The 255313-nt window shown below is 49.2% G+C and overlaps 1 protein-coding gene and 1 long non-coding RNA gene across 10 annotated transcripts; one reads left to right on the plus strand and one right to left on the minus strand.

Moving 5' to 3' along the window:
* The first annotated feature begins 102845 nt into the window (after positions 1-102845).
* MAMLD1 (mastermind like domain containing 1) lies at positions 102846-223881 on the plus strand. Of its 9 annotated transcripts, none has more exons than XM_017651863.3 (8): positions 102846-103193; positions 170553-170711; positions 187124-188809; positions 190398-190520; positions 214268-214511; positions 216954-216997; positions 220376-220460; positions 221697-223881. In XM_017651863.3, the coding sequence occupies exons 2-8, from the start codon at positions 170616-170618 to the stop codon at positions 222746-222748; spliced, it is 3330 nt and encodes a 1109-aa protein (XP_017507352.3). In that variant the 5' UTR covers positions 102846-103193; positions 170553-170615; the 3' UTR covers positions 222749-223881. The 9 variants fall into 9 exon arrangements, with proteins under 9 accessions (XP_017507352.3, XP_036871448.1, XP_017507357.2 ...); XM_037015553.2 differs by lacking the exon at positions 102846-103193 and adding an exon at positions 103558-103842 and having other exon boundaries at positions 216954-217001; positions 221697-221834; XM_017651862.3 differs by lacking the exon at positions 102846-103193 and adding an exon at positions 103559-103842.
* Positions 201124-208687, minus strand: LOC108391966 (uncharacterized). The gene is made up of 4 exons (XR_001851897.3): positions 205753-208687; positions 205138-205313; positions 204714-204869; positions 201124-203432 (listed from the first exon to the last, which is right to left on the minus strand). It is a non-coding gene; the product is annotated as an uncharacterized lncRNA (long non-coding RNA).
* Positions 223882-255313: the final 31432 nt, after the last annotated feature.

Here is a 255313-nt window from a genome sequence, read left to right on the forward strand (position 1 = left end):
TGCCTCTCCGGCACCCTTGGCAGGGTCTTGCTAAGCAATGCTGGACTGAGCCGGGGAGACAAACCCAGCCTGCTGGGTGCAACCTTCCCAGGTGGGGCTCAGATTCAACTGCACTGGGTCCACGGACTTTGGACTCCTCCCTCCCCTTGTCTTGAGTCCTGCCCTCCTGCCCAGAGCCTGCAACCCTACCCTGCTTGCTCTGCCTTCCTCAGGGTGCCTCACCGCCTCATGTTATCTCTCTTGGTCTAGTGTGCCGAGCCAGCTCAGGTGGGAGCTGCTGGCCTCATGGGGGAGGGAGGGTACAGCAATGGAAAGGGGGAGCCATGGAACCCCAGGGAAGCCTTCATTGGTAGAATAGATAATACACACATGCACACAAATGTGCACATGTTCACGTATGTGCAAGCATGCATGTGCTCACATACGTACATATGCTCAGATGTGTGTACACTCTCACACCCATGAGCTTTCCCCACACACGCATATGAGCAGGTACACATGCTCCTGCACACAGCCGTTCTTGTCTCTGCATCGCTGATCCCTGGGGCCTGGCAGCAGCCGCTCTCCCCACCCTGCAGCCCACCGCCCTCTGCCACAGCTCCCTGGTCTGCACGTGAGATTAGTGATGTGGCCTCCTCCACCTCTTTGCAGGCCCAGTCCAAAACAGCCTGGCCTTGGGCTTGATTATTTCCTGCTTTCTCTTTGATCATTTATATTGTTCTACTTTAGCCACTGCAGGCTGATCGGTCAGTCAGGAGGCTGCTTGGGTGGGCTGATAGCATCCGGCAGCTTCAGTGGGCCCTCAGGTCTGTCACTTCATCATTAGTGCCACCTTGGAGCTTGGGCCCAAGGGCTCTGCTGGAGGGGCTCAGGGCTGTGCACCCAACCTTGTCACTTGTTGCCCAGGCGATTGGTTGCAAATGGCGGCTGCTTCCCCCTCACTGTTGCCTACCAAGGGGAGCCAAGAAGAGGAACAGTTCAGTCACCCCTAAGCCATTGTGTCACTCTTGGAAATGTAGTCAACATGCCCATTTGAACCCCCAACTCTTGGTCTTTTCCTTTTCGTTTGGTTTCCAAGCCAAACATTTCTCCTACAGCCATCTTTGTGAAGCACACATGGGCTTGAGATTTTTGGTTTTGCTGTGATGAGTTTTTCTCGGATTTTTTTTCAGCCCCACAGCAACCTCCTTCACTTTTCTGTGCCTTTGGTGGAAGTGGCCCTGGCAGCCTGAGCATCATGGAAAGGACTGAGTTTGAATTCTGATTCTGCCACATACTGTGTGCTCTTAGGCAAGCCAGTGAGCAGACAGTAACCACCTGGGGGCTCCTGGAGCACTGGGCAGCATCAGCGCCAGCAATGCTATCAACTGTGAGTGACCACCTGGTTTTCAGTTTTCATCATTGTTCATCATAGTGCCTGCTCTGTCTGGGGCCTGGCCTTTTGGCATCCATCAGGATAAGCCTTCCTCTGCCCTAGTGCAGAAAGGAGCGGTAACTCATCGTGGGCTGTTGGCTCAGTGGAGTGGGCTGGATGCCTGGGCACAGCACCCTGACTTCCCAAACTTGAGACTATTTTTGCAGTGTGCAGTGAGAAGCCGAGTCCCACTCCAGTGCACCTAGCCAGCTCCCATCCACATATGCAGGATCCTCATGGGGCTTTGTGGGAGGATCTGGGAGGCCTGCTAAAACCGCAGAGCCCCAGGCCCACCCCAGCAACCATTGGAGAAGGACTGGCTTTGTTTGCCCCGTGCAGCTCTGACTCCAAGGGCTGAGTTCCCGCCACGAGATTTTGTTCTGTTCTGCTTTTGTGCTGGTTTCTCCTCAGCCTCAGCCCTATCCCCTATGGGCCAGTGGGGCTCTCACCAGGAGTGCAGGGGCTCTGCTCCCATTCCTTGCCTGCCTTGGCCTTCAGTCCAGCTTGCCACATGCCTCAGGGGTAGACACCTCTCATTTTGCCTTATTTCTTGTTTAAAAAGAGCAACAAATGGTTTTAGATGCCTTTTAGAAGAGATTATAGGAGGAGAATTAGGTTGTACTGTATTATTATATATTTGAGAGGCATTGAACATTGTTTCCAGAAAATTCCTTTGGATGTTTAATACCCATCACCTGGTCGTCGTAGCAAGGTGTCTGTATGTTTGCTAGGGCTGCTGTAACAAAGCCCCACAAGCTGGGAAGCTTAGAACAGAAATATATTGTCTCCCAGTTCTGGAGGCCAAAAGTCCAAGATGAAGGTGTGGCCAGGGTTGGGTCCTTCAGAGACCTGTGAGGGAAGGTTCTGCTCCAGGACTCCCTCCTTGACTTGGAGATGGCTGTCTTCTTCCTTTGTCTTCACATGGTCTTCCCCTCTACATATCTGTGGCCTGATCCCTTCTTCTCAGAAGGACACCAGTCAGACTAGAGTAGGGTCTCCCCTAATGACCTCACTTTAACTTGATCACCTCTGTAAAGACCCTGTCTCCAAATCCAGTCACATTCTGAGGTACTGGGGGTTAGGACTCCAGTAAGTCTCTTTGGAGGAGAAGAGTGGGATGCAACTGAACCCACAACAGTGACTCTCAGAGCCAGGCATCCTTAGCCCACATGAGTCAGCTCTAGCTTAGGGATGAGAGGCTCACTCTCTCCTCAGAGTGGCTGTGGTGTATATTTGAGACGCCACTCCAGAAAAGAGAAGGGCATTACTGTCCTCTAGGCCCAAGAGGAGGCTTAGGAAAGCCCAGAAGTTGGACAAAGGGCTGATGTCTCAGATGGTGGGGCCCTCCATCTCTTCTTAGGAACCAGAGAGTGGCTTTGAGTAAGTACAAAGGGCAGAAACTCAATCCGTGATTGATCCAAGAAGGAGCCTGAAACCAAGAGAAAGAGGGGGGAAATTGTGAAAAATGAAAATTGGGGATGCTACTGCTTTTCATCACACAGAGTTGCCCAAGGTGAGACTACAAAGAGAGCTTAAATGTCATCCCTTCAGATCCAAAGGCCTGGCACACATTTGAAGGCAAGCTCCCAATGGCTTGCCAGCCATCCTGTGCTGTGGCCAAGGAGGATGGATTTGGCTTGAGAGCAGACTAGCCAGGCTGGATGAGATGCTCAGGGTGGTATCTCCCTGTTGGGAACAGTCTGAGACAGATTCTTGGTGGCGCTGCATCTTTGGTGGGGCACACCTGATACCTGGCCTGTTTCCCAGACAAGGAGAAGGAGCTGTCTATGAGCTTCCCCAGTGATAGAAACCAGAGACCCAGCTCTCTGAGAGGGGCCCAGGCATAGCTAGCCCTACTTTCTGGGAGAAAGTGGCTTTTTCGGGGGACTTGTTTTCTGAGTTAAGTCAATAATGTGGCTAGATCTGAATACCCATGTGGGAATTCAGGGCTGAATACCAAACCACAGTTGTGGCAGCAGAGAAGTGTGTTTTTTGTTTACTGCAAACAGATTTGAAATATATTGAAAATGGTTCTCCCAAACCACCCCACAGTGGTTGTAATGATGGTGTTTTGTCTTTTCCCTTCACCAATAATCATGCTAGGATCTCATTGGCAAGAATATGATCAAAATTGAGAAGGTAGCTAGTCTCAGCAACAGTTCAGCTCTCACTTTAATGTTTCCCATGTTTTTGTTGTTCTTCTCTCTGGGAATGATGCACGAGAAAACTCTCTGTGTCCTCTCAGGAGTGGGGCTCAGTTTGCTCTGGCCCTTTCACTGCTGACCCATCTGGCCACTTGGCACTGCATAGGATGAGCAAGGCCCCTACACAGTCCCTCAAAACCAAACCAGCAAGTATAGTCTCTCAGTGTGGGAGAAATGGAAGCCCCTATGGCCAGGATCCTAACCTGACCCTAAACTGCTTGATGGTGTAACTGCCCTACTGCAAGGCTACTGCTTCCACACCCACAGGCAATGAGCTAGAACTGACTGAGTCACTATATAAAGAGCTCAGCTCAGGGCTCTGGACAGAGACAGGTGGATTATGGGTCTGCAGTCTGCTAGATGCAGACATGATCCTAGTGCTCCACCTACCACCGTGAGAAAAAGCCAGGTATGAACCCTTTTACCCCAAGAACGTTCCATTGTCATTTCTCAGTCTTATCGAATCCATAGTGCCCGGCCTGAAACCCTCAGGCAAGACACTCAGTAACAAAGGTATGGCTCCAGATGGGGGTCTATGGGGCATCTTCGGCAAAACACCAGCTTTAGTGTGCCTTTGCATCTGGCTGAGGTGGGGTGGCCCTACACCCTTCAAAGCACAAATACAAACTCTGCACACTCCAGGGGTGGACATAGGCCACAGTGGGGTCTGTGGTGGCAGAGGCCCAACTACCTAGCTAATGTGGACACTGGCTTTTCAATCGTTAGCCAGGGAGATCTGGCAAGAGGCTAGTGTGGGCCAAGAAGCAGCCATGTCTGAGGTGAACAGGTATTTCCCAGGTACTCCAGGTGCCTTAGAGATTGCAACACAAGGCTGAGATAAATGTGCTCATCCTCCCAATATTTCATACTGCTTGCAGGTTAGCCTTGACACTGACCAGAGTCTGGGCCTTGGGCACAGCTGGGTGGGATCTTGTTATCATCAGCATGCCACCATACATTCTTAACTCAGGCTTGTTTGGCACCTCCTTTTCAGTGCAGATGCTTCTATTTTCATCAGACCCCACCACAGCCTGGCCGTTCTTGTGGCAAGCTACTGAGTCACCCTGCCAGTGATGCCAGGGTTCTTGTCGGTGGAGTTGAAGAATGAACTTCACAAACAGTCAAGGTAGGAGAGCAAGGCAGAGGCTTTTATTTAGAAATAAAGCGAGAGGACAGAGCTCCTGGCTCAGGCCAGGAGGAGACAGGAGAGTCCCGGTGGTGTGTTATTTACAGGTTTTATGGGAGGTTGAGAGACAAAGGGCTAGGGATGTACACCTACTAAATGGTTCCAAAATGTTTATCTTTGAGGAGACATTAAGTTTCTTATTAGTCTTCCTGGTTACTTATAAGAAATTTACTGCTCTGATTTCCTCCCAGGATAGCAGCTTCCTGGTCTGGGAGAATATCACTCAAGACTATCTGCTTTGCTCCCAAGGTGGGCTGAGTTATTGTCTGTTTGTTAAAGAGTATGTTAAGAAACTTACTTTTTAACTAATTGGATTTTAAAATGCAATCTTACCTTCAAGATGGAATCCTTCATGTTTGTTTGGGCTTGCTTGTTAAAGTGCCCAGGTGGCAAATCACTTGACTAGGGCTGGAGGAAGAAAGGCAGCACCTGGGTAACATCAGAAAAAGAATCTGGGCCCCCAGCAGGCCAGAGCAAGTCTCACAATGGATTATCTTGCTTTGTTTCTTCCAGAGGCCCTCCCCTTCCTCTGTCTGAGCCCACGGTCCCTGTCTCACCAGGAGCCTCATTAGTTCACTCACACTAGGCCTATGGGATGAACTCCGACCTCTGGGCAGACTCCACCCAGCTGGAGCCAGTGTGCTGTTTAAATGGGCTAAGCTCATCTGCTATGGCTTTGCTGTGATTGAACATGTGTGTTTTCAATAAGATTTCATTTAAATTTAAATCTCATTTGTAATGTCTCCCGAGTAAGGCTTTCCAAACAAGAGGAGCTAAGTAAGGTGGTTCATACCATGTGAGAGGCGCGGAGTTGCTGTTTTGGGTGGGGCATCTTGGTGCGGGGCTGGGGATGGGAGGTTTGCTGAAGGTGGCTGTCCCTGGATGGTTTCTTTGCTTGGTTTGCATCTATTTTCTGTAGCAGAGTGGGGAGAAGTTCCTCCTGACGAAAAATATTTGTTAAGAGTGAATTGCGTGTGTTACCACCCTATCCCCCACCTCCACCTGGTTGCCACGAGAGCACCAGTGGCCATGAAGGGCTGTACAGGTTCAGGGGAATCAAGACAAGGGGGAACCCCAGAGGGTCCTCTCAGCTCTGTGTGAGACAAAGGTCAGTTACTGGGTTTCTACACTTGAAACCAATATAATATTGTATATCAACTATATGTCTATTGAAAAATAAGAGGTCAGTTAGTGGGAGAAAATATTTGCAAATCATATATTTGATAGGAACTTGTGTCCAGAATATATAAAGGACCGAACAATAAAAAGATAAAAGATAAATAACCCAATTAAAAATGGGCAAATATCAGAATAGGCATTTCTCCAAGAAAGGTGATACACATGGCCAGTGACCACACTAAGAGATGTTGAACATCACTGCTCATAGGGCAAATGCAAATCAAATCAAAACCACAAGGAGAGAATACTTCATGTCTCCAGGATGGCTAGACTTTTTTTTAAAAAAGGAAAATAAGTAGTATGAGAAGGTAGAGAAATTGGAACCCTCATATATTGCCGGTGGGAATGTAAAATGGTATAGTCACACTGGAAAATAGTCTGGTGGTCCCTTAAAAAAGGTAAACATAGAGGGACAACTCTATGCAATTCCGTTCCTAGTATAGACCCAAAGGAACTGAAAACATATGTCCCTGTAAAGACTTGTACACAAATGTTCACAGCAGCCTTATTCATAATTGCAAAAAGTGGAAGCAACTGAAATGTCCATCGATGAATGGATAAAGAAAATGTGGCCTCTCCGTATTATAGAATATTAGTCAGCTGTGAAAAGAATGAAGCGCTGACACAGGCCACAAGATGGATGAACCTGAAATACATTAAGTGAAAGAAGCTCGTCACAAAAGGCCACATATTGTGTGACTTCATTTATATGAGATGGCAAAAACAGGTACATGCAGAGACAAACAGCAGATTGGTGGGTGATGGGCTGGGGGGAAGGGGCAACAAGGAGTATCTGCTAATAGACTTCGGGGTGATGGCAATGTTCTGGCATTAACTATTTGTGATGGTTGCAACCTTGTGAATATACTAAAAATTGTACACTTTGAAAGGATGAATTTAACGGTATATGAATGATAACTCAATTTTAAAAACTACAGTAAACTAAGTAAAAAAAAAGATCTGTTAGGGCTCCTAACTGCCTACCAGAGATGTGCATGTTTGGTATTAACCTTGGTGAGATCCGGGGATCTACATCCCTGGCCTCTGTTCTTTTCCAGCTTCTAAAACTTGCTTTCTAAGGCTGCTTTGACCTTGATCTGTGATAATCTGGGAGTGAGGGCAGGGATCACACAGGGTGAGGCCTCAATTCTCCATTCACATGGAGGCACAGTGCTGAGGGAAGTATGTCTCTAAAGAATTCCAGAGAGGTTGCCTGAGGTCATGGTTAAGAATACATGTTCTTGAGCCAAACAGCCTGGCGCTGGACTTCCAGCGTCCCACTTGAAGACTGTGTGACTTGGGCATGTCACTTAAAATCTCTGAGCCATCACATCCTTTTGTGTGAAATCAGGGTAAGCCCAGCACCCACCTTTCCAGTATTGTGAGGATTAAATATTTGCACAGTGCCTGACATATGATTAGTACTTAATAAATGGTCGCCTCAAGATAGCTGGATTGGGGGGAGGGTGCCACAGTGGTCAGCAAACCACAGCACTTGACTTTGGCTTCCAGTCCTTTCTCTGTCACTAGCTGTGACCTGGGCAGTTTCCTAGCCTCACTGGCCCTCAGTTCCTCATCTGTCAAACTGGAAACTCATCCTGCTTTTCGCCCATGTGAGCCTCCCTCTGGAGCCTTTTGAGTGAGGAAAATGGGTCTGTGTGGTGTGTGTGTGGGGGGTTCTGTTTCAGAGAACTTGGTTCCACATAAAATGGTACCTCAGGGGCCAGCATCTGCCCTCTTTTGTAGCTATGCTCTGTTCCAATGGACCAAATGCCCAAGGAAGGCACTCTACCCAGCAGGCCTGTAGCCAGTGGTGTAGACCAGGGTTCCAGTCCGGACTCTGCCGCAGACTGATCTTGGGCATGGTCTCTGCTTTCCCATCTGGTCAGAGGGCTGTTTGCTCTGACTCCCGGTCTGGTGGAGGAGCCCCCTTGTGCGTCTCTCACCCGAGCACTCACCATCTCCCCCAGCCCTGAAGCGCTGAAGCCTCTACACCACCGCCCAAGAGTGTTTTCTGGCCCTGCTCAAAGTACTTTCAGAAAAAAGTGGTCCCTAGCTAAAGTGAGCATGATGGGGGGTTGGCCTACATAGGATCTGATTTGCGTGTCCCTCCTTGCCTGCAGGCAGAGCCAAGTGGGGCTCTTTCTTTAAATTTTTTTTTTGACCCACACAAGAGATTTTAATGGCTGAAAGAGAGAACAGCTGTCTCTAGGTGGAGAGAGCAGCTTGTGGGTGAGGAAGTACGTTTTTAAGGAGTAGGGGGTAGGGTGTGTTCTGCATTGGTGATTGGATCTTAAGGGGTGGGGTGACCATCTGACCATTGGTAATTGGATCTTAAGGAGTGGGGTGTCTTAGCACACCAGAATTTGCCTTCATTCTCATCTTTTTCTTTTCTCAATAGGGCCTCTGGGTAACTGGGCATAGAATCTCATTCTCTAACTACTTCTTGCTGGAAGGGGGCACAGATTCTGGGGTTGGTGAGGCCATTGCTGTAGAGTTGGGGAAGGGCGGGCATCCTGAGATGCTTCGTGATGTCATCATAGCTGGTTTCGTTATTCTTCATGAGAAGGACTTGATAGCCCTGGAGGATGCTCTTGTATCTTCGGGGGTGTGGCGTTCGGGGATGGCCAGAACAGATGCAGGCTGAGATGAAAACCAGATTTGGAGAGGTCCTGTTGGAGGATTTGTAGTCTGTGGAGTTGAAGGGTAAGTGGTCCCATTCGCATGGAGGAGTAGGAATCAAATTGGAGGCCGGTGTTGGGTGGGAGTTCGAGCGACCGGGGAGACGGAAGGTGGGTTCATGGAGGAGGATCGGCGAGTGAGGGCTCCCAAGACAGCTCAAATTCCCCAAACAAAAGATCTTAAGGACTGAAAGAGAGAACGGCTGTCTCTAGGTGGAGAGATAAATTTTTTTATTGTGGTAAAAATATACAGAACATAACGTTTACCATTTTAACCATTTTACGTGTGCAGTTCAGTGCCGTTCACTGCGTTCACACTGCTGTGCAGCCATCCCCACTGTCCATCCCCAAACCTCTTTTCCTCGCCCCCATGGGGACTCTGTCCCCAGCAAACTGCAGCTCCTGTTTTTCCTCTGCTGCCAGCCCCTGGCTCCTGCCACTTTCCTTTCCTTGTCATTTCAAAGTTGACTCCTCCAGTGACCTCATGTAAGTGGAATCATCCGGTATATGTCTTTTTGTGACTGCTTATTTCACCAAACATGAAGTCCTCAATGTTCATCCACGTGGTAGCCTGTGTCAGAATTCCATCCTTTTGGAAGGCCCACAGCATTCCACTGCATAGGTGTATCATGTTTTGTTTACCCGTTCAGCAGTCAGTGGACATTTGGGTTGTTTCCCAAGTGGGGTGCTTTTATACAAGGCGTCCAGTGGTAGGAGGAGGGAGGGGAAGACCTAGGCAAGGGAGAGGGCAGAAATGGGGCTCAGCTGACCCTGGGATTATCCCCCACCCCTGCCTCTCAGCCTCCTTGCAAAGCTTGGCCTTGCTTGAGGAGGAAGGAAAACGGAAGGGCTTTTGGGAAGGAGGGATGCTGAGTGAAGAGGTGGGGGCCTCCTGTCTTGCCCCGGCAGGGAGAAGTAACACAGTCGCACCTCCCGCCAGAAGCCTTACCGAAAAGGGCTGCTGTGATCCTCCCCATTCCAGAAACAACCCCACCAAAACCACCTGTCCACCCTTGATCTGGAAGCATCAAGGAGAGTGGCCTGCCTGCCTGGGAGGACAGGAAGGCTTCCGTGTGCACCTGGCTTTATGAACGTCTTTAGTGCTAGTGTGTTTCGGGACTGACGCTGAGGTCAAAAGTACACGAATGATGGTTCTTGGCCCATGCATGTCAAATACATCACAGCCATGGCACAATTTGCAACAGACTTCCAAGGTAGCCTACTGGCCAAATGGGAAATATCTGCTTAAATCTACCTTTGTTAAAGGGCAACCTCCTCTAAAACCATTTGCCCAGAATCTTGCTTGTACACGTATTTGTGGAGTCACAAACCTCCCCTCCCTTCTTATTCCCCTGTCCCTGTCCAGCACAACACCCTGATGCCCACAGCCTCATTCATCGCTGATGGGCTCCCTGAGGCATTCGCTGACGCTGCCTGAACTGAAGGACTACACCCTCGGTACGTCTGGCCTGTATCCTCTGTGCCCTTCCCCACATTCAAGACACACGGGGAAGTGGTGGCTCCAAGTTCCCAGAGCATAGCCCGGATTTTCATTAAGCAGTTACTCTACCTTGGGGGAGTTCAGTTCATCTGGGAAGACTGCCTATCATGGCCTGCGTGTGGCACAAGCCTGCTGCCTGATGGGCCCAAATCCGTTCATGAGCTGCTAATTTTCTGATGAAACCATCAGTGTTGAGAGCTCTCTTAGCTCTCTGAGCCCCGAATAGAGTTCCTTAAGCTAACTGTGCTTGAGAAAGAGGGTTCAAAACACCTGTTTGACAAGTTCGGCAGGGCTGGACCTCTGGGTAACACAAGCAAAGTCCTTCTCTTCTTTGGAGAAGATGTTGAAGGGCGTGCCCGTCTGCTGCTCCCATGGCCCGTGGCTCAGACGGCTCAGTCTCCTCCAGGAAAGGACTCAGAGGAGAGAGATGCTCGGGACCAGGTAGCAGGGGTGCCAGGTCTCAGGATATTCCCCACAAGGAGGCGGGCCATTTAGCCCTGGGCCCAGTGCCATGGTGGAAGTGCAGGAGACCAGGTCCCGCGGCAGATGGATGAAGACTGGGAAGCAGACTGAAAGGTGAGTGAGGCAGGCACCCCCATGCTGTAAGGAGCCAGGACTCTGAAGATGGCCCTGGACAGCCCAAAGGTGGAGGCAGGAGCCCCGGAGATTTGATTCAGCCTTGCCCTTTGAGGCCAGCCACTTTTATTGTTCCTGGCCCAGTGCCAGCCCAGGACAGGGTAGGGTGACATGACTGTGGCCTGCTGTTGGGAGTCTCCTCGGGAGACAAGGGAGCCTAACACCCATTCCATGGCCCACCTTTTCTCCCTTACCTCCTGCTGGGGACTTTTTTTTTGGGAGCCAGAAATGAGAAGGCATCTGACAGCAAGGCTACTGAGTGGGCTGTCTCCCCGGCCAGTCTCTGGGGAGACTGCGGAGCGAGGGAAGAGGAAATGCAATCGCGATGGCTCCTTAGAGTCTCTTAAGACATTTGAAGGAACTCTTGAGGAGTGCTGGGGAGGGGCTCGTGACGAAAGGAGCAGGCAGGTAAGGGGACCCCTAGAAGTAGTAAAAACCACCCTATCCGGCTGAAGTGTAAATGGAAGCCTTTGCATTAATAAAACACCCAATAAAATGAATAATTTAGTCTAGCCATGCCTTTTGTTTTGATCCTAAGTGGGAAGACTGTGGCAGCTCTTAACAAATGGCCCTCAGTGACTTCCACTGTGGCCAAGACATGCCCCGAGTGGTAGACTCAGCCCCCACCCAAGCCTACTGCATTCCCAATTAACAGTTTTCAAAATGAAATTGAGGGTGCTTTTTCCTTCTTCCTAATGAGGTTTCTTCCTTCCCTGCTGTCTTGCTACAAAGCTTGATGCTGTCTGAGTGTGTTCATACGGTGCTCAAGTGCGTTATCTGACCTTGATTGGTGTTTGGGGAGCCGGTTAAATAGATTACATGGGGGTTACCTTGGCAACTGTCTTCGCTGATTTAGCAATGCGGTTCATTCTTGGACACAGGACTCTCGGCGACTCTGCGAGCCCACTGCTGAGCGTTAATCATTAACACCGAGTTGGACATCAGCTCTGCCAGGCAGCAGCCAGGAGGAGACTGGGGAAGGGCTGGGCAGTCTTTTTAGCTACGACTGAGGTGGGCACGATGGGGGCCCTAAATGTGGTGCCACAGGAGAAGGAGGTGGCCAGGAGCCGTCCTGAGATCTGCCCGTCCCTTTGCCCACAATCCTCCACAGTGTTGAGAAAGGTCCCATAGCTTGGCCCACTGGGTTCCAGCTGTGCTCGTCATGGAGATGCTGCCTATGCCACTTCCTCCTTCAGCCGGCAGGGAAGCCGTGCTGGCTGTGACCCTTGGCAGTCTGCCCTGGTCCTGTGGGGCTGTATGGAAGCAGGGACTGAGGCTCTGTGGTGTGGAGGCTCTGGTGCTTCTCTACGCCTCCCTTATGGTGTGACTTCGGGCAAGTCACCTTACTTCCTGGAGCCTTGGTTTCCTTCCATATGTAACTCGGGGCAGTGGCAGTGCCTCCTCCCTGGCACTGACGAGGACTCCAAGAACACCTGGCACCAAACAGTGCTCCTGGCTATTACTACCTGGCTCCATGGCTAGCAGAGTGTGTGTCTACTCATATGCTGAAATAGTTTTAATTTTTTAACCTGAAGCTAAAACTCGCCCTGTGCCAAAATAATTATTGTCTATTCTATGGAAGAGGCTGAGGCTCTGAGTGGCCAACTAGTCTGGACTGCACAGCTGCTAAAAGACAGCTGGGATGAGAACTCAAGCCAGCCTGATCCCCATCTCGGCCCCAGAAGGGCGTGTGCCTGACAGCGGTCAGGCTGCAGGGCCAGAGGCGCCTACTGAGCCCCTGGAGTGCGCATCAGGGGAGGGCCCCCTCCCTGAGCTGGTGGTTTGAGGCCCAGGGCAAAAAGCAGCAGCAGAATTAGCCCACCAGGCGCAGGTCCTGCCTAAGCTGACAAATGTCGGATGACAAGGGTCAAGGTTACCACATAGCCAGACCTGCACCAGCCCAGAGTCTTCAGCTCTCTGGCTGTAGGGGGACTATTCCTTGTCTGCTCAACACCAACAGGAAAGCAAGAGGCTCATGCCTAGTAAACCCACATACCCAGAAAGCACTTCATGGTTTGCAAAGCATGTTCATGTCCACTTTTCCCTTGACTGATCCAATAGCCCAGGGAGGGGATGGGGCAGGGAATTGCTAACAAGGAGCCGAGGGCTACAGAAGTACCCCCTTGGCTGAATGCTCTCTACTTGCACTCACATTTCATTCTGAACAGCTGATACCTTGATATTAGTGGAGCTGAAAATGAGACTCCAGGGGGACAAGTAGGCAGACAAATGGGCTCTGAAGTCTTGGAGTTTGCAACCACCGCAGCTGGAAGCACCTGTAGAGAACCTGTCCTAAGCTCTGGTTCTTGTCCTGTTTGCCTGCATGTCAGGCTGCTGGGGTGCGAGGCGGCTGGAGTACAGCCTAGGGAAGAGCTTGCATTGCTCTGCAGACCTCACCCACCCATGTGCTGTGGGGAGAGAGCATGGGCTTTAGAGCCAAGCAGAGCTGAATTCAAGCCCTACCTTCACTATGCGCTCACTTTATTCTTTCCTCCCTAAGAATCAGTTTCCTGGGATGGGATAATAGCTTCTTTTCTGGGTTGTTATAATGAATTGAGATAATGTATAGAAATCAGTTTATCATGTAGGTGGTGGAATACTGCAACATTTTTTTTTTTAGCAAGTGGCATGGGATCTGTGTTTTACGTGCACATGAACTGGCTGCAAAAGACAGAATGGAAGGGAGGGAGTGGATTTTAAATAATCCAGGCAAAAAATGATGATGGCCTGGAACAGGGCAGTAGCAGTGGAAATGAGACAAGTGGTGGGTGTAGTCCGGACATTTTTAGGATATAAAAGGAAAGGGCCAGATGGGAGGGAGAGGAGTCAATGACTCTGCTTTCTGACCCAACCCCCCATGGGGCTGGTGGTGAGTGGGACTTCATGCGGAGGCGGGGAGCACTGGGATAGAGGCAGGCTTGAGGAAGGGGCAGGGAGATGGTGAGTTCTGTGTGGGACAAGTTGGTTTGAAGAATCCATGGGGCATCCAGGGAAGATGTCTAGGGGAAAACTGGTCCAGCTCTTAAAGCTCAGAGCTGGAGCTGAAGATGTGGGAGCCAAGGGCAGAGGAATGCTCATTGAACATGGGACTGGATAAAATGACTCAGGGAAAATGAGAGCCAAGAGGAGTGCCAAGTAACATAGGCCAGGGAGTAACGTGGTTGTGTGCGCAAGTGCAAAAGGTCCCACCATGAAATGTGGAGGAAGGCTCACGGGGGAGAGGGACCACAGGCAGGGCACCAGGCAGGAGTTTATTGTAGGCCAGAGATGGTGGTGGCAGTAGGCCTGGGGCGGAAGAGACAGCTCCCGGACAGGGAGGAGGAGAATGGGCCAGGCCTGGTGACTGGCTGGCTGTAGGGAATGAGGGAGGCAGAGGGGTCTAGGATGACTTGGTGGCGACGTGCCCTTGGGCGCTGGAGCAAGGAGGGGCCACTTATTGAGAAGATGAGCACTGGAGGAGGGGCAGTCTCAGGGGACATTGCCAAGCCCGAGGGGCCTGTGGGAGCTCCTAGAGGAAACGGCCGCAGACAACGCCCAGTGCGCAGGAGAGGAGGCAGATGGCAGGGTAGAGGGCAGCCTGCAGCACCAGCTCTCCGCTGGGGACCGAGCAACGAGCTGCCACAAAGAGAGAGGCCCTCTGGCGGGGTTGGCAGCATGCAGCCCATGCGTGGGTCAGAAGACCCTCCAGTGACCCAGAGGCTTTGCCATCTTGAAACCCCAGTTCCCCTGGTGAGCAGGGGAAGTCCACATCAGGTCCTGGGCAAGGGCCAGGTGAACTGGCGGGCCAGTTACCACCAGTGAGGGTGTGAGGGGTGCGGCGCCCTGCTCTAGGTGGTGGGGGAGGCCGGGGAAGCCGAGCCTGAGTCCTGCCTTCCTCACGGCAAAAGGCATCCACTATGATCAGAAACAGCTCGTTTCAATTTCCGGTGTGTTCTGAGGCCTGCACGGCCTGGCGGCTTGTGGTTGCCTCCCAGAGTATCTGTGTTTTAAATATTGGGGCACCCAGCAAATACCCTGAAGGCATGTGGCTGGTATGTGAGTAATACAATTTGCCACATACAAATGTGGGCAGGTTAAAGAAAGGACACAGGGCCCCCAGCGTGGAAGTGAATGGAAAGGAGGAAGCTCCCCCATGTGCAGAGCACCTCGGGTTTCCTTCCACTTCCTTGGCCATTGGCAAAGACTGCTCTCACCACCTGGCAGCTGGGGAAATTGAGGCTCCAGGTAGGGACTGTGAGTTCACAATGATGATCCAGTTCCACAGAACTGGTCCAAGACCCGGAAGAAATCCTGCCTCCCAGCCTGGTGCAGGTTCCAGTTCCGTGATTGGCCACAGGCAATGGTGTGCTGGAGCTGGTCTGTCCCTGTTCTTAAACATGACCATTCAATGTTCAGAAATTCGGGAGCCAGCTGACAACTGATATCATGTTAGTCATTTGGAATCAGCCGTGATATGACCATTCACATCATGGGAGCTGACAACTGCTACCAGTACGTCACTGGCCCCAGGTCTCTGCACACCCCTCTTCCAGCTCCTAAGGCTGTGCCCACTGCCAGGGAACTGTGCATTATGGTGTGGTGGCTGTGTGTGACGAGCTATAGGGCAAAGGGACTTGGGGGCCAGCGCTCAGGCTTGGGCCTGATAAAATGTTTCTACCACCTGCCCTGGGGACCCTCAACAGGTCATGCTGATCTCCCGCTGAGATCAACAACCCAAAGAGAATTTCCACTTCCCTCACCTGCGACAGGAAGTCTTAAATTATGAGTAAGAGCAAAGGGAACTCTGGCATGGGGTCTCATTTAATAACTTCCACTCTATTAGTTTAGATATGGGACACATCTGTCTTGGCTTTTTAGCCTGGCTTAGGTCATTATGGAAAAGGAGAAACATGTCAACACCAAATCCCACGGAGGAAGATTCAGGGATGTCAGAATCCCAAGCGATGAAAGACATCATTGAAGAAGGAAATCAGAGCTCCACTCAAATAGGTATATAATTAGCCATATATCATCTTATTTTATATGTAGAAGCAAAATGAATTGCAGAGTTTTCAGGGTCTTGGAGTGAAAGGAATTACAGAGAAGACAGTTTCTGCTGTTCACCCTTAAATAAATAGCTGCTGTTCTTGCTTGTTAAAATATAAAATTTGCAGATCTAAATGTCAGAGAATTCTAGGAAAAATTGCAAAACTATTACTTCATAAACATGTAAGTATGCTATTACTGCTAAATGTGATGACATTCTATAAATATCACAGTTCAGGCCTCATAGTCTATAAATAGACCCAGTTAATCACCGGAAATATATTTTATTTCTTGAATTATAATGGAGTAAATTACAGAGTCTCCGTTTTCCAGTGGCAGAGCCCACTCCCAGTTTTGGTCGCATCTTTCCCATTGCTTGAGCTCTTCCATGAGCTATAAATACTCTGCAGCCAGTATTAGGACAAGGACAATGGGGGGAGGAGATGGGTCCCACTTGCCAGAGCCCCAGTCTAGAACCCCGGGAAGTGTTTAGACTACACTGCTGAGGCCTGTCGCCCAACACTAGGACAGATGGGGGCTGGCACGGGTGACTGCATCGCTCAGGGTGCCACTGGTAGGGTGCACGGCAGCTGATTAGATAAGTGAGCTGCCGTGGACTCAGAAGCGGTCGGAAGGGCCAATCTGGAACAGCTGCTCTCCAGCAGGCCTGAGGGCTGACTCGGGCAGTCGTTCCTAAGTGGTTGAAGCAAAAGGCTCCAAATCTGTTGTTGCTTTTCCAGAATCCCCTGCTTGCATCTGTCTGCTATCAACACCTCACTAGGCCACAGATTTGGCTATTTTGTAGTTTAAATAGTGCCTCCACTCATACAGTGAAGACCTGTGCATGCTTCACTACAGAACCATGCACACATTACTGCCACAATGGGCGTAGGGTGAGAAGTTGGACATGCTCTGTGGTCTCAGGGATACTGTGGCCAAGGACGTTAGCAGCGGCAACTTGCTCTTTCTGGGCCTTTGTAAAAATGCAGGGCAAGAGGGCTGCGGTGAGATAGAGTGGGAACTGAGTTAGGAAAATTGTATTCCAGCTCTGACTTCACTTTAGGCCATGACCTTGGGCAAGTCTTCTCCCTCCTCTTGGGCTCAGTTTCCCCAACCGTACTATGGAAAGGAAGAGGGAGAATCATGGCAATTTGGCCAATGCTGCAGGCCTACACAGTGGCTCAGTCAGTCAGCTCCCTCTTCTAAGGGGCCTTCCTGGAATCCTATCCTCTGACCACACAGCTGGGTTGTGGCAATTGTTCTAGAAAGTTTCCTGAAAGTGTGATTCATGTATTCCTACCCTGACTCTATAAATGACTAGGGGGTAGGGTGGGCATTGTCCTACGTTAATAAAATAGGAACATACGAACAAATAAATAATTAGGGGGAAAAGGTAGAAACAAACCTGACACTTCTGAGGATTAACGTAATTTGGGGATGAAACAAAACTGAGCCAGGAACTTACTGGCAGCCAGAGCAAAAAAAAAAACAAAACAAAACATGGAGAACCCCAGAGTTTTCATCATCAGAAAGAAGAAAGATTTTTAAAGATTTTCAGAGTATCCATTTTTCCTCAGTAATCCCAAATTCAGAAAGAGAGGCTTTTTTTTTTTTAAACCCAGGGGTTCAGAATTAAGAAAATCAGTGGAACACTAATAAACAATTTCAAAGTAAATTCAGAAGACATTCATAAGGCTGCCCTTCTCTAAGACCAATTTTGAACCAAGCCCCGGGCTCATTATTCAAGCAGGGCTTCCTGGGCACAATTCTGCCAGGGCGAGAGCTGGCTGGGGTCCCAGCCTTTCTGGCATGGGCTCAGGTATGTTGTGATACAACTGTCCTTGTCATGCCCCCAAATAGCGTCATTATTTCCCCTTGACAACTCTGTCCCCTTCACTTTGAGTTGGTAGCTGGTGGCAATTTGTTTCAATGGCTGGAGTCAGTCTGCGTTTGAAAGGTCAGCACCTGGTCCGGTCCTACAGGCTGAGAGGGAAGAAGACACGGAAGTAGGCCTCGAGGGGGTTATACTCAGGGCAAGAAAGAAGACTTCTCCCAGGAAGCTGTCCGACGGTGTCCCAGAGGTGCCAGCCCTCTTGGGAAAAGGACCTGCTTCATCACTACTCAATGGTGACCAAGCCAGAGGGCAAAGGACAGGCTGGCAGAAGTGTCAGCAGCGCTCAGGCTCCACCCAGCATGTCGGGGAGCAAGGACTTGGCAGTGGGGACAGTGCTGGGTGTCCACAAGGCTTCACTCCGGCTGCCTTTGGGGCTGGCTCCTTCTTGCAGGGCACGATAGCAGGCCCCTTGCAAAGGACAGTCAGAGGGCCCAGGGAGTCCAAGCTCTAGGGGGTCTTAATTTCATGGTGTAGTGAGGTCCTGAGCCCACTGGGTGATGTGAACAGCAGGCCCTTCTTGACATGGGCCTGTAATAAGCTCTTTTTCTATGTCATTCGATCTGTGTCTATCCAGAAACAGGGTCCCTGAGATCCATTCCTCAAAACTCTTCTGAGTACCTACTCCATCTCTGTGCCAAGGCAAAGAGGGGTCTGTGCATAAACGAAGCCAGTCACTGCCAGGAGACTTCACGGTCTAATGGGGGAGACAGCCACTGGAACAGAGTATCCCAACAGTCTGGAGGGAAACATGAGAAGAATCCTAAAGAAAGAGTGGGCGCCAGGTGATGAGGGGGCTGGGCGGCCAAGTAGTAGCAGGCCATGAGGGCCAAGTTGTTGTAAGGCCAGGGCCCGGCGGGCCGCTCTAAGGGACTCAGAATTTATCCTGAGGACAAGGGAATCCATGGAAAGGTTTGAAGCAGAGAAGAGACATGGTCAGGACTGTGTGTGGGGCACACACCTTGGCTGCAGTGTGCAGGCCAAGCTGGAGGAGTGAACCATCCCGAGGAAGAAGTATTGGTGTGGATCTTAAGAGGTCCTGCAGGGGGCGTGGCTCCTCCCTTGGTTGCGAGGGTAGGCCTGGCCTTGGGTGGACCTGCGGGGTACTTTGCTGTCTCCTCTTAGGCAGCCATACCCGGCCGTACAGCTCCTTATTCCACGGGCACAGCCCTTGCGGCTCCGGCAGTGTGTCACCAGTCCCTGGCCGCCTCCTTACCAAAGCCCTGCCAGAGGCCCCCAGCCAATCAGAACAGGGCGGCGGCGGAGCGGGGAGCCAGGGTTCCCTTCCAGGTCCTCAGACAGCCCAGCCAGGTCTCTGAGCCACTTTGCCCTGCCACTAGGTGTCAGCCCCCTCCTCATGGATGTGCCTGTTTATGTGAACCCAGAAAAGCTGGGGAGAAATTAGAAAATAATTACAAAAGAAACCATTCTTAAGGGCCAGGAGTGAGGGGCACCCACTGCTGGCCCTGTCCTTCCTCCTGGGCTGCAGCTGCCCCACACCATCTGGCCCTCCATGCCTCACTTGCTCACAGAGCATGATGCGTGTGTGTCATTTCACTCTTCTCCAACCTGATGCATTTTTCAGTTAGAAAATACGAGTGTCCCTTGAGGCACATCTGGCTCTTTGTTCTCTTTGTTTGGAAATTAGTTTAGAGATATCAGCTAGCAGATTAAAAAGCCCATATCAGATCTGCTAAAATCTCTTCCCTTCCAGATATCATTTCTGCTTCTTCAGGAAATTTCTGCTGTTCTTTTAGAATGATAGATTTTTTTCCTGTTAGACTCTGGGAGAAGATGGGCTCTTCTCAGAGAGGGTCTGGCGAGACTCTGTGGTGGGGGCTGACTAGGGGCTGTGGCAGGACTGCCTTGCTGTTCAGGTCGGGGACCTAAGGCCTCATCTCTGAGGTGCTGCAGCCCCTCCTGCCCACTCCATTTTCCTCCACCCCCTTCCCAGTGAGCCCTGCTTCCCAGCAAGCCTGTCCCAGGCAGCAGCCCCTTCTGCCCACCCTCCGTGGGTGGTACAGGGGCTCCATGCCTTTGTCCTGGGGATATGGACCCCTGCTGGTTGCACCAGCTGCAGTGCCTGAGGCAGGAAACAGGTAGGCATGTAGCATGCTGCTTTCTAGGCCTTTAAGCAAACTCACTTCATAGTACCCCCAGCACACACAGGAGTGTCCACTAGCCGGACTATCATAAGCATTTAATATGGGCTTGTTGTTCTTAGTCATGTCATTACTTTAACAAAATATAGGGACTTCCAGGTCTGCCTAGATAGAGTAAGCCGCATTTCCTCCCAGGTCCTTGTGACGACTCATGAGCCCTGGATATAATGCAAGAAAGAAGCATAGCAAGACTCCAAAGGGTGGAAAGAAGAGGACTGTCGAGGGAACTTGAGACTTGAGGAATGACATGGTGGTGAGTTCCCTGGGGTTCCTTACTGCCTCCGGATATCCCTGGCAGGGTGCTGTAGATACCTCCAGCCTGCAACTGTCATCAGCTGCAGACCGAACAACTCAAGCCAAAGAGCTAGGAAAAAGGGGACCTGCCAGGACAGAAACATTTATGATGTTAGCTGTTGTAAGAAAGGAATACTACTCCCTCCCCGCACAGTCAGCAAGGTCAAGTGGGGAGCAGAATTTCTGGCCCCACCCCAATAGCAAAGACATGCAATAAGACAGTGAGAGGTGGTGCTAGCTGGCAGCCCACTGTCCCAGTAGTGTCAGTGGGGTCCAGCAGGAAGGTGAACTCCCGCCTCCACCCCTGGACCCGAGGGCAACAAGCCCATGCAAGGTGGTGTGAGCTGGCACTCCACTTCTGCAGGGCTGGTATTGTCAGGGTCCATTGGGGAGCAGAGCAGCCACCACCACCTGGACCTGCATACTATGCCTCCACATGCTGACTGCCTGCAAAATGAAGATTAAATAGGATCTAAAACCTTATGTGATACCCCAAATGTCCCAGATATACCTGAAAATCACATGTCATACCTACAATGAGGAAAATCATAATCTGAATGAGAAAAGACAACAGATGTCAACACCTAGATGACAGAGGTGTTGGAATTATCTGACAAGGATTTTAGAACCACTGTAGTAAAAGTGCTTCAGTGAGGAATTATGGGTATTCTTGAAATAAAGAAATAGAAAGTCTCAGTAAAGAAATAAAAGACTTATCTTTTAAGAACAAAATTAAAATTTTAGAACAGCAAAATGTAGTAACTGAACTAAAAAAAACTCTAGATGGGCTTAACAGAAGAATGGTGGAGACAGAGGAAAGTATCAGTGATTTTGAAGAGAGAACAATAGAAATGACCTAATCTGAACTGCAGAGAGAAATAGATTAGGGAAAAAAATGAAAGCCTCAGGGACATGTGGGACTACAAAAAGATCTAACGTGCATATCATCAAAGTGCCAGAAGGAGAGGGGAGAGAAGAGTGGGACTGAAAGTACTAGAAGAAATAATGGATGAAAAAATCCCCAAATGTGAAAGACATAAACCTCCAGATTCAAGGAACTGGGCAAAACCCAACCAAGACGAACTCAGAGGCCTCCATGCCAACACATCATAGTCAAACTTCAGAAAACTAAAGACAAAGGAAAAAGAAGCTTAAAAATAACTAAAGAGAAACAACTCATTATGTCATTTATTATGTCACAATAAAGGTATGTCTTGTTTCAGACTGCTATAACAGAATACTATACACTGGGGGGCTTAAACAACAGACATTTATTTCTCACAGTTCTGGAGCCTGGGAAATGCGAGATCAGGGTGCCAGGGGTTGGGTTCTGGTGAGACTCCTCTTTTTTGGTTTGCAGATGACTGTGTCCTTGCTATGTTATCACCTGGTGAAGAGGATCATTGCTCTTATGTCTCTTCTTCTAAGGACACTGATCCCATTCATGAGGGTTCCAACCTCATGACCTAAGTATCTCCTAAAGGCCCCATCTCCAAATCCCATCATATTGGGGATTAGAATTTCAATATATGAATTTGTTGGTGGGGAGGGGGAACACACACAACTTTCAGTCCATAGCAAGGTCCAGTGATTTGAATGACAGTGTATTTCTCTTCAGAATCATGGAGGTGAGAAGGAGGTGGCACAACATTTTCCAAACGCTTAATGAAAAGAACTGTCAATCTAGAATTTCATGCTCAGAGAAAATAACCTTAATGAATGAAGGTGAAATGAACAAATTCTCAGATGAAAGTAGGAGACTATGTCACCACTCACTTACCGTAAAAAATGGCTAAAGGACATTCTCTAAACCGGAAGTAAGTAATAAAATAAAACAACCTGGAACATCAAGAATAAGAGCAGAAAAAATAATACTACAGGTAAAAAATAATAAACTCTTTTCCTCTGAACTTTTCTAAATTAGATGATTGAAGTAAAAGTTATAACATAGTCTGATGGGATTCTAAACATATATAGAGAAAATACAGAAGACAATTATACTACAAAGGGAAGGGAGGCAAAGGACATAAACAGAGGTAAGGTTTCTATGTTTTACTCAAACTGGTAAAGTGTTAATACCAGTAGACTGCAATAAACCACTAAGAAGAGTATACAAATAGATACACTCAAAAACACTACAGATAAAATAGAATTCTAAAAAGACAATGACAGAGAGGATTAAAAAACATGATCCAACTATATGATGTCCATAGGAAACTCATTTCAATATAATGATATAGTCAGGTATATAGGTAAAAATAAAAGGAAAGAAAAATAATATCATGCAAACATCAAAGGAAAGCAGGATTGACTATGTTAATATTAGATAAAGTTAATTTCAGAGCAAAATTATCCGAGATAGAGAGGAGTGTTATATAACAACAAAAGCATCATCAATCTACCAAAAAGACTTTGAAATCCTAAATGTACACATACCAAACAACAGCACTGCTAAATATATGAAGCAAAAATGGCTAGAACTATGAAGAGAAACATACAAATCCACACTTACAGCTGGAGAATTCAAGAGATTCTCTCAATAACTGTTAGAGCAACTAGACAGAAAGAGTGAAGATGTAGAAGAACTCAACAATGTCATCCTCCAACAGGATCCAATTTACAATTATAGAACACTTCACCCAGCAAGAGCAGAATAGGCATTCTTTTCAAGTGCCTACAGAAGATTCACCAATATAGACTGTATTCTGGGCTACAAAACAAACCTAAAAAAATTTTAAAGAGTTGAAAATATACAGAATGTGTCCTGTGACCACAGTGGTGTCAAAATAGAAATCAAAATACAACATATCAAAATTTGTGAGACACAGCTAAAACAGTGTTCAGAAGTTAATTTACAGCACTAAATGCATACATTAGAGATAAGAAGAGTCTCAAATAAATAGTCTAAGTTCTACCTTAGGAACATAAAAAAGAAGAACACAATAAACCCAAAGAAAGCAGAAGGGAGAAATACTAACAGAAATAAATGAAATTGAAAACAGATAACAAGACACAATCAATGAAATAAAAAACTAATTTTCTGAAAAGATCCCTATGGTTGACAAACATCTAGCAAGATTGACAAAGAAAAAGGCAAGACATGATTTACCAGTATCATGAATGAAACAGGGGATATCACTACAGACCCCACAGTCCTCAAAAGAGTAACAAGGGAATATTATGAACAACTCTACTCATGTGAATTTGACAACTTAGATATAATGGACCAAGTCTTAGAAAAGCACAAACTCCTAAAAGTTACTTAATATGAAAAAGATAATATGAATAGCCATATAACCATTAAAGAAATTGAATCCATAGTTTAAAAAACTCCTGAGAAAGAAATCTCCAGGACCAGATGGTTTCATCGGCACCTTCTACCAAAGGTTTAAAGAAGAATTAACCCAAAGTTTACACAATCTCTTCTAGAAAATAAAAGCTATAAGAAACTCCATACTCATATTTTACAAGGGCAGTCTTACCTTGATACCAAAGTCAAAGCTAGAACAAAGAAAAAAAGCTACACACCAATATCCCTCATGAATATAGATACAAACATGAAAATATATTAGCAATAGAATTCAGCAATACATGAGAATTATACACTATGACTAAGTGGGGTTTATTCCAGGTATGCAAAGCTAGTCCAATATTTGCAATCAGTCTGATCCATTATATCAATAGGCTAAACAATAAAAATGACATTGATCAATGCAAAGAGGCATATCACAAAATCCAACAGCCATTCATGATTAAAAAAAAACTCAGTAATGTAGGAATAAAGGGTGTTATGGATGGAATTATGTCCTCCTAAAATTCCTTTGTTAAAGTCCTAATACCCCAATGTGACTGTATTTAGAAATAGGGTCTTTAAGGAGAGGTTAAATGAGGTCATAAGGGTGGGACTCTAATCCAATAGGACAAGTGCCCTTATAAAAGGAGAATGAAATACAAGATTTCTCTTTCTTGCTCTGGCCCACGTTCACTCACTCACTCTCCCTTCCCTTCATGTGCACAGAAGAAAGTCCAAGTGAAGTCACAGAAAGACAGTGGCATTTGCACCCCAAGAAGAGAGCTCTCACCAGACACTAACTTTTCTGGCACCTTGATCTTCGACTTCTAGTCTCTAGAACTGTGAGAAAATAAATGGCTGTTGTTCAAGACCCCAGGACTGTAGTACTCTGTTACGGCAGTTCAAGTAGACTAAAACAGAGGGGAACTTCCTCAGCTTGATAAAACAACAAAAGCCTATAATTAATATCAATACTTAATGGTGAAAGAATGAATATTTCCCCTCTAAGTTCAAGAACCAATCAGTTCTTATTCAACGTGGCATTGGATGCCCTAGACAGCTCAATAAGGCAAGAAAAGGAATACAGATAGGAAAGGAAGAAATAAAACTGTCCCTATTTGCAGATGGCTTGATTGTCTATGTTGAAAATCCCAAGGCATCTACAAAATGAGTTAATGAGTTCAGCAAGATTGCAGGACACAAGATCAACACACAAAAATCAACCCTATTTTTATATACTAGCAACAAACATGTGGAAACTAATTGAAAAAAAGTGTTATTTACTAACACTCAAGAAAAAGAAATACTTAGCTATAAATGTAACAGCACAAGTACAGTCCTTTTTTTATTTTGCTATCATTAATGTACAATTACATGAACAATATTATGGTTACTAGACTCCCCCTATTGTCAAGTCCCCACCACATACCCCATTACAGTCACTGTCCATCAGCATAGTAAGATGCTATAGAATCACTACTTGTCTTCTCTGTGCTATACTGCCTTCCCTGTGTCTCCCCCCACCACATTATACATGCTAATTATAATTCCCCCTTTTCCCCCAATCCCTCTCCTCCCACCCATCCTCCCCAATCCCTTTCCCTTTGGTAACTGTTAGTCCATTCTTGGGTTCTGTGAGTCTGCTGCTGTTTTGTTCCTTCAGTTTTTGCTTTGTTCTTATACTCCACAGATGAGTGAAATCATTTGATACTTGTCTTTCTCTGCCTGGTTTATTTCACTGAGCATAATACCCTCTAGCTCCATCCATGTTGTTGCAAATGGTAGGATTTGTTTTCTTCTTATGGCTGAGTAGTATTCCACTGGGATATGTACCACATCTTCTTTATCCATTCATCTACTGATGGACACTTTTAGGTTGCTTCCATGTCTTGGCTATTGTCAATAGTGCTGCAATGAACATAGGGGTGCATATGTCTTTTTCAAACTGGACTCCTGCATTCTTAGGGTAAATTCCTAGGAGTGGAATTCCTGGGTCAAATGGTATTTCTATTTTTAGTTTTTTGAGGAACCTCCATACTGCTTTCCACAATAGTTGAACTATTTTACATTCCCACCAGCAGTGTAGGAGGGTTCTCCTCTCTCCACATCCTTGCCAACATTTGTTGTAGTTTGTCTTTTGGATGTTGGCCATCCTAACTGGTGTGACATGATATCTCATTGTGGTTTTAATTTGCATTTCTGTGATGATTAGCGATGTGGAGCATCTTTTCATGTGCCTGTTGGCCATCTGAATTTCTTCTTTGGAGAAGTGTCTGTTCAGCTCCTCTGCCCATTTTTTAATTGGCTTATTTGCTTTTAGTTTGTTGAGGTGCATGAGCTCTTTATACAATTTGGATGTCAACCCCTTATCAGATATGTCATTTATGAATAAATTCTCCCGTACTGTAGGATACCTTTTTGTTCTACTGATAGTGTCATTTGCTGTACAGAAGCATTTTAGTTTGATATAGTCCCACTTGTTCATTTTTGCTTTTGTTTCCCTTGCCCAGGGAGATATGTTCATGAAGAAGTTGCTCATGTTTACATTCAGGAGATTTTTGCCTATGTTGTCTTCTAAGAGTTTTTTGGTTTCATGACTTACATTCAGGTATTTGATCCATTTTGAATTTACTTTTGTGAATGGAGATAGAGAATAATCCAGCTTCATTCTCTTGCATGCAGCTGTCCAGTTTTGCCAACACCAGTTATTGAAGAGGCTGTCATTTCCGCATTGTATGTCCATGGCTCCTTTATCATACATTAATTGACCATATATGCTTGGGTTTATATCTGGGCTCTCTTGTCTGTTCCACTGGTCTATGGGTCTGTTCTTGTGCCAGCACCAAATTGTCTTGCTTACTGTGGCTTTATAGTAGAGCTTGAAGTCAGGAAGCATAATTCTCCCTCTTTATTCTTCCTTCTCAGGATTGCTTTGACCATTCAGGGGCTTTTGTGGTTCCATATGAATTTTACAACTATTTGCTCTAGTTCATTGAAGAATGCTATTGGTATTTTGATAGGGATTGCATTGAATCTGTAGATTGCTTTAGGCAGGATGGCCATTTTGACAATATTAATTTTTCCTATCCATGAGCATGGGACGTGTTTCCATTTATTGGTAACTTCTTTAATTTATCTCATTGTCTTGTAGTTCTCAGAGTATAGGTCTTTCACTTCCTTGGTTAGGTTTATTCCTAGGTATTTTATTCTTTTTGATGCAATTGTGAATGGAATTGCTTTCCTCATTTCTCTTTCTTCTAGTTCATCATTAGTGTATAGGAATGCAACAGATTTCTCTGTATTAATTTTGTATCCTGCAACTTTGCTGAATTCAGATACTAGATCTAGTAGTTTTAGAGTGGATTCTTTAGGGTTTTTTATGTACAATATCATGTCATCTGCAAACAGGGACAGTTTGACTTCTTCCTTGCCAATCTGGATGCCTTTTATTTCTTTGTGTTGTCTGATTGCCATGGCTAGGACCTACAGAACTACGCTGAATTAAAGTGGAGAGAGTGGGCATCTTTGTCTTGTTCCCAATATTAAAGGAAAAGCTTTCAGCATCTCACTGTTAAGTATAATGTTGGCTGTGGGTTTGTCATATATGGCCTTTATTATGTTGAGGTACTTGCCCTCTATACCAATTTTGTTAGGAGTTTTTATCATGAATGGATGTTGAATTTGTGGAATGCTTTTTCAACATCTATGGAGATAATTTTGTGGGTTTTGTCTTTCTTTTTGTTGGTGAGATGGATGATGTTGATGGATTTTCAAGTGTTGTACCATCCTTGCATCCCTGAGATGAATCCCACTTGATCATAGTTTATGATCCTCTTGATGTATTTTTGAATTCTGTTTGCTAATATTTTGTTGAGTATTTTTGCTTCTATGTTCATCAGGTATATTGGTCTATAATTTTTTGTGTGTGTGTGGTGTCTTTGCCCGATTTTGGTATTAGAGTGATGTTGGCCTCATAGAATGAGTTTTGAAGTATTCCCTCCTCTTCTACTTTTTGGAAAACTTTAAGGAGGATGGGTATTATGTCTTCACTAAATGTTTGATAAAATTCAGCAGTGAAACCATCTGGTCCAGGGATTTTGTTCTTAGGTAGTTTTTTGATTACCAGTTCAATTTCCTTGCTGGTAATTGGTCTATTCAGATTTTCTGTTTCTTCCTGGGTCAGCCTTGGAAGGTTGTATTTTTCTAGAAAGTTATCCATTTCTTCTAGGTTATCCAGTTTGTTAGCATATAATTTTTCAAAGTATTCTCTCATAATTCTTTGTATTTCTGTGGTGTCCGTAGTGATTTTTCCTTTCTTGTTTCTGATTCTGTTTATTTGTGTAGACTCTCTTTTTTTCTTGATAAGTCTGGCTACGGGGTTATATATTTTGTTTGTTTTCTCAAAGAACCAGCTCCTGCTTTCATTGATCCTTTCTATTGTTTTATTCTTCTCTATTTTATTTATTTCTGCTCTAATCTTTATTATGTCCCTCCTTCTACTGACTTCGGGCCTCATTTGTTCTTCCTTTTCTAGTTTCATTAATTGTGAGTTTAGACTGTTCATATGGGATTGTTCTTCTTTCCTGGGGTAGGCCTCTATTGCAATATACTTTCCTCTTAGCACAGCCTTCCCTGTGTCCCACAGATTTTGTGCTGTTGAATTATTGTTGTCATTTGTCTCTATATATTGCTTGATCTCTGTTTTTATTTGGTCATTGATCCATTGATTATTTCGGCACATGTTATTAAGAGTCCCTGTGTTTGTGGGCTTTTTCATTTTCTTCGTGTGATTTACTTCATACCTTGTGATCTGAGAAGCTGATTGGTACAATTTAAATATTTTTGAATTTACTGAGGCTCTTTTTGTGGCTTAGTATATGATCTATTCTTGATCATGTTCCATGTGCACTTGAGAGGAATGTGTATCCTGTTGCTTTTGGAAGGAGTGTTCTGTAGATGTCTGTTAGGTCCATCTGCTCTAATATGTTGTTCAATGCCTCTGTCTGTATTTATTTTCTGTCTGGTTGGTCTGTCCTTTGGAGTGAGTGGTGTGTAGAAGTCTCCTAAAATGAATGCATTGATTTCTATTTTCCCCTTTAATTCTGTCAGTATTTGTTTCGCATAAATAGGTGATCCTGTGTTGGGTGCATAGATATTTATAATAGTTATATCCTCTTGTTGGACTGACCCCTTTATCATTATGTAATGTCCTTCTTTGTCTCTTGTTACTTTCTTTGTTTTGAAGTCTAATTTGATTGATACAAGTACTGCAACTCCTGTTTTTTTCTCCCTATTAGTTGCATGAAATATCTTTTTCCATCCCTTCACTTTTAGTCTGTTTATGTCCTTGGATTTGAAGTGAGTCTCTTGTAGGCAGCATATAGATGGGTCTTTTTTTTTTATCCATTCAGTGACTCTATGTCTTTTGATTGGTATATTCAGACCATTTACATTTAGGTGATTCTTGATAGGTATGTACTTATTGCCATTACAGGCTTTAGATTTGTGGTTACCAAAGGTTCAAGGGTAATTCCCTTACTATCTAACAGTCTAATTTAACTCAATTCATATGCTATTACAAACACAACCTAAAGGTTCTTTTTTTCCTCTTTTTCTTCCTCCTCCGTTCTTTATATGTTAGGTATCATATTCTGTACTCTTCATCTATCCCTTGATTGACTTTGGGGATAGTTGATTTGATTTTGCATATGCTTAGTAAATTGTTCTACTTTGCTGTGGTTTTATTTCCCCGGTGACACCTATTTAACCTTAGGAATATCTCCACTTATAGCAGTCCTCCAAAATGCACTGTAGAGGTGCTTTTGCTTATCTGAAAGTTGTTTAATCCCTCCTTCAAATTTAAATGATAACTTTTCCAGGTAGAGTGTTCTTGGTTCGAAACCCTTCTGCTTCATTGCACTAAATATATCCTGCCACTCCCTTTTGGCCTGTAAGGTTTCTTTAGAGAAATCTGATGATAGCCTGATGGGTTTTCCTTTATATGTGATCTTTTTTCTCTCTCTGGCTGCTTTTAGCAGTCTGTCTTTATCCTTGATCTTTGCCATTTTAATTATTATATGTCTTGATGTTATCTTCCTTGGGTCCCTTGTGTTGGGAGATCTGTGCACCTCCATGGCCTGAGAGACTATCTCCTTCCCCAGATTGGGGAAGTTTTCAGCAGTTACCTCCTCAATAACACTTTCTATCCCTTTACTCTCTCTTATTCTTCTGGTACCCCTATAATGTGGATATTGTTCCATTTGGATTGGTCACACAGTTCTCTCAATATGCTTTCATTCTTAGAGATCCTTTTTTTCTCTCTGTGCCTCAGCTTCTTTGTATTCCTCTTTAATTTCTATTCCACTTACCATCTCTTCCACTGCAGCTAATCTGATTTTAAATCACTCCATTGTACATTTCATTTCAGATATGGAATTTCTTAATGATTGAATCTCCATATTAAATTCATCCCTGAGTTCTTGAATATTTTTCTGTACCTCCATGAGCATGTTTATGATTTTTATTTTAAACTTTCAGGAAGATTGGTGAGTTCATTTTCATTTGGCCCTTTTTCTGGGATTTGTGAGATTTTGGTCTGAACCAGTTTCCTTTGACATTTCATAATTCTATGTGGTGTCCTCTAGTGCCCAGAAACTCCAGTCTCTGGAGCTGCTCAGCCCCTAGAGTGAGGTTGGGGATCATAGGGGAGCAGCACTGGTGCCTGGGGGAGGAAAGAGCTGTTTCCTGATTCCTGGCTGCAGTGCCTGTCTCTAGTATCAGAGCCAGTAGGCCGAGCACACAGGTGTAAGCCTCTGTGCTTGGCATCTCTAGCTGTTGCAGGCGGGGCATCCCTCTGGCTGGCCTATAATTAATATCAATACTTGATGGTGAAAGATGAATATTTCCCCTCTAAGTTCAAGAACCAATCAGTTCTTATTCAACATGGTATTCGATGCTGTAGCCAGCTCAATAAGGCAAGAAAAGGTATACAGATAGGAAAGGAAGAAATAAAACCATCCCTATTTGCAGATGGCATGATTGTCTATGTGGAAAATCCCAAGGCATCTACAAAATGAGTTAATGAGTTCAGCAAGTTTGCAGGACACAAATCAACACACAAAAATCAACCCTATTTTTATATACTAGCAACAAACATGTGGAAACTAATTGAAAAAAAGTGTTATTTACTAACACTTGAGAAAAAGAAATACTTAGCTATAAATCTAAGAGCACAAGTACAGTACTTTTATGCTGAAAACTACATAATGCTGATGGCAGAAATCAAAGATCTGAAGAAATGGGGAGACATACATTTTCAGGGATTAAAAGACTCAACATAGTAAAGATGTCAGTTCTTTCCAAATTGATACACAGGACAAATGTAAGTCTTAACAAAATCTCAGCAGGATTTTTTTTTGTGAATATGGGCGATATGATCCTTAAATTTAAATGGAAAAACAAAGGGACTAGAATAATTAAAATAAATTTGAATAAGAAAAATAAAGTAGGAGGAATTGCTCTACTTGATACTAAGGCCTATTGTATAACTGCTGTAATTAGGGCAGTGAGGTTTAGGCAAAAGGATACACAGATCAATGGAACCGAACAAGGAACCTAGAAATAGATGCTCACGAATATACAAAACAGATTTTGACAAAGTTGCAAAAGAAATTTAGTGGAGGAAAGACAGCCTTTCAAAAAATGGTGCCAGAGTAATTGGACATCCACAGACAAATAAAAAGAAGAGGAAGAAGAAAGGGAGGAACGGAGGGAGGAGGAAGGAAATCTAGACCTAATCTCCATACCTTATCCAAAAATGAACTCCAAATAGATCACAGACTTAAATGTAAAACATGTAACTATGTAACTTTCAGAAGAGAACATAGAAGAAAATCTCTGGGACCAAGGGCTTGTTGAAGAAGTCTTAGCCTTGATACCAAAACCACAACCCCTAAAAGAAAAAAAAAAGATTAACTGAATTGCATCAAACTAAATACTTTGCATGTGCAAGACCCTGTTAAGAGGATGAAAAGTCAAGCTACAGATGGGGAGAAAATATTTATAAACCACATAGCTGGCAAAGGGCTTGTATCTAGAATATATAAAGAGCTCTCAAATATCAACAGGCAAAAAACACTCCCATTAAAAAATAGTCAAAAGACATGAAGAGACATTTCCTGGAAGAGAATCCACAAATGGCAAATAAACACATGAAAAGATGATCAATATCATTAGCCATTCAGGGAATGCAAGTTAAGAACCACAATGAGATGATTGCACACCTATCAGAATGGCTAAAATAAAAAATACAACATTAAATGCTGGAGAGGATACTGAGAAATGGGATCACTCACACAGTGCTGGTAGGAATATAAAATGGCACAGCCCTTTTGGAAAAAATCTCGGCAGTTTCTTATAAAACTAAACATGCCCTACTGCATAGTTCAGCAATTGCTCTTTAGGGCATTTGTCCTAGAGAAATGAAAACTTAGTTTCATAAAGAAAAAAAAATCTATACACAAATATTCATAGCAGCTTTATTTGTAAGAGCCCCAAACTGGAAACAACCCAGCTAACCCTTCAGTGGGTAAATGGTTAAACAAGTCTGTCTATCTGCACTATGGAGGACGGCTCAGCAGTGAGCAGAAGTGGATTAATGATACATGCACAACTTGGATGGATCTCAAGGTCATTATTCTGAGTGAAAAACAATCTATTTACATACCATTCTCAAAATGAAAAATTATGGAGATGGCAGACAGATTAGGAGTTGCCAGGGGTTAGGAATGGTGGGAGGGAGGGAGAGATGAGCAGCACCTGCTAGGATGAAATGGGTCTGCGCCTGGGGTGCCGGGTAGCTTGCAGGGGTCTCCCCGTGTGAGAAACTGATGCACACACCAGCTGTACATGAGTTGTACCAACATCAGTGTCCCAGTTTTGTTACTGTAATTACATGAAATGTCACCCATGGGGGAAGCTGGGGGAAGGTACACAGGACTTCTCTGTAGTGTCTTTGCAATGTCCCGTGAATTGTTAATGGTTTCCAAGTGAAAAAGGAAAAGTTAGGCTCCAAGTTGTGCTATAATGGGTTTAAAGCCTGTCTTGACTTCTTACTAGCTGGGTGTGAACTTGAGTAATAAGTTTCTCTATTTCTTGGAGCCTTGGTTTCCTGCTCTGTAAAATGGCATAAATAATACGGCCTAGTCTACAGCCTTTGGAAAGGATCCCAATGGGTATGAAAGGACTTATGGCCTGGCCCTAATGGTAGCCTGACTTATTGTGACTTGGCACTTGTTTCATTTGTCCTGGTATGAAAGAGATTGGCTGGCTGGGTCACCTATTGGCACCAGACAAAAAGCACCTTGGGTGTGAAGTGCACATCATTTGGTTTTGCGCACTGCCCCCCAGGCCATAGCCCTGCCCCTGCCCCATGGCCTGTCCAACAGGTGGACTGAGATACTGCCCAGGACGGTGCCCCGTTCCCATGCATGGGCCACTTGTGGATGAGTTGAAGAGCTCTGGGACGGGGAGGTGTGTGGGGCACTCCGAGATATGGGCACAGCCTAGAGTGAAATGTCTGCTTTTACCAGTCCTCTGGGGAACCTGCACCCCACTACTCAGTTGGGCCCATTAATCATGGCAGGGCTTCAAATCACTTCTCTGATATGCATCGTGATAACAGATATCATCAAAGTCGTCTCCTGAGAGTTGGAGGGGAGCCGAACGTCGTCCCGCCATTTGCTTACTCTGGTGATGCTGCTCTCCGCTCTGCATTTGTTCACAAAGGCCGCTTTTCCCTTGACCTTGCAGGTCTTCCCCACTGGGCCTCCAGCCTCTCTCCCTCTATCCACCACTACATCCCTTCTCATGCGCCTGCTGTACCCTCTGGACAAAAATGACTCCTTCCCCGCACTTTCTCCTGCAGGCCTTTGTGCCGCCTGGTCCCCTGCCCCGGACTGCTCTGCCCATTCCCTCTACGCTTTTGCACAGACCTGAATCCTGCCTCTCCTCCTAGGCTCTCCTGGGCCAGCTCTTCTCCCGTCCCTAACATCTGGCTGGGTACTCTACCTCCCCGAAGCTTCCCCAGCCAAGCAAGCGGGGCTTGTGGATCCTCACACCGCCCTCAGCCCCGCGCCCTGAGCTGGGTTCCTCCTGGACACCTAGTAGCTTCTCAGTAAATGTTTGAGGAAAATGTGCCCAATGCCCTCGGCTTGCATACAATGAAGAGTGGCCCAAACCCTGGCAGCTACCCACTGTGCTTGCAGTGTCCCCACTTGCGCCGTGGAAGATGGAGACTTTCCAGTTAACATGAAGGGGGAGAAAAGGCTGGAGAGTGTGGACTCTGTCATTGACTTGGCAGCTACCCAGCATGCCCCTGGCCAGGAGGTGGCTGGGAAACCATGGGCTCACAGACGGCCATTGAGCATGCCTCATAAAGGGGGTCTGTGTCCATAGGCCAGACACATCTGGGCTGGGCGCTTGCAAAGCCAGTTGATATGCTGGGTGGCACAGGCAGTTTCCTGTGAGTTGTTGTGGCCAAAGACCTATTCCTACCACCTCCCTCCCCCTTGCCCTGCAGCCTTGGAGCCTCAGGCCGACTCACAGCTCACAGATACTCTGTTGCACGGCTGCTGCAGGCTGAGAGGCAGCAGAATAAGAGCACTAGATGGGCAGTCCTAAGATCTAGATTCAGTATGCAGCTCGAGCTGACGCAGACTTTTAGAAAGCACGTGTAGTTTACATATGAAAATACCATGTGACTGAACCACTTCACTCCGGGGCATTTATCCAAGAGACATGAAAGCGTTGGTTCATGAATGTTCATGGCAGTTTTATTTGTAACAGCCAAAACCTGGAGTATCCTGCCATGGGACTGGTTGAACAAGCAGCGGCACATCCGCCCATATCCTGGACCACTGCTCAGCAACAAAGAGAAACAAACCCCTGATACCCACAGCAGCACAGATGCCTCTCCGCAGAGTTACGCTGAGTGGAAAGGTCAGTCTCTAAAGGTTGTATACAGTATGATTCCATTCATGTAACATTTTTGAAATAACAAAATCTTGGAGATGAAGGACAGGTGGTTGCCAGAGGTTAAGGGCAGGTGGGGGGCAGTGGGGGGTAGGACCACTGATATGAGACATCCTTGCCGTGATAGACTTGTTCAATGTCTCAACTGGTGGTGGGTACACCAGCCTACACATACGATACATTTGAATTTTTCTCACAAATGACTCACAAATGACTACAGGTAAAAGTGGGAGACATAGGAGTAAGCCCAGGGGGTTGTATTAGGGTCCATTTCGTCAGGGGCTGCCGAACAGTGATACTCTGCTCTTCCCAGTCCTTCTTTATTGATAAGCTGGAGTACGTTCATAAAAAGAAACTTCCCCCCACCAACTATTCAGGTGTCCTGAAGTACAGCTTATATAGGAAAGGCAGGAGTAATGTCTCATTCCCTCCCTTTACCGGTTTTCAAGATAAGGAGTTGGTTCCCTTGCACCTTCCAAAGATGAAGACCAATGTCTCTTCAGCTTTTTGGTATCATTAGGCTCTCATAGCTTTAAACATATTTGATATGATCCTTGCTGATGCTCAAATTGGCCTCACTTGGCCACTGGGGGCTTATACAGACTGGCTCCCAGATCCTTTTGCATGACCCGAATAGTCCTGGACAGCTTCCTTGCTCTCTGGGATTGGCTGGTACACTTCCTGTTATTTCTTCAAGGAGCTCTGACTTCTTTCAGTGGCAAGTGCCATTTAGAAATCAGGGTCTGGGCACTAGGGGTAACACTGCCAGTGAGTTTGCCACTGGTTTCTAGACCTTTTCAGAGACAGGTAGGAAACCTTGTAACAACAAAGCAAGGTATGAATTCATGCTAACAAACACTTCCAGTTCAGATTCAGGACTGCAGGGGTTTTCCTGAACCCCTTCCATCCAATGAAACCCACGCACTCGGTTGCTTGATGCCACAGCACACACAAGGGTGGTCCCAGAACAGCAAAACTAGCTCTGCCCCCGACAGCATGATTTTAGGAAGCAGTGTACGAAGCATTTTCGCTGCTCTCTTTCCTTATGATAAGTCCCATCAGAGAGTCTCAAATTACTGTTTTGAAGTCACTTGGGATGGTTTTTTACCCAGTTTCATGTAACTTTTGACTTTTATTTTTCATTTTCCTTTAGACTTTTAGGGACTGCTTTTTATATATTTGAAGTTGTTTTATAGCTATGTTAGAGATTTACTTGGCTCCAAAGTCCTCACTTAGCAGAGAGACCATTTTCTGCCCGCCCTGCCTAACCCTGCCAACCCTTACCCATGTTCTCAAAGCTTCTAAGGAACACCAGTGTGGGCCTGGATGTTTCTCTCAAGAGACCCAGAGACCTTTAAGGAACTAGGACTCGAGATGGTAAATCTGATGTTTTAGAATTTTCAGGGTAGACATGCAGATTATGCCCCCCTCAGTGAACGTACAGCTAAAACATAATCATCTTTGCATTGACTCTTGGTTATTTCTTTTGGGCACATGTTTTGGAGGACAAAGCTCCTTCCACAGGTTTCCTGTATTGATGCACAGTATTCCATTGGGAGATGGAATTAAGACTGCTTCAATTTTCTGGTTGTGTGGATTTTAGATTTATGTTTGTTTCACATACTAAAGTAGGAAGCCATGAATAGTTCTCCCCAGGCTGGAGCATGGATCCCAGGCTCTGGTTCTATGCCAGGGATAGAAGTAGCATGGTCCAGTCTGCTGGGAAGACTTAAGAATTAGCAGCCAGGAGCCCCTGGCTCAGTAGTCCCATCTGTGCCCCATGAAGTGCAACTGAGGTGGTTTCCTGCTGTCCTGGTGAGACAGGGACAGGGACCGTGGGCTCAGACAGAGGAGGCGGAGGGCCTCTGGAAGAAACAAAGCAAGATAATCCATTGTGAGACTTGCTCTGGCCTGCTGGGGGCCCAGATTCTTTTTCTCACTTTACCCAGGTGCTGCCTTTCTTCCTCCAGCCCTAGTCAAGTGATTTACCACCTGGGCACTTTAACAAGCAAGCCCAAAACAACGTAGTAAAAACAGGAAGGATTCCATCTTGAAAATAAGATTGCATTTTAAAACCCAATTAGTTAAAAAGTAAGTTTCTTAACATACTCTTTAACAAACAGACAGTAACTCAGCCCACCTTGGGAGCAAAGCAGGCAGTCTTGAGTGATACACTCCCAGACGAGGAAGCTGCTACCCTGGGAGGAAATCAGAGCAGTAAATTTCTTATAAATAACCAGGAAGACTAATAAGAAACTTAATGTCTCTTCAAAGATAAACATTCTGGGTCCACTTAGCAGGTGTACATCCCTAGCCCTTTGTCTCTCAACCTCCCATAAAACCCCTAGACAATGCACCACCCGGGACTCTCCTGTCCCCTCCTGGCCTGAGCCAGGAGCTCTGTCCTCTCGCTTTCTCTCTAAATAAAAGCCTCTGCCTTGCTCTCCTGTCTTGAGTGTTTGTGAAGTTCATTCTTCAACTCTGTGAACAAGAACCCCGGCATCACTGCCATGCCTCTGTGATCACCTGCTCACTGTTAGGCACTCCCCAAGTGGGAGAAGAAGCCTACTTGGGGGTCTGTCAACAAGGTTCCCCATGCTTTAGCTGGGTGTGGCCTGGACAGCCTGAAATGGGTATAAACCATCCCAAAGTTCCTCAAGACCCGCACTCTTTCTCCAATGCCTTGAACTGCTGAATTCAACTGGTACCCCCCTACCCCCCACCCCAAGGGAAAAGGTATTATTTATCCTGGAAAGTATTCACTTCCCTCCCACAGGGACTGCCCATGTAGGTGTGGAGCTGTCTGCTGGGAAATTAAAATATGCAAATGAAAAATGCAAATGAAAAAAGCTAAGCATTGCTCACCATGGTGTTCCCAGGGTTTTCTTGAATAGCAACAAATTAAAGAAATGCTATGTAATCAAAGTTTATATCAAGCCTTAAGATAGAAGAACTCCATTATCTCTAAATATAGAGACATGTTTCACTGTGTGCCTTTTCCTCTTGAAATTGTGTATGCCTTGCTGAGCCAGTGCATACACAGAACACTGGGTTTCCTCAGAATGCTGGGGGGTGGGGAGCCTCTCCGTCTACCTCTTTTTTGAATGTAATTAACAGGTTACAATTAGCAGAGAAATGTAATTTGCACTACAAACCCTTTTGGCCCAGATTTGGTCCCAGTTTTTCTCCTGGGCAACTCAGTTTGCCAATTCCCACTTCAAATCACAGTCTGAGCTGGGGCAGGAGCAGGGAGCCAGCTCTCCATGAGCTGGCCCCTCTCTACTTGGTCCTTGCTTGGCAGGGGTGGGTTTATGTGCTGCTTAGACTTCCCCAGGGATTTGCAGATTGTCATGGTTTGGAATTTGCAGGTGTTGCATTGAACAAGTCTTGCATTTCACTTCACACCAAGGAGGCAAGTTAGTCAAGATTTTCACCTCCAGTATCTTGATAAGAGATGCATCTCTTATCGAAGAACTTGGGCCCCAAAGCCTGAGCTGCAGCATAGCTCAGCAGTGAGTTCATGCCACTTCCCTTGAGGAAAGCATTTGCTTTGGGCATTTGGTAACGGCTGACATAAACAAGGTTGATGTTTTGACTAGGGCGTCAAATGTCAGCAGCGTAGCAGAGGACTTTCAATGCTGCACTGTTAGGAGCAGCTTCGGGCACAGAGGACGGAGAGGGACCCCATGTTTAGTAGGCAGGAAAAGAGCTGGCAACAAAGTTCCCACTTCTAACCGAAGGAAGGCTGAAAAAACAGGCTGTTTACAAGTGTCTTTCCATTTGCCCAAAATAGACAAGACAGTGCCTCTGAAAGGATTTATACAGCTTTCTGATTTTCAGACTAAACTCGGGTGATCTGTCTGCTGATCAGGAAAGCAATTATTTTTGCTGTTTGTACAAATCCAAGGTGAAATCCTCAACCCATTTGTTTGTATTTTAGTTAACCAACACTTATTTAGCACTTAGTGTGTGCACGGGACGGTTCCAAAATCTTTCCAAACATGAACTCACTTCATCCTTGCAACAATCCTGTGAGGTGAGCAATATTCATATCTAGATCTGTAGAGGAGGAAGTGGAGACACGGGGGAGGAAGGGCTGAGTGAGTCGCATAGCTGGTCAGTGGGTAAGTGGGCACAAACTGTACATCCATCCTGTGGGATACCACTCAGTAAAAAAAAGAACAAACTGTTAATACAATCTTGGTGGACTTCCAGAGAATTATACTGAGTGAAAAAAGCCAGTCCCCAAAGGTTACCTGCTGTGTGATTCCATTTGTGTAGTAGTCCTGAGATGGCAAAATGATAGAAGTAGAGAAGAGATTGCCCTGTGTGGTGGCCAGGGGTTAAGGCTAAGGGAGGAGGAGGGTAAGTGGGTGTGGCTACAGAGGGGGACAGGGGGAGCCTTGTGATGGAATGCTCTGTGTCTCCCCTGTATCAATGTCAATTTCCTGCTGGGAACATGGCACCGCAGTTTTGTGAGATGTTCTGGTTATAGCAAACAGGGTAAAGGCTACAGGGGAGCTCTCTTACAACCATGTGTGAATCTACAATCATCTCCAAATGCAAAGTTTAATTTAAAAAATTTATCCATGTGCAGTCCCTTCCATAAATCTTATCCATGAATACTTGCCCAGCTCACCCCTTACTTAACCCTTACCATGTCCCTCTGTGCTCCAGTGGCCACATCTGTGAAGTGGGGATGTTGGTAGGATCCTCCTCAGATGCAGGGCTGTGGAGCCTCTGTGGGATAAGGCTTATTCCTTCCTTGGTGCTGAGAGGTGGAGACAGGGCTGTGGAGCCAGGGGTGGGTTAAGAACGAAGGCGAGAAAGGCCTCACAGCAGATAAGGTCATGGCTCTGCCCCACTGTGGTGGGACCATGGACAAGCCCCTTTCTCTCTCTGGGTCCCAGGTTCTTTCTCTGTAATGGGAACACAAGAGCGTTGGGTAACCCAAAGCGTGGAAAGGAACTTGCTTTATGCAGAATCAGTGCCTGCCTGTCATACAAGTTATTCTGTTCCTCTACCATCTTGTCCAAAAACCCTTCCCTGCCATTCAAGTGTCAGCTAAGTCTATGCATTTGGATTGCTTCCTGGGCAGAAGAGACTCATAAAGACTACTCATTTTTTATTTTTATCAAAGTAATACTTGGGTATGGTTTGCAGTCAGATAGATCGCCAGGCTTATATAAAAAACACGGCCTCCCTGCGGCGCCCCTCCGCATTCCAAACCCGCCCCGCAGAGGCAGCCGCTCCCAGCCTTTGCAGCTCTTCAGCTTCTAGCGTGTATTCCCATGTTTCTATACGACACGTTAGACGGCAGTATCTTAATTTTACCATTTTATGAAATCATTTGACTTTCTACTATGGAAAGTAAGGATTTCTCTCTCTTGGATCATCCCTATATGCTCTACCCTTTCCTTACCCCAAACTCCCCGGATATCCATGTCACCACTCCCACCTGATGCAGGATTGCGGTTACCATTCGGGGCCGGCCACTCCCCTCCTCCGCGCGCCTCGCACAGCGTCCCCCCTCGTTGGCTTGGAGTCCAAGCAGGGGAGAAGGCTGGAGGGTCTTCTCACCACCAGTTCTGAGGCTTCCAGTAAACTGCTTCACCCCCATGCTCAGCTGGGCATCTCTCCAGCAAGTCATCCGCGACCTCCCGGCTTCCATCAGGGTGGTCGTGCCCTGGATGATGGAGGAGATTCCAGCTGTAAAACACTTGAGACACACACTCTGAACTTATCCCCTTGTCCTCCGGCCTGGTTCCCGAGGCACTTTGAGGAGGCCCCTCCTACCCCCAATCCCTGAAGCCCCTCCACGCTGGCTTGTTTCGCTTCTTCCTGGCTGACGGATTTCCACTCTCCTCACCCCGCACATTCAGCCGCCCCTCATCCATCCACTTTCCAGATGCTTCTCTGGCTTGTAGTTGCCCCCTTTCTTCCTTTTTTGCCCCATGTGGGGATAGGCCTTTACTTCTTTAGAGTCTCTGAGTGGGGACTGGGGAGGGAGCAGAAGTAAACATGGCTGTTCAACCCTTGTGTTTAACCAGCAATCCTCAAAAGACTCTTGAGGCCAAGAGTTTGGCCAGAAAGGAACAAATGTTACCTTTTGGACTCAGCACCTGCTCTTGCGCCCTCCAGGGCACCCCCTCCAGGCCCAACATCAGCATTCCCTCATGGTGGAATACAACACAGTCAGAGAGGCTGCTCAGCTAAAGGTATCCCAGGCCTCTGGGGCCTTCTTGACCACAAACCTGACTGATCAACGCGGCATTGCCGGGCCGGGGACCAGCGGGGGCAGCCCCTGAGAGGCTTTCAATCAGAAGCAAAGGTTTCTTTCAATCAAGGGATATTGATCCTCTTTCAATGCTAAGGAATAACTTTGACCTCCGTTGCTACGGAACTTGGAGGCCACTGGGGCATCTGCGAAGAGCCATCTTGTTGTGGTGACTCAGTTTTCTTCCTGCAGAAAAGTGCCAGCCTTCTTGCCTGGTGTCATTGTGCCTTTGGGGCCCAGAGCCACTGCTACCATAGCGATAAAAACACAGACCCATCTGGCAGTTTTGGGAGCACAGATTATCGGTAAATAGCTGCTTCCTGCTTGCCTCCAGCACAGAATGAATCCCATGGGAAGGGGCACCGGGGCCAAGGGGATCTGCTCTGAGAAGGCCAATGGAAGTTTCAAGTAAAACCTATATACCACAGACACCCCCCACTTTCTCGTTCTGGCCATGCCCTGCAAGAGCCCTAAACCTATGCGATTACCCACTTCCTGCTGGGCTGGCAGAAGTTGCTAATCAATCATGGTGTTCATCTCACTAAGCCTGGACTCAACCACTTCCAGTCTGTCAATGTTGGAACACAGCAGCAACCCATGGGCTGTCCTTGTCCTGGAGTCTAAAGGTTTTAGCTGTTGAGGAGGCAGGCAGAAGTGCTTCCAAAGTGTGAGGGGGCTGCAGATGTCTACCACAGGGTCTTTCTGCCCCACACTCCTTCAAGGGCAAGCCTCACCAGAGGCAGAGCACCGCTGAGGTCCGAGCAGAGTGACATCCTCTACCATCCCAGCCTCCTGTGCACCACGGGTCCCAAGCCCCCACGTCTGGGTGGTGTGCAGGTACGGAAAGAATAAACTCTCTGAGATTCCAGACAGGAATCAGACCTGCTCCCTTAAGAAGCTGAGTTAAGTCAGGGATACACATCATGTCTAGAAACCTTGGCCTCCTAGGTGAAAAGACCTAGTTCCCGGATGGCTTCAAGGCTCCTGTCGCTCTTAAGTGATGGCGGACGTCTGTTCCCTGACCAAGCTTGTCCATCTCTGGATGTCTTCCCTTGCAAGAGTATAAGCAAGACTTCTCCGTGTCACTTTGTGGCTCCAAGCAGGTCACCGCCAGTTCCCCAGTCTGGTTGGTGGGGGGGGGTTCCCTCTGAAGCAAAAGTCAGACTGCCCAGGTGGCATTCCTCTTTGTCGCTCCTCTTTGGCTGCATGAGGGAGAGTCTGTGTGACAAGGATGAGAGTGGCTCCTTGCTGGGGCTCAGAGCTAGACCCGAGGGGGAAAGAGCTGCATCTCGCTTCTTGCATTCTCTGAGGGCAGGTGCAGGGAGGGGTGCTAAGCCTACTCCGCTGGGCAGTCTCAGGCCTTGCTTCCTGCAGCACTGTGTCCATGCCTGCCTCCCCGCAGACAGAATCCTAGGGACTGGGCAGCCTGACCTGGGTGACAGCTGCAGGCACCAGACCAGACACACGGCAGTGCCAGCCAGGGAGTCGGCCCCATGCCAGGGGTATGAGCATGCTGGCCAGCCAGGCCACCCAGGCTTCCCCCACCTCAGGAGCCAGGGACACAGCCCAAGAGAGCATGGGGCTGGACAGCGGGGACCCAAAGGCCAGCCAGAGGCCAAGCACTGGCTCAGGCCCCCAAGGTTTCATTGGTGACACGGCTTTCCTGCAGCGCTCTTGGGGTTCTGGCCCGCAGCTCTTCAGAACACCCTCTCCTGATCTGGAGACCAGTGTGAAGAGACCCTAGTGGGCCTGTGGCTCACGTGCCCCAGAGGGAGCCCATGCCCAGCCCGAGGCTGGGCACAGGAGAAACCCCATGCTCCCCAAGGCCCCTAGGCCAGAGCAGCCCCCACCTCTGCCAGTTGGCCAAGCTCTCAGAGGAGCCAGGGCCTGGCCGGGGAGCCGGACTCCATGCCCTCAGGAATCCGGTTATTTCAGCCTCCTGTAGGCAGATAGGAGTCAGGCCCCAGAAGGAAAGACATTGTCAGCTGGTCAGGCAGGACTCAGGCATTGGGAAAGTGAGGCGGGGCACAGGGCTCCAATTTCTTTTCCATTTCCTGTATGTTCTGCACTGCTTTCAGTGTTTTAATTGATTACATCAACCGTGCTCATTTCCCTGGACAAATTGGTCTTTACACAGAAGAGGCAATTACCTGGGCTTGTTCCATCCCAATCAGCAGAGCAGGCAGGAGCCTCTTTGGGGCCCCACAAGATTATATTATCTGAAAAGACTCTGAGATTCAAAATGAGGGCAATTATTTCAGCCTTATAACTTTTTTTGCTTGCCTAAAAATAACTGGTGCTGGTGTGGGTCCTACAGGGCAGGAAGAGCAGTAGCCTCAGTCTACCTGCTTGAGAGGCTTAGTCTGGTGGCAAAGAGCAGGTGTGGGAGGAGAGGGATGGAGGGTGAAGACCTAGGGTAGAGCGGAGGGCTGGGTTCTGTTCCAGCCCTGCACCTGCAGGCTACTCCACCTTGGCCAAGCTGATCACCCTTTCTGAGCTGCCCGATCTAGGGCAAGTTGCTAAGATTCTCTGCCTGGCCTCCCATAAGAGGAGTCTGAAGGACCCCATGAGATCACGGGTGTCAATGTGTTTTGTCGGCTCTCTATGCTCTGCCCTTAAGAGGGCAGCCCAGACACCCAGAGGCATCTGTGGGAGCAGGAGGCCCCCAGTCTGATGGAGGAACTCTCAGGACCAACACGGAAGCCACTGGAACTTGGGTCTGGGGTGGGGACTGGGCAAGGCCAGTGAGACATCTAAAGGGGCCTCACCTCAGTGTTGCACAGGTGCAGGGTCAGCAACCAGTAATGGGTGTCTCAAGAAATTTTGCCCCTGACACACCTCACTGACGTTACCCTGGTCCCAGCCCTGCATGGGGCCTTTACTTTCAGCCACTGCAGCCATAGGCAGAGCTGAGTTGAGGCAAATATGGACTGTTTGTTTTGGATCCTGGTGGTTCTGGAACACCTTCTGGGGCTTTGTCAGCCGCCTCCATACTAAGCAGGTACGGCCCACAGGGAATGAGGTAGGGGCTAGCAGGGATGCAGGGCTGGGGGGAGGAGGCTGCCTTCCGGGTCAGGTTCTGCCACTGGCTCACACCAAACTGTGGCCAACTCCACAGCTGCTCCGGGCCCCTGGGCGCCATTGTACCGTTAGGGCCTGGCCCAGATCATCTCTAAGGCTAGTTCTAGCTAGGGACATTCTCCGAAATGATGACCTTGAAGCCCCGAGCCCATAGGCCACAGCCCTGGCCTGGAGCAGCCCAGCTGACAGGCAGCACAGGGCATGGTTTACACTCCTTCTCAGACACTGGCTGCACATCTGGAGAAAATGCTGTGCACCTGCCCACGAGGGGCTAGTTGCCTTGTTCTGACCAAACTGCGGTCCAAAGGAGATGCTGGGTTTGGGGCCTGGGAGTTTTACATGCTCAGAGGAAACAAGGCCACCTTATATATGAGTTTCCAATTCTCTTCAGGAAAATAAAAACTGTCTTATTAACAAAAGAAAATTTGAGGTGCTCTTTCTGCAGACTGTAATGCAGATGAACATGTGGAATTTTATGGAGTTTGTTTTCATAAGGTGCGTGCAGCCAAATCAAAGTGTTGTAAGTCAGGCCCCTTCAAACCTCACTTCATGTCAAACATCCCGGAGAAGCAAGGCCGCTAAGCAAAGTGCTAACCCAGGCTTAACAGGGAGCCCTGGGCCCCACACTCTCTTAAAGAGGACCTTTCATGAGAACAAGGTCCAGCTCTCCAGTTCTGGAACTCACGATACAAATGCTCTGGGGCAGCAATGACTCAGAACATGGCCATGTGTGCCAGCCTGAGACCTGAAGCTGGACCCCTGGGGCTCCATCTCCATACCCTGTTTCCTGGTTGGGTATTCACTATTGCTAGCCTAGCCCACAGCCATGGCCTGCTCCCTGTTTTCTGCTTCCACGCACACTCCTTCCATTGTGCTTCCCTTCCTGCAGCCGCACTGGGTATCTAGACCCTTGAATCTGACGCTGACATGTCCCTGCTTATAATCATTTACTGAGGGCTCCCCCATCACCCTCAGGACCAAGTCCAAGTTCCTAACTGTGGCCAGCAAGGCTCGTCCTGCTTCTGGGGCCTCCTCTCCTGGTGCTTCCACCTCTAGCCCACAGGCAGGTGTCCTCAACCATCCAAGGCTCTGTGGGCCTTTGGCCATCATGCCTTTGGGCCTTTGCTGAAGCTGGTCCCTCTGCTGGTGATGGCATGTGTGTCTGAAGATGCTGTTCTTCCTTCACAGCCCAGCTCCGCCAGGCCCTCCTTTGGAGCCTCCATGGGTCAATTACTGTCATTGATGTAATGAACAATGCCAGGAACCTCTGAACCCAGGGATGACATGATACACACCCAGCTGAGCTGTTGGGGGCCAGGCCAGGGTCTGCCTCCTCCATTAGACTGTGAGGAACACCATACAGTCCAGGTCCATCTTTTTCTCTGAGCTGCCAGCCTTGGCCATATCGCTAGCCTAGAGTCTCAGCTTGATGGTCAATAGTTCCCATTCACAGGGACCTGGGGGAACCCAACCACGGCAATCTTTAGTGCTTAGTCCTGGGCCTGACACCAAAGAAACACTCAGTGAATGCTGGTCACTGTCATTGTTAAACCCTCACGAATCCTAGGAAGCAAGACGAACAAAGGCTGCCTGTCTATTTTCTGATAGATGAGAAGACAAGGCCCAAGAGGTGAAGTCACATGTCCAAGGTTACTGTCTCAGTTCACTCGGGCTACTATAGCAAAAGACCATAGACTGGGGGGCTTAAACAATCGACCTTTACTTCCCATGGTTCTAGAAGCTGGAACTCTGAGGTCAGGGTGCCATCTTGGTTGGGTCCTGAGGAGAGCCCACCTCCTGGCTTGTGCGTGGCCATCTTGCTGTGTCCTCGTGTGGCAGAGAGCAAGGTGGGAACCAGCTCGTGTGTTTCTTCTTACAGGGGCACCAGTTCCATTCATGGGAGTCCCACCCTCCTGAACCAGTCACCTCCCACAGGCCCCACCTCCTAACACCATCATGTTGAGGGCGAGGTGTCCACATACGAATTCAGGGGGACACAAACACGCAGCGCATAGGAGTCGCACCGCAAGTAAGGGTCTCACCTCACTCCTACGCGTGAGCCTCCCGCCTCCCACCTCCCGCCCAGGGTTTCCTGTTGGCCCAGAAGCCTGATGTGCTGTGGACCTTGCTGGGCTCCCCCTGGAAACAAGGGGGACTTACAGACCTACCCTGTGGAGTGAGCCTTTGACCAAGGGGAGCTAGGTCTCTGTGGATACTTTCCTCCCTTTCTCTTATGAGACTTGCTGCCTGCCACGCAGTTCGTGCGGGCCCAGCGGGCGGGCACAGGCAGCAGCCAGCTTGGTCATGTGTCTCCCACCATCCTTTCCCTGTCCCTCATGCCCTCATGCTGCCATCACTCTGCTTCCAGGGAAACCCAGACTAAGGCACTCAGGCATCTGGCACAGAGCCTGGCACATAGTAGGTGCTTACTAAACCTCAGGAGGAGGTCAAGTATACTAGAAAAACTGCCTTCCAGAAACCCCCCCTGGGATTCCCAGGAATATTTGGACGCAGGATCTGGGCCTTGGCTCTGCCGCCATCCTGTCTGGGAGACGCCCTCACTTTACAGCAGCTGTAAGTGCCCTGACCTTTGCCCTCTTGTCATCCAGACCAGAAAGACTTGGGGGGCTCCTTGGAGATAGGCACCCTGCAAAGTACACAGTGGGGTGCCCCCAGGCTAAAAGTTGTACAAGAAAAAATGTCCCCCCGAGCTGTCCCCATTTTCCAGGGGTTCACACCCTGCCCACTGGCCTGCTTTGGGCAGCTCTCCAGGGCCTTCAGGAGTGTTTTGTTCTGTCTGCTTTCGTCCAGAGTCTAGAGTTGTGGAGGCTTGGTCCCAAGAGAGCTTGCTCAGCACTGCCAGACATGGGAGCTTCCCCAGGTGAACGGGATCCTGTCTCACTCGGCCCAGAGCTTAGGTGGGTGGCACACAGTCCCCATGCGGAATGCATGACCAGGGACTCCATCTGACAGGCTGCTCCAGGCCCATCTCCCCCTGACTGGTTGGCCACACCTGCCAAGGCCACCAATGCCTTGCAGCCCCTTCTCAGTGAGTGCTCATGGCCACAGGCTGGCTGACCACTAGCTCCTGCAGCCTCTGAGGTGTGCAGAGCATCTTCAGCTCCTGCTAAGTGGCCTGGGCTTGCCTTCCCTCAGGGACCACTGGCATCAGTCCTCATCCAGTTTCTAGCAATCCTCCTATGGGTGCACTGCTCCCTTCTCCCCCTGGAGAACCCTGCACCCCTTCTTGGATGAAGCTTCTCTCCAACCAGGCCCTTGACTGGTCAGCAGAGTGGGGCGTAGGACTGCTGGCTGTGTCCTGGCCCTAGTCTTTGGGGCAGAGAATGGCCAGGGCCCCAGGGTGGAGGCAGGGCTGGCAGACTTCCCTGCCTTGGCTGGGGAGAGCTTACGGCGAGGCTGAGGCACGTGCCAGGGCAGGGGCCAGGGTATGCCACTGCCTCGGGAGGAAGGGGCGGGGCAGGTCAGGCCATGCCATAGGGCAGGACAGACGTGGACCTGTGTACAAGTTCCCTGAAGCTGCTATAACAGATCACCACAACCTTGGCGGCTTAAAATAGCCTCTGTATTCATTCCCTTACAGCTCTGGGGCGTGGGCATCTAAAGTCAGGGCACCAGGAGGGTAGCCCAGGCAGAATCCATTTCCTTGCCTCCTTCAGCTTCTAGAGGCTGCCCACACTCCTTGGCTTGTGGCCCCTTGCTCCATCTTCACAGTCAGCAGCATAGCACCTGCAGAGCTCTTTCTGCCCCCACCCCTGCCTTCTCCTATAAGGACCCTTGTGATTACACTGATCCCACTCAGTGAATCCAGGCTAATCCTCCCATCTCAGGATGCTTAACTTAATCATGTCTGCAAGTCCCTTTTGCCATCTGAGGGGCATGGCCATCTTTGGAGGAGAGGGGTATTATTCAGCCTGCCTGCCACAGGCTACAAGAGGCTGGGCTCATAGAGCAAGTGGGCCTTAGTCTCCTTGGGCTGCCTTAACAAAACCCTGTAGCTGGGTGGTTTGAGTCATGGAACTGTATTTCTCCCAGTTCTGGGGGCTAGAAGTCTGCGATCAAGATGCCAATGTGGTCAGGTTCTGGTGAGAGCCCTATTCCTGGCACAACCAGCCACCTGTGTCTTCATCTGGCAGAGAGAGCAGAACAAGCTCTCTGGTGTGTCATCTGAACCAATCCCATTATGGAGGCCCTACTCCCATGACCTCATCTAACCCTAATTACCTCCCAAAGGCCCCACCCTCCAAATACCATCACACTGCAGTTAGCGCTTCGATGTAGAATTTGTGTGTGGGGGGGGCATAATCCAGTCCTTAGCAGCCCCCAAGCAAGCCAGCAGCAGCCCCAAGGAGGCCCAGCAGGGCACAAGCAGAGATGGAGCCCATTGCAACCGGTAGATAAAAAGAGGCCAGCAATATAGCTCATAGGCAGGCCACCCACCAGGATCTGAAGATCGGTCAGCAAGGAGCAGAGCTCCCGTGGCTTAGCTGAGATGAAATGAGCCAGGCTGAGCTTTAGGGACAACTCCAGGCCCCAGGGAGGCTCACAGGTTCCTGGGGCTGAGCCAGTAGGTCGGGGGCAAGCTGCCCCAGAAGAGAGGACAGGAGGGAAGCAGGGCCTGGGAGCCAGGCAGTGCCTGACCCCAAGCTTCATCCTCATTCCAAGAGAGTTGTGTCTAATCTGAGTGTGATTAGATTTGAGAAAGGTCACTCTATCCCTCAGTCAAGTCCATTTTGCCATCACTTATTGAATACCTGCTGCATTTGAGGCCCCAAGCTGGCTAGAGGGATTGAGTGAGGGGCAAGTCTTGGTCTGTGTCCTTCAAGCTTGCAGGAGAATCAACACACATGTCCCCCCTTTCTCCCCTGCAACTAAATAACCACGCAGGGTAATTTGTTAGAAGGTCAAAATGAATTAAAATTAGTTCTAAGGCATTCAGGAAAGGCTTCCTGGACAAGGCAGCTCCCCAAAAGACTGGGAAAACATTTGACTGGGTGGAGCAGAAACCCATGTGAGAGGATGATAGGCACAAAAGCTCAGAGGTGGTCGAGTGAGTGTGGCATTGTCCAGAAGACCCAACTGCCAGACTGGCCAGTGTGTGTTGAGGAATCAAGGACAGTTAGCCTGCTTCTCTGAGGTAGGCAGGGCAGCCTCCCACAGGGCTCTCAGTTCCCCTGTGAGGGATTCCAGAATTCATACTCCACCAGGTGCCCTGAGCAGCTGCGGACAGAGTCAGTGGCCAACTGGTCCATCCCACAGCCTCACCAGCTAGTGCCCAGTTGGATTGGTCAGGCCACTCCTCTGGATCTACGTAGCCTCATCTGCTGGACAGCTGCAATCACTTTCTAGGTGACCCACAGCATAAAAGGGTGGGAAGGTCCACTTTTCACAACAAAGAACCTGGAGACTTTTAGAGCAAATAAATGGGCTGCATTTTCCTTAGTGTGCCTGCAATGAGAAGATATCAGGACACCTGGCAGGAGGGTCTTCTGCTGACCCGGGCGAGGAGTGGGAGTGAGGGTTCAGAGGAGCTGGCTTGGAAAGGGATGGAAAGCAAGACTGCAGAGTCTTGCTTCCTTGTCTGCATAGTGGGACAGAGAGTCCTACAGGAGGCAACCCCCTGTAGGCCAAGTGCAATGCCATCTATGCCTGAAGAGCTGTGTGATTTTGTGTGCTGTGCGGGCTGTTATTGTGGCCTCCAGTTCTGGGGTATGAAGCTTTGCAGGCAGCACTCCGGATGCCTTGTCCCTTCTGCTGCTGTGTCACACTGGACCCCCACAGTGCGTGTTCCCTTGCTTCCAGGACTTACGCGGCTTTCACACACACACGTTGTTTTTCCTGCCCCAGGTCGGTTGTCATTTTTCAGATTAACAGTCGCCAATGCGCACCCTTCCTGACAGGCATTGTCCAATTGATGCACAGGACCTCCTCCATGTCTCCTTCTGGCCCATCTCCTTGGCAGCCTGGCAGGTGCCAACCAGGCCGTGATGGTGTCATGCAATAGCCTGTTTGTAAAGCAAATGGGGAGGTGGTGGGCCCATTCTGAAAGCTGTGAACATGGAAGATAGAATCAGGGCCTTCCTAGCAAGGTGATGAAAGATGTGATTTGGTTAAGGATTTTGAGATGAAGAAACTATCCTGGATTATCTGGGAAGGCCCTAAATGTAATCACATGTATCCTTATAAAACACACAAGGGAAGACAGCCATGTGAACACAGAGTCAGAGACTAGAGTGATGTGGCCACAAGCCAAGGAAGCCTGGGGCCCCCAGAGCTGGAAGAGGCCCGGAAACATGTTCCCCTAGAACTTCCAGGAGGACACAGCTCTGCTGATACCTTGATTTCCTATCTCTAGCCTCCAGCACTGTGGGAGAAGAAATTTCAGTTGGTCTAAACTATCGAGTTTGTGGTACTTTGTTACAGGAGCCACAGAAAACTAATAAAAACGTGGGAAGCTCATGCCAAGGGGACACAAACGGGGGATGTTCCCAGCACAAGATCCCCTGGGACAAGACCCCACCTTAACCCAGTCCTGACCAAAAGCCTTTTAGCTCAGACAACTAGAACATTTCTTTTTCCCTATGGAAGAAACCGTACTGGCAATCAGTGAAAGGATAAACAGCGTTCTGCAGAGATGCATGGCGCACTCATCTTGGCTGGAGTGTACCTGTCTCTCGGCGGGGCAGAGGCCCTGAATCCCCCCAGAGTGCTCACCCAGCAGGGATGCATTTGGCTTTGCGACTCCCATGATTGTTAAGAGGGGTGGAACCTTACTCCTGAGGACAGATGAAATGTGAGTGTCAAAGTGAGGTGAGAGGGGCAACGAATATATCCAATCCTGGCCCCCCAGGGACCCCAAGGGATCTGGACCAAAGAGAACCAAGTCAGAGGGAGAAATAAGAGATCTGGAATTGAGAGGCCCAAACCAAGTGCCCCAGAGCCTGGCAGTGGCAGCGGGCCTTGTCAGCAGGGAAATGTGGCAGCCGGACAAGCCCTGGTGTGCGTGAGTAGAAGGGGAGCCTCCCGCTACCTCTCTGGGCCTTGATGGCTCAGCTCACTCTGGGTCCCATGCTGAGGACAAACAATAGCGTTGTGGGGGAACAGGCCCCAGATGAGAAGGGGACATGAGCCCACAGTATCTGAGATGGGCGTGAGGGTCCTGAGTGTTGTCCTCAGCTCTCCGGAGGCTGGCCTGGGGCCAAGGGCTTGAGGCGGATGACCTTAGGAGCTAGAACTGCCATGGAGGCACTGCAAAGCCGATTAGCACTTCCCACAAGGACGCACTTGATGGTGGCAGAGCTACTAAAAGGTGAAAAGTTCTGCCATCTTGTGAGTCAGTTTCAAGGTCAAGTTGAGCGTGGGGTTTAATCATAATGCGGTGCTTTAAAAGGTAGAAAGCAATACCTGGGGAAACCAACCTCGCCTCTCCGGAGTAATGAGTGGGTCTTGCTGACAGCTGCTCTGGGATATTGGGCATCAGGCAACAGTGTGTCTTTTGAGCATTTAGGAGCATCATCTGAAGATTCTAAAGGGAACGGTTGGTGAGTCAGTTTGCAGATGAGGATAAGGCAAAGGTCACCTTCATTATTCAGAGTCTCGGCTTCCTTTTTCTACGGACTTTCTTGTTAGAATCCAGAAAGGCAGGCTGCCCATCCTTAACAGGACAGCCAGCACCTCCCTTAGGAGATGGCATATAGTTTTAAATGAGCAGTGGTACCCTTTCCATCTATCCCTGTGGATAAATATAGAGAGGCTGGCTGGCATGGGACCCTGCCATAGAGCTGTCAGGGTGCTGCCGAGACCCAGGCAGCAGACTGCTTTGGGGAAGCAGCATACTAACAGGGACTGGCTTGAGATTCCCGGTGGCCAGTGTCTGCAGAATGCCCACCACATGACATGTGCTGTCATGTGGTGAGGACGCAGAGAAGTGCCAGCCAGCCGTCTTGCCAGTCTGCTCCCTTGGTATTTGGGCTGGGCAGTACTAGAAAGACTACAGCCTACAAAATGGGGACCTGGCCTCAGCTGGCGCTAAGGAGCACACAGCCCTGGAAGCTGTAGACAATAGCCATCCTTCATATGGTTAATGTAATGTTATTCAAGTGAGTTCTCGGACCAAGTGAGAGGTTGCCTGTGAGAAGCAGCAGCCAGTCAGAAGACAAAGTGACTGGGGGCAGGGAGGGCCAGGCAGGAGAGCCAGGCAGCCCTGGGTCAGAGGTCTGCAGGCCGGGAGTGAGTGAGCCCTGCCCACGGGAAGCTGGAGGTCAAAGCAGACACCAGAGGAGCCTGGGGCCCTGAGCCCAGGATGACCAAGGCTACAAATAGACTGATGGCGGGGAAGCCACAGGCCAAAGGGATAAGAAGGGAGAGAGGCCAAGGAGAGGATGGAGAGTCAAATCTCTCAGGAAGAACAAGTGGTCAGGATACGCCCCTGCCCATCCAAGGTGCAGGAGACGGGTACTGGTCTCAGCTGGTCACCAACTCTCTGTAGACCCTTGCTGAAGCCCTTCCACATTCTGGGCCTTTGTTTCCCCATCATCAAGTAGCCTGATCCAGATGACCATTCCAGACTCTTCCAGCACAGCCAGCTCAGGAGCTTCCCTCCTTTTCCCAGAGAAGGGCCCTCCCTTCAGCCTGCCTGGGCTAGTTTTCTAGGGCCACAATAGCACAGTGCCATAGACTGGGGACTTCAAACAGTGGAAATTCACTCTCTCCCAGTTCTGGAGGCCAGAAGCCTGAAATCAGGATCACTGGGCTGAAATCAAGCTGTTGGCAGGGGGATGTTCCCTCCAGAGATTCCAGGGCAAATTCTGTGCCCTGATTCCTGGCTCGGCTGCTCCTTGGCCTGCAGCCTCAGCATGCCAGCCTCTCTCACCATCTTTACTTTGCCCCCTCCCTCTGCCTCTCTTCTGAGGACATTTGTGACTGCATTTAGGGCCCACCTGGTAATCTCTCACCTCATGGTTCTTAATCCTAACCACAAAGTCCTTTTTTGGCCATAAGGTAACGCTCAGAGGTTCAAGGGATCATGACTTGACTATCTTTTGGGGGACATTTTTTTCAGCCCACTGTACCACAGTTTGGGCCTTTCTTGGTTTTCTCTATGGCCCTCCTATGTTGACTCAAATGTTTTCATAGGGATTCACTTGTTCTCAGCTGTCAAAAGTCATTGAAAAGAACACCCAGAACTCTCTCTCTCTCTCTATCCAAGACTTAGCTACATCCGGGTAGATTAAGGCAAAAGTCCCCTGTGGCCCTCTTCAGACCTTACCCAGTGGAATGTGTCCTTCAACTGGAACCTAGCTGTGCCTGTCACAGAATCCAAGCCCAAAGACGCCGAAGGCCTCAAAACATTCTTTAAAGCATTTGGTGAGGCTTCTTAAATGTGTGGGGGGGTGGGGGGCAGTGACCTACAGAGAAAATTTTGAAAACCTGAGCTTTTGATGTCAGTGGGCCTCTTGACCTGCAAGGAGCTCTTCCCATCCTAGGTCCTGGACCTACGGCTCACGCATTTTGAAGCCAAGTCCTGTGCATCCCATGGCTGAAACACTGACCATCTGCAGTAAAGAGCTGCATCAAAGGGAATGGATGGACCCAACATGTGTTACCAAGGGCAGGCCACCAACAGATGTTGGGAAGTGCCTACAGCTTAAGGGACACTTAAAAGGGGGGTTGAAGAGGGAAAAATATGGAGAGCCTGAGACCCCAACTCCCTGGCCAACCCGTCCTATGCCCCGCCTCCCACCATGTAGAGAGAGTGTGCTCAGGAAGATCAAGTTTAAATGTGAACAGGAATTCAGTCTTCAGCATCTGTCCACCTGGAGATGGTGTGACTGGGGGCCACCAAAGCTGCTGTCACAACCTCACCTCTGAAGGGCAGCACCCAGGCTCCTGGGATTTTCTTCTTTGATCATAAAGCTGGCCCTGAGAAAAGGTCAAGGGCAGCTAGGGTTGTTGCAGAGTGACCAACGTCAAGATGCAAGATGCCTGTGATGGTTAATTTTATGTAACAACCTGGCTAGGCCATGATACCCAGTTGTTGGACAAACACCAGACTAGCTTTTGCTGTGAGGGTATTTTTAGATGTTATTAACATTTAAATAAATTGATTTTAAGTAAGGCAGATTATCCCCCATGATGTGGGGGGCTGCATCCAATCTGTTGAAGGCCTTAAGAGCAAAGATGGAAGCTTCCTGAAGAATTTAGGAATTTAGCCTCCAGACTGCTGCAAAAAAATTGCTGCCTGAGTTTCTAGCCTTCAACCCTAAGACTGGACCATCAGTGTCCAGTGACTTCCCTTCCCTGAGTGTCCAGCCTGCCTGCCCCCACAGATTCAGACTTGCCAGCCCTCATAATCACATGAGCCAATTTCTTAAGACAGATCCATAGCTAGCTAGATCAATAGATAGATAATCTCTTGTTGGTTCTGTTCCCTTGAAAACCCTGCCTAATGCAATGCCTACGTGGTCTGGGAGGGCTTCTGGGTTCTAAGGAGGGAGGGAGTGGGCCCTGGACATACTCACAGTTGCCCTGCGGGGAAAAGTGGTGTCCTCAGGGCCCTTCTTGCTCTCAGCCCTCTGAGTAGCTTGTCTGCTCCCTGACCCAGCCCCTGCCTTGTGAATCTGTCCTTCCTTCCAAGCCCCCCTCCCCGTGTATGCTCACTCCCATGGTGGAGCTTGTCCTCTGCAGCCAGCTGCAAGCTCTCCCTGGCGGGCCCGGTCCTGGGGAGCTCACCCTCTAAGCTCATTTCAAAGAGTTCAGCTTCTAGCCCCACATTCCCTGGTAGCCATTAACTCCTTCAGTTCTTACAATTACCTTTAAGGTAGGGACTCTTGCACCCCTATTTTCAGATGAGGAATATGGGTGTTCAGACAGGTGCTGTTGTTTCCCGAAAGTCACACAGCTAGCATGGCGGTAGCTAGAAGCCAGGGGCCTATCTGTGTGATTCTAGAGCCCATGTTCTTTGCACTACATCCACCACCCAAAATGGCTACTCTCTGTAGACATGCTTAAAACTAAGGCACAGACTCATCGAGGGGCTGCTCCAGAAATGTGCTCTGCCTTGCAAAGTCCCACGGAGCTCAGGCTCAGACACAAGGGATGCAGCTGATCAGCAGTGGTTGCCCATGTGCAGCTGAAGGATGTGGCTGTTGGGAGCTTGAGGTTCTCAAAACAGAGAAGTCACTTCAGAAGTGGATCCTGCGAGCAGGAGTGACAGATTATCGCTGCACATTTGACCAAGTTGGCGAGGAGTCTAAATGGAATGAACATCTGAGAAAGAGAGACTGTCTTCCAATGACAGTGTTGTCATTGAGCTGAGATTTCAATAGTGATGGCAAGGGCTCTGTAGAGACCAGGACATACTCTTTGGGGGAAGAAAAGCCTGAATTCAGCTGCAGCCAGGACAGCAGCCATGCTGGAGGGAAACTCGAGAGAGACTGGAGGGGCCTCCCTCCGGCCTCCTCTGCAGTAGGAAGCGCAGAGGCCTTGCTGGAAGGGGAGAGGTGTGCCTGCAAGGCTGCTCTTGGGGCCGTGGAGAGAGGAGGGCGGCCACCCAGCTGGCATCTCACTGCCACCCTTGCCGGGCTGGTGAATGGAGCTGAAGAGACTGTTGATTGTACTTCCAAAGGCATTTCGGCTCTGAATCAGAATCAACAAGCCGAGCAAATGAGAAACAGTGGACAGAGGGGAGGGTGGCCTTGGCTGGGGCAGAGAACACACTCCAGGAGAAACTCGGCAGCCTGACCACGGGGAAGTGCAGACAGATCGGATGAGGGGCTCAAGGCGTGTTGCTGGCTCCCATCAACCCTCCATTTGTCCACCTACCCACCCATCCTTCTGTCCATCCGTCATTCCATGCCTCCCCCAAGCCTGTCTGAAGCCTAGCTCTGGGGCAGGCCTTGGGTGGGGGCCCTTTGGTGAGAGGCACAGAGAGGAATCCAAAGTAGAGCCTGACTACAGGGGGGCCCTCTCTCCCTGCAGCCCCGTCCTGACCTGGCCCTTCCACTCCAGCTATGCCCAAGTACTCACAACTCCCTCTTGCCTCCCTGCCTGGAAGCTTTCCCCACCTCAGCCCCCCAATAACAGCCTGTGTGGCAGGTAGGAAAATATTGCCCAAAGATATCATGCCCTAAACCGCAGAACCTGGAATGTTCCTTTATGTGGCCAAAAAAGTGCAATTAATTTTAGAGTCTCAAAATGGGGAAGTGACCCTGGGTTACCCAGATGTGTTATCAATACCCTCACAAAGGTCCTTATAAGGAGGAGATTTCACACACATAGAAGACAAGGTGATGTGTCCATGGAAGCAGAGATGGGGTGGTGTGGCCCCAGCCAGGGAATGCTGGGGCCACCAGAAGTGGGAAGGGGCGAGGACCGGATTTCTCCGCTGGAGCCTCTGGAGGGAGTGCGACTCTGCTGATATCTGGGTTTAGCCCAGTGACGCTGATCTTGGACTTCTGGCCTCCAGACTGTGAGAGAATAAATCTGTACTGTTTTAAGTCACCCAATTTGTGGCGATTTGTTCCAGGAAGCTAATACACCCCGGCAAGATAGTTGTAACAGCTCAAGAGGAGCTTGTGTTTATATGCAGGTTCTGGCCTGTGGAGTGTGCTCAGTGAATGGCGACTTAACTGAACATGAAGAGAACATGGCAGGTCAAGGAGTGACATATTAAAGTTAAGAGCAGCATATTCTCTGGCCTCCACAGGCCTGGTTAGATGGAAATCTCATTGTTTCCTGAGTACTAAGTGTCTTGCCAATGGGTTTCAGCCCTGGGACAAGTTCACTGTGGATTCAATGTGACCAAAGAAATGACAGTAAAATGTTTTTGGGGTGAAAGGGTCATACCCAACTTTATTTCCAGGTGGCAGGTCAGTCACTAAAATCCCATCCACTCAGAGCGAGTCTGTGTGCAGCAAGCCGGTCTCTGCCTCTGGGCCCCTCTGCCTGCACAGCCGTCCTCTGGGCCTCTGTCTTCTGTGCTGCCACCACCCCAGCCTCTGCTCTCCTGCAGCCTTGCAGCCGTGCCACCATGTCTCCCAGAGCACTGGGTGGAGCTCTTTATATAGAGTCAACAGCAACATACTGCCCCCACGTGTGCAGTGAGCTAGCCAACCAGGGCCAGGTAAGAATTCTGCCCACAGGAACTCTCATTTTATCCACACTAAGAAACATAAAATTGACTTGATTCATGGGTAGGAGACTTTCCTTTAAGCATACTTTTGCCAATAAGCCTAAAAATGTCTCAGGGTTCAGAATGTAGTGGTTCTGGATTTGGGTCACATACCGTGTCTTTGGAAAGCCCCTCTTGGGCCATGGTGAGGCTTCGCTGGAAAGGCAAACAGTGGGCACGGAGGTGATGCAGACTTGGGTCACTAGGGCCCTACTGTTGTCACAGAGCCGGCTCCCCCAACTACACACTGTCCACCAGATGGTCTCCCAGAGCAAGAGACTCCCCACACCCACAAGCTTGCAGGCCTGGCCGGTGTATCCCCACCTTCTGGGTGACAAGCGCAGAGCCTCAGGATGAGCAGGCTGGGAGGATAGTCTGTCTCCTGCGCTGCCCTGGCAGCCTGGCTAGACCCCAGAGCACAGCACCTCCCGGGTCCTGTTCCTAGAGGCCTGGCCCAGGCAGCTGGAGCTCAAGGAGAGAACAAGGGCTTTGTCCTCCCTGGGCCTCCAGGCCGGGTCAGCGGCCCTTGGTCGGCGGGAAGAAGCCTGCCCAGCCTGCCCCTCCAAGACAAGCCTCAGTGGCCACTCGGTGAGGACGGCCCCTCCCCTGGCTCTGCCACACTTGTAGTGCCAGAGCCGCCTCAGCCACACAGCCATACAGCCGTTCTACCAAACAGCTCCCCTCCCGCTTGGTCACAGAGAAAACACCATCAGAGCACTGGGGCGCTGGGGGTGGGAGGGTCGGGCACATGTGTGGCCATACACATAGCGAATTGCTGGGTTATTAGATGCTACCTCATTGTGGAGGAGCCAGATGAACCTTCTTCCCCAGTCTTCCGAATAACTCCCCACTCAGACTAAGCAGCAGTTGATTATGAATCTTATCAGATAGCAATATTTCTACTTAGCAGTACATATATAAGCTTGGCTTGGTCCAAAAAGATGTAACATGAGATATGTCTGCTCAGCCGCTGTCTGGGGCCCTGTAATTGAAGCCTTGTAATTAGCATGAAGTCACCAGCTTGGTCCCTCTCACAGGGCACCGGGTGGGGTGTGAAGGGGGAGCTGCTAAGGGCTCATCCACAGGAAACATTTCCTAAATATTAAAGAGAAGGGAACAAAAGATCCCCGCCCCCCCACCATTGCCTATGGACCTTGCTGCTATGCCAGCTGTGCCCCTTTTGACTAATACCAAGCCTTGGGCCATCCATCCTCTGGTCCCTCTGGAATGAAAGGCCAGGTGTCAACAAGCCACAAGGTCAGATGGGCTGGGTAGCATGGGCCACCCTGTTATCTCAGCCCACACTCCAGGCCTGGCTTTCTGCACAAGAGTGAGAGCTGGGAGTGCCTAGTGAGTGCCAGCCGCCACCTGGACCCCATCCACAACTGAACCATGGGAGGGACAGAAAACAGATTCTGCCTCACCTCTGGGCCAGGCCCTGAATGAGGCACTGGTGACTCAGCTGCACAAAGTAGAGTGCCCCCTACTGGGGGGGCTCCTCAGTCGGGGGTCGGGGGTCTGGACACACAGTGTTTGGGAACTACAGAGCTTCTTCACTTCACCTCTCTGGGCCTCAGTGTCCTCACTGTAAACTGGGGCTGATAGAGTCACAGAAGGCGAGTTTCTAATGAGATAAGCCATGGGCAAGTGCTTCCAAGAATATGAAGAGGCAGTGTTATAGTGAGCCCCTTGCCCATGTGCCCATCAGGCCCACCATGCCCAAGGAGCAAGAGGAGGGCCCATGGATGCTGCCACAGGTCTGGTCCTTGGAAACCCCTGGAGGGCTTTGGCTGGCCTCCTAACCTGGCCCTGTCCTGGCTTGCCCATCCCTGTCCTGGCTTGTGAACCAGGACCCTCTGCTGAGAAATCCGGATAGGAGCCACACTGCTCACAAAATTGGGCAGGAGAGAGGATTCAGTTTGCTTTCCTCCCTCCCTCCCTCCCTCCCTCCCTCCCTTCCTCCCTCCCTCCCTTCCTTCCTCTCTTCTTTCCTTCCTTCCTTCAGGGCATGGGATAACAGAGCTGTTGCTTACTCCAAACTGGCATGAGAAACCACCATGCCTGGGACAAACCTCCTCTGATTTGAGTTCCACACCTCCTGTCCACCCTGGGCCCATTCTCTGACGCCAAGCCCACTAGTTTATTTTTGTTTGTTTGTTTTTCTTTTTTGGTATCATTAATCTACAATTACATGAGGAGCATTATGTTTACTAGGTTCCCCCCTTCACCAAGTCCCCCCCACAACCCCCATTACAGTCACTGTCCATCAGCGTAGTAAGATGCTGTAGAGTCACTACTTGTCTTCTCTGTGTTGCACAGCCCTCCCCATGACCCCCTCCACATTATACATGCAAATCATAAGGCCCCTTTCTTTTTCCCTGCCCTTATCCCTCCCTTCCCACCCATCCTCCCCAGTCCCTTTCCCTTTGGTAACTGTTAGTCCATTCTTGGGTTCTGTGATTCTGCTGCTGTTTTGTTCCTTCAATATTTCTTTTTTCTTATACTCCACATATGAGTGAAATCATTTGGTACTTGTCTTCTCTGCCTGGCTTATTTCACTGAGCATAATACCCTCTAGCTCCATCCATGTGGTTGCAAATGGTAGAATCTGTAACTTTCTTTCTGCCAAATAGTATTCCATTGTGCATATACACCACCTCTTCTTTATCCATTCATCTACTGATGGACACTTAGGTTGCTTCCATGTCTTGGCTATTGTATAAACATAGGGGTGCATCTGTCTTTTTGAATCTGAGAAATTATATTCCTTGGGTAAATTCCTAGCAGTGGAATTACTGGGTCAAATGGTATTTCTATTTTGAGCTTTTTGAGAAACCTCCATATTGCTTTCCACAATGGTTGAACTAGCTTACATTCCCACCAGCAGTGTAGGAGGGTTCCCCTTCCTCCGCATCCTCACCAGCATTTGTTGTTCTTAGTCTTTTTGATGCTGGCCATCCTTTTCTGGTGTGAGGTGATATCTCATTGTGGTTTTAATTTGCATTTCTCTGATGATTAGCGATGAGGAGCATCTTTTCATTTCCCTGTTGGCCATCTGAATTTCTTCTTTGGAGAAGTGTCTATTCAGATCCTTCACCCATTTTTTTATTGGGTTATTTGCTTTTTGTTTGTTGAGGTATGTGAGCTCTTTATATATTTTGGACGTCAACCCTTTAGTGGATCTGTCATTTATGAATATATTCTCCCATACTGTAGGATACCTTTTGTTCTATTGATGGTGTCCTTTGCTGTACAGAAGCTTTTCAGCTTGATATAGCCTTCTTGTTCATTTTTGCCTTTCTTTCCCTTGCCCAGGGAGATATGTTCATGAAGAAGTTGCTCATGTTTATGTCCAAGAGATTTTTGCCTATCTTTTTTTCTAAGAGTTTGATGGTTTCATGACTTACATTCAGATTTTTAATCCATTTTGAATTTACTTTTGTGTATAGGGTTAGACAATGATCCAGTTTCATTCTCTTACATGTAGCTGTCCAGTTTTGCCAACACCAACTGTTGAAGAGGCTGTCATTTCCCCACTGTATATCCATGGCTCCTTTATCGTATATTAATTGACCAGATATCTTTGGGTTAATATCTGGACTCTCTATTCTGTTCCACTGGTCTGTGGGTCTGTTCTTGTGTCAGTACCAAATTGTCTTGATTAATGTGGCTTTGTAGTAGAGCTTGAAGTTGGAAAGTGAGATCCCCCACACTTAATTCTTCCTTCTCAGGATTGCTTTGGCTATTCGGGGTCTTTAGTGGTTCCATATGAATTTTTGAACTATTTGTTCCAGGTCATTGAAGAATGCTTTTGGTAATTTGATAGGGATTGCATTGAATCTGTATATTGCTTTGGGCAGGATGGCCATTTTGACGATATTAATTCTTCCTAGCCAAGAGCATGGGATGAGTTTCCATTTATTAGGGTCCTCTTTAATTTCTCTTAAGAGTGTCTTGTAGTTTTCAGGATATAGGTCTTTCACTTCCTTGGTTAGGTTTATTCCTAGGTATTTTATTCTTTTTGATGCAATTGTGAATGGAATTGTTTTCCTGATTTCTCTTTCTGTTATAGGAAAGCCACAGATTTCTGTGTATTAACTTTGTATCCTGCAACTTTGCTGAATTCTGATGTTAGTTCTAGTAGTTTTGGAGTGGAGTCTTTAGGGTTTTTTATGTACAATATCATGTCATCTGCAAATAGTGACAGTTTAACTTCTTCTTTACCAGTCTGGATTCCTTGTATTTCTTTGTTTTGTCTGATTTCTGTGGCTAGGACCTCCAGTACTATGTTGAATAACAGTGGGGAGAGTGGGCATCCCTGTCTTGTTCCCGATCTCAGAGGAAAAGCTTTCAGCCTCTCGCTGTTCAATATGATGTTAGCTGTGGGTTTATCACATATGGTCTTTATTATGTTGAGGTAGTTGCCCTCTATGCCCATTTTGTTGAGAGTTTTTATCATGAATGGATGTTGAATTTTGTCAAATGCTTTTTCAGCATCTGTGGAGATGATCATGTGGTTTTTGTCTTTCTTTTTGTTGATGTGGATGATGTTCATGGATTTTCGAATGTTGTACCATCCTTGCATCCCTGAGATGAATCCCACTTGGTCATGGTGTATGATCCTTTTGAAGTATTTTTGAATTTGGTTTGCTAATATTTTGTTGAGTATTTTTGCATCTATGTTCATCAGGGATATTGGTCTGTAATTATCTTTTTTGGTGGGGTCTTTGCCTGGTTTTGGTATTAGGGTGATGCTGGCTTCATAGAATGAGTTTGGAAGTATTCCCTCCTCTTCTATTTTTTGGAAAACTTTAAGGAGAATGGGTATTATGTCTTCTCTGTATGGCTGTTGTACTATATCTTCTGTTCTCTCTTTTAGGAATAGTTGTATTTGTTGTATTTTCAAAAATATATATGGTTTTGGGAGGAGATTTCTGCTGCCCTACTCATGCCGCCATCTTGGCTCCTCCCTCCAAGCCCACTAGTTTTTTAACATCTCTCTTTTCAGCTACTTGACCACAAGTTGAACTCCTCCTGCTAGGTCCTGCCAGAGTTGTACTGGGTAACCAAGAAAATACAGAACACTGGGCGATGTGTCCTGTCTCATAAACTGCCCCAGGAGTTAAGAGCCCTGGGACCGCCTTGGGCCTCAGTTACCTCACCTTAAAATGGAGAGAACATTGGTCCCTGCCTCACAAGGTTGTTATAAGGATTAAATGAGCTAAATTCCAGTTCAGACAAGATGGAGTTTCCATACTTCTCCCTGTTCCTCTGACAAAATGTGGCCAAACCCCCTAAACATTATATAAAACAAATATAAGAAGACTGTGAAGGATGAAGAGAGAGAGAGCAGTCAGCAACTGGGGGTCCTGGGGAGGGCCATGGTGGGGAGCTCCCTGGGCTGTCTTTTTGCCTCATAGGTCCTGGACTTGGAGTTAAAGAAGCCAGCAACCCAGAAACATCAATGGGAACAGACAAAAAAGGCCCAATGACAGCCTCTCTAGCAAAAGGACCAGGAAAGGGAGAGCCTGAAAAGACGGGAAACGTCTAGGCAGCTGCTGCTCTGCTCCAAGCAAGTAGTATAGAGAAACTGTGACCCTCCCTCCCTTCCAATAAGCAAAGGTGAGTGGAAGCCTGTACCTCCACCTCATGAGGCTATAATGAGGCAGCACAGCCTCCCCTCCAGCAGTGTTAGAGAAGGCCAGGTGGGGAGCTGGGCTCTTCATTCCCCCCAGCACTAAGGAGGCCTCTACCCATCGAGTCATGGGGCCATGTGACTCCCTTTCAGCCAGGGACGTGTCACTGGAAGCTTGTGGAGACCCGGAGCCCCCACTCTCACCCAGCATAACAAGGCGTCCCTTCCTCACCCCCTACCCCCAGGATGTCAGCGGGGATTGAGTGGAGAGCCTGGACTTCCCAACCTGCCGGGCGAGACAAGGCAGCACTCCCTTTGCTCGCCAAATGGTGTCAGGCGAGGCCTTACAACATAAACCCAAAAATGTCCACGATATTATCAGAATCTCTTGTCTTACCAAGAACTAGGAAAAATACAGCTGGAATGAGAAAGGACAATCCAAAGATACCAACACTGAAATAAATCAGATGTTGGAATTGTCTGGCAAGAATTTTAAAGCAGTATCATAAAAACGCTTCAGCAATCCATGACACACATGCTTGAAACAAATAAAAAAATAAAAATCTTAGCAATGAAATAGAAGATAAAAAGAATTAAATGAAATTTTAGATCTGAAAAAATGTAATAACTGAAACAAACATCTTTCTGGATGGACTCCATAGTAGACTGGAGATGACAGAGGATTATCAGTGAACTTGAAGATGAGACAATAGAACATAATCTGAGCCACAGAGAAAATTGACTGGAAAAAAATGCACAGAGCCTCCGGGACCTGTGGGACTATGATGAAAGATCATTATGATGAAAGATCATTATAGATTGTCATTAAAGTCCCAGGAGGAGAGAAAACAGTGTGAGTCTGAAAAAGTATTAGAAGAAATATGACTGAAAATGCTCCAAATTTGTCAAAAGACACAAACCTGCAGATTCAAGAAGCTGAGTGAAACTCAAACAGGATAAATTCAAAGAAACACATGCCAAGATACATCAGGGTCCTGACAAATAAAGGCAAAGGGAAAGATATTGAATGGAGTGAAGAAGAATGGTACCTTTCTGTATAGGGGGAAAAGCTATTTGAATGACAGCAGATGTCACATCAGAAACCACGGAGGCCACAAGGAAGTGACAAAACGTTTTTCAAAACCTGTCAATCCAACCATCTAAATCCAGAATACGTATCTTTTTGAGGGAAAACGAAGAGAATTTGTCACCAGAAGACCTACTTTAAAAGAATAGCTACGGGAGAAAAAGGACAACAGAGAGAGTAAAAATATGGGGAAGTACATTAAAGTTTCCTCCTCCGAAGGTTTCTGAATTAGGTTGAAGGTCGCAGCAACAGTTGTTAGCGGGAGGAGTGCTCTGCCTTTCAGCACCCGGAGGGTAAATGAAAGCAAGCAGGACATACACTTGTGTATTCGGCAAAGGAAAGTATGTATGCAAATATAACTGCAAAGGAATATGGCAAAATCTTAACAGCAGTTGCTTTTGGGAGAGGAAACTAGGGGTGCCTTTCCCCCTTGGCTTTTTGGTTGATGCTTTTCTGTTCTTGCCTGAATCATCTCCATAAGCATGCTTGAATAATCAGAAAAAGTGAATGTGCACAGCAGAACAATGAAGAACATTAGCTAAAAGCCAGGTGCTCCTGGAGAATAGAGGGGGGATTACCCTTAGGGGAATCTAGGCGGATTTCATGGGTGAGGTGGCATTTGGTTTGCCACTTGCAAGGATGGATGGGGTGGAAAGGGCTGGGGAAGACATTCCAAGTTGGAGAAACAGTGTGAAGAAAATCACAAAGTTGAGTAAGAGGACATGCACAACACAGATGCTGACAAGGTGACTGGCAAGGATGGGGTCACCGCGTGTGGCCAGCCTGTAGGACATAGATGAGTCACTACAATTACTGGACAGGTCCCCAAAGGACCTTCTGTGCGTGACGGCCCCAGAGTAAAGGGCAAAGCATGTGTGAGGTCTGTAGAATGGGAAGTTGTGGGACCATGGGGCCTCTGGTAGGCATGGGTGCCCGGTGCTTGGGCCCAAGCTAGAAGTGGAGGGGCTCTCTCCCAGCCTGCCTTCTTTCCCAGGGCCCAAGGGAGGATCTGCCTCTATTTCCTTCCTCTTCTCCTGAGAGGCTGGCTTCCCTCTAGGTGGGGTACGAAACAACTTGTTTTTTTCTCCCCGGTCTGCTCTCCACCCATGGCCACACACACCTGTTCTCCTGTCTTCCCCTCCCCAGAGAGAGGGTCTCACTAGTTCACGCAAGACTCGCCTCTCACCCAGGCCCACTCTCTGTCCCTTAAAAGCTCTCTGTCCCCCACACTGTGGCGCTTTCTCTCAACCTCTGTGCGTGTGTGTGGCCCTCTCTGTCTCTGTCTAGCTATCTCTGTGTGTCTCTCTCATCCTCTCTCACTGCTCTACACATTGGTTGCAAGGAGCAGGGAGCACATGGAGTTCAAAGTGGAAAGGAACCACGTTAGAGGAAAAGCACTGGAAGGGCCTCTCAGGCCAGTAACAAGGTGGAAAGAACTGGGCCTCTGGGACTGAAGTCAGAGTCAAGGTGCCTGTCTGTCCTTGCCCCTGGTAACAAATGGCAAGAGGCCTGGCCTGGGAGGCAAGATCCTGGGTGTTCAGGTCAGTTCTGTAACTGGCCCAACGTGGGACCTGGGGCAAGCAACCTTCCCGTTTCCTGTGACAGCCATTTCCTCTAATGAAGTCCTTGTGTGATAATCTCATCTTGGCCTCTGCTTCTTGAAGGACCACAGCTAACATAGCATGAAAACTTCTGTGGTGGCACTCCCGCTAGCTGGGATGGAGTTTCAGGACACACAGACCAGTGACATATGGGAACCGTGGAGAAGCCTGAACCTTCAGGTTGGCCCCTGTTCCCCAGCCCAGGGTGATCACCAGTGTCAAATGCCACCTCCATCCTACCCAAGATACAAGCAGTGTGGCTGCAAATTCATTCTCCTTCCTGCCTTCTCCCCTAAGGAACCTCAGCCCTTCACGGAGGGCCCGAAGGCCACAGGATGATTCAGAGACGGAACAAGAGCCCGCTTTACCACTGCCACCAACTCCCCTACCTCCATTGCCATCACTGGCTCTACTTCCACCTCCACCATGTCGTCTACATCGCCTACCCTCTCCACCTCCACCACCCATCCCCACCTCTTCCACCACGACCTCTTCCCTACCCAACAATTTCCTCTGCCACTTTCTGTAAGACTCTAGAAAGCATTCTGAGCACACTATTGTACCACAATGGGCAACATGCGGGTACAGCGGGGCCGTGGCATCCAGTCTAAGGGCAGACCTGCTCAGGCTATGCGAGCTAGGCCAAACTGCAAAGCATCAGTCCCCCGGTTTGTAAACTGGGGCTGCCGATGGGATTGTTGAGAGGACCACATGAGGTAGTCTACACAAACGTCTCCCAGCGCTGCCGTCGCCACTACTGGAACCTTTGGCATCAAGCCCCAGGACGCTCACTTAGCAGACAAAGTGCAACTCAGGGAAGCTGAGACCCCACATTCATTGGTTCATTCGTCCAGCATTTCCTGAGCACCACGCATCCATCTCAGACTCGGTGCCGGGCATTCAATAGTCAGAAGGAAGGGCTGCTGGCCACGTGGCTGAAAGTCTAGGGAGGGACACAGCAAACGATCTCACGACGGAGGCAAGGGCTCTGCAGAAGTGAGGGGTGCTCAGGAGTTAGGGAGCCGTCCTGGAGGATTCGTTTTTAAGCTGAGACACGAGAGAGCAGAGGACGGCACTAGGCAGAGACGGGTAGCAGGTGGCGGTGGTAGGCAGTGCATCTCCTACATGGCCCCATGCTCTCCTCACACCGCCTTTCCGGCTTCTTCACCCCGTTCACCTGTGGGGTGAGCATGTCCACTGTCTCGCTCTCAAGTCTGCCGAGGCTCAGGGAGAGCTAGTGCCCAGCCCACAGGGGCCCTCCAGCAACCCCCTAAGCGCTTCCATCCTCACCCCCACCCCCCACAGCCCAGTTTTATATTTTCTCAGCAGCATGGCTCTCTCCCTCTCTCCCCCCACTTCTCTCTCTCTCTTCCTCTCTCCCTCTCTCTCTCTCTCTCAGACTGTCTCTGTGTTTCTCTCTTAATTTTTAGATCAACAACTAAATCAGGTTCAGGGCTGTACAGCGTAAACGATGCCATTTTCTTCAGACACCGAGGTTCTGAGTGACATCACCCCTGAGGAATCCCTCCGGCAAAGCAGGAGTCGCCCCGAAGCCAGGTGGAGGCTGTCAGTGCTGATCACCCTGGGGAGGCCCCTTGGAGGGCGCGCAGCCCTGACCCCAGCCTCCCCAGCCTCCAGGCCCTCGAAGACCTTTTCGTGGAATTTGCTCGTAAGCAATCCCTCAGGACCCTGGAGGCTTCCCAAGCCTGAAACCTGGCCCCTTCCAGGGCAGCCCTGGAGCGCCAGCAGGCTGCAGGAAAACCCACTTCCATCTTCCCAAACTTGTGACTGAAGTGGTCATCTTGGGGATCTAGGCAGGGCTTCCTGCTTCCAGCCATTGTCGGGGCCCCTGGAGGCTGGACGAGGTGGGGAGCTGGCTCTTCTTGCCTCCCAGCTTCCAGCTGCTCAGCCTAAGCAACTGCAGCTGCTGCCAGTCACCCAGTCCTGGGGAGCTGGGAGCTGGGAGCTGGGGCTCTCGCCCGGGGAAGCCTCCCTCCCCCTCCTGCACACTGTTATCAGCCTGGCAATTTGTAGACTTAATAGTATGACTAAGTGACAATTACATAACTCCCGCCTGAAGCTGAGACCGAAACTGTTGTGGCTGAAGTATTTTTGTTTCTTTCCAAGCTTGCCAGGACGTCCACATGTAAGAGCTCTCACTCTATTTTGCATGCGTGCTTCATGAATAAAACAGGCTATTCCACCAGATCCAGAGCACACCTTCTATCATGCACAGGGAGGTCAGGTGGACGCGCCCATCCTCTCCTGGGCCCGAGTCGGCAGTAGGCCAGCCCTGCCCAGCGAGGCCAGCTTCCCGGCTCCTAAATTCCCCCGAAGAGAGGGCAGAGAACACACTTCCTTCGATGACAGGGGACCTGAATGCTGATAATAGGGGCTTCCTGCCTGCAGGGCCTCCAGCTTCTCCTTGGGCGCTGGGTGGAGAGCAGAGCGCGCTGTTGCGTGGCGCCCCTCCCCTGCCAGCCAAGGAAGCCAAGTCACTGGCTGCTCTTCGTCCCGCCGCACAGTTCCTAGGAGCTCGGTGTGCTCAGCCCTGCCTCCGTCGTGTGGCTTCAGGCAAATCCTGCACCGCTTGCACCTCCCTGTGCTGTCTGTAAAAGGGAGGAAAGTGACCTCACCGGCTCCTGAAGAATGACAACAAGACACTGGGGCCCATGGACCCCCATCCACATGTGTTGGCTCCAAACTGGATGCTTTCAGGCACTTAGTTCTATCTATTGTAATCCCAGAGCTGAGACCTGAACATTCTTGGGTGCAAATGTCAGCCCCTGTTGAGGTTCCTATGTTGGGATTTTCCACCTTGGGAGGTCATTACCGAATCCACCTGGGTTTGCCAAGTTTGGGTTCCAGCAAAATACACTCTTCCTCTGCTTGGGAAACAAGCTATGTCAGAAGGGACGGTTCATCTTCATGCATTTGTCTCACCTCAAAATCCTCAAAGTTGGACCTCACAGTGAGGCCCTTTCATGAATTGCTGGAGAGGCCCTCTTCCTTTCCTGACCATCAGCCCCTCTTTGCAAAGGGCCCAGCACCCAAGACCGGCCAGTCCTGGCCAGGTGGGACAGACTGCAGGCATGGTGGCACGTTGAGACCCGGCTCCTCCCTGAGGAGGGACTCTCCTTCTTGGGCCAGGGTGCTCACAGCTCCAGCCCAGATCCCCGCCCTTTGCTGCCTGAAAGTCTCAGGCTCCCTCTAGAAACAGAGCTCTCTCATGAGGATGGAACTGGGTGCGAGGAATGGGCCATATTTTCTTGACTGAAGGCTGAAGGGTATAAGGTGCAGTGAAGTGTTAGGGTAGGTACAGGTGAGAACAGAAAAGGAGACTAGATGTTTCTGTAGAAAGGTAAATACATCTGTGAAACCTCAGCAGAGAATACATTAGAGGAGGCTTGGATAGTTCCTATGGAGGCCAGAGATGGTTCCAGTTCCTGGGTCCACAGGAGGCAGGCCTGGGTCCAAAGGCCTCTGCGGCCCCTCTGCCTGGTTCTTCCCACCGTTGCTGTAGCAGAATCCTCTCAGGGCCCCATAGTGTTCTGCTTGCTGCCTTGCAGAGAGACCTCGAGGCTCTCATGGCCTTCAGAGGCCCATCCTGAGGGTCTAGAGAAAACACAACACGGATTCACAGACAAGGGAGTTCTAAGGTCCAAGCAATTGGAAAACTCTGTGTATTCTACCCCCGTCTTGGAGAACGCCAATGCACACAGCACAGAGAAGGCCCTGAGAAGTCCTGCAGTATAATTCTGAAGAAGTTAGCATTTCTCAGCTATATTGGAGCCAGGACATTTTGTGAGACACCCCTGTTAACAAGGTGTGCTCAGCACTTGCAGGGACTGGAAGGAGCATTGGTCTAGGAGCTGAGAGACCTCGAGTCCAGTCTGGCCCCATCACTGACTTGTTGGGTGGCCTTGAGTGAGTCCCTCTTCAGAGCCTCTGTGGAGCCTTGTGTGGCTCTGAAAGTCTCTGCTAAAGCGGGAAGGGAAAGGGGCAGGTCTGCTCCATGGGAGTCCAGAGGGCCTGGTCCCCAGCCTGACTGCCACTTCCTTATTCTGTGACCTTGGACAAGCTCTTAGCCCTCTCAGGGTCTCTGCTTCCTCCCTGAAAAGTGAGGGGCTGAGCTGGCAGGGCTCTAATCTGTGGTTCTCTGGTCTTGTGGGGAATCGTGTATTGGAGGGGACTTCTGCTAACTTGGTGGCCTGGGGATACTCCCTCAGAGCCCCAGGAACCATGGCTCTTTCTACTGACAACTTTCTGAGTGCTTCTGGGGGTGTGGTTTGAAGGAGGGCCCTTGCCTGGTTCCTGGGGGTCCATGAAGGCACAGAACCCCACGCAGGGCTTCCTGTGTGGGTTGTGACCCCATTGTTAGGGGTTGAATTTTTTCCCCTCAAAACGCACGTGTTAAAGTCCTGGTCCCCAGTACCTCGGAATGTGACCTTATTGAGAAATAGGGTGGTTGTAGATGTAATTGGTTAAAATGAGGCCACTCTGGAGTCAGGTGGGCCTCTAATCAAATATGGCTGGTGTTCTTCTAGAAAGGGGACGTTTGGAGAAAGACACACACAGAGGAGAAGGCCATGTGAAGATGAAGGCAGACATTGGGCTGATGCCTCTAGGAGCCAAAGAATGCCGAAGGTTGCCAGCAAACCACCAGAAGCTAGGAGAGAGGCTTAGAACAAAGTCTCCCTCATAGCCCTCAGGAGGAACAACCCTGCCAACATCTTGATCTCAGACTTCCAGCCTCTAGACCTTGAGACAATACATTTCCGTTGTTTAAGCCACTCAGTTTATGGTACCTTGTTCTGGCAGCCACAGAAAACTAATACACCCATGTCCCCATCCCCTGCTTGTGACATGGCCCTGACACTTAATTCTCAGTGGGTGTGTGAGAACTGTGTCCAGGCCATGCTTCCTACATCTTCAGGCCAGAAGAATTTGGCTAAGAGGCTTCCCACTGGTCAAGGGCAGCTGGCCCAGTCAGCCAGCAGCTGACCTGTTTTCCTTTAGACCGTGCAGGATTGAGAGGCTAAAAAAATGCTAAACATTTTGACCCATGAATTCTATCTCTGAGATTCCATCCTGGGAAATTCACCAGTATACAGAAAAGTCACACACCCAGAGAGATCCACCTTAGTATAAAATCGAGAAGAACCGACTAAGTGTCCACACGTGAGGGTGGTTAACGATAATTCTCCATCCCCTTGATTGGAAGAGTATCATCCTAGCTTGCATTTCCCTCAAAAGGAGAGTCAGACACAAGTTTCTTTTGGAAAGCAGCCCCAGGAGGGAGGAACTGGAAGGAATGAAACAAGGTCGGTCATTGACTTGGTCACTGTCGTGGACACCAGGGCTCAGATGCTGCGGGCTCTCCAAAGACCCAATAGAGTGTACCTCTGCTTGTCTGCCCAAGACACGGAAGAGAAGCAGAGCGGGCTGTTGCGTGGCACCCCTCCCCTGCCAGCCAAGGAAGTCTGTTCATCAAAGAATGCCCCAGTGAATGTTCACTCATGTTTCCACATATGCACATGTGCCAAGAATGGTTAAGCAGACTGCTCCGGTGAAATAGCTCTGGGGCAGAAAGTAGGGGATACCTGTCGCTGCTGAGAGAGAAGAGGCTATGAGGATAAAAGATGGCTGACACAGGTAAGGAGCCGTTAGAAATTATGTTTACAACAAAGACGTGATTACACGGAAAATGCCTAGGGCAGCATGTTAAAGAACGGCAAGGGGTATGCCCTTGAATGTTCCGAGGGGTCACATGTGTATATAAAAATCAAAAATCTGTGCTTAGAAAAAAGACAGGAAGGAAATATGATGAAAAGTTAATAGTGGATTATCTGTGGGTAATGAAATCATTTATGGTTCTTCTTAATTTTCTTCTTTCCATCTTTCTGTGTTTCCTAAATTTTCATTAACTAACAGGTGTCTCTTTTAAAATGAAAAAGCATTAGAGGAGCAGTTCTCACATGTGAGTGGGCATCAGAATAACTTGGAGGGCTTGGGAAAATAGAGTCCATCCCTGGGTGTGCTACCCGGGCAGTTGGCCAGGGCCCCATGTTCAGAAGGGCCCTACGCTTGATTTAATGCTCTACTGTCACTATCTTGAAATGCTTAAGAATTTTTGAAGACCGTGATCTGGCATTTTCACTTTTCAATAAGCTCCACAAATTATGCCTCCAGTCCTGGCCAGGCCCTACTCCCAGAATCTCTGCTTCAGTCCCTTGGGCTGGGGCAGGGCCCCAGAATTTGCATTTCTAAGAAGCACTAGGTGATACTTCACTACTGGTTTTCAAACCCCACTTTGGGAACCACTGTATTAGAATAAAAAAAAAATTACACTGACTAAATAGCTCCCAGGTGCATTTAAGAATGTATTTATAGACCATTAACTACTTCAGAATAGAGAAAATATAATGAAGATCAATCAGATATGAAGATACAGCAGCTCCCTAATGAGATTGTAAGTCAGTGAGAAGTTCCAACATGTGGCTCAGGGACAATGGGACCCTTGGAGGCTTGTGACCAGTCCAGCGTGTGGCTTAGCACCGGTCTTGATATACTCCCCATGGGGTCCCAATTCTGGGCAGCTCCTTCCCAACCGGCAACATGGCTGCCTCACAGAGTTCTGGGTGATGTTGATGAACTTCAGAATTCTGGCTGACGGCCTTGAGGCTCTAACTAAGATTCCTGGGGACATGTGCCCCTGGGGGACCTCAGCTCCTCTGTCTCTCCACCACTAGGTTGTGAGTTCTCCCTGGGGGCAGGACCCCCACTCTGACCTTCTGGAGGCTGCTGGTCTGGGTTCCTCACAGGCTCCCAAGGACAGAGCTAGGACCTTGGAGGGGCAGTGGGGGCTTGAGGATGCAGAACCACTTTGCACATCACCAGGGCTTTCCTGCAGTTAGAATCTGCAGGAGACCCTGTGGGGTTCCCAATGAGCCAGAGCTCTGAAAAGGGGACCACACCTATCTTCTTGTGTTATTGTCTCAAGTGTTGCTGTAAGTCTGTCTCTGGCAGTGCCCAAAAGGAGGGTCCTGGGCAGCAAGAGGACAGGGCAAGACACAGATGTGGGGTATCTGCCCCACTCCACTCCCTGGCCTGCTTCCCCTGCGACTCAAATCTCACAGACGGAAGCCTGCGCATCTCTCCTCCGCCGTGGCTGTCTTCCCCGTGGGGGTGTCATGCAAAGGTGAAGACCACATGGTCAGCCTGATGAGCCGGAATGCCTCCCGGCCTCTGCCTTTGTTACGGGCTGGACAATCACTGGTGCTAATCCAAGCAGTTGGGAAAGGAGGCCTCCTGGATTGATGCTAACACCCTCTTGTGTTATCTTGCAAGGGCCAGTGGAGAAAATCACTTTGCCACACAAGCTACTGTGCCAGTGGCTAACTGGGTGTTGCTTGTGCCTGCTGCTTAACCAGGTCTCTCAAGCCCATAAGTCAGGGCCAGTGGTCTGAGCCAACAGAAAGAGTGAGCTGCTGGCAACAGGGGCCTCGGGCTCTGCCACAGTCTGACACCCACCCAAATGGGTGACCTTTGGCAAAGGCCCTGTCCCTCTCTGAGACTCAGTGTCCAGTCTGCCAGGGCTTCAGAACACAGGCGTTCAACACCGCCTTGGTTTCAAGGGATATGATGAGGCAGGAGAGGCTGCCTGATCGTAGCAGCGGCTGCCTCATGGTTCTGTGAGCCTGCTGCCCTGGAGACATTGTGGCCAAAGCTTGGGGTCAATGCCCAGGCATGGTTGCAAGAAAGGTGTCACTGCTAGAGCCAGAGGATCCTCATGGCCAGCCAGCCCCAGGCTTCTGGGGGGTCAGTGATGGAAGGCGAGTCCTGCTGGATCCAGAAGAGCCCCTTCCTTCCCTGGCGCTGAAGTGACTGTGAGTTAATCTCAGTGGTTCCTTCCCCACTGTGGCACCTGGAAGGCAGAGGACCCAGAGCCCAGCAGGCCCAGGCCCAGTTCCCATGCTTCCATATCTCTGCTGGGTGAACATGGGCAAGCCATTCCCCCATGAACCCGTCTGTGAAAAGGATACTATAGGAAGAGCTTCCGGTACCCACAGAGACCGTTCTATGAATCAAATGATGCAATTGCTGGGAATCACAGTTCTTGGCAGATGGTAAGAGCTTAAAAGCCACCCCCTTTCTGCATGAGTTTGCTGCGCCTGTGGTAACAAATGACCACAAATTTGGTGGCTTAAACCAACACACATTGGTGCTCTTACTCTTCTGGAGGTCAGAAGCCTGAAATGGGTGTCGGGGGCTAAAAGCAGGGCACCTTCCCCTTTTGCAGGCTCTGGGGAAGATTGTTTCCTTGCCTTTCCCAGTTTCCAGAGGCTACCACATCCCGTGGCCCAAGACCCTTCTTCACATCACTCTGGCCTCTTGCTTCCGTCATCACGTCCTACTGCAGACTCTGATCTTCCTCTAAGGACCCTCGTAGTTACATTCAAGTTCTGCCTGGATTATGTGGGACATCTCCCCATCTCATTATGCTTGGTTTATTCCCTTTTGCCATGGAAGGTAACACATTCCTGGGTTCTGGGAATTAGGGTGTTGACATCTTTGGTAATGCGTTGTTCTGCTGGCCACATCTTCTCTTCCTGTCTCTGGGGCCCTTGGCATTACAGCGGGACTCCCGTTCCTGAGCAGGCTGGGTGGGGGCCAGCTCAGGAGCCCCAGAGCCAGGAGGGCCCTTAGAGGTCACCCATTGTGTCCAGCTCTGTGTAGTCCAGCTCCTTGGCTGGGATGTTAGACCCTGAAGGCAAGAGACATGTTCCCTGCCCCGGTGCCAGGGCCTAGAGTTGGCCCTCGGTACCTCCATCTGTGCCCACTGCATGTTGTGGAATGGACTTGCAGCCAATACATAGATGCCTTCTGACCTTCAGAATGTACTCCCCGCTTCCACCCTTTTACAAGGGTAGCCACTGTACGACCCACTTCTTTCTAACAAGTTCATAGGATGGGGGAACTGAGGCCCAGAGATGGGAATGGACTTGCCCCAAGCACAGAGGGATGGAACTGGCATTCAACCTCAGCATGTGACATTCCAGGGCAAGTTGTGCTCTCTGTTGGCCTCTGAGGAGCTGGTCTGGGGACTGACCAAGGGGACTTGAGAACTGCCCTTAAGACGGCCCCTTGAGAAAGGGACTCAGGGCAGCCTGCCAGGGAGCCACCTCCACGTCCCAGGATGACAGAGGCGGAACACAGCCTCCTGTGACTGCCACCCCCACCCTGCCCACCCCCAGTCCCTGTAGTGGACTCTGAGCTCTCAGGGTATCCCATGACTCCCCTGGGCTGCTTATCCCCAGACTGTCATGCCCCCACTAGCGTGCACCCAGGTATAAGGCATCCATGGCTTGGCATTTCCAAGGGGGCCAAGCAAGGGCTGTTGCTAGCAGTTCACAAACCCTCATGCGCATACACACTCCCATATATTCATCCGCACACGTGTACACACGTGAATACCAAGGCCAGCTCCCTCTCCCACTAGGCGCCTGTCCGCCCCTCCCTAGAACTGCAGCTGCTGCCTCCTCTGCTCCAACCACGTGCCCCTTTCCTGACACTCCAGGGCAGGTGGTAGTTGGGGTGGGAAGCACAAGGAGAGAGAAAAGAATGGATTTCTCCATCCCCCTTGGGAACGGCTGTCCCATGTAGGAGTCGCAGGACGGGATTTTCCATGCCTTCCTGAAAGGGCCACTCAGAGCCGCAGCCTGTGGAATGAATGGAACATGGAGGGTCTGTTCTAGACTTGGCTTCCATTCACAGAGTGGAGCCTTTTGACTAAGCCCAGGAGCAGAGAGGTCTGGGGTACTGTGGCTGAGGGCTCAGTGTGCCTATGCTGTATTCACATATCTGTGGGCACGGGTGTTTGTGTGTGGGCACACCCTCAAGCTTGCTCCTGGGTGTGAGCACACAGCTGTGGGTGGACGACTGACTGCTTCCCTCGGTGTGCAGGCCCACCCGCAGGCCGTGTGCCGGGGTGGGTGTGGCCGGGTGTGCCCATGTTACTGAGCCTGGGCTGCTGTAGCACATACCACACCTGGAGGGCTTACACAACAGGCGTTTCCTTCTTACAGTTCTGGAGGCTGGGAGTCGGAGGTCAAGGTGCTGGCCGCTCTGGTTCCTGGCCCTCACCTCTCCTCCTGGCTCACAGATACCTTCTCACCATGTCCTCACTTGGCAGTGAGCTAGCGCTCTGGTCCTTCTCCTTCTCGCAAGGATGCTAATGCATCATGGAAGTGCTCCCTTCATGACCTCATCTAAATGTAGTCACCCCCCAGAATCACTCCTAATGCTAGCACATTGGGAGTAAGGCTTCCATATATGAATTTGGGGGACACAGACATTCCGTCTGTAACAGTGGCTGTGTGTGTGTGTGTGTGTGTGTGTGCTGGTATGTGCATGTGTGTGCCTACATGTTGCCCATATGCATGGGTCTGCATGTGTACACACATGTGTGTACCAGACAGATAGGCATCTGGAGCTCTGCACTTGCCCAGCCTGATCACAACTGTATAGTCTCCCCTCTTGTGTGGGTGCAGAGATGGCCCATCATTCTCCCTACTTCCCCTCCTGGCAAAGGCCTCTCTCCTTTACAGCCCAGTTCCATGCCCCCTCCCTGGGAAGCCTTGCTTGTCTGGCAACTTGCACCCAGAAGGCTTAGTCACCCCCTTGCCTGAGTTCCCACAGTGCTTTGCATGCACCACTCCTAGAGCACTTGCCAAATGGTACTTCAGATATTTCTGTCTCCGGAGCTACCGAGGCAGGGCCTGGCTCCAGTTCGCTTTGTCACGCTCGGCACCCATTCGTTGAGTGACTGAGAGAGTGCCTGCAATTGTCCCATGAAGGTGCAGGGGTCATGCCCAGGAGGGCATGGTTCTCAGGCCAGGCCCTCTCACTGGTTATAGATGCCGGATGAGACCAAACCCTGGGCAGCAGGGCTGGTCAAGAAACATTGTGCTGCGGTTTCTCTCTCCCTCAGGGCCAGCCTCCCCCACTGGCAGCATAGGGCACAGAGGCAGTCTGGGTTGGGGCTGATGGTTGGCACCCTCCATGTCCCCAAAATAGCCCCTCCCCACCCTGGCCAGGACCTACCAGACTCTCTCAGCAGGGCAACGACAGAGGTAGTCCTCAAATTCAGAGCTAGCCCATGCCCCGTCCTGCTGCCAGGGAGCAGAGGTTCCAGACTCTTCCTCTCCTGGTGGACAGGTGGGCGGCAAATGACAGGCCAGCCAGGTCTGCGGCACTGCAGCCCACCGAGGAGGGGCGGCTCATGTGAACCTGGTGAGCCTTCAAACCACCAGTTTTGTGAGCACAGAGGCTTCCAGATGCCCGCTGCTGGGCGGGGAAGAACCCCAGATGGTCCCACCTGAACTCGCAGCACAGGGAGCCCAGCCGAGCCGGAGCCTGACCAGAAATGACAGGGCGGGGGTGGGGCTGGGGGAAGGCGTCTTTGGAGGTTTTATTACTTTTTGCTTTGTGATGACTGGATCTGAGCCCACACATTTCTTGAATACATAATAGGGAGTTGGGCGAGACCACAGAAATAAATTTTATTAACACAATCACAGCAGTCCCAGACAGGGCCTTCTTTCACCAGACTGGGTCAATTAGCAGAATAATGCCGGGCAGGTTTTCGTTGTAACAGGTTTAATTAAAGTTTGGGTACAATGAACAAGCAAGCCCCCAATCTGTCTTTCAAGGTGTGTATTATCTGGAAATTGATGGTAACTTACGCTTATTTCTAGAAGTTTAATTCCTTGGAAGACATTGATGGCATCCCACCTGTCCCGACCTGCGGTGCCCTGCCCCTCCTGCCATGATTTAGTCAGCAGCGCCCAGGTCTGGCCGTGCTGCAGTGGGTTCTGGGTTCCTTCGGGGAAGGAGGGCAGCCCTCAGGACCTGATATGCACCTGGGCAGGTGCCCAGAGCCCCCCAGCGCTTCTTCCATCATTCACGGAGCTGGAGGCGGCTGAGCCAGCTTTCCTCGCTTGGTGACAGCAGAGTACAAAGTGCTTCTCCACCAAGCCCCTGCTGCCTGGGGCAGCAAGTTCGGGGTTGTGTGATGAGATGGCAAGGGACGGCCCCTTTGGCGAGGCAGGCCTCCCTCACCGCAACCCCAATCCCCGTGGGTCAGGACAGGCCTGCACAGGGTATTGCTCCTTACATAGCTGCCTGGCGGACTGCTTTAGCTGGATGATCCATCAAGAAAGGCCAACTGGATGTCTTGCTTGCACCTAGCACAGTGCTGGGCATTGGGTGGATTGGAGGTCCATGGAGGGTCTCGGCTCCCACGGATCTTAGAGCACAGCCAGGAGACATCAGCTGAGAGGCTTGGGGTCAGTGAAGCCTAGGTTGGAATTCCAGCTCCTGGCACCACCCCTGCTGGGTACTGAGTAGCCCTGGGCCGCTGTTTCCTCATTTGTATAGTGGAGACAGCAAGAAACTGCCTCTCAGGGCTGTTATGTGGATTCCGGGGGATGATGAACCGATGAACCTCAGCGCAAGCCCGAGGAAGCCTCGCAGCTCTGTCTGTGCTGCTCTGATCACAGCTGTGATTTCAGGTCACCATCCCATTGGAACTCCGGCTGCCCCATGAGGAACCCCCAAGTCCAGCACTGTCCATAATGGGGGTGGGGGGCAGTTCTGCAAAGTGGAGGGAGCAACCTGGCCCTGGAGCTGTGATGGGACTGGAGGGGTGGGGACAGAGGGACCCCAGATGGGAACGGCCTCTTGACCCTGTGCAGCAGGCAGTTGGACCTGACCCAGGGGGCCCAGGGGACCCTGGCACACCCAGAACCCTGAGCCGGTGGTTCCCCAGGAGCCTGTGGGAGGAACAGGGCCCTTCAGGTCACCCAGGTCCCCTGGCCCAACTGCCCATCCAGTGCCTGACACTGGGGGGACCCTCTGTGGAGTTGCAGCCTGGGTCCAGGCCCTCCTCCCAGGCCACTGAGCTCTCACATGGCAGTCCTTGCCCTTGGAGGGCCGACGGGAGTGGGAGCCACGGGGCAGAGGACAGGCCTCGGAGAGGGAGACCTCCACAGGACAAGGCTGGGGATGAAGCAGCAGCATGCGAAGAGGCTGGCCTGGCAGGGGCTCTGGGCCCCATGAGGGGCAGCAGCCGGGGCCCCCAGAGGACCCTGCAGGGCAGCAGAGGGGCCTAAAGCCCCAGGCACAGGGCTCTGGGCATCCAGAGGGCTTTGGTTGAATGAGAAGTACTGTGTGGGCCTGGTGGCCACGGCACCACAGGAGGAGGTTGAGGGTGGGTCAGGGGGCTGCCACTCCCATGGGCACCCAGCTTGGGCTCACCAGCCTCCCTCTCCCCTCAGCACCAGAGTTGGGGCTGAGAATACAGTTTCCGAATTTCTGCCCCTTTCTTTCCTTAACCCCAAAATAAAAAGGTGGAATCCAAGAGCCTAAAGAATCCCTTGGGTTCCTCCCCTACCAAATTTAGCACTGAAATGGGCTGGGCATGTCACGATGGAGCTGCAGACATTTCCTGGGTGATGGCAGTGTGTTGGCATTTCCGGAAGGGGCCAGCCTCCTGACCTGCAACCACAGGGCTCATCACAGCAGAGGTAGGCCTGCGCGCCGGGGTCTGGGGACAGCCCGTCAGCGCTGGCCTGAGGAGGGAGGAGGCCGGTGGCTGCGGTCATGGGGCTGGCGGCACATGTCCTTCACTCGGCCTCCGGGTTTTCTATTGTCAAGTGGGACCATTGCCCTGTTCCTGTGGACAGTGGGTAGCAGGGTGGAAGCCGCTGGGGGAAGGTCAGCAAAGGGATCCAGGGCTTTAGTGTGAGGGGCCATCACACAGTGCCAGGTTCTTCTGTGAAATTCCGGGAAACACGAGCCAGTTGGCGTGAATCGAGTCCCCACCCTGCAGAAAGGCACAGACACAGACACTCCAACACAGTGCTGAGAAGCAGAAGGGTGCCTCCGGGGGACCGTGAGGCCCTTGGCGTGTCTCCTCCACTCTGAGCCTCGGAGTTGTGTGTCGTCAAGTGGGACTGCCAACCAGACTCCCCACGCAGGGCAGTCATATCATTGCCTCAGACAATCAGGCACGTGTGAGCACAGAGCTGAACAAGGGGCCAAGGCCAGCTCCGGAGGAGCCTTGACTGCCATTCCAGAACATCAAGAGGAACATGGAGCAAGGGTGAAGCAAGAGAAGAGGACACTGGCACCCAGCCCTGGAGGACCCTGCAGGCAGTCCCTGAGCACCCAGCCAGCCTTCGCTCCTGCTCCTTTCTCACATGCTTGGATGGCCTCTGGGCTCCCTTAAGCTAGGGACAGTCAACACTAGATACTTTCCCTTCAAAGTCCTCCGTAGCAGTATGTCACAGTGCAGGTAAAATAGACCCTGGGGTCCTATGAGATGGGGTCTGCTGCCAGCCCTGTCACTGACTAAACCAAGTGACACTGGGCAAGTCACATTCATACCCCTTGTAAGCCTCAGCTTCCCTACCTGTAAAATGCAGCCATATTGCACAAAGGAGGGGCCCAAAGTTGGCTGGTTCCCTCTACATCCTGAACACGGCCATACCCACAGCTCTCCACCAAGACAGGTCACTCCCTCCCCAGCTCCAGGGGCCTCTGACCCTGTCCCACTCCCAGGGGTCGGGAACCCCAAGGCTGAGCCTGGCTGGTCCTGCCAGTGAGGACGGGATGCCAACATAGGTTGATAAGCAGTACTGGTTGCCCACTGCCTGACCCTCTTTCCACCTTGCCAAGGGGTTTAGTTTTGTCACCTGGTTTGGCAAGAGTAAGCCAGTGCAGGACCTTGTCACCAGCCAACTTCATTGGATAAGTGACAGTGAATGACAATCCAATTGGCAGCAGCTGGGGGTGGGTGAAGAGATGAAGGGACGGCAGTGAGGACAGAGAGAATGCCCTGAGCTGGGAGGTAGGACACCTGGGATCACCTTGCCCTAACCATGCAGTCTTGAGCATGGCACCCCCTGCCCTCTTACAGAATCGCAATGCATTCTTGTAGCCTTTGCGACATCAGCCCTCTTGGAGCTCTTTGGTTTTTGTCTATCTGTCTTCCCTGTAAGATGGCAACAAGCAGGAGGGCAGCAGTGAGGATCTTGGTCCACTCCAAGTTCAATGCTAATACACAGTCAGCACTTGGTAAATACATAGTGGGCATAAGCATGCACAGACGAATGGATTAATGGAGTGGTCAAGAACATACACACCCCACAGAGCCATCTTATGGAAGTCTATTGGACAAAAGGCAGGAACAAGAACTCAAGCTTCTAGGCTCTTCTGCCTAAGCCAGCCCAGGAAAGGGTGCCTTGGCTGGGCCAGCTCTCCCTTCTAAACAGGGCTGTCTTCCAAGGTGTCACCTACATTCCCTAAGATCAGAGTTGGGGCCCAAGGATCAGCCACCTTGGGGCCCGGAAGGAAAGAGTGACTGAAGCCCACAGCACACCCATCTGTAGTTATCTACTGCTGGAAATCTGAGGCTCCGAGGTCAGCACGCATTTGTACTGTTTCCTGAAATCCTGGCATTTTTCTCTCAGAGTAATGAGGGAGTGTGTGTTAAATGCAAGAGGAAAGCAGGGGAAGAATGCTGCTGTCAGCCCCCTCCCCAGACAATCCCAGAGAGTGTGCCTGCTGTCCTCCTTCAGCTGTTGGGGCTGACCTGTGCCTGGGGTCAGATGACAGCCAGCCAGAAAGGAAGAGAGGGAGGGGGAGAGAGGAGAGGGGAAGGGAGGGAGGGAGGCAGGAAGGATGGATGGCAGGGAGGGAGAGAGAGGGAGGGAGGGAAAGATCCTAAGGGCTACATCTCCTAAAGTTCCTGATACCTCCTAAGTTTTATTTGTCTCAAGTTTTATTTGTCTCAGCACTGCCATCCCTGGCCCCTAGAATGGCATGCCCTACTAGAGGCTTTTTAAAAATTTTGTTTTTGTTTTACACAAGTGTGCAAACAAGCAATGCCCAACTACTGGCTGTCTATAGCCAGCTCCTGGGACCCAACTCCAGAAAAAAAGTCACCTATCAGTACCTGGGAAGGATAGGGAAGTAGTTTCAAGCTCCCCTGCTGAAGAGCAGTTTTGAGCTAGAGTGCATGCTAAGGATCATTCTAGTCTTCCCCTCTCATCATAGAGATGGGATTACTGAGGCCAGAGATAGGGCAGGACTCTCCTGAGGTCATCAAGTCAGGCACAAACCAAGGGACAGCCCCTCATCAGCCCCCAGTCCTGGTCTCATCTGAGCTCAGGTCTGCATCAGAGCATAAGGCCTACCCTATAGCCCTATGGCCAGCATGGAATGGGCTTCTGGACATTTTGATGAAGCATGCATGCCCATTTGGGGGAATTTGGAGCCCATGGTCCAGGCTTGGGGTCTTAGCTGGGAGCACAGTGGGGCTTGAATCCAGAGTCTCAGACTTTAGGATAGTTCATGAGCAGTGCTGGGAGCACGGGGATACTGAAGCTCCACAGCCCAACCAGGCAGCAAGTGGGCAACCCCAGCCCCGAAGGCTGAGCACATATGCCCAGGAAATGCAACACCAGCGAACACACACACAAGCAGATAAAGCCCTGCAGGCCTGGCCCAGACAGGTGCCAAGTTTCTGCTGCCTTTGTGGGAACATCTCCTGTCAGTGGTGAATCTGGGGAGGGGACATGTAACAGCTCTCTGCCCAAAACTGCGGCTGGCGTTGGGCCCCAGCTGGCCTGCAAATCCTGACCTAGAAGCCAGGGGACCGCTACCCCAAGACCTATGGCTTTTGGTCTGCAGGCTCCTCTGCAAGGTAGCCTGCTGTAGTAGTGTGTGCATGCCATCTGAAGGTGGGCTACTTGGGTTAGGATGGCGCCTCTCATTGGCTAGCTGCCTGCCCTAATGGGTTGAAAGACCTCTGAAGCAAAACTGGATTCCTGAGGAAGAAGAAATTCTGCCTCAAGACTGCAACATCAACTCCTGCCTGAATTTCCAGCCTGTTGGTCTGTCCTGCAAATTTCGGGCTTCCCAGCCCCACAATCACAGGAGCCAGTTCCTTAATATATTCCTTGTCAGTTTATGTTCTACTGACTCAGTTTCTCTGGAGCACCCTGCCTGTAAAGAGTGACTGTACAGTGCTTGGGATGGCCTCAGGGACCTAAGTCAGCGCTACACAAGGGATGGTAGAAAGAGCATCTGGCAGCTGGAGCAGGGGGTGGGGCGGGGGTGGGGGTGCTGGTGGGGAGTGCCTGCGCATCCACTTTCCCTGGCCGGCCCCCACCCGCAAGGAGGCCCCTGGTTACGTAGGGGTGAATGGAGCTTCCTGCTACTCACGACATGGTTTCCGACCCAAACTGGGGCAACACAGGACTGTTATTCTGCCAGATACTGTGCAGAACTTCAAAGGACTTTGAACATAGTTTAGAACCACTCGGTCTCCTGCCTACATTACCTAACAGAGACTCTGAGAAGTCCTACTGGAAAGAGAGCCATCTAACATTGTTTAACTGAGTATCTCCCAAACTTTTTTGATCTCAGAATCTTATTCTCTTAGAATGACTCTTTTGTTCACATCTGGTAAAACCCATGTTCCATAGAATACATTTCTGGAAATGTTGGGCTTGATAACTTTGAATGGCCTTCCAGCTCCAACAGGTTAGGATTTTTAAATTTCCACAAGATTTGTAAGCCTGCTTGGCTCTCAGTTAATTGCCATCCATTCACTGGGATGTTGCAGCTCTCTGTGGCCACAACACCCTTGGTAGTGGTCCAGGTGGCCCAGTGGGAGCAGCAGACATCTGCCTATCTGGATTTGACACTCTGACTTCACATGGGTGGTGAAACGGGGTTAGGTCCCTGCAGGCTCCATCAAGAAAGGTTTGCAACAGTGGTTCTGGGCTCTTTGGGGTCATAGATCTTTTTGAGCAGCTGAGAAAAGTTTTGGAACTTCATCCCAGAAAAACTCACAGAAGCACACACACGTACACACAACATGTTGTTTCCAAATCCAAGGGTCTCGTCGATGACCTGACCCTGCCTGGACTTCCTAGGAGTGCCTGCACTTAGAAGCCCTGGAATGATCTTGGGGATGCTGGATGGGGCTCACCTCTGACGATCTTTGACCCCAAAGGAAATATAGAGACTTCCTTGTTATCTAGGTGCAAGGTGGGGGGCCAGGAGACTCAGCCCTCGCCCTTCAGAGCTGGCACTCTAACATGGGCCCTGGGGTAGGTGCTTGTTGTCTCCTGGCCTTGGCTAAATTCAGAAAGCGACAGGAGTTATAGGAGTGCATTGGACAAGAGCGCTGCTCTGGGGCCTCTGCTGTGGGGTTCGAGAATGGTCGGTATTAATCACAAAGATAGCTACTTAGAGGTGGGGCTTGGAGCTGCGATTTAAAGAATGTGGGTTGTGGCTTGGGGGGATCTAAGACCAGTTGTTGCTTGCACAAGGGACAACTCAGGCAAAGGCTTGGGGTAGGAAAGGGGGTGCATTTGAAAGAGTGGGGGTGGCAGCAAGGAGAACCAAGCATAGGTCAAGTGGAGGGCAAGCATGAAGTCGCAGCAATTCAGGCCACAACTGGAAACCCCCCTCTCCATTTAGCAGTCCTGCCGAGGCCCTCCTCTATGCACAAGTCCCATCAGGCAGGCAGACAGGCAGGTAGGGCAGGCGGCGCTCCCTTGCCAACACGCAATCCCTCTGGAATCCCCCACAGCAGCTGGCCAGAGCCTGGCCACCAGCTTCCTCCAGCCCTGGCCCCGCCCTGACTCCGCCCACACTGCGCTCAGCTCACGCTGGTCCAGAAGAGCAAAGTTGTCTGATGTGAAGCTGCCATCGCCCTTGTCACCTCCCTTCTCTCTCTCCCTTTTTTCTGCTCAGTCTAAGAGTAAGGGGAATCTAAGACCAGTTGTTGCTTGCACAAGGGACAACTTAGGCAAAGGCTTGGGGTGGGAAAGGGGGTGCATTTGAAAGAGTGGGGGTCTTAGGGGTCTTAGGTCACTGTGGGAACTCACTCAGCACCCATGCACATGTAAACCCTCCCTGGCGTTTAGGGCTGTTAACACACTATGAGATAACTGTGTCCCTTTTACTTCTGCCCTGGATCTACTCAGCCTAAGAGGAAAGAGCATTGCTCCTATCCTTGTGGAGGGCCAGCCCATTCTCCTGGGGCCTGGACCCCATCCTGTCCCATCTCCTCCAGGGCCTCACTTCTAGAAGAGTGCTGGGTTCTGGCTGCTCCCCCACTCCTGTGTCTCACAACCAGCTCTGCATATAAGGCTGAAACATCCAGGCACCTTCCATGCATCCCTTCCTACCCTCTCTGCTGCCAAAACCCTTCCCGCACAAAAACACTGGCACACACCCTTATCTCCTGACAAACCTTCTACTCATGTCTCATACATCAGCTGAGCCACACAATTTTAGGAAGCCCTCCTAAGCGCCCCCCACCCCAAACCAGTGCCTTAGAGCTCCTATGATCTCCCACACTGCTGCTGCTCTGCACATGCCCAGGTGGGACCCATCACACCGGGTATCCAAATGTCCTGTGGTTGTCTCCCCAGCCAGGGTGGCAACTCAGGGAGTGCAGGCACATGCCAACTCTCTTAGCCTGCACCCTCCAGAAAGTCGAGTCTGAGACAAAGGCTCAGGTGTGAGCATTTTAGGGAAGAGTGACCCCAGAAAGCAGAAGTGCTGGGCAGGGGGAGTGATACAGGGAAGGAAGGAAATGTGCTTATCATGTTGGCCGCCTCAAAAGGAAACTGCTTGAATATATGGGACCATCTAAGAAACCATATGAAATGCATCTTGAGGTCATCCAGGGTAGAAGTAAAAGGGACGCAGTTATCTCATAGGGTGTTAACAGCCCTAAACGCCAGGGTAGCTTTACATGTGCATGGGTGCTGAGTGAGTTCCCACAGTGACCTACCCTTCGGCATCACAGGAGCTGGAGGAAGGAGAGAAGCAGGCACTGCAGGCGCAACAAGGCATGGACAGGTTGCACTGGTGGGAAGGTGGTCAGAATTGTCACAGAACTGGTCACCACAGCAGTGGCTGGAATAAGCGACTGGTGAGGCCAAGGGATTCCGAAATGAGGCACAAAAGGTGTCTGCTGTGGCCCACTCCCTGCAGCACTCAGATTTGCCTGCACCCCCCGTTATGCCCAGCTCCCAGGTTTCCTCCTGGGGGCCTCCATTTTTGAGGAAACAAAATACACTCACTTTATCCTTGAGATGGGCCAAGTCCAAGACCAATCTATCCCAGAGGCTCTTTCAAGGTGGTGGCCAGCTGCAGTCTTTGCAAAGACTTGATGCAAGAGGGTTAGTGAAAAAGCAATGACCCCCTGCCACAGCTGCTCCCTAGGCAGGAATGAATATTCATTGTCTCCCTCCTCCACCCTCTGTTCTCAAAATGGCCTTCCCTGGGCCAGTACTTTGGCTGGGCTGCACTGTGTGCCCGGTGAGGTGCCTTGGCCTTGTTGAGCCATGGTTCATGAAAGTGCCCATGAACCTTTATTCGTGGATGTAGAAGCACCAAGAAGCTGCCCTGCTGAATCCCCAGGACTCTAAAGCTGTTCCGCTTGCCACCATTGTACAACAGCACCCTGAGCTCCTCCTTTCTTTTCCTGCTGGTTTGTTGGAGTGAAAAGCCCCAACTGACCTGACGGTCATTGCAGCTTCAAGTTCAATGGAATCCTCACTGTGACCCCTGGTGGAAACATTCCATCGCATCATACCAGAATTACCAATCGGCAGAGACTGAGGCTTCGGGGACGGGAAGCACAAATTCAACAAAGGGTTCCTGGGAGTGATGGTGAGAAGGCCTCCCCTACATCCAGCCTTAGGGTTGCTGAGCAGGGGTTCACATACCAGCCGCTGGATCTGTGTACATACTTCATCCTGGAGGATTGCATGTCACACTGTATTGTGTTGTCCCTATGCTGGCATCTTACATAAGTCTTTAACAGGCTACTCCCTCAGGCCTGCTGCTGGGCACCTGGCAGTCCCAGTGAGACCTCTGTACACAGCTGCACGCCTTTGGCATGTTCCTGCCAGGCCCCAAGCCAACTATGTACTGATGTGCTTAGGCTGCCATAGCGAAGTACCACAGATTGGGTGGCTTAAAGGACAGAAATTTATGTCTCCTAGTTCTGGAGGCTAAAAGTCCAAAATCAGTGAGTGAACAGGGTCAGTTCTTTCTGGGACTGTGAGGGAACGGTATGTTCCTGTCTTTTCTCCTTGGCTGGTAAACGACCGTCTCTCCTTATGTCTCTTCACACCGTCTTCTATATGAGACTCTTCATCCAAATGTGCCCTTTCTATAAGGACACCAGTCCTACTGGATTATCCCCCCTCCCTATGACCTCACCTTAACTAATTCCATCTGCAATGACCCTATTCCCAAATAAGGTCACAATCTGAGGAAGCAGTGTCAGGACTGCAACACATGAATTTAGAAGGTAAACAAAAATCAACCCATGACAGCCACCTAAGGCAACTGCCACCATCCCATGGTCCGTGCTTTTGTAGGCTATGTCTCCCTCCATGCCGAGCCGATGACCCACTAGCAAGTCCCCTCATAGAAGTATTTCCCTTTACCACTGGGATTTACACCATCACTGATCAGGGTTGCATTGTCACAACTGCCCATTTCTTTCTCAGCATTGACCAGTACGTTGTGCCAACCCATCTGAGGATCAGGCCCCAGTTACCTTGTTCTCCGTCATCTGGTCATAGCAAAACTCCATAAAGCCACAGGTATGAGGTGAGGCAAAGCTGGGGTCAGTGCAACAGATGCTGATGCACCAGAGTCTGGGCCACCTATTCATGTCATTTACTTGAGTCTCTGGACCTTCTAGGATCCACAGCAAATGCCCACGTCCATCATACAAAGGAGGTACGTGCATGCTTTCGACTTAGTAACACCCAGCCCGTGGGGGGCAACTGCAGTCTTGCAGTTCCCTGTGGCTCCATGGCCAAACACTAATTCTCTGCCAAGGCCCAAAAGCTCTCCCAGAGTTGTTTTATAAGAGAACAGCCCCCTGCCACAGAAGGCATGACCTTGCTCCAAACCCTTAGGCGTCTGCACTGTGGCTACGCTCCTAGAGACGCCAAAGACGCCACAGCGCACTTGCGTCTACCGCAGATGCCTCTAGTGCCTTGGATCTGATGAGTCATGAGGCTCGAGGCAGAGTAGCTTGCACTTCAGCCTGGGCCCACGGCAGAGCCCTCTTGTCCTGAACCCCACTCAAAACTGGAGACCTCTGAATGACCCACTAATTACCTTGGAGCAAAATTCCCAATGATATTCTGTGCTGCCTCCAAAATCTAAAAAGCCCCACCAAGTGCTCTGTCTCTTGCTTGGTGGCAGGCGATTCAAGGTAATTTGTCCATTTCCTTAGAAGAGATGTCATGGCCTGTTTTAGATCACTAGACCCCTAAAAGTTTCACTGACAGGGCACCCATGCATCTTCTTGGGCTCTCTCTCCCACCCTCTGATTTGCATGTGTCTTACAAGGACATCTGAACTACTCATCATTTGATGCTCACTAGGCCCAAGCAGCGTGATGGCAGCAGTTTCATCAGTGTGAAGGACCGATGTCATTTTCCGTGAAACGTCAAGGAGATCAAGGCTGTACAGGTCACACTGTGACAGAGCAGAAACAGAATTCACCTGGCCCCAGGTGAACCACTGAATATGCACTGCTTGCCTTCTGGTGTAAAGGCAAACTGCTTTTAATCCCACTTATTGATGGGGATTAAAATGGTGCATTCTTCAGACCGACAGTCCTACACCAAGTGTCAAAGATGTTCCAGTCTGCTTTAGTCAAGACAGCGCAGCCAGCAGTGCGACCACAGGGGGAGCAGCCACTTCGGGAAGTTGGCGGCAGCAAAGGGTCCACCATCACCTAACAGAATCCATCTGGTCTTGGCGGAGCCTTATCTGTGAATTCAAGAAGGGCATGATGGGGCCACTCCCGTGCGTCCTTTATAAGTCTTGGACAGTGGAACTCATTTTTGTAGTTCCTCCTTGTGCTGCTCTGGTTTACATCTTTTTTTTTTAATTTTTTAATTTTTTTATTTTGGTATCATTAATGGACAATTACATGAAGAACATTATGTTTACTAGGCTCCCCCCTTCTGGTTTACATCTTGGCTGAGGGAGCAGTTTCAGTGCTTTACGCCTGACTCTTCCCATCAAAATAATTTTTATTCCACAAGTCTGAGTACTAATGTGAGGGTTCTTCTGGCTGCTAAAAGTATCTACCCCAAGTGTACACTTGGGAGCCAGGGAAATGACCACAGGACAGGTCCGCAGCCCCGTCTGACCATTGGGCCAGAAGTCCGTTTACCACTTGACTTTAGAAGCCCCGCTCTAACAAGGAAACCGTGATGGCATTTTGGGTTTCTTGACACTCGAGTAAGCTCAGACCCTGTGTCCAACAGTTCTGGAAAAGTGTAAGTAGTTCTCTGTCTCTAGCACAGTTACCTTCACAGATGTCCTTAGGTCACTGAGAAGAACTGAGGGAATATCTGTCATGCAGTTGTGGTGGCACTGTCAGGGTTCTTCCACAAGGAGACTAGTCTCCCCTTTGATCTGAGCTCTGGGTTTGGGACGTGATGTAGATCTGGGGTAAGGGCCTGAGTTTTTCACTGTGGTGGCTGACATCCACCTGCCCATAAACTTCAGATTTTCAAAAAATTATACTAGTCCAGCAATACCCTAGTTATCTCTGTGTCTATTTGTCCGAGGAATCTGATGGGCATCACATAGATCCGTGCACATAGGGCTCCCCAGTTACTACTCTGACCTGACCTTGCTTCCCCTTACAAAAATGGCTAAGTGTTGCCATCTGACTTCTGCAAGGATCCTTATTAGGAAATGTGATCCCAGAGAGCACGAGTGGGGAGGGTGGCAAAATTAGGGAAGGAGGAAGAGCCAAAACAAGGGAATGATATCTAACTGTACATCACAGTGCGTGACTGGTTGCTTGCTGACTTATGACCCTCTGAGAAGCCAAGTGAAATATGTCTCAGCACTGAGGGAGAAGTTATCTCTCATCTCCTTTCCCATTGGCTGGTTTCTCATGGGAACTCACCTCCCCTGCTGTGTGCATGCCCATCAATTTCCCCTGGCATTCAATTCCACGCCAAGGGAGAAGGCCCTAAAGGCGTGGCATGCTCTGTAAGCCTGAGGCCAGGTGCTGTCACTCTATACCTGCATGAAATTTGTCGGACCCCTTGCAGAAACAACTGGTTGCTTCAGAGCTGGCTGGCCTAGGACACAGGTGAGGCAAGGCCCATCTGAAGTGGTATATAAGATGTGTCCGTACCCCTCCCCCTTTTTAAGTTTCTATTATTTATTTATTTATTAAGGTATTATTGATATACACTCTCATGAAGGTTTCACATGAAAAACATTGTGGTTACTACATTCACCCATATTATCAAGCCCCCCCATACCCCATTGCTGTCACTGTTCGTCAGTGTAGTAAGATGCCACAGAGTCACTACTTGTCTTCTCTGTGTTGCACTGACTTCCCCGTGACCCCACACACACCATGTGCACCAATCATAATACCCCTCAATCCCCTTCTCCCTCCCTCCCCACCCGCCCTCTCCCACCCCTCCCCTTTGGTGACCTCGAGTCCCTTCTTGGAGTCTGTGAATCTGCTGCTGTTTTGTTCCTTTGGTTTTGCTTCGTTGTTATGCTCCACAAATGAGGAAAATTATTTGGCACTTGTCTTTCTCCACCTGGCTTATTTCACTGAGCATAATACCCTCTAGCTCCATCCATGTTGTTGCAAATGGTAGGATTTGCTTCTTTCTTATGGCTGAATAATATTCCATTGTGTATATGTACCACCACTTCTTTATCCATTCATCTACTGATGGACACTTAGGTTGCTTCCATGTCTTGGCTATTGTAAATAGTGCTGCGATAAACATAGGGGTGCATCTGTCTTTTTGAATCTGGGATCTTGTTTTCTTTGGGTAAATTCCTAGGAGTGAATTCCTGGGTCATATGGTATTTCTATTTTGAGCATTCTGAGGGACTTCCATACTGCTTTCCACAATGGTTGAACTAGCTTACATTCCCACCCGCAGTGTAGGAGGGTTCCCCTCTCTCCGCATCCTCGCCAGCATTTGTTGTTCTTAGTCTTTTTGATACTGGCCATCCTAACTGGTGTGAGGTGATATCTCATTGTGGTTTTAATTTGCATTTCCCTGATAATTAGCAATGTGGAGCATCTTTTCATGTGCCTGTTGTCTATATGAATTTCTTCTTTGGAGAAGTGTCTGTTCAGATCCTCCACCCATTTTTTAATTGAGTTATTTGCTTTTGGGGTGTTGAGGCATCTGAGTTCTTTATATATTTTGGATGTTAATTGCTTGTTGGATATGTCATTTATGAATATATTCTCCCATACTGTAGGATGCCTTTTTGTTCTACTGATCGTGTGTCCTTAGTTTGATGTAGTCCCATTTGTTCATTTTTGCTTTTCTTTCCCTTGCCCAGGGAGATGTGTTCAGGAAAAAGTTACACATATTTATAATCAAGAAATTTTTGCCTATGTTTCCTTCTAAGAGTTTTACGGTTTCATGACTTACATTCAGGTCTTTGATCCATTTTTAGTTTACTTTTGTGTTTGGGGTTAGACAATAATCCAGTTTCTTTCTCTTACATGTAGCTGTCTAGTTTTGCCAACACCAGCTGTTGAAGAGGCTGTCATTTTCCCACTCTATGTCCATGTCTCCTTTATCATATATTAATTGACCATACATGCTTGGGTTTATATCTGGGCTCTCTATTCTGTTCCATTGATCTATGGGTCTCTTCTTGTGTCTGTACCAAATTGTCTTGATTACTGTGGCTTTGTAGTAGAGCTTGAAGTCTGGGGGTGTAATCCCCCCGGCTTTATTCTTCCTTCTCAGGATTGCTTTGGCTATTCAGGGTCTTTTGTGGTTCCATATGAATTTTAGAATGATTTGCTCTAGTTCATTGAAGAATGCCTTTGGTGTTTTGATATGGATTGCATTGAATCTGTAGGTGGCTTTAGGCAGGATGGACATTTTGGTCATATTAATTCTTCCTACCCAAGATTATGGGAAGTATTTCCATTTATTGGTGTCCTCTTTAATTTCTCTTAGGGGTGTCTTGTAGTTTTCAGGGTATAGGTCTTTCACTTCCTTGGTTAGGTTTATTCCTAGGTATTTTATTCTTTTTGATGCAATTGTGAATGGAATTGTTTTCCTGATTTCTCTCTCTGCTATTTCATCATTAGTGTATAGGAATGCAACAGATTTCTGTGAATTGATTTTGTATCCTGCAACTTTGCTGAATTCAGTTATTAGTTCTAATAGTTTTGGGGTAGATTCTTTAGGTTTTTCATGTAGAATATCATTGTCATCTGCAAACAGTGACAGTCTAACTTCTTCTCTACCAATCTGGATGCCTTTTATTTATTTATGTTGTCTGATTGCCGTAGTATCCCTCCCCTTTTTACACATCTGTCTTCCATGCCCAGAGTGGTGTTGGAGCAAGGTGCTTAGGAGGCACTTGGAAGAAAGTGTCCAAGTGCCTATTCCTTCTCAGGTTGGGGACTGAAGCTGGGGGTCACACACAGGGTTGGGGAAGGAGTTCGACCACCTGGCTAAGGATTCCTTCCTTAGCCTGGTTGGGGCCTGGTTGGGGAAGGAGCAAAGACAAGCACAGGCAATACTGGCCCGGGGCTTCTGCTTCCTTCCGGCCAGGGCACGGAGGCTGCCATTTTCCAAGCTGAAGGGCAATGGACTGTTCCAAAGAAGCAGGAATCCCTTGGAGGGAGTAAAGAAGGGAGGCCTCTGGGGAACAAGGGACAGAGAGGGTCCTGGGAGGGGGACACAGGATCAAGTCAGGGCCATGATAAGTATGCTAAGAGCATCCACTTATCCTCTCCTGTCTATAGCTAGGACTCTGGAGTGGGTGGCTACCCATCTTGGAGCCCTGGGCACTAGCTGAGCTGCCTGCACCTGAGCCCATGGCCTCAGGTGAATGAATGGAGAGCCACAAGCAGGGTGCCTTGGATCTGCTTCATCTCACAGTCCCAGGAAGCTACAACTGAAAATCAACAATCACTACTAAATCACCCAGTACTGTTACACTGGCAAAGTGGCCATCTCATTAGTGGGAACAAACCCTGAGTGGAGAACAAGGGAAGCTGGCATGGAGCTTGGCAGTGGGCAGCTGGTTCTGGCCTCTGTCAGGCATAGAACACCTTCTGCTTGCTGCTTGTCCCACTGTAGAGAAACGTGGTCCCTCGTTGCCACAGCTTCTTAGGGCTACAGAAGTTTCTCAAGGCTTCTGCTCTGATTCCCCCAGGCTCACTGGGCCCAGGAAGTGGCATGGCACGTGTGCCTGTGAGGTGGCATGCTGCCAAGGTTGCTCTTCAGGAACAAGCCAGTGTGCAGCTGCAGCTCCGCAGGCAGACCACGATCCAGGATGAAGCCTTCTGTGGGACAGGGCTGCGGCAGGGGCAGGACGAGGAGAAGCTGAGTCCTGCATGGCCACCGGCGGAAGCTTCTAGACACTCACTTGCCAGGGTCAGTGGGGCACCATTTTAGCTTGCTGAGAACTCCACAGCTCTAAAGGGCGTCACCATGGCCTTCCTAGTCAGCCAGGCATCTGCCACCAGGTCCAGGGGGTTTGATCACTAAAGCTGTCTTGCTGCTGATGCAATGTGACGCCAGCCCGTGTGATCTGGCCCTAGCATCACACTGCAGGCACACAGCAATGGGATGGAAATTTGGCTACTGCCAAAGGCACCCATTTTGCCTTCTTCTCTGAATCTCCCTTCTCTGAACAGTAGGGACATTTTAGTCCCATGTAAAGCACACACTCTCTTCCTCCTGGCAAGTGCCCAGTACCGTAATTCCCCATATAGTGCCACCTCAGAAGTTCCCTGGGCAGCCTCTCAGGGCCGTGTGGGTGCTGTGGTACTAGGGGAGTGGTGAGGTGCCCAAAGAGAATGCATCTGCACGGCAAAGCCCCTTCTGGGCCTCACTTGCCTCGCTGTGCTCAGGAGAAAGGACTGGCGAGACGGAAGTCCCAGTTGACAGGGCAGAGCAGCAAGCCCCTTCCTTGTCCCTTGGTTTCATTACTCAGATGGTACCAGGTGGCATGTAAACCCACTCGTCAAGGCAGCAGAGCTTCCCTGCTGGCAGACGTGTCATGTGGCCGGGAGGTGGGGTGGTGGTGGTAGAGCCACAGCTCCTACACAACTGGCAGCTAGCCGCCTGCAGCCCAGGACTGGTGTCTCGGCCACCAGGATGGGGAGGGGGTGGGGGTCCTTCCTGGAAAATGCTGCAGATGGGAGAGCCAAGCCTGTGGAAGGGCCAGAACTTAAACTTTAGCTGGAAACTACAGAGAGGGAAAGGAGCTTGCCCAGGTCCCAAGCTGGGCCAGTTACAGGACTGAGCTGAAAACCCAGTGCCCTGCCTCCCAGGCCAGGCCTCTTGTCATCTGACGGAGCTGCCGCCACCAGCCAGGCAGCGTCCCTGACTCTGTAAGAGCCTGCCCGCTCCCGACATGCACACAGTTCTCGTCCACCTTACCTGTTGGTGCGCGGATCTTGTTCCATGTACAGGACAGATGTAACGGCACTTGAGAGATGAAGGGCCCTTGCACCTCACCCAGTGCAGCCCTGTCCCTGGGCAGGCAGATGGGCATGCTTTGCCCTCAGCAAGCATGCCGCAACAGCAGCAGGAAGGAACTGGCTCTCCCTGAATGGCAACTATCTGACAGATATTAATAATAACTCACTGAGTCCTCATGGCAACCCTGTGAAGGCGGTACCCCAATAAACCCCATTTGACAGATGAGGAAACAGGGGCACAAAGACGGTAGGCAAGCTGCCCAAAGTCACACAGCTGGTGAGTGGCAGAGCCTAGACTGAGATCAGGCTGGCTCGTGCTTGCTTGCTGTCATCTCTCGCAGTGCCCGAGGGAGGATCAGATGCGTTAGCATGTGTCGGATGTCAGCACCTGCCACTAAGGCCCTTCCACTTCTCTGTTGTCCCTAACAATGAGTACGAGATTGCTCGAACCTGTCCCCATAGAGTGTGCAGCCCAAGTCCAACACTGCACACACAGGTGTTCAGAAGTCTCCTTTGTGCAGTCAGTCACTCAGACACACAGGCGTTTATATATTGCATACCATCCCTGCTTCCCCTACATGCTGGAAAGATGTGATAAACCAGAGCTGGGGCTGGAACTCAAGCAGTGCCCAATCTAGGGGGAGACAGGTGGATCTGCAGCTGTAGGCCAGGGTGTCCAAGACCACACTAGCCAGCTAGACTCAGCTCAGACACCAGAGGCACTTTTTGTAAAAGGGCAGCTCCTCCCACTGGCCTCAGAGATGATGGGGTCAACAAAGGCCACACACGAGAACTAAGGCTTCAGTCAAGGCCTGGTGGCTGCAGAGGACACCAGCCAGTGAGCAAGGAGAGGAAGAAACGCCATGTGCACAGCACGGAGGTGTGAAAGAACAATGTGTCTCGGAACAACCAGTTTGCTGTGTCCACCATGTGTGCTGTCTTTGTGTAGGCTGGGAGCACACCCGGAGGATAGGTCACTGAGCCAGAGGATTATTATCAGGCCTTAAAATCGAATGCAATCTGCCCTGCTACATTTCAGAATTCCCTGGGACCTGTGGTCCCTCTTTACCTTCTGATTTCTCCCTTTTGGAATGGGAATGTCTGTCCCATGCCTGTCCCAATTTATCAGTCTGGGTTCTCCAGAAAAACAGAACCAATAGGGTGTAGATACAGAGTGACAGATAGAAGAGGAGATTAATTACAGGAATTGGCTCATGTGGTTATGGAAGCAGCTAAGTCCCACTATTTGCTGTCTGCAAGCCAGAGACCCGTGAAAGCCGGTTGTATGATTAGGTCCAAGCACAACGGCCTGAGAACTAGGGACCTAGAGTTGTAAGTCTTAGAGTCGGATGGTCTGAGAACCAGGAACTCCAAAGCCCAAGAGCAGGAAAAGATGGACATCCCAGCTCAAGAGGAGGGAGGGAATTCGCCCTTCCTCCACCTGTCTGCTCCACTGGGCCCCTCAGCTGATGAGATGATGGCACCCACATTGGGGAGACAGAGCTCTGTTCAGTCTGCTGACTCACATGCTCAGCTCTTTCACAAACACCCTTACACACTCACCCAGGTAGAAAGTTTCACCAGCTTCTGGGCATCCTATAGCCCAGTCAAGTTGACACAGAAAAATGGCCCATTGTAACCATCATGACATCTCGGAAGCAGAGAACTTGTTGCTTGGTTTCATAGGTTCACAAATGGAGAACAATTTTGGCCCAGGATGCGTTATACCCCGAGTCACAGCCATAAGTGACTGGGATGACATTTCGATGAGCTTTTGGACTGAGAGTTGACACTGGAATAGATTATTACAGCTCTTGGGAATGATGGGATGGGATGTTGCATGTATCTTGCATGTGAGAAAGTCAAGTAAACTTTTGGGAGCCAGAGGGTAGACTATGATGGACTAAATTGTGTCCCATGAAAATTTGCATTTGCAGTTTGAACTGCCAGCACCTCAGAATGTGACCTGATTTGGAACTATAGTCATTGTAGATGTAATTAATTAAGGTGAGGTGATACTGGTATAGGATGGGACACTACATGCAATAGGACTGGGGTCCTTATAAAAAGGGGAAAATGTGGACACAAGAAACCTGCATTGAAGCAAGGCAATGTGAAGATGGCCATCTACAAGCCAAGGGGTGGCCTGAAGTGCATCCTTCCCTCCCAGCCTGAGAAGTAGTTGACCCTGCCCACACCTTCATCTCAGACTTCCAGCCCCCAGATGGGGAGACAAATGTCTGTTGTTTCATTCCCCCCAGTCTGTGGCATTTTGTATGGCAGCCTAGGCAGACTAATTCATTTTGGCATTTTGGAGCAGGGGCTTTTCCCTGAGGGTAGTAGGGAGCCTTGGAAATATTTTAAGCAGGGGAGGAATGAGGTAAGATCTGTATTCTAGATAAGCAGCTTGTAAGAGGATACATGGGCAGGGGCAAGACTGGAGGGAGGGAGACTGGTAGGACATGTTGCTGTCCTCAAGATGAAGGTAGATGGCTGGCTAATATAGTAATGACAGGTGCAGTCATACTAGTCAGTAGTACTTGCAGTATGCTTATCGTCACAACAACTCACACTAGCTAACAGCTTACACTGTGCTAGGTGCTTTACATGGATTATTATATTTAACACTTGCAGCAACCAGATGAGGTGGGCACAGTTGTCATCTCCATTTTGCAGGCTAGGAGGCTTGCTGTGGGCCACACAGTAAGCAGTGGGGCTAGGATTTGAATCAGGCAGTCTGGCTGTAGCACCTGTCTGCAATGGAATGTAGGTAAATGTTTAACAATCAGCCCTGATTTGCAGCATTTACCTATTTCTGTGGTGTAGATATTCCCACCATGGCCAATTCTAAGCCACCAATGACTCATCAACTGGTTCACAAAATTTCTGAGAATGTAGCAGTCCTTTCTTTCGAGCTGGCTGGCGAAAGCCAGCTGACTAGCAAAGTACCAAGCGCAGAGCTGGTAACATGTGAACTGCATGTGGCTTCCCTACTCCTTGGTGTGCTTTGTCTTACAGGGATTCTGTCGAGGCTGGTGAGTCCCAGACTTCCTAGAACATTCCAAACTTGCTTCCACCAGTGAGTAACTGGGTGATGTCAGGCAAGTTGCTGAAGCTCTCTGAGCCTCAGTTTGCTCAGCTCTGAAACTAGTTTTGATGAGGCTTCACTGAGCACATGGTGTGAAGCACAGGGCCTGGCACATAGTAGGTGTGCTCCCCACCCCCCTGTAGCTGCTTTTATTGTTAATATGTTTGCCAAAGCCAGAGCAGCAGGAGTACATTATGTGGGTTTTCTCCAGATGTCTGCCTGGATGGGGTGCCTGCCCGATGCCGGCTCTGGCTGGTGCCCTGATGTGAGGTCATATTCACATTCTGAATGGTTGTGGTGATGGCATGGCAGTAGAGGGTTGCCAGGACAGCCACAGGCTCAGGTTTTGTTTTATGTGCGTGTTTTTTTATCACAAGATTGCAAATGGTCTGAAGGGTCCTAGAACAGTAGATGAAATCTCTTCCCTTGTGGGGCCTGAGTCGTGCCTGTGCTGTTGGAAAAAAATGTCATTGCATAAAGAGTAATAATTAGCAAGCCACCTGCATACCTTTTGCTATATAAAAGCTTTGACACTGTCTTTCGCTTATACGTATGATGTATGGTGCAAGAGGAAAATGGGCAGCCACTGGATTTACATTCATTCCCTAAATTATTTGCCCATCTTTGCTTAAATAACTACTTCCCATCCTTACCTATGCTTTGATGGTATTATCTATGGCGTCCTGGAAGTGGCATTTGTGGTAAGCAAGAAGCTGTAGGGGAAAAAATTGACTTGTAGCCACAGTGTTCTGGTTTCATGGTGAAATCAATGCAAGCCATTCTACAGCCCCTTAATTAACTGCTGGCTTGCTAATGAGGGTTTTTTCCTTAAAAGTTCCTAGTTTTAAATCAGTGAAGTCGCCAGGAAATTACAATCAATATTTTAACAATTTTCCATTTGTTTCCATTGTGATTCTGAAAACTGCTGACCACCACCACAGTCTCTGAGAAAATGTAAAATTGTTTAAGGACACGGGGAAGACAAATAGTGCATCTTGTTTCCCAGGGCTCTCTTCCACCTGACCAGGGCAAAATGCTACATGTCCTCTGCAAGTGCCCCAACCTGGCCCCTCACCTGGCAGAGGCTCACCTTTTTCCAGACATACCAAAACATTCACAGTTTGCCCAATATCATGTGGCCCTATGTGTGGGGCCTGAGCTTTCATCCTGATATGTTTCATCTCAGATTCAACACCTGCTTCCTGCTTTGGGGTGCTTGGGATAATGATGATAACCATAGCCTCCTCTCTGAGACTAATGACCTGCAGGCCAGGCGCCCTGCCATGGGGGGTCCCATGCTCAGGGGCTGACACCCTGACTACACCCAGTAAGGCAGGTACTACTGTGACCCCCATTCTACAAAGGAGACATCCATGGCTCTGGAGGTTATCCAGCTGGGACACAGACCCTGGATCTACCCTCCGGCCTCCAACCTCCCAGACTGAGTTGTATTTCCTCTGCACAGAGCAGTCGCCGCCCTGGGCCTCTCCAAAGGCTTCTGTCTTTCCAGGGTCCTGTTGGTTATGGCCTCCAGTCTGCTGTGGCCATGGAGGTCAGGATTGTATGCTGAGGAGGAGCCAATAAACCCTGAGCGAATGCTGTGGGGTGTGGCCTCTGTGCGGGTGGGGCATGGCTGTAGGAGGCCAGGAGCAGAGGCAGGGGGAGCAAGCAGAGGGTGTGACCTCCAGGTGGGCACAGCCAACAGCCATTGCACATGTGCAGTGGCAGGAAGGGGGGAGATGCCAGACTCTGTGCTCAGCCCTGCCAAATTCATCACCTATTCCCTCCCCCTGGATCCAGATTCTGCCCTCCAGGGCACCCTGAGTCCCTCCACCACAGCCATGGGTCAGCCATGAGTTCATCATCAGGGAGGGCTCGGGAGAACCCCCAAAGTCTCTGGTGAAGCAGCAGAACAGGAAGAACCAAGGGCAAAGGCCTACAGAGTCAGAGAAACACAGGCAAGGCCCTGGATGGCTGGAGGGAGCACGCTGTGCTGTGCTATGATGGGACTCATGCCAGGCTTCCCCAAGGGGGAGCAGGAGGAGGAGGCAGCTTGTGAGGTGAACCCTGAAGGTCAGGTGGGATTTTGACAGGAAGGCTGACATTTTCGGTAGGGGAAATACATGGGCAAGGTTGTAGAGGCAGAGAGAACCAGGACTTGTTTGGTATCCAATCAATAGTCCAGCCAGGCAGGAGGCCCTAGGGTATGTGGGAAAGCACCCAGAAATAAATCTGGAAATGGTGGCTGGGACCCACCTACGGAGGGCCCTACCCGCCAGGCTGAGGAGCTGGGATTGAGGGCCATCAGCAGCAGGGACCCACAGCAGTAACAATGAACAGAGCAACTAGATGTGCATCTCTTATCTGCAGCCAGCATGCCTGTTCTCCGTGGGCCCCCACCTGGGCAGGTCGCCCACAGAATTCCAGAGGCTGCCCAGGTAAGCCCCCAGCATGTCGTGTCAATGCAGAAAAACTTAGTATATGCTCACAGGAGCATGACTATAAATGACAGATGGCTACTGATTATTTTCATAGCCCTTGAGCTCCAGGTGTGGGTCAGACCAAAAGGGGGTCCACCTGGGTCTTGGCATGGTGCCCTGGGACCCCCACAGCCCAAGCCCAACCGTTTCCTTGGCAGCCTTTCAGCAATGGGGCCAGGAGGTTCTCCCAGGAGGACAGCCCTTGAGACCCCTGTGGGATTCCTTTCCTCGTCTGGACCCACTAGCCAGGACTGCACATGCTCAGTGTGAGTGGCCACATGGCAGGTGGGAGCAGCCCAAGCCTTGAGACCCAGTTGCTTATTGCTCTGTCACTCTCAAGCTGTGTAACCATGGACATGTCCCTTCATCTCTGAACCTCTCATTTCCTCATCAAGAACTTGGAGATCACAGTGGCTTATACCTCATCAGGTACATGGACTCACGCAGGTATAGCCCACACTAAACCTCAGTAAATGGAAGAGGCCGTTAGCCCCACATGCAGTCTGCATTTTAGGTGACAAAAGGGTCTCATAGTCAGTCTACTCAGTGAGGAGAAAGCCCTCAGCCAGCCTCTGTCTTTGGCCTCCTCTCCCATTTCTCCACCAACCTTGGGGTTCCCAAGGTAACAACCACCAGGGGTCCTCTGTTCCCAACACAATTGGACCGCATTGTCTCTTGGTGACAAGACCCAATGCTGTGTTCATGGCACTAACAAAAAAGCTCTTTGCCTGACCTCTGTCTTTAACCTTTGATCAGGTCATGAATCTCCTTAAAACGTGGTAACAGCCAGGGGCCCTTCCCCAATGTGTGTGTGCCCTCCTGTGGCCCCCAGGGTTTCCTGAAAAGTTCTGGCAAAGTAGAATCCTACTAACCTTCATTGAGCTGATGCCCCCTGCCAGGCACCCAGCCAGGAGCTGGGGATACAGCAGTGAGCAAGCAGGCTACGGCAGCCCTCCTGGGTTGGACCCTATAGAGGAGGTCAGCTAGTGGTAAGTATTAGAGAGAAAACAAAGGGGGGAAGGGGAGTGGAAGTGCCAGAGATGGGTGTGGTGCTTTGAAATGTTACATGGGGTGGCCAGGTGACATCTGTGTCAAGATTAAAGGAAATGAGGGAGCCAGCCCCATGGATATCTGGGAAAGTGCATTCCAGCAGAGAGAGCACAAAGGCCCCAAGGAGGGATATGCCTGGAGTGTTGAGGGAGAGTCCGGAGGCCATGAGCAAGGGCTGGAGGGAGGATGATGTCATCCGGGTGGGGGGCATGTCCTGCAGGGCCTGCAAGGCCACCAGAAGCACTTCAGCTTTATTCCGAGTGAAATGGGGAGCCGCTGCAAGCGTGCAGAGATCACAAAGACCAGGAACGGGGAAGGGGATGGTTGGGAGAGGTAGAAAGCAGAGCAATGTGTTAGGTGGCACTGGAGTGATCCAGGCGGAGATGCTGGTGGCTGGGCCTGAGGGTAGAGTGGAGGAGGTGAGGAGGCTGGGATTATGGATGTATTTTGAAGGTGGAGACAACAGATTTGCCTGCTTTTCTGGATGGAGGCAGTGAGCAGGAGAAAAATCAAGGAAGACTCCAGGGAATTGAGCTTGGCAGCTTAAAGGATGGAGTCACCATCAACTGAGATGGCAGACTATGGGAGAAGTGAGTGGCCAGGAGCTCAGCTCAGGCCACGTGGTTTGAGATGTCTCTTGTGCCAAGCACAAGGCACAGGTGCAGCTGTGATCTCACAGGCTTCTAGGACACTTGGGCAGTGGGCATCCTCCACCCCACTGTGAAAGCAGACGGGAAGTGACATGAGTGAGGGTGGAGTGGAGGTATCTCTGCAACTCCTTGACTAGTTGCACTTTGGGGATGGGGTGTCAAATTTTAAGAGTGCTGTGCAATGCTTTGTGCTGAGCAGTTAGCCCAGGTTGTGCTTCATTCCATCAGATTTCCTTCAAGACACTCTGGAGCTCTCTCCCGCTAGGAGGACAGGCGGCCCTAGGATGACTCCTCCTCCCTGCAGGACCGACGGCCAGGGGCCAGGAATCCACTGCAGCCGTGTCTATGTGTGGTGGAGTGAAGGTGCCGGCCATTGTCAGTTCAATCATCAGTCAGCAACTGCCTCTCCTGGCCGCTGGCCCTCCCCAGAGCAGCCAGGGCTGGGCCCCACCAAGGTGAATTTCTCCCCAGCAGCCCCCACCGCGCCCCACTAAACCGTGCCTGCCCGGTAAGGGAACTCAGCAGCAGGAGGCTGACAAACTGTGCCCCCGCCGTTGGGCCCGGACACTGCTCCTCAGGAAACTTTGGAAAAAGCTCGGAGGCAAGTGCCCTTCACCGTTGGCATCTACGCAGCCCACGAAGGGACTTCGCTTGGTTCTCTCCGAGGGGCCCCAGCGCTTTCCGTGGGCGTGAGGGAAGGAGGGGCCGAGTGGGCGGCGGGCCCACCCCTTTATTCCTGTACCGTGGCTCGGTCGAGTGCTACTCGGAGGTGCGGGCAGAAGCCTCAGCAGGCCCTGCTGCTGTCGGACCAGCCGCGTCGTCCGCGTTGGCTGAGCTCAGCTGCCACCGCCTACCTGTAAGTCCACATTAGGAAACGCACCCCGGATGGGGACCCTGGAGAAGGGGAGCAGGCCAGTCCCCAGGGATGGGAGGAGGGGAACCGCTGGCCTTCGCGCGGGGGTAGGGGCAGACGGCGCGCTCTGGCCCACGGGGCAGTTCACAAGGAACCCATATTCCTGCAGAAGCCGCAGGTGTTTGCCCGGGATAACCCCATGCGGAGACTGGGCCAGTCCAGCCCAGCTCGGCCAGGGGCTTCGCCTGCCCTGGGCTGTGGGCCAGGAGACCCCCTGCGTGTCTGGGTTCCCGGCTGAGCACTCGTGCGGGCAGCACAGACAGGGTCCGCGCGGAGGCGGGGTGGGGGCCGCCTGGGAGGAGGGATGGGAGGAGGGGGGGAGTCGGAGGAAGGCGGCGGGAGAGGAACGCTAGGCGAGGAGTGGGGTGGGTGCAGCTCAGTAGCCGCCACCTGCGAGTCCTGGTCCCCACTGCCGTCACAGCAGGTCGGCTGGGCTGTCCGGGTCGGAGCCAGCGAGCGGACAGGTGGGCAGCAGGACGGGCGCTACCCATCCAGCAGCCACCAACTGAACGTGAGTGCCTTCCCGGGGAAGAGGGGAAGCCGGCCCTTAGCTCTAGGGGGGTCATTCTGCTGAGAATGGGGAAGGAGGGGGAATCGAACAAGCTACTTTCCGATCAGACACTCGTTCCTGTGACGCTCCGGGGTCCTCCAGGGATCTGCCATATCCGCCGCCCCCGTGTCTCTCTACCACTTTATCACCGTCGTTTTCTCTCGGTCTCCGTCGGTGCCTCTCTCAGTTTCTGTCTCTCCCTCGCTGTCCGTGTCGCGCTCTCTTGCGCTCTGACGCTGGTGAGTGCTGCTCTCCCTGCTCGCTCTCCGACTGGCAGGAGCGCGCTCAGCTCGCCAGCTCGCTGGGCCCGGACGCGGGAAGTCTACCTGCCGCGTGCGGGTTTCCCAAGCGCCCGGGGCTCCGCCTGCGGCCCTCGGACGAGCTCCATCCACTGGTGCTTGGGGGCGTTCGGTCACCCCGCTGTCGCCTCTCCCCAACAGCGCACTGTCTAGGCGGACCACCTGCCGCCAAAGGCACCGATCTCCCTCTGCGTGCGGCTCCCCCCGAGGTAAGTGCACCCGTGCCCCTTTCCTCCATCCTGCCCTCCCCAGCTGCTCTGGCCCGAGGTGACTGGAGAAATGAGGCGACCACAGCGAAACCAGCCTGCGGCCCCTTACCCTTTCAAAGAGTGGCTCGAGGGCCCGGTAGGCCCTTCGGACGGCCAACGCGATCCCGCTGACCCCGGCCCCATCTGGGCCTGGTACCTCGGCGTTGAGGGGGTCAGGGCCGGCGGGGTCGCGGGTGGGGCAGCGCGGCTTCCCCTTTAAGGCCGGAGCCGCTCGTCGCCGTAAGTGTGAGGGTGTGTGAGTGTGCGGCGTGCGTGTCTCCTCCTCTCCGAGTGACACAGCAGTGAGAAATGCCTATCAGTAACTTAAACCCCCGAAACTCCACCTTCCGGGCGCGCGGCGCGGAGCCGGGCGGTGGGAATGGAGTGAGCGGATTGAGGCCGCCACTGCAGCGCCGCCGGCATGAACTTGGCCACGAGCTGAAGCGGCCGGCGGCGGGCAGGCGCGGGGGCACCGGTCGCTAGCCAGGGGGTGATCTGCAGCTAGGCCGGACCACTCGGCGGGCGCCCGAGGCCAGCCTGCCCACGCCAGCGGCTGCCCGCCCCTCGGGCACTGCCCCCGCTGCCGCCGCCGCGGGAGCTCCGCAGCACGGTAAGGCCGAGGGCGGGCGCGGGAGGTCCGAATGCTCTGGGGGCTCCGGGAGCACTTGCGGTCCCCACTTGTGGTCCGCGTCGTAGGGGAGCCAGGGGACCCCAAAGTTTTCTCCGAGCACACGGCCCACCTAGCGCTTCCCGTGGCCGCCTCCGTCTTTAACCAGGCGGGCCGGGCCGGGCTGAGCACAGCCCGCATCGCCCGGGACTGCGGCCTCTGCCTGCTGCCCAACGCCCACCGGGCGTCTGGAATCGGACGAGATCAGTTAAGTACCGGGGAGGGAAGGCAGAGGGGCGCTAGCCACACGGGCTTCCCCGGCCCTGCCGGACTAGGGGAAGGGCTCCCACTTCGACCCGGCGCCCCTCGGGCTGCTTGCTGCCCGGACACCCGCCGCGATGCTGCCTTCCGTTTGCCAGCTTCCTGAGCCCAGGCCAGTCGGCAATGGGCGCTGGGCACGGGATTTCCCCCACCCTACTCCAACCCGCTTTGCCGCCACCGAGCGGGAGTGTGGAGTGTGTGCGCGCCGAGCCCGCTGCCTTGCGCTCCCTCCCTTGCCAAATCGTTCTCTGGGGAGCAGCTCGGAGTAGAGCTGGCGGCTCGAGGCAGCTCCGACTGGGCTCCTGCCCGGAGCTCCCGGCACTCCCGCGCTGCGAGCTCCCAGGCCTAGGGGCGGCCTCAGAGCCCGGCGCCGGCCAGGGCGGGCGGGAAGCCCCCCGGAGCGCAGCCAAATACTTTTCGTGGCCAGTTGGCTCGGCCGGCTACGTCCCGATGCAGTGTGTCCGAGGCCGCTTGGAAAGCTGGCTGTACCCTCTTATTTTGATACGCGATTAAATGCGGACTGAGCAGACACTCAGGTTATTAGGATTAGCTTGCTAGTAAACTGCCCTGAAGTCGTCGGAACCTGAGCAAATAGACGCACCTCGGGCCGGCGGCTTCGCCCCGCAGCGCTCCCGCAGCTGGGTGCGGCTCAGCAAGGCGCCCCGAGTGTGGGTGTGCGTGTGTGCATGGGCAGGAGCGCAGGATGGCTGGGGGACGAGGAGAACCACTTGCTGGGATGACTTGTAGTTGCGTTGGGCAGCAAAGGGAAAGCCCCTTGGGGCTCTGTCCCCACGGCGAGCGCGCCGTTTCGAGTAGCCGATCGAGGCCGGCTCCGGGACATTGTGAGGGCGAGCGAGCCGAGCGTACCAGAGGCGGCTGCGCTGGAACAAAGGCGCAAAGTCTTCCGGAGCCCGTGCAATTTCGAAAGAGTTTGGCTGGGAAGAGGGCCGGGGTCTCCCGGGGGAGGCCCCGCGAGAATCGCGCCGCCCCTACCGGCCCCGGACCCGAGGCCCAGGCGAGCGTGTTCCCGGGCTGCGGTGAGCCAGCAGGCAGCATCGCAGCGGCACAGCCGAGTCCTAGGCAGGCGCCGGCCGCCAGCCGGGTGCCCACGGGCCGGGCGGGGTCGACCGCGCACCCGCGGGGGCTTCCCGGCCGCCGCCGCCCAGGGCTCCCGGAGGCCGCACAGCTTCTGCCCCCACCCCATCTCATCTTGTCTTTATAGATCCCCCCTCCTTCCCACTCCCGTCGCCGCTGCCGCCAACAATCCGCTTTATAAAAAGCCCCTTTGTTTCCCAGGAGGCTAGAAAGAGGGAAGGGGAAAGGGACGCAGAGGCAGGGGGCGGGGGCGGGGGCGGCTGCCTCCCAGTGGCTTCACGCCGTTCGGTACTGGAGGGCAAGTGTAGGCGGTGGGGGAGGGCGCTGGGTTTGGAGGACCCTCTGCGGGAGCCTTGGAAGGCGTGGAGAGCCCCCGGCTTGTGGCGCCGCCGCGCCCCCAGCCTGCCGGCGTTGGCACACTGGGCCCCGGTGGCCCGGACGGCTCCGCGAGCGGGCGGGCGCGGAGGCCACAGGCGGCGCACGCTCAGCGGGGTGGGCAGACGCGGCTCGCCGCTGCGCTCACAGGGCGCGGCCATAGGGGGCGCCCTTTCCTCGGTTTCGCTTTGCAGCCCGTGCCCATCGCCACCGGCTCTCAAGGCGGCTGTCGCGCCTGCCGGGGGCTGAGTCGGCGGCGGAGACTCTGAGGCTCTCGCCACCCTGCGGCTATACTCCTCACACCCTCCCGCGCCCTTGTGCCCCATCCAGCCCCCCTTCAGGGGTTCAGACGCTCCGCGCGCCCCCTTTGTTTGGAAGCTGGTAGGGAGTCGGAATCACTGCCTGCGAGATTCGTGCAGCCTGGGCGGGCAGTGGAGACAAGGGTGCAGCTCCAGAGCGCGCGTCGACTTGCCGCCTCTGCACGGACCCAGCGCCGGGCACTTGGGGGGTGCCCCGGACGCACGAGCTGCCGCCATTCGTTAGACTGAGGATTCAGCGGGCCCGTATTCCTTACACCTGAACTCTCCTCCCTCCAAACTTGTGGGAGCCCGGACTTGCGCGGAGGAATGGTAAACAGTGTGAGAAGTAACCTTTTGCCAGTCTCACAGCCTGCCCCCGCCCCCGCCCCCGCCCCCGAGCTGTGAAGTTGATTCGGGAAGGGAATACTGACAATAAGAAAAAATAGACAAGGGGAAGAGGGCGGGGTCCAAACTTGACTGCTGGGTCTTGGAGCGAAGTAGGATTCCTCCCTATCTCTCGCCGCCTCCGCCACTTTATCCCATTTAATCTCATGGGAGCGTATTATTTGTTCCTTTATGCGTATCTTTCCCCTGTTCCGCAGCCCTCCCATCTCTAGAGGTTATGCCTAAGTGTCGGTCAAACATTTGTTCTCTGGTCTTTGGGATAGGAGGCGAAGCGTTAACTGCCCCCCACCCCACCCCGCCCCATCCCTACTGCATCTCAAACCACAAGAAAGTACTCAAAGGGTAAACCACAGGCTCTACCTTCTCCTCCCCGCTCCCCCCTTTGTGTTTCCCTTCTGGAGCTAGATCATTGGAAAATAAAGCTGCTGATGTGCGAGATGGAACATATGGTGCCTCCATAAGAGAAAAGCTGAAATGGCCTTGAACCTGCCGGACAGACCAGCTGTTTGCTGCCAGCCAGAGCAGCTAATGAGCTTCTTCCCCCTTAAAGTAACAGCCCTCTTTTCACTTGATGGCCTGCTTGCATATTAAATAGGATAGCCTCCAGAGGAGAGACATGATGGGCTCCTATACTGCTTTGTGCTTTGGTGGTTCTCCAGCGCCTGTCCCTGGCTCTGGGACAGCCTTGGCCTCTCCCCATGCGTCCCTCCAGTGTGTGTTTCCTTCAACACTGATGTAAGAATGTTACTCAAAGTGGTGCTTGGGAAGAGGGAGGCAGGAAAAGGGAAAGAAAGAGGGGCTGAGAGGTTCCCAGATGTCTTGAGAGGAAATCTCTGTTTTGTTCCTACTTGGTTTTAGAAAAACTAGCAGTCCTCCCACCCTTAAAAATATCACAAAACGCTGCAGCTCTTCCTTATAAGATCTAAAGCATCGTTCTCTGGTCATGACCATTTTCAGTTTGCCTTCAGTACAGTGTGTTTTGAGAGACGAAAAAAAAACAGTTTGGCGTTGGAAGAAGAAAGGCTTGAGGAGATACAAGGAAATTCCATGTTAGGAAATCATTAGCAAAGGGTGACTTTGTCTGTTTTCCTGCCACTGACGCTGACAGTGACACAGATGTGTGGGTTGAAACAGGAACGTCATTGAATTTTTAACCTCAACCCGGAAATAGCCTGTTGCTGGACTGAGAGTGGGGGCTACACACACTCGTTGCATCTTAAGGTAGGAGACTTACTGTTGTCCATCCTTTTCACCAAAGAAAGGGATATTTTTAAAACTTAGCCAGCATATTTAATATCATTTTTTCACTGTTAGGCTGATCACCGAAAGGCTTAAAATGCACCTGTCAAAAGATCATTCCTAGGAAACTCAATTGCTGTTTGGGTTTATGAAATGGGCAGGAACTGATTTCAGACAAGTGATTTCTTCTGACATTTGTTGGGCTACTCTCCTTCTTTAAAGGGGCTTCCTATATGCAATAAACCTTTTCTGCTAAGATTCTGAATTTTTTTCTGCAGCAATGCATTGGAGAGAGAATTAGCCCAGGAGTTGGCACAGTTGTATTCGAGTACACTCTTCGCACTAATTGACAGAGTGATCTTGGGCAAGTCCGTCCTCCCTTCTTATTTCTTCCTCCCCCCTCCATAACCACAGAGTCTGACTGAGTCCCTTCCAGCTCTAACAAACACTGTGATTTGTGAATGAAATAGTCATTTTTTGGGCAAGTGAGACATCATTGGGAAAAAGAGCTCTATAAAGAAATGGGGCTGAAACTTTGAGGGACAGGGAGAAGAAGGAGTAAATACTGGCAGAAGGCCAATCAAAACAATATAAAAGTGGGAAGTGTTCCCTCTCTTTGTGTCTTTTGCCAGTGTGAACTCCTAACCCAGAAGCATAGATGTTGGAGGCTGGAAGGCAACCCAGAGGGCCTCTTGTCCAGTCCCCTTAATCCAGTGATCTCAGGACTTGTTGACGGCAGGCCTCCTAATCATTGGGTTGGTTTACAGATACCGGGATCTAAACTCTTTGAAATTAGATGGGCATGTTTCCAAAGGACTCATCTAATATAGAGCAGATTTTCTGCTTTACAGTTACTTAGTAAAGATTTCAAGGACAAAAAGGCTTTCCCTCTACACACATGTGGCCCACTGTAGTCGGGGCTCTGAGCTCACTGTTCAATCTTTTCTTCCTAGCCCAGCTGGGTGCTTTTTAAAACTCCCGTTTCCAAATTTGAGGATGCAGCAGCCATGCGGGAATCTACTACTGTCCTGCTCAATGTTAATACTGATTCTTTAAAAAATGGATGGGGGGTGGGGGTGGGAACATTATAAAGAAGGATCTTTTATCCTCTGAGCACTTTGGTAATTATCTTGCTGCCATAAATGTTGATATACATATAATAGATGTAACTTAAAAAGCTCCTTATCCAAGCAGAAAAGGCTGAGCATTCGTTAGAGCACATAGAATGCTGAGAGTATGAATAGACCAACCCAGATGTGGCTGGAGAGGGAGATAAATGATGGAGGAACAGGAGTCGGTTACTATGGATCAGCACAATAAACCAATTCCCATGATACACCTCTCACAACGCCACCGAGGGGTAACCTAGGCAGCACCAGTCAACTGTACGACAGGAAAAGAAGCCTCGTGAAGCTCGGTTGGAAGCAGTCTGATTTTTTTCAGACGTTCAGCCCTGAAACATCGTCGGGACTTGAGGAGGGAAACTTCATAAATCTGCCTGCAAGTGCCCGGGCTTTACTGCCATGATTATTTCTTGCTTGGTCATCACTGCTGTCACTTGCTCTGCAGATGTAGTAGAGGGATAAAAGGTCCCGTGCGGCTGTGGGCAGTTAGGGGGTCCTGCGGAGGTGAGGAACAGCAGCTTGTGTTAGACTGCGAGGATGAGAATGCTCAGCCCCATTGGGTCCTGCTTCCCAATGACCTCAGGAACATTTTCCGCAGGGGGAGGGGATGGAAGCAAAGAGTTGGCTTCCCTCCCTCCTCTACCTGTTGCTTTCTTTTTTCTCCCATTCACAGAGCCTCCCTGATGTCCTTCAGGCCCCAAGCCCCCTGAAATCTGACCTCTAAATAATTTCTAAAGGAATCAGCGTTGTCACAACTCCAAAAGCTCCCACTGGGCTAGGCATGTATCGAGGGCCTTTGCTGACCGTGTGTCCTGGAGGAAAGGCTTCCAGAGACAGCGCCTAAGAAGTGGCAGAAGGAAAAAGCCCTTTGCAAAGTCTTTTAGAACTTTACTTCCCTAGGGGGGTTTGCTGGACCTGTCTGGAACCCCAGCTTCAGACTCGACTTCCTCCCTGACCTACACGAGGGTGGACTTTTTCCTGATCCTGGGGGAGGAGGCTATCCTTTGCAACCCAGTCCTGTCCCGGCTGCTTTCTGACTCTGGGACAGCCAGTGCCACTTTCTGCACAGCCTGTGTCCCAGCCTTGAAGTCCCCCCATTTCCTTGGGGTAGGGGGCCCAGCCACCTTCCTTTCCCAGTGTACCCTGCTGCTTGCTCTGCCCAGTAAATACCCATTAAATGGAGTTTGAGAAATGCCGTTTTGTTTTGTTTTACATTATTAGATGCTCACCCCAACAAGTGTAGTTAGTCAACATAAAAGGATGTTACAGAACTGTTAACCATATTCTGTATGCCCTACTTTCATCCCTGTGACTAATTTATATTATGACTGAGATTTTGTACCTCTTTATCACCTTGGCTTATTTCACCAGCCACCTCAACCCCTCCCCAATGGGAGCCAGCAGTCACTTCTCAGGATCTAGGAGTCTATTACTGTTTTATTCATTTCATTTTGTTTTTAGATTCCACTTAAAAGTGAAATCATTTGGTATTTGTCTCCCTCTGCCTGACTTACTTCACTTAGCATAATACCCTCCATCCATCCATCCATGTTGTTGCAAATGGCATGATTTCTTTCTTTTTTATGGCTGAATAATATTCCATTGTGTATATGTATAACATCTTCTTCATCCATTCATCTATCAATGGATGCTTTGGTTGCTTCCATATCTTGGCTATTATAAATAATGCAGCAGTAAACATAGGGGTGCACATATCTTTTCAAATCAGAGATTTTGTTTCCTCTGGGTAAATTCCTAGAAGTAGAATTACTAGGTTGAATGGTATTTTTGTTTTTAGTTTCTTGAGGAACCGCCATGCCATGCTGCTTTCCACAGCGGCTGCACCGGTTTCCATTCCCACCAACAGTGTAGGAGGGCTCCTACTTGTGCACATCCTTGCCAACACTTGTTATTCTTGGCATTTGGATAGTGGCCCTTGTAACTGGTGTGAGGTGAGATCTCACTGTGGTTTTGACTTGCATTTCCCTGATGGTGATGTGGAGCATCTTTGCATGTGTCAGTTCTCAGAGAAATGCTGTTTTTGTAAGGCTGAGAATTGCTTTGTGAGGCCCAGAGAAGGATGGGGCTGAGCCTGAGATTCCATCGTGCTAGAAAGGGACCTAGCCAGCTGGCTGTTTTCCCCTTTCTTCCACTTGTGGGAGTAACCTGGACACTAGGCCACAGGGACACATTTCTGCTGATGAAGAGGTCTGCTGGAGGGTGTGAGGCCTGAGCCAATGAATGGCATTGGGGTCAGACGGCCTTCGTGGCCCCAGCTTGCGGCTTCCATCTTTGGAGGAAATGTGAGGACGTTTGGGAACTAGAGGCAGGAGAGAAACTAAATCAAGCCACCCTGGATGCTTTGAGCAACCTCATGTCCTCTATGCAGTTGTCTGAACCCTGCCCGGTCCCACCCACCCCAATGAATAGTGTTTTTATATGTCGCTCAGCATTTGAACCTTAAAACCCTTACTCCCACCTTCTTTTGGGGGCTCAGTGACATGGAGAAGGTGGGGGAGGGAGACAGCTCCAGCTCCGCCTGCCTTTGTATGGCCTCATTATTTAGTTGACCACAGTTCCTGCACATAGTAGGCACAGATGCCCAAACTCACCTACAAACTCAGATGCTGAAAGACAGGGAATTTTCAAGCTGGAAGAGTAAATTCCTGTGGTCTTATAGGAAAATGACACCCCAGGAGGGTCTTGACTTTCCTGAGGAGACACAGTGAAGGGGGTCCAAAGTACACAGACCCCTGGTCTCAGTCACCTCCTTGGACCTGGGGCACCCACTTTGCACCCATGGGCATACAGACCCCTTTGTGAGGAAGAGCAAGGGTAGTGGGGCTGCGGTGAGATATACTCTGTCTGGTGTCAGTGCAGGCTTTGCTTAGCATTGCTAGGACAGCAGAGGGGCTCATTCCAGTCAGAACCCAGCCTAGACCTGGCTGAAGAGGGGCCGTTGTGCATTAAGGATGAATCTGGGACCCAGGCATTGGTGCCTCAGAAAGGAGAGCGTCTTGTCTCCAAGTCGCCAATGGCGAGTTGGGCAACCAGCCCCTTGGAGGGCATGGCTGGGGGGGCTCTGCTGGCAGCTGCCAGGCTTGTGTGGGTTTTGCTCTTAATGAGATCTCAGCATTCATACCTGCCTCTGGACGTTCCAGTGCCACCCTCAGAATTTTAAGTGGGGCAGTAGTTTCAGCACGGTCGCCAACGTCACGTGCTTTGCGTGTGTAATTCTGAGAGGCCAGCGTGCATTATGCTGGGTTTGGGGAGGAGGGCACAGTATTTCTAAGCCACTTGTCTGTCAAGGATCAATTTAACGTCTAATTACTACATTTTCTTCACAGTTTGCTGTACGAAGATGTTGTAACAAAAACTCAAAGAAGCGCGCCATTTCATTTCACCACCACTCTAAAATTAATTCCAGGGATATGGAGTCAAATCTGACATTCTTGGTGTTAAAATAATTGTGCTGCCATTCAAATTAAAGAGAACAGTCTGGTTGTTTCTAGGGATTCCCCCAGCAAGGGGGTAAAGGGTATCCTTGTGTTAGGTGCAGCCACGGCCCTCAAGATGAGCCCTGTACGTGTGGAGGGCGTCACTGCACTAAGCTCACTGGCAGCCAGAGCGCCTGACTCACAGCCCGGGTGTTGCCCTTGGAGTGGGACTGATGGCCCGTGCAGGGGGCGACCTGGGAGCCCTTTCTGCCCTCTGATGGGGTTTTACTGAGCTCTCGTCCCACAGCAGAGGTGAGGCTGTTCTCAGGCTGGAGGCTCCCAAGGGCCTGCTCCTGAGGCAGGACCTGTTCAGAGCAGGGCTTCAATGAAATTGCAAGATGCACCTGACAGGGAGTCAGCCAGTGGGCTTCCCTTCCTGCATCCCCCAGAGTCATGGCCCCCTGGCAGCCCGGCAGACCTCTTGCACCCACCCCACCCGCCAAACAGCAGCAGTGGCTGTGGGAGCCAGAGGCCTGTGCCCCACTCTGGGTAGCTGGGAAGTCTGGCTTCTCAGACCCTGGGCAGGAGCCCTTCACAGTGTCGTTTGCTTTCTATTTCCAAGTCCAAGGAAGGAGACTTGTGGGATGAGGGTGCTGAGCAGGTGAGCAGGTGGCGGGTCTTCATCTCGCTGTGAGCAGCTCTGGAGAGCTGGGCTTCACTCTCACATGTCACCCCTCGGCAGCAGACAAGCAGGAACCCGTGGTTCCCCCAGGAAGGAGAGGCACTTGGCCTTTTAGAGCATGTTTTGCCCCAGGAGTTGAGAACTAGAAGCTGACATTGTCTCTCTTATCCTCACCACATCCCTTCTGGAAGGTGGCACCCAAACAGAAGGCATTAGGTCTGAAGCCCTTGTTTCTCACATGGCAGGGGACTGGCTGTCTGGCCTTTTCAGCCACACCTTTGTTGCTGGCCCTTTGCAAACCAAATTTGGTTCAGTGCCCCCATGTTCCCCTTCCTGGGTCCTAGACCTGCCCCTGCCCCACATCAGCCCCTCCCCCTTGCCCGGAATGGCTCCATCTTCAGCCCTTTACCCCTTCGTGTGACTCTTTCCTCAGGAGAGTCTGGAACCTCTCTGAATTAAGGGATGCAAGAGTTGCCTTGCCTTGGAGAGCATCTGCTCTTTGGGGCCCTCTTGGACCTCCGCCCCCCACAAGTGGTACCATGCCCTGCATAAAGCTGGTTCTGTTCATGACACTGGGGGCAGCCAGGACCACTTGGCTGCCAGGGCTCTTTTGAGCTTGCCCCCAGGGAAGCCGACCTCAGCTGGTCTCCTGAGTCTCAGATCATAACAAAAATAATTCCTGTCTCTCTGGAGCAGAGGCCCTCTTTGCCTTTTGTGGGTTGTGGACTTCTTTGAGAATCTGATGAAAACTGGGGGTCTTCTCCCTAGACCACTGCACAAGTATATGCAGTGGTGTGTCTAATTTCAGGGACTCACAGACTCTTCTGGAAGCCCATTCATGGTTTCCTGGGGGACCCTTTGAGACAGGTTAAGAACACCTCAGTATGGCGCCTTGGGCCGTGCCAGATTGATTGTGTGGCCATGCCTGATGAGCACGTGGGCCCGGAAACACTGTGATGTGGTGAGAGGAATAGTGAGCTTTGCCTTCGGTACAGGACATGGGCCAGCTGTGGGATTTTAGGCACGTCTGTGAACCTGCCCGAGCTGCAGTTTTTCTTCTGTTGTGAGATGGGCATATGAGCATGCCAGCCCTACCCAGCTTAACGGTGTCATGGGAGAGTCAGAAAAGCTGGTGCTGGTGTGGCAGTCTTGCCGACATCTGGCTTGGGGAGCGCTCTCAGTTTGCTGTCTTTAGTGGCACTGGTCACTCTTTGTGTTGCCTTCCCATTTGGCCTAAGAAATTTCACCAAAGAAAAGTAGATCTCTTCTGACATGAAAAGCTCTTTTGTCCCTTCCTTTGACATTGTGTAAGTTACACCCAGGCAAACTAGCATAAAAGAGTCTCTGGCATGCCGTGCATCTGGGATCGAGATGGTTCCGAAGGCCATGCCTGGTTAGGGGTCCTGCTCACTCAGCCCACAGTGGGGCCAGAGTGTGTGTATCTGGCCCAGTGCATGGAGCGGAAGTTAGCAGGTGGGATCTGAAACACAGATGCTTCCCTTTGGTTTTCCACATTCAAGCGGTCAGAGTAGATCCTTGATTCTCCCCCCAAATAACTGAAAAGGTCCAGCCAGCTCCTTGTGAAAACCGGGGGTGGACCTGCCAGAGGACCTGGCTGGGGTCCTGTCCTGAGGGAGCATCATGTTCTCTTTGGAGAGAAGGCTCAGTAGGAGCCTGCAGGTGCTTTGGTTGGGAGGGTCTGCCCGGGAGGGAAGAGGCTGGCCGGATTCAATTCCAGCAGCCCTCCTCCACTGGCCACAGCCACCCTATGTGGGAAGACTTGTCATGGGAAGGCCAGGAGGGCCCATAAATCACAGATGGGGAAACTGAGGCCCTCAGAGGGGGCTGTGCTTGCCCAAGGTGGCTTGACAAGTTAGGAGCTGTGCAAGACCACAGATGGCTAGAAGCCGTGTCCTGGGCCTTAATGGATGCTCAGGTCCAAAGGAAGCTTGAGAGAGTAAATAACAGGTTTGAAAAGCTGTTTGAACCCTCCAAGGGATGGTCCTGGTCTTGCTGAGCCTGTTGCCATGCAGTGCCACACAGTTGTCGAGCCTGTGACCCCACCTCCCCAAGTTAACAGCCTTTGGAAGGCAGTGTGTTGCTAGGAGCTCGGGCTTTCCCCGTCCTTTGTAAAGAGATGAGTACTGGTTTGCTTTGAACTTGCAAACAGATCGAGGTGTGCCGCCATGGTTTCTTTCTTTCGTTAGACCAGCCAGATTTGCCAGGGCTGTGTAAGTGGAGAGCATGTTGAAAATTGGTATTCAGTACCGGGTCACTGTGCAGACCGGTGCTGATTCCCATCCTTTATGTTAGAGTGTCTCGGCCTTTGCTTCATTATTCATCTGGAGGGGGAGGAATCATGCAAGTCACTTGAAAGCAGATGCCACCCAGTAATTCTAGGCGTTGTCAGGTCACCAGCCAGAGACAATGGTGGTCCGCACGTTGGAAGGTGTGGCAGTTGACGCTTGCCCTTTGGAAGGTTCACTGTTTGTGGGGCCAGCTTTCTGAGTCCAGGAGGGGTCCTTAGTGCTGGAGTGGGGAGAATGTCCACCCAGATTCAGCCTCCATGTCCAGTGCTGAGCCTCAGTTTCCTCATCTATACAATAAAGGAACTGAGTAGGGGCATCTGAAGGACTCCTACAGCTCTAACACTTCATGATTCTCTGAGTTGCAAATTAAACTCTCTAAGCTGCTTAAAATATTTGAAAAGGATCAATCATAATTTGTTCTTTTTGAAATGACCAGAGACCTCCAAGGGTGGGGGTTTCAATTCGGTTGGTAGGCGGGGGCTGTGGCAGTTACTTAGATGAAAGCAGCCCTAGAAGTCTGGGTAAAGGCAAAAAGAGTTGATATATATTCACATACAACCAAATGGGCAAAGCAGAAGTTCCCTTAGAGACCGCCGGTGTGACACAGTAGGTGCTGGAGCTGGGACCTCTGCAAGCCCCCTGGAGCTGAGCAAGCCCCGGAGGCAGGCGTTCCTCCCTCAGCCCCGCCCATAGCTCCCAGACCCTCACAGAGGCACCGCCCAGCTTCCCCCTTCCGAAGGGCCTGTGGCCAGCAGAACACAGGGCTGAGAGATGTTCATTTCCAGCTATCAAATAGTAACTTATCAAAAAGGAATTTTTGTCCCCCATGCCTGCCCCCAACAACCAAGAGTTGTTCTCAACTAAAGTAAATATTTAATTTTGTTGGTCTTGTACCAACACTTAAGTTAAAATAAAACAGACTTTTTAAATAATGGGAAGGGGTGGACTTTGGGGGCTTGTTTTTGGAATTATTTTAATTTAAACATGTGGACTGTTTTAGGTTTGACTTCATATTTGCTAGTTTTCATTATGAAAAAAAGAACCCAAACCACCCCACCCTTATTTTTGTAGTAAGTTTGCCTTGCCTAAAAGCAGCTTTTAGTTTCTCAACAGTTTGCACCAGCATAGTACTCAGCATTTTTGCTTATTTGTTTATTTTTAAGTCACGTAGATGTGTTGACCACCTGTAATTCACGGGGTGCTTACAAAATCTGCCCAGCTCTTCCCCACACAGCCTCCAGTTCTAGGGCTGTTTTTCTCCGTTCCAGCCCAACCACCTGTTATCTGTGCCCAGCTGTCCAGTCCTGTGGCCTGGAACAGGACCACTGCCTGGGAGGGAGGCAGCCTGGGTGCCAGGCCCAGCTCTGCTGCCTCCCTGTGTGACCCCAGGCAAGTGCCTTCCCCTCTCTGGGCCCCATGGTTCCCATTCCTATGATGAAGGCACTGGCCCATCGGGTGGAGAGCTCGCTGACATTTCCTCTTACTGGGTCGGATGGTTATATTTGGAGACCATGATTTTACCAGCAGAGTATATGACCCTCTTTCAAGAAGTAAAATTCAGTGATTGTCTGAATTGCTGAAAAAGGTAGGCAGGCATTCAGTCCAAGAAAAATGAAATTGACCAGCACTTTTAAGTATATCTGCTTCTCTGCCCGCATAGTTCCTGATGGCTAATTATTTGCCCCTTGGAGAAACATGTATTCCCTCTCCCCCACTCAGATTTGTTAGGGGCTTCGGCCTTGAAATCAAGGCAGACATGGAGGTGGGAAAGGAGCGCAGAGCCCAACACCCTTCTCTCTGCTGTGGACCTCGCAGGTGGTTAGGCACCATTGGGCTGCCTCTCTTCTCTCCTTGGGACAGGTCAGGGATCGTTATGAAAGTGGAGCCCAAGTAATCCACGACTGGAACTTGGGTGCTGGTCAGTTCAGGAACTGGTCAAAAGCCATTCTGAAAAATTGACTCAACATAGATATTTTGTGTGCCCAGCACTGTTAGAGGATGGATGGATGGATGGATGATGGACAGATAGATGGAAGGAAGGGTAGGCCAGGTACATGAGCACTAAGACATAACAGGCTACCTAAATAGCCAAGGTGGAAAATCTTATGTGCATTAAAGATGTGTCAGGGTGATGATACCAGAGGGAACAAAATAGAAACCTCCCATGGCAGGTAGCCAGTGAGGCCAGCCAATGATAGACAAGATAAAGAAGTAAAACATACAGTATGTCCTAGGTGTTCAGTGCCTCAAAGCAAAATTAATCACGGAGGGGAGTTGGAGAGTGCCAGCAAGGGGTGCACTTTTAAATAGGGTGGCCAGCAAAGACCTTGCCGAGGAGGTGAGATTGAGCAAAGACTTGAAAAACCGTTTATCAATGAGGCCAGTGCTGTCCAGTAGAAATACACTGCAAACCACACATAAAATTCCAAATTTTCTAGTAGCCACATTAAAAAGTAAAAAAAGGAGCAGATGAAATTAATTTAAATAATATTTTATTTAACCCCATCTACCTAAAATATTATTTCAACACGTAACCATCTTAAAGCTTACTGAGCTATGGCACGTTTGTTTTATCACGCTAACACTGGTACCAGTTTAATCTAAAGATCTTAATATCGGACTCAGAGTTTTCTGACCGTACCAGTAATATCCTTTAGGGCAAAAGAAAATTCAGGACCCTATGGTGCATTTGGTTGTTTAGGCTCCTTAAATCTGGAATGATTTTTCAGTCTGTGTTTTGTAGCATTGATACTTGTGAAGAGTACAGGACCCTTATTTTGCAGGATGTCCCTGATTGCGGGTTTGTCCGGTGCTGCCTCATGATTAGATTCAGGTTCTGCACTTCAGGCAGGAATCGCGCAAGAGGGAAGCTGGGACCTTCTCAGTGCGTCCTGCATCACGCACATGCTGTCTGTAGGCCGTATGTGAGGTACACGGTGTCTGTCTCGTTACTGGGGATGTTACCCTTGATCACTTGGTTCATGTGGTGTCTCCCAGGTTTCTCCACTGTCAGGTCATTCTGTTCCCCTTTGTAATTACCTTATGGGACTAGATTTTGAAGCTATGTTAATATCCTGTTACTCGGAATGCTGTCAGTCACTGGTGTGGCATCCATGGGTGACCCTTGTCTGAGGCAAGTTTATTATACTGGTTGTCAAATGACTAATTCCATCATCCCTTCTATATTTATTATTTGGCTTTTTCTACTGTCAGTGCTTTCCTTTTCCCTCATTTACTTACTTCTCTATTTATTTATGTCAGGTGACCTTGTGGATTATAATTTCATTCAGTAAGTATCCTTTATTATCATTATTTTAATGCTAAAATGGTCACAGGTTTGGCCAGTGGAAGCCTCTTTATGCTGGCTCTTATGTCTTTTTGGCGTGTTCCTAATCATTCTCTGAACCTGGCCTTAATTTCTGGCACAACAAGATGCTCCAGACTCATCATGTATATTTTCTGCCAGAGCCCTAAAATTCAGCCATTTTCCAAGGAGCCCTCCTTTCTTTTAGCTGAGAATGGTATTTGGAAACCAAGATCTGGGTACCAGATGTATGCTCATTTCTACAGGAATGTCATTACTAGTAGACTCTCTCAGTCTACAAAGCTAGGAAATGAATTAACTTGCAGCTACATTTCATTTTGTTATTTTGTTAAATTCTGTCATTATGGTAATTTCTCTGTCTATCCATCTACCTACCTATCTGTCAACCGTAGGTCACACTGATACATCCAAATCATAATCCAACATAAAGTTCATTTTATCCCCTTTCCCTATTTGTAACTCCCATTTACGACCGTGAAAAAACCTATTGTCCATAATATATTTACTCATTTACTGAATCCTAGAATACCAGAAAATAGTTTCAGAATTGCTAGCCCATAACTCTATGAAAAGAAGCCTGTTAACTGGAATATGATATTTGCTTAGAATTATTTTTTGTCCTTAACTTAAAGGTATATTGACCAATGGCCATGTTAACAAAGTTACCTGGGCTGGTGCCCCATTCCCTGCCCCCAGTGTGGTCATTTGAATATGGTTCCGTTCACTTGTTTCTGTTCAGATTCCTTTGGGAGGGTTGTTTTCCCATATTTGTTCATTTTAGTTCTTTTCTCTTTTTTTTGACCATGTGAAATAATATTATCCCAGAAGTTAGAACTGTATAGAAGGCAGAAGAACTGTATAGATGCTTTCCACTGCATTCCATTCATCCTCTGTAAAAATCAACCTCATTTGATTTCCTATGTTTCTTTTTGCACAAATGAGCAGATATCTGAGTATTTTCCTACAGCCCTTCTTTCTTACATAAAGGGTAGCATAGTATACATACTCTTTGAGGCTTTGCTTTCTTTTTTTTTATTTTGGTATCATTAATATACAATTACATTAGCAACACTGTGATTACTAGATTTCCCCCATTATCAAGTCTCCACCACATACCCCATTACAGTCACTGTCCATCAGCATAGTAAGATGCTATTGAGTCATTACTTGTCTTCTCTGTGTTATACTGCCTTCCCCATGTCTGCTTCCCCACTATATTATGTGTGCTAATCTGTAATACCCCCTTTTACCCCTTATCCCTCCCTTCCCACCCATCCTTCCCAGTCCCTTTCCCTTTGGTAACTGTTAGTCCATTCTTGGGTTCTGTGAGTCTGCTGCTGTTTGGTTCCTTCAGTTTTCACTTTGTTCTTATCCTCTACAGATGAGGGAAATCATCTGATACTTGTCTTTCTCTGCCTGCCTTCTTTCTTTTTTTTTTGTTATCATTAATCTATAATTACAGAAAGAACATTGTGTTTATTAGGCTCCCCGCTTCACCAAGGCCCCCCACATACCCCTTCACAGTCACTGTCCATGTGCATAGTAAGATGCTGTAAAATCACTACTTGTCTTCTCTGTGTTGCACAGCTCTCCCCATGCCCCACACACACTATACATGCTAATCGTAATGCCCCCTTTCTTTTCCCCCGCCCTTATCCCTCCCTTCCCACCCATCCTCCCCAGTCCCTTTCTCTTTGGTAACTGTTAGTCCATTCTTGGGTTCTGTGAGTCTGCTGCTGTTTTGTTCCTTCAGTTTTTGCTTTGTTCTTATACTCCACATATGAGTGAAATCATTTGATACTTGGCTTATTTCACTGAGCATAATACCCTCTAGCTCCATCCATGTTGTTGCAAATGGTAGGATCTGTTTTCTTCTTATGGCTGAATAATACTCCATTGTGTATATGTACCACCTCTTCTTTATCCATTCATCTACTGATGGACACTTAGGTTGCTTCCATTTCTTGGCTGTTGTAAATAGTGCTGTGATAAACATAGGGGTGCATCTGTCTTTTTCAAACTGGGCTCCTGTATTCTTAGGGTAAATTCCTAGGAGTGGAATTCCTGGGTCAAATGGTATTTCTATTTTGAGTTTTTTGAGGAGCCTCCATACTGCTTTCCACAATGGTTGAACTAGTTTTCATTCCCACCAGCAGTGTAGGAGGGTTCCCCTTTCTCCACATCCTCGCCAACATTTGTTGTTGTTTGTCTTTTGGATGGTAGCCATCCTTACTGGTGTGAGGTGATATCTCATTGTGGTTTTAATTTGCATTTCTCTGATGACTAGCGATGTGGAGCATCTTTTCATCTGCCTGTTGGCCATCTGAATTTCTTCTTTGGAGAATTGTCTGTTCATATCCTCCACCCATTTTTTAATACAGTTATTTGCTTTGCTTTTTTTTAATGTGGCAGTATGTCCTAGCAATCACTCCACATCAGTTCAGAGATCTTTCTCATTCTGTATTACAGCTGCATAATATAGCATCGTGTGGATGTGCCATAGACGATTCAACCACCCGCCTCTGTATAAGCACATAGGTTGTTTCCAGCATTTTGCAATTACAGCCGGTGCTGCCATGAACAACGTGGGCCCTGTGTATTTTCGTTTTTTTAGAGGTGTATCTTTCAGGGTAGATTCCTAGAAGTAGAGTTGGTGTATCAGAAAGTAAACACATACACAGTTTGGTTAGGTATTGCCAAATTCCCCTCCTGAAAGATCTTACCAATTTGTATTCCCTTCAGCAATGTGTGAGGAGTCTTTTTCCCCTAAAGCCTTGCCAGCAAAGTGTTTGCTATACTTTTTAATTTTTGTAAATCTGATAGGTGGGAAATGGTATCTCGGTCATCTTTAATTAGTGTTTCTCTAATTATGAGTGACTTGGAGCATTTTTTCATATGCTGTAAAACCTTCCTGGTGTGTGTGTGTGTGTGTGTGTGTGTGTGTGTGTGTGTGTGTGTGTGTGAGTGTGAGTGTGTGTGTGTGAATTATCTGTTCATGTCTTCCTTTTTCTATGGGGTTTTTAGTCTTTTATCCTCAGATTTCAGAGTTTTTGTATTAAGGATATTAGTTTTTTTAATCTGTGATACGTGTTCCAAGTAATTCCTCCCAATTTGTTTGGTGTTTTTTGATGTCACTTGTTTTTCTTTGCCATACAAAAGCATTTTTATACAGTCAAATATCAATCTTTTCTTATATCACACCTGGATTTTGAGTCACAGTTAGAAAGCCTTTCCTCACACCCAGGTTAAAGAGGACTTCACCCAATTTTCTCCCAGGGCTTACAGGGTTTCAAGGTTTTACATTTAGATTACTAATCCATTTGGAGTTCATTCTTGTAGACAGTTACACTGTATGGGTCTTGGCTTATTTTCAAATGGCTACTCAGTTATCACGGCCATATTTTTATAAACATCCATCTTTTCCCCAGTGATTTGAAATGTCACTTTTATTATATATTCAGTTTCCACATATATTTGAGTCTATTTCTAGGTGTACATCTATCCCATTGGTTGATTTGTCTGTTCTTCCTCTAATACCACACTGTTTTAATTACAGAAGACTTGCAGTTTGACTTTTAAAAACTGCTATTTTGTGAACATTGTAGATTCACGTGCAGGAAATACTACAACATGGATCCCATGTACCCTTCCCCCAGTTTCCCCCAATGGTACCATCTTGCACAAATATAGTACACTATCCCAATCAGGACAAGGGCAGTGATACAATCCATCCACCTTATTCAGAGTTCGTCAATCTTACATGTACCATGTACATGTGCATGTATTTAATTCAAAGCAGTTTTATCAAATATGTAGATTCATATGACCACTACTATAGTCAAGATAAAGAACAGTTCCATCACCTCAAGGATCGTACATGTTGCCCTTTTGTAACTGAACCCATCTCCCTCTCACCCTGCTTCACCCCAAGTCCTGAACCTCTGTGGTTCAGGTGTGCAGTGACAGCTCATTGTCATTTGCATTTGCATTTTCCTAATGCCTAGGAACACTGAAAAAATTCTTTACCTTACTTGACATCTGTATATTTTCTTCAGTGAAATGTCTGTTCATGACTTTGGCCCATTTTCTAACTGGATTCTTGGTGGAATTTTTGTTTTGTGTTGTTTTTACTATTGAGTTTGGAGCATTCTTTAAATAGTTTAAGTACTTGTCCATGGTCCTATATGTCATTTGAAAATATTTTCTTCCAGTCATTAGGTTGTCTTTTTTCTTCCTCTTAACAGGGTCTTTCACAAGATTAGTTTATGGACCATGCTTTTGTTGTCAAGTCTAAGAACTCTTCATTAAGCCCTAGATCCTAAAGATTTTCTATTATTTTTAAGTTTTATGGTTGTGCATGTTACATTTAAGACCATGATCTGCTTTGAGCTAATTTTTGTATAAGGTGTGAGGGTCAGGTTGAGGTTTATTGTTTTGCCCCTGGACATCTAAGTGCTCCAGAACTCTGTTACAAAGGCTGTCCCTCCTCCACGGGATTGCTTTTACGTCTCTGTCAAAAATTAGTGGGGCATATTTGTGTTGGTCTGTTTCTGCTCCATTGATCTATGGGCCCATTCCTCTGACAGTGAGAGTCCTGATTAATGTTGCTACATAATAAACATTAATATTAGGTAGAATGTCTCCTCCCCTTGTATTCTTGTTTTTGAAAATTGTTTATTCTAGGACCTAAGCCTTTCCATAGAAATCTTAGAAAAAATCTCATCTATGTCTACAAAAAAACGTTTCTGGGCGTTTGATAGAAATTGCATTAAAACCATAGATCAATTTGAGGAGAATTGAAATATATGTTGAGTCCTCTAATCAATGTAAACACACTATGTCTTTTCATTTATTTAGATCTTTATTTCTCTCATAGGCATTTTGTAATTTTCTGAGTACAGATCCTATACGCATTTTATTACATTGAATATCTAAGTATTGCATTTTCTTTGGAGCAATTGCAGTTTTATTGGTCGATATAATTAATATACCATACAGTTCATTTAAAGTGGTTTTTAGTATATTGACAGAGCTGTGCATCCATCGCCACTATATAATTTCAGAGCATCTTAGTCACCCCCAAAAGAAACCACATCCCACGAGCCGCAGTTCCCCATTCCCCTTCCCCCTCAGCCCCTAACAGGCATCAGTTTGCTCTCAGTCTCTATGGATTTGCATATTCTGGATATTCCTATAAATGGAGGTGTACAGTAGGTAGCCTTCTGTGACTGCTTTCCCTTAGCATAATATTTTCAAGTTTCGCCCATGTTTTAGCAAGTATGAGTACTTCATTCTTATTTATTGACAAATAATATATCCATGACCAGCTGATAGAAATTTGAGTTGTTACCATGTTTTTACTACTATGAATAATGCTGCTAGGAACGTTTATGTACAAGATTTTGTGTGGCCCCAGCTTTCACTTCTCTTGGGTATATGCCTAGGAGTGGAATTTCCGGGTCATATGGTAGCTCCATGTTCAACATTTTGAGGCAATGCCAAATGTTTTGCAAAGTAGTTGCATCATTTTACAATCTTACCAACAATATGTACGGGTTCCAATTTCTCCACATCCTCACCAGTATTTGCAATTTTCTGTCTTTTTTTATTACAGCTGCTGATGTTCAGCATCATTTTGTGTGTTTATTGGTCATTTGTACATCTCTTTTGGTGAAATGTCTATGCAGATCTTTTGCCCGTTTTTAAACTGGGTTATTTGCCTTTCTATACGTTGAGTTGTAAGGGATCATTATATATTCTGGATACTAAGCCCTTACTGGATATATGGATTGCAAATATTTTCTCCCATTGTCTGAGTCATGTTTCCACTTTCTTGTTAGTATTCTTTGTAGCATGCAAGTTTTGGTTTGGATGAAGTCTAATCTATCTAGTGCTGTCTCTTGTGGTTTTGATGCCATATCCAAGAAACCATTGCTTAATTCAAGGTCAAAAAGATTTACTGTTGTGTTTCTTCTAAGAGTTTGACAGTTTTAGTTCTTACATCATAGGTCTGTCTTCCATTTTGAGATAGTTTTGTGCGTAGTGGAAAAGGGATCTAACATCATTATTTTGCATGTAAATATCTAGCTGTCGCAGTACCAGTTGTTGAATAGACTGTTACTTTGTCTTAGCACTCTTGTCAAAAATCATCTGAACATAAATTTAAGATTTATTTCTTGACCCTTACTTCTATGTCATTTATCTATACATCTATCTTTATGCCAGTATGGTTTTGTGTTTGTAATTTCAGTTTCCAAATGTTTGTTGCTAGTATATGAAATATGTCATTGGTTTTGTGTGTTGATTCTACATCCTGTGACCTTGCTGAACTCACTTATTAGTTCAGGGTGTCCTTCTGTCATGTCTTTGGGATTTCCCATGTCTTCAGTCATGTCATCTGCAGATAGGGACAAATGTAGTTCCTCGTTTTTCATCTGTATGACTTTTATTTCATTTTCTTGCCTCATTATGCTAACTTGAACTACAAGGACTTTGTTGAATAGCAGTATGGAAGCAGACATCCTTACATTGTTTCTGATTTTAGAGGGAAAGTCTTTCACCACTATGTGTAATTTTGCTGTAGAGTTTTTGCAGATGCTCTTTATCAAGTTGAGGAGTTCTCCTTTATTCCTAGTTTTATGAGAGCTATTTTTTCTTTTGTTTTTTTTGTAAGTCATGAATGGATGTTGAATTTGTCAAAATACTTTTTCTACATCAATTGATATGATCATGTGGCTTTTCTTTTTTAGCCTGTTAATATTGTGGATAATATGGGTTAACTCCTAAAAGGCGAGCCAGTTTTGCAGTCTGGGGATAAACCCCACTTGGTCGTTGTGTATTTCTTTTTCCCGGTTTTGATTTGCTAATGTTTTATTGATTTTTTAAAAAAATTAAGTTCACAGAAGATACTGTAATTTTCTTTTCCTGTATTGTGTTTTTGGTTTCCTGGTTTTGGTGGAAGAGTAATAAAATGAGTTGGGAAGTTTTCCTGCCATTTCTGTTTTCTGAAAGAGGTTGTATAAAAATGGTACTAATTCTGCTGCAAACATCTGGTAAAATTCTCCTGTGAGACCACCTATGTCTAGCAATTGCTTATTTTTGAGTTTTTACTGCAAACTACAAATTCATCTTAATAGTTACAAGATGACATGGGTTATATCTTTCATATTGTGTGAGCTGTGGTAGCTTGCTAATAATTTCTTAAGGATTTTTCATCTTTATAATGAACTTTGGTCTCTAGTTTTCTTTTTTGTGCTATCTTTGTCTAGTTTTGTATCAGAGTAATACTAACCCCCAAAAATGACTTGGAAAGTGCTTCTTCCTCTTTATTTCTTGAAAGAGAATGTGTACAATTGGTATTATTTCTTCTTTAATGTTTAGTAGAATACTCCAGTGAAACCATCTGTGTCTGGTGGTTTCTGGGGAGAAGTTTTTAAATTATGAATTGAATTTTCTTGGTAGTGATAGAGATATTCAAATAATCTATTTTGGTAGTTTGTACTTTGCAAGGAATTAGTCCATTTCATTTAAGTAGTCAAATTTATGTGTGTAGTTTTTCATAATATTCCCCTATTAACCCTTCTGGTATCTGCCAGGTCTGTAGGTGACAGTCCCTGCTTCATTTCTGGTATTGGTGATTTTATCTTCTCTATTTTTTCTTTCAGTCTTACTTAGAGGTCAATTTTACTGATTCTTCCAAACAACCAGCTTTTTGTTTCATCGATTTTTCTCTATTGTTTTTCTGTTTTCACTTTCATTAACTTCTTATCTTTATTATTTCTTATCTGATGTTGCTTTCCATTTATTTTGCACTTCTTTTCCTAAGTTCCTGAGGTGTAAACTGAGATTGTTGATTTATCTTAGATACTAATTTGAGATCTTTCCTCTTTTCTATTGTATTCATTTACTGCTATACAATTCCCTCTCAGCACTGCTTTAGCTGTGTCCTACACATCTTTGTAAGTTGTGTTTCATTCTCATTTAGTTCATTGCATTCTTTATTTCCTTTGAGACTTCCACTTTGAGCCATGGATTCTTTAAAAGTGTGTTCTTTAATTTCCAAGTGTTTGGAGATTTTCCTTATTTTTTTCTGTTATTGATTACTAGTTGGATTCCACTGTGATGAAAGAACATACCTTCGGTGATTTCAGTTCTTTTAAATTTGTTGAGGTGTGTTTTAGAGCCCAGGATATAGTCTATCTTGATAGATATATATTTTCTATGAACCCTTGAATGTGTCATCTGTTGGTGAGTGGAGGATTTTGTAAATGTCATTTAGATCCTGTTAGTTGAAGTGCTGTGGAGTTCTTCATCTTTGTTGATTCTGAGTTTGTTTGTGTGGTTGTATCTCTTGCTGAGACTGGGGTGTTGAAGTCTCCGACTGTAATATGGGTTGGCTCTGTCTCCTTTAGCTCTCTCTGTTTTTGCTTTGTATGTTTCGAGACTCTGTTGTTTGGTGCACACATATTTAGGATCATGCCTTACTAGTGGATTGCTTCCTCAATCATTATGTTGTGTCTGTCTGTCTGTCTCCAGTAATTTGCTTTGCTCTGAAGTCTTTTTTGATACTAATATATGACACTACTGCTTTTTTAAAACTGTTTGCATGACAAATTTTTTCCATCGTTTTATTTTCAACCTACCTATGCTGTTGTATTTGGAGTATTTTGTTGATAGAATATAGTTTGGTCATTTAAAAAAATCTACTCTGCCAATCTCTGTCTCTTAATTGGTGATTTCTTTCCATATCAGGTAAGGTAGTTATCGATATGTTTTATTACTTGTTTGTTTCTTCTGGTTTTTGTTCCTCTGTTTCTCTTTCCTTTCATTCCTCTGGGTTACTTAGACATGTCTTAGGATCCCATCTTGATTTCTATTTAGTGTTTTTAGTATCCTATTGTATAGTTGTCTTAGTGGTTACTCTAATACAGTATACATAAGTAATTTATCACAGTCTATAGTACACATTTTGTCACTTTGAGTGAAATGTAGGGAAATCATTTGGTATTAGTCTTTCTCCACCTGACTTACTTCACTGAGCATAATACCCTCCAGCTCCACCCATGTTGTTGCAAATGGTAGGATTTGTTTTCTTCTTATGGCTGAATAGTATTCCACTGTGTATATGTACCACATCTTCTTTATCCATTCATCTACTGATGGACACTTAGGTTGCTTCCATATCTTGGCCAGTGTAAATAGTGCTGCAGTAAACATAGGGGTGTATATGTCTTTTTGAATCTTAGAAGTTGTATTCTTTGGATAAATTCCAAGGAGTGGGATTCCTGGGTCAAATGGGACTTCTATTTTTAGTTTTTTGAGGAACCTCCATATTGCTTTCCACAATGGTTGAACTAGTTTACATTCCTACCAGCAGTGTAGGAGGGTTCCCCTTTCTCCACATCCCCACCAACATTTGTTGTTCTTAGTCTTTTCAATACTGGCCATTCTAACTGGTGTGAGGTGATATCTCATTGTGGTTTTAATTTACATTTCCCTCATAATTAGTGATGTGGAACATCTTTTCATGTGCCTGTTGGCCATCTGAATTTCTTCTTTGGAGAAGTGTCTGTTCATGTCCTCTGCCCATTTTTTAATAGGGCTATTTGCTTTTTGGGTGTTGAGGCGTGTAAGTTCTTTATATATTTTGGATGTTAACTCCTTGTCGGATTTGTCATTTACAAATATATTCTCCCATACTGTAGGATGTCTTTTTGTTCTGCTGATGGTGTGTGTCCTTTTTCTGTACAGAAGCTGTTTAGCTTGATGTAATCCCATTTGTTCATTTTTTATTTTGTTTCCCTTGCCCAAAGAGATGCATTCAAGAAAAAGTTGCTCATGTTTACATTCAAGAGATTTTTGCCTATGTTTTCTTCTAAGAGTTTTCTGATTTCATGACTTACATTCAGGTCTTTGATCCATTTTGAGTTTACTTTTGTGTATGGGGTGAGACAATAATCCAGTTTCATTCTCTTGCATGTAGCTGTCCAGTTTTCCCAACACCAGTTGTTGAAGAGGCTGTCATTTGTCCATTGTATATCCATGGCTTCTTTATCATATAGTAATTGACCATATATGTGTGGGTTTATATCTGGGCTCTCTAGTCTGTTCCATTGATCCATGAGTCTTTTCTTGTGCCAGTACCAAATTTTCCTGATTATCATGGCTTTGTAGTAGAGTTTGAAGTCAGGGGGCGTAATCCCCCTACTTTATTCTACCTTCTCAGGATTGCTTTGGCTATTTGGGGTCTTTTGTGGTTCCATATGAATTTTAGAATGATTTGCTCTAGTTCGTTGAAGAATGTTGTTGGTATTTTGATTGGGATTGCACTGAATCTGTAGATTACTTTAGGAAGGTTGGCCATTTTGACAATATTAATTCTTCCTATCCATGAGCATGGGATGTGTTTCCATTTATTGGTATCTTCTTTAATTTCTCTCATGAGTGTCTTGTAATCTTCAGAGTATAGGTCTTTCACTTCCTTGGTTAGGTTTATTTCCTAGGTATTTAATTCTTTTTGATGCAGTTGTGAATGGAACTGTTTTCCTGATTTCTCTTTCTTCTAGTTCATCATTAGTGTATAGGAATGCAACAGATTTCTGTGTATTAATTTTGTATCCTGCAACGTTGCTGAACTCAGATATTAGATGTAGTAGTTTTGGAGTGGATTCTTTAGGTTTTTTAAATGTACAATACCATGTCATCTGCAAACAGGGACAGTATAACTTTTTCCTTGCCAATCTGGATGCCTTTTATTTCTTTGTGTTGTCTGATTGCCATGGCTAGGACCTCCAGAACTATGTTGAATAGAAGTGGGGAAAGTGGGCATCCTTGTCTTGTTCCTGATCTTAGAGGAAAAGCTTTCAGGTTCTCGCTGTTAAGTGTGATGTTGGCTGTGGGTTTGTCATATATGGCCTTTATTATGTAGAGGTACTTGCCCTCTTTACCCATTTTGTTGAGAGTTTTTATCATGAATAGATGTTGAATTTTGTCGAACACTTTTTCAGCATCTATGGAAATGATCATGTGGTTTTTGTCCTTCTTTTTATTGATGTGGTGGATGATGTTGATGGATTTTCAAATGTTGTACTATCCTAGCATCTCTGAAATAAATCCCACTTGATCATGATGGATGGTATTTTTTATCTATTTTTGAATTCAGTTTGCTAATAATATTTTGTTGAGTATTTTTGCCTCTATGTCCATCAGGGATATTAGTCTGTCATTTTCTTTTATTGTGGTGTCTTTGCCTGGTTTTGATATTACAGTGATGGCCTCGTACAATGAGTTTGGGAGTATTCCCTCCTCTTCTACTTTTTGGAAAACTGTAACAAGGATGGGTATTAGGTCTTCATTCAGTGTTTGATAAAATTCAGCAGTGACTCCATCTGGACCAGGGGTTTTGTTCTTAGGTAGTTTTTTGATTACCAATTCAATTTCATTGCTGGTAATTAGTCTGTTCAGATTTTCTGTTTTTTCCTGGGTCAGCCTTGGAAGGTTGTAGTTTTCTAGAAAGTGGTCCATTTCTTCTAGGTTATCCAGTTTGTTACCATATAATTTTTCATAGTATTCTTTCATAGTTATTTGTATTTCTGTGGTGTCTGTAGTGATTTTTTCCTTACTCATTTCTGATTCTGTTTATGTGTGCAGGCTCTCTTTTTTTCTTGATAAGTCTGGCTAGGGGTTTATCTGTTTTGTTTATTTTCTCAAAGAACGAGGTCCTGCTTTCATTTATTCTTTCTATTGTTTTATTCTTCTCAATTTTATTTATTTCTGCTCTAATCTTTATTTATTTATTTTTTATTTGTGATCTTTTTTTATGGAAAGAAAACTCCAAAGCACAACATAATAACATTGCACTAAAATTCCTATCCATTTTGAGAAACTACAATCAAATAGCAAATATGAGAAAATATAATTAGTTTTAATACCAAGGTTTGTACATGGTAGAATATTTCTGGTTTAGAAAAATGACTTCAAATTTAAGTGATAGTGTAATCAACTAAATGTAAACATTCAATGTAATGTTTATTGAAATTGAAGGAATATTGCTAATAATGAGTTTTTCAAATATTAGATTTAGTACAAAAATAACCAAAGTAAACTGCTTATTAAATTTCACAGTACTCTTTTGTGAAAAAATAAGAAAGAATACTATAGAATATTTACTTGATTAAGTTCATGTATAAATTTCTTCAATTCTGTTAGGCTAAGGTAGATTCGCAAGCTTCTTCAAAATATAAAATTAGATCCATTTTGGATGAGCAAACAGAGCATCTCTGAATTATGATTTTATATAACTAGAAGCATGAATACACCTTAATATTTGAAATATTTTGTCAGCAATTTACTTTGTGAAACATTTATAGGTATTTTATTGATAAACAAATGGAAGTTTCTAATTTTAAAGTCAATTGAAAGATTTCTAAATTTTAATTAACTATCAAAGTGGACTCCTAATTCCTCCCAATATTGCACCTTGTAAATGGATCCAGGTCTTTTTTTTTTTTTGAGAGGGCATCTCTCATATTTATTGATCAAATGGTTGCTAACAACAATAAAATTCTGTATAGGGGAGTCAATGCTCAATGCACAATCATTAATCCACCCCCAGCCTAATTCTTGTCAGTCTCCAATCTTCTAAAGCATAACGAACAAGTTCTTACATGGTGAACAAATTCTTACATAGTGAATAAGTTCTTACATGGTGAACAGTACAAGGGCATTCATCACAGAAACTTTCGGTTTTGATCACTCATTATGAACTATAAACAATCAGGTCAAATATGAATATTCATTTGATTTTTATACTTGATTTATATGTGAATCCCACATTTCTCCCTTTATTATTATTATTATTTTTTTAATAAAATGCTGAAGTGGTAGGTAGATGCAAGGTAAAGGTAGAAAACATAGTTTAGTGTTGTAAGAGAGCAAATGTAGATGATCAGGTGTGTGCCTGTAGACTATGTGTTAATCCAAGCTACACAAGGGCAATAAAACATCCACGGATGCAGAAGATTTCTCTCAAAACAGAGCGGGTGAGGTTCTAAGCCTCACCTCTGTTGATCCCCAATTTCTCACCTGATGGCCCCCCTGCGACTGTGCCTGTCTTAGGTTGTTCCTCCCTTGAGGAATCTTGCCCGTCTCTGGCTAACCAGTCATCTTCCAGGGCCATACAGGGAAATGTAAAGTTGGGAAGTGAGAGAGAAGCCATATTGTTTGAAAAGGTTAGCTTTTTACTTCTTTGCAGATTTATGCCCTGTGGCTTCTATGCCCAGCATTTGTCTTGAGGTATCTTTACCACTTGGAGGATTTATGATACTCGGTGAATTCGATATGAGGCACGAATTCTATTTAAGGGTTGTAATTAGGAAGGAAGAAGAAAAGCTATAGAGGTAGCAGACAGAAGAAAACATGGGAAGATTGATAATTTCTTTGACATATCTTCTTGTAGAGTAACTTAAGCATGTATAGGTTTTAAACTACTAATTAAATTGTGCACACACATTAACATAATAGGAATACAGTTACATAACCAAAGCAGATCTATGATTACCAGCTATCTCCAGTGATGCCAAGAAAACCAGTTAGGCACCCTAGGCATTTGTGAAAATTTGTCTATGATATAATGGATATTGTCCAAGTGTACTTGAACAGTCTGAGAGAAATCAGAAAATTAAAACAACCCATTCCTGGGAACTGTTCACATCCCATATGTTCTTTTAACAGTAGATAGTCTGTAGTTGTAAGATTTTGGAGCGCTACAACTTGCACTTCTCCTAATTCTTGGTTGAGTTCCAACAGTATAGATCCAGTCAAATTTGTTGTTTTACTGTATGCACAGGCCAGCTTAGATATCTCCTTCTTCATTCCAATGGCTAGTCCAGGAACCGGTGGGATGAATGCAGCTACAACTGCAGCATCACCTGGATCTTTGTTGAGGTTTTTTGATGATCATCTTCTGGTATGACTCTTCCAGAGAGTGCTGATGTTGGAAGTGCTTCTTCATATCGTATCTTAGTTCATTTTCTGGGTAGCCAAATTAGGCTTTGATCCTCTGTATAAACACAAACAGACCCTTTGTCTACACTTTGATATACCTTTATACCATTGTGTAGAACTCATTGGAGGTCACCACACAGGAACTGCTTTTATTTTTTTTAAAAGAAAGGAATATTATCAGAAAAGTGTACCTCCATAGCTGATCATCTGACACCCTTTAAGTGATCAAAATTAAGGATATTTAAAGCATGCATTAATCATTGATTTACAGTTAGTTTTATCCTATCAGAGAGTAATCCCCCTTCTCTTTCTTTCTTTTTTTTTGTTATCTTTAATCTACACTTACATGAAGAATATTATATTTACTAGACTCTCCCCTATACCAGGTCCCCCCTATAAACCCCTTTACAGTCACTGTCCATCAGCATAGCAAAATGTTGTAGAATCACTACTTGTCTTCTCTGTGTTGTACAGCCCTCCCCTTTCTCCCACCCCCCAATTCATGCTAATCTTAATACCCCTCTTCTTCTTCCCCCCCCTTACCCCTCCCTACCCACCCATCCTCCCCAGTCCCTTTCCCTTTGGTACCTGTTAGTCCATTCTTGGGTTCTGTGATTCCGCTGCTGTTTTCTTCCTTCAGTTTTTCCTTTGTTCTTATACTCCACAGATGAGTGAAATCATTTGGTATTTCTCTTTCTCCACTTGGCTTATTTCACTGAGAATAATACCCTCCAGCTCCATCCATGTTGCTGCAAATGGTAGGATTTGCCCTCTTGTTATGGCTGAGTAGTATTCCATTGTGTATATGTACCACATCTTCTTTATCCATTCATCTATTGATGGACATTTAGGTTGCTTCCAATTCTTGGCTATTGTAAATAGTGCTGCGATAAACATAGGGGTGCATCTGTCTTTCTCAAAGTGGATTGCTGCATTCTTAGGGTAAATTCCTAGGACTGGAATTCCTGGGTCAAATGGTAAGTCTGTTTTGAGCATTTTCATGAACTTCCATACTGCTTTCCACAATGGTTGAACTAATTTACATTCCCACCAGCAGTGTAGGAGGGTTCCCCTTTCTCCAGATCCTCACCAACATTTGTTGTTGTTTGTCTTTTGGATGGCAGCCATCCTTACTGGTGTGAAGTGATACCTCATTGTAGTTTTAATTTGCATTTCTCTGATAATTAGTGTTGTGGAGCATCTTTTCATGTGTCTGTTGGCCATCTGTATTTCTTTTTTGGAGAACTGTCTGTTCAGTTCCTCTGCCCATTTTTTAATTGGATTATTTGTTTTTTGTTTGTTGAGGCGTGTGAGCTCTTTATATATTTTGGACGTCAAGCCTTTATCGGATCTGTCATTTACAAATATATTCTCCCATACTGTAGGGTTCCTTTTTGTTCTATTGATGGTTTCTATTGCTGTACAGAAGCTTTTCAGCTTAATATAGTCCCACTTGTTCATTTTTGCTGTTGTTTTCCTTGCCCGGGGAGATATGTTCAAGAAGAGGTCACTCATGTTTATGTCTAAGAGGTTTTTGCCTATGTTTTTTTCCACGAGTTTAATGGTTTCATGACTTACATTCAGGTCTTTGATCCATTTTGAATTTACTTTTGTATATGGGGTTAGACAATGGTCCAGTTTCATTGTCCTACATGTAGCTGTCCAGTTTTGCCAGCACCATCTGTTGAAGAGACTATCATTTTGCCATTGTATGTCCATGGCTCCTTTATCAAATATTAATGGACCATATATGTTTGGGTTAATGTCTGGAGTCTCTAATGTGTTCCACTGGTCTGTGGCTCTGTTCTTGTGACAATACCAAATTGTCTTGATTACTATGGCTTTATAGTAGAGCTTGAAGTTGGGGCGTGAGATCCCCCCTACATTATTCTTCTTTCTCAGGATTGCTTTGGCTATTCGGGGTCTTTGGTGTTTCCATATGAATTTTTGAATTATTTGTTCCAGTTCATTGAAGAATGTTGCTGGTAATTTGATAGGGATTGCATCAAATCTGTATATTGCTTTGGGCAGGATGGCCATTTTGGCGATATTAATTCTTCCTAGCCAGGAGCATGGGATGAGTTTCCATTTGTTAGTGTCCTCTTTAATTTCTCTTAAGAGTGACTTGTAGTTTTCAGAGTATAGGTCATTCACTTCTTTGGTTAGGTTTATTCCTAGGTATTTTATTCTTTTTGATGCAATTGTAAATGGAATTGTTTTCCTGATTTCTCTTTCTATTGGTTCATTGTTAGTGTATAGGAAAGCTACAGACTTCTCTGTGTTAATTTTGTATCCTGCAACGTTGCTGTATTCCAATATCAGTTCTGGTAGTTTTGGGGTGGAGTCTTTAGGGTTTTTTATGTACAATATCATGTCATCTGCAAATAGTGACAGTTTAACTTCTTCTTTACCAATCTGGATTCCTTGTATTTCTTTGTTTTGTCTAATTGCCGAGGCTAGGATCTCCAGTACTATGTTAAATAGCAGTGGGGAGAGTGGGCACCCCTGTCTAGTTCCCGATCTCAGAGGAGAAGTTTTCAGCTTCTCGCTGTTCAATATAATGTTGGCTCTGGGTTTATCATATATGGCCTTTATTATGTTGAGGTACTTGCCCTCTATGCCCATTTTGCTGAGAGTTTTTATCATGAATGGATGTTGAACATTGTCAAATGCTTTTTCAGCATCTATGGAGATGATCATGTGGTTTTTGTCTTTCTTTTTGTTGATGTGGTGGATGATGTTGATGGATTTTCGAATGTTGTACCATCCTTGCATCCCTGGGATGAATCCCACTTGGTCATGGTGTATGATCCTTTTGATATACTTATGAATTCAGTTTCCTAGTATTTTATTAAGTATTTTTGCATCTACATTCATCAGGGATATTGGTCTGTAATTTTCTTTTTTGGTGGGGTCTTTGCCTGGTTTTGGTATTAGGGTGATGTTGGCTTCATAGAATGAGTTTGGGAGTATTCCCTCCTCTTCTATTTTTTGGAACACTTTAAGGAGAATGGGTATTATGTCTTCTGTGTGTGTGTGATAAAATTCCGAGGTAAATCCGTCCGGCCGGGGTGCTTTGTTCTTGGGTAGTTTTTTGATTGCCATTTCAATTTCTTTGCTCATAATTGGTTTGTTTAACTTTTGTGTTTCTTCCTTGGTCAGTCTTGGAAGGTTGTATTATTCTAGGAAGTTGTCCATTTTTTCTAGGTTTTCCAGCTTGTTGGCATATAGGTTTCCATAGTAGTCTTTAATAATTCTTTGTATTTCTGTGGAGTCTGTCGTGATTTTTCCATTCTCATTTCTGATTCTGTTGATTTGTGTTGATTCTCTTTTTCTCTTAATAAGTTTGGCTAGAGGCTTATCTATTTTGTTTATTTTCTCAAAGAACCAGCTATTGGTTTCATTGATTTTTGCTGTTGTTTTATTCTTCTCAATTTTCTTTATTTCTTCTCTGATCTTTATTATGTCCCTCCTTCTGCTGACTTTAGGCCTCATTTGTTCTTCTTTTTCCAGTTTCGATAATTGTGATGTTAGACTATTCATTTGGGATTGTTCTTCCTTCTTCAAGTGTGCCTGGATCACTATATACTTTCCTCTTAGGACTGATTTTGCTGCGTCCCACAGAAGTTGGGGCTTTGTGTTGTTGTTGTCATTTGTTTCTATATATTCCTTGATCTCTATTTTAATTTGTTCTTTGATCCATTGATTATTTAGGAGCATGTTGTTAAGCCTCCATGTGTTTGTGAGCCTTTTTGTTTTCTTTGTACAATTTATTTCTAGTTTTATACCTTTGTGGTCTGAAAAGTTGGTTGGTAGGATTTCAATCTTTTGGAATGTACTGAGGCTCTTTTTGTGGTCTAGTATGTGGTCTATTCTGGAGAATGTTCCATGTGCACTTGAGAAGAATGTGTATCCTGTTGCTTTTGGGTGTAGAGTTCTATAGATGTCTATTAGGTCCATCTGTTCTAGTGTGTTGTTCAGTGCCTCTGTGTCCTTACTTCTTTTCTGTCAGGTGGATCTGTCCTTTGGAGTGAGTGGTGTGTTGAAGTCTCCTAAAATGAATGCATTGCAGTCTATTTCCCCCTTTAGTTCTGTTAGTATTTGTTTCACATATGCTGGTGCTCCTGTGTTGGGTGCATATATATTTAGAATGGTTATATCCTCTTGTTGGACTGAGCCATTTATCATTATGTAGTGTCCTTCTTTATCTCTTGTTACTTTCTTTGTTTTGAAGTCTATTTTGTCTGATATTAGTACTGCAACCCCTGCTTTCTTCTCACTGTTGTTTGCCTGAAATATGTTTTTCCATCCCTTGACTTTTAGTCTGTGCATGTCTTTGGGTTTGAGGTGAGTTTCTTATAAGCGGCATATAGATGGGTCTTGCTTTTTTATCCATTCTATTACTCTGTGTCTTTTGATTGGTGCATTAAGTCCATTTACATTTAGGGTGACTATTGAGAGATATGTACTTATTGCCATTGCAGGCTTTAAATTCGTGGTTACCAAAGGTTCAAGGTTAGCCTCTTTAGTATCTTACCACCTAACTTAGCTCGCTTATTAAGCTGTTATGTACACTGTCTGGAGATTCTTTTCTTCTCTCCCTTCTTATTCCTCCTCCTCTATTCTTCATATGTTGTGTGTTTTGTTCTGTGCTCTTTTTAGGAGTGCTCCCATCTAGAGCAGTCCCTGTAGGATGCCCTGTAGAGGTGGTTTGTGGGAAGCAAATTCCCTCAGCTTTTGCTTGTCTGGGAATTGTTTAATCCTGCCATCATATTTAAATGATAGTCGTGCTGAATACAGTATCCTTGGTTCAAGGCCCTTCTGTTTTATTGCATTAAATATATCATGCCATTCTGTTCTGGCCTGTAGGGTTTCTGTTGAGAAGTCTGATGTTAGCCTGATGGGTTTTCCATTATAGGTGACCTTTTTCTCTCTAGCTGCCTTTAAATCTCTTTCCTTGTCCTTGACCTTTGCCATTTTAATTATTATGTGTCTTGGTGTTGTCCTCCTTGGATCCTTTCTGTTGGGGGTTCTGTGTATTTCCGTGGTCTGTTCGATTATTTCCTCCCCCAGTTTAGGGAAGTTTTCAGCAATCATTTCTTACAAGATACTTTCCGTCCCTTTTCCTCTCTCTTCTTCTTCTGGTACCCCTATAATGCGGATATTGTTCCTTTTCGATTGGTCACACAGTTCTCTTAATATTGTTTCATTCCTGGAGATCCTTTTATCTCTCTCTATGTTAGCTTCTGTGCATTCTTGTTCTCTGATTTCATTTCCATCAATGGCCTCTTGCATCTTATCCATTCTGCTTATAAATCCTTGCAGTTTGTTTCATTTCTGTAATCTCCTTTCTGGCATCTGTGATCTCCCTCCAGACGTCATCCCATTTCTCTTGTGTATTTTTCTGCATCTCTGTCAGCATGTTTATGATTTTTATTTTGAATTCTTTGTCAGGAAGACTGGTTAGGTCTGTCTCCTTCTCTGGTGTCTCTGTGATCTTGGTTTGCCTGTAATTTTGTCTTTTCATGGTGATAGGAATAGTTTGCAGAGCTGGGTTTAGTGACGGCTGGAAGCACTTCCCTTCTTGTTGGTTTGTGGCCTTCCTCTCCTGGGAGAACAGTGACCTCTAGTGGCTTGTGCTGGGCAGCTGTGCGCAGACAGGGCTTCTGCTTCCTGCCCGGCTGCTATGGAGTTTATCTCCGCTGTTGCTTTGGGTGTGGCCTGGCTTGGGCTGCTGCTCCAAAGTGGTGGAGTTGCGTTGGAGGGGGAGCAGCCAGGAGGCTATTTATCTCCGTAAGGGGCCTCCGTGCTCCCTGCAGCCCAGGGGATTAGAGTGCCCAGAGATCCCCGGATTCCCTACCTCTGGACCAAATGTCCCGCCCTGCCCCTTTAAGGCTTCCAAAAAGCACCTGCCAAAACAAAACGACAACAACAACAAAAAAATAGCCACTTGCTTTTCATTTGTTCTCTGGCCTCCGATACCCACTCGCCAGTCTTGCTGCCCTGTTTCCCTAGTATTGGGGTCCCTGTCCCTTTAAGACTTCCAAAAAGCACTCACCACAACAAAACAACAACAACAAAAAAAAAAAAAAAAAAGGTGACCGCTCGCTTTTCTTTTGTCCTCCGGCACTGGCCTCCGGTACCTGCTCACCCTTCTTGCTGCCCTGTTTCCCTAGTATCCAGGTCCCCACGCATGCACTGTGTCTGCACTCTGGTCCAGATGGCTGGGGCTGGGTGTTCAACAGTCCTGGGCTCCTTCTCCCTCCTGCTCTGACTCCTCTCCTCCTGCTGGGAGCTGGTGGGAGGGGTGCTCGGGACCCGCTGGGCCGGGGTTTGTATCTTACCCCCTTTGCGAGGCGCTGGGTTCTCGCAGGTGTGGATGTGGTCTGGATGTTGTCCTGTGTCCTCTGGTCTTTATTCTAGGAAGAGTTGTCTTTGTTATATTTTCATAGATATATGTGGCTTTGGGAGGAGATTTCCGCTGCTCTACTCACACTGCTATCTTGGCTCCGCCTCCAGATACTCCTGCTCTAATCTTTATTATGTCTCTCCTTCTACTGACTTTGGGCCTCATTTGTTATTCTTTTTCTAATTTTATTAATTGTGAGTTTAGACTGTTCATATGGGATTGTTCTTCTTTCCTGAGGTAGGCCTGTATTGCAATATACTTCCCTCTTAGCATGGCCTTTGCTGCATCCCACGGATTTTGCAGTGTTGAATTATTGTTGTCATTTGTCTCCATATTTTGCTTGATTTCTGTTTTTATTTGGTCACTGATCCATTGATTATTTAGGAGCATGTTATTAAGCCTCTATGTGTATGTGGGTTTTTTCATTTTCTTCATGTAATTTATTTCTAGTTTCATACCTTTGTGGTCTGAGAAGCTGGTTGGTACATTTTAAATCTTTTTGAATTTACTGAGGCTCCTTTTGTGGCCTAATATATGATCTATTCTTGAAAATGTTCCATGTGCTCTTGAGGAGAATTTGTATCCTGTTGCTTTTGGATGGAGTTTTCTGTAGATGTCGGTTAGGTCCTAGAGAACAATAGATGCATTTTTCTAATACATTGTTCAGTGCCTCTGTGTCCTTACTTATTTTCTGTCTAGTTGATCTGTCCTTTGGAGTGAGTGGTGTGTTGAAGTTTCCTAAAATGAATGCATTGCATTACTTATCACTATTTTTACCTATTCTGAATTTCTCCTTTCCTTTATGACATTTCAAATCTTTCTCTGCTGTCATTTCCTTTCTGCTTAGAAAACTTCTTTAGCCATTCTTTAATGTTGGGATTATCAACAAAAATGTGTCTTAGTTTTTCCTTCATCTGAGAATGTCTTGATTTCCCCTTCATTCCTAAAGGATATTTTTTGCAGGATATGTAATTTAGAGTTGACAGTTCCTTTCTTCCAGCACTTGAAAAATGTTATGCTACTTCCTTCTGCACTGCATGGTTCCTGAAAAGAAATCCCCTGTCATTTGAATTGATAGTGTTCTATGATTTTTTCTTTGTCATTTAGTTTTTAGAAGTTTACTTATGAAGTGTCTTGGCATGGGTTTCTTTGGATTTTTCCTCTTAGGGGATTATCTCAGGTTCCTGAGCTTATAGGTTTATTATTTTTACAAATTTTGAAAATTTTCAGCCTTTATTTCTTTGACTAATTTTTCAATCTCATTGCCTCCTCTTCTCTTGGCCTCCAGTGATACAGGTGTTGGATCTCTTGTTGTTGTCCCACAGGTCCCTGAAGGCCTCCTCACCTTCATCCACCTCCTCCTCCACCTCTTCCTCTTTCCCTTCTTCTTCCTTTTTCTTTTTCAGTTTTATTTACTCTCTGGTCCTCAGATTGGCTGAATTCTGTTGATATGTCTTCAAGTCCACTAATTTTAGTTCTCTTATTGCCACTCTACTAAGTAGCCCATTCAGTGAATTATTTTATTTTTGTCACTCTATTTTTCACCTCTGTAATTTCCATTTGTTTCTTTTTTATAACTTTTATGTCTTTGCTGAGACTTTCTGTTTTGTTTCAAGAGTATTCATAATTGCTTGTTGAGCTGACACTACCCCAGTGGGGATTGGGAGCATGCTTAGACCCCTGACACCTGTGGGCAGAGGAACCAGAGCATGACCATCTGCTTACATGAGGCTGGGGGTGGCGTGGGGTGAGGTGGAATATCAACTTCCCACCTTTGCCTAACTGAAACCACAGGATGGTGATGGATTTTGTATTGGTGTTGGATGGAGATGGGTAGGGATTTTCAAGAAAGTTTTCTGTCATTTAGGCCACCTTTTCCACAGTCCTTTGACTAGTGGGAAAAGGCTTTTATTGAAGCTTTTTTCCCCTGCTGTACCTGTGAGCAGTTCTTGGCTGGAGGCTTCTGTAGCATCTTGTCCCAGATATATGGAAGCCACTGAGAAAACTCAGGAAACCCACAGCTGTGCTCTTCCTCAAGCTTCTCGGTCCCTAGGTTGACCACCATTTTTTTCTGCCTTCTAGAGCCTTCCTATTCTTGGTTGTAATATTGTGTCTAGGTTTTATTTGTTTCTAAGTTTGCTCTTTTAAAAAATTTCTAATTGTGGCAAAATCCACATAATACGAAGTTTATCATCTTAGCCATTTGAAAGCACACTAAGTATATTCACACTGTTGGGCAATGTGCAGGTGTTTCAGTTGCCAAAGGAAGGACCTGGGAGGAATGGGACTGCTCCCATCTTGGTTGGAACCAGAAGTATCCTATAATATGCTTTCCTGACTATTCTTGTATATTTATTTTTCTATGTGAAATTTACTACCAACTTATCTGGTGGTATTAAACTTGTTGGTATTTTTTTATTAGGATTGCATTTGATATTTAGAAATGAAGTTAGAACAGACAGCCTTATGATGTTGAGTCATCCTATTCAAGAGCAAAGAGTGCTTCCCATTTGTTCAGGTCTACTTTCAAGTCTTCCTGGAGTGTTTTAGCCTTTCCTTTATGGAGGTTGTGTACATGCTTGTTGTGCTTGTTCCCAAGGATGTTTTCTTTGTTGGCTGTTTGGGTACATGAAGTAACCCAGTGACTCTCAAATCTGAATCTTCAGCCTGTCACCTGAGCTCTAAAGCCAGATTTGTGACCGTTCATCCCAGGTGCTCACTAGTTAGCCCTCTCACATCTTCAGTTCACTGGGGCAAGGATCAGTTTCTCCTCTCCCCTGCTCACCCAGCCCTCACTCCAGTAATGGTAACCCTCACCGGAAACCAGGGAGCCAGTTCAGCTCAGCCATTTCCATCCCCCACCAGCTCCCTGCTCATTTCTGATTCTCTAGCGTTTTAGAAGCTGTAATCATGAAACCTCCATTAGATGGAATCATAAAGTCATCTAGCCTAACCGCACTTCTGATGCCTAAATTCTCTATTCAGTGTCTCCATTATGTGGTTTCCCGGCATATGCTTGACCATAACATTTCCAGGGGCAGGAAGCTTACTCCCTCATGTGGCAATCCAGTTCATTTTGGCCATTTCTGACTGTGTGTATGTATAATCACTCACATTCATCACCTCTTTTCTAAACCCATCACCCTGTTTGTTCAGCACCCTCCCCCGAACCCGTGGCCATTGCCTGGACTGTCACTCCAGCTTACCGGGGTGGAGCTTACCATCTTTCCCATGTCGCTGTGGACTTCCGATGGGGTGCTCTTACAACACGGTTCTGGCCATTGCTCTGCCAGGCTCCAGTACACGCTGACTGGAGGAGGAGTGAGAACACACTAGCTTCAAAGGCCCATATCCCCATCGGTTGGGGATATCCCTTCTTTCCCATTCTATCAGTGGAGGGGAAGAGAGCTGGCAGGATCGGCATCTTTAGTAGGAAAGCTGTCACTGATAACTGCGCCAGGGCATTTTCCATGTGGACTCAATAATGGATGCTCGGCAGCCATTTCTTACTCCCTCGAGGCAGTCGAGGTTTAGCTGTGCACATAGGTTGCCATCAGGGACTTCTAGGCCACTGGGGTAGACAGGCCAGGGCATAAACATAGCATCAGTGACCATAAACACAAAGCTAACTGTAGAATGCTGCTTCCTCCCTGAGCCCTCCTAGGGTGTTCTGACTTTTCTAGTTTTGCAAAGCATTTGGCTGCCTGAAGCCTTATGATAAAAATAGTTATTCCTAAAAGGTTATCTCCTTTAAGGCAGGGGCTGCCCTTGATCCATCTCTGTATTTTCCACTATGTATGAGAAAACATTCACTTGTTAGGGTCCCATCCAGATGCCGCTTCTAGAACCTCTCTCGAGGCTCCTTAATCAGAATTCATTCCACAGACGCTTCTTGAACACCTGCTCTATGCCAGGGACCATGCTAGGCAGTGATAATGAAATGCTGCTGAGAAAGCTGGGCTTTCTGCCTAGTAGGAGTTTGCATCCAGGTCAGGCTTTATCACCCTCAAAGCCCTCTACTTTGGTGTGCCACAGGCCAACCTCTCTCAGTGAACTCCAAGTCCAATGCCCAGCCCACTCTCAGTGGGGTGAATGGATAGATGCCAGAAGAGTCCAAACCAAGTGATATTCAGGTTTAGGGAGAGGAGGGGGCATATGGTTCAGAGGTCACTTGGAGTGAAGAAGAGGTCCTGCAGGGCAGAAGCCATCACTCAGGCAGCTAGGCCTTTGCTTAGGCCCTGAGATGGTGTGTTTGGGAGCAGCAGGGGACCCAGAGGGCTGAAGGCAGAACAGAGAAGGGCTGCAAATGTGGAGCACTCCAAAGGCCAGGCTTTGGGATTTTCCTTGGAGGGAGTGCGGCACCTCCCATATTTGTGAGCAAGAAAGGTGGTCAGATCAGTGTTTGGGAAAGACCACTGTGACTGCAGTGTAGAGGATGGATTGGAAAGCAGAGACTGGAGGCAGGGGAGGTCACCTGGGAAGAGGCTGTGGCAGGAGGCCAGGGGAAAGATGATGAGGATAAACCAGGGCAGTGGAAGGAGACAGATCTGACAGACGGCCGAGAGGCAGAATCAACAGATGGCTATTACTCCAAAGACAGGCTTGACCAATGTTTCCCCCTTATGGAGATGTGGGCTAGAATCTGTGATACAGACGCTATTACTAACAACCATGGAAGGTGTTTAACTTGGGGGTGAATTGTATCAGGGGTTGATTTGTGTCACCCCAAACAATAGGTTGCAGTCCTAACCCCCGCAAGCCACAAGTGTGACAGTACTAGGAGATCGTCTTTGCCAGTGGAATGAAGTTAAGATAAGGTTATTAGAGTGAGCTGCAGTCCAACATGACTGGCGTCCTCCTAAGAAGGGACAAAGTTGGACATAGAGACACACAAGGATGAGATGGCCACAGGAAGATAGGGACAGAGGTGTAGTGATGTGCCTACAAGCCAGAAGATACCAAGGACTTTCAGCAATGCCAGAAGCCAGGAGGGGAACAAGGACCAGATTCTCCCTCTGAGCCTCCAGAAGGAACCAGCCTGCCCACACCTGGGTCTCAGCCTTCTGGGCCCTGAGCCATGAGATAATTCATTTCTGTTGTTTGAAGCCATCTAGTTTGTGGTAATTTGTTATGGCGGCCCCAGAAAACTCCTACCAGTGGTATGGAAGAACAACTGATTGGGCTCTCAGGGCCTGTTGAGGGTTATGGAGGGACATTCATGGTGTAAAAATCTGGCAGTGGCTGTATTGGCAGTTTGGGAAGAGATTGTCTCATATTTTGAATCCAGCTTAATTCCATTGCTCAGTAAAGGGAGGCTCATTAGAAAAAAAAACAATAAGGACATTGCTCAGAAGCTGTCACATGCTATTGTCAGAGAAACAAGATGGTGGCCTGAGAGATCTACATGTTTGTTTTGCCCTGTGGCTGAAGTGGTTATGTCCTAGTCACAGATTACAAGTTACCTGGGGAGGTTAGAACTCAGAGCTCAGCCCCTCTCATCTCATCCCTTAACTGTGACACAGACTTCACCTAGTATATGTTCTAACCAGATTATTTTGATTTAGAAAGTAGAGAAAAGGCAAAGGTATTTAAAGTCATTGCAGTCCATATACTAGAATATCACTCAGCCATGAAAAGGAATGGAGTCCGGACACATGCTGCAGCATGGACGAACCTCTGAACCATGCTGAGGAAAAGAAGCCAGACACGCAAAATTTCATACTGTATGGTCCCATTTGTATGAAATGTACCAGACAGGTAGATCCATAGAGACAGAAAGCAGATTAATGGTTGCCAGGGCTGGGCTAGGGAGTGGGAGACAGCGAGTGACTGCTAATGGGTACAGAGTGTTTTTGGAGAGAGGGTTGAAAATGTTTTGGAACCAGACGGAGCTGTGGTTGCAGAGCATTGTGAATAGAGTAAATTACCACTGAATCATTATATATACACTTTAAAATTGCCAGCTTTTTTAGAAAATTGATTTGCTTTTAATCAAACTATAGTTAACAGACTTACATTAGTTTCAGGTATACAGCATAGTGCTTTGACGGGTATAGACAGCATGAAATGCTCACCACAATAAGTGTACTTACCATCTGCCACCATACAAAGATATTACAACAGTATTGACTATATATGCCCTATGCTATACTTTACAGCCTCAAGACTTATTTTAAAAATGTCTAACTTTATGTGATTTTGCTTCAATAAACAAGGTCATTGCAGATTTGAAACCATATTTTATTACTCGGTTTCTGAAAGTTTGCAGATCAGTGATATTCTCTGTGGCTTTGAGGAGGGCAGAGCAGGCTGGCCACCTTCAGCCAAGCAGCAGGCAGCGCAGAGAGCCCCCGTTGCCCACCTGGAATGAAGAGTAAGGTAGTGCAGCCCTCCTGAAAGCCGCCTGCAGCCACCCGCGGGATGGGACATTTCATGCCTGGAAGTCTGACATCTAGGCAGCCCAGCTGCGCCCGTGGCAGAAAAGGGTGAAATGGAAGTGTATGGAGGCAGGGCCCCACTGCACTCACTCCATCACTGCCAAAGGATCGCTACAAACAGTTGTGGTTTGCAAGAGCTTCCCAAGCAGTTTCTCCCTTGGCTATGACTTCCTGGAACCCTCCAGAAAGTTCAAGTGAAAATGTACTGGAGATTGTCATCCAGAAAGCTGAGAAAGCACAGACCCTTCAGAACAATGACAAAGTGCATGGGTGCATCATATGAAAGGTTGAAATCGCCCATATTCCCCTACTCTGAGGCTCAGGGGTCTCACCAAAAGGTGGAAACTGAGCTGCGCATGGGATGTTTCCTGCTTTGTTGAGGCACAGTGGACCTCAGTAACTGCACATATTTAAAGTACTATGTGATCAGTGTTGACACACGTGTGCACATCACCTTTGTCGAGATAATGCATGTCCTCCCCAGGGTCTGTCCCTCTGCACTCCAGTAATCTCTCCCTCTTGCCTCTCTCCAGCATCCCCAGGCAACCACTGATCTGTTTTCTGTCAATCCTGAATATGCAGTTTCTAAATGCAATCGCACAATCAGGACTCTCCTCTGCCTTCTTTCATTGAGAGTCAGTCATGTTGTGCATATCCTTGGTTTGTCCCTTTGTATCGCTGAGTATCCTTCTACTCTGTACATGATGGCACAAGGCATTTAGCCATTCGCCTGTTTATGGTCATTTGGGTTATGTCCAGCTTTTAGCGACTATAAATACAGCTGCTGTCAACATAAGAGTACAAGTGTTTGTGTGCACATAATCTTTCATTTCTCTTAGGTAAGTGCCCCGCAGTAGGACGCTGGCATCGTAAGGCATATGCTTAACTTTGAAAGAAATCTCCAAACTGTTTCTCCAAAGTAGTTGTACATTCTACGCTGGTGTGATTTTTTAAATCCATGGCTTTCTACGGGGATGGTAGAGGTTTGTGATTTTTCACTTTGTTCTGCAGCAAATTAGGCACTGGGCTGGAACCATAAGTAACGTTTGGTCTAGTTCTGGGAGCTGTGTTGTGAAGCCAGATTGAAAGGAGGGGTAAGGGATGCAGGGAAGCTGGATGTGGGGGACAGATGCTCCTTGGGGCAAGGGGAGTGTCAGCAGGAGTCAAACTGGCCCCTTTGATGGAAGACTGAGAATTTGGGGTGGCCTGGAGCCCACCTGGCAGCTTTGTTTCTGCTTGGGTCTGGAGGCCCATAGCCCTGGGGCAGCATACACTTGTCCTCTAACTTGGAATAAGCCAGAGAGAGAGGACATTGTGATGCTGCCTCACGTTTTCCATTCGTGAGCACCTGCTCTTTTTCCTGTTCCCTCCTGAAAGGCCGCTTGGAGAGAGGCAAGGTGGGGAGGGAGTGGGTGATACCATGCCTCTCAAAGAAGTCCCTTGCCAGACATGCCTTGTCGCTCCCAGACACATATTCCTCTGTGACTCCCGGGGGTTGTGTTCAGAAAGCACCTGGGGACTCTGGCGTGGGAGGGCCAGAGGAATGCTGGGCTTGGAGGCAGGGGACTCTGTTCTTGGGTGGCTGTGCCGGAGTACTTGGGCTGCAACCCTCCTGGGCCCCAGTCTCCCTGTGACCAGGACGTGGCTGAGCCCAGGTGGCATCTGAGGGTCCTTCCAGTACTTGACTCCAGGGCTTACAGCTTGAGCCCAGCTGCAGGGCCTTATCCTAGTCCCTGAGTTGCAAAAGGGAGTTCATTGCAGACATGCGGTAGGCAGCCTCTCATCTCCCCCTCTCAGAGCCTCACACCGACCACACTTAATGTGCAGTAACAGCCGTGGGCACTGATTTGGTGTTGAGGGGGAACACCACTGGCATGAAACCCAGAGGACTGCCAGCCTGTCCCTGCTCGGCCATCCCCAGGACCTCGGCTGTGGGGTACCCCTTGGTAGAGTCCCCTGCAGCCACACTTGGGTTGAAAGCAGCAGGGTTGAGAAGAGAAAGGTCTGACATTTATTGCGCCCACACTCTTAGCCAAGCCCTTGTGCCAGATGCCTCTTGCAGCAGCTGCTGCTGGCCCTTACCTAGCTCTCCCTCAGCGTGGGGCACGCCCCTCAGGCCTTCACGCTCAGTGGCTCTTCTTAACCCTTGAAGCACTTGATGGGTTGAGTCTATGATTATTGCCTCCATTTTACAAAGGAGGACATTTAGGCACAGAAAGGCAAAGCCCTTGTGCCTGTCCCATGGCCAGCGGGGGTGACAGAGCTGTTAAGAACAAAAGGAATTCGTGCAAGGACCGCCTTTCCCAGCAAGACAAAACCACAGCAGTGCAGTCAGGGAAAAAAGGCCCCTGCCCTCGCATCTCCATCACCCCGCAGCCCCAGGGTAGAAATGACCTGAAACAAGTGTCGCCCCAAACCCAACTACTGCCGATCCCAGCCTGCAGCTTCGCTTCCTCAGTCCATTGATATACAGGTGCCCTGGGATCCTGTGGGTACCTGTGGGATCCCTTGGTGCTCAGGCCAAGAGGAGGTGGGTCCCATACTCCGTGCAAGACCCACCCTGTTAGTATTCTTATATCAAGAGACTAACACACTCATTCCAGAATTTCTCTGTGGCAGACATTGGCTGGGCTTGGGCCCCACCAAGGGAGGCGCAGGCAGAGAGCAGAGCGGTCCTGGGGTGATTCCCACCTGGGAGGAAGGAACAGGCCCTTTCCATGGAGCAGGGCTTCTAGGATAGCCTGGAAGAGTGGTTGGGGGATCAGACTCAGCCTCTCTCCTGCCCCTCCCTCAGTCTCCCCTCCACGTAGTTCTCTGAAAGCTGCTCCTCAGCCATTTCCCAGGAAGGACTGACTCATGATCCCAAGCCCTCTCACCAGGGAAAAATGCTGGCGTGCCCATCGATGCTTATAGGTCGTGGGCATGGCATCTGTCCGAACGGGCCTGGCCATCGTAAACAAACACAAGCATGCCCGTTTCTGGAAACCAGGCTCACTGCTCTCAGGAGAACCTCTCCACGGAGCCACCAAAGGCTCATGATACCTAGAGCCAGGGCCAGGGGGGCTATAGATTCTACGGTCCTTACAGCAGTGGCGGAGCGTGATTTCTGAGCTCCCTGGGGCCAGGCCGGTCCTGAGCCTTCTGGAAGTACTGGGGGCTGGTGAACTCCAAGGCTGGGCTCCTTAACCCTTTCTGTGCTCTGGATGTCTTTCTGGTGAAACTTACGGGCCTTTTTCAAAAGAAAAATATTTTTAAATGCACAAAATAAAAAACAGCGGGATCACGAAGGTTACCATTTGGATTGAAATAGTTATCAGCAACAAAAGAAATTTGTGAAATATTTATATAAGTGCTTCTTAACACACTAAGATCTAGCAGTAGCTCTCATAACTACTGTAATTTTAAGGTAACGATATTTAGAAATTCTTGCTTATGATCATTATGTGAAATAAAAATAACCATGATTTCTCTTGGTGACAAAGTCACAGGTTCTGTAAATATCACTGTGGCTTGTTGCCAACATTTATAATTGAAGGAAATGCTGTTTCAGTTAGAGGTTAGTGAAAATAAAAATATAATTTTTTTCCCATTCGAGTTTATGGCTCTCTGAATTCTATCTGGGAACTGTAGGTTAAGAGCCCCCTACTGTACTGAAACCTAGTTAATTGGTTGGGATTTTTTCCTGATTGCTCAGTTCAGTCAAATTGTTGCCCTTACATCTTTTTCTTATACTCTACCTTCTTCTTACTGCCAAAGCACAAGTCCTGGATTCCAGAGAACTTAGGGTCCAGTCCTGGCTCCTGCACTTATGAGCTGTGTGACTTTGGGTTAGCTGCTGAACCTCTCTGAACATCGTTTTCTCCTTTGTGTGAAATGAGGATAAGAATAGTACCTACCTCCCAGTGCTGACATGAGGGTGACATGGGATAATGCTTGTAAAACTGTGTTAGCCCTTAACAAAGATAGCTTTAACAATTATTATTAGGGGAAGACTTTATAACCCAAAAGGCAGCTTGTGTGAGACCATCATAGCAGTCCGATTATTCTTCGGTGATTTATCTTTCTGCCATCTCTGTGGTCCCAGAGTAGAAGGCATAGGACGTACACAGACAAGGGAGAGGGCAGTGGTGTGCCGAAGCTGGCTCATGCTGGCTCCTGAAAGCCAGTGGTGACATTTTCAGGAATTCTGTGAGCTGCTTGTCATCCCCTTGGTACCTTGAAGCCAGCCGCAGTGACAGTATTCACAGCGGAATCATTAAGAGCTGCAACAGACTTTCTTCATCAAAGCTTTTTCCCCCTGGAGAGCCGCTTGTTAAACATTTGCCAGCACATCACTGGGAGGCGGGGCATGGAGCTGCTCTGGCCGCAGTGATGGGGGGCCACCTGTACTGTATCTGGGAAGAATGTGAAACATCGGCTGCCTTTCTGGGGAGAAAATGGAATATTCCTGTGGTCCAAGTTAATTTCATTTTCAGCCTATTGGTTCCTCTATCTACAGAGTTTTGGATCAAGGAAAGAACAGGTTTTTCTTGATGAATGTTTTCAGTTCTTGGTAATTACTTCCATTTCACCAATTCTACAAAAGGATCTGTTTTCAGATAAGGGGAGAAAATCTCTGTTCTCTTTATCTGCAGAGAACAATATTTTTACTTAAAATCCAATATTTCTGTGTGCTGGTGACTTACTTCCATGTCAACCTTTCTCTATAAGATTCCAGTGCATTCTTTCCTGAGTTTACTGATTGTGCAGCCCTGTCTGGTGGCATTACTTGAGTCCAATTGTTGACTTGGGTGGTGTTTTCAGAGCTCATGAGTGGATGTTTATGTCTCCAAATGTAATCGCTGAGTAGCTAGACTTAGAGGGCCAATGCGGAGGAGTCAGTCCTAGGGTGGTGGTTTACTCAGACATTGGCATTTGGTTGCATGAGCTGTTTTCAACTACTTCTTTGCTGGCTTGTCACAGTCTGTAAGCCACTTGAATATGCTGCTATCCACCTGTTAAGTATGCTACTACGTGACGGAGAGAGGAAATATGGTGGGGACAGCCAGCAAGAAAACCTGAAACTCTGGAGAAGGGGAATCTGGCAGAGAAGGATGGCTATATGATCTGGAGCTCCCATCAGTCCTGGTAAGGACTGGGCAGCCGCTTGTGGGGGTGCTCAGGGGTGCTCAGAAAGGGGAAGGTTGCAGCTAAACTCAGGCTGGCTTTGAGAAACTCCACAGAGACCTTGGGTGGCCTGCTGAGCTGTTCGTGTGCACTCTGCATACCCTGATGTTCTTTCTCAGACCGTACCGGGTGAAATGTGGACACGACTAGTTTGGCGCTGCACAGTTCCACTCCTTTCTTTCTGGGCCGTCAGCATTACTGTGGTCCATGCAGCAGTTCGTGGCTCTGCCTCTGCCTCTTGTTAAACCTCCTTTTGACTGGATACCTCTGGCTGGCTGCTGGGCAGCAAGTCGATGAGCCGGCCTCACTATCCAGACTGGTCATTAGGATCATGATTGCCCAAAGATGACAAGGAGTTAGGGGTGGGGACTGTTGCTGCCAAGATGGGATCTGGTTTCTGGAAGCCAAAGGCATAGAGTAATGCAAGCCACTTGACTAGTCCACGACTGTTCTCTCATCTCTCATGGCCCATGCACATCGGATAAAGTGGCCACTTGACCCACCTCTCCCCGGAATACATGGCTCTGAGAAGCAAACCAAACTGCAGTCTCTATCTGTGTGTGTTTAGGCCTGTGGCAATTTCAAGTCATCCTTGTCAAAATGTGCCCATTTTCCAAAATGTTCTCTTTGAATGTAAGTTTCATATTTAAGAATGGGGATGGAGAAATGAACATGTTATGAAGTAAGCCAGAGAAATTGGCTCTCCTGTAACTGACATAGAAGTGCTGTGTGGCTGTTGCTGTCAGAAATTGAGCCTGACCTTGAACTTGATAGTAGTGAGCCCAAGCCTCGGAACTGGGTGTGTCCCTTCCTCTCTTGTTTTGCTAGTGCTGTGTGTGTTCTGGGCCCTGATGGGAAAGGAACTTCCTGGAGGGCACAGAGCATGGTCCCACCTTACATTGTCTGTCATCCAGAGAGGACACTGAGGCCCAGAAAGGGGCAGGGACTGTACGAGGCCCCACAGCGAGAGGGCAACAAAGCCTCTGAAAACCTAGCCTCCTGCTTCCTACGTTGGCTCTCAACTCTGTCCCAGCGGAATGTGTGAAGCCTGCTTGGGTCTCTCTTGCTCTCTGCTACCCAATTGTGTTTTCCCTCAAGTTAGTAATTTTGGAATGTTGGGACCCTTTCTAGAGCCATCCATAGCAGGGGGTGGTTCCCACACCAGCCCTTCCCCACGTGCCAGGCTGTTTTCTTGGGATGGGGCATCTGGCACGGGGCTCATGTTCCAGTGGGGAGAGACTGGACAGAAAAACAGTCAATGATGCTTTGCGCACCCCACCCAGCAGCTCATGTCACAGTGACTAGGTTCCCCTCTGCCAGGTCCCAGGTGGGGACCTTGAGGAAAACAGCATATTACAGGTACCATGCCTTTGATCTCTGCCACAACACTATGGGGCAGATGGAATTATCATCAGCTCTCTTTTATGGATAAGAAAACAGGTGCACAGAGAGGTCGAGCAACTTCCCTGAGGCCACACAACGAATCAGTGACAGAGCTAGGATTCAAACCGACACTATTGGGTACCAGAATCCACGTTTTAACTGCCCAGCTACTACACTGCCTGTCAGGATGGTGCAGAATCTGAAGTCTAAACCCCACCAAGTTCAAGCAAGGTCCAACAGCCAGGCCAGGATCCAGCCCTAGGTCCTCCCAGCTAAGGGTATGCCAGCTGGTATCAACAGGCCTGGCCAATGCCCTGGTCCCCTTCCTCAGCCAAGCACCCTCCTCTGGGATAGGAACCCCAGCCCTGTAGGCTTCACAGAATGGTTATGAGGCTTCAAGGAGCCAGCTGTGATCACCAGTTTCTCCCTGCAAAAAGCTTATCAGCACCGCCAGCTCTAGTAGAGAATGATGAACTGTTATCTTGAGGGCCTACTGGGTGCCATCACTGCCTGGGCTTTGGAGCAAGCTTGCAAGCTCCAAGGCCATTTCAGCCTTTCACATGCACCATGTCCCTCGGATTTGGCCTCCAGACCAGCTTACAGAAGTACTAGCTGAGGCCACTGTGATGAGCGGAGGAGACATGTGCACGCTGGAGCAGAGGCCGCATTGACGCTGTCTGTCGATGTGTCTGATGCTGTCACCACACCCCACCCTGCCCTGACCTTGAGATGGCCCTGCACACCTGCCCAGCGGGACCCTTTGCTGCCGTGGCAGCTTTCTCCGGCCCATTGCCTTCTTTCCTGGACCCCAGCAAGCCCACTATTGGGAGCTGTCAGAGCCCCAGGAGTAGATACTGTGCTGACTGACAGGAGAAGCAGGTCGGCCACCAGCCAACTGAATCCACTTTATTTAACTGGCCTGTTTGCTTTGCAAATGACATTATTTTGGGTCAAGTATAGGGGGAGAAGTTCAGTAAATAAAATCATATGATCTAGAACCATATTAAAAGCCACAGACTTAAAAGTGCCCCCAGAAGTGTTCTAAAGTTAAAATGGTGTTAGTGTGTCCATACAGATCTTCACAGAAGGAAACACACTCACTCATTAGGAAGGGAGAAGTCCACTGGTCAGCAATTCAGTGACACTGGGGTTCCATTTTGTACTTTTAGCTGCAGACAGTAATGTGGGGGCTCTGAGACACATGACCCTGTATCAGAACACATCAAAACAATCATGTGTGAGAAGGAAAGATTTTAGTTCTTGCCATAATCCCAGTGTCAACTGGGCAACAATGCGTGAAACTCTCCCCAGTCCCCCGGGCACTGTGCCCTCCCCTGAAGCCCCTCCCCTTCCAGGCTACCGCTGCCTCCCGACCTTCCAATCACTGCCCCACAAACCCATCTCTCCAGCCCCACCCCAGGCTCCTGCTTCCCTTCTCCGCCAGCTGCCTGCCCATCTGCAGCCTCCTGTGTCCCTCTGACCAGTCCTCCCCCTGGTCCAGGTGTCCATTTTGATGGCAGCTCAAGCCCAACCCAGTGGACTCCACATGCACTGGTGGACTTTGTCGCAAGCCCATATGGGGCTGGGACAACTTCCCCCCCTAATTTGATTTCCTAGCCACTTTTCATTCCCTCTCTGTCTTTGTCTCTCTCATCAGTAGCCTTATTATGCATTTGTTTTTAAATTAAAGGGAACACTATCAATTTTATTCCAGTTGCAAGACTCCTTTAGCTAACTGAGGCATCACAGATCCAACTTTGGAATTTTGAAATATTCGTTTGCTCGTCCCTATATGTCTAGTTACTGCAGGTGATGATCCTCTCCAACCTATTTAGGGATCTTGAGAAGTCATCTGAGATGTCCTTTTGTTCACTGATCACTTAGTTGTCCCCACTTGGCTGGTCTTGCACAGCATTTCTCGGATTCTTCCCTGCTGTGTGAGCATTGTATGCTTTCTGCTTTGGGCATGCAGCGATGGCGGTGAGCCCAGGGCAATTCGTAGTAAGCACCCCTGGACATTTACAGGTTTCTCATGGAGGTGCAGCTTCCCCCTTTCCATGGCATCTGGGAATGTAAAGAGAGTCATGAGGCAGGGAAGACAGGAAGAAACCCTGTTCCACTGGCAAGAAACAGTTTGAAGTTCATCACACGAAGAGGAAGATGCCAGACCTCTGGAGAAGTGGCAGCATGTGATAGAAGCAGCTGATGCATCACAGTCAGGGGTGGAGAGCTGGGGTGGGGTGCCCCCAAAAGAGAGAAGAAGGCGAAGAGACCCGAGAACGTGCCCTGCAGTCCCTGAAAGGTGAGGAGACTCCTCCCACTGGAGGAGGAACCAGGCTCTTTGGTGGACAACTTCGGGCTTCTCTGCAGAAGAGAATGATCTTTCACCGGCAAGTGGCAGATGGGCCGGCGATGTTCAGCTGGGCATGGAGGCCGTGAGGGATGGAGACATCGTGGGAGGACCTCCTGGTCACGGCCACCGGGGCGAATGGCTGGCCAGGTTCTGAGGGAGGGAGCACTTGCCTTTATCACGGGGCGTTAGGAATCACCCGGAACCTCACCAAAGAACCATAAACCCCCAGATGGGCACAGACTCCCAGAATCCCAGAAAAGAAATTTCCTTCAACTGGACATCTTATATGGCTACATTTAGCTTGTTGTGGCTCCTTGGGAAAATGGTAGAATGTGCTATTAGAGAAAGAGTGGTGAGTGCTTAGAAAAGGAAACCAGTACCTAGTGGGTCTAAAACAAACGCAGGAGGAGCCGGCCTTCCTCAGAGCCGCCGCAGGTTCAGGTGGAGCAACTGGTCCTGTGGGAACAGTCCCCTTCCCTGTGGGAAGAGCTCGCTGGGCAGGCAGTGGGAGATAAGCAGGCGAGCATCTTGGACCCCAGCAAAGCAGTTGGCAGCGTGTGGCGTGGAACACTCCTTTACATCCCAGTTGTGTGACTGTGACCAATCACAGGACTGAACCCAAAGGCGGGGGTGGGGGGCTGATGTCGTCCCTTACAGAGGGAGCGCCCCAGGCAGGTTGCAGGGCTCCCTCCTGGCCCACCTCACTTCTCAGTGATCTGGATGAGAAGAGGGAAATCAAATCAGGTATTTGCCCCTGATAGAGTGCCAGAGGGTGATGAACTTCCACTAGCCTGAAACTGGGACCCACAGGGATCCTGACGAGCTTGCGATTGTCATGGGAAATTTAACAGGGACAAATGGCAGGTCCTATATTTGGGTCCTGAGCCCATCTGCCCAAGTGTAGACGGGGCAACTGTGGCTTGAGAACAAACTAGGGGCTTCTCACTGACCGTGATCTCTGTGTGATTAAGCAGAGAGTTGGCACTGCCAGCAGTGTCACCATGACCCCAGGCTGCAGTGCCAGCAATGGCCTGTTGGGCATGAAGGGGACGGTGCTGCTGCTGTGGCCACCTGTGGAGCCTGCTGCTCAGGTCACGTCAAACGATAGCAGGCAGAGGTGGCCAGGGTGGTGAGAGACAAAGTGAGGGGGAGGCTCAAGTCACATGCATGCAGCCAGCGCCCTCCCCAAGCCGGGCCTTGAACCCAGGGCTTCTGATTCCAACTTGAGAGATTTTAGAAAATGCCTGTACAGGACCCTGTAGGCAGCATAGAAGTCTGCTGCATGCTGAGTACCAAGCCTTGGATTCATTTCATTCTGATTCTTCTGAGTAAACTGACAAATGCTTTGAGAGTTGGAAAACATTTGAATGGAAAGCAGAAACCCTATCAGCTTTATAGATGCACACCTCCTAACTTCCAAAATCCAAAAGAAACTCAGCAGAAATAATCACTCACGAAAAGCAACTTAAGTGAATTTGAAATGTATTTCATAAACCACCAGAGGCTTCTTAACTGTTTGAAAAGATTAGCATTGTTAAAACAATGCCTTCTGGAGGCCCCAAGGTTGTAGAGCTAACAGGACTTCAGCGTACCTTGACTTCGCTGCAATACAGAATGAAGTTTGTCTCTTTTCTTATACTTTCTCTACAACTCTCTCATATTTGCTTTGTATAAGCAAAAAGAGGAAGGATGAATCAGTATGACATAGGCAACTTGATTGGATGAGTAAACAGGTGGCAGACTGGGTGAATGAACTGCAAAGTCTTGACACAGAAGTGTCTATTTGTAGTATTTCCAAATTCCTCATCAACTTTGTGCATGCTTGGGACAGTAATGGATGACACTGCATTGAAGCGTTTGTAGCTCTGAGGGTCTGTAATGTGTCATAGTAATATGCCTTTCAAGCTGGAGCTGTTTGAATCCTTAAGGCCTAGAAAAAAATGTTTGTACTTGATCCAAAAATGGAGTTACACATTTATCCTTGAAGGAATTACAACAAGAAGGACTGTTGAAGTTGCAGAGGTGGTACTGATCTGGACTGGGAAGAAATTGATCCAGAAGAAATCAATACCATGGACAAAGTCAAGCTCAGGAGAAGCTAGAAGTGCCTGCTTCTTGGCTGGCTAGGACTCCGCCTCAGGTGCACAGAGCTGGCTGGAGTCCCTGAGTGGAGAGAATAAGCCTAGAGCAGGACTTTGGTCTTTTTCCTGAAAATTCCTCCTCCTGGTAAACTAGCATCCTGCCCATGTGGCCTTCATGGTTTTAAGCCCCAGCCGATGGCATAGTTTGGAATTTTTTCTGACTCAAGGAAGACAGTTTTGATTAAGACAAGATATCTTCCTTGCTCCAGTATTAGCATTTGGGCTTATGGGATGGTGGAGGAGTAGCCAACTGACTTGCATCTAAGATGTGCTTGGGACTCGGCGGGTTCTCCTTTGCCCACAGCAGATCACTGCAGTGGAGCTTCCTGACTGAAGCTCCATAGCAAACTCAGCAGGGGGCCGGCAATGCAAATCCACTTGTATGGTTTGAACTGTGGAAATCAGCTCTTGCTATCAACCGGAGTAACCTATTCAAACTATTCATGTCAGTTTTCCCTCCCAGGTTTTTCGGAAGCCAGAAGCTGTCTGTCTGCACAACATTGGTCTTGTCTGTTTGTCCTGCCATGCGGCTCAATGGCTGCCTACTGAATTGCATCCATCTTTAATGGCTGTTTGTATGCATCTGGTTGATTGTTCTTGAAGGGAAGTGTCTGGGAACTGTATCCAAAAGGCACAGCAATTTCCCCACTTTCATTGGAAACCAGAACCATTATGCCAACTTGTGATAAATATCTTGAAAATTAGATTGTTTCCTCCAAAGCTGGTGGTAGCAGCCTTGACTGTTTTCTTTCATTTGTGAAATAATATCTAAAATATTTGCAAAGATGCATTTCCAAGCCTGGAGAGAATTTATTTCATCGTAATAAGTACTGAAAGCACATTTCCTCCCATCAAATGAGATTTTACATGAAATGTCTAAATGCAACGCCAGGGTTTTTTTCCTATTATTTTAAAACCATCTCCAGGGTGGGATGAAGACAGCTTAAACATGAACTCCTCACAGATCTCTTCTTGCATCATAATAGTCTTTAGTTCTTTTAAAAAGTGGCTGTTCTCTTTCTTCTTTTCACTCACTGCCCCTTTTGGCCACTTGTTACCTACCCTTGCCTCCCGCAACCACCCTCTTAGGCTTGGAGGCCAGGCTGGGCCCCGGGTACCGTGCCTGGTGACAATGGCCCACGTTTCTCTCTTAGCCGTGCCTCTGACTCCTCACGCTTTCTGTTTAGAGGACTTGGGGCCTTGAGGTCATTGAAGAATTCCTGAGCACAGTCCTAATGAATGATCCAGGGCTCTGATTGCCTTGCTTAGAATCTGGAGTGTGGGGGAGTCACAAGCCTTTGGTTTAACAGAGAAAGAGAGAACCCCAAACCCTGCCCAGCCCCCCTAGGAACCTGGAAGCAATCTAGGTTCTCTGCAGTAGGCACCGAAAGGAAGTCTGTCTGTTCTGGCTGGGGAGTCACAGCGGGTGGATGACCTTCACAGAGAGTCAACGCAGAGGTGGCACCAGCTGCCGAGCCCCATCGGGGCCTCCAGGCCCAAGTCTTTAGTGTACTGGAGGAAAGAGCTGGAGAGGAGAAGTGAGGGAGAAGCTGAAGCATCAGTGTTGCTGGCACTTCTCTGAAGAGAGGCAGGGTCACTGGACAGCCTCTGGACACTGAGCAGCTGCCTCAGACCTTGCTAGGCCTTTTCGGCCTGGTACCTTGCAGAATGTGGACCCGAGGGTCTGTCTGCAGGCTGGTCTGCTGCAGATACGCCCCGACTTAGGACCCAGTGAACCTGACTTCTAGGGTCAGCTGTCTGGCCACTGTCCCTTGTGATCCTGGACAAGTCTTTGCCTCGATTTCCCTATCTGTACCAGAAGAGGGAGGAAGCTGCCTTATAGTCTCTAGTTTCCCTCCCTATATTAACATTTTCAGATGCTAACCATGCATCTTATGATCAGGGGGAGGAGGTAAAGAAAAGGGTTGTTGGCATTCTGCTCAGTTACTGGCTCCATTTCCTGCGCTGCCTGCAGCCTCTGTCCATCCCCTGCACCTCCGTCCCAGGGGCTTCCAGGCCCAGATTCCCATCTGACCCTCACACGATTCATGTGAGGGACCAGAAAGAAAGGGGATCTGTGCCATTTTGCCTGAGGCCCAAAGAGGCCCCACAACGTGTTTAAGATGGGAAGCGGAACCCAGGTCTCTGGCCCCCATGCTGCCCCTGCTGTTTTTCTTAGACCACCAGCTAACAGTGCTTTGCGCACCTTTGCTTGTCATCTTTGGCCTGCCGTTAGGGCTGGCATCTGGGCCTGAGTGGCACGCATCTGTAAGGTGTTTCTACACTCTGACGCTGTCACCTGCTGAAATTGCTGCAAAACCAGGCCATTTATCCGTTTCCCTCCTCCCTGGCCCAGCATTGCCGGTTATGCTTGTATGAAAAGTCTAGGGACAGTTCTGTTGTTATAGTCGTTTCAAGGGGAAAAGAACCTCGCTGGCATGTGGTCTTCGGGGCCACAGCCAAGTGGTGGGCAGGGATCAGCAGGGAGACTAGCTGCTCTTCCCTTCCCTCCGCCGGCCGGCGCTAGAGCCGCCCCAGGGCAGCTGAGCAGCAGCCCGAGCAGACGGAAGGTGCAGAGGCCAGGTGCCCACTGAGTGGCAGGTGACTTGGGGGTGGGGGAGAAGAGAACGTTTTTCACATCAGTGGCATGCACACCAAAGCAACAGGAGGGAGCACGGGGCATTCCCAGGGAGCAGCAGTAGTGCTGGCGAAAGGAGGGTTGGCCAGAGCTTGAGGTTCTGTGTCTGCACCAACTTTATGAGCTGTTTATTGATTATGTGGGTCACTGGGGAAAGGTCACCAGCACTGCTGTGTCAGCAATAGGAGAAGAGGCCCACTGACATCCCATCTCAAAAGGAGCCAGTCTTGAGAGTGGAAGATGTCAGCTTTTTTTCTCCAAAGGCTTAAAAGGCGCTGCTTCATCCTTTCTCTAAAAGGAACGTCTTTCTAAAACCCCAGGTTAGATTAAGGAGTGATGACAATTTGGACCTTATTTAAAAAGCTTAATTAGTATATCATTCACATGCCATCCAATTGACTCTTTGAAATTGTGCCATTCAGTGAGTTTTAGTGTATTCACAGGGATGTGTGGCCATCACCACAATTAATTCTAGAACATTTCATCACTCTCAAAAGAAACTTTGTATCCATTAGTTGTCCCTCCACATTGTCCCCTTCCTCCCAGCCCTAGGCAGCCACAAATCTACTTTCTGTGTCTAGGGATTTGTCTATTCCAGACATTTCGTATCAGTGGAATCACAACATGTGTGTGGTCTTCTGTGCTGGCATCTTTCACCTTGCATAATGATTTCAAGGATCATCCATGTTGTGGCAGGTGTCAGCTCTTCATTCCTTTTTATGAAGGAATTTGCTTATTGTTTCACCAATTGATGGACATTTGGGTTGTTTCCACCTCTGGGTAATTATGAATAGTGCTGCTGTGAACATTCATGCACAGGTCTTTTTGTGGACATGTTTCTAATTTTCTTGGATATATACCTGAGAGTGGAGTTGCTGGATCACATAGCTACTCTGTGTTTAACTGGTTCAGGAATCACCAAGCTGTTTTCCACTCCCACTAGCAACATATGAGTGTTCCAGTCTCTCCACATCATTTTGGGCTTTTTAAAGTTAACTTTTAAAAACTGAAAGTGGTGTTCTAGAATATTGCTATATTCATTAGCACAAGGCCATAATTATATGCCTTGCAGACTTGCAGATGCACACAAATATTGGACATGTTATGCATTCCCAAGGACTCATGGGCTCCAGCACACTGAGTCATCAAGGCTCTAGGCTGAGGAGCTCCTTCAGAGGGTTCTAGTCTAGCCCTCCACCCAAGCTTGAATCCACTCTGCAGGTCCCTTCAGTGAACAGCTCCTGATTCCCTGCTGAGGGCTCCGAGCTCTGTGGAGCTGCAGCCACGTATATGGCTTGCTTCCTTCTCTCACAGGGCTTACAGTCTAAGGGGGAGCCAGATGCTAGGCAAGTGCTTCCTGCCAAGGGCAACGGGGACACAGAGGGAGGTCTTCATACGCACCTGTACAAATGTTAGAGGCAGCCAGTGAAATGTCGTGTGTAAAGTGCCATACCAGATACCTGGCTCATAGTGGGCACCTGCTGGTAGCAGTTATGTTTCTGTATAGATCTTTGCATGTTATACATGAGGAAACTGAGTCTCTATGGTCAAGCAGCTTCCCAGAACCCCAGAGCCCATGACTGAGAAGCTGGCCTTCCTGCTTCAGGGACTGTCATTGGTCTCCAAAGCCCTGCCTGCACTGACATCTGAAGCCTGGCCTTCTTAACCCTTGACCTGCCTGACTCCAGCCTGCGACTACCTGCCTTTCCCAGGTCTGGATCCTGCTGGACCAGGGTATCCTACTGGACTAGGGCATCCTACTTGGCTCATGCCCAGCTTAACACCGAGATTGTTAGTGGCAGATAGTACCTGCTAACTGCTAGCCAGGCCCTTTTAGAGCGGGGGGATCTGCTGTGATAGGAGCCCAAAGTGCCGTGATTGATGGCCACGGCTTGATGGCTCTGTTCCACACGTGTCAGCAGCCCCACATCCCTTCACTCCATCCAGGCTGGAACTGGGGAAGGTAGAGTGGCCTGAGCCTCCTGCTGTGTATGCAGCCAACCATCAGCCCGCAGGAGTCTTCCCAGAGGGACCTCCTCCACATCGCTTCCTCTCCACTCCCACAGGGCCACCCCCCAGCACACTTTTGCCTGCAGAAGTTTGTGAGGGGTTCATTTCTCTCTTGAATCAGCTGGACGGTCTAGGGGCTGGATGACGGGGACTTTTTCAGCCCCTCAGGGTTGCTCCCTTTCTTCCCTGCCCACTGCCTTCGGTTTACCTACTTTTCTTCCTCTGTCATGCCTGGAGCTGGGCAGCAATGAACTGGCAGTTTGAAATGGACGGCAGGGATCTAGCAGAATCCCCAGGTCTGGGAAGCGAGAGTCAGGTACCAGAGGCCGTGGCTGACGTGGGGAGGCATGAGTCACTGATAACCCCAGAGGTAAAGAACACCCTCGGCTCAGGCTGCTATCCCCCAGGAGGCTTCTCAGTGTGGGTGGCTGCGGGCTTCTGGGGGTGTACTCAGAATCTGAGGGGGAAAGAGACTGTCCACAGGCCTCTGCTCTGAACCGGAGGTATCAGTATACCCCTTGCCCTCCCCCGCACCCCACATGCGCAGGCTACAAAGCCACAGAGCACAGCATCTCCTTGGGACGTCTGCTTACTCAAGGCTGGGGGCGTTTGCTGTCTGTCTGAAAGCCAACATGGACAGAGTATGAAATATGCAAAGTTGAATTCACGTGCATTTGTGAGGCTGAAATCCAAAGTGCACGCGGCAGATGGCTTTGGGGTTCACCTACAGCTGTGGATTGGGCTTGGGTGAGGAACACGGCTGGGGCCACAGGCTTCCAGCACAGGAGCTCAGGGGGGGGACGAGCCCACGCAGGCCTCCGGGCCAAGGTGGCACACCCCTCTGTGGGCAGAAAGCCTCGCCCCAAGGCTGCTTCCCAGGCCCACGTTCATCCAGAGGGAAAGAGCCAACGAACCCGAGGCCAGAAGCTGCTTGTGCTGCGGGTGAGAACCCCCTTCTGACACGGAGCAGACAAAGTTGGTTTCCAGGGGAGGCGCTCTCACTCATGTCCCCTCCGTTGCCCACGCTCCCAGCTCTGGGTCCAGCCTGTACCCAAGGGGGGTGACGTGGTGGTGGGCCAATGTGCTGCTCCTGCAGACCAGCGAGTCTTTTTCAGTTGACAAAGCTCTTGGCCACTACCCCCCAACCTGTCCTCTTCACGTTGGCTGCTGTAGCCACAAAGGAACACGGCAAGAAGTCAGCAGAGTGCCCTGGAGTGGAGTCTTCAAAAGCCAAAAGTGGTTATTTTTTTCTTTTTCTTTAGGGCTGAGTGGGTAGCTTGTCTGGTGCCGACAGGTTTTATGTTGCCAGCCCTTAAACAAGATCTGGGCCTCTTTCCCCACAAGCTCAAGATGACAGGCCAGGGGGTTAGTGACAGCCTCAGCCCTAAATGAGGTCCCTCTTTCCATTTTTATGTGGGCGCATTGTACATTACATGCCATTTTGTTTTGTCGGGGTGTCTCTAGATGCCAGTACTTGAGTGAGGTCACAGCTGAGGCCTTGGACTTGGCCTCTGAAACACTCAAGGAAGATTTGGTTGGAATTGTTTTTTAAAGAATAATGTACAAACGTCACTAAATTGCTTGAAAAAAGAATGCTACATGGGACGTGTCCAGAAGCAGTAAGAGGATGCAGCACTTCCCGAGATCTGAACAGGCAGCTTCTTATTTTGAAATAGTAATAGATTCACAGGCAGCTGCAAACACGGTACATAGAGCCCTCCAATGGTGCATCTTATGTAACAGCTCCACACTATCAACACTGGGAAACTGATACAGCTACAGGTTTTGTGTGGACACACATTTCCATTTCTCTGGGATAAATGCCCCAGAGTGTAGTTGCTGGATCATATGATACTTGCAGGTTTTCGTTTTATAAGAAACTACCAAACAATGGCAGTGTTTGTGCCATTTTACATTCTCCCCAGCAATGTATGAGTGACCCAGTTTCTCCACATTCTCACCAGCTTTTGGTGTTGTCACTGTTTATTTTAGCCATTCTCATAGGTGTGTAGTGGTATCTCATGGCAGTTTTAATATTCAATTCTCTAATGGCTGCTGATGTTGCACATCTTTGTGAGTGCTGACTTGCCTTTCATAGAAACTCTTCAGTACATGTCTTTTCATGTCTTTTGCATGTTTTCTGAGTACATAGTTTGTTTTAAGATTCTTTATTTATTCCGGATACTAGCCCTTTATCAGATAAGAGGTTTGCCAAGATATTCTCCCGGTCTGTACCATGTTTCTTCATCCTATTCACAGGGTCTTTCACAGAGCAAAAGATTTCATTTTTGATAAGATCTGGTTTATCAGTACTTCCTTTTATGGGTCTTGCTTTTGGTGTCAAGTCTAAGAAAGAACTTTTTGCCTAGCTCTACAGGCTGAAGATTTTATCCTACCTTAAGAAAAACTTGTATAGTTTTACGTCTTAATATAACTCTGTGATCCCATTTGGAGTTAAATTTTGTGTAAAATATCAGGTTGAGGTTGAGGCTCAATTTTTGCCTATTGATGTTCAATTGCTCAACAATCACGTGTCACCAAAGCTGTCAGCACCACACTGCACTGGTTTTTGGCACTTTTGCCAAAGACCAGTTTGGCATGTTTGTGTGGGTCTATTTCTTGGTTCTCTGTTCTGTTCTGTTGATGTATGTGTCTGTCCTTCTGCCAACACCATGCAATCTCAGTTAACGTAATCATATAGTAAGTCTTGAATCCAAGTAGATTGATTCCTCCCACTTTATTCTTCTTTGTCAAAATGGTTTCAGCTCTTCAACTTCCATTGCCTTTCCATATAAACTTGACAGTAATCTTGTCTATATCTACAGAAAAATCTTGCTGGGATTTTGATAGGAATTGGTTAAAACTGTATATCAGTTTGCAGAAAATTGACATCTTTTCTATGTTGAGTCTTCCAATCTATGAACACAGAATATCCCTCCATTCACTGAGATCTTCTTTGATTTCTTTCATCAGTGCTGTATAGTTTCTAGCATGCAAGTCCCATACATGTTTTGCTTGATTTTCAACGAAGAATTTTTTTAGCAATAGTTATATGGTATTGTGTTTTTAACTCCAGGGTCTATGTATTGATTATCATTGTATATAAATGCATTTGATTTTTTTATGCATATCTAGCAATATTGCAGGTTCAGTTCCAGACCGCTGCAATAAAGCAAGTCAGATGAGGTTTTCTTTTGGTTTTCCAGTGCGTATAAAACTTCTGTTTATACTATACCGTAGTCTATGAAGCGTGCAATAGCATTATGCCTAAAAATAACTTACGTACCTTAATTAAAAACACTTTATTGCTAAAAAATGCTAACCAGCATCTGAGCTTTCAGTGCGTCCATCTTTTTGCTGGTGGGGGCTGAGTTTCTTACCTTGTGGTTGATGGCTACTGACTGATGAGAGTGGTAGTTGCTGAATGTTTGGATGGCTGTGGCAATTTCTTAAAATAAAACAATGAAGTTTGCTGCATTGATGGGCTGTTCCTGTCATGAATGATTTCTCTGTAACATGCAATGCTGTTTGATAGCATTTTAGCCACAGTAGAACTTCTTTTGGAGTTGGAGTCAATCCTCTCATACAATCCTCTCCTGCTTTATCAGCTAAGCTTATGTGATACTCTCTAAATCCTTTGTTGTCTTTTCAGCAGTCTTCACAGCATCTTCAGGAGTGACACCACTTTCTTTGTTCATCCATAAAAAGCAAGTCCTTATCCATTAAAATTTGATCATGAAATTGCAGCAATTCAGTCCCATCTTCAGGCTCCACTCCACTTCTAATTCTTTTGCTATTTCCACCACATCTGCAGTGACTTTCCCCACTCAACTCTTGAGCCCTCAAAGTCATCCACAACGGTTGGCACCAACATCTTCGAAACTCCTGTTACATGTTGATGTTTTGAATGAATGAATGTTCTTAATGGCATCTAGAATGACGTATCCTTTCCTGAAATTTTTTGATTGGTTTTGCCTAGATCCATTAGAGAAATCAGTATCTATGGCAGCTATGGCCTTAAGAAATATATCTCTCAAATAATAAGACCTAAAGGTAGAAATGACTCCTTGATACATGGGCTGCAGGACGGATGCAGTGTTAGCAGGCATGCAGGCAACATGAATCTTGTTGTCCATCTCCGTCAGAGCTCTTAGGTGACCAGGTGCATTGCCAATGAGCAGCAATCTTTTTTTTCTGAACAATAGGTATCAACAGTGGGCTTCAAATATTCCATAAACCATTCTATAAACAGATATGCTGTCATCCAGGCTCTGTTGTTCCATTTCTAGAGCACAGGCAGAGTAGATTTGGCATAATTCTTAAGGGCCTAGGGATTTTTGGATGGTCAGCGAACACTGGCTTCAACCTAAAGTCACCAGCTGCACTAGCCCCTAATGAGAGAGTCATCCTGTTTTGAAGCTTTGAAGCCAAGCATTGACTTCTCTCTAGCTGTGAAAGTCCTAGATGACATCTTCTTCCAATAGAAGGCTGTTTTGTCTACATAGCGAATATGTTTAGTGTAGCCCCCTTCATCAGTGATCTTAGCTAGATAATCTGGATGACTTCTCCATGAGCACTTGCTACTTCTCCTTGCACTTTGATGTTATGGAGATGACTTCTGTCCTTAAACCTCATGAAAAAACCTCTGCTAGCTTCCAACTTTTCTTCTGCAGCTTCCTCACCAACCTCAGCCTTTACAGAATAGGCTTTGGTTTAAGCAAATATGGTGGCTGATTTGAACTGTGCAGATCATTACAATTTTCTCCATATCAGCTATAAGGCTGTTTTGCTTTCTTTTCATTTGTGTGTTCACTGGAGGAGCACTTTTAGTTTCCCCCAAGAACTTTTCCTTTACATTCACAACTTGGCTGTTTGGTGCAAGAAGCCTAGCTTTTTTGGCCTTTCTCAGCTTTAACAAGCCATTTCTCATTAAACTTAGTGATTTCTAGCTTTTAATTTAAAGTAAGAGGCATGTGATTCTTTCTTAGAGGCCATTGTAGCATTATTAATTGGCTTAATTTCAATACTGCTGTGTCCCAGGGGCTAGGGGGCCTGAGGAGAGGGAGAGAGTTGAAGGATGGACTGATTCGTGGTGCAGTCAGAGCACACACAACGTTTATTGATTAAGTTTGTCTTAATGTGAGCAGTTCATGAAGCCCCAAAATATTTACAATAGTAACATCAAAGTTTACTGATCACAGATCACCATAACAAATACGACAATAATGAAAAACTTTGAAATACCAAGAGAATTACAGAGACACTAAGTGAGCAGATGCTGTTGGAAAAATGGTGCCAATAGACATGCTCTCAACCTGCAGGGTTGTCATATACCTTCAATTTGTTAAGAAATGCATTATCCACAATAAAGCAAAGCACAATAAAAGGAGGTGCACCTGTATCCTGAGAACTCACTTATTAGTTCTAGGTGTTATTTTATACATTTCTAAAGATTTTCCACATAGACAGTTACGTCAACTACAAATAGAAATAGTTTTACTTCTTTTCTAATGTGCCTTTTATTTCATTTTCTTGGCTTAATGGACTAGCTAGAATTTCCAGGATGATGTTTTTGGTTTTTATTTGTTTGTTTTAAATTGAGATGTATTTGACATACAATATTGTTTAAGGTGTTACATGTTGATTTGATACAAGCCATGAGGAGAGCAGACATCCTTCCTTGCCTTCTTAACAATCTTGGAAGCATTCAGTCTTCAATCATTGTGATGTTAGCTTAGGTTTACTGTAGAGGTTCTTTATCAAGTTGAGGAATTTCCTCTCTGTTCCTGGCTTTATGAGAGTTTTTATCATGAATGGGTGATGAATTTTGGGAAGTACTTTTCTGTAGCAAATGATTGGGTCATATGATTTTAATTGAATTTTCTTTTATCTTGAGATAATTGTAGATTCACATGCAGTTGTAAGAAATAATGCAAATAGATCGTATGTACCCTTAAGCCAGCTTCCCCTAATTAGAACATCCTGCAAAACTATATGGTACAACATCACAGCTGGGATGCTGATGTTGGAACAGTCAAGGTACAGAGCCTTTCCATCACCACACATATCCCTTATGTTGCCCATTTATGGACACATCCACTTCCTTCCTACACCCAACCCCTCCTTAATCCGTAGCAACTCCTGATCAGTCCATTCCTATGGTTTTGTCATTTCAAGAATCCTATGTAAATGGAATCACACAGTATATACATTTGGGAGATTGCTATTTTTCACTCAGTATAGATCTCTGCAGATTAATCCAGGTCATTGTATCAATGGACATTTTTATTGCTGAGTAGTATCCCGTGGTGTACATGTACCAGTTTGTTTAACCATTCATCCACTGAAGGATTTCTGCATTGTTTCCAGTTTGGGGCTATTATGAACAGAGGTACTATAAACATTTGCAAGTTTTTGTATTGAACACAAGTTTTCATTCCTCTGGGATAAATACCTAGGGATGTAGTTTCTGGGTCATATAGTAGTAGTTGCAGATTTAGGTTTTAAAGAGACTACTAGTTTTACAGGGTGGCTATACTGTTTTTCATTCCCTCCAGCACTGTGTGAGTGATTCAGTTTCTCCCACTGCTGCCAGTATTTGGTATTGTCGCTATTTTTTTTTCATAAAGGTGAATCTTGCACAATTCAGTGGCATTTAATACATTCACAAATGTACTAAACCATCACCTCTATGTAGTTCCTAATAAGCATTTATGTCACCACCACCCCAATAAGACCCCATACTCATTCAGCACTTATTCCCCATTCTCCCCTCCCCACATCCCCAGGGCAATCACCAATCTGCTTTCTGACTCAGCGTATTTGCTTATTCTGGACATTTCATGTAAATGGAATCATGCAATATGTGGCCTTCTGTGACTGGCTCCTTTCACTTAACCTAATGCTGTGAAGGTGCATCCACCTTGTCGTAGCACGCGTCGGTACTTCATTCCTTTATATGGAGTGAATAACAGCCCATAGTGTGGACATGCCAGAATTTTGTTTTTCCATGTATATATCAGTGGACATTTGAGTTGTTTCCACCTTTTGGTTATCATGAGTGATGCTGCTGTGAACATCAGTGTTAGAAAGAAGGATCACTGTGTCTTGGTGGATTGTTCCTTGTGTCATTGTGTAATACACCTCCCTGTCCCTGGTAATATTTTTTATTCTGAAATTTAATTTTTCTGCTGTTACTGGAGCTACCCTTGATAGTATTTTTCATTAACATTGCAGGATATATTATTTTCCATCCTTTCCCTTTCAACTGGCCCATACCATTATGTTTGAGGTAAGCATCTTACAGACAGCATGTAGGTGGGTCGTGTTTTTTCACTGCATCAATCTGTCCTTTAATTGGTGTATGTAGATTATTTTCACTTATTCAGAAGTTAGTGCTTAATTCTGCCAGCTTACCTGGTTTTGTTTGTTGTCTGTTTTTGTTTCTCCATTTTATTTGCCCTGACTTCCTGTGCGTTACTTGAACATCTTAGAATTCCATGTGATGATTCATGTCGTGTTTTTGCACGTACCTTTTTGTACACCACCTGGAATGGCTGCTCTAGGTATTACATTGTTTGTACCTGACTTACAATGGTCTACTGGTGTCAACATTTTACCAGTTTGAGTAAAGTATAGAAACACTACCGATTTCCACCTCCTTAACCTGCCTCTGTTTATAATATAATTGTTAAATATTTCTTGCACATACATTTAGAACCACAGCATGCAGTGTTATAATTGGTGCTTCAAACCATCAAACATGACTTAGAAAACTTGAGAGGAAAAGGAAAGTATTGTATTTACCTATATTATTTTTTCTCTTTTTATTCTTTCTTTCTTAGTGATGTCCAAAATTCCCTCTTTTCTGCTTAAAGAACTTCCTTTTCCCTGCTCCCCGGAGAGGTCTGTTCTTAACAACTCCTCTTAGCTTCCCCTCATCTGATAATGTGTTGATTCCCCTTGCACACCTGAAGCATACTTTCATATGCTGCAATAGGGAAGGCAGAGACAAAATCCCCTTTCTGCCATGTGGGCATTGAGGTCTAGCTTCCCCACTCAGACTTCATTGATGCCAGGAAGGTTGGGGCTTCCTACTACTGCTGGGAAATGGTGGTAGTTCCAGATCTCCGCCAGGCTTCCACTGGTAGCATCCTGACTGGGATGGGTAGGAGTGCCTCAGTACTGTTCCCCAGGTGGTCTCCACTGACAGTGGCAGGGATGGGATGGAGACTCATTACCACTGTGCAAGGGCAATGGTCCTCTCTGTTAGAGCTCCTCTGATGCCACCCTAGTGGGGACAGGAGAGAAGAGTCCTGACCACCATGCCCCACCGGGCCTTTGCTGCTGGAAGGGGGTGGGACCACACTCTTCCCTGGGGTGGTCAGCTGAATGACAGCAGTTCCTGTATAGCGGTTTTCTGTCTTGGTAGGCTGCCCTTTTCCTGGTCCTCTGCTTAAAGAGATCAGGCTTTTGTTGGGGCCTTTTTGGGTTGCTCGCTTCTTCAGGCTCACATCTGAGATGTATGAGGCCACAAGGAAACGCAGGGGGCTCAACTCTGTGTTGTGCCTCAGGTTCCAAGGTCCCTAGCCAGGCTGCCGCCTTCTCTCCACTTTTCACGGTCTTTGGTTTGTGTTACACAGAATGTCCAGCAGTTTCAGTTGTACTCAGTGGGAGAATAGGAAAAGTACCTCTGTTTTTCCAGAGGCAGAAGTCTGGACATAGAAATTTTCAAGTCTGATACTGTCCTGCAAAGGAGATTTAGGAGGAGAGCAGCCCTCACACATGTGGGGCTTGAGTGGGGCTCTTACTGCATGTCTACATCATGAAAAAAACAAAAAGAAATGAAAAATAGAAGCAAAATGAAAAAATAAAACCAGCTTTACCTGGGTCTGCATGCGTCTGCTCATCTGTCACGGAGGGCATGTGGTGGGGTGACCATGACCACAGCCTGCTCGGTGAGGTTTTGTAAGCCAGGGCACTGGGATTTCGTGATCCCCTTCTGACATCGTTGCTTCCGTCCACCGACAGTTGGGTTATGCCCTGTTAGTCCTCCCACCTGGTTGGGTGCTCACGGAGCCAGAGCCGGGAGCGGCCCCTTCTGCGGGCCATAAAGCTTACCCTAGTACAGCTGAAGGGGCCGGCAGCCAGCCCCTGACCCAGGCACCGTGGTTTTCATGTCAGAGAACAGAAGAGCCTTTCCCCAGGCCCCACTGCATTCCACAAAAAAGCAAAGCCAGACCTAGGACACACATTCCCTGCCTTTCAGCTCAGTGTTGTTTTAGTCACACAGGCAGCTTCTCCACCCACCCCTCGGCTCTCCAGTAAACTGCTCTGCCCAGTGGCCAGGGACTGCCGTTTCACCCCAGCCAACTGCGGCGCAGAAGCGCCCCTCATCCCCTGGGCTGGGAGGGGCTGGGAGGGGGGTGCGGTGGGGGGAAAGGCAGGAAAAGGAATGTGGCCGACTCCACCCAGACCTGTCCTCAGAGTGAGAGTGTGATTCACGGGGTCAGTGGTCTCACCTTCGGATCTGATAGACAGTGTACTTTTTGTCTCCTTAAGCCCTGTGTCTAGGTCGTTTGGGAAGCGCCTTGGAGAGTCAAGAATAAAAGTGCAGGTCAAACAATGGATGACTGGAAAAGTCGGCCTATAATCAAGAGCATGCCTCCCCATTTCGCCATGGTGGGAAATCGTCAGGAGCCCAGAAAGCTCCAGGAATCGGTCAGACAATGGGCTATTGCGGGGAGGGGGGTATTGAATGCTTCTGATCTTAAACTTGAACATAAGATGTGTTATTGCAATTCTCTGTGCAAACTTGGTGGCAGGAAACCAACCCACATCGTAAGGAACTAGAATCCGACCTAGGAGATGAGCTGACCTTGCTCCCTTGTGATTTTCTGGAGGAGCAGGGGATACAGCCCCAGTTTCCATCTGGATTCCCAGTCCAGTGATCTCTGCCCTTGTAGCCCTTCAACTAGAAAGAGAGGAAGGCTGAGAGGGAAGAGAGGTTACTTTTTCTCTGAACAGAAACCAGGAATGTGGGAATGACATTGTGTTAGCTTCCTAGCCCCGCTGAGAACAGGAAGCCAGCGCATAGCGCACGCAGAGATGCCCGCTCAACTCACTGGCCCTGGTGTCCTTTTAAAAACTCAATCTGACCGATTTTGACTTTCCTCCCTTGGAACGCAGATCTTCCATGTGTCTGAAACCAGGGTGATGGGAGGGCCGTGAGAGCCTTCGGTTACATGGGTCTGACAGTAAGAGCCTGCTGCATCACCAGCCCACCAGGGCCAGCTGCGTTAGCGGGAGCTGCAGCAAACACAATGGCTGTTATCTCGGTGTATTAGGTCCACAGAGGAGTGGCCTGCTTAATCTCTAAATTAATAGAGCAGAGAGGAAATGGTTCTTATAGAGCCGTGGGTCTGCTTCCTTCCTGATCAGAGAACTGGGAGCTCCGGGCTCTTAGGTAATGTCATTTCACATAACTAAAGGGCCTAGCTTCTACAATCCTGAGCGCAGTCCACTTTCAGCAGGTCACCTTCCTATTTAATTGAGAATTCTAGGGTGTGCACAGGTGTGGAGGGACAGTGTTGAAATCTCACTTCTCTTTTTCCCTCATTGTCTACCACCAAAGATGGATTGTGAATGTGGCATTGAGCTGAGTATGTAGACATTTACAAAACTTTGTTTACCGGAGTTCCAAGTCTCACAGAGATGGTGGTCAGAGGGGATGGCAGAGATGGAGCAATGACTTGGCCAGTGGCCTGTCCTCCCAATTGCCCATCTTTTGGCCAGGCATCTTCTAGAAGGCAGTTTCTAACCTCCACCCTGGTTACCCTTTTTACTTCTTGCTTCTCTTTTATGACCAACAACTGAGTCAGTGTAGGAAAACCTCTGGGTAATGGAACCAGAGCCCATGGCCCGTCTCTGCGTGCCTTCTGAGCTCTCCTCTGTGTCACGCTTCCTGCTGGTCCCAGGAGAATGAGGGTCCTCTTCCTCTGCTCACACACCCCTCCAGCACCCTTCTTAAAAGTGTGACTTGTGAATTAACTGCTTTGATTTCAATTGGTGTAGATGTCAATACCAAAAGGGTCTTCCTTAGCATAGGTCCTGGGCGCTGGCAGCCACGCACTCTCTCAGGAGAAGTGGCCATTGCTCACCAGGCTGGGCCTGTCTGAGCAGATGGTCGTTAGGGTCCTTTGTCAGCCTTGCCCAAAACTCACATTCATTGCTTCAGAGTGAAGCCTTGGACTTCATCAAAATTAGCTGTTCTCCCTCTTCTCTGCCCTTGGTTCTGGGTGACCTATTTCTGAAACTCCAAACTGTCCTAGAAGACCAAGGATTTGCCCCAGCCGAGGTCCAAAAAACATGCCTCAGGCTCCAGAAGCAACTCTCTCACATGGGTCGAGTCCTCTTCACAGTAAAATCCACTTGGAATATGCGTTTGGTCCCTGAAGGGGATGCTGTTGAGGAAGCCCACTCCTCTGGCTGGGCCCAACAGGTAGAGCAGAGCCTGGCCAGGCCCCAGCCAGCACAGCCCTTGGTAATTTTGGGGGCTGGTCAATGTTGGCTGCCTCAGGCAGATCGCGGTGCTAAGTGGAGCTCTGCTGTACATGCAGAGGGTCTCAGCAGCCTGGTTCTCCTGTCCTTTGCCTAAAACCAAACTAACAACAAAAAGAAGCATATTGCAAGTCAAGATCTGTTAATAAAATTATACCAGTCCCAAAGGATAGTGCTTTGAAAAAGCCCTGGGATTTCCATGTGAATAATTGGGAGCCTCCTCTCTGGAAAATGTACCTCTGATGTGACGATTATTCTTGGCCAAAGACCAGGGCACAGGACTCCTGGATTCTGGTCTTGCTTCTGCTCCTAACTATGGGGCTCTGTTGCATCCTTTGCCCTCCCTGAGGACAAAGATCAAATGAACCAGGAGAAAGAATAACCACCTTTAATTGAGCACTGACTAGGTGCCGGGCACTTGCTAAGCGTTTGGGGGAGGGGCATTGTCTCCTGTAATCCTTAGGGTAACCCTGAGATAAACAGGCTGTCTCCAGGAAGCTGAGGCTCCGAGAGGTTAAGCCAAAGCCACAGAGCTAACAAGTGGCAGAGCTCAGAGCCAGCCGTCACTGCCTCTGTACTCCACTGTCTCTTAGCTCTGAAGCACACGGAAGGCCACAGAGCAGGACAGAGCACGTGTCAGGCAGGAGTAGTCCTCATGAAAAATCACAGCCACGCAAGTACCTCTTCAACAGTTGCTCATTCATTCAGCAGCATGTGATCTGGAGAAAGGGGAGTGTCACCTTTTGAACACTGGGCACCCACCCAAGGTTAATAAGGCCCCCAGGCTCTGCAGTCCGCATGTGGAGTTTGGACAGGAGGCAGAACCTTTGATCCTTCCCTTTGAGGGTAAGATCTCCATTCCTCCCTCGTATGGGTGGCCCGATTGATTACTAGTGTGATAATCTCTCAAACATTAGCACTGCAGACGGCAGTGCTACGGAGCCTGTGTGGAATTGGGACCCAGTATGTATGTCACATGTTGTCTCTGTCTCAGTCGATACCCCACAGCAAGTTGCAAAGATTCCCCAGCTCTGAGCAGCCACCTATTGTATTCATAAGGCAGCTCCAGACAAAATGGAGGTGTTAAGGGCTTTAGCCATACAGTTGGAGAAGGAAGGAGACACCTCTTTGCTCCTCATCTGCATTTCATCATTTAATGACAGTAAATGGCTCACTTTATAGATTACAGTGGTTGGCAGGAATGGTATTCCTTTTGAACTCCCCAGATATTCCTCCTCCTTATGGATGAGGACACTAAGGTCTGAGAAATCCAGTGACTTGCAGAAAGATACCCATTAAGAAGGTGGGAAGCTACATCAAGGGTCCTCATTTGAGTGGCAGCCTGCTTTCTACCCACAGTATGACCAAAATCAACCCCCACCCCTTCTTCTCACTTCTAAGTGCAAGTGGGGCTGAGGAAGGGGGCAGAGGAAACCTGAGTGTAACAGGAAATGTGGAGATTGGGATGGCTGCAGAAACGCTGGTCTCGTTTCACCTGCCCCTCTTCTTTAGACTGGTGACCTTAGGAACGCCCAGCAGGCGGAAGTCTGTTCGCCTCCTGCCTTGGGGTGAGGATTTGTGTCCATCATCTTTGGAGGCACAGGCTTTGACTTGCAAAAAGAGCATGGAATTCAGTAAGGAGACCTTGAAGTGGATCCCGAGGCTGTAACTAGCACTCGGCAAGACCTTGAGCAAGTCCCTTTCCTCTTGAGGTCAGAGGGCCTGTCTATCTCTGGCCTTCCGTGACATTGCCCATGGACCTACTGTGTGCCTGGCCCTGGGCTGGACCCTCCCCTGGGACAAATCTGCCCTGCTGCCACTTTGTGTATATCAGCTCATCTCTTCCTGTGACATGGCGATTAATGTTCCCACTTCACTGTTGAGGAGGCTGAAGCTCAGAGGGGACAGGGACATTCCAAGTCCTACATAGTCAGTAGGTTGGAAATTCAGATATCAACCCAGGTGCTCTGACTCCCAAGCTCCTCCTCCTCTGCTGCTTCCCATTCCGGGATGAGCAGCTCAGACATTTAGGGCCTCCTGCAGGCAGGCAAAACGGTCCAGATTGCCTGGACATTCCAATCCAGCGGCAGAGGCAGCCCAAGCTGATGAAAAGCCCCACTGGGGGCTGGGCTGAGTTCTCCAAAGGGCCCTCTTAGAAGCCTGGAGAGGAAGCCCCGTGTCTGCTGTGTCACACAGGCGGTACGCACGTCACAGGTGCAGGTCTGGCCCTAGGAGAGGGGAGCTGTGTGTATGGCCCACTTCCAGGAACCAGGTGGTCAGGGACCTGCTCAGCAGGGAAGCAGTGCTGTCCCTGACACTTACTGAGATCTTGCACAAGTCTCTGAGCTTCAGTGTCTGCACTAGTAAAACGGAGTGAACAATCTGCCCTCTGCCCACTCCTGGGTCTCTGGGACAACAGTGAACAAGCTGTGGTTATGAACATGGTAGGAGCCTCACAGGGTACTACTGCTGTTAGCGCTTTTTTCATGATCAGAGATTGGCACTGGCTCACAAGGGCCGTGGGGAACACGTGTCCTTGGAGCTCAGGTATAAACACACAGGCCCCCTGAGAGAACCTCAGTCTCATCAGCAGCCCCACTGCACCGCGGAGAGCTGGATTTATGGTGTAGCTCTGAGCATTCTGGGTCAAGGCTTGCAGTGCATATGCGCCTTTCTATTTTGGGGATCCTCCCCATAGAGCTCGCAGCTGTTCACTCCCTTCTCTCCCTCCTCCTCCTGCTCCTGCAGTAGGGCCCCTTTTCTGTTCCAGACACCCAACCAGGGCAGGCCGCCAGGCAGAGGCCTTGCCTTCAGATGGAACTTTTCTGTAAGGGCTGAGCACTGCTCAGCTTGCAGGACACTGCTGGGCTCTGCGTCCGAGTCCTGCCCGGGTAGCCCAGTTCAGCAAGCCAGTGACCTGAAAACCACAGTCTGGTTGAAGGGAGGATGCTAGGAGAGAGGGAGAGCTCCATTTGGCAGCTGGCTTCCCCTGGCATCTGGGAGCTTGGCACTGCCTGTTTCTGGACTTCCAGGAGCACACTGGCCTTGTCTGCATTCTTGCCTGCCTCTTGCCCCTAGCATCCTTGACCTTAGGCCCAAGGTGACCAGTATTTGGAGCTTGAGCTCCCCAGGTAGGAGCGTGGGCATACCCTTGGACCCCAGGTTGGAGTGGCAGGAGAGTCTAGCTGAGCTGAAGCTCAGGCACTACCCACTCTGGGGATGTGCAAACCATGGGGCCAGCCCTGGAGATGCAGGCTGGGGGCTCCCCAAACTCGGGGCTGGCCTGTGCCAGCCAAGACCTCTTGCTTTTGCTGAAAATCCCCAGCTAGAGAAAGTGTGAGTCTGCCTGCAGTCAGGTATTTGGGTCATAAGCTGCCCTGGGAGTGCGAGCTGCAGGCCTCGGGTGGAGGGCGAGAGGAGCATGTGCTTCTCAGGTTCAGGCCACAGATGTTGATTTCAGCAGTTGACAGAAGAATTCGTCAAACCCATCCCTCCTCCCACTTTGCCTTTCCTTCTCTGCCCCTTCCTTCCTGCCTTTCCTTCTCCTCCTCATCTCCCTCCTCCCCTCTCACCAGATCTCCCACCCCCATAGTACCAAAGTTAGAAAGCCAGCCATGAGCCACGCTGCTGCTGCCTCTACCCCAGCCTCCTGCCCGCCTGCCCCTCGCACACATGTGCCCTTGTCTGCCTCCCTCCGGGGCTGTGGGGCTCGGTCACTATCCTGATTCCCCATTCAGAGCTGCTTCATCAGTTCGGCTGCTCCCCAAGGCTGTCAGCCAGCGCGGGCACTCCCGCGACCCTGAGATTTCCTGCTCTGAGGACCCTCCACCCATGGCTCTGTACCTGGCACATAGTAAACGCTCAATAAGCAGTGGCTGCCGGTCCTCTTGGCCAGAAGGTCCCTTAGGAATTGGGCAGGCCACCCCCTTTGTTGAACATGAGGCCAAGGATACACAAAGGAGAAGGGGCGTGTCCAAGGTCATTAGGCCAGTTAGTGAGTTCCTCACAGTTTCTGACAAGTGGTTGTCCCTTGGCCTTGTGCTAGAAATGGGGAGAGCTGCATAATTTGCAGGAAACCTTTTGCTCCAATATTTAATTCAAATCTGCAGATGCCAGCTGAGCCCTGTCACGAGACTGGGTGCTCTGGGGCTACAGAGATGAGGAGGAAACAGCCCCTGCCCTGTGGAGGCGGAAAACGCACAGACCTAACATGGTGCCCTTGAGGTTGACCAGAGCCCCCAGGCTGTATTGGCAGAGAGCCCCCTGAAGGCCTGAGGGAGGAGGGTGTGGTTTAATCTGCTGGACAAAGGCTGGAAGGGTAAGGCAGGTGAGCCTTCTGGAGGCGGTGCCCCCTCCTTCCTCCAGAACCCACAGAGCGCCCTCCAGCAGGCATGCCAGAGTAGGAATGTCATCAGTGAAGGTGACACGTGGCATCTGGGACTGCCACTTAGCTTGCCGGGGTCAGGGATGGTCACCTAGCTTGTACGGTGGTAAAAATCTTGAAGCTTTCCAGCTCCCACAGTGTTGTCTGCCACTCTCTGGTGAACAGTTGACCTATGTGGCCCCATACAGTGTGAGGGGGGCAATTTGGGAAGAACTCATTTCCCTTGGGCAAGCTGCTGAGCTCATGCTGTAGGGCAGGGGTTGGCAAACGTCAGACCATGGCAACGCCAATTCCGGCCTGCAGCCTGTTTTTGTCAATAAAGTTTTATTAGTCCATAGCCATGCCCAGTCATTAACATACTGTCTACTACAGAGCTGCAACAGAAACCATGTGGCCTGCATAGCCTAAGATACTTACTTTTTGGGCCTTTACAGAACCTTGCCATCCCCTGATCTAGGTCACTGGGCTTTGGTTCACTTTTCTCTGAGGCCATAATTCCCCCTACTAGGTGGGTACTCCCTTCCGTACCACTCGAGGGAGAATCGCTGATCCTAATACCTCCCCAAGTGTTCTGCAGAGCTGGCTTGACTCCCCGCTCCAGGTCCTGTCTCTTCTCCACAGTCCTCATTCTTCCCGGAGCATCCATTTCTCCCTCTCCCATCATCGTCCAGAGAGACCTTTTACGAACGGGTTGAGCCAGTCATTCTTCTGCTTAACTAACCCCCAAGCCAGTGGCATCCCACTGCAGACAGGTTACAGCGCCCCCTTCCCATGGCCTGCAAAGCCCTGCGTGAGCTCATGGCTGCCTCCCTGGCTCACTGTGCACCAAGCACACTGACCACCTGCCTGTCCCAGGACCACACCAAGGGCTTTCCCCTCAGGGCCTTCTCACTTCTGCCCACCTTCCTGGAGGCCTGCACTTAGATGGCCATTTAAATGTCTCCTCCTCAGAGGAGTCACCTGGCTGCTCTGTCAGGTCACTCTTTCTTCTGTGACGTCCTCTGAAGAACACTGCTCACACTTTGTTCCTGTTCTGTCTGTCCCACTAGAATTCCGGCTTCTTCATCTGGTTCACCACATCTCTCCCTGGTTTATGCTCATTCTGGGAAGATTTCTGCCTGGGCCCCCTAGACAGCTCTGCTTGGTTCAGTTAGAAGCCTTCATCTCTAGAGTATGATAGAAGCCCAGGGCCCCTCTCTCTAGCTGCCTCTCTTTCTAGAATAAGCTTCAAGCACTGAAGTTGTCTGGTGTTAGGGCTGCCTCTGTGACACTGTCAGAAAAGTTGAACGTTTTCTTGTCTCTTTTCTCCTTCAAGTCAAGCCTTTGGGGTCTAGAACAATTAACTTGGCTGGTATAAAATAATTCCAGAAAGCCAACCCCAAACACCTACACCCAACATCTGCTTTCTGAATACATGGCTTCAAAGAGCTCAGTGTACAGTAGCTAACTGCTGTCCATCCTATTCTTTTAGCCACAGGACAGCTAAGGAACTTAGAAATGTCTTGCCCTTTCCTGCAGTTAAATCTGACATAAAATTACTTTATTGGCAGTATTTTAATAAACAAACATGCCCTATGTTTTCACCAGTAATTCAGCTTCAGCTTCCAGGTGAGAAGAAGATAATCACGAATGACTACGAGGATGTAGTTCTGAGGTTTCTGTTAACACCACATTCCAAGGCTTCCCCCTCTGGCCAGTCAGTGCAGCGTCTTACAGGGGGCATACCGAGAAGGAAACACACTGCGGGAACAGCGCCTGCCCGCCAGCACCGCCTCGACCACCACCGCCACCACCCGCATTTCTGCTACATCTCTGTTTCCACCTCCACCCCCACCCTTCCTCCGTAAGTACCGCCTCATCACCACCAGTGTCCCTCCTTCACTTCTGTCATCACCACCATCACCTCCACCTCTGTGACTTCCTCCACCATCACTGCCATTGCCACCTCCTCTGCCGCCCGCCTCACCACCATCTCTCCCGCCATCACTTCCATTGCTATCACTTCCTCCAGTGCCACCATCAGCATTTCTACCACGTCCACCTTCACCACCAGTGCCTCCACATCATCACTACCACCGCCTCTGTCAGTACCACTCCTACCACTTTCATTACCGCCACAACCGCTACCGCCATTATCACCACCTCCATCTCTCTCTTTCTCTCTCCCTCTCTCCTTGCTCACTCACTCTCTGTCTTGAACACACACACACAGGCTCAGGAAATTTTTCAGGTTATATGAGACATTTCAGGATGCAATCACAGACACTTTCCACATATAGTGGAAGAAATACATACCTTTAGATTGTCAGTATTTTCAATATGCAACCTACTCCTGTTCCTGTGTGCGTTGCCACTCTGGGGCATCAGCCTGCGTGGGCAAAATCAAAGGAGAATTCATTACAAGAAAGGACAATATATTCCCAAGTGTACGCCCTAAAAAAAGGATAAGTTTGGATAAGGGATCTTTTACTTCGTAAAAGGATGTGCTGAGGATCTCCTTTCAATAGAAAATTCTTGTTGCATTTCATTACGATTTGGTTTACAAAAATTAGCCTTGCACACATCTGTCCAGGAGTGCAGCCAATGAGTAAAGGCAGATCCGCCTTGAATGGCAAATGCTGCTGAGTAAACCATGTTAAAGACTATTTTAGGACCACCAAGAATGTGTTTGCATTTTTAAGAGTGGAAGGAGAGAGAATATTTATTTGGTATATCCACTGTGCTGGGCACTATGCTCATTTTACATTTCTAAGCTCATGTGATCCTTATAACAAATTTGTGAAGGTGGCCCCTCCCTCTCCCCATTTGATCACACAGCATTATGGGTGTACTAAATGCCACTGAATTGTACACTTAACAAGGGCATATTTCATGCTCTGTGCATTTTACCTCAGTTTTGAAAAAAGAGGACCTAAATCATTTCATAATGTACATTAAATCATCTTCTTGCAGACTTTTTAAAAAAGCACATTGTCTAACCTAAATACATACAATTTTTATTTGTCAATCATACCTCAATAAACCTGGAATAAAAAAAGGACCTAGTGCCTGCAGAAGGTCTCTGGACTGACCTGGTGCTCCTTGTCCCTTGTCCCCTCCCAACCTCCGCTTATGTGGCATCGGAGCTCTAAACAGCCTGGCTCTCAAACCTGCTGACTGGGTGGGTACATTTAGTGCATTACTGTATTTTAGGGCCGGAAGCTGGCGCTCGGCAGCTAAACTGTGCTTCCTCAGTTAGCATATGACCTCCAGGAGGCGCGGGACAACCAGGTGTCTCTGGATTCTCCCACATACACGGCTACTGGGTTTCTCTGCAGGGGAATTCCTGCCTCCTGCCGTGGTCTAAAGCCTGTTGCCATTTCATTGATGTGTTGTCTCCTGGTGCCTAAGCTTTAAGACTCATCCTCCAGACCATCCAAGACCTGGTATCTAATTATGTGCTTTTTACCTTATGTTCTCTTTATCACAGGGGGTCCCCCAGATTGCATAAGCTTCAGAGCTCCGTGCCTCGGTATGGGGGGAGGTACTGAGTAGTCAGTAACTGGTTGTCTCTTCACTCCATTTACACTCCTGGAGTTGGTGTCCTGGTGGAGGGCAGCAGTGCAATGTCTGGCAACGGGGCACTGCCATCAGGAGGGACACTACTGCTGTGCCCACCCAGTCATAAGCAGAAGTCCTAAAAGAGAGCTGGGGCTACCCCTTATCATGCATGCTTTCCACACAGCTCACACTGCTCCAGCTAAAAATGAGCCAGGACTTGACTGTTTCCAGCTCTTGGATTATCAGTGGCTTCTTATTGCCCCAGCCAGGCTCTGCCAATTATGTCCCTGAAATGCACCAACAGCCCCTCTAGGCCCTCAGCCCATCGGGGCCCAGTCTGGGGGCTTCTCCTCGGACCCCACTCCTAATCCCATTAGCAAGGAGCCCACTGCTGCTTAAGGGACCCTGCATCCAGAGTCCCAGCCAACATGGGGGTACTTGTGAAAGGAAGGCACATGGAACCAGAAGCCCACAGACAAGGAGGAGGGGCACAAGTGCCCTTCCCCACCCCCCACCTAATATGAACTCATCAGCCTTGGTGGGGCCTTTGTGGTATGAAGGCTGGGCCTGCCAAATGGGTCCAGGGCCACTGTTGGGGCTACATTCCACCTTCCTGCGAATGCCTGCTGAACGGTCCACCTGTGCATGTCTGGGTAGAGGTGTGGAAAGCTGGGAACAGGATCGGTTGCAGCCAGGGCAATGGAGAGACATTAACATGACAGCCCACCAGCCTACGGGGGTCTGGCCTCTGCTGGCTTGCAGGGTGTCTGGGGTTACTGCTCATGGGCATTTTCCCCTGGTCTGTCACTCTCCATGATCTCTAGAAAGCTGGAAGCACCGTGGTGAGACAGATTTTGGGTGAAGGCAGTCTCGTTAACTTAGTCACCCTCCTTTCGCTTTGGATCACTTAATACGTGCTGGACTCTGACCGTGGAAAGCCACACTTGCAGTTGGACAACACCTCCAGTGGCTGGAGCAGTTATGGGCAGGCAGGTGTGGGGCACAGGCCCAGGTGACCGACACATAGCAAAGACTAGTTTGCCAAGCTCGCATTCTAAAGAGAGCTCCAGGAACAAGCTTTAAGTTGACATCACTGATTTTCACACACCCCTCGAGGTGTTTCGGGAGCTGGCAGCCTTCCTCGTAACTGGTGACTTGGTAGGACTCTAAATAATGTGTAAGCACGGCTCATTTGACCAAAATCGCAGGTTGCCTTTTCTGATTCAACTAGTGTAGAGCTGATACTCTCAGGATTAACACTGCTAGTCTACACACACACACACACACACACACACACACACACACACACACGAGTGTTCAAGTAATTCCTTGTTAAAAAGCCATAGAGATACTTGAGGAAGACTTTAATTTGACTGCAACAGGGCTGGGAGAGGTCGTGCTTTCTTTGAGACAGTAGTTGGTAGCAGTGTATAGGTCCTGCCCATGGATGGGGAAAAAGAGACTTCCTCTTTCCTCTACAGGAGCAGCCCCGGAAGAAGGCCATAGCATCAGCTTACCAAAGCTGTGACCCATTCACTTTACACATGGGGAAACTGAGGCCCAGCATAGGGTGGGGACCTATGAGAGGTCCCATGACAAGGCCTTTAGAAGCAGAGCTTGGGGAGAAGTGAGGAGGTTAGGCTTAAATCACGTGCCCGGGCCCCTCTGCCTTCTTCCTGTATAGAACCCCAGGTCTGCCCAGTGGCCCTGGTGGCCTCCAGCCTCAGGTCTGTGGCCTCCAACCTCACCTCTGCCTCCACTTTTCCCCTTATCTATATGATTCTGGGCTCATCAGCCTAGTTCCAGTGAAGCACAGATGATGCTTGTAGGCCATCGGGACTGGGACAGGGCCACTTCCTTCCACAGGCAGCCCTACTCCAGCCCTCAGACCCCAGAGCGGCGGGTGGCAGATGGTAAAGGTGGCCCTGCGGGCTGTCAGGCCAGGGCTGGCAGACCAGGTAGCTTGGCTCTCCCCGCTCCCATCCCATGCCACAGTCCCAGTGGCCATGGCCTGACTTGGCAGAGAGCAAGCCGAGGCCTGTGGTGGAGGGCAGTGGGGCAGCCTGGGGACCCAGGGCCTGGAGAATGAGACCAGCAACAATGACTGCTCCCGATACGCTCGCTTCAACAATGCTGCGAGGCATGCAGGGCAGACTGAGTACCCACTTTACAGAAGAGATTGAGGCTCAGAGAGGGGGACTAACTTGCACGGTCACACAGCAAATGGAAGAGCTAGGACTTAAATGCTAGTCCTTTGGCGCCTACTCCAGGGCTAGGGCTCTTTCCTCCACCCAGCCCGCCTTTGCCTGTGTTGGGCGCTGAGCATGCAGTCTCTGCATCTCGGCAGACCAGAGGCGCCAATAAATCCCCCATTGTAGGTCAAGATTCTTGCTCCAAACCACCTATTAACAGATTCATTCCTGAGACCCACTGACTCCTCTTGAAGTCAGTCAGCATTCACAGTTCCCAGCCATTCTCAGCTACCCTGGGGGTCCACAGAGCCTTGTATCTTGCAACTTTGGAAATGCAAAAATCCTCTTTGTTCTACAGGTCAGTTTCAGTTTGTGGGTGTGTTCTTCTGATAAACAAACATGCAAATGACACGCATGCCCAAATTTAGGCAATTACACTGTTTCCAGCTCTTGGATTATCCAGAGTCCCAGCCAACATGGGGGTACTTGTGAAAGGAAGGCACATGGAACCAGGAGCCCACAGACAAGGAGAAGGGGCACAAGTGCCCTTCCCCACCCCCCACCTAATATGAACTCATCAGCCTTGGTGGGGCCTTTGTGGTATGGAGGCTGGGCCTGCCAAATGGGTCCAGGGCCACTGTTGGGGCTACAGTCATCTGGTCCCACATATATATCCAGACATATCCTCTCTCTCTTCTTTTCTCCCTCCTTCCCTCCCTCTCTCCCTGCAAAGCCAATCCTGATGAATCACAGGCTTATCTGTTCTGGGGCTACCTCCACCATGACTCCCTTCCTTTCTTCTCAGCAAGCCTACTGGGGACCACCCTTGTCTCAGAGGGCCTGAAGTCCAATCGAGTCAGCTTGGTTCTTGGAAACTCGCAGGGGCACTGTGGGCCAGCACTGAAGACAGTTGATGGAGTACAGATGTATTTGTGGAGGGAGACTGAGAGAACCAGCAGGCGGACTGGCCTGAGCCCAGCTGAGAGAGGCAGTAGACAAGGAGAAAGGGGAGGCTCATAAGCCCCAGGCCAGTGCCACCCTTTTGATGGTCTTGCCCAGGGCTCATGTGCCAGGGACCTCTGGAGGGAGAGCGAGGCCCCTGAGCTCGTCTCCTGGAGCTCTTCTTTGGCCTCCTGCACTCTTTCCCAGGAGGAACTGTACCCATTGATGTTCGTGTTACACCTCCAGCTGGAATGTCCAAAGTTAAGTGCTTAAACAGCCTGCCAGATTTCTTTGGGAAGAGTATATATAATAGATATAATAGTCATTATTTTTCTTATGTCCATTTTATGAGCCTGGACTGTACTCTCAAAATCTAGACCTTTTCCAAGAAATCTCTGCCCTTTCTGCCATTATGGACTAAAAATGTAGAAAGGGAAGAATTGCCATATGTCATTGCTCACACAGAACCAGAAATAATATTGACTCCACAGCTGAACTTGGCCCCTGTCAGAAGGGTTGCCTTTGTTTTCTCATTATTTGCAGGGTGAGGAAGCCATCACGTGCTTTCAGATGCATTTTAATGATATTTATAAGGTCAAGGGGATCACATTGGTGGCCTTGTCTGCCTGGTTATGAAATAGGACTTTGCAGGCATTTGTGGGTGAAGATAAAACCATTCCTTTATGAAAGCTGCCAGCGCACTATCCCTCACTTCCCCTCCCTTCCAGCACCAAAGACTGGGCCTGTGACACTCAGTCTGCGAGTTGGGACCCTCAGGGGCTAGGGTGGTCATTACCCCTAACTAGTTCTGTGACCACGAACAAATTGCATCACATTTTGTTTTCTATGAAAAGAGAAGATTGAGATAAGCTCTCTAGAAATCATGCCAGTGTCTTTTGATTTGCCTGTTGTAAAAAAGAAAATCTCACAGTAGGTGGGACTGTGTGTAACACATGGCCTGAAGGAAGGAGGGGCTGGCTGGTAGCTGGGACCAAGACCCTGCTGTCATGGAGTCCACAGAGACTAGAAAATGGCACATATGTGAAGCTGGAGAGGGTCTAGAAGCTCGGTGGGGGACCTGCTGCCCCCGACAGGAAGGACATCGAGAGGGAAGTCATTCAGGTAGCAAGCTATCTGCTGCATTTGATCTAAAATGGTGACCATGGCATTTAGTCAACAACTCCCACCCCAGGCAGGCAGACATCAGCCCAGTACCCACTGGCCCAGGTGACCTGGCAAAGGTACCAGTGTGGCCCTGGGCACACTAAAAGCCCAGCCCTCGACCTCATTTACGCTTGGCTGGGGTTCTGGCCACTCAGCCAGGGTGTTTGAGGCTAGTTGTCGAATGCTTTCACCATATAATCAGAACCATGGAGCTGCGGCCTCTGTTAGTCTCCCTCAAGTCCACTGAGAAAGGAAAGCTCATGAGAGGCGCCTGCCTGCTCCCTGCTGAACCTGCAGCCTTGACCAGTACCCCTCCTCCTAGGGCCAGCAAAGCCAGCCTGGCCCCTGCCTAGGCAGCTCTTAGGTCGGCATCCAGCTGTGGGCCTGGCCCAGCCAGGGTAGCACCTGCTCTCGTAAATGGGACCCACCAGCTGTGTGGTGGCCCTCAGCACCCCACAGGGGCAGCCTGGGACCTGCTTTGGGACTGAGGAGCCAGTTAGGTTCCAGACTGGGACCTGAGTGGGGAACACTGGCTTGGATGCAGTCGTGAGGTACCTGGGGAGTTAGTTGTGTGCACATTGCTCTTACTTCAGAGAGTGGGAGACTCCTGCCCCTTGCCAGGGCTTCCTGGTACTACCTCTAGCATCCCATGGTCATGTACCATCTTCCCCTCCTGCCACCTTAGTCTCAACAGGTAATGGCAGACCAACAATTAAATGAAAGCTCTGAGCCTCAGAATCTGCCAGGGATTCCAGGCCTCCACAGTTTCCAGTCCCTGCCTACCTCCCTTCTGTTGCAGCTACCCCATTCTTCCCCTGCCTGGCCCTATGTAGACGTCACTATCACCCATCTTGTGTTGCAGCCCATTGGGCCCAACCATTGCCAGCTCAGACTTCCTTGCGGGGGTCGTACATAAGACCCACCCTCAATCATCCCTTATTGATCTATTTCATACATCCCTATGTTCAATATATCAGATTTCTTTGAAGTCTTGGGGAGAATGTAGAAGAGACCCAGTTTCAGTTTGGGACCCAATGACTTCTTTGTCAGCTGCCTCATGATTGAGTGCATGGCCAGGGAAACATGAGGCAGAGCTCCCTGTACGCATAGTCAGCTGGCCTGCATGGGCGAGTGGGCACACATAGCTGAATAGGCCTCTTCTTGTGCCTGCTGTACCCCTCCACAACCTACTCCTGCGTGCGCCATGCTATTTAGCCAGGCAAGTCCCCTCGCTCCTTGGGGTGGATGAAGGCAGTGGGTTGAGAGGCAGCAGAGTGGGCACGGGGGGGGGGGGCAGGGCCTGCATCTGCCTGGGCCCTGTCACCCTCCAGCTGAGCAACTCTGGGCCAGCCCTGCCCCTTCCCTGGGTCTCAGGGTCCCTGTCTTTAAGTCCCTGCACTCCCTGGGCCCTTCCAGATCTGCCCTTTATAATGCCAGCTACCAGTTAGTGAGGGTCTCCTGAATGCCAGAAAATCTGCGTCCAGTTTCCTCATGCATCCGCAGAGAAGAACTTCTTATTTAGATAGCTTTATACTTTTCCGGGGGTAGGGGTGGTGGGGTTGGGATTACAAGTCATTAAAAACAAACAAGCAAACAAGCAATACAAAAACGTTGAGAATAAAAAGGGACTTGCCAGTCATCCCCAAGAGATGACTACTCCAAATGGTGGCATATACATCCTTCCAAGTTATTTTTGTGTGCACATTGCAGCGTGTGTGTGTGTGTGTAAATAAATGGAACCACGTTCCAATGAATGTTCTGCAGCTTGTGTTTTTCCCTGAACAGTGTACCTCAGGCAGCTGCTGCAAGGACACCCCCACATCTACTTCATCCTCTAAAGGCTCTGCTGTGTTCTTCTTTATCGCTACAACCTCATGCATTTAACCAAGACAGGAAGCAACCAAAAAGTTCAATGTCTGTATTGCACTTTTCCTTTTTAAAAATGGGGGTATCTGTAGACAAGTAGGGATTGAAAATATCTTAGCTGCTCCTAGCTTGCTCTCAAATGGCTGCCTTTGGCAACCGAGTTCATGTAGTGGCTCCAGCATAGCTTCATTGAACTCCCTGTTAAGCCAGCAAAGAAGATCCTTTGCATGAGTTTCTGTGGTGTTTAGTATACAGACAGCACAATGCCTTATTTGAAATGTAACAAGACAGTTTAAATGAAACACAGCAACACAGAAATGAGCATTATGGTTCCAAAAATAGGCTGTATTGTAGTTTTGACAACTGTAAGTCTTGAAATGGAGAGATGTGTTTTGGCTTGCAAGTTTCCTGTTCATTCAAGCCTTTATAAAAATCCCTCTCTCTTTCTCTCTCTCTCTCTCTTTCACTCCTCTCCCCTCTTTCAGCCACAGGGAACCATTAAGAGGAGACAGGAAGGAGATAGCTTCCAGTTTCCAGACATGGCTGATGGGAGTTACCCTAATAAAATCAAGAGGCCTTGCCTTGAGGACGTCACCCTCTCTGTGGGTGCAGGCGCCCAGCCCAGTCTGGCCTGCGCGGAGCTGCAGGTTCCTCATCTAACAGTGAACCCTGGCCCTGCAGCTATGGGAGTGGCTGGCCCTGCGTTACTGCTGGAAAATAATCCCATGAACGGCAGCGTAGTGGGCTCACCCTTTGTGGTGCCATCGACTGTGGAAATGGGCCTCAAAGGACCCGCTGTTCCTTACTATGACAAGTCCAACAGCGTGCCGGCAGTGGACCAGGAACTTCAGGAGCTGCTGGACGAGCTAACCAAAATTCAAGAACCTTCTCTGAATGACCTAGATCTTGAGAAGATACTGGGGAGCAAGCCAGAAGAACCCCTGGTCTTGGATCATCCACAGGCAACCCTAGGCACAACTCCCAAGCCTTTGGTTCAGATACCACAATTGGAGGGCCTTGGTTCCGGCAAGGAGTTTGCTTCTAGTTGCAGCCAGGTCACCGGTGTGTCTCTCCAAATCCCGCCCTCCTCCGCAGGGCTCAGCTACAGGATTCCCGCCACCAGTAAGCAGATGGCCTCACCCAGCTCTTCGACAGTGCAGGCCAAGACCCACGGCCAGGCCCTGATGCCCACCACACTGCCTCTGCCTCCCGTGCCTCAGTGGCACCACGCCCACCAGCTGAAGGTGCTGGCAGCCAGCAAGCAGGGATCGGCCACCAAGCCTCCCGGGCCCGCTCCGTGTTGGTCTGGTCCACCTGGCCTGTCCCCGCCTTACCGCCCTGTGCCATCGCCGCCACACCCGCCACCGCCCTTCAGCCCTCAGAGCCTCATGGTGTCCTGCATGTCATCTGGCAGCCTGCCGGGTAGCACCCTGCAGGCTTCCCCCAACGCAGGGCTCTCGGGCGTGGCAGCCAGCGGTACTGTCCTCGGGCCCGTGCTGCCTTATGGCCCCGAGAAGCTGCCCAGCCCAGCGCTCAGCCAGCAGCCGACGTTCAGCCCACAGAGCTCCATCTTGGCCAACCTGGTGTCCTCTGCCGTGAAGAGCCCTCAGGGGCACCTGATGGCCGCCCTGCCAGCCAGCAACCCAGGGCCCTCCCCGCCCTACCGGCCGGAGAAGCTGGCCAGCCCGGGCCTGCCGCAGCAGTCCTTCACACCCCAGTGCGCCCTGGCCCGCAGCCTCACACCTGCCACACAGCCGCTTGGCCAGCCACCACAGCCCAGTGCCCTCTTCAAGCCCATACCCACCAGCGACCCCAAAGCCCTCAGCATGATCATGCAGCAGCAGGGGCTGGCCAGCTCCAGCCCAAGAGCCACAGAGCCATTCACTTTCAGCAACACCAAGCCCTTGTCACATTTCATTTCTGAGCCGGGGCCCCAGAAGATGCCCCCGCTGCCCACCGCCTCTCGGCAGCCTTCCCTGCTGCACTACCTGCAGCAGCCGACACAGACGCAGGCCTCTTCTGCCACGGCTTCCTCCACCGCCACGGCTACCTTGCAGCTGCCACCACCGCCGCCTGACCATCCTTCGCTCCTTCTGCAGCAGATGATGCAGCAGCCCCAGCGCCTGCAGCGAGCTGGGGCCTCGGATTCTTTGCCTTCTCTGCCCCGACAGGTAAGACAATCCCAACTCCGGTTACGTTTCTCAGTTTTGGAAATGGAGAACCAGGTCTCCTGCTATTCATTCCTGGCTTTGGAGGCAAATCCAGGCTACAGTTCTCTCTGAGGCTGTGCTTGACTCTGGAAAAGCATATTGAAGCCATCTCCATCTTATGAGTGAAGAAGCAGGAGCTCAGAGAGTTGAAATGACTTGCCCACAGTCACACAGTTAGCAAGGGGCAGAGCAGTTCTTGCTCCAGAGCCTGTGCTCTTCTCGAAAGTACTGTGGCCTGTCCCTCATCTCCCACTGTCTTATTGATCACCAACTTCAGCAGATCCTTCCTAGATGGTATTGGTCACAGTGCCCACTTCTCCTTGCTCCAACCCCTGCCTGTGCTGGCTCTTGTCACTTGATGAATTGTGCCAAACATCTGCTGGAAACACCACACATAAATTACCTCGTGGTTTCTGTGGGTTAGGAAGCCTGGCACAGCTTAGCTGTGCCTTCTGGCCCTGAGCTTCTCGTAAGGCTGCAGTCATTTCAGGGTTCAACTGTGAAGGACCTGCTTCCAAGCTCACCCTCTGGTGGTTGGCAGAAAGCAGGTCCTCACAGCTTGTTGGGCTGAGGCCTCAGTTCCTCATGAGCTATTGGCCAGAGACCTCCCTCGGTGTCTTGCCATGTGGACCTCTTCACACAGCATCTCACAACATGGCAGCCAGCTTCACACCCAAGTGAGCAAGAGAGAACATGCCAGCAAAAGAGGCAGGGGGAGTACCAGCAAGTCAGAAGTCACAGTCTTTATCATCTAGTCCTGAGAGTGATGTCCCATCACTTGCACTATATTCCATTCAATAGATGTGAGCATGAAGGTGTGACTACCAGGAGGCAGGGACCCCTGGGGGCCATGTCAGAAGTCGGCCTGCCCGGAATACTGTCTGTCATGGTCCCTCCTTCCCGTTCATCTCTGCCCAAGTTCAGGCCCTCGTGAGTCTTTGTCTGAACTCATTCAATTAACTGTTAAACTGGTTTCACCCAATAAACCATCCATCACTGTAAGCATTACCTTGCTATAACAGAGACCTGATCCTGTTTCACAGCTGCTCAGAAATTTCCAGAGGCCCATACCCTGGCTCAACCTACCTCCTCAGACGCAGCACCTATCAGGTCCTAAAGTGCTTGCAGTGCCTCGTCCACTCTGCGCTCTCAGCCTTAACTCCTGCTGTTTCCTGTGCCAAGCCTCCCCTTCAAACTTTTCTCTCGCATCCCACTCACAGCTCCTAATGCTCAGGTACCATGCCCTCCAGGAAGCTTTCGCCTGACTGCCCTCAGTATTGCCATCTCCCACTCCGCCAAGGAGATGGCCGTAAAGAGCTTGGCCAGGGGCCTGGCTGGAGGGAAGCACCCGTCAGCCGGGGCTGACCTCTTCTCCCAGGGCCCTGGATGAGCGTGACTGAGGCAGCCCATGGAGGAGAGAGGCTGTGTCATGAAGCATAAGCAAGCAGAGTGCCCCACATGAGGGGCTGGTCCTCCCGTGGGGGGGGCCAGGGTGAGCCACAGGCCCTTGTCCGCAGTTCAGGAGCACTTTGGTTTGATCTTGTTATAGGCCTGTTGCCATCTGTTTTCATGGACTTCCGCGGCTGGCGTGGCGGAGCGCCAGCATCAGCACTGGAACTCTTACCATAGCAGGCAAGATCCTCAGCTTGGAGACGTGTCACCATCTAACATTGTGAGCCTTTTTGTTTTTCTGTGTGTGTCTTCAATGGGGTGCATTTGTAGCCTGACTGTGTTGCCTCAGAGCTGCGTCAGCCGGCTTCTTAATGATTGGGGTCGTGAAAATCACACCCAACAGATTACCTAGGCGGGATTGGAGCAAGTGTTCAGGAGAAAGACCAAGCCTCCAGGTTCCTAGACGCTGAGAAGGGCTCAGACGACTTCTGCCAGCAGAGGCGAGAGGCTGGTCTCCCCAAAGAGGGTGCCACTGCTGCTGGGAGAGCTGCCTTCCCTGCTTGTGTGGGCCAGTGCTCACAGGCCAGACATGCAACCCGGTACTTCACCAGCCTCTGCTCATTTTAATCCTCAGAGGTAGGGGCTGTTATCATTCCCTTCAAAGCTGAGAAGGCTGAGGCACAGAGAAGTCACCACTCTTGCCCATAATCACACAGCAAGTCATGGCCAGAGCAGGGAATCTGGCTACAGAGCCTACACTGGTAACCCCACGCATGGGGCACTGCCTCTGGAGCCTTCCCTTCCTGTCATAACCCCCTAACTATTGCCTTTTCTGCAAAATGGGGGTGATGCCAGGTTGTTCAAGGATTAAATGCGTTAATACATCTAAAGCACTTCAAACAGGGCCTGGCACAAAGTACCTGCCTACGCAGGTTTGCTGTCTCTGTGACTCTTACCTCAGTCTGTTTTCTGGGGGCTAAGATGTGGCTTTCAAAACCGGTGCTGTGCCAGGACGGGATGAGTCTGTCTCCACACCCCATGCCGGCCATGAGGCTGATGGAAGGTTGGCGGGGGGCCTCCCAGCTTGGTGGGCTCTCCATCTTGTGGGCCCCACCCTGCCCGGCCAGCAGGAAGAGAGGCATCGTTGCCTGGCTTGCTGGGATTGCTTTCCCTATTCTGTCCATGGCATTCTTCTGGCCAAAGCACCCTGAGCAGGCCTCCACGCTGGGCACATCAGCAGCTCCACTGCGCCTTGGCTGTGCTCCACTGTGGCCTTCCCCCGTTTGCTTTAAAGTCTGAGAGCTCAGCCCTGGTCACTCTTCCAGGGTAAAGAAAAGAAGAACAGAAGTACGTGTTTCTGGCTTCCAGTGGGGTGAACTTGTCGCGTTTTACTGATGGCCAAGCTGGGCCTCAGAACACACATTACTTCCTACATGGTGTCGATAGCTCACTGCACTTCCATGGATTATGGATAGTGTTTACCGCAAAGGGACTCATCTTCCCTTGTAATCCAGATCTTAGCTTTTTTAAGGAGTAGTTTCTAAATGTAAGATGAGAAACCAACTCTGGAGTAAGAAGAAATGACAAGTCCAGCTGTCTGCAGAAGGCCATTCTTGTTTGCAGACTAGTGTGTGTCCGCTTGGGGAATTTCACTTCACCGCTTAAGTGAACAATCCAATTCAGTGAACCACTGGCTTGTACTGAAGGTAAAAGGCAAATGCCATCTGTCAGGGCGGCAGTTCAGTGCGGCAGTGTGAGCAAGGGCACTGGAGGCAGACAGAACTGGGCTTCAAATCCGGTCACCAGCACACACCACGAGCTCAGTCAGGGTTAATGCCGGCTCCCAGTCCTGCATCTGAAATCCCTGGGATCAGACGTGTGTGTTTCCAAATCCAGAACATTTGGGACTTTAGATAAGGTGCATATACCCAATATCATACAACCTTCTGGTGGAATCTGGAGCAGCATTTTATTATTTTTACAGAGAAATATGAGTATTTAGGTCCAGGTCACGTTTTACTCCCAAGTAAATTTTGGCACCGAATTTACAAAAGATAAAATAGGCTTTCAAAGCTTTTTGGCCTTGAAATTACAGATGAGGCATGTGGACTTGGACTTATTAAGGGAGGGTCTCTTCAGTTACATGCCCCCCCAACCCTGGTGTGCTGGATTCTGGTGACCCGCAAACCTCTTCACCATGTTCCCCACCCCACTCCCAACGCTGTTTTTAATCCAAGCGATTTCATGCTGTAATTTGCTGCCCCTTCCCCCCCAAGACTATTGGACATACTTTGGGGTGTCGCAGACCTCTGGGTGAGGGTTTTGATTTCCATCAGCCCCGGCGAATGGAATGGCACTTTACTCAAAGACGCCTAAGGCACACCTAAGAGAGTGCAGGCAACTTCGCACAGCACAGCCGGGAGGGGGCCGTTGGAATAAGAACAAAAAAGCCTGTAATGTGATCCTGGGGCCAGGCACAAGGGAAGGCAGCCTTGGCACAGCTTTTGAGAGGGGCAGGAGAGCACAGTCAAGCCTACCTGGGGGAGGCAGGGCTGGGCTGCACTGGGCCGCTCCGGGCTTGCCGCACTTGCTGCCTGTAGCCATGAGCCTTCCATCTCCTTAGCCCCAGTGGCGGTGAGCACCCGGTCATTGCAGAGACAGTGGGCACATCCGAAAGAAGTTGACATCTTCCCTCCTCGAAAGGCTGGGCCTTATGATGGGGTTCTGGGCAGCCCTCTTGCCGCCCTTGCCCCTGGGACCTGCAGGGAGACGGCACAGGCCGGTGGACACTGGGGCCTTGGCAGGGCATGAGCCCGGGGAAAGCTCCTGAAGTCAGAGCACCAGTAACCCAGTGGAATTCATTTAGACTGCCTCGGTGCCCAGATTCCCCTCCAGCTCCCAGGGGTGGGTGGTGGCTTGGAGGGGAGGGGAAGAGGAGTGGTCTCCAGGCAGATGCCAGGGAGGACATTTGCCAAGTGGCTAAGGAGAAGCCAAGTGGCGGACACAGGTTGGTGGCTCCAGAAAGGAGCAGAGCAGCTGAGCCAGGCTGCAGCTTCCTGAGCACCTAGCCAGTGGCAAGGGGCACATGTGGGCTGCTCCTCCCTCTTAGCACAGACAGCAGGGGTGCTAGGAGCCACAGAGGGTGGCCCCATCCCTATGTGGGAGCTGAGTAGCAAAGGGACCCCAGGACAATTTTCAGGGGGTGGGGAGCAGCCAGATTCTGCCTGTAGCCATCTTGGCCCCAGTCTTGCTGCATGTAGTAGGCTGAGGACTGCCTGCCGTTTCTAGATCTAGATGGAGAGCCCACTGCTGATAGGCAAAAGGAGTGAGTGGGTGGGAGAACCACTGGTTCTGCTGGGCCATTGACTTTGGGGGCTTGGTGTTCTTGTCTGCATTGTTTTTTTGGAGCCTTGCTCCAGAAACTGGGCCCCAGAAGGATGCCAGAGTACGTAGAGTGTCCACACTGCTCTGATCCTTCACAGATGCGGCACCCCTTCTTTTCTGCCTCCTCTCCACCACTTACTCCCACCCCCAAAGCCTCCAAAAAGAACCTTTGCAGACAGTCAAGATTCCTTTTGGTTTGGATTTCCATGGCTGGACTCACCTGCTCAGTAGAGCAGAACCTTTAATTACTGCTATCTCAATTAGCACTGCAAATTACAGTCTTTACATTTGCACTGTGCCCTCCCACTGAAAACACAAATGATAAAACCATGTTCGTTAGATCAAGAGAATTCTCTATTCTTGCCAAACTTAGGTTGGCCCCATATTCCACTAGAAAAAACAGGGTCCGGAGAGATGGTGGTGAGCGATCCTTCTGTTCTCAAAATTGTTCATAACATTTACAAGCAAGTGACCATTATCTTGCTGACATACCTGACCCCTCTGTCATCAGATGTACTGCATACTTTCGAGAAAGGGCCTGTGACCTTCATCTTGCAAGTCCTTTCTGGGGCTTCCCTTAATTCTTCTCTTCTTTGGAGGGCAAGGGTCAGGGGGAGCAGCGCAGCTGCAGGATTATAAGAAAAGTTTCTTTGCGTCTACCTTTTACAAATTCTGGCAGGAAGCATCACAAATTTCCTGCCAAAGGTGAGTCCTGCTGAAGTGCTAAGGAGGATGCTGGCAGGAGAGGCAGGGGTGTGGGGTAGAGCCCAGACCACACCCCTGCACGCACCTTCTCTTCCAGACATGCAGGAATTTTCCTGAAATAGGCATCTTCCCTTTGTATCCAAGCACGATTGTACATACAAGCTTAGTTTTTCCTTTCTTTCTCAATTGGGCCTTAGAGAGCTATTTATCTGGGGGAAACTTTTTTTAGCTGCTTTGAGAGGAAGTAGCATTACACACCGTGTAACGCACATTTGGAAATGTTAGGGACCAGCGTCCCAGTGCTTACCAAGTTTTGTTTTAACCAAGTTGAACTGCCAGGAAATGAAACTACATGAGCTGCTGAATTTGGGAAACGCAGGCCCAGTACTCAGGACTAGTGTTACCCAGAATCAGGTTTTGTTCAGTTTCTGTTTCGGTTTCTGGGAAGCACTGATGATCCTACACCTCAGAGCTATGTTCCCCTTACAAAAAAAATTTTTAATGAGCTGCTTTGTCTAACCTTTTAATCGTCCACTTATTTATTTTTTGGGTCAGAAGTTAAAGAATGAGATGACGCGCTGTGATGAGGCCCATGGTTCAGAGGGTGGCTCCCAAATTGACAGGGTGCAAAAAGCCCCCAGCACAGCTGCCTTGATAATAGAGAGCAGCAGGTAGCATTTGGTAACTGCTTAGCGATTGACTTAAAACCTCCTATCGAGTTTTTTGCTGTTGCTTTTGTTTGCTTGTTGGTGTTGTCTTAATACAGCTGAAGAGAAGCAATGAAGTTGGCTGAAGTTGGTGTGCCCAAAATGAGACACAGTCAAAACCAAGTGTGTAAATTATTTTGTGTACTAAGTTCATTGAAACGATCTTATTTGTCACAGTAAAGCAAAGAAAGGAATCTCATTTCCCTTTCCAAAGAGCAGAAGAGGGCAGAAAACAATCAGTGTGTTGCCCTCCTTTCAACTGTAACTCCTTATGAATATGGACAAGCCCCGTACGTAGACCTCCGCCCAGAGAGGTCGCCCAGTTCTGGGCCTACAAGGGATTTGAAAGGGAAGTGCTCTGCCACTGGTAGGACCCTGCGTGAAAAATTGGCAAAATACACAGAATGTCAAGGCAGATGGAAAGTCGTGGTGGACTTACTCCATTCAGCTGTGGCCCTAACACCTGAGTACATTAGTGGATGGCACCAGAGCAGCGATGTGGGTCAGAGATGTGACCCATCTAGGTGAACAAGGGGTGCACACTGGGAGGGCTCCCTCCTGCACCCTCCCAGCCTCCCTCTGTCAAATCCATGAATGGCCCCATATCACAGATATATGGAAACCCCTCCTGGGTTCACTTGTACTCTTAGCCTCTTCTGTCCCTTGGGGTTGACATATCCTATGACCTGGGCCTGGCTACTCTTGAGCTTGATGGGGGCAGCAGAGGGTAGAACACGGCTTACAGTTAAAGTATCCACCCCACCAAAGAAGTAGTTTCTCCTTTTTTCTAAGGAGTGGAGAAAGACTGGGTTTTTATTTGATCTCACTAATCTTGCCCACAATACAAATGCCCCTGTGTCTGTCTGACTGTGTTTTGTTGTTAGGTGAGGGCTTATCATGTTAGTTCCTCCCGTCGAAAGCATCAGAAGCCAGAAGCGACACCAAGGCCCAAAGAGATCACACCCACCCCCAGGCCTGTGTCTGGGGCAGAGCCTTCCCTGGCTCCTGGCTCCTGCCTCCCAGCGGAACAGCTTCTAAGACAGAGTGAAACAAAGGGACAGTGCTGACCCCTTTCTTCCACACTTTGGCCCTTCTCCCCATGTTAAGCAAGTTTCCTGTTAGATTAGAAAGTGTGCTGCTTAGAACCGCACGGATCTCGCAGACCTTGATTCGCTTATTGGAACTGAGAGCACAGGAAGAAAGGATAGCAGTACGCTGTGGCCCAAAAGCACCCTTGAAGGCCTGCAGACGCATCACCCTAGTTCATCAGAAAGTATGTCCACTCTTACTTTCACATGTGGGAGCTTTGGACTGTAAAGTAAAAGGCCAGGATCTGCCTGGCTTTTTCCCCCTGGCATGCTGCCATGTTCAGCTGTCTTCCAGTTGTGAGCAGAGGGGGTGAGTGGAGTTGTGCGGACCCAGACATCCTTGCAGGTCCCCATCTGGGTGGCACACGAAGAGAATCTGCTAAAGCCAGCCAGCTCAGTAGGCCAGTAGATGAAGGTAGACTCCTCGTTGGCAATTTTGAGTAACGATCATCTGTTTATTTCCACGTAACAAATCTCTGAAAGGTGTGGGAGAACCCCAGCCACCCCGGAGTGGGAATAAGCAGGAACCAGCCCATGGCCTTTCCCTCTCTCAGGCAATAGTTTCAAAGAGGAGCTCTGGAAAATGAAGAGACAAAGCCCTCAAATGTGGCTTTCACATTTGTTTCATGTCCTCAGAAACCAAAATGTTGACACCCATTAGGAAGGCTATTATTTTAAAAAACAAAACTGTACATAACGAACATTGGTGAGGTTGGGGGGATACTGAAAACCGTGGGCACTGTTAGCGGAGAGTAAAATTGTGTAGCCGCTGTGGGCAACAGCATGGCAGGCCCTCCAAACCATAAGTACAGGGTTCCTGTGCATAGCCAGTGCTTAGAAGTAACTTTCCTGTAAAGAGAACCCAGTTTCTGTCCTTTTCTGAGCACTGTGGAACATATTGGAGAAAGGACAGCATGAGAGAGGAGAGCAAAGAAGTGGCTATAAACAAGAAGGGACATTATCTCTGCTGCTGAATGGGCTGAGAAGCCCTGCTCGCCTCATGAGTTCTCTGGGCCATCGCAAGTCTGGAAACAACCAGGATGACTCAGTTTGTGGATTAATACAAGAGCCAGCAGAATGGTGCCAGGGACTCACTGTCTGTGACTAGCTTTCTGTGCAGGCTGTGCCTCTGGGGCAAGTGCTAGGCCCTGGGGTCAGGTTCTGGAAACGGCTAAGGATCTTGATGCAGGAGAACCAGCTCCGGAGGCCTTGACACTGGCACACAAAGTAGGAAGCCAGAGCCCCTGACCAGTGCCCAAATGACTTTGGCAAAGTTGACACTCTTGGCCGTTATGTCCCCGCTGCCACCCCAGCTCCCCAGACCTTCAGTTTCTGTGTTGCAGGGCTAAGTCATGTCCCCCTTTTGGTCAGAGTTACTTTGGTCTGGTCTGCACCCCCATGTGCTCGCCAGCCCCTCGGGCACAGGAAGTCTTCCCTGGCTCTGTAAAAGTGAGCTGAATGAGTAAATGAGAGGATGGAATGCATGGATACGTGAATCGCATCTGCTAGCCTTTGCAGAACTACACTCTGGAGACTGTTTTGAAAGTGATCATTGATAGAGACACCCGGTCTTCAAGGCCCAGGAGGCCGATGAACTCCTGCTCACATGTTGGACTGAAGGGAGAACTCCACCTGGGCGCTTAGGGCCACTGCCCCCAACTGGGGTGCATTCTTCTGCTCCAGTTGGGGCTTGTGTCCTTCTATAGCAGTTGGGCAAACACTTGCCTGCCAGTCTACAAGAGCAGTGTCTGAGTACATGTGACATCCCCAACTGCCACCAGAGACGGGTTCCCTGCAGTGCTCATTTGTACTGTGGTTCTCCTGTGGGACTGGTGGTCATTTCATGCATTTTAGGACAAAACAGGACCCCTGGCTGCCATGTCACATACCGCAGTGACAGCCCCCTGACCCCACCAAAATAAAAAGCTGGCTTAGAAATTCAGGCCACTCTTCCCATTGCGTTTTTCCCCACTCAAGATTTGTTCGTGCTGCTCTGACCCTGGTGGCACCGATATTCCTAAAGCACACCAGTACATTTCCGCCAGCCCTGAGAGCAGTGAGTGGTCTGCACTTACTCACGGTGTATTTCTAGCCCTGCTCTTCCTGACTAGCTCACTATCAGGTGAGCATGCTTCGAAGGTTATTCAGCGTATGTTCTCCTGTCAGGCTTCAAATGCTAACTTCTAAGAACACTTGGTTGTGTTTGAGTAAGCTCCCACCATTTGGTTTAAAATATTTTAACTACGTTAAGAGGTTTATTTTACTGGTTCATGAGCACAGATTTTTATGTCCTTTGTGGAAATGATCTTTAGGGCCTTTCATTTTGATTTGTTTGTTTTTGTCATTCTGACAGCTATATTGTTAGTTTCTTTCATTTGCCTTATTAACTTTTCATTTGAAACTCATTCCTTAGCAGAATAGTAACATTTCAAGGAGATTCCTTCCCACCTACCCACCCCCCCAGAGAGTTCTCCTGACTTCCTTGCTGTAGTTCAAGGCTGGAGGTTGGTACCAATCAGAGGAGTAAAATGGGGTTGAAGAGAGCAGCCGCTGTCTGGCAGTGGCCCTGACCGTGTCGATTCCCCCCAAAGTCCTGTACGTCTAGAATCTTATGGTCTGTGCTGCCTGGCTCTGCCCTCAGCAGCTGTGGGCAGCAGTGCCCTTCCCAGCTCTGAGCTTACTCCATACTGCGAAATGGCCCTAGCGGAGGGCCCATCCCTTGATAAAACTTGGCCGGCTTTTGGAGTGATGGTGTGGCTTCGGGAATTTACCAGACTCTCAAGTCTCTGCTGCAAGCAGATAATCTCCTTCTGACTTGTCAGAGCTAGATTGGCATCCAGTTTAGAGCTTAGAGTTCTGTCCATGCCCCATTTTTTAGTCAAAATCTTGAGGTTAATCAACAATCTAGTCCAGCATGCTCCCTAGGACCTCAGAGCCCTTCAGAGCTGTGTGATGTTCCCACTGAGTCTCCCCTCCCCTCCCCAGTGCTTTGCCCCACGTGTCCTGGCAGCTTGCCTCTGCCTGAACTGAGCACAGGGCATGGGAGGGAGCCCCTCCGCACAGCTGAGCCTCTGCTACAGTGACCCAAATGCTGCACGTGCAGCCGGAGCTTTGCTACCGTGTTCCCAGCGCACGGCTTGTTCCAGCCCGAGCCTCCTCGCCCATCTGTCTGCCCTGCGGGAGCTCGTTGTCCAAGCAGACTCCAACCCCCACCTGCCCGCTCCCGGAAGAGGTTCCTGAGGCTGTTTCTATAGAACCTGTGCTTGGTTCATGTCTATTTCCAGCTCTCCTGGTAGATAAAGCATTTGATCTAATATTGATCTAGCGACTGAGGAAAGTGAGTTGAGCCCTCATGATTGTTTCTACAGCCATCAGCATCCTGCTCAGCAATACCTTTTACAGGCTTTTAATTTTTTGTTTACAGTATTACCTCTGAAATCAAATCTTGACTTTCTGGTATGTTTGTTCTTGGACTTTTCAAGGGATTTAAAAATACAGAACCTTGGTGCCAAAAATTGTTTTGAGGAGCAAGCACAGCTTATTTTCCATAGATGAATCCCAGTTTGGATGGTCAATTATTTTCTTCACAGAAACCTACAAAGTACATATTCGAGTTCGCTTTGGAATTGAATATGATCTTAATGTTGTTAAGCCAGGCTATTGCTTATAAAATGTGTATTGTATTCAACAAATGCAAAATAGAGCATTCAGGAGCTTGAGTACCACACTTGGGATGGCAATGAAGAGCCCAGGGTGGCGATATTTGGTCTACACTGAATGTGTTTGCTGGGGCATGTTGTATAGACAGTTCAGGTGTGTTAGGTTTTTCTTTCAACTGGTCTGTGAATAAAGGAGTATGACTCAAGGCTGAACAGGGTTCAGCAGGCCCTGCCCTTCATCATTGAGAATGGGGTGCTGCTCTCCAGTGTGAGGCAGGAGGGGTAACATAGACCTCAAGAGCTCAGAGGTCTGGGGGCCAGGCTAGACTCTATCAGTTAGGCCATATTGCTCTGCCAGTAGCAGAAAAAGTTGTTCACACCAGCTTAAACAATGAAAGGAGCTTACTGAATCCTGCAACTGGACATCCAGTGGTTGGGCAGTCTTAGGGATGGTTTCATTCAGCAGTGCAACAGTGTCACCAAAGATGCCGCTTCCCGGCTGTCTGTTTCTAGGCTGCCTGTCTGCCATTGGCTTCATCCTGAGGCCAGCTCCCCCTTGTGGGCACACACTAGCTGCCAGCACCTCCAGGGGCTATAAGCTTCCTCCTGCCCTCAGTCAGGGGAGCAGGAGAGTAGCTTCCAGAAGTTTTGTCAGAAGAGCAAGGAAGCTGCTTTCCTAGAACTCCCCCGGGGAACTTTCGGCATAGTGGCCTGAATGGATCACATGCCTACTATGCGCTTGTAAGTACCCCACCTCTAGAACCCGAGGTGGAGCCAGGTTCCCCAAAGCATATAGGCAGCAGGGGGCAAGTGAGGCTGCCTGAATGAAAACTGGGGAGGGTACCAAGAGAAGGAAGACTAGCTGTTGGCTGAGCAACCAGCCGTATTTGCTACGATCAACTTCTTCGGCCAGCCACAGCCGGTGCTCCCTGCTGCCCATGCATCAGCCTCCCAAAAGCTCACCCCTACAGACAACCTATTTACTTTGCCCAAGAAGCTGCCACTGTGATTGAGAAAGTCCAGGTAATGTGCTGTGTGCTCAATATGTAGTTTCTCATGTTCCAGGGCCCTTTGGCCACATGCTCACCTGGGCAGAAAAAAAGCAAGAATTCAGGAAAGAAGGGGAGCTTTGGATTGAACCAGTGGTTCTCGCTGGCAGGCAGGAGCAGGCCTTGGAGGGCTATTAAAGTGCAGATTTACTGGGTTCTACCTCCAAACTTTCTGATTCAGTGGGTCTCAGTGGGGCCTGGAAACATGCATTTCCAACACGTTCCCAGGGGCCACTGCTGCTGCTAGTCCAAAGACCCCCACTTGGAGAACCTCTAGTATAGAGAACCCCAACGGGCCCTTCTGATTCTGACATTTAGGACTCAGATTTTGTTCGCTATCACTTTTGCTCTCCATTGACTTAAAACATATTGTTCTATAAATGGGGTGCACCCTACTGTGCCATATGAAGGCTAACAACATCTTGGTACTCCTGCTTTGGTTTGTCATATAATTTTCAACAAGTGGAGCTGACAGTGAGGGACACCTTAAGGCTTCAAGAAAGTTAATGATGTCCTTGGAGTTAATAAGTTAGGAACGAATACAAACATTGGTCCTCCAACCTCCCTGCCCCCATTCACTGTAGCATGGCACTCTTTGGGGTGAGTCTGTGTGATTCCAGAAAGCAGCTCTTTTTCCAGGGAGAAACAGTGTCCTTAGGCCTCATTTTGCAAGCATTGTCCCTATGTCATTTGAGTATCTGTCAGGCCTTAGAACAGGAGTGGCCCTGGGCAAAGCTGCGAGGAAGAGCAAGTGGATTTGAGAACTTTGCCAATTTTCCACCCAGGGCCCCTCACCTGGCCAACATCTATTGGTCCTTCAAGACACAGCTTAAAGCCCAGCTTCCCCAGGAAGCCTCCTCTGACCACCCCCACCCCAGCCTAGGCTGGGTCCTCCTGTTACTTGTTCCTGTATAGCACTTAACACCCTGTATTACAAACCCTCATTTAAAGTGCTTCTCCATTATATGCATGTGGCAGCTCTGAAAGACCAAGGACCGCACCTGCTTTGTCCACTAATGTTATCACAGCACGGGGCCTGGAGCAGGAGTTGCTAGTAAGCAGGTGTTGCAGAAGGCTGACTGAGCAGATTCCAGCCACAGTATTTTGTTGAGTGGAAAACTATCAAATAATCTATACTAGTCATTCTCTAAGGTAGGATGATGGGTGCCCCAGAGTAATGAGACCGACAAGCCCTCAGAAGAAACAAATACACTGAAGGACCCATTCTCTGGGATCCTGGCACTGTGGACACTCGGGATCTCCCTCCCAATCAGGCACCCTGGACCTCCTCTCTCTGGACAGCAGCCCCCAAGCACCCAGCTGCCTCCCTCCCTCCCAGGCCCATCCAGTTTGTAGACAGGCACCTGGGTGGAAGTGGAGGCCCCTCCCACTCAGTGCATCACAGCCAGCAGGGCCTAGAACCCCGATCTGGGTGAGCCTCGCACTTGCCCACCAGGGCCGGGGGAGTCCGGCTGGGCCATGAAACGCCTGGCACCAAGTAACAACCTGAGTCTCCTGACTTTTGGCTCAGACTCTAGGCACATGAATTCTGCGGCAGGTGGATTCCAACCTGGGAACGGAATGTGAACTTCATACACTCTTTATAGTTTATCACCATTGCTATAATATTTTCTGCTATTGAAAATAATTTTATAACTAAATCAAACTGAACCCCTCAATAATTTATTTAGAAAAGACAAATTATTACAGTGAAAGTCCACAAACTAACATCTTGCAGATATTGGCTTTGGCTGCTGGGCTTGTGCAGGTGGAGACAATCAGAAAGACCTAACTAGAGCCCAACTTGGCCAGGAACCCTGAGCAACTAGACTTGTCTGGGGCTTCCCCGTGACTTGTGTTGTCTTTTAAAACAACCAATTCCTGATTAAAGTGAGGAACGAAAATAACCGAAAAAGATACCTAGTGCAAGAAATCTATAGACCTCCAGTAAAGCTCAGACCAAAATTAAGTCTCTGAGCCAGCAGCCAAGTATTTAAAGGAAGAGATGGAACAGTGCTTCTCCTGTCACTCCTGGCTCCCTGTGGTCACTCACTAGGGCAGTGTGGGGGGGTGACAGGAGGTGAGGACAAAAGGGTTCCCTCTATGTTTTTGGTAGAACGAAGAGTTAAGTAGCCAAGTGCTCCTTTGTGTGTGGGGGGGTCTGCCAACAGGCAGACATCAGGACGCGGTATAAGGCTTTCCCCCTAGTGCAATTCTGTGAGGCTGAAAGGAGAGGGAGCAAGGGAAGGTGGGAGAGCCCCTAACCATGCTGCAGTGGGCAGACGACAATTGGGTGAGAAGAGTTGGGGACCACCGTGCAGCTCTGGGAAAGGTTCAGCCAGGCCAAGGCAGAGTCCTGGAGCCCAAGTAAGCATTGGAAGAGACCTGCACCTCACACGGAGCGTGCCTGCAGAGTACACCCACCATAGTCAGTTCATTGGTTGGAGTGGGGTCCAGGCCAAATGCAGTGACAAATCAAGGGGACAGCTTCTGGAGGCTCCGAATTACACTCCCCATGGCAAGAGTTCTGAACAGCCATCAGCAAGACCACCACATCCTTCCTTCAGTAGCTATGGCTGGCAAGGCTCTTCCCAGAGTCCCTGGAAGACAGTGGATAGCTATGGGAACAGAGGCCTGGGGTAGCACCCAACTAACTACTTGGGAGAACAAGGCCAAGGCCAGCTTGACTGGTTTGTTTGTAGCTAAACTGTGCTTAGTCATTGTTCACTCAGTGTTTGGATTCTTGATCCTTCTCTCCCTCCCCTCATCTGTCCAGTTTGTCCTCTGACCCCAGGCCTAAGAAAATAAAACTCTACACATTTGGGAGAAGTTTAAAATGAATTAGCTGGCAAGCTTTAGTTCCCATCCTAAGCATCTAAGCATTACCATGCCTTGGAAGTGGGGTAGACTGAAGAGACTAAAGTTACATGAGAAATAAGCAAAATGAATATTTAACCCCTTCATTACACTAGGAAGAGGCTAAGTTTTATCTTTCTGGTGCCTAAAAATGACTATTTCTTTGTTGTTTTAGTATCACAAATCAGAGAACATGAATATTGAAAGACACATTGGAGGCTGTCTAGTTCAACTACATCATTTTACAGATGGGGGGACACTGTAAAATGGGACTTATCCCAGGAATTCAAAGCTGGTTCAACCTATGAAAATCAATCAATGTAATAAACTGTATTGACAGAACAAAGGACCAAAACAAAGCAAAACACAATAATCTCGATAGACACAAAAGGGAAAGGGACTTTCTCAAGCTTAAAGCTAATGGCAAAGCCCAGACTAAATTCAGGTCGCCTGACCTCCAGGCCAGAGCTGTTAACAGTAGTGTGGGGGTGGGGATGAAAAGTGGAACTAGCCCTTGCACATGCGTATACTGTGGATAACCTGCTTCCATTATTAGTTCTCAGATCATGTATCACCAAGCCAAATAGACGGGCTTTTACTGTAAGTGGATGGGAGTCTTCTCCAAATTCTCTGGGCGAAGAACACCCTCCCCTGTGTCAGTATGTGACAACTCTTGGAGCCCAGGCTGTTGACCTGCCTCAGTGTGACTGGGTCAAGTGGCCATTTGTATAAGCTAATGACTAGACCATCTGTGTGGGGACTGGAAAGAAGCAAGTAACACTGGGGGAGGCCAGAGGCCAAATGACTGGGAGACGTGGAGCAGTCGGGGGAGGAGAGGAAGGAAGCTGTGCTGTCTCCTGGAGAAGCCAGGGACCAGGCTGACTTGGCCTCTGGCAGAGCCTGGCCCACTGAACACTCTTGCTTCCTGATGGGACAAGTAAAAGCAGGCAGATATTTCAGAGAGTCAGGGAAAGAGAAATGCTACTGAACAGGACTGAGTAAAGAGTTCACCTTTGGCTTGGTACCTGGGCAGCTCAGATGGAGCTTTTCTGAGGGTCCAGCTTCCTCCAGACATGCATGACGGAGGCCTTGCTGGCCCCGCAAGGAGTCCTCCTAGTTCCTGGTCATGATTAAGGAGACTGCATTCCAATGGCCAGCTGCCTGGGATTGCCCTGCTGTCACTGTCAAAGCAGTGGAGGGGACCGCATACTGATGCTCCACCACAGTGTTGCCTTGGCCTCCTGAACTCTTTGTCTCCTCTTCTAACATGCACTCTTCAGAGGCCCAGGCAGAGGTCCACCCAGAGCCAGGCACCAAGGCTGCAAGCCATGCCCAGGGGCACGGCCCTGTGTGCCCTGGCGGGGGCAGTGGCTCTCAACAGTATGCAGAGCAGGGCTTCCTCAGCACAGTCCCACTGGTCCCAGGAGTGTGGGTGCCCTTTTTACTTACTGTCAGTGAGGTTCACAGAGGGATCCCAAAAGGTCAGCTGTGTGTGGGGCCCTCTTCTCTCCTTCATGTCATTGCTTTTTGTGCAGGCGTGTGTCTTCCAGGCCCACCCTGAAGCTGCGCACTCCAGCTTCTTTTGAGTCTCCTTTCCTGGCATTCAGACCAGGGAAGGCGGCCTCCTTTGGGATAAAGAGGTTGCCTGGGAATGGGGAGTGCTGAGGCCTAGTCTGCTCTGACTTGGGCCAAGGCTCTGCCCTACCCCAAGCCTGGAGTCCCTGCCCCCTGCCCCTGCCAAACCAGGGAGGTACATGCTCTCTGTAGGTCTCTACAACTCTGTCTTTAGGTTGCTTGGCAATTATTTTCCCCAATTTTTCTATCGTAGTAAAATAACACATAACATAAAATCTGCTGTCTTAACCATCTTTAAGCTTCCAGTCAGGGACATTAAGCACATTCACCTTGCTCTGCATCCATCCCCACCATCCATCCACAGAACCCTTTTTATCTCGCAAGACTGAAACTCTGTCCCCACTAAACACTAACTCCCCATGACCCCATCCCCCCTTCCCTGGGGAGACACCAGGATCACAAAGGCGGTTTTCCCAGGGCAAGGCTCACCCATTGCTTGGCCTTCTTGTGAAAACCATGGACCTCTCCTTCCTCTGCAGAGGGTGATGGCTTGAGGAGGTGATCTCTCATTTCTCCTGAGTTAGAAGGGCTAGGGCAGTAGGGAGACCACTCAGCCCCAGGCAGACAGATGGGTCAGAAGAAGACAAGATGAGACCTTCAAGGGAAGTAGAGAGTGGTGCCCCACTCCATAAGGTACGGAAGGGGCGGGGACCGGAGAGGTCCCGTGAGAAAGAGGAGCAGCAGGAAACTGGGTTCGGGTGCCGTCAGAATACCTACTTGTGCGCCTCTCTGTGGACAAAACCCAGGGGAGGAAGGCAGGCCAACCCTAAATCCCATGAGGAGTGTGCTGAGCTGGGTCCCTGCCGTCTTGACCCCACCCTGATCCCCTCTGAGGGAACAGCTCTAGAAAGAGCTGGCTGGGGCTGGCAGCAGAAAAGAAAATGAGATCAAAATCCCAAAGTGACTTTTGTATTCTAAATAATGGTGATTTTACATGAACTTGAGTTGTTCCTTTGAAGTAGCACTGTATTTTCTACTTAAATGATTCCTGGTTGATTCAAATCCCTACAGCACATTCGGAAGAGTGTATAAAACATATAATAAAACCAACACCCATGTACCCACCAACCAGATTAAGAAATTGAATATTCAGAATATCTTACAAGCCCCCGTGTAGCTGCTCCTTCCTACAAATAACAACTCTTCTGACTTCTGAGAGGCAGCTCTGGGCTCCCCGGCAAGCTTTGAGCTGATCCTTTGTAGATGATGCACATCACCAATCTCTCCAAAGGAGCTGTTTTCTGCACAGATTTCCACAGATGGCTTGTACCATCTTATTTTGTGTTGGTCTTCATTAGTTTCCCTTTCAGATGGGGACCTTATCTTTTTTTTTTTTTTTCATGATCTTCTGGTTATTACAAGTGTGGACAAAACACAAGCCCCTTGGGATAGTGAAATAAATATGTGTGCTATATAAAAAAAAGGGATAACCACTGGCAACATGTTGGAATGCAATATTTCTTTTTTTTCTATGCAGAACTATTACTAGCATCCAGCTGTATATATAGCCTTTTCCTTTCATTGTGAAATACAGCACAGATACAGAAAAGCATGCAAGGCCTATATGCACAGCTTAAAGAAGTGTCAAGTGAACACCCGTGTCACCATCAATTAGGTTGAGAAATAGAACGTTGCCATCCCCTGAGTAGACCCCTGGTCACATCCTCTCCCTCCCCTGAGACGTGCCCGCTATGTTGATTCTGACATAATGATTCTCTCGCTTTTCTATGTAGTTTCACCACTTATTAATGAACTCTTAAACAAGCAGTCGCTTCATTTGGAAGAACTGAGTGTTGAGCACAGCCTAGGCATGCAGGCAGCAGTCACATTTGATGAAGGCTGCCGGAAGGAGAGAGGCTGAGTAATCCCCGGTCGTGTCTGTCCCCAGTTCCCCTCTTTGGGAGGTCATAGTCTAAGGCATGATGGAGTGGGGGATGTGAAGAGCCCACCACTCAGGATGCTTGGCAGTCGTGGACATGGGATTGGGCCATCCTTGGTGCTGGCTTTCAGGCACACCACAGCCTGCCTCCAGGTCCCCCAGCTTCCAGGTGTAGGTCAACGCAGGACACTTCCGTGGTGTGAAGTGAGCGTGCCAGCTGATGTGGGCAGCAGGGTACGAAAGGCAGAGCAGGGAACTGAGCAGCAGTGGTCTAGCCAGATCTCCGCCAGGGTCAGGGAGAGGCAGAAAACCAAGGACATGGAGCCGGGGAGGGGACCCGGGAGTCTACCCCCTTACATGGCCATCCCCATCCACTTTACCTCCCAGTTCCAGAGACAACTGGGGCGCCTGTTCTGAGCCTGATGAAGATTCTGCCATCCGGACGAAGCTGCTTTTCTGCTTTCCTTTGTGCCGTGTTGTGATTCACCTTCCTTGGGGCTGTGCAGCCCGTTCATTCCCCAGGATAGCTACTCCTTAGCTGAGGAAATTGTGATGTGGCTGTTTGCCTTCCTGCTCTCCTTCTCCTTGTGGGATTGTCCTTTAAACGCGACACCAGACCCTTGCTGTACTTACAGGGCTCTGGGAAGGAGTGAATTGACACACATGCCTTGAATCGGCCGTCTAAGTCCGGAAGTCTCTCTGAAGGAAATCCTGCCGCTCCCTTCCTTGGGTGCCCCCACGCGCCGGTAGCTGGATGAACCTGGGGCCTGTCGCTGTGCTTACCGTCCCCAGTGGGAGACGCTGTTGAGGGAGGACGCAGGCAGGCATAAGCATAAGGGGTAGGCTTTGGACATTGAACTTGTAGTATTTGTGTTTAACAGTGCAGATTTTGGAGTAAGTCAGACCTGCTTTGACCTCTAGCTCTGCCACTTACCATGTGACTCAGAGCAAGTTACTTTGCTTCTCTGAACCTCATCTTCCTCATCTGTAAACTGGGGGTAACAGTGGTGCCCATCTGTCAGGGTTGCCATGGGGATTAAATGGGATAAAACTGTACAGCATTTCACTCAGTGCCTGGCATGCTGTTCATGTAGCTGTTATCATCATCACCATCATTATCATGAGACTGTAGGAACCTTCTAGAAGCTGTCAGAGCAACTAGTGCTACAGGCCTCTCCTGGCTGCTAAGGCTCTGACTCGAGAGCCTTGATGCCCTCCCCTTACCCAGCTGCTGCTGCTCCCAGAATGCCTTCCAGTGGCCCACCCAGCCCGACCACGCACACAGCCTGCCTGCTGCATGCGCCTGCCGTTACTGGTGACAGGCACAGCACAGGCCACTCTACAGAAAGGCCCCACAGAAAACGGCCAGCCCCAGTCTCAGGCCTGCTCCCTGCCTAACACTATGGGAGGTACAGGAAGCGTGCCGCTCTCTATCCCAGGTTGTCAACAGGCCACTTGCTTATTCACTGGAATTAACGTTGCAGAAAAAAGGTATTTATTCCTTCATTCTTTAATTGATTTATACATTGTTGATTTTGCCTTTTTATATTCTTGGGGCTTTTTTTCTCTTGGCAAAGTTACAATTTACCAGTTCTACTTAATCCTGTGACTAAATTCCAAGTCTGAGAAACTTAAGATTGACTATATAAATTTGATATTGGACCCCATCAATTTTAGTCAATGCTAGACATTTAAACTTTGAAATTTTAGTCAAATTATATACATGTATAGAAGAAGAGATGCAGAACAGCTCAGGCCCTTCCAGCTCTTGCATGAGGGATACCCTGCTCCAAGAAAGCTTGAACAAAATGCGAATTCATGGAAGAGGGCCACCAACTGGGTGGAATTGGTGCTATGCTAGGGTTCTGTGCAGAACCTTTTTAGGGAGCCCTATCTCCCCCTCATCCCCTGGACCACATGCATCACTTGGAGTCTGCCTCAGCTCAGGATACACCTGGGTCACACAGCAGTAGCCAGCCCAGCAGCCATTGCACAGCTGTGGAACCTGAGTGGCTCTCCAGAATCTTCTAGCTGCTGGCGTGCTTATTGTAGTAACAAAGGTTGGGTGATTTTATCAAGCAAAACTCAAAAGTCAGACAATATCTAGTCCAGGCTCTGGCACTAACTGAGGGGTGACCTTGCAAAGTTGCTTGAACTCTGTATGCCTCAGTTTCCTCATCTTTACAGTGGGATCACAATAGTACCTTCTCCATAGGATTGTACTGAGGACAATTAATTAATTGAAAGGACCCAAAGGAAGGGCTGAGCTCAGTGCCTTAAACTGAGTTGTTTCTATAAATGGCCCTAATTTTAGCATATGATCATTTTTATTAGTATTAGTCTATTTTCCCAAAAGAAAGGAGAGGTGGTGGCCCTGCTGAGCTATGTTGGCCAGACCACGACTACAGCAGCATGTCCAGTTCCAGGCTAACCTGTGAAATTTGTAGGACAGCACCTGGTGTATCGTGAAAGTGCTCGATACATGGCAGAGGTATTAGTAAATAAAACCTCTATTAACTAGCCTTCAGAGAATGCACACAACCTGCAGGCACCGGATAGGTATTGACTCGATTCATCTGTATAACCCCCATCACTCTACAGATAACACACACCTATTACCTCTCTTACAGACAAGGAAATGAAGGCACAGAAAGACTGTGCCTCCCCATGATTACATAGCTAAGAAGGGACAAATCCATGATTCAAACCAACACCTCCTTTCTCCAGAGCGGTGTTCTGTAGCCACTAGTCCCAAGAGCTGCACTCTCCAGTACTATAGCCAGCAGCCATGAGGCGACTTAAGTTAATTAAAAGTAAACAAAATTAAGAAATCTCTTCTTGATATGCACTAGCCATACTTCAAGTGCTCAGTTGCCACATGCGGCCAGTGGCTACCATATCGGACAGCGCAGGCATAGAACAGTCTATTCTTTTTCTGGGAGAGTGATTCAGCATCATCTCAGAAAGTTCTGTTGGACAATGCTGCTTACAGAGCTTCTAGGATTCTACTCTTTGCAAAATCTCAGCCTTTAAGTTGTTAAGCTTTCTTGTGTTATTAATAGACACATAGTCACAATAGGTTGAAATCCCATTGACACGGCCAAGTAGGGTAATGGCAAGCGAGAGGCCAAGAAGTCTGACTCACATTACATTTTCCTGTTTTCTCAATGCATAACTTCAAATTTACAAAATTGTTTCTTGATACCTCTGTTTGACATGGAGGGAGATTGACCGATTTGCCCAAAGATCCAGCTGCTTCCACAGCTCGGCCTTGACCTCTTTGGGCTATCCGGGTATCATTCAGTGCCTTCACATGTTTATCCCCCCAGTGCCTGATGTCAGTCCAGCCCTGAAGGGCCTTGGGCTCTGAGTCTCTGGCGCATGGGCTAGGTCTCACCGTCCCTCTTCTGGGCTTTCTCTCCTCACCTCTGTTACATGGTTAGTAATGACCAGAGAAAGGAAAGAAAGGAGTTCAGGACTCGTTATCCTGAATGATCAAGTCGAGAAATCTCCCAGCTCCTAGAAGCCAGTGGAGCTGTCGTATACAACTGTAACTTTGCAAATGCACGCATACCTCTCCTGAATCTCCATGGAGAAGAGCAGACCAATGTCTGATCCAATCAACAACTTAGGAAGTCAGAGCAGTCGTCCACTTCTTGCAAAGTAGCTGAGTGTCTGTGGGGTTAGTCATAATCTTAGCTTCTTGCACCCAAGCCCGTTTGAACTACGGTGATGTCACAGAAGAGGGTAGAGTTAATCCAGTGTGAATGTACAGAGAAGGAGCCTCTGTCCTTCCAAACCCAGGAGCTGCTTGGGTTTTAGTCACTCTAAATGAGATCCAGGTCTCTACCCCCACCTTTTCACTGTGCGTCCTGGGGTAAGCCTGCCTCCACGTTCTTATCTCATAAACTAGGGACAGTCTCCGAGGCATGTGTGCAGAGTTCAGCGCCCAGCACACTGTGTGTGCTCACTAAGTGTGTGCCCTGGTGTGATTTTCATGGTGTGGTTATGATCCTTCTCTGTTCTCTTACTTGTTTTATGACCCAACCACATTGTGAAGGTTTGAGTAGCTGTGCTTCAGTGAGGGTCAAGGCTCACTTTCTCCCAAAAAGAGTTCGCACGGTGCTCACTGGATGATCGTCTTCCAAGTGCCTGGGACATCACACCAAGCTCACAGCAGAGTGAAGTCAATTGAATTTTCCAAGAATTTGCTGAGCCCCTTGCCTGTGCCAAGCACTGTGGGCACCAGAGGGATTTAGAGATGATTACAGCTTGGCCCAGCAAGGATGTTCAGTCAGCCAGAAGTGCCCAGCCACAGGAGTTGGACGAAGGACAGGCAGGATTCCCGGGGTGGAGGAGCTGGGTCTCAAAGGACAAGCAGCATTCCCCAAGTGGAACCTTGGAGAAAGGGTGTTCCAGGTTGGGTGAAGCACAGAGGGCCGGATGCACGCGGCACCCTGACTGGGGAGCTGGGAGGAGAGGCTATGACTGAAGGGAGAATGGGCATCACTATCAGACACTATCCATCCCATGGTCTAATTCGAGGGCATTTGGAATCACATGGAACCAGCCAGTCCCAAGGGCTAGAAATCATGCCCAACCAATTACCAATCGACTTGCTTTTCTGAGACTTCCAGTGAATCCAAAGAAAGAGATGAATTTACCTTACTTTTGAAAACTTACAAGACTCAAAATGCCCCTAAAAACCTCTTATTGGGAGGTTGGGCCTCACACTTACGGGGGTTGTGATGAGCAGTTGCCCAAATTAAATGCAGAAAACACACGAGCATCAGCTATAAAGCTCCTAATCAATCAAGAGTCAAGATTGAATTTCAGCTATTTTATTTATTTCATTTTTAACTGGGATTCCATTGGCCAGCGAAGTGCCCACTCAGCTCCACTGACTGAGCAGCTCCAGGCCCACCCCCAGCAGCCACTGAAAGGGAGCCACGTGCACTGTCAGGGCATCTTCACTGCTGGTAACTTCCACGTGCCATCTGCAGTTCTTTTCTGCCTGCAGAGCTGCTCAGGCACTGCAAGGGTGTGGGAATGCTGACAGGAGGCCTATTTCGTGACCCATCACTAACATCCTACCAGTCACATGAAGCTGTCGGGAGTTCCTGAGCAAAAGCTTTAGAATGCTTCAGTCCCCTACAAATACTCTCCATTCAGCTTTTAGAATGTGTTGTCATGCAGTAGGCAAGTAATCAGAACTCAAGTAATATTTGCATTTGGGGACTGTAAAAACTCTAATGAGGCTATGAAATAGTGTTTAAAATTATCAAGGAGCTAGATATGCAGGCATAAAGAATTGTCCATTTTAGAAAGCGACGTTCCTGCCCATGTCCCAGATGACCTTGATCCGAGGGCCAGTTGGAGCTTGACATGAAGCTGCAGATGGCCGGTGAGCTCAGCTCTGTCCTAGTGAACCCCCCAAGGAGAGGGCCCTCCGCAGTTTTCCCGTCAGAATGGCAAAGAAATTCTCTCTCCCCAGTACTTTCTTACTAAGTATTTCATGTTGTTTGATTTTGATTTTGGTTTTGTTTGTTTGGGAGGAGGGGGTGTCATCTTTCAAGTCCCATCTTTAGGTATTTATAATTTGTACTTAAAAAATTTGCCTGGAGGCCCCTTGTGAAACCTTGCCTCTACTTTTCTTAGTAGCCCATTTTAACAATTTCTACATTTTCACGTGGCAAGTTAATGACTGAACACACACACGTCCCCACAGCATGGCAAACTACATGTGGGCTGGGGAACCATGCAAACCTGGGTTTGCCTCCTGCTCTGCTTCTAACTAGCTGTGTGACTTTGGGCAACTTAGTTAACCTCTCTGGGCCTCATTGTCCTCATGTGTAAAATAAGGACAATAATAGTTCCCACCTCATGAACAGCTGTTTCAAGGATTGAATGAGACCGAATATTGAAAGTAGTTCGATTAGCGCCTGGTGCATAGCAAATGCTCAACACATTTAGTGGCGGGGATTTTATTGCCGTTTCAAATAATGCACGCAAATGTCTACTGGCCTGTCTGCCATTGCAAGACTTGCCCACAGTAGGTGCCTAGCAAGTGTTTATTGCAATTAATTGAATTGACTACAACTGGTTAGCTTAGTTTGGGGGATAAATATTTACCTTCCTACTGGGATGTTTGAAAGAAACAGAGGATAACTCGCAGCTCAGGTGTTAAAAGCACAAGCGTGAAGAGGCTGTTTCACATAGAAAGAAGGCTGCCTCGCCAAGGCAGGTTTCCCTCCTTCCGGACATCACTGTGGCCAAGCTCTCGGCGTGCCGGCCAGTTTGGCAGGGCTTTATCAGCAGCTCCTTCGGGTCTCCTGGAGATCAACTGTGAGATTTTTTAATTGCCTTTCGCTGAAGGAATTGGGTCATATGTTCAATTCTGGTGATGTCCTTATGTTCTAGAACATGGTGGGAAGGGGAGGTCCCACCCACACGCAAGTCCCGATACCTTGGGGCCCCGACGAGGTGAAGTACAGTGGGGTCTCAGGTCAGGACTTGGCTGTTGTCATTTACACGTGCCTGTTTGGTTTTGCAGATTCCCCAGCATGTCTCCCCACACCCCCGACAAACCAGTGTAGAACTGTGTGCTCTGCTCTGCAGAGTAGGAGGGCAGGTGGGGGTGCGGGCTGGTCAAAGTCATTGCCGAGGAACCAGCTATGTGACCGAGCTTTCCTCTGTGTCCAACAAGGCACTGATTGATGAAGGCAGAGGGTCCTTAACTGAGAGCCATGATGGGTATTAAGTGGTCCAGAAAACCCTTGAAATTATATACAAAGTGCTGGTGGGCTGGAAGTGGGGTGGGGGGCAGCACTGTAAGTGCTTTTTCTGTGGAGAGAGACCATAGCTTTGAATGGGTTCTCAAAGGAGTCTGTGACCCAAGACAATTAAGACCGCAAAGCTGTTTGGTTTTGTTGCCCCAGAGCAGTCGGTGTGCATGACCACAACCCCCAAAGGCCCTAGCTAGGCAGGCGGTCAGGGTAGTGACAAGATCAGTCAGAGCCCTTCTGTGGCCAAGCAGCTGATGGATTGTTCACTCGGTTGTTGTAGACTCATGTAGACAAAGCCTGCAAGCTTGGGGAAGCCAGGCCTCCCCAGGTCAGCCTCGGGCGACAGCCCCCATCCTGCCAGGCCCTGGGGAGTGAGTCCTTCCTGCCCAGCAGCTCCTTTGCTCATGAGCTGGCCCGAGTCACCTCCTCGTACAGCACCTCAGAGGCAGCGCCCTGGGGCAGCTGGGATCCGAAGGCCTGGAGGCAGGTGCCTGCTCCACTACTGCCTAGCTGCGACGCTGTAGGTAAGTCACTTCCCCTGAGCCTCGCTTTCCACATCTGTCAACCGGGGCGCAGTCCCCTGCTCAGCCTGCCCGCCTGCCTCACAGGGTTGTTGGGAGGAACGCAGGAGGTGACAGCCCATAAAGCTCTGTACACCCATGAGGGACTTCTAGTGCTTTCTCTCCTGTCACCTAAGCAAGCAGAGTGCTCCAGGCGCCGGAGCCTTACCTCAGCTCCCTGCCTTGCACCTTAAAGCACCCCAGTTCCTTCCCTGCCTGCCTGTCCCGCGCCATCTGACTCTAAGCCCAAGGGAATGGGGGCTGTGCTTCCACACCTCTGAATCCCCCCCAGTGCCCGCCTGCTCCATACCTAGTGGGCCCTTAGGGACTGCCTGTCCCGCCAGCGATCTGCTGTGGACCCCACACCCCAGGGTGCTCCCTGACCCCACCCAGGACTTGTGCGCCCTAGAAGTGGGAAGTTGAATCAACCCACTGGAGGACTGGCAGCCTGGGGAGGGCAGAAGGCAGGAAGCCAAGGCAGCCTGTCCAAGATGGCTGAGAGTTGGGTTCATATCCTGGAATCTAGAAGGAACAGCTTGACTGGCCCTGAAGAGTCCCATTAGTGGTCATGGGAGCAAGATGGTGGATGCCAGCCCAAGTGGGCCTTTGCAGAGAATTTCATGGGAATGTGGAGTTGTTCTGGCATATGAAATATCAGTGTGCGCAGGACATCTTCCCTAACTGCAGAGAAAACTGGAGAAACGTGCATTTACTAAGTGATAATGATCAGAAGACGGTCACAAGCTGAAAGGGTGGCCAGGATTCTGGCCTTTAATGGAAATTCTGCTTTGGTCCGTACAGCCTTGTTCTCTCCGTCCAGTCTGCCCCAGCCTGGAAGAGCAAGCCGTACTTTCCATCCAAGGCCTGTTGATTCTTCTCTGTTTTCCCCGTTTCTCTGTGTGCTCTCAAGAGTCACAGTGTGCTCTTCCGCTGTTCCCTCTGCAGCTGAAACCCAAGAAATCTTGTCAAGCTCAAAGCTGCCAGGGAAGCAGAATTAACAGAATGGATGGGGACATTGTCCCCTCTGGATGTTGCTGTGTTTCCCCCCTGATCTGCCCTGCCTGTCCCCGTCCTCAGAAGTCCAAACAAGACAAGACGATGCCAGCCAGCTTGCCTGGTGAATTCCTCTCCCCTCCCCCATTTACATCTCCTCCCGAGCCAACACCTTCCCTCCAGCAGAAGAGGGCGGGGCGGATGGTTGGTCCCCAAATCTGCACTAAGAAGCTTTGGAAGTTGGGCCCAGCTGGGGAACTTTAAGGGATAGGACCTTGCTCAGCCTGTGACTCAGGGAAACCAAACTCAGTGTGAGACGGAGGACACAGGCAGCACGGGGAAAGAAGGAAGGCGGGCTGCAAAGACGTTTTGTTTTCCCTGCCCAGGACGTTTCGCAGCGTTTATACCAGGCATCCCTGAAAGCAGTGATGCGGAGGAGCAGTCTGAGGAGTTCACGCACTCAGAGGTCACATGGAAAAGGCAGCAGCACCAAAGCTGGCCTGCGGCTCTGCCATTTGTTTTAATGGCACTGATTTTGTGAAGGCCCCAGTGATAGCCCCAGACCGGTGCACACCCAAGGGCCACACCAGCACCTTGTGGGAGCACCCAGGTCCTGTGCCAGGGCCCAAAGGGGCAGAGAAAGATGCCGGCAGCCGCGGCCACCCTGGGCTTTGCCTAGCTTACACGATGGGGTGGCAGGTTCTGAGCTACCGTCAGGCCCACACCCTGACCCAGGGTTGCTGCCCTGCCCACCCACTCGGGACCCCGCCACTCTGCCGTGTCTTCTTTAGAAGGTGTCAGCATGTGCAATGATCTTTGATTTTACTTGTATCTTGTGTGTTTCCTCCTCCGTTGTAAGCTGCGTAAGTGTGGAGATGCGCACAGCTATCCCTGGCCTGGGCCAGAACTGGGACCGTTGTACGCCCGTGGTATTTGTCAGAAACCAGCAATGTCTGTCAGCTGACTGACAGAGGGACTTAGCAGGTGGCTAAGTAAACCCTGTCTTCCCGTCCGGGATTTGGGGCTCCAGAGTCAACAAGGCCCATCTCGCTGGCTGCCCTCTGGTCTTGCCTCCTTCCCTGCCCAAAGGGCAGGTGTTGGGCCGCCACCCCCACATCTTGGCCTCAGGCTCACTATGGGCCTGCCTCCTCTGGAGGCTTTATGGAAAAAACCGTAGAGTCAGGAGGGGCTGAGGAAACGCTGAACTCTGCCCGTCCTTCACTGTAGGAAGCCCTTAGGGCTGAGGGACATTCTGAGGAGACTTGCCGCCTGGAGCACCCACCTCCCCTCAAGAGGGCTTCTGGTGGGAGTGGCCAGCTGCATTGCCTCTATCCATTGCCCTCGGGTCTCAGGGGATGCCACCCATATGCGTGTGGGAGCCCAGAGATTTCAGGTCTATCTTACGGTCTCCAGGAAGAAGGCTGTCTTCCTGTCACTTCAGCGGAAAAGTCAGAGAGGTGGGTGAGTTATTTCCAAACCTGGCTTCCAAAAACTACAGAAGAAGGTGCTTTTCCTAATGGAGTAATAACCACACACACACTAGCACTCCTTAATAACCTTTGAGCCTTTAACAAATAGCTGAGTGCCTTCTGCTGCATGGCAGGCCGGCTCTGGGGGGACACTCACTGGGCAGTGCCTGCTGGGAAAGGAGGCAGAAATCTCCCCCTCCCGCTGCCCCTTGCCTGGTATGCTGTACAAAACAAGGCTTTCGGTCCATCCCCTGCCCTCCCCAGTCAGTGGTCCACTGGAATCCCCTCCTGGCTAGGATGCTCTCCTCCTCCTGGAGATCCTGGGTATCTGCGCAGTAGTTCTGCTGGTCACGCCCCCCATCCCCATCCAGTGACAGTCCCTTTGCTGTCGTAAGTGGTAATGAGTCATGAGCCCATTCTTCCCCTTCAGTGATGAGAGGAAGCATCCAGGTGTTTGCTCTGGGGCTTACAGGAGACATTCGCCCATGGTGGATGAAGGGTGACGCTGACACAAAGCCTGGCCTGGCCTGCGGGGGGGAGGGGGGGCCCTGTACGGGGCTTAGCTGTGCCAGGGGGCAGTGGTGGTGCCCGGGTGGGCCTTTTGCCTCTCTCCTGCCTAACACACACAGATGAAGTGCGGGCTTTTCCATGAGTGCCCCCCAGACATGGGCTTTGCAGCTTCTTGGGAATCAGCATGAAACTTCTTGGAAGGCAGCTCCAGGCCATCCTGGCTGAGACTATTTGTGAATGTAGCCCCTCGGTCAAGCAGGACTGGGAGGAGGCGTGACGGGGAAGAGCCCAGGCCCTAGTTCTCTGGGAGATGGCCTGCTGCTCCCAGCCCCAGACTCTCGGTGGTGAACACCACAGGGGAAGCACACCGAGGCCCATGCCGGGCCCACCTGATGCTGCCCGTGTCAGGGTCACCGGGCACAGTAGGACCGAGAGCCCTGACAATTGCAGCCCTAGAAAAATGAGTCATTTGATGACCTCCTCTATAACCGTGCTTATGAAAAGCCACCATGGCCTGGGCCATCCTTCACGAGTGTCTGTCACTGAGCAGCAACTTTCAGCCACTACTTCCTCCTGGTCACTGAAAACATTTGTCATTTCCTGTTTTCTCCATTTCCCAATGATTCTAATTGTCAGTGCCAAAAGGCAACAACTGTTTTCTTGGGGCTTATCTTTGGAGCACATTGATTCAGAACAAAGGATGGGGGCCTCCGTCTGCAAAACAAAGGAAGCAGCCTCCTGGGGAGGCCCAGGGACAGCAGGACCAGGCCAGAGCTCAGGGCTGGCAGTGCCCGAGGCCACCAGAGGCCCAGGCCCACAGGCCCCGTGTCAACATGCTTTTTGGACGTGGGAGTTTCTGGAGTCTTGCTGCTGAGCAGGTTTTCCCTTCCATTCTGCGTGCTCTGGATTTTGTGCGTCCTTAGGTGAACACTGGCCAGCAGCCCGTGGCCCCTGTAACGCTGGACTGTTTGAGAGGCCCCCTCTTTCATCTGGCTGACACCCTCCCACTCCTCCCCCAGCCCAGCCCGCCCTTTGTTTCCCTTGTCCTCTCTACCTCCTTCCCACTGGACTCTTCTGCCCTCCCCCTGCTTTTTCTTTGGTCACACCCCCAACCCTGTACAAGTGTGTTTGATGAAACTCACGGGGCAGCCGGTGGGGACAGAGTTCGGGTGGGTGTAGACCCAGCTGGCTGCAGGAGTCAGTCCCCAGAAGCAGTGGCTGGGGAGGCAGAAGCGCTGGGTCTGCAGCTAGGAGACAGTGTGCTGCCTAGCCGCTTCAAGCCACTTAACCTCTCTGAGCCTCAGGGGTCAATTATCTGCCCAGATCTGCAGCTGCCCAAAGGGGCGGAGGGAGGAGCGTAGGTGAGGGGCTGCCTTCGGAAATGCCTGCCAGCCCCAGCAGCTCAGGCAGACCCCAGTCCCACCACTTCCTGATGGCATGTGGCCCCTGTGCTCAGAGCCCCAGCCAGTACCACTGGACCGGCGCTGGTATGGAATGACGGGTGTGGGAGTGCAGTACGGTGAGCCTGTGCCAGGGCTCAGCCAGGAAGCTGCCAGGGCTGGGATGAGGGAACTGCTTCTCCTGTAGCCTGCCCTGCCGTGTGCTCACCCGTCCTCTCGGCCTGGCAGGAACTGCTGCGAGCCCGGGACCCGTCCCAGGTGCCAGTCCCCCACCCCATCCCAGCCCACGCCAGCCCCGAGTGCAGAAAGGCAGGCTGTGCGCCTACAGCTGGGGCCATAGGATCAAGTCTCCGGCATCTGTGGGGACACAGCTCGGAAAGTGGGCGGGGGAGGCGGGCATACTGATGGAGGTGCTTAGGTGTCGGCACTTTAGCAAGCAGGCCTCTTGGGAAGGGGAGAGGCAGAGCAGCGGGTGAGCACTGGGATGTCAGAACCAGATCTCGGTCACAGCCTGGCACTGAATGGCGGAAGGTCTTGGGGCGAATCGTGACTTCTCCGGGCCCTGATCTGGTTCTCTCTTGGCTGTCCCGTTGAACCACTGCCAGACTCAGTGCTGGGACTGCGGCCCTGAAGCTTGGCTCCTCTCTTGGCCCCCCGGCCCACCCTGAGGAGGAGCAGGGAAGCTCACCCCAATTGCTGGGCTGCAGCCAGGCAGGAGAACAAAGGAAAGTTGTCAGTGTGGCCATCTGACCATGTGATCATCCTACCATTTATGCCAGGACCACCCGGAACAAGCCTGGGCTCTTGCCCCGTGACAGCCCCACAGAGGCTAGGCACCCACCACCACACAGCCCGGAGTCTGCTGTGTCCCAGCCACTGAATCCCTGGTTTGCTCAGTCACTCCGTGTCTGCGTGGTTTGGAGCCCAAGCCCTAGTCCTATCTCTTAGTGTCCTCGGAATACAGCCAGTTCATCTGGGTCTCCCTGAGAGTGGTGTGCCCAGGCTCTTGTCAGCACCGTAGACATGGTCTGGCCAAGGCAGAGTAGTGTAGGACTGTCACCTCCCTCCTTCTACATACTCTGCTTCTATTAATGCAGCCTAATGTTACATTTGCTCTCTTGGTGACCACGTCTCACTGCTGACCTATCCTGAGCGGAAGGACATCCAAAATGCCTCAGTCTTTTCTTCTATGTGCTCTTGCTGTTACACTCTGTCTCTCCTGCCCCATCCTATGCTGTTGCAGTTGGTTTTTTAACCCAGGTCCAGAATCCTACTTTGATTTATACCTGTGCACTTTTGCTCGGGAGGGTGGGGCATGCATGCAAGTGTGTGTTGGTGTGTTCACTCATGCTTTCTGCTACACCAAAGCCAAGTTCTGGGTTCCCACACAGTGATTCCCAAGGCTAGAATGTCTTGATAGCCATAATCTAACACGTCTTTCTCATCTTCTATTTAGCAAGAGAAGCAGAGATCAGGTCTTACGGCAATGACCCCTGAACAGCGGAGCGCATGTATCGCCCAACAGATGAGTCAATTTCAAGGTGAGCAGTTGAGGTCAATGTTCCCAAAGGACTGGGCCAGGAAGTGTGTACGTGGGGGTGGAGTGAGAATTCACTTTAGAGTAAGCTACGGTAGGTGGTTTTGAAAGCACTGAGGGAGACGGGGCAGGTCTGAGTGAGTTAAGCAGCACTGCTTGAATATCTCACATTGAAAGCTTAAATAGCATCCCAGTTGAAGGCCAGGTCTTAAGAACTGCAAAATCACTGTTGAATGCAAGAGATTGACTAAACCGAGTCAGGCCCCTTCAAGCAGTTGTTCTCAGTGGGAGAAGGCACTCCCCCAGGGTTGTGATCCTGCCTGTGCCCACCTCAGCCACTGCTGGAGGACCCTGCACTGTAATGGCTCCTGAGCCATCTCTTGGATGTCAGCAGTGGAAAGGCGGTCAGGGAAGCTCTTCCTCAAAGAGGCTGTGTCAGGGCCTCCCACAGATAGCAGGGCTCCCCACCCTGCCATGGCGGCTATGAGTGTGATCAACATTTATCAGCCAGAGATACAGCAGTTAGCAAAACAAGCAGGTATGCTCCCCACTTCACAGAGCTTCCAGATTAGCCGGGGAGACACGTGTTAAGCAATCCTTCCCAGCCTGTGCAGTGACATTGCGCCAGACAAGGGTACTGTCACCTGGGGCTCAAGGGATGCTCCCTGTCCTGCAACAGGTGCTTGGCATCTTTATTTTAGCCCACTGCTACTCTTGCAAAATTACTGTTCCTTTGGGCCTGAAACCAGGTGAATGTCCCACCTGCCCGGGCTGGAGTGCCACGTTAGGTGTGCTTTAGCTACAGTGACAGGGCAAACAAGCTTCCGGAAGGCCAGTGTCAAGGGGTGGACATCTGTCAAGGGGTGGGAAGTGTCAGACCTGTGTATAGAGTACTGAGTATAGAAACAGACCCAGCTCCTGGCCTCGTGGAGCCTACAGTCTACCTGAAAAGAGTCAGATATGCTGACGTTTTCAGTCCAATGTTCTCCTTGTTGGAGAGGGGGACTGTGCACACAGACAAGGGGGTCTAGGAAGGCTTCCCAGAAGAACTGCAGTCCAGGCTGAGGATGGAGGGACAAGGGGAGTTGAGAAGAGTTGGGGAGCAGGACATGCTCAGTAGGAGCTAAGGGTAGAAAGCAAGGGGTCAGAGGTCAGTGCTGGGCCAGTACCTACTCGCCAGCAACTGCAGCCCAAACTGCAGACAACTTTGGAAATGACCCTCGCTTCTCTCCTTCTGTAGCCATCCAAGAACAAGTCACCTCCAAGTGTAGCTGGACCAAGGCAAGTCCCCCATCCAGTCCCCCATCCAGCCAGAACATGATGTCACCCACCAGGCAGCAGAGCCGGGATGGCATGGGCACAATCTCACTGCCTTCAGGCAAGCAGGAAGGAATTGTCAGCTCCAGTGCCCCGTTCCCCCTGCCCTCACACCAGAGTGCCCCAGGCAGCCTTGGCACCGCCTGCCGGCGTATGCAAATTCTCAAGGCTGCCCACTCGGGAGTGCCCCTGCCCAGGTTCTGTCCCAGCCCCTTGAGCAGCCAGCCCCTGAGTCCCCACCAGCTGAGACAGCCCTGTGTGCCGAGAATGCCCACCACGTTCCGCAGTGCCCCATGGGCGGTGGCAGCAGCTGCATCCACGGCGCTTGCGGGGGAACCACCCCCAAGCCAGGTGGGTAACAGCACCCAGCAGCATTTTGATAGCAACTCGATCTTCACCAAGGCACTGGTGAGAGGGCCCCTGGTAGCCCCCACATTGCCATCTCAGCAGGCAGTTGTGTCCCCCCATCAGGTGGCCCTGGGAGGCAGACCTGATCAGAAGGCATATGCTGCCCTGGTCAGCCCCAGCCTGCTGGGCCATCAGGGCCTCAGACAGAGCCCAGTGCGGGGTCCTGTGCCTGTGCTGAATGCCTCCAAGTCCCTCCCACAGGGCATGGCTGGCTTTGGTCCTGTGAGCCCCATACAGGGCATTGAGCCACCAAGCTACGTGGCCGCTGCTGCTGCCGCAGCCACTGCCTCTACCATCACTGCCAGCCAGTCCCCGGGTCCATTCAATAGGATAGGTACCCCCCCTGAGCGGCCACAGTCTGACTTTTTGCCCCAGCCCTTGCCCCAGCTAAGTGATCTGGGCTCAGCACCTGACTGCAGTGAGGTGGATTTCGTTGAAGCTCTGTTGAAAAGCCCCAGCGTCAGCCCAGCTGAAGGCTGGGTCTGCGACCTGAGGCTGATAGATGACATTCTGGAACAGCACGCTGCTGCCCACAGTGCCGCAACCCAGAACACGAGCAGACTTTAAATGCCCAAACAAACCCCCATGTTGACATCCCTCTAGGGAGTGGCATGGACCTACAGCAAATTCACAACTGACCCCAGACAGGGCACAGTTGTCTCCACATTACAATTTGAGTGGTATCAGCCCATGTACATCCCTGTCTCTACCTGTGACAAAACGGAAAGCTGGTGATTTTTCAAGCTACCTGTACATATTTGAAAATTTTGTAAATGTTTTTCCTAAACATTGATGACAGAAGTATTTATACTTCATTTTGTGACTTTGTAAATAAAGTGGCGGCTTCCGTTTCGGTAGAGTTATGTTTATTACGCATTGTTTGTGTTTGTTACCCATTGTCACAAATACACAGCCTTGTTCGCTGCAGCACTACCTTGTTAAGCTCCAGCTCTACCTTAGAAACCAGGTGCCTGACTTGCTTCTGGTCTCCGTGCAGAGGTGGACGTGATCAAGAGGTCTTATGCAAACTGACAGATGCCAAATAGAAAACCACTTGGCCATTTATTTCCATTTTCACTAAAAATTCTATTGCCTTGTATGATACTTAATCTCTTTTGCAAACCTTTCCGCCTCCGCTAGCTCTTTCCTAATGAGCAATATTACAGCAGCAGCCATTGTATCATAAATGTCCTGCAGAAGAAATTTACCAGGAGGCTTGAAAGCATCCTGTAGGTTTGGAAGAGGTGAAGAGAGAGCATGTGTGCTGTCTGGGTCTGAGCTGTCCACCTTGAGGATATAAAGGTTCCTCCCTTTATTGTTCACATGAACAGAAATTCCCCAGTTTGCACTTCTCCAGGGGCACCCTTGCAGGATAGAGGTGAGATGTTCCTGGTTTAAAATGTTTCAGTACTTGTTTTAATATAACGCTGTGTGCTTTGGGGTAAAAGTCTGTAAACATTAATAGTTGATTTGGGATTTGTCTTTGATGGGTTTCTATCTGCAATTTTTCTCATGTATATTTAAGTGTCTGTTATAAAAAAAAAAAACCCAAACCCACTGTCCTGTAAACTTGTGTCCAGACTCTGTGTAATCACGTTTTAATGGCACTTCCTATTCACCTCTACATTTGAAATCTGGCATCTGTTTCAAGCCAGTGCGTTTTTTTCTTCGTTCTGTAATAAACAGCCAGAAGAAAAGTGCCTCTGTTTTCATTTTTCAAGGGAGCATTCAGAACCTCCAGTGCTGTGTGGGCTGACCCGCTAGTGTCCTTGGTCTGTCTGCAGCCACTCCTTGCCCTGTGCATCTAGAGAAGCCCTGTGTGTCCATCGGCTAGTTAAGAAGTTCGTGTGGTCTGCACATCACAGCATGGAAACGCATCATGTTTTCCTGCAGCCCCTCGTTTTGCAGGGAATGATGTAGAGGGGAGGGGGGAGGAGGTCACTAAGGTAACTGCACTGGGGGCAGAGCAGACTTGCCCTGAGAACCTAGCCTCGCCACACTGCCATCCTCTCTCCACTGAGAGGGTGACAGACCCAATTAAAGATCAAGTCCTCTCATGTGAAGATACCCTGTACAGTGGCTGGAGGTGGGGGCCCCTGAGGCAGGCACATGTGTGTTGCACAGGAGAGCAAGCAGACCATGGTGAAGCCACTGGGCCACTGAGCAGGGATGCATGGGCCCTAGGGAAAAAGGGCTCCCCTCTTTCCTCCCCCATGGCCCGGGCTGAACCCAGCCCTGTTCTTCCGGACAGCTGCAGGCCACGTTCAGAGTCCCCACAACTTGGCTTCAGGTCTGCCACCAATGATCCTTGATGGCAGTGGCTGGAGCGTTCTTGTTTGAGGTGGCCTGCACTCCCACCACCACAGAGCTGCTCCCCTCCCCACAGCAGCCCCTGGCCCTTTGCATCCCAACCTGCTGCCCAGTCCCACCCCTCAGGAGGCCCCACCTGGCCCCCCATCCCACAAGGAAGCTGAAAGCTAAGAGCTCTGCCCTACTCTTGGAGGTGTGAAAGCCCAAAGCTATATGGAGGGCACAAGGTGAGACCTGGGCCCACCTGAAATGCCATCATGGAGAGCAGTGCAGGGAAGGGTGTGACTGGAGGTGGGACCTGATGACACGGCTGAACCATCAGTTAGCCAGGGTAAAGCTTGTCGCGCCCTTCCGAGGGGAGGCTCGTGAGCAGGAAGAGAACTGTTAGGTCACCTGACGAAGCCACCTTTTCCTTCGTACATGTGAGGGGTTGCATGGGTGTACATTTCTAGTCCCATGTAGGCAGCTGGCAAATGCCAGACACCCAGCTCAGAAGCGGAAGGGCGTGTGGGCTTTACCTCTCTAACACCCAGGAGGTTCGTACTTTGACGTCTCTTTCACACAGGAGGAAGCTGGCACTCAGAGATGTAAAGTCACTTGCCCAAGGTCACAGAGCTGGTGAAGGTGGAGTTGGAGCACTCGCATGCCCTCACTCTGGTGCCACATTCCAGGTGCCAAGGCTGGGGTAGCCAAAGACACCATCCAGATGTGCTGCCCCACCCAGGCACAGGCAGGTAGAGCCACCACCCGCCCACTCCCGCTCAAGAGGCTCAACTTTGGGTGGTGGTCTAGAGGCAGAAGAGTTACAGTCAGGATGGCGACCACCACCCCTCCCTCATTCAATAATAAAGAAGCTGCAGAATGAAAATGTAGCACCTACGCTGCAGCCGGGGAAGTTGCTCTGCTTTCCCACAGCCCCCTGCCCCAGTCCATGGTGGATAAGCGGCTCCCTTGGGAGTGCAACCTCTGGGCCAGGGTGGGGAGTGGGTAGAGACCCTGCCAGGTTGCCTGTCAAGGGCACCGTGGTACTGCCAGCCTGACATGGCAACAGCCTCTGCCGTGCCCTGCACTGAGGTGAACAAGTGGCCTCACCAGGCTAGGAGCTTCAGAGGCCAGTGTGCGTCTCACCACAGCCCACAGACATTGCAGCTGCAGGCCGCCCAGCTAGAACACAGCACAGGGGTGCAGTGGGGCCTTGCCAAGTCTCAGGGCCAATGTGCTCCATTCTGTTAAATGCCCTTGCTCCAGGGCACCCCTAATGGACACAAACAAAGCCCATAGGTATGGCCAGTGTTGATGGTTCTTTGACTCCGAACTCTAGCAGGCAAATCCCTGGCGCACACCCCACACGGTCACAGTGCAGTGGAATAAGGGGCATGCCTGTAAATGTCAGTAAAACAATTCTGTTATCATCAAAATGGCCTGCTACAAACCCTAAGAGGCGGGCAACAGCACAACATCAAGGCTCCAGGCAGTCACCAAAAATGCTCCTGGATAAAGCAGATCTTCCGTTCACCCAGGAAGTCAATTGGCCCCCCTCTGTGATGCTTCTGAGGTCCATGAATGCCTTCAAGACATAGTGGCAATATTCTCCAATCCACCAAAGAGACCCCTGTTCTGCTAGGATGAAACCTTTACAAGAACAAGGGCCTGGGACACTTGATGTGCTTCTGACTTGAATTCATTGCCAACATTTTTTTTAATGGAAGATTTCACCCAACAGTGCTGGCAGAGATTTTGCCTTTGACCTAAAGTATCTTTATCTCGGAAGTCACCCAACGCTGGGGTGGGCATTTTTAATGAATGCCTGGTGGGGTAGAACTGGGAAATGGCTTCCCCCTCTGCCAGGTCTTACCCCTTTTCAAGATCCTTACAGCAGGTTTATTCTGGTGGCTGCAGAGCCCCAGGCCTGGCTCCACGTGGCTCTGGGCATGTGAAGGAAGGATCGCACAGAGCCGGACAAAGGCTGTCTCTCTTCAAGACTCTTGACAGGCAGAGCGGAGTCGGACTGGGCTGGGCTCCAGGCTCCAGGCTCCAAGAGAGGGGCTCGTAGGTGCCGGGGATAAGCTGCCCGAGAGCTGGGGAGAGGAGAGAGGCAGGGCCTGGGAACCTCGCTGGGGCTACCCCTAGAGCATTCCATCGTCTCCCAAACCCAGGCTGGAATAAACAGAAATGAACATGCGGCACATTACAGGGCCCCCAAAGTCACATTTTGCCTAAGAACATCTTAACAGCTGAAGCATTTTTAGCTATTCCTTGATATTTTGCATTTCCTCTGGGGAACAGAGGCCACGTGGCACAGAAGAAAGGCTGAAGGCTCAGAGCTCAGTCACTTTCTGGCAACTTAAGTGACTCAGTCAAGGTTCCCCAGCTAGGAAGGGCCAGTCCAAGAAGCAAACGTTCAAAGCCACGGCTCCTATCCTTGATACCACAGGGTCAAAACAGTATGGAGGGTCCTCAATAAATTAAACATAGAATTACCATATGATCCAGCAATCCCACTTCTAGATATATACCCAAAAGAATTGAAAGCAGGGTCTTGACCAGATATTTGTACATACGTGTTCAAAGCAGCAATCAGACTGGCCCTTGTCCTGGCTGACCAAGCCCCACAGGCCAGACCCACCCAGCTTTCTCACTTCATCCGCCATGCTGCCCCACGTCCACTGGGCTCCAGCCATGCCAGCTCACCTCCTGTTTCTCAACACCCCAAGCTGAAGCTGCTCCCCACACAGGGCCTTTGCACCTGTTGGTTGGTCTCTCTGCCTGGAGTACTCTTCTGTGTCCTTGCATTCTGGATTCTTCTTGGCATTCACACGTCAGTTTAAATGGCCCCTTGTTGAGGACACTCCTGACTACCCAGTGTACTTATCTTCAACACATCACACCATGTATGGCTTCCATTTGGGACTTCCATTTCCCCCAGCTTGTTGTCATCTCCCCACTAACACATCAACTCCACGAGGCTGCAAGCTCGGATCTGTCTTGTTCACTGATGTTTCCCGCCACATGGAACAGTGCCTGGCACATGGAGGCACAGTAAGCAAGCATTTGAAGAGGTGAACAATTGCCCAGGTGTAAAGACTGAGCAAGACCCTCATTCCTCAGTTAAGTACAGGATTAAGTTTCTAGGGTTTTCTCCCTTTTAAAGAAAGCAGAACATTTGAAGAATGATTTAAAAGGCCTGGGCATGTTTAGAGGAGAGATGGCCCAAGAGCAAATGGCTTCTTCTTCAAATCTCTCATCCACATGGTGGCCTGTGAAATCACACAGGCTCCAACTTGCTCTATAAACTTGGGCAGGCTCCCTTCCCTCTCTGGGCATCAATTTCTCCACCTACAGATGAAGGGGTTGAATCCCACCTTCTGGTTTTTTTCTGGTGTCAATACTCACCTCGGCAGAGTGATTCTATGCTTGGGCTCTGGAGCCAGGCTGCCTGGGTTTGAATCCAGCCCCCATCAACTCACTATGTGATCTCAAAGCTACTTACGTCCCCTGAGCCCTAGTCTACTGATCAAGAAAATGGGCCTAATAAAAAGACCTGCCTTAGAAGGGGGCTTCGATGATAACTGAGATTCCCCATGACAGCTGGCCTAGAACCTGATGTGCTCAGTGCTCAGTGAGTGTTAGTATCCTATTACTATGAACTCTTGATCGTCCTTACATGCACTTACCACCCACAGGATCACCAGAAACCCTGACAAACTTAAAACCTGAAGCTGCTGCACAAGAGAGGCAGCCTCCCTTCGCAAATCCTTTGAGAGGGATCTGATCCACATCGATTGTATTTTTCGGAGCACAGGACCTGGGCCCTAGAGAACCCACTACCCACGGCTCTCCTGAGGTCCAGGGCAGTGTGGCTGGGCCTCGGCATGTGGGCACTTGGCTGGATTCTGTATTCCCAGGGATGCTGTTTCTTGGTACAGAATTGATTATTCTAATCAAGGCACTTCAGTGTTCAAGCTGTGAAATATAAACAGGTTCGGGCAGTATGGAAGTGTGGCTGAAGGACTTCAGTCGGAGCTTGCTTTCCTGAGATGAGCCTAACATAAGCACATGGCTAGCATGCAGAAACGGAGACAACAGAAGCCTCGGGCTCAGCCCGGCACAGGCCCCGGCGGACAAGGAGGCACGTTCCCAGGGAAGGGCTCCACATGGTCCCCAGGCATTCACTCTTGGAGATGCACTTTGGAGGCCTCCAGCAAACCCAGAAGTCTGGGACAGAATGTCATCTCTCCCAGTCTGGTGAATACCAGAAATGGGTGGGACAATGAAGTACAGTAAGGGTGTCCACAGGGACATAACCTGGGTGCCAGTATGGATGCTCTGGGGCTGTGGGTGGTAGAACAAAGGGAACCTTCTCTGCATGGGGGCCACCAGACCACCTTCTGGAAGAAGGGCTGTAATACCAAGATTAAGACTCTAGAACAAACTGGGGAGTTCAAAGTGGCTGGGGTGGGGGTGGGAAGCTTATAGGAAGCGGAAGACCAAGGCAGGTGAAACGGCAGTAGGTGGCTCTGGGCAAAGACATCCTGGGAGGGCGGTTCTGGGGGTAATCCCTCGAAGTCCCTCTCCCCATTCCCTCCAGTGGATGCCAAGTGAGATGCTGCATCTCATTCTCTTCAGGTGCTAGGGAGGTTCAGTGGCAAAATTTGAGAAGCACCAGCACGGTGAGATAAAAGGTGGCCTTTGGCCTCAGATGAACTTCTGCTACGGGCTGAGCTGTGTCCCTCCCCACAAAGCACCAGCCCCAGTACCTCAGCATGTGACCTTACCTGAAAACAGAGTTGTTGCACATGGAATTAGCTAAGTGGGGATGAGGCCACAGTGGGTGGGGCGGGCCTAATTCAGTATGACTGGTGTCCTTATAAAAGGGGGCATTCGACATAGACATGCACACAGGGAGAAGATGCCCACTTGAAGATGAAGGCAGATGCTTCTCCAAGCCAAGGAACGCCAAAGGTTGCCGGCAAAATGCCAGATGCTAGGAGGAGAGGCCTGGAAGGGACCAACTCTGGCAACTCCTTGACTTCAGACTTCTAGCCTCCCCCAGAACATTTCTGTTGTGAGCGGTATGTGGGCCTTCGCTACAGCAGCCTCAGGAAACTAATATGACGTGCCTCCACAGCTTGACCTCACCACTGAGAAAATCACTGGGTCCTTGAGCAGGAGCTGGTACTCCTTGGGGATGATGCCACCCTCCTTAGAGGATAAGGGACTAAGGAAGGACAGTGGGTGCACACAGCCCTGCCAGGTGCATGAGGCAGACCCCTCCCCGTATGGAGATCAGGGGTCGGCATGGCTGTCAATCTCCCTCTTGGGGTCATGGAGAGGCCAGACCAGGGAAGGCTGACCCAGAAGCTGAGGTGGCCATGGAGGGGAGGAGAAGGGCATCTCTCCAAGGGTGGGAGCAGCGAACCAGCACTCCGTGTCCAAGCTAGAGCCTTCCTGGGCCCTCAAGGCCCCCCTCCTCTCCTCCCAAAAGCCCCAGGGGCCCCTTAATTTCTCCCATAGCTGCAAGGAAGATGGAAGATGATGGAAACTGTGGGGGTAAACTGCTCGGCCCAGTGCCTGGCACAGCAAACACAGCAGAGGCTCAGGAGTGGCCCGCATACAATAAGAGAAGTCAGGACAAGGCTCTTCGAGCAGTGCAGCCCGGAACAGAGGGCATTCCATCCAACCCACCTCCACACTGGATCGTCGGGCTAGTGGCCCCAGGCAGGGCTCTGCACAGGGCCCACTGTCCTTCCATAGGCTCCATCGTCCTGCCTGTCTGGAAGGCAGGTGTCACGGTCCCCAGGTGCTAGAATTGCCTGCTTGAGGTCCCAGCAATCTCATCAACAGGGAAGTCAAGCTATGGAGGGAATGGGATGGGAGTTCCAGTCTACCTGATGCCAAAGGCCACCTTTCTTTACCCCAGTGTGCCAGTGCGGGGGTCTCCCTAACCCCTGGGGAGAAGAGAGGGGGACCCCCAGGATGGTCTGGGGGCACAGCCCAAAGTTGCCCTTTGGCTACCTCATGTTAGAACTCCAAATCCATAAGAAGTTTGCATTCGAAGGCATCTTGATCCGTGTTTGGTTAAATATAGCAAAACCATCTTTATATTAGTTACCAGTTAAAGCAACAATTTCTCCCTAGTTTAGAAGTAAAATTGACCCTCCAGGAAGATAGGCCATAGACTATATAGTCCCAGCTTGAGAAGCCTCATTTCTACCCAGCTGCCATTCCATACCAACAAGTGCTCACTGCTTATCCCTTCCCCAGGGAGCAGGAGATGCCCCTTGCACACTGCCTGAGTGCTGAGGGCTGAGAGGGTCGTGGCTCCCCACAGCCGACCTGGTTTTGCTCACCCACCCCTCCCAAAGCTGGCATCTGTTTGTCCACTCAGCCCCAGGCTGTCCAGCAGGCCCTGTGTGCCCCCTGCCCCTGTGAGGGCTCAAGGCCTTGCATATCTCAGCCAGGCAGCAGCCCAGCCAGCCGACATGCTCCAGTGCCTGGCAACAAGCTCTGCCTGCCACCACTTGAGATGCCAGAGCTGTGCCTGGGGAATCAGAGGCATTTGGTGGGATTTGCATGGCTCATCTCTCCTGCCCTTGAAGATACTCTTGACAGAGGATTGCTAATTCATTCAACCTCTGGAACATTTACTGTATGCCAGGTACTTCGTCAGGAGCCAGGGTGTAAGTGACAACAGGAAGTGGTCACAGGGTTGAGGGGGAAAAGATGTGATGGTACAGGATGGTAAATGTCTTGGCCAAGGTAAGCTCAGGGGACTGACCTGTGGACGATCAGAGGACCCAGCACCCTTTCCAACTGACGATCTCCCAATACCTCCATGAGTGTTCTGATGCTCCCAAGGCTGGCAGGCTTGCATCCTAGGATTAGCACCTGTGAGTACATCAGCCCAGCCTGTGCACCCATCTGGCTGCCAGCTTGTCACAGCAGAGCCCCATTGGCCCAGGTTGATGGATCCATGGGAAGAAGAGAGGGTGTGTCCTGTCTCACTGAAGGGGTATTCCCCCTAAGTCCCCACACCCATACCCATGGCCAGGGAAGGTGGCTGCTAGGGACAGAATGTTTGTGTCCTCCCCAAATCTATATACGGAAGCCCTACCCTCCCGTACCATGGTGTTAGGAAGTGGGGCCTCTGGGAGGTGATTAGGATTAGATGACATCATGAGGGCAGAGCCTCATGAATGTGACTAGTACCCTGATAAGAGTCACCAGAGAATTGTTTCCACCTTCCCAGGACAGCACTACGTTGGCACCCTGATCTAGGACTTCCAGCCATCAGAACTGTGAGAAATAAGTTTCTGTTGTTTATAAGCCCCCTAAGTCTATGGTACTTTGTTAAAGCAGCCCGAATGGACTAAGAGGCTGCAGGACATATATATGTGGGATTTTTGTAAATCAAATGCTCTCTTCCCCTCGGCCATAGTGACTGTGATTGATTCCCAGGGACTTAAGGTTCACAGTGGTGGGAGGAGCTCTCCAGCTGCCTGAGTCAAGTCCCAAAGGGTTTACCCAGAGTGGCCCCAAGAGGGCCTCCTGGGCTCAGGACTGTCCCGCACGTGTGTACATTTCATGACGGAATGGCCAAGAGCACCACCATAGCTCTGGGAAAAGCCTGGCAAAGGAGGAGGAGGAGGCTGGCATCATTGTCTTCTCCCAGCGGCACCAGAAGGCACCCCAAAGCTTCCCCTGCACAAAGTGTGGGAGCCATGGGGGCCGGATCCAGTCCTCTGTTGAACAGGACCCCAGGGAGATGTGAACGGATTCATCTTGGCGCACTTGGTAGAAGGGGCAGGAGCAGAATGTTTCCCTCGTCCAGCTCTCCGGACACCGAAGGGCCACAACTGCACCATGAGGGCAGAGACTTGATGGGGTCTCCAGGCCCTGCTCGGTGCCTGGCACACAACAGATGTTTGTCACATGAATGAATGGGTGGGTGGATGCTTGGATGGGTGGGGTCGGGAGGGTAAAAGGCAGGCTGGGAGATGAGAGGAAGAACTACAGAAAAAGTGGGCTTGCATTCCAAAGGGGTGCACGGATAAAGGGAGGAGTACCTAGGTGGCCCACTGAGCACTTACCGGATGCTGGGCAGACACTAGCCGCTTGGTGTTCACAGGCCCATTCGCCTCTCAGCAGACTGATCACACAATGGTCACAAGAATCCTCTGAGGCCAAGACTCCAGGACTCCCCCTGCTCTCTCCCTCCTCATCACAGATGGGACACCGAGGCTTACAGAGGGTACTGGCTCAGGACACCAAACCAGTAAGTGGCAGAGCTGAGATTTGAGCCCAGGCTGAGTCTCGGGGTCCATTGTGCACAAAACGGGGAGCTGAGCGGACCAGGTTCTTGTCCCCAGCTCCCAGCCAGAGCAGTTCCATCATGCTCCATCTTTCTGTGGGGACTCACCCAACATTTCCCTTGAAAGAGGGCCCGGCAGCTTTTGCATGGCACTGCACTCTGACTTGGGCCTCAGCTAAGATTCTTTCTCTCCCAGAACAGCAACAGACTCACCATTGCTCAGGCAGCAGCCCTCTGTCTGCTCCCGCAACCCCAGTGCCCTGCAGGAGTCAGGGTGATGATTCTCATGTCACTGCTTGATTGGGAGTAGATCCAGCGCCTAGTGCAATCCCCAGCACAGGGCCTGGCACTGAGAAAGCACCTCCAGAAACGTGCAGTTAGCATGACCCCAGAGTAGTATTAATAAGCAGACAGAGGGAACCAGTGTGTGTGTCAAATCCAGAGGGTGAGACAAGGACAGGCAGGCAAAGGAAGGATGAAGTCAGTGGCCAGGAAAGGCCTGGGGCAGGCGGGGTGGGGGATTGGTCAGACCTGGTGGGGGCCCAGCTGCTTAAAGGAGCCACACCAGGCCAGCCTGTCTGGCCACCCAGGGCTCCCAATGACTGCGGCTCAGGGCTTCCAGATGAGAGGGACTCAAACACAGGCACTTCCTGCTTCTGCTCTGGCCTCTGCACCCCAGAACCGGCCTGGTCACAACGGCCTTCCCTCACCTCCGCTCACCTACCCTTACCCCATGCTCACACTACTCAGCAGGGCACCTGCCCACCCACTCCTCCGCTCCTCCCCCCACCCATTCACGTGCCAGGCAGCTCTTCTAGGATACCCCTGGGCCACAGAGCACCCCAGAGAGCCCTCTCCCCCTTCCCGCCATCCTCCCAGGAGCTGAGAGTAAGTAAACCTCACCGACCACACAGTGGCAGCAGTGCTGTGACAAGAAGGCCCAGGGGCTGGGGCAGCTCTGGGAAGGGACTGGGTGGGGCCTAGGGACAAACTCAGTTCCACAGTTCAGGGTGAAAAGCGAGAACCTAGGTTTGAGCCAAAAGGCACATGGCATTTCCTTCCGGGACAGTCACTAGTCCAGGGGTGAGCCCACAAACTAAGCTGCTCTCGCCCAGAATGGCTGTCGGCAGACGACATAGAGGGAATCAGCCTTTGGATAAGTACCATGGATTACAGCAGAGAAAGGCAGAAAAAACCTGAGGTTGTGAGGGTTGTCCTGTCTTTGGACTTCCTGTTATGAGTTAATAACTTTCCTGATGATTTAAAATGTAAAAAGTGGGCGTAAAGACACTGAGAGCTGAGAGCTGAGACTATGGACCAAGGCCAGGAAGCTGGGTTGGGCATGCCCCACAGGGCTGAGCTGTTAGCAGTGTGACAGGGCCTGCAGGACAGCTTTAAGGCGCTGCAAAGCAAAAGCCAGAAGGCCACTACCCAGTCCACTGAGGGCAGCTCAGGGCAGAGCTGGAACACATCTGCTCTGGCTTCACTAACCGGGCCTGTTGTCTTGGGGCTCTAGCCGCTTCTCTCTAGAGCTGGCAGACTCTCCCAGAAGTGGCCAGCCTCACCGGGCCCTCCAGACTCCAGCGCTTGGCTTGCCAGGGCCCATTCCTTGCTCCTCCATTCCAGATCCACCAGCTCTGGATGGAACACTACCAAGCTCACGCCTGGGAAGGTGGTAGAAGGGAAGAGTTGGGGGAGAGTGTCAGACAAATGGGAGATGAGACTAGAGCCTGTGGGATGAACCTGGGGTCTACACATGTTCTGAAACGCAGGCTAGGGAGCTTGCCTTGGGTCCAGAAGACAAGAGCAAAGCCCAGGAGAGTTTCAAGCCAGGGCCAGGTATGTTCAGATCTGTGCTTTAGAAGGACCTCTCTGGCATCAGAAGGTGTGATTGAAGGCTTTGTTAATTAGTGTATGAGTTAGTCCCTCTGTGTTTCCAAACTGGATTCAAGGCAGAGTTCCAGATTCAGGGCAGACCTGGGCTAAGAGGGGCCCTGTTGGCCTGAGTGGGTCAGAAGGATCTGCCCAGTCTTGGGAGATTCCACCTCGGAGTTGGGCTGAGGACTTGGCTGGGCTCTCTAAGGAAGGTGGCTTTTTGAGGCCTGCAGCAGCCTGAATGCCCTGGGACCTTCCCTGGAAAGGAGGTCCCTGGACTTCAGGAAGCCTTAGGGAGGAGCAGGGTCTAGCTCAGTAGCACTGAGTAGCACTCTTCTGCATACTTGGGTACTAGTCAAACCATGCTTCTGGACGGTTCCACATGCTGGGGGTGTGGAGCAGAGATTGCTCTCGGAGGCAACTGTGCACACCTCCCAGCAGCAGCTGTCTTTTGCTATCTTCCATTACCAGATTATGTGCAAACCTTTCCACACTTTGGCTGTGTGCCAGCCCCAGAAATCTCTTGGGGGTTACCCGGATGTGAAGAGCCACAGGAGTCTCTATTCACATATTTTTCTGGACACTGGCTCATCAAAGGTATAAATAATAGATATTGATTTGGTTACCTCTCTAAAGAATGAGATGCCAAGGGAAGTTATCAGAGTGGTACAGTGGGCCCTCATGTGAACTGGATGGGCACTAATGCCAAGGCCCAGCCATTCCTGGCACGCAGCTGCCTGCCATTTTTCTGCCTTCACCTGAAACTGAACCCTCACTGAGACTTGCAATTCTGAGGCCTAAAGGAGCGTTAGGTAGAAAAGGCTGCTTTTTAATTTTTTTTGATAAAGCTGAAATTCACATAAGCTATTTTAAAGTGAACAACAGAGTGGCATTTAGTGTATTCACAATGTTGTGCAATCACCATCTCTACCTGTTTCCAACACATTTCCATTGCCCCAGAAAGAAACCCTGTGCCCTTCAAGCTGTTTAGTTTCCATCTCACTCCCTGGCCCTTGGCAGCCAGTAATCTGCTTTCTGTCTCTGAGGATTTGCCTATTCTGAATATTCATATAAACGGAATCATACAATATGTGGACTTCTGTTATCTATCCGACTTCTTTCACTTACCATAATGCTTTCAAGGTTCATCCATGTTGTAATAAATGTCAGTACTTCATTCCTTTTTTAAATTTAGATATAATTGACATACAACATTATATTAGTTTCAGGTACACAACATAATGATTCAACCCTTCATTCCTTTACATAGTTGGATAATATCCTGTTGTGTGAGTGACAGTTACCAGGAGCTGCATCTGAAGAGGGCATTTGCCCTGAGCCTGGTCTCCAAATCCCAAAGGGGCAATATGAGCTGGGGAGCCAGGGAGAAGGACCTTCCCAAGAGGCTGCCACAAGAGGAGTTACAGAGGGGGACAGAAGAGGGGCAGTCAGCTGGTGAGCTGGTTGTGGGCAGTTGGGGTTCCTACGGCCAGGATCCTCACTGAACTTAAACCACCTGATGATGTAACGGGCCTGTTGCTAGGCTGCGGCTTCCACACCTTTAGTCAATGAGCTATTATTGCGCTCTATAAAGGCCTCGGCCCAGTGCCCTAGGCGGAGGTAGAGATGGTAGTGCTCGACCTACCCCCAGAGAACAAGCCGGGTAATAAGCCCTTTGACCCCCAAAGAGCGTTTTGCCATCAATTTCTTTGGTCACACTGAATCCATAGCAAACTTACCCCGCTGAAACCCATTGGCAAGATAATTGGCGAAAGTCGGCAGGGTTCACTGTTGACCAAGGGAAAAGACAGGCTGCCCTTATGGGAGGGGTGCTTCAGCGGGCTGCCCCTGTGAATGGGGAGACAGTGGATTGTCCCCCAGTGGGTATGTGGCCTGAGATGGCTTGCCTCCTAGAGGACTGGGCCCCACCCCAGGACTGGAGGCAAGTGGAGGTGACACCTGAGGCTGTAGGGGTGGTTCTTAGTATAGTAAGCAGATCCTTTGAGAAGCAGAGTGCCTGTGAGGCAGCAGGGACTGTGGGTTGGCTGCTTCTCACAGTCTTATAAAGGTCTACAGAGGAGACCCAAGAAATAGCGGCACGAGAACACGAGCTGCAGACTTCTGTGGATGCCCTGAGGAAGGAAATGGTATTGATGCGGAAGGAGGTGGCACGAGAGCGCAGGCAGCAAGGAGCAGCACTGCCAGGTGTTCCGAAGGAGGGAGAGGCCATCAAGGAAAAAGACGAACCCCTGAGGGAAGCACAGGCGGAGGTGGCACGAGAACGTCAGCTGCGAAGCATTGAGCTGAAGGTAAGAGACCTTATGTAGACTGAGGTAGCATTGCTGCGAGGCACAGCAGAAAAGGTAAAAATTATAGCAGAGGAGGCACTCGGAGGAGGGGAGAGAAAGGTGCCATCAGCCCCAGAAATGGAGGCGCTGGGGAAGGATGAAGGGGTGGTGCTGGAGGCACTGGTGCCTCCTGTATTGAAAGCACGCCCAGTGGTTGTAAAGAACATAAAGACCCAGCAGCTGAAAGTTCCCCCAGGAGAGGAGCAGCCCCCTCCCCAGGCCATGGAGCACTCTATGGTCCGCCCCCATACTCAGGCTGAGCTGGTGGATGTGGGCTCCTGGTTTAGGCAGAAGCCCTCGGAGTCAATATCAGCTTGGCTCCTGCGTCTGTGGGACTTAGGGGTGGATGGAATTGTTTTGTCAGGATCACAGATGGGAAAGCTGTCTTCCCTGACAGTGCAGCCTGCCTTGAGGCAGCGTTTACAAAATGCACATCAGACCCCAGGGAGTCACCCCCTCCTCGATAGGCTTATGGCTGCACTTCGTGCTGTGTGGCCCAATCCGGGTGATCTGCCATCCTCTCCTGTTAGATGGCAGACATATGCTGAGCTCCAACAGGTGCTATGAGAGCTAGGCATAAGGAATGCCATCTATAGTCCAGACAATTATGGCCCAGATGAAGAGATTTTCACTGCTGGGATGAGAAACATTGTACTTCAAACGGCTCCTACATCGCTCTTTGGGTCTCTAGTGGCCATTCTTTCCCCTCACTTAGGGCAGCCCGTAAGCGAGGTGACACATACAGTAGCAGACGTAGGAGAGGCAGAAGCAACGAGAGTCCGGAAAGAAATAAGACCTGTTACTCACAAGAAGAATATACAGGCCCCATGAGGGTTACGAGGACCCAGATGTGGGTTGATTCAATGCAGGCAGGAGCAGATGGAAGGAAATTAGCTGGGAAGTCAAATAGGATCTTACTAGAGCTGCAGCAACAGCTGAAACCAGAGCAGCAGTTCCAGCCATTAAGACCAAAGAGGCAGAGGTCAGAGACAGAGCCATGAGTCTGGCCTGTGTGTTTGCAAGACTTCCTGCTGGAGAACGAGCCAACCTCACTTGAGCCCACACAGGAAGGTGACTGGGGAACACGGTTTGAGTTAGGGAAAGGTCAAGGTATCTGCCCTGAGGGACCAGGGGGGGACCGGAGGGCACATGTTGAAATAGCTGTCCATTGGTCCCCAGTGAACATACAACGTGTCCTGGCTCTGGTGGACACAGGGGCTGAATGTTCACTGATTCATGGTTACCCTGAGCGGTTCCCTGGGACCCCCACTATCATAGATGGATACAGGGGGAAGGCTATCAGAGTGAAACAAGCCCAAATCCCTTTGGGAATAGGGCATCTACCCCCAAAAGAGTACACTGTGTATATATCTCCTATCCCTGAGTATATTTTGGGGATTGATATCCTGCAGGGTCTATGGCTGCAGACCACTGCTGGTGAGTTCAGACTGAAAGTACGTGTGGTGAAGGCAGTTCTGAGGGGACAGGCTAGGCACCCCCCCCATAGCTTTGCCTTTGCCTTGGCAGGTGACTAATACCAAACAATATAAACTGCCTGGAGGGCATAAAGAGACTGGAGAAACTCTCCAGGAGCTGGAAAAGGTGGGTATTATAAAGCCCACCCATAGTCCTTTCAGTTCCCCAGTGTGGCCTGTAAAAAAGCCAGATGGCTCCTGGCGTGTGACTGTGGATTACAGAGAACTGAATAAAGTCACACCCCCTATGCATCTGTCTTTTTCAAAGTGGGCTGCTACATTCTTAGGGTAAATTCCTAGAAGTGGGATTCCTGGGTCAAATGGTATTTCTACTTTGATAGACAAGATTTACCTATGTTAGTGACATTAAAACATGTGTCTTATCGCCCCTAAAGTCTCTGTGGAGTGGAACCTCCTCTGGCTTGAGGATTATTATAATTTTTGTATCAAAATCTTGCTGTATCTTAATTTTTATTCTCTCTGAGTTGTTGTTCTCCTCTGTTGCTGTTGTGTAACCTGGTTGCAGTGCTCCAGCTTTCTTGCACAGGGACCATTGCGGAAGATTGGAAGCGTGTAGATTGTAAGGCAAGAATACTGGAGGGGTGGAGTGTGGGGAAGTTGGGGTTCCTATGGCCAGGATCCTCACTGAACTTAAACCACCTGATGATGTAACTGGCCTGTTGCTGGGCTACCGCTTCCACACCTTTAGGCAATGAGCTATTATTGCTCTATATAAAGGGCTTGGCCCATTGCTCTGGGTGGAGGCAGAGACGCTTGTGCTCCACCTACCTCCGCCGGGGAACAAGCCGGGTAATAAACCCTTTGACCCCAAAGAGCATTCTGCGGTCGGTTTCTTTGGTCACACTGAATCCATAGCGAACTTGCCCGGGGCTGAAACCCATTGGCAAGACACTGGTGCTCCATCCAGTTGCTGTGTGACCTTCCACAAAATATTTTCTCTGTGTGGGCCTCAGTCTCCCCATCTGTGAAATGGGAATAATAACACGGCCTCTCCGAGTTGTGAGGATTAGGGGTTGTGTAATGTAAGGGGCTAGACACTTCAGAGGTGCTTGGGAAGTTGAACTACCCTTCTTTTTTGTATAATATCTGTTTCTTAGTCTGCAGCTCAGGCCACGTGGCGAGTGCCTTTGTACTTGGAGCACCTGAATAGCCCAGCAGATCAGGTACCTCTGGAGAAGCAAATGGCCACCTCACATCCCATCCTGAGTGTATTCCAAATGGGACACAGGGTAGTGGGCACCAGCCACTAGAAGGAGCATGGCTGAGAAAAATGAAAGGGCCACTTGTCTAACAGTCAATATCCCTTTCAGAATCAAAGCGTATTCCGGGTCAACATCAATAGAGCAAGGCAGAGAGCTGAAATTCACTGTTCTGTTTTCTTTTGTGTGACATGGAATGCTCTTTTTCTATGCAAAGAAAAACAGAACAACCCATGCCATTGTTGTGACATCAATTCAAAGTGCCTTGGGTGGGAGCAGTCCCCTCCCACTCCATCCCCCAAGGCTGAGTCCCTTCCAGTTTCCAGTGGCTGGACAAGCTCCACCTAGGTTTGCCAGGGAAAATGCAGGGAGTCCAGTTACATGGGCCATTCAGATAAACAAGTAAATTCATAGTGTAAGTATGTCCCAAATTGCATGGAACATACTTACACTACAAAAAGATCTGTTATTTATCTGACATTGAAATGTAACTGGGCATCCTGTATGTTTATTTGCTAAAACTGGAAACCCAGCACCAGCCAAACCAGGCAGGAGTTAGACCGGCGCCTGGCCACAAATCTGGGTCACTAGGCAAATTGCAGTGGGGGATAAAGCCTGCCTGAGCTCTAGCCCCAGTGGCTCTGACCTGCAGAAACGGCCATCTTGTGGATGGCACTGAAACAGGCAAACAGCCAAGCATGTTGATTGCTGTCTGTACTGGGCCCTGGAGGCTGCCCGAGGGAGCTCAGCTCCCAGGAAGGGTGTCCTGCACCCAGTTCTAAATGTAGCTGGTCTCAGTGGCAGGGGATTTTCGACCACTGCCCGCCCCCCACCCCTTGCCCTGCCCTGTTTGGGAACCAGTCCTGGCCAGGCGAGGTCTCCCAGCAACACAGTTTCCTGGAGTGCCTACTCACAGCACGCTGTCTGTGAGCCCTCAGAGCTAGATTCAGCAGAGAGCAAAGATACAGCCGCAAGTGTCCTGGAGCCCAGAGACAGCCCTTTGCTGAGGATCCCTCCTGTGCCAGACCTTTAGAGGAATCATTGCATCGGGCTGTGTAATAATCCCAGTGCTATATGATCGTCCCATTTTTATAGATGCAGATAACGAGGCTCAAAAATGTAAGCTTAGGAAGTGAGGATGACAGGATTTCAACCCAGGTTTCTCAGACTCCAGGAGATAGGACGGTATCCAGAGGGTGGAACCCTAGCACAATGTGTGGGGCACATCCTCGGAAAGAAGACCTGTGGCCTTTGGCTGGGACCCAAGGCAGGCTACTGGAGTAGAGAGGGCCGCAGCATGGCTAGAGGACAGTGATGCTGGAAGGAATGGACACTGCGACAAGGAGACTTGTTTGATCACATTGTTCAGACTTATGATGTCCCCCAAAGTGGGTACTTTTCTGGCTTGAGCTCACCCCTCTTTGTCACAAGAGAATAACAGCTTCCTCTTCCATGGCCCCTCAGATGGAGATACCCGTGGTCACAGGCCCCCCCGAGGGGCCAGATCTCAGCCTCAGCAACATGTGCCAGGCTCCATTCAACTATCCATCTATACGTGTATTTACAGCAGCGCACACCTCAGACCGAAGCGCCTCCTGGGTGTGGGGTGAGTAACACAGCCCTGGCAGTGTTGATGGTGAACTACTGGGGCCCCCTCACTAACCATCCTCTAGGAGACCCCATGCCTGTTAGCTGGTACTTTCCGGCCCCTCTCAGGCTCGACCACCGCAGCACAGGTAGGAGGGGGGTCCTAGCAGCTGCCCCCTGGCACAGCCCAAAGGTGGGCTTTGGAGCTTGTGGCAGGTCAGGGCCATTCCCGCAGGGGGCAGGCAGGTGGCGTCTCCGCCGCCGGTGGCAGCCTGAGCGAGGGTAGCCGGCCTCTGCGCCAGGGTCCCCCCCAGGCTTGCTCCCCACGGGCCGCCTCCGCGGGCCGAGCAGGGAGTGTCCTGTTCCCTCCGGACTTGGCTCCAGAGGGAGTCCCAGCCGGGTTCCTGGCAGTCGCCGTCCCTGCTCCCCGCACGCGGCGGCCAGCGGGCGGCCCAGCCCTCCCGAGCCGGGCTAGTGGCAAGCCGGTCGGGTGACCCTGCGCCCCCTTCCCGCACCCGAGCGCTGGCGGTGGCCCCAAGGCCTCGGCCAGGGTCAGCGGCGCATGAGGCTCCGCGCCACCCCGTGCCCTTGACCGCTGTTGGCCAGGCGGCTCACGTGCGCGGCCACTGGTCCCAGCAGGCGACAAAGTGGCCCCCAGCCGGCTCCCGCAAATCCCTACCGCCGCGGCCGTCTGCGTCCTCCCTGCCTTCCCTGCAGGGCGGGCTTGGGGAGGTGTCGGCCCCCGGACCCCGCCCCAGAGCCTTTCGGGCTGCCCTTCCCGCCGTCTGTTCTCCGCCCCACAGGTCCAGCCCCGCCCGCCTGGGCTTGGCCACCGCTGGCTTCCCTTCCAAGCGAGCCCTGTCTCCTCCCCTCCTCCGGCTGCCGCCCCTTCCAACTGCCCTCCCCGCCCCTCCTTCGGACTCTCTGTCTCTCACTACCGTAGAGGGGTTACTGTCAACTCATTTCCTCCAGGGGAGATGGGGACTGGGCAGCTGCGAAATGTTAAGGGAGGTGCGGCCCAGTCATCGTGACCCCAGCTGCTGATTCACCCAACATGTGTTTACTGAGTACCTGCAGGATGCTGAGTACTCAGCCAGGTGCTGGGGCTAGAGTGGGGAGCCAGGTAAGCGCCTGCCCTTAAGGACCCTGACATGGTAGAGAAAGCAAAATAACCTGGCCTTGCCTTTCACAAGTTGGCCACCTTGTATCTAGATGCCACCAGAGGCACTGGCTCGTTTGTGTGTGTACGTGTGTGTGCGCGCACGTGCATATATTCCATCATCAAGCCCTTACTGAGCTTGCCACCCCCCTGGTTCTGAATTCTGCTGGGCAGCTTCCAGAAGAGGGAGAGAGTGAAGGACAAGACAAGAGCCAAGATGAATCAGCTCCAGCCCTCAAGAAACTCAAAGCCCAGTGGGGTGTATGACGTGAAAACCCATAATTGTGCTGGAAGCCAGTAAGTGCTGTGCCCAAGGCATAACTGTGGGCACACAGGACAATGCAGTGTGAGCAGGCAGGCCTTCTGCAGAGAGCAGAGCCATTTACTGAGAAGGGTGGGAAAGCGCCAACTTGCTCACTAACACCACAGTCATTCATTTCCCAGTGCAGGCTGGGAACCTGACTTGCTCCCAGGGCAAACACCAGTAGGGGTGTGGATCAAGCGACTGTAGGGTTGGGGGTGGAGGGGGTCAGATTAAATTCAGGATGCTAAATTACAGTTGAGTTACAGATAAGAAAACAAACAGAATTATCATTTTTGGTTTAAGTATGTCTCAAATATTGCATGGGATATACTTACACTAAAAATAATCATTGTTTACTTGAAATTCAAATGTAACTGGGTGACCTGTATTTTTAGTTTCTAAATCTGGGAACTTGGGAGAGTGAGGCATGAGAATGGCCCAAAGGGAACTTGGTATGGGAAGGGGGTGTGTGGTGTGGTGGTGGGGGATTGACTACAGTCCCCAGTCTGGCGATCCCCTCAGATGAAAATGTCTCCCCAGTGTCTTAGAGCCCTGAAGCAAGCGACAATTCAGGTCCAGGCTATTGTGCCCACCCCCCAGTAGGGGCAACCCAGTGGGGAGGGAGAAATAGAGGAAGTAAGATGAGTTCCACCCAAGGAATAAAGGCCTGAGGGCTAGAGGCTTCCTGAAAGATTACTAAAAGGGCTCTGGACCTCCACCCCAGGCCCCCCTAGCCCTGAACGCCCTGAGGCTGTGGAAGAGTCGTTTCCCCAGCGTGGGAAGGCTGGCTGCCTCTCTGCTTCCCCTGGGGGTGAGTGATGAAGAAGAGAACCAGAAAGGGTAGCAAAAGAATGGGCTGGGGGCAACTAGGGGGAAGGGAGAGTGAGGGATTCAGTCCTGAGAGCAACTTGGGGCTCCTGGGGTACAGGTGTGACCCCAGGAGCTGCAGCCCCACCTGAAGAGGCTGTTAGAGGCCATCACTCTAGACACTCTGAGGCTCTGCGCCTGGGTCATACCCTTGGTCCCTGTCTCCTGCCTCGGAGCTGCCTGCCACAAACCTGGCATGCCCTCTCTACAAGCTCAATCCCTGCTGGTCGCACTGCAACTCCGGGTCTGAGAGCCAGTTGCCCGGGCTGCTAAACTGCAGCCATGAGCACCGCACTCCTGGGCCAGCAGCTCTCTAAACCCTGAGAATCACTGAAAATGGAGAAATGGGGGTGCTGGGGCCCATCAGTGGGCATTGACGTGGGTTATAAAGAAGGCCCAGTATACGCAGAGTATGCGCAGTCCACAAACCCAGAACTTAATCTGCCCTGAAATAAATATTCTAGCCACTGTAAACAGGAAGAAATTGCAAACTAACACTGATTTTGTTTGTTTTTTCACAAATTAGAGGCATTTGGGAGGAATGATTTCAAAAGTCCAGATCTCTCCAGAAACAGGCACCCCCAAGGATAGTTGTGGAAACACCTTCTTTTTAGGTCCCATAAATTTACTGTAGGAATCGGAAGGCCCGGGAAGGGGCCCATCAGTCTGAGAGGTGAAGGTTAAAGCAACAGACAAACAAATGAGGCCACTGCTGCTGAAGTTCACCCTCCACAAAGCACATCTGAAAATGGGGGTCTCAACAGGGCAAAAGGCAAACGTGGGCTCCAGAGTCCATCAGCCCCAGGTTCAAATCACTGCGTGCTGCTTGAGAACCATGTGACCGTAGCAAGGTACCCAAACCTCTCTGAACCTCTGTTTCCTCATCTCTGAAATGGATAAATAATCATCCTGACCTTGCAGGGCAGTTGTGAAAATTTAATAAGATAATGTATGGGAAGATAAGCTCTGGGCCAAGCAATGGACACTTGTCAGAATCAGAGCAAATCAACAGCCCTTAGACGGAAGGCTGTGGGACTCGGGCTAAGGGCATTTTGCTCATGCAGTTACCACTCTTCACATTTTATATTTCACTGAGATTGATTTCTCAAAAGGAGCTTCCCAGAAATAGTTTCCACAGCTAGAAGAACCCAGACCCACCTGGTGTGGGCTTAGCAGCAGCCCGTTCCCATTGGCCTGTTGGACACCGTGAGACCGAGGGTGCGGAAGGGATGGCACACAGGCAGCTAAGGGTAGCAGGGCCACCTTGGTTAATATTTACCCACTGAAGCTGTACTGGGCAGCCTGGGTTGGTTAGGCTGCTGCGTGCAGAAGCGCCAGGGCTGCTGCTGAAATCGCTGTGTGAGAGACGTGCTTGCCTTGAGAGAAGAGCCGGGACAGCAGGAATGATCCACACTCACCCTCCTCCCTTGTCTAGCGGCATTCTGGAGCTGAGGGCCCCGGCCCTCATGGCCGCCCTTTCTGAGCAGGTGACAAAAAGGACAAGGAAGCCAAAAAGTGGCCCGTTTCTCTGCTCCGACTGGGCTGGTGTCAGAGTATGTCATGAAGTGTGTGGAAACTGCTGTGGTCTGTCCCTCCTCTTCTGAGAGAAGGCTACATAAAGGGTCTGGAAAGCCCTGATAGAAGGCCTTTCTAGAGCTGCTGGAACAATGTCCTACAGACTGAGTGTGGTTCAGTAACAGAATTTTATTGTCTCAGTTCTACAGGCTAGAAGTCCAAAATCAAGGTGATGGCAGGGTAGAGCTGTCTGTGGAAGTTCCAGAGGAGGAGGCTCACTTATTCAGTCCCGCTTCTGGTTGCCTCACATGTTCCTTCGCTTGTGGCCACATCACTGCAATCTCTACCTCCGTCTTCACACGGCCCTCTTCTCTGCATGTCGGGGTCCTCTCCCCTTCTTATGAGAGCATGAGATCCTTAACTACATACATCTGCAAAAATTCCGTTTTCAAATAAGGTCACATCCTGAGTTTCTGGGTGGGCATTCTGTGGGGGGAGGGGACACGACACTATTTAACCCACCACATGCTTCTAACTGAACACTGCACCGATGTGGCCATTTCAGAAATGATCTTCATTAGATTTGATTTGTAGGGCTTTTACAGATTGAGAGAAATGTGTTTCAACATACCTCCCATTGTCACCAAATTCCCCTTGGAAGGGGTAACCACAGAAACACACCCTGTTCATTTCTGTGTGCCAGTCCCCAGAACGTTACCAGGTATCTCGTAGGTGCTCAATAAATATTTGCTGGATGAATGAATATAATGAAACCCACTGAATGGCCAAACAGACTTGCCCCTTCAGCTGAGAGAGGCTGACCATAGGCACAAAGTCCTAGGTTTTCCCAACGTTTTACAAAAGGCATTTTTCCCCATGAATCTGACAAGCAGAAAAGCAGTCCGAGCTCAGACCTTCTGGTTTGCTCTGCCCACCCTCTGGGCTGTCCCCAGAGTACTTTCTGAAGCATCAGGAGCCTTGTGGAAACCCCTGCTGTAGGTCCGGAATCAAAGGCAAATGAAATCATTAAGTGCAGGTGATGCATCACAGCACTAGGCATTGACAGCCTCCCAGAAAGTCCACTCTGGAAAAGTAAGCAGCTTTTTGTTCCATTCCACAAGCCCCTGCTGAGCGTCAGCCTACACAGAGTATTCTAATAGAGTGCAGGTGCTATCCTGCAAGCTGAGGGTGAAATGCTTAGAGAGTGAGGAAGTACCCTTTCTATTAAAGTGACCTTATTGTTTTCAGGGGGCATATGTTGTTTTCTTTGATTTCCAAAAGGCAAGTGCAACATGAAAAAAGATTTTTCTGTAACTCTGAGGTGGGGGGAAACAAAGCCAAGAAAAAAGCATTGTCTATCTCTAACTGGACTATACTGAAGGCCTGGGCTGCCAGGGTTACTGTTTGGAAACAGATCATGCTGCACTCCAGCTTACCCACTGGTAATAATTCCCCATGACCTTCAGGATACTCTAGACTCTTGAGCATGGCATGCTTTCGCAGTTCTTACCAACTTCTGCCTCACTGCTAAGGGCTGTATTGTGTCCTTCCCAATGCTGCTGAAGTCCTAAACCCCAGTACCTGTAAATGTAACCTTATTTGGAAATAGGGTCTTTTCAGATGATCAAGTTAAGATGAGGTCATTGGGTGGACCTAGTCCAATATGACTGGTGTCCTCATAAAAAAGGGGACATGTGACCATGGAGACAGATGCACATGGGGAGGATGCCGGGTGAAGATCCATGGGATGCTGGCACAAGCCAAGCAAGCACGTAGCGGCTAGCAGAGAGGCCTGGACCAGATCCTTTCCCAGAACTTGCACAGGGATATGGCCCTGCTGGCAGCTTGACCTCAGAATGCTGGCCTCCAGAACTAAGAGAGGATAAATTTCTGTTGCTTCAGCCCCTCAGAGTGTTGCATTTTGTAATACAGCCCTAGCACACGAATGCCCTCGCCTTTCGTCCCCATCCCTCCCATCCTCAGTCCTACAATCTAACTGCTCTGTTCCCTAAATGCCCCCTGCATGCTTGCCATCACATGCCTTGGCAGAGGGGAATCACACATCCAGTTTACCAGGGACAGCCCCAGTTTATGCCTGTTATCCCAGCACAATAATGAATAGCGCCCCTTTCAAAGGCATCTCAGTCTGGACTATATATTCTGTAGTCACCCTAGCGTTTGTCTGTGCTGGCTCTTGGTGACCCTCCTCTCCTTTTCTACCTGGTAAACGCCTACTCATCAGTCAAAGCCCATCCCAAGCATCGCTGCTTCTGGACAACATACCCCATGTTAGCCAAGTTGCCATCAGTTTGACCTCTGTGTTCCCCGGGAAGTTTACACATTTCCAGCCCACAGTGCGTGTCACTATATCATGTCAGCTCAAAAGTGCCCTTCTCAGGATGCCCCCTTTACATCCTGACTGGCCCAGGGCCCTGGCCACTGCTCTCAGTGTCCTGGACTCTCCTCCCTGAAGTCCAGGCTGCAATTAGTTATTTGAGGGAGTTCATATCCATTACAGTGATCCATTACTTGCTCCTAACTAGGGGTGGTGGGCTCCACGTCGGTGTGTAAGCACTTGTCCTTCCTGTAAAGCTGTCATCTCTTGCCTGTCCTGGCTGTGTCCCAATCCCCTCTGTGTCGCCCTTGGCACCTAATACTGTGTGTAGAGCATCAGAGGTGCTCAATGCCTGTTTATTGAAAGAGTGTGTAATTTAATTTAAGTGGCTGAACAATACTGAGTCAAAAAAGGGTACTATATTTGCTTCCCTCCTTGAAGGGATGCCATGTGATAATGGGGTCTTTCTGGACAATGAACACAAGTGGGACCATCATAGGTCTCAAAGTGATGGTCCAACCAAGTGGCATCATTCCTGTAGTCCACTGCAGTGTGGGGGAAGGTGTGGGAATGGTCCATTTCACCGTCTGATCCAGACAATTTCAGGTGAGAGTGGTTGTGGAAACACACGTCTGACAACACCACCTCATGTGTATTTAGCAACTCAGAGCTTTTAAAAGGTTTTCACTTACAAGAGCTACATTGAGTCTCGCAACACCTCTATGAACTGGCCAAAGCAAAGAAAGGAGCACCGTGAGCTGCCTTTATTGAAAAGGGTCAAACAGTATGTCTTCAAAGCCATGCTGGTGGCTGTCCAGGAGGAAGCTTGAGTTTATAGTTGAAAACTAGGTTTCTGGTCCTGGCACTGCCACCTACTAGCACGGTTCCCCTGAGTTACCCACAGTCTCTCTGAGCCTTGGTTTCTTCATCTGTAAAAAAGGGATGATCACCTCATTTATTCGTCTTTAAATGCTGTTGTGTGGACCAGATAAGAGGGGTTGAGAGGTGTGCTTGGGGAACTCAGAAGCAGTGGATACATTAGGGGTTATCCAAGATGGCCCTCCTAATGAACCTGGAGAGAAAAGACAAAGAAAAAGCATGGTATTGGCACCAGGATAGACATATGGATCAATCGAATAGAATTGAGAGCCCAGAAATAAACACATACACATATGGTCATTGATTTTCAACATGGGTGTCAAGACCATTTAGTGGGAAAAGGACAAATCTTTCCAGAACATGCTCCTAAAACAACTGCATATCCACATGCAAAGTACCAAGTTAAACCCCTACCTCACAACACACACAAAAATTACCTCAGAGTGGGTCACAGACCTAGATGTAAGAACTAAAACTATAAAACTCTTAGAAGAAAACACAATGGTAAATCTTCATGACCTTGGATTTGACAATGTTTTTTTTAAACATGACACCAAAAGCGTAAGTAACAAAAGAAAAAGGTAGGTAAAGATGATTTCATAAAAATGAAAAACATTTGTGTTTCCACAGAAACCATCCAGTAAATGAAAATGCAACTGACAGAATGAGAGAAAAATCTTGCAAATCACATATCTTTAATGGGCTTGTATCCAGAATATATAAATAATTCTTACAACTCAACAATAGAAAGGACAAATAGCCCAGTTTTTAAAAATCGAGCAAAAGATCTGAATAGACATTTCTCCAAAGATGATATGCAAATGGCCAGTGAGCTAATGAAAATATGATCAACATCATTAATCACCAGGAAATGCCAATCAAAACTGCAATGAAGTAGTACGTCACACCCACTCAGTGGGAGAGAATCAAAAAGGTGAACAGTAATAAGTTTTGGGGAGGATGTGGAGTCATGAGGTCCTTGATAATTGCTGGTGGGAATATAAAGTGGTACGGCTTCTTTGGGAAAAGGTCTGGCAGTTCTTCAAAATGCAAAACAGACAGTTACCATATGATCCAGCAACTCCACTGCTAAGTGTTTGCCCAAGAAAAATGAAAATACAGGTTCACACAAAAACTTGCACACGAATGTTCATAGAAGCCTTATTCATAAGAGTCAAAATGTGGAAACAACCCAAATGTCCACCTGTGGATGAATGGATAAGCAAAATGTGGTAGGTATATCCATCCAATGGTGTATTATTCAGCCATAAAAAAGGATGAAGTACTGATGTGTGTTACAAGATGGATGAACATTGGAAACATTGTGTGCGGTGAAAGAAGCCAGACATCAAACGCCACATACTGCATGATTCCATTTAGATGAAATGTCCAGAAGAGGCAAATCTAGAGGAAAAGAAAGTAGATTGGTAGTTGCCAGGGGATAGTGCAGAGAAAAAAACAGGAAGTTACTGCTCATGAATGTGAGGTTTCTTTGGGGCCTGATGCAATGGTCTGAATTTAGATAGCAGGGGTGGTTGTCCAGCTCCGTGAATATGCTAAAAAGCATTGAATTGTACACTTTACCTGGGTGAATTTCATCTAGTATAGAGTATCTCAATAAAGCTGATAAAACAGAGAGCACCTGTATTGTGTGCTGGGGGAGGGGCGAGGGAGATGAGGGGCGGGGATTTGGGAGGGGAGCTTAGTCTAAAAGCAGCTTTCCATAGGCAGCACTCAGCTGGGCCTTCCTGGTGCTGTACCAGCTGCCTGAACAGCTGCCGGCGCTCTCATTCCCCAGCACCTGGGCTTTGTTCGTGAGCCCCATGGCTGAGAAAGGGCAGGTGGGTGGTCTGCGGTGCTCACTAGGAACACCAAGTGTTTTACTCCCCAGGGGCCCAACAGGATCAGGAGTAGGGGTTACAGGGGTGGCCACGGCTCTGTCCTGCTCCCAAAGCCCCCACCTGAAGACTCCTAAAATAAACAGGCTCCTTTAGGGGGCCATGCACCTGCCCCACATTGGTTGATGACCTCTCTGGAATGATCCCTGGAGGCTAACGTCCTCTGACCGGGGAGCACACTTTGCAGAGATCTCTCCTCAGCTCCCCACCCCGGATGGGTGTGACCCTTAGGAGGTGGCTTCTAAGGCGATTCCATTGCATCCTGCTGCCCTGCACACCCAGCCTTGCCCCCGTGTGATTTTCTCCTGCGTGGAGAGGAAGAGTTAGGAAGACACCCTGGGAAAGGACCCCCAACCTCACAATTCCCATAAGTTTTTGGCAGTGACAGAAAGAAGAGGTGGTAATACTTACTTTGGAAAGGACCCGTGTTCTCCCTTCCCTCATCCTTTACTCCCCAGGAGCCCAAGAGGATCAGGAGTAGGGGTTAGGGGCGTGGCCTATTAATTCCTCATCCCCACCAGGGCAGTTACTGTTTGTCAACATATGAAAATGTTACAGAATCATTGACTACGTTCTCCATGCTGTACTACTGTCCCTGTGACCACCTTATATCGTTATTCAGAATTTTTGTGCTCCTTACCCTCCCCACCCACCCAACCCAACCCCTTCCCCATGTCACTTCTCAGTCAACTGCTGTTTTGTTCCTTGTGTTTTGCTTTGTTTTTATATTTCACAAATAAGTGAAATCGTATGGTATTTGTCTTTCTCTGCCTGGCTTATTTCACTGAGCCTAATACTCTCTAGCTCCATCCATGTTGTTGCAAATGGGAGGGTTTCTTTTCTTTTTATGGCTGAATAATATTCCATTGTGTATATGTACCACCTCTTCTTCATCCATTCATCTACTGATGGACACTTAGGTTGCTCCCATATCTTCACTCTTGTAAATAATGCAGCAACAAACATAGGCGTGCATACATCTTTTTGAGTCAGGGATTTTGTTTACTTTAGGTAGATTCCTAGAAGTGGAATTAGTGGGTCAAATGGTATTACTAGTTTTAGTTTTTTGAGGAACCTCCATACTGCTTTCCACAACGGTTGCACCGACATTCCCACCAACAGTTTACGAGGGTTCCCATTTCTCTGCATCCTCGCCAACATTTATTATTTCTTTTCTTTTGCATAGCAGCCATTTTAACTGGTGTGAGGCGATATCTCATTGTGGTTTTGATTTGCATTTCCCTGATAATTAGTGCGGTGGAGCATCTCTTCATGTGCCTGTTGGCCATCTGCATTTCTTCTTCAGGGAAATGTCTGTTCAGGACGTCTGCCTATTTTTTAATTGGGTGATTTGTTTTTTGGGTGTTGAGGGATATGAGTTCCATATATATTTTGGATGTTAACCCCTTATCGGATGAATTGTTCTCCCACACTATAGGTTGCCTTTTTGTTCTGCTGATGGTCTCCTTTGCTGTACAGAAGCTTTTTAGTTTGATGTAGTCCCACTTGTTCATTTTTTATTTTGTTTCCCTTGCCTGAGGAGATGTGTTCATCTTAATCATCTTTAAAAGTACACAGTTCAGTAGTGTTAAGTACATTCACACTGTGCAACCCATCTCCAGAATTCTTTTCATCCAAAAAAACTGCAACTCTGTCCCTGGTAAGCAACAGTTCTCCATCCCCCTCCCACCCCCTGGCAACCACTATTCTTATTTCTGTCTGTACAAACTTGAGGACTCTAGATGCCTCATAGAAGTGGAATTATGCAATACTTAAACTTTAATGTCTGGCTTATTTCATTTGTCCTCAAGTTTCATCCTTGTTGTAGCATGTGTCAGAATTTCCTTCCTTTTTAAGGCCGAATGGCATTCCATTGTGTGGAGACACCACCTGTTGTTTCTCCAGTCATCCATTGATGGACACCTGTTTTGCTTCCACCTTTGGGCTATTGTGAATAATGCTGCTGTGAACATGGGTGCACAAATATCTCTTTGCAACCCTGCTTTCAATTCTTTTGAGTGTATACCCAGAAGTGGAATTGCTGGATCATATTGTAATTCTGTGTTTAATTTTTTGAGGAGCCACCACACTGTTTTCCATAGTAGCTGCACACTTTACATTTCCACTGGTGTACAGGGTTCCAGTTTCTCCACATCCTCATCAACACATGATTTTTTGTTTTTGCTTTTTGGTTTTTTGATAGTAGCCATCCTGATAGGTATGAGGTGGTATCTCACTGTGGTTTTGATTTGCATTTCCCTGCTGATTAGTGGTGTTGAGCATCTTTTCATGTGCTTATTGGCCATTTGTTTATCTTCTTTGGAGAAATGTCTATTCAAGTCCCATTTTTAATTGGGTTTTGATTTTTTTGTTATTGAGTTGTAGGAGTTCCTTATACATTCTGGATGTTAATCCTTCATCAGATACATGATTTGCAAATATTTTCTCCCATTCCATAGGTTGTCTATTCACTCTATTGATTGTGTCTTTAATGCACAGAAGTTTTAAATTTTGACGTAGTTGAGTTTATCTATTTTTACTTTTGTCACCTGAGTTTTTGGTCTCTTATCCAAGGAATGTTTGCTAAATCCAATGTCAAGAAGCTTTTCCCCAGTTTATTTTCTAAGAGTTTTATAGTTTTAGCTCTTACATTTAGATCTTTGATCCATTTTGGGTTAATTTTTGTATGTGGTGTAAGGTAAGCATATAACTTCATCCTTTAGTATGTGGAGATCCAGCGTTCCCAACACTATTTGTTGAAAAGATTGTCCTATTCCCATTGAATGGTCTTGGTGCCCTTGTCAAAAATCATTTGACCACATATACAAGGGTTTATTTCTGGGCTCTCTATTCTGTTCCATTGGTCTACATGTCTCTCTTTATGCCAGTACCACACTCTTTTGATTACTGTAGATTTGTACTATGTTTTAAAACCAGAAAGGGTGACATGTCCAATTTTGTCCTTTTGTTTTTCAGATTGTTTTGGCTACTTGGGATCCCTTCATATGCCATATAAATTTTAGGATGGATTTTTCTATTTCTGCAAAAACAATGCCATTGGGATTTTGATAGAAACTGCATTAATCTGTTCATCACTTTGGGTAGTATTGATATCGTAACAATATTAAATCTTTGAATCCATGAATATGGAATGTATTTCCATTTATTTGTGTCTTTAATTTTTTTCAGCTATGTTTTGTAGTTTCCAGTATACAAGTCTTTCACATCTTTGGTTAAGGATATTCCTAAGAATTTTATTCTTTTTGATTAATTCATCTTAAATAAAATTTCATTCAGGTTCAGCAAAAATCTGCTGACATCCAGGTCTTTCCCCTTTCACTTCTCTCTCTGTCATATGTTCTCTTTCAAGTTTAATCTTGGGTCTCTAAACCTTTCAGTGTTTGAGAAGAAACATACTGTTCACCTCCAGATGGGTCAGGCCAGCCCCTTAAAATGAAAAGAAAGCTCTTTTTTATATCTGGTTTCAGGAAAACACATTTGAATGTATCATTCAACAGCTCCTCATAGAACTTCCTCAAAATCGTTTTTAGCATAAGAAATTGAGTTTTTTTTTTTATAGAACTCATAACTGAGGGCACAGGGTGGGTATCTTGTGTGCTGGCCTTTCTTCTGAGTAACTTTGGTTGGATTTGTGATCTGACTAGGCCCTGGTGCAGTTTTCCCACTGTGCTGCTTATGGATTAGACCTCAAAGCCATCTCTCAACATTTTATATTTGCCTAGAGATGAGGGAGACAAACAGGGCTGGTCCTTGGAAACATTGTGATGTCATAATAATAAGCCCTGCATGTCTGGCCTCTATATTCAAGAGGCCCCGGGATCGAAATATCTGACTTTCTCTGTGTGTTTTCATGTCCCATTACTTGGCTCGAGCTTCCACCCCGCACCTGGGAAAATAGACTCTGCTGACCAATGGGGCCTCTCCAAGGAGGCTCCACACTCCACACTGAGTTGCATGAGAAAGTGGAAGGGCAACACCAGCAAGAAGCAATAGCGCTCTCATCTGCATGTGCGCACGGAGTCCAGGTTGGCGCACGGTGTTCCAAAGCCCAGCCAGATGCAGGCTCACAGGTCACTGGCTGTTCCCAGGGAGAAGGTAGGGAAAACTTCTGGGCCCCGGGGTCTGCAAGTGTCCTGCTCCTTCTGTCCAGACTCAGGTCCCAAGCCTCCTCCATCCAGGTAAGCACTCCCTGTCCTGCCCCCAGGGGGCTGGGCCACCATCTAATCCTGGTGGGGCTTTTCCTTAGCCCCACCCAAGCTCTCGCCTTGTAGCACAACCAGGGCATGTGTAAGGCAAGCTTCACCACCCTCTCCTCTCCTCTTCAAGGCCCTGGGCCTCTAAAAAACAAGTAACCAAACAACGGATTGACAATACTGGGCAGCCCCAGGAAGCTTGACTGAGGCTACTCCCCAACCCCTGCTCCTTTATACCGCAGCTTTATTGAAGCATAATTTATCTACAATTGAATGGGTTTGATCAATTGTATACAATCACATAATCACCATTACAGTCAAATTATGGAATATTGCCATCACCCCCAAACTTCCCTCTTACCTCTTTGCAGTCAATCTGCTCCCCACACCTCTGGCCCCAGTCAACCATAACTCTTTCTGTCACTATGGTTTTGCCTTTCTTCAAACGTAATATAAATGGAATCACACAGTATATAATAGTTCATTATTGGTTCTTTCTGTTAGCATGACATTTTTGAGGCTCATTCGTGTTATAACATGTATCAATAGTTCCTTTTTCCTGCTGATTCTTGGCCATTGTATGTACATATCACTGTTCCACCATTCATCAGTTCATGGGAATTTGAACCACTTATATTTCTATTATGTTAAAGGCTGCTATGACTATTTGAACACGAGCCCTTTAGTGAATGTAAATTTCCATGTTTCTTGGGTAATACCTAGGATTCGTATTGCTGGGCTGGTTGTATGTTTAACTTTAAATCACTGCCAAACTGTGTCCCAATGTGGCCGCACCATTCTTGAGGCTACATTTTTTTAAATTCAGGTATCATTG

The sequence above is a fragment of the Manis javanica genome, chromosome X (assembly GCF_040802235.1).
Source record: "Manis javanica isolate MJ-LG chromosome X, MJ_LKY, whole genome shotgun sequence".
Classification (NCBI taxonomy): domain Eukaryota; kingdom Metazoa; phylum Chordata; class Mammalia; order Pholidota; family Manidae; genus Manis; species Manis javanica.

What these genes read in the sequence shown, in the direction of transcription:
- MAMLD1 (XM_017651863.3), top strand. Translation starts at nt 170,616, where the DNA reads ATGGATGACTGGAAAAGTCGGCCTATAATCAAGAGCATGCCTCCCCAT. An exon ending in TGCCTTCTCTGCCCCGACAG is followed by an intron (nt 188,810 to 190,397) that starts GTAAGACAATCC and finishes ATCTTGTTATAG; the next exon opens with GCCTGTTGCCATCTGTTTTC. An exon ending in TCAGCGGAAAAGTCAGAGAG is followed by an intron (nt 216,998 to 220,375) that starts GTGGGTGAGTTA and finishes TCTTCTATTTAG; the next exon opens with CAAGAGAAGCAGAGATCAGG.